The sequence below is a fragment of the Oncorhynchus tshawytscha genome, linkage group LG16 (assembly GCF_018296145.1).
Source record: "Oncorhynchus tshawytscha isolate Ot180627B linkage group LG16, Otsh_v2.0, whole genome shotgun sequence".
NCBI classification, from domain to species: domain Eukaryota; kingdom Metazoa; phylum Chordata; class Actinopteri; order Salmoniformes; family Salmonidae; genus Oncorhynchus; species Oncorhynchus tshawytscha.
This window is the reverse complement of record NC_056444.1, coordinates 32,923,276-33,207,924: the sequence shown is the minus strand read 5'-3', so window position 1 is coordinate 33,207,924 and position 284,649 is coordinate 32,923,276. Positions and strand designations below refer to the sequence as shown.

The window sequence follows — 284,649 nt, the reverse complement described above, 5'->3', positions numbered from 1 at the left end:
ATATCGACATAACCTGAAAGGCCTCTCAGCAAGGAAGAAGCCACCGCTCCAAAACTGCCATAAAAAAGCCAGACTACGGTTTGCAACTGCACATGAGGACAAAGATGGAGAAATGTCCTCTGGTCTGATGAAACAAAAGTGGAACTGTTTGGCCATAATGACCATCATTATGTTTGGAGGAAAAAGGGGGAGGCTTGCAAGCCGAAGAACACCATCCCAACCATGACGGGGGTGGCAGCATCATGTTGTGGGGGTGCTTTGCTGCATGAGGGAATGGTGCACTTCATGAAATAGATGGCATCATGAGGAAGGAACATTATGTGGATATATTGATGCAACATCTCAAGACATCAGTCAGGAAGTGAAAGCTTGTTCGCAAATGGTTCTTCCAAATGGACAATGACCCCAAGCATACTTGCAAAGTTGTGTCAAAATGGCTTAAGTACAACAAAGTCAAGGTATTGGAGTGGCCATCACAAAGCCCTGACCTCAATCCTATAGAACATTTGTTGGCAGAACTGAAAAAGTGTGTACGAGAAAGGAGGCCTACAAACCTGACTCAGTTACACCAGCTCTGTCAGGAGGAATGGGCCAAAATTCACCCAACTTATTGTGGGAAGCTTGTGGAAGGCTAACAGAAACGTTTGACCCAAGTTAACCAATTTAAAGGCAATGCTACCAAATACTAATTGAGTGTATGTAAACTTCTGAGCCACTGGGAATGTGATGAAAGAAATAACAGCTGAAATAAATCACTCTCTCTACTATTATTCTGACATTTCACATTCTTAAAATAAAGTGGTGATCCTAACTGACCTAAGACAGGGAATCTTTACTAGGATTAAATGTCAGGAATTGTGAGAAACTGAGTTTAAATGTACTTGGCTAAGGTGTATATAAACTTCCGACTTCAACTGTATATATATATATATATTTACCTTTATTTAACTAGGCACGTCAGTTAAGAACAAATTCTTATTTACAATGTCAGCCTATGAACAGTGGATTAACTACCTTAGCTGCCTTGTTCAGGGGCAGAACGACAGATTTTTACCTCGTCAGCTCGTTGAAGAAGGTGGGGCTCAAACTGCATCCCTGTCTCACCCCACGGCCCTGTGGAAAGAAATGTGTTTGTGTACGTGGATTTTATAATGTCGTATGTTTTTCCCCCCAACACCGCTCAGTACATTGTTTTCACTGAGGAAATATACGAGTCTTCTGTTAATGATAATCTCTCTCTTGCTTTCTCCCTTTCTCACACGCCAACGCTAAGTGACTAAACTGATTATACATAATGCAAGTCTCAGCCCTCTTCCTTTAAAACAGTTTTCTGTACTGTAGGTCAGCGTAACCATTGAAAGCTGCAGCCACAATCTTTCCGCCACTCTGGTTGTCTGGCGCTCAAATGAAAGACTTGACGCCAGTTCTCTGACCAAGTGAGGAGAAACATACCGTAGGGGTGGTTTTCACTCTGCTGCGCTCCCTCCTTCCGTTTCCCCCCTCTCTACCTGAATCATTCTTCCTGATTACATGGCATCACCGGCCCCTTGCTCGCTGTCATTACTCATTTAGTTCTAAATGAATATCCACTGTAGCACCGCCAAAGCCCTGCCAGTAAAACACTGCCTTAACCACCTCATTTAACAGCCTGGATGATTATTGTTACTGAGGACTGAGAATGGGGAAGGAGGTATTGACTGACTGGCCATGTGGAACTATGCAGGGTTCTTTCCACTCTGTGATTACTGTGTTAATAGGCACGGCATGTATTTGCTACGGCATGGCATCTATAACTATATAATAAACCCCAGAGTTTGTCCTGCTCACGTTGCAGGATTCGATACACAGTATGATGCCAATCACCTCAGCTCTTCTGCAATGTCTCATGCGTTTCCCGTGAAGATGAGTCTCAGTAGTACATTAGAATGGGCCTTGACTCAGGATGAATACTACAGTAGGAGTCATACTACATTCCAGTAGGGCTTGTCATGAGTGGACCCTCAGTCATCAAGTTAAGACACCTTGGAAGAACAGGAAAGGAAAGGGAAACCCACGGACAGAGAGTGCTGGGGAAGTTGTGTGGTAGATCCTGAATCACCCCAAACAGGTTAACGAAGGACTTTTAAGCCTTGAGACAATTGAGATGTGGATTGTGTATGTGTGGGTGAATGGGCAAATCAAAATATTGAAGTGTCTTTTAACAGGGTATGGTAGTAGGTGCCAGCGTGTCAAGAACTGCAACGCTGCTGGGTTTTTCACGCGTAACTGTTTCCCGTGTGTATCAAGAATGGTCCACCACCCAAAGGACATCCAGCCAACTCGACATAACTGCGGGAAGTATTAGAGTCAACACGGGCCAGCATCCCGGTGGAATGATTTCGACACCTTTTAGTCCATGCCCAGACGAAATGAGGCTGTTCTGAGGGCAAAAGGAAGTGCAACTCAATAATAGGAAGGTGTTCTTAATGTTTTGTACCCTCAGTGTGTAGCATAGATAGGATATCCCTCACATTCGTCCCAGGTTCCACCACACTGCCTTGTATCCTGTTGTTCTAGGATTATTTGAATGGACTGAGTCTATGTGAGTCTACCACTCCCTCTCTGTTGTGAAACTGCTCATCTCTGAGACACGTTGGCTCCCCCTCTCCCTCCCTTATAGAGGGTACCTAACTGGGGCAGGATGCACAGCCACAGGAAGTAGGGGTCAAAGGTGAGTCCAGTTCAACCAGGACAGGAAATGCTGATGTCGCTGTCTTGTAAAGTTAGGAACATGGTGATACTGCTGTAAGCTAGGATTTAACTTTTTATTGAAGCACAAGGTTAGAGGGTTATTGCATCAAGGATTGACGCTGGATGTTGAACGGTATGTATAACACAATGCATTTTGAATGAATCCTCTTTAGGGTTTAGCCAGAGCTCCAGAGTCTGTCCAGGTTTTCCACTCGTGCTTCAGTTCGTACACGTCCAATGTGTCAGCACACAACCGGTCTGAGAGTGATGTTTGGCCACTTTTCATATACTGCCTGACTGGCTTTGAACCATGTAGCCTTCAGCTCTAATTTAGAGAGACAGCGAGGGGACCTTAACCATAACAACCAGAGACCTGGAAGTGTCGACCCTCAGAGAGACCCTACCTCACACACACAGTCTCCCAGGGTAGCTGTGTGTGTCGGAGGGCTGTTACATCGTTCTGAGAGCCAGAGTGAGGCAGGGATCAGGTAACTGTAGATACAGCTATTTTAAAAAAGCAACGCGTGTGATTGGGTAAACAGGCTGCTATTTAGCTGCGTCGTGTTATTAAAAGAAAGTGGAAATCTTCCAAATCCATCTCAATGAAGAGCTGTGAAGACGTTCCTGAATGGTTGAGAGAGAGATGGTTCCACTGAGGTCATGGGAAGTAAAGCTGTGGCTTAATGGGAGGGTTAGGAGGCCCTCTTCTACCCCCTCCATTCTATACTGAGGATGCATACAATCCTGAAATCTGACTTTCTCAGCACCTGGCGCTAGAGCTCTCTCTCTCTCTCTCGCTCTCTCTCTCGCTCTCTCTCTCGCTCTCTCTCTCGCTCTCTCATACATACACTGTGTTGGCCACTCTCTTTCATTCACATTCCCTTTCACTCTCTCCCCTTCTTATTCCTCTCCCTTCTTTGATGTGAGGCAGCAGGATGGGGGTGGTTCCGCTGAAAGTATTTAATCGCCACGGTAACCAGTAACTGTGTGTGTGTGTACCGTGTGGTTGGCGTGGGGATGTGTGTTCCGTGTGTTTCCGTGTAGTGGAACCGTCCATTTCCCACCGTGTCTCATCGCTGTCATAATGCACAGGAGAGGGCTGGGCCCTGCAGGAGGAGAGCTGTTGGAATTTACTGGGCCTGCCGGGCTTGCTGAGTCACGGAGCGTGCAACTTCTCATTGCTCCCATCTGACACAGCAACACACAGCTGGGTCTCACTGTCAGACCTTTACAGCCCTTCACACTCACAGAACAACCTCAACACTCAACCCAACACGAAAGAAACTAGCAGGAGAATTCAATTCCCCCGGGCCAACAGCGTCTGCTCAGTAAACTAAACGGTTGCGTAATGCTTTACGTCTTTAGGGAGGTCGACGTTGTTGTTAGGTGTTTCATCATCACCCTCTCCCTTCCTTCAGTCAAACAGGATAATAGAACTCTCCCCTCCTTGTTTTCACTGGTTTTTAAGGGTTAATAATAATACTACTACTTAATAATAATGATGCTAGGTGTATTTCTGTGTGGTTTTATCTGCTGACACTCAGTTCCTGTATGTGCTCCAGGATGTGAGGCAGAGAGACGGAAGCTTTTCCTTTCCTAACCGTGTCCTCAGGTTACACTGCTGCCTACAGCTCCTTAATTAGCCCTCATTAGTGGCGCAACGGCAGCTGATGTGATGCCGAGGAGAGAACATGCTCCCTGATAACGGATAACGGATCTCATTTACTGGGGTATTAGGATATTAGGCACCACAGTGGGAAAGTTGTTATTTCTTAATCCAGAGAGGTTTATGCAGGTCTGGGGATTTAGGCGCTATGGGGATTGGTTGGTTCTGGGGGGTGCATTAGACTGTACTGACTTACCTGTGTATCTGGTTGGAGGTCACAGTTCTAATTAAGCATCATGTTTTTTAGATAGAAGGAACATGATAAAATGATGTATTACAATGGCGAGGTCCTTAATGTCCTTTCCTCGTGTCCTCGTGTAAACAGTTGTCCTGTCTCTGTGGGTTACAGCGAGGGAGGAGTGTGGTTCAGACGGGGAGGACGATGGCAGGACGGACGCTCTGGTGGAAGAGATGCTGCAGCAGGGAGACACAGCCGTCATTTACCCAGAAGCCCCGGAGGACGAGCCACGCCAAGGGACCCCCGAGGCCAGCGGACATGACGAGAACGGTACGTGCAACGCTCACACCACCTGGACACCTCACGCACACACACACCTCACCTGTTCATCCTCACCTGTTCATCTCACCTGTTCACACACACACCTCACCTGTTCATCTACTCTCCACTGTTCGGGACGAAGTACTGGTTTTCTTTTCTCACTGGTAGTTAATTGATTGATACATCATTTAACTGATTAGACAGAGGATTCCACTCACAGACATAGCGTCCCAGGTCTGAATTAAGCACAGCAGAGCAAGAGCAACGCACAAAAAAAAAACACTTCACACTTTTCTACCCCTACCTCCCACAGTGGACTCTACACAATAACGCTTTACACACAACACCTCCACCTCTGGGACTGCAGGTTTTATGCCTCCAGGCAAAACCTTGTTGTGTTGTTCTGACTTCCGTCTCTTCCTCTGAAGGTGTTAAACCCCCCCCATCCATTAACACTAACACTCTCTCTGCTGTAAATGGACACACACTGGGCTCTTTATGAGTTAAGGGCTTTTGGCTGTTACCTGTCAGACTCACAGGAGGAAAAACAGCAAATAGCAGATAGTACCTACCTGGGTGATAGTGTGTGTGTGTGTGTGTGTGTGTGTGTGTGTGTGTGTGTGTGTGTGCGTGTGTGTGTTGTGTGTGCTTGTGCGTGTGTGTGTGTGTGTGTGTGTGTGTGTGTGTGTGTGTGTGTGTGTGTGTGTGTGTGTGTGTGTGTGTGTGTGTGTGTGAGAGAGAGATAATGTGTGTGTTCACATCCTGAGAGGTTCACCTGGCCAGCAGGGAGGTTTAATACATCACCTGTTAACAGGTAATACTTTACCTGTGTGGGACCCAGTGGCGCATAACAACCCCGGGGTCCTGGTGCTAGGTGTGCTTTATGTCTTCTCACCGTGTTCTACCGTGTTTCCAGACAGCTTTTATCCAACGTCTGGGCATTCATTTGAAACCAATGGGTGTTTTTCATGTTTTTTAAAAAAGATATAGGCCTTGAATTCCAATATTTTAAAGACACTTAGACTAGTCACGTTACTCGTGTGAACTAGGGCTGTTGATTGCACATTTCCGACTCCGAGAGCAGGAGTGTTGTGACACCTGTTACTTTACTAATGAATAACCAACAGTATCCAGCCAGCAGGTGAGAGTATGTTGCAGCATCTGTCATGTAGTTAGTGGTTACAGACCCTCTGTTAGTCTTAACAGAGGATCGGTCAGTACCGGGTGAAATAGGTGAAACAGCAGTCCAGAGCTCCTGTGTCTGTCTGTCAATCAACCACATCAAAGAATCCTTACTCTCTATTGACCCTCTGATTAGTCTACGACCTCTCCACACCCACTCACATGCTCCCTCCCTCCCCGTCTCTCTACTCCCTCCCCAACAGGCACTCCGGATGCGTTCTCCCAGCTCCTCACCTGTCCCTACTGCTCCCGCGGCTACAAGCGTTACACGTCCCTGAAGGAGCACATCAAGCTGCGCCACGAGAAGAGCGAGGACAACTTCAGCTGCTCCCAGTGCAGCTACACTTTTGCCTACCGCACACAGCTGGAGAGACACATGACGGCCCACAAAGCTGGTAGAGACCAGGTACTTATAGACACAACCCTATACATAACACTTATAGAAAGATACACAACTATACCTGCTGTTTGCTAACTACTAGCTACAGCACTGTGTAAGTGTGCAGTAAAGATTATGTACTCTTAAAAAAACGGTTGTTTTTACAGTAATTTACTGGCAGCCAGTTACCTGTAAGTTATGTACATTATGTTACCGTAAATTCCAAAGAAACTTACGGTAACATAATTCATTACAGTAATTTAGGGGGCTCCCAAGTGGCGCAGTGGTCTAAGACACTGCAGTCCCTGGTTCAAATCCAGGCTGCATCACATCTGGCTGTGATTTTTTTATATTTAATTTTTGAAATTAATTTCACCTTTATTTAACCAGGTAGGCCAGTTGAGAACAAGTTCTCATTTACAACTGCGACCTGGCCAAGATAAAGCAAAGCATTGCGACAAAAACATTGGGATTGGGAGTCCCATAGGGCGGCGCACAATTGGCCAACGTAGTCTGGGTTTGGCCGGGGCAGGCCGTCATTGTAAATAATAATTTGTTCTTAACTAACTTGCCTAGTTAAATAAAGGTTCAATTAAACATTTGAAGAAAAAAAAACGTACAGGTTGTTACCATTTTTTAAAAATTATTATATATTTCTTTACAGTGTACACTCTTAGAAAAAAAGGTACTATCTAGAACCTAAAAGGGTTCTTCAGCTGTCCCCATAGGAGAACCCTTTGAAGAACCCTTTTTGGTTCCAGGTAGAACCATTCTGAACCCTTTCTATAGAAGGTTCTACAGGTTCTACATGGAACTCAAAAGGGTTCCACCTGGAACCAAAAAAGGGTCATCCTACGGTTATCCTACTATGAGCCACAGAACCCTTCTGGAACCATTTTTTCTAAGAGTGTAGATAAAAGGTGATGTGAACTTTGTGTCCGAAACCCAGGAAGTGGGAAAGTAGGCTCATGGCATGTGCTCAGTGTTGATCACATCCATGATGAATTTAATATCCTGGTATTTAACCATTGTTTTTAGCCATTGTTTAAAGCGGTTGTTTCATGAATTGAAAGTAGCACAAAGTGCCTGTCTCCATGAGTGTGTGACTGAAGTGAGCTGACCATCCCCCTCACCCTCTCTCCCTTTGTCTGACAGAGGCACGTGACGCAGTCGGGGGGCAACCGCAAATTCAACTGCACCGAATGTGAAAAAGCATTTAAGTACAAGCACCACCTGAAGGAGCACCTACGCATCCACAGCGGTGAGTGGACCCCTCAGTGTGTGAGTGTGTGTGCACATATGTGTGTGTGTGCGTGTGCACGTGTGTGTTTGTGAACGTGCGTGTATTTTGTTATGTGGACAAAAGGTTGGGGTAATTGTATACGTGAGTTTCTATTGGCCACACCATCTGCACTGATGTTTCTGCCTCCATCCAACAAATATTTATGTTTAGTAACTCTGTGTATTCATGTGTCCTTGATTGTGTTTCAGAGCATTGTGCTTCGTCCTAATGTGACATAATTGTGTTTCTTTTGGCGGCTCTGGCCAACAACTAGAGAGTATTTCCCAATGGACCCATTATCCTCAGCCTTTAAGCGTCATTGAAATGCATTAGTCCCTTTTTCCCCGAGGAGATTGATTCATTTAGCTCTGTTCCTAATGGAGGTCGTGTGTGTGTGTGTGTGTGTGTGTGTGTGTGTGTGTGTGTTGTCTGTGCATGGCCGTCTGTCTCTACAGGAGAGAAGCCGTACGAGTGCTCCAACTGCAAGAAGCGTTTCTCCCACTCGGGCTCCTACAGTTCCCACATCAGCAGTAAGAAGTGCATCAGCGTGATCTCGGCAGTCAACGGCCGCCCCCGGCCCAGCGCCAAGGCGTCCCAGTGCCCGTCCCCAGCCATGCCCGCCTCGCCCTCCTCCACCACACGCACACAGATCTGGGATAAACCGTTACAGGAGCAACTACCCCTCAATCAGATCAAGAGCGAGCCAGTGGACTATGAGTACAAGGCCATGGTGTTGTCTCCAGCAACGCCGGGAGGAAACGGTCATGGAGGAGGGGTGTTAAACGGGGGTGCCGCGGGCCCCCTGCAGGGTGCGGTGCAGGCTGTGATGCTCCCCACCATGGGTCTGGTTTCTCCCATCAGCATCAACCTGGCAGACCTGCAGAACATCTTGAAGGTGATTTGTAAACTTGTAATAGGACTAAAGTGTACTCTGTATTTAATAATTTAATTGTAGTTCAAATGCAACTTTTTTTTTAAAGGGGGTAGATCAGCTTTAATGTTGCAGATAGATTGTAGCTTCGATTAATGTAATTGTCTTCATCATCAGTTCAAATACAACTTACAATTCATGAAATACTTGTAATGAGCTGCTTGTTGCTATTTGTACAATTATTTGTTGAACAATGAACAAACCATTATCATCTTCATCTTCAAGGTGGCGGTGGACGGTAACATGATCAGACAGATGTTGGAGAACAATGCCAAGGCAGCGGGGACCGGCACAGGGGCAACGGGTGTTCCTCACCAGCAGCTCATCTCAGCCATCAGTCTCCCCATCATCGGTCAGGATGGCAACGCTACCAAGATCATCATCAACTACAGCCTCGATCCCAGCCAGACCCAGCTCACTGCCCAGAACCTGAAGAAGGAACCTCAGACTCTGGCTACAATGCCAGGCCAGCCCCAGGCTCAGCCCCTGGCCGAGGTTGCCATAGAGCCCTGCAGCAAGGCCCAGCAGAGACTCCCAGAGGACCTGACACTCAGCAGGCCCCCCAGGAGCAAAGAGGAGAAGATGGAAGAGGAAAACGAGAAGGAGGAGGGGGAGGAGACCACTAAGACCTGTCTGCTCTGTGGCGACTGCCCCGGTGGTCTGGACGTGCTCCACGCACTCGAGCACTGTAAGAAGGCCTCAGGCCTCAGGATCAATGGGGACAAATCAGAGTCGGCCATCGCCTCGTTACTGTCCGAGGGGGTCGGGAACCAGCCCAAGAACCTCCTGTCCCTCCTCAAGGCCTACTTCGCCCTAAATGCTGAGCCAACCAAGGAGGAGCTCAGCAAGATCTCAGATTCAGTCAGCCTGCCCACCGACGTGGTCAAGAAGTGGTTCGACAAGATGCAGAGCAGTCAGGTCTCACTAGGAGCTCCGACACCTCCGTCTGAGGAAGAGGGACCCTTGTCTGAGAGTCCTGGGGCCACAGTTGTGTCCCCTAAGATAAGACCAGAGCAGGACACAGAGGGTCCCACCATGATGCAGTCCGGCCCAGCCGAGGCCACTCCGGCTGAGGTTAACGGCTCCATGCGCTCCCCAGCCTCCCCCACACCACTAAACCTGACCGCCGGGGGGCCCGTCCCAGCCAGACCCTCCTCCTCGGACAGCACTGATGGCCCTCTGGACCTGTCGCTACCAAAGCCCACCCGAGAGGAGGCCGCAGCCGCCGCCACTTACCACGCCTCTGTTTACTCCCATCAGGACGAACCCCTGAACTTGACGAAGACTTGCACAACAAAGAAAGAACTTCCGCTCGCCAGCGCCGCTGGCCACCACGTGACTAGTCAACCTGTGTCCCTGTACACCGCCAGCCCACAAAGTGCCAACCCCATCAGTATCATGACCACTCAGCTGCCCAGCGGGACCATTTATGCCATCACTGACCAGGGCCGTGCAGGCATGCCCTGCCTCCGGGCAGTTACCACTAGTAACAACCAGACTATCCTCATCCCACAGCTGGCCTATACCTATACCACTACAGCTACAGCCAACAGCCCTGCAGGGACAGAGACACAGGAGAAGACCACACTGCAAGTCAACGGCATCAAGGTTGGTTAATCAATCAATCATTCAAATGTATTTATATAGCCCTTTTTCACAGCAACAGTTGTCACGTTGTGCTTTTCAGTAACCCAGCGGCTGGTGGCACCTTAATGTGGGAGGATGGGCTCAAATAGGCTAGAATGGAATAAATGGAACGGTATCAAACAGCCATTCCGGCTCGCAAAAGCCAAGGCTTGTGTAAGGCCACTCACTTACTTTACTTATCAAACACAGCGTTTCCATGTTCTGGATACTGTTCCATTTACTCCATTCCAGACATTGTTATGATCTGTCCTCCCCTCACCAGCCTCCTCACCAGCCTCCTGTGAACCCAGCCTGGACCCCCCAAGGTCAAAGCAGCAGCACAGCTTACATTTACATGTTGGTCAATAACAAAGGCCTAGCAGATGCTCTTTTCAAGTCAGTTGCAAGAAAAGCATCTGCCGTGTCTGTATGACTACACATAGATAGAAGGGTTCCAAAGGGTTTCGTCGGCTGTCCCCATAGGAGAACCCTTTTTGATTCCAGGTAGAATCTTTTTGGTTCCAGGTAGAACTCTTTTGGGTTCCATGAAGAACCCTCTGTGTATAGGGTTCTACATGGAACTCAAAACGGGTTCTACCTAGAATCAAAAAGAGTTCTCCAAAGGGTTCTCCAATGGGGACAGCCGATGAACCCTTTTAGGTTCTAGATAGCACCTTTTTGTTTTCTAAGAGTGCACTATGGGAATTTGTTTCGCCAGTTAGAGAGAAAACTACACGAAAACAGTCTATTGGTATTGCAGGTGCAATACTGAGCATCATGTTTTCTTGCTGTTTGTTCCTCTCTGACTGACTTGGCTCATGTTTAGTGAGGGAGGAGGTGCTGGAAGAATAGGAAGTTCTCCGTATAATCATTCCTCCTATATCTCACTCTACCTGTTTCATCTTTGTGGAGTGAAATGGCAAGGCCTAGGAAAGATCCCACCCTCAACACTTCAGCGTCTATAGCCCCTTTAGTGCTTCAGTTCTCTTGGATCTGGCCCACTGCAATTTAGCCATACTGAGAAGGTTAAGCTCCACCTATTGAGCTGGAGATATGGGAACTCTCCTCAGTCTCAGCTGAGTGAGTCTCTCTCCTGTAGATCTGGGTGGAGGCGGTGGTATTTTGGCACCGCTGTCTTTGCCTCCTGTGATGAGCTGTTTGGTTTCAGCGCTGGGGGGAGGAGGGTTAAAGGTGGACCGGAGTACTCAAGGGAGGAGTTCTAGCGCTCCTCTCTTTCCTCGCTCTTGGGTGAAAGACAGAGAGAGAGGTGGAATAAAATTAAATTGGGTTTCGAGCTATAGTATACTGCCAACACATTTATTGCGGCTCATGATATGTGAATGTTCAAAATGTGACATAAGTTAAAGTATTAGTGTCATACTGTTTAAAAAATGTCTAACATGCAGCTATACAACAGAGGAAAAATCCTGGATGCGTTATATACCGAAAGTGCCATTATGAATTCTGCCAAAAAACTCTCATGCAGTAGTATTAGAAGTAAGAGCCAGGCCACTTAATGATCCATAAGGATGGATAGAAGAGCCATCACTCCCCGAGCACTGAGCTGCTGCTGTCACCGAGCCAGAAGACATGAGGCAGCACTTACTGTAGAGACCTATTGATCGGTAGGGATCTGTTTAAAGGCCTCTGCCTCCTGTCTCAACCATTGATTTTTGTTGTTGTTGTATTATGCTTTCCTGTTAAGTGGACTGGCATAGAGCATGCCTTGTTAAAAGCCCTCGCTGTACGTATAGGTATTATATATCAGTTCCTTAACGACGCTGATGCTACCGTGCTGTACTTCCTCTCTCTCAGTGTCTCAGTGTTGAATACTCAGTTGTAGTATGCGTCCGGAAGGGCACCTTGTTCTCGATATTAGGGTTCTGACGATACCTGACGAGTTTGGTCTGCTTCGTGTTGTCATTGTTGCCATGGAAAAATGATTATGACACTGGTACCATCCCGGCTCTACCTTTTGTGGTGCACTACTTTTGACCAGAGGTCACTATGGGCCATGGTCAAAAGGAGTGCACTATAAAGGAAACCGGGTGCCATTTGGGACACACCCATATGCAACCTACACCCAGGAAGGGATGGGCGCAGTAAAGGGTGTTTCTGAGTTTTTTTTTACTCACCATTGATGAGTCATGATGATGGGGATGACTGGTTTTCAGGGTCAACACCAAGGTGGGATGATTTCATCGTGATGGGCTGAAGTGTTACTAGCTGTTTGGTTCTGATGAGGTTATGGTACCTTGAGAGCTATAGAAAGAAGGTGGTATTAGTCAGCCTACAGCATCACTTCATGACATGCCGTAGCGCTCACGTCTGTAGCCATGAAGTGCTTTGAAAGGCTGCTCATGGCTCACATCAACACCGTTATCCCAGAAACCTTAGACTCACTCCCAATTTGCATACCGCCCCAACAGTTCCACACATGACGCAATCTCTATTGCACTCCGCACTGCCCTTTCCCACCTGGATAAAAGGAACACCTATGTGAGAATGCTATTCATTGACTACAGCTCAGCCTTCACCACCACAGTGCCCTCAAAACTCATCAATAAGCTAAGGACCCTGGGACTAAACACCTCCCTCTGCAACTGGATCCTGGACTTTCTGACGGGCCGCCCCCAGGTGGTAAGGGTAGGCAACAACACATCCGCCACGCTGATCCTCAACACAAGGGCCCCTCAGAGGTGCGTGCTCAGCCCCCTCCTGTACTCCCTGTTCACTCATGACTGCATGGCCAGGCACGACTCCAAAACCATCATTAAGTTTGCTGATGACACAACAGTGGTAGGCCTGATCACCGACAACGACGAGACAGCCTACAGGGAAGAGGTAAGAGACCTGGGCGTGTGGTGCCAGGACAACAACCTCTCCCTCGACGTGATCAAGACAAAGGAGATGATTGTGGACTACAGGACGGGGCTGCAGTGGAGCCGGTTGAGAGCTTCAAGTTCCTTGGACACGACAAACATTATTCTTCCTCAGGAGACTAAAAAGATTTGGCATGACTCCTCAGGTCCTCAAAAGGTTCTACAGCTGCACCATCACTGCCTGGTATGGCAACTGCTCGGACTCCGAGCGCAAGGCACTACAGAGGGTAGTGCGAACGGCCCAGTACATCACTGGTGCCAAGCTCCCTGCCATCCAGGACCTCTATACCAGGCGGTGTCAGGGGAAGGCCCTAAAAATTGTCAAGGACTCCAGCCACCATAGTCATAGACTGTTCTCTCTGCTACCGCAAGTCATGCGGTATCGGAGCGCCAAGTCTAGGTCCAATAGGCTTCTAAACAGCTTCTACCCCCAAGCCATAAGACTCCTGAACACCATCAAATGACTACCCAGACTATTTGCATTGCCCCCCCTTTTAAACCACTGCTACTCTCTGTTGTTATCATCTATGCATAGTCACTTTAATAACTCTACCCACATGTACATATTGCCTCAACTAACCGGTGCCCCCGCACATTGACTCTGTACCAGTACCCCCCCTGTATATAGTCTCGCTATTGTTATTTTACTGCTGCTCTTTAAATACTTGTTACTTTTATTTGTTATTCTTATCCGTATTTAAAAACATATATTTTTTTTTACTGCATTGTTGGTAAGGGTCTCGTAAGTAAGCATTTCACTGTAAGGTCTACTACACCTGTTGTATTCAGCATTTCACTGTAAGGTCTACTACACCTGTTGTATTCAGCATTTCACTGTAAGGTCTACTACACCTGTTGTATTCAGCATTTCACTGTAAGGTCTACTACACCTGTTGTATTCAGCTATGTTGTATTCAGCATCACTGTAAGGTCTACTACACCTGTTGTATTCAGCATTTCACTGTAAGGTCTACTACACCTGTTGTATTCATTTCAGCTATTTCAGCATTTCACTGTAAGGTCTACTACACCTGTTGTATTCAGCATTTCACTGTAAGGTCTACTACACCTGTTGTATTCAGCATTTCACTGTAAGGTCTACTACACCTGTTGTATTCAGCATTTCACTGTAAGGTCTACTACACCTGTTGTATTCAGCATTTCACTGTAAGGTCTACTACACCTGTTGTATTCAGCATTTCACTGTCTACTACACCTGTTGTATTCAGCATTTCACTGTAAGGTCTACTACACCTGTTGTATTCAGCATTTCACTGTAAGGTCTACTACACCTGTTGTATTCAGCATTTCACTGTAATGTCTACTACACCTGTTGTATTCAGCATTTCACTGTAAGGTCTATTACACCTGTTGTATTCAGCATTTCACTGTAATGTCTACTACACCTGTTGTATTCAGCATTTCACTGTAAGGTCTACTACACCTGTTGTATTCAGCATTTCACTGTAAGGTCTACTACACCTGTTGTATTCAGCATTTCACTGTAAGGTCTACTACACCTGTTGTATTCAGCATTTCACTGTAAGGTCTACTACACCTGTTGTATTCAGCATTTCACTGTAAGGTCTACTACACCTGTTGTATTCAGCATTTCACTGTAAGGTCTACTACACCTGTTGTATTCAGCATTTCTCTGTAAGGTCTACTACACCTGTTGTATTCGGCGCATGTGACTAATAAGATTTGATTTGATTTGTTTTCCTTGAGAAACAGAATGACAAACCAAAAAAACACCTCCACCAAATCACTTCCATCTCTAAATTGCCTGTATTATTGTTTTGCACATATCGTTAACCGTTATAATCCGAGAATGACACTTCTCCTGGCCTCTCTATAACTGTATTACTGTACTAATACACCTGCATGTTTAGGGTTTTAGGCTGGGTTTCTGTACAGCACTTTGAGATATCAGCTGATGTACGAAGGGCTATATAAATACATTTGATTTGATTTGATACTACTGTTACAATTCAAAACTTAAAAACAGTAAACATTATATTACATATATCCACACATATTAGATGTGACGTCATACATTGTAAATGAGATGTTCTCATGTATTGATATTTGTTGTTCAGGAGGAGCGTCAGGACACCAGCTCAGAGGGCGTGTCCACCATGGAAGAGCTGAACGACTCAGACTCCGCCCCTTCCAGGAAGAAAATGAGGAAAACGGAGAGTGGGATGTACGCCTGCGACCTGTGTGACAAGATCTTCCAGAAGAGCAGTTCTCTGCTCCGACATAAATACGAACACACAGGTACATCAGGGACGAGGTCGACCTGGGTCATGTTCTTTAGGGTGCAACATGCAGCGAATCGCTTTGCAACTGAACAATAAAAGGCTCACATAGTACCTCCCCATTTTCAACAGTTTTCTTCCATTTCATACCTGCTGAACATTAGCCTCACTGCACCTCCCCAGAGAGACCTCAGGAAAACATGAGGCGAAGTGAAACTGAATGGGGAAATTTCAGAAATCACACACTGACTGCAATGTTGTTATACCAGTGTATATTGCAGAAGGGCGGTGGACACCACCATCCCAGCAGCTATTACCCAATAAACACACACACGCACTCCACCAGAACTCCCCCTGCCAACCACATTAACCTTCCGGTATAAAATGTTGAAGGGATGTTGCATCAGAGCTCTGTTAGTAATTTTCAATGAGAACATGGGTAGTGTTGTGGCCAAGCACAGGTCAACCCACTCTGAGGCGTTCTGTCTTTATGACTTTGATACCCGCTTTTCCATCCAAATTCACGTTGTCCTGTTTTTTTGTTGCATTGTTTGCCATATTTACCATGGATACGTGATGATAAATAACATGGGTTTCACCGACTTTTGGCGCAATAATCAAAACCATTTCACAAGCACAACAGTCTGGGGAATTACAACAGTTTGACCTGTATTTTTCCAAGGAGGGTGCAACCCCTGTTACAAGCCCGGTGTTACTCTGTGATTTCACTCAACAATAGTCCTGAGCCTGAATGTTTTATCACTCTGTTTCAGATACATTTTTATTGGCTGTTTATTTTCTCCCCTGCTACAGGCAAGCGACCCCACGAGTGCGGTATCTGCAGGAAGGCCTTCAAACACAAGCACCACTTGATAGAACACATGCGTCTCCACTCTGGGGAGAAACCCTACCAGTGTGACAAGTGTGGCAAGCGCTTCTCTCACTCGGGCTCCTACTCCCAGCACATGAACCACCGCTACTCCTATTGCAAGAAAGAGGCGCTGGAAGGAAGTCAAGGAGGTATAGGGGAGGAGGTGCTGGAGGAGGAGATGGAGAGCCCTGTGGGGTTGGCCCTGGGCCTCGGAGGGGAGCAGCAGGAGCAGTCAGACAGCAGGCCCACCTCCTCCCACCTGGACTCTGACGAGCGAGGGAGCAGCACCAGGGAGGACGAGGAGGAGAGCGAGGAGGAGGGGGAGGAGGAGGACATGGAGACAGCGGCAGGGGAGGAGGTGGAGGGGGATCCGGACAGAGTTCTGGATATGGATGATATACAGGTGGTGCGGATAGGAGACGAGGGAGGGGACGAGGAGGAAGAGGCGGAGGGGGAGAAGGAAGAAGACACTGGTCGAGAGGAGGGAGAGAGTGAGGAAGAGCAGGGAGTGGAGAGAGTAGTGGTCGGGGGTGAAGGGGAGGAAGGAGAAGAAGAAGAGGAGGGGGTAGTGGGGGTTGAAGTAAAGGAGGAGCAGGAGGAAGAGGAGGTTACAGGGGAAAAAGCAGACACAAGGCAAGAGGAGGTACAGGAGAACAGGGAGAAAGAGGAGGAACATGGAGGTGAGAAGGAACAGGTTGAGGAGCAGGTGGAGGAGGAGCTGTCTGAGAAGGAAGAGACAATGGACACAGAGAAAGTATTGACCTCGGAGGACAAGGAAGAGTCAGGGTCGAGGGCGGCGGAGGAAAGTGAGGTCATGAAAGAGAATGAAGGTGAAACAAACAGGAACACTGTTTCAGAAGACAAGAACCAGACACCGACAGGAGAGAAAGGAGATCCGAATTAAAACAGGGAGGAACCAGACCCGTGCTTCTTCCTTAATGAAATGGAAGGATCCTTTTTCCCCATGACATTGGGGGAAAGGATAGAGAGCTAAAGTTTGGATTGCTCTGACGGACGCTGCATTTCAGTTCACTACTGTGTATGAATCCAGGTGTGCCTGAAAAAATACTAGTGGCTTTTTCCACAGAAGGAGAAACATTTTCAGTGTTAGAAAATGTATTTGTAAAAAACTAAAACACAAAGTTTAACAACAAAAAATGCATTATACGGACTTTGGAAGCTAGAGCCGACACGTTTTAGATAATGTTTTATTACTAAATCAACCTTGGGTCATTTCTTTTTATCAGTGTTACTAATTTTATCCCTCATATTTTAACCTTTAAAAACCTGTACAGTTAGGAGAGATTTCTATATCTTTTTATTGCCAATGAACAAAACAAAAAAAATCAGTATTTTATTAAGTTGGAGGAAAAAAAGATCCTGTGCACTACAAGTGGCTTGGTTTACTTATGGCACTAACAGTGGTGCTGTCTACCCTTCAGTGTTATGGCACTAGACTTACAGTATACATCATCAGCATGTTAGCTGGTGATGTTAGCATACCTTTTGTTGTCCATGGATTGTGAGCCTTAAAGAAGAAAACGATTGTGAGATGAGTTCATCCATGATGATATTCCAGTAGTTGATTACCTTATAGATGAAAGAAGACGACAAGGGGAGTATCGAAGGAGTCTGCATTGACACATTGCTCTAAAATGTTCTGTTCGTTCGTTTGTTCATTTCATCAATCTGTTGTCATCAGTGTTACATGTACAGAATCAGATCAAGCAGAATAAGAAAGAAGAACAATCGTGAGATCATTTGCCTCCTGAATCCTATTCCCACTCCCAGCCTTATGCAAAACAAGAAGACATGATGCGGATCAAAAGTGCCATTGAATACTGCTGTTTTTCCTTAGCAGCTGTTGTCAGGTTGTGTCGAGGCCCAGATTTGATAGCAGCTCAAACATGTCAACTCTTTCAGCTGATATCCTGTTGATTTTGGCTCACTACCACTAGTCCTGATGTTGTAGATTATAGCGTTACCATGAACTATAATTTAGACATGAATTACATATTTGAGATTAAAAAAAAGATCTGCCTCTTTTATAATCAGAGCAATCAAATACTAAAAGGACAATGCACATGTTTTAACGGAACGATGAAACATGATTTTGAAATATTTCCTGCCTTGAAATGTATAATTCCCCCCCAGTCCAGTTCCAGTGCACTTGTTTAACACCTTGTGAAACGCTCGCGCTCTCTTCAGGTAACAAAAGTAGGCAATTATGATCCCATAATGGTTATTCAGACAATATTTCTTACCTGTCAGTATTATTTTGTTGTTTTGTTGTTGGATTGTTTTGTATGTTCATGTTCAAATATGTGTACTGTATGTTTTCAGAAAAGGCAGTATTTTTCCCATTCCCAATGATATGGGTTATCTGTTTAGTTCTAGAAACATTTTATATTTATGTGTTATTTTTTTTTATTTTATATTTCTTTATGGTTATTTATTACACAATGTAGTGTACAATACTGTAGTTTGTATTAATACAATAATATATTTTAGTATGAAAATCATTTCAAATGTAAGCTGACTACAACAAAGGTGGGAACAAAAAAACAAAAAAAACTCTGGCATTTTGAAGTATGTTTTAGAACGCAAATACATCTAAAGTTGTCAACACAACCCACAAGCCTGAAATTGGAATTGGTTCCCTTTCTAAATCCATTCATTCTCATGTTAGTTTTGACCTTTTGCCCCACTTTAATATGAAGCTACTGAAACTTTTTGAGAACTAACTGTATGTCTAATAGCATGAGTGTGCTGTTGTATTGAAGGATGACCCTTAACCATGAACCTGTCCTTTTTGCCAAGCCAAAATAATATTGACATTTTGTTGTGTTTTATTTGTGCCAATTTGTTACTTTGTATGTATACTATGTCAAGGCCACAACCTCTTTTATATGTACTTGTTTTAATCCATGATCATTTTTATAGTGATAGTTTTTGTTTGTTTTTTCTATGACTCCCCATCTCACAATAAAATACATCAACTACATCCCTCTGGTTTGATCATCTGTTTGTTCATGTATTTGCTTGCGTAATAAAGCTTTAGGCCAGTACTATATCCGATCGTGCTTGGAGGCAATGCGGCTGTTTAAAGTTCGCGGAGATCGGATTTCAGGTAAACACTGCAGATGTCGGCTCAATTGGAAATTACCTTTAAATGTCAAATGCACTATAGTGCGGTTTCGGATTGAATCCAGCCCTTAGGGACATATGCAGAATTGACCGTGAATGCAGTCTCCACAAACGGGGGAACAACGCCTTTACATTTCAATCGAGCACTATAACGCGGATCTTCCTCAATACTTCTTGCGATACGGGTTGAATCCAGCTCCTAATAAAACTCGGCGCCTGGAGAGATCAGTACACCCTGCTGATTCCCTTCTGGGGTGTATTCAGTGAGATGAAACATTCCGACCGTTGCAAGCAGATAGAAACGTAATGAATAGAGCTAACATGATCCCCCTATTTACCTGACATGTATGTTCTAAACAATACATTTCTATCTGAACGTTGTGTTACGATGTGTGACATTACACCCTGCTGAACAGAGCCCATACCAGCCCAACCCAAGGTCATTTATATTGATCCCGATCAGGTTTCCTTCAGGGAGAGGGAGGGTCCACCCTTAACATGAATTAGTAATGGTATGGACCCAAAATCTATAGTCCGACGAGGAGCTGAACATGATACAATACTCTAACATGTCTGTTACTGTTACTCATCTCTACCTCGGGACTGGAGAAGGGATACTTTCTGAAAGGATTTTGGTGATTTGGTCCATGTCTAGATCCTTTACATCTTTCTCTATGGTAAAAATTGAGAGCAGGTGTGGGTGTGTTTGTGTGGGAGGGGATTCAACAATTCGCCAAGCCTCTCTTTGTCTAGGTTGGTTGATAGTGGGTATGATGAATGTGGAAAAGAGAATGTGTGTGTGTGTGTCAGAGAAAGTAATCTGTCATATTTGGCAGTGTTGATTGTGTTGAGTAGGTGGGGGAGGGAGGTGGAAGGAGAGATAATGTCTAATAGTACCACACCACCATAACATTATATACTAACCCTCACGATTTCACATGTGAAATTTTCACGTTCTGTGAAAAAAGAATCGACTCGAAATTCCGCACAAAATAAATATTTGAAACCATGTTTTTGGATTTGATGACTTTTCAAATGAAGTTTCACCTGGATTTTCACATGATCGCCTAACCTTTTACAAGTGGATTCTAATTTTCACACACGATTTCACAGATGATGCCTTGCAAACAAAAATGAGTCGTTAGGACACACATGCAAACAGTGTGTTTTCAGCTTACATATATTTTTTGGTAATTTTACCCCTTTTTCATGACATACAATTGGTAGCCATAGTTTTGTCCCATCGCTGCATCTCCCATAAGGACTCAGGAGAGGGCCGAGAGAGCCACGTGTCCTCCGAAATAGGACCCTGCCACTGCACCAATGTGTCAAAGGAAACACCGTACAACTGGCGACCGAAGTCAGCGTGCAGACTCCCGGCCCGCCTCAGGAGTCACTAGAGAGCGATGCGACAAGGAAATCCCGGCCGGCCAAACTCTCCCCTATCCCGGACGACGCTGGGCCAATTGTGCAAAGCCTCATGGCTCTCCTAGACACAGCTGGCTGTGACACAGCCCGGGATCGAATCCAGGTCTGTACTAACACCTCAAGCCCTGCGATACAGTGCCTTAGGCTGCTGCACCACTCAGTAGGCTATTTTTGACACACATTAACATACATGATTACATTGTGTATGTTTACTTATACAGTAATTATTATTCAACGTGTCCTCACCCAGTTAAATCATTGGCATGTGATACAAAACAAGACAACTTGTCACGTTCTGACCTTAGTTCTTTTGTTATGTCTTTGTTTTAGTATGGTCAGGGCGTGAGTTGGGGTGGGTATTCTATGTTCCTTTTTCTATGTTGTGGTTATGTGTTTGGCCTGGTATGGTTCTCAATCAGAGGCAGGTGTCGTTCGTTGTCTCTGATTGAGAATCATACTTACTCATTTTTCCGTGTCAGTGTTTGTTCCACACGGGACTGTTTCGTTCGTTTCGTTTATTCACGTTGTTATTTTGTATTTTAGTGTTCAGGCAAATAAACATCATGAACACTTACCATGCTGCGCATTGGTCCGATATTTCCTACTCCTCCTCAGACGAGGAGGACGACGATCGTTACAGAATCACCCACCAACCAAGGACCAAGCAGCGTGGTATCGGGCAGCAGCGATTGGACGGAGATGGACCCTGGGCACAGGCTGGGGAATATCGCCGCCCCAGGGAAGAGCTGGAGGTAGCCAAATCAGAGTGGCGGCATTTTGAGGAGTTTTGTGCAGGCTCGGTTCTCGAGACCTCCAGTGCGCCTCCACGGTCCGGTCCATCCGGTGCCTCCACCAGGCACCAGGCCTCCGGTGGCAGCCCCACGCACCAGGCTGTCTCTCCGTCTCCTTCCTCCAGGTGCTCCCGCCTGTCCAGTGCTGCCAGAGTCTTCCTCCTGTTCAGCGCTGCCAGTCTTCCTCCTGTCCTGAGCTGCCAGAGCCCCCTTTCTGTCAGGAGCTGCCGGAGCCGCCCGTCTGTCCTGAGCTGCCAGAGCCGCCCGTCTGTCCTGAGCTGCGAGAGCCGCCCGTCTGTCCTGAGCTGCCAGAGCCGCCCGTCTGTCCTGAGCTGCCAGAGCCGCCCGTCTGTCCTGAGCTGCCAGAGCCGCCCGTCTGTCCTGAGCTGCCAGAGCCGCCCGTCTGTCCTGAGCTGCCAGAGCCGCCCGTCTGTCCTGAGCTGCCAGAGCCGCCCGTCTGTCCTGAGCTGCCAGAGCCGCCCGTCTGTCCTGAGCTGCCAGAGCCGCCCGTCTGTCCTGAGCTGCCAGAGCCGCCCGTCTGTCCTGAGCTGCCAGAGCTACCTGTCTGTCCTGAGCTGCCAGAGCCGCCCGTCTGTCCTGAGCTGCCAGAGCCGCCCGTCAGCAGGAGCTGCCAGAGCCGCCCGTCAGTCAGGAGCTGCCAGAGCCGCCGTTAGTCAGGAGCTGCCAGAGCCGCCGTCAGTCAGGAGCTGCCAGAGCCGCCCGTTAGTCAGGAGCTGCCAGAGTCGCCGTCAGTCAGGAGCTGCCAGAGCCGCCCGTCAGGAGCTGCGCCCCGTCAGTCAGGAGCTGCCAGAGTCGCCCGTCAGTCAGGAGCTGCCAGAGCCGCCCGTCAGTCAGGAGCTGCCAGTGTTATCACGTGAAATTCATAGGTTTTTTTCTGTAAGGGAACATATTATCACATCAAACTGCCTTCAGTAATTTAGACCATTTTGAATCAGTTTTACAATTTTGATGTCAATAGCAAACATAAAATGTAAGCCAGTAAAATCACAAGGTATCAGATCAGGTTGTGCCAGGCCATTACATAAAAGGATTTCAGTCATATCTGAGTCTTACCAAGCTCAGGTATTGCCATAGGTCCAGTTCTGCTGGGCTCAAAGACAATTTCATTTAAGAGCTATGTCTGCATCCCAAATGGCCCCCTATCCCCTACATAGATCCCTAAACACGTAGTGCACTATACAATGAATAGGGTGCCATTTGGGACCCAGCCCTTAACTGCTAAGAGGATATGGTGTGCTAAGGGCAGTAATGGAGCAAAAGCCTGATGAACTATCATAGCTGCTGAGTTTCTGACTTGGAGCCAAACCCAGGCTGAGTGTCTGACTTGGAGCCAAACCCAGACTGAGTCTCTGACATGGAGCCAAACCCAAGGTCCAGGGTCCCAGGGGAAATTTAAAGAGAAGCCAAAAGGAGAGAAAAAATGGTGCCCAGGAAATAGCACAAAAAAATTATGTCCATTTACTCAACCACTACATACCGGAATGTACGGTATACAATGCCATGTGTGTGAGTGTGTGTGTGTGTGTGCGTGAGTTTAATCATAGTAAGTGCCACTGCTATAAGACGGACAGATTGTTGATAGAAAATGAACATTTAAACTGTTGAAAAGGAATCAGCACAGTCAGACTACTATCTCACTGGCTTGAACTAAAGGTTGTATCCACTCCCTTCTCTACAGTGTGGTCTGTCAATAGAGGGCATTTACATGTGTAATAAATTATAATGTACATTTACATGTGTAATAAATTATAATGTACATTTACATGTGTAATAAATTATAATGTACATTTACATGTGTAATAAATTATAATGTACATTTACATGTGTAATAAATTATAATGTACATTTACATGTGTAATAAATTATAATGTACATTTACATGTGTAATAAATTATAATGTACATTTACATGTGTAATAAATTATAATGTACATTTACATGTGTAATAAATTATAATGTACATTTACATGTACAGGGCCTTCAGAAAGTATTCACACTCCTTGATTTGTTCCACATTTTGTTGTGTTAAATAGTGGGATTCAAATGGATTTAATTGTCTTTGTTTTTTTGTCAATGATCTACACAAAATACTCTGTAATTTCAAAGTGTGGGGAAATTGTAACATTTGTAAAAAATAAAAAGTCACTAAGAGCTTTTCCACACCTGGATTGTACAACATTTCCCATTATTATTTTCATTCTTCAAGCTCTGTCAAATTGCTTGTTGACCATTGCTTGAATACCATTTTCAGGTCTTGCCATAGATGTTCAAGAAGACTTAAGTCAAAACTGTAACCCGGCCACTCAGGAACATTAACTGTCTTCTTGGTAAGCAACTCTAGTGTTTATTTTGCCTAGTGTTTTAGGTTATTGTCCTGCTGAAAGGTGAATGAATCTCTGTGTCTGGTGTAAAGCAGACTGAACCAGGTTTTCATCTAGGATTTTGCCCAAGCTTAGCCCCAATCCATTTATTTTTTATCCTAAAAATCTCCCCAGCACCCATAACATAATTCAGCCACCACTATGCTTGAAAATATGGAGAGTGGTACTCAGTAATGTGTTGAATTGGATTTGCCCCAAACATAATACTTTGTATTTAGGACAAAATGTTTTAGTGCCTTGTTGCAAACAGGATTCATGTTTTAGAATATTTTTATTCTGTGCAGGCTTCCTTCTTTTCACTCTGTCAATTGGGTTATTATTGTGGAGTAACTATAATGTTGTTGATCCATCTTCAGTTTTCTCCATTTACAGCCAATAAACTCTGTAACTGCTTTAAAATCACCATTAGCCTCATGGTGAAATCCCTAAGCAGTTTCCTTCCTCTCCAGCAACTAAGTTAGGAAGGGCGCCTGTATCTTTGTAGTGACTGGGTGTACTGATACGCCATTCAAAGTGTAATTAATAACTTTAACATGCTCAAAGGGATATTCAATGTCTGCTTTTTACATTTTTACCCATATACCAATAGGTGCCCTTCTTTGCGAACCATTGGAAAACATCCCTGGTCTTTGTGGTTGAATCTGTGTTTGAAATTCATTGTTCGACTGAGGGGAGTAGAGATGAGGTTCAATAGTCATTCAAAAATCATGTTAAACACTATTATTACACAGAGTCCATGCCACTTATTATGTGACTTGTTAAGTGAATTTGTATTCCTGAACTTAATTAGACTTGTCAGGCGGTGGGTAACTGGTGCAGTGAATCAGGCGCAGGAGAGCAGAGATGAATGTACAAGGTATTTAATTCCACGACAGCACCAGTATACAGACAATACTCTAAGTGAGGAGAAATACCGGTCACTCGAAAATAATGGGTATACATACATAACCCGGCAAACATACAGTGGGGTAAAAAAGTATTTAGTCAGCCACCAATTGTGCAAGTTCTCCCACTTAAAAAGATGAGAGAGGCCTGTAATTTTCATCATAGGTACACTTCAACTATGACAGACAAAATTAGGAAAAAAATCCAGAAAATCACATTGTAGGATTTTTAATGAATTTATTTGCAAATTATGGTGGAAAATAAGTATTTGGTCACCTACAAACAAGCAAGATTTCTGGCTCTCACAGACCTGTAACTTCTTCTTTAAGAGGCTCCTCTGTCCTCCACTCGTTACCTGTATTAATGGCACCTGTTTGAACTTGTTCAGTATAAAAGATGAGGGCGATTGACATAAAAGATAATATGTTCTCTCTCTCTCTATATATATAGATGTAGAACAATCCATTGTTATTATGACTTTGTATCTGTTAGATGGTGTACAGTATACTGTCCGTACACGTGTCCTTGTTGTAAGTGGTGCTCCCAGGAATCTGATATCACACACACACACCATTATAGAGTTTGATAAGATCTGGTGAAATCTAGCGAAATGTAATTTATGCAGGGTTGTAGAAGGCTTTCTGCCCATGCTTGCCATTGCTCAGAGGCAATATTCCTTTTATTATAGACCACATTCCTTTATCTCTGCTACTTGCTAGCTAAGACATTTAAACAGCTACTGCCTCTCTTGCTCACCCGCTCTTTGGTAGTATGTATGAGAAGAAGAGAAATTCAGTAATTGTATGTTTCTCTGTCTGTTTGGTGAGTGCCTGTAGTTTGCCAACCCGCCTGTATAGAATAATTTATAAAAGCCTTTATTGCACTTGAGAGGACTTTGGCTTGCGCCTATGCAAAAGTCACTGGCAATAGACCACGGTGCACATGCATAGGATAATGCACACCCAATACATGGGAACTCCAGGAGTAGCATACAGACCAGACTGTCCTCCATACTCCGGGTCTGATTAATGATGCAGTGAGTTTGGAGTGCTGTACAGTGACACAACACATCCTCTCTGCTCAGCTCGCACCGTCACTCTACTCATCATTACACTTACACTCTTCAAACGTGCTCCATCCATTTCGGGGCTCCAAACCAGAACTGGCATTTCACCACTTCCCCTGCAGTTACTTTTAAACTGTTAGATAAACATTACAATTAACCACAACCACCCTGCAACCCTGACTGACCTAGTGGTGTGGGGCCTCCAGAGTCCATCCACCCCACCCAGCTCTCCTCTCTCTACAGTGTGTGTGTGTGTGCCTGTTTGTATGTGTCTGTCTGGCTCCAGGTGTGTGTCTGCTAGGACTAGGACAACACAGCAGAGCGCTCAATCATGACTGGAATAACAAGGCACTGCAGCTCCGTAGAATTCAATTAAATGTTCTGCCCCTTTAATGGGTTTACCACCCACCCACCCACCCACCCACACACACACACACACACACACACACACACACACACACGGATTGCATCTGTCCTTTACTTGACATCACTTATTCTTCATAACACCATCCTCTGTTTAACCTATTGTGTTTTTCACCTCCAACCCCCTCCTCTTCCCTCTCCTCCTTCTCTCCCTCCTTCCCCATCTCCTTCTTCCCTCTACACCCTTCCCCCTCCATCTCCTCTCCCTCCCTTCCTCCTCCCCTCTCTCCTCCCCTCCTCCTCCCTCTCCTCCTCAGGGATGCTAAGACCTTAGCATGTCATCTCTGTCCCTCCCAGCTTATTGGTGTGCTGTAGGTCAGGGGATAATACCATAAAAGGGCATGGCATGACAGCTATGTTCACTCCCACAATACCTCACTAACCCTCCTGTCCTCTGTTCAAATTGGATCCTATTCACTATAAAGTGCACTTCTTTTGACCAGGGTCCATAGGGCTCTGGTCAAAGGAAATGCAATATATGGAATAGGGTGCGATTTGAGACAAAGCCTGATAACCTTGTTGACAACCGCCTGGTTATGTACTCACTGGGCCAATAGGCCTGGAATGACACCAGATAATTGTCCTATTTTAACAGGGTCTGATAAGGCACAGCAGTGAGAACCAATCTGTAAGGTAGTATAGCCCTATCCCTAGCCCTAAACCTAGATTCATGTCCACATCCCGGTTCAACCCTAGCCATAGCCTCAACCCTAACCCTTACCCTTTGACCCCCTGTAGAATAAGCTCTTTGTAGTCATGTATGACAGCATCAGACCCTTTAATGCAATGGTACTCATTGCACGGCCCAAACCCTTAATTTGCGGCTCGCGGCGATTTTCTGATTTTCCATTCTTAATATTTAATAATGATACAATTTCAATTCAATGTGTTTAATAATGCAGGCCTGGGTCACTTCATTGAATATATATATTATTCCCTGGATGGCAGATAGATGGCAGCATAGTGCAGCTGATGAACAGAAAGGCTGAAATAAAACGTTTTGCCGAAATAGAACGCAACTGCTCAGCTACAGTGACCGACACATCTCAGTTTGCTACTAGCTAATTTTGCAGACTGGTAGACTGGTAGATGTATTGTTAAAAAGAAACCTAAATCTATTGACAATGAAAATGAGGGGGAAGAGCTGGAGAACAACGTGACAGCTATGAACGAACAACCACCGGAGAACCAGGAAAATCAGGAAGATGGAGGCGGGGAAATGCTGCTAGCTAACGTAGCTGACATGGCTAAGAGAAGTATACGGTAGATTCAAGAAGAACACAGAAAGTTCCAAGAGAAATGGACAGACAAGTATTTTTTTATACTGCATGATTGGACTAGCCCCATTTGTCTTATTTGTCAGAAGGCAGTCAATTGTTTTAATCGAGCCAATTTAGAGCGACATTTCCAGTCACGCCATCCCCAATTTGACGAAACATATCCGCACAAAGCTACCTCAGAAATAAGTAAATAGCGCAACTCAATGGACAGCGTAAAGGACAACAACAAATGATGGACAGATCTATCACTATTGCAGAGAAAACGACAGAGGCAACATATGTGATTGCTTGGATCCTCGAGAGAAACAGATGCGGAGATTGTAAAATAAGTTTTTTTTGGCCTCAGCTGAAATATTGTATGCTGATTTCTCAAACAAGGAAGCTATTTTAAAGCAAATTAAGGGACTGCAACTCTCAGACTCGAGCATAACAAGACACATAGAAGACATCGACGAGGACACCGGTAAGCAATTCCTTACTGATATTCAGTGGGGAGAACAAGTATTTGATACACTGCCAATTTTGCAGGTTTTCCTACGTACAAAGCATGTAGAGAGAGGTCTGTAATTTTTTATCATAGGTACACTTCAACTGTGAGAGACAGAATCTAAAACAAAAATCCAGAAAATCACATTGTATGATTTTCAAGTAATTAATTTGCATTTTATTGCATGACATAAGTATTTGATACATCAGAAAAGCAGAACTTAATATTTGGTAGAGAAACCTTTGCTTGCAATTACAGAGATCATACGTTTCCTGTAGTTCTTGACCAGGTTTGCACACTCTGCAGCAGGGATTTTGGCCCACTCCTCCATACAGACCTTCTCCAGATCCTTCAGGTTTCGGGGCTGTCGCTGGGCAATACGGACTTTCAGCTCCCTCCAAAGATTTTCTATTGGGTTCAGGTCTGGAGACTGGCTAGGCCACTCCAGGACCTTGAGATGCTTCTTACGGAGCCACTCCTTAGTTGCCCTGGCTGTGTGTTTTGGGTCGTTGTCATGCCGGAAGACCCAGCCATGACCCATCTTCAATGCTCTTATTAAGGGAAGGAGGTTGTTGGCCAAGATCTCGCGATACATGGCCCCATCCATCCTCCCCTCAATGTGGTGCAGTCGTCCTGTCCCCTTTGCAGAAAAGCATCCCCAAATAATGATGTTTCCACCTCCATGCTTCACGGTTGGGATGGTGTTCTTGGGGTTGTCCTCATCCTTCTTCTTCCTCCAAACACAGCTAGTGGAGTTTAGACCAAAAAGCTCTATTTTTGTCTCATCAGACCACATGACCTTCTCCCATTCCTCCTCTGGATCATTCAGATGGTCATTGGCAAACTTCAGACGGGCCTGGACATGTGCTGGCTTGAGCAGGGGGACCTTGCGTGCGCTGCAGGATTTTAATCCATGACGGCGTAGTGTGTTACTAATGGTTTTCTTTGAGACTGTGGTCCCATCTCTCTTCAGGTCATTGACCAGGTCCTGCCGTATAGATCTGGGCTGATCCCTCACCTTCCTCATGATCATTGATGCCCCACGAGGTGAGATCTTGCATGGAGCCCCAAACCGAGGGTGATTGACTGTCATCTTGACCTTCTTCCATTTCCTAGTAATTGCGCCAACAGTTGTTGCCTTCTCCCCAAGCTGCTTGCCTATTGTCCTGTAGCCCATCCCAGCCTTGTGCAGGTCTACAATTTTATCCCTGATGTCCTTACACAGCTCTCTGGTCTTGGCCATTGTGGAGAGGTTGGAGTCTGTTTGATTGAGTGTGTGGACAGGTGTCTTTTATACAGGTAATGAGTGGAGAACAGGAGGGCTTCTTAAAGAAAAACTAACAGGTCTGTGAGAGCCGGAATTATTACTGGTTTGTAGGTGATCAAATACTTATGTCATGCAAAAAAATGCAAATTAATTACTTAAAAATCATACAATGTGATTTTCTGGATTTTTGTTTTAGATTCAGTCTCTCACAGTTGAAGTGTACCTATGATAAAAATTACAGACCTCTACATGCTTTGTAAGTAGGAAAACCTGCAAAATCGGCAGTGTATCAAATACTTGTTCTCCCCACTGTATGTGTGGCGCAGTGCTTTAGTATTGCGCTTGACGAAAGCCCTGGTGTAAGTGACATTGCCCAATTATGTGTTTGGGTCTTCTTCCCTCAAAACGAGTCGTTCAGAGAGGAACTTTTATGTTTACTGCCCCTTCAGGGACCAACACGAGGAGAGGATATTCTGAAAGCCCTTGTTACATTTTTTGCTGATGATAATATTGACTGGTCAAATCTGGCATCTGTGCGCACTGACGGCGCCCCAAACATCCGAGGGAAGGAGAAGGGACTCATAGGCCTGATAAGAAAGAGAGGATATTCCCAAATTTGCTATGTTTCATTGTATCATTCATCAGGAAGCACTTGTGGGTAAACTCAAAGACTGTGACTTACAGAATGTGATGCAGCAAGTTGTGCATGTGGGGAACAATAATATTGCGAGGACACTGAATCACCAGCAATTCTACGAGTTGCTGTAGGAATACCAGACAGAATACGGCAACTTGATATATATATATATTTTTTTTTTACCCATTTTTCTCCCCAATTTCGTGGTATCCAATTATTAGTAGCTACTATCTTGTCTCATCGCTACAACTCCCGTACGGGCTCGGGAGAGACGAAGGTTGAAGGTCATGAGTCCTCCGATACACAACCCAACCAAGCCGCACTGCTTCTTAACACAGCGCGCATCCAACCCAGAAGCCAGCCGCACCAACGTGTCGGAGGAAACACCGTGCACCTGGCAACCTTGGTTAGCGTGCACTGCGCCCGGCCCGCCACAGGAGTCGCTGGTGCGCGATGAGACAAGGATATACCTACAGGCCAAACCCTCCCTAACCCGGATGACGCTAGGCCAATTATGCATCGCCCCACGGACCTCCCGGTCGCGGCCGGTTAAGACAGAGCCTGGGCGCAAACCCAGAGTCTCTGGTGGCACAGCTGGCGCTGCAATACAGCGCCCTTAACCACTGCGCCACCCGGGAGGTGTGACTTGATATTTAACAATGAGGTGAGATGGCAGTCTTGTGGCAAAGTTTTGGAAAGATTTCTCTCTCTCCTCCCTCAACCCATGAATTTGTTGCAAGCAGGGGGCAAGAGGAGCCAGAGATGGATGATCCACAGTGGATAATAAAGCTGGCTGTTTTAACAGACATCACCTGCCACCTGAACACGGTGAATCTCCAGCTCCAAAGGAAAGCTTAAACGCTGGGGGAAATACTACGTGTGGTCACAGTATTTCTAAATAAAATCACCACAATGTTCATAACTGATAGACAGTTTGTTCATTTCCCAAAACTCAGAGCAGTCACCACATCCAACCCAGACATACAGCAACATTTCAGCTATGATGCATTTGCACATGTGTTGGAAGAGTTGAAGTTGGAGTTTGAGTCAAGATTCAAGGATATCAAAATCAAATCAAATTACACATGGTTAGCAGATGTTATTGCGAGTGTAGCGAAATTCTTGTGCTTCTAGTTCCGACAGTGCAGTAATATCTAACAAGTAATCTAACAATTACACAACTACTGTACCTAATACACACACATCTAAGTCAAGGGATGAAATAAGAATATAGACATCTACATTTATGGATGAGCGATGACCGAGCAGCTTAGGCAAGATGCAATAGATAGTATAAAAATACAGTATATACAGTTGAAGTCGGATGTTTACATACACTTAGGTTGGAGTCATTAAAACTGATTTTTCAACCAACCCACACATTTCTTGTTAACAAACTATAGTTTTGGCAAGTCGGTTAGGACATCTACTCTGTTCGTGACACAAGTCATTTTTCCAACAATTGTTTACAGACAGATTATTTCACTTATTATTCACTGTATCACCATTCCAGTGGGTCAGAAGTTTAGATACACTAAGTTGACTGTGCCTTCAAACATTTTGGAAAATTCCAGAAATATTGTCATGGCTTAGAAGCTTCTGATTGGCTAATTGACATAATTTGAGTCAATTGGAGGTTTACCTGTGGATGTATTTCAAGGCCGACCTTCAAACTCAGTGCCTCTTTGCTTGACATCATGGAAAAATCTAAAGAAATCAGTCAAGCCCTCAGAAAAAAATGCAGACCTCCACAAGTCTGGTTTATCATTGGGAGCAATTTCCGAATGCCTGAAGGTACCACTTTCATCTGAACAAACAATATGCAAGTATGCAAGTATAAACACCATGGGACCACGCAGCCATCATACCGCTCAGGAAGGAGACACGTTCTGTCTCCTAGAGATGAACATACTTTGGTGCGAATAGTGCAAATTAATCCCAGAACAGCAGCAAAGGACCTTGTGAAGATGCTGGAGGAAATGGGTACAAAAGTATCTATATCCACAGTAAAATGAGTCCTATATCGACATAATCTGAAATGCCGCTCAGCAAGAAAGAAGGCACTGCTCCATAACCGCCATAAAAAAGCCAGACTACGGTTTGCAACTGCACATGGGGACGAAGATCATACTTTTTCGAGAAATGTCCTCTGGTCTGATGAAACAAAAATAGAACTGTTTGGCAATAATGACCATCTTTATGTTTGGAGGGAAAAGGGGGATGATTGCAACCGTGAAGCACGGGGGTGGCAGCATCATGTTGTGGTCCTGCTTTGCTGCAGTAGGGACTGGAGCACTTCACAAAATAGATGGCATCATGAGGCAGGAAAATTATGTGGATATATTGATGCAACATCTCAAGACATCAGTCAGGAAGTGAAAGCTTGTTCGCAAATGGGTCTTCCAAATGAACAATGAACCCAAGCATACTTCCAAAGTTGTGGCAAAATGGCTTAAGGACAACAAAGTCAAGCTATTGGAGTGGCCATCACAAAGCCCTGACCTCAATCCTATAGAAAATCTGTGGGCAGAACTGAAAAGGCGTGTGTGAGCAAAGAGGCCTACAAACCTGACTCAGTTACACCAGCTCTGTCAGGAGGAATGGGACAAAATTCACCCAACTTATTGTGGGAAGCTTGTGGAAGGCTACCGAAAACGTTTGACCCAAGTTAAACAATTTAAAGGCAATGCTACCAAATTCTAATTGAGTGTATGTAAACTTCTGACCCACTGGGAATGTGATGAAAGAAATAAAAGCTGAAATAAATCCTTCTCTCTACTATTATTCTGACATTTCACATTCATAAAATAAAGTGGTGATTCTAACTGATCTAAGACTTGGAATTTTTACCAGGATTAAATGTCAGGAATTGTATAAAAAAAAGAAGAAATAAAAAGATTTTAAATGTATTTGGCTAAGGTGCATGTAAACTTCCGACTTCAACTGTACATATGAGTTGAGTAATGCAAGATATGTAAACATTATTAAAGTGGCATTATTAAAGTGACTAGTGATCAATTTATTAAAGTGGCCAATGATTTCAAGTCTGTATGTAGGCAGCAGCCTCTCTGTGTTAGTGACGGCTGTTTAACAGTCTGATTGCTTTGAGATAGCCTCTATTTTTCATAGCCTCTATTCTGTCTCTCAGTCCCAGCTTTGATGCACCTGTATTGACCTTGCCTTCTGGACCCTCTGGAGAGCCCTTCTGTTGTGGGCAGTGCAGTTTCCCTAACAGGCAGTGATACAGGCCGACAGGATGCTCTCAATTGTGCATCTGTAAAGGTTTGTAAGGGTTGTAGGTGACAAGACAAATTTCTTCAGCCTCCTGAGGTTGAAGAGGCACTGTTGCGCCTTCTTCACCACACTGTCTGTGTGGGTGGACCATTTCAGTTTGTCTGTCATGTGTACACAGAGGAACTTAAAACTTTCCACATTCTCCACTGCTGTCCCGTCAATGTGGATAGGGTGCTCCCTCTGCTGTTTCCTGAAGTCCACGATCATCTCCTTTGTTTTGTTGACGTTGAGTGAGAGGTTGTTTTCCTGACACCACATTTTGAGTGCCCTCACCTTCTCCCTATAGGCTGTGTCGTCATTGGTGGTGATCAAGCCTACTACTGTTGTGTCGTCTGCAAACTTGATGATTGAGTTGGAGGCGTGCATTGCCACGCATTCATGGGTGAGCAGGTAGGCCAGTAGGGGGCTGAGCATGCACCCTTGTGTGGCCCCAGTGTTGAGGATCAGTGAAGTGGAGATGTTGTTTCCTACCTTCACCATTTGGGGGTGGCTTGTCAGGAACTCCAGGAGTCATTTGCCCAGGGCAGGGTTGAGACCCAGAGCCTCAAGCTTAATGATGACCTTGGAGGGTACTATGGTGTTGAATGTTGAGCTGTAGTCAATGAACAACATTCTTACATAGGTATTCCTCTTGTCCAGATGGGATAGGGCAGTGTGCAGTGTGATTGCATCATCTGTGGACCTATTGGGGCAGTATGCAAATTGAAGTGGGTCTAGGGTGGTAGGTAAGCTGGAGGTGAAATGATCCTTGACTAGTCTCTCAAAGCATTTCATGATGACAGAAGTGAGAGCTACAGGGCGATAGTCATTTAGTTCAGTTACCTTCTTGGGTACAGGAACAATGGTGGCCATCTTGTAGCATGTGGGGACAGCAGACTGGGATAGGGAGAGATTGAATATGTCCGTTAACACACCAGCCAGCTGGTCTGCGCATCCTCTGAGGACGTGGCGAGGGATGCCGTCTGGGCCAGCAGCCTTGTGAGGGTTAACATGTTTAAATGTCTTACTCACGTCGGCCACAGAGAAGGAGAGGGAGAGCCCACAGTCCTTGGTAGCGGGCCGCGTTGGTGGCACTGTATTATCCTCAAAGCGGAAAGGTGTTTAGTTTGTCTGAAAGTAAGACGTCGGTGTCCGTGACGTTGCTGTCTTTCTTTTGGTAGTCCGTGATTTCCTGCAGACCCTGCCACATACGTCTTGTGTCTGAGCCTTTTGAATTGCGACTATACCGACATTTAGCTTGTTTGACTTGCGGAGGGAATAACTACACTGTTTGTATTCATCCATATTCCCAGTCATCTTTCCATGGTTAAATGTGTTGGTTCGCGCTTTCAGTTTTGCGCGAATGCCGCCATCTATCCACGGTTTCTGGTTAGGGTAGGTTTTAACAGTCACAGTGGGTACAACATCTCCAATGCACTTCCTTATAAACTGGAGTACAAGGAGTTTTTAAACTTCATTGAGAACCTTTCAGGTGCCAGTGTCATCTCTGACCCCAGTCATCACGGCCCTCTGTAGTGGATAGTGGAGCTTCAGGCAAATGACACATTGCAAGGTAAAATATCAGGTGTTACCCATTTCTGGAGCCTTGTGTCAGACAGAGTATCCACTTCTGAAGTAGTGTGTGCAAAAGGTGACATCACTCCTCACCTGGCTCGTCGGGCCCCCACGCCTCAGCCGGCTCCCATGCCTCGGCCGGCCCGTAAGGCTCGCCCAGGTGAGACTCCGGCTGACACCCTTAGAGAGGGGGTACTGTCACGCCTGCTCCTGCTCCCCCTCTCTGGTGCTCGAGGGCGCTAGGCTGTCCATCATTATACACACCTGTCACCGTCATTAAGCGCATTAGCGCTTCATTGGACTCACCTGGACTCCTTCACTTCTTTTGATTGCCCCCTCTATATCTATTTGTTCCTCAGTTTGATCCCCGTGTCAGCATTAATGTTGTTTTTTTAAATGATTTTCAAAAAATTATTTGACCCCTTTTTCTTGGTATCCAATTGGTAGTAGTTACTGTCTTGTCTCGTCGCTGTAACTCCCGTACGGAGAGGCGGAGGTCGAGAACCATGCGTCCTCCAAAACACAACCCAACAAAGCCGCACTGCTTCTTGACACAACGCACATCCAACCCGGAAGCTAGACGCACCAATGTGTCGGAGGAAACACCATACACCTAGCAACCTGGTCAGAGTGCACTGCGCTCGGTCTGCCACAGGAGTCACTAGTGCACGATGAGACAAGGATATCACTGCTGGCCAAACCCTCCCTAACCCAGACGACGCTGGGCCAATTGTGCGTCGCCCTATGAGCCTCCCGGTCGCAGCCAGCTGCTGCAGAGCCTGGGCTCAAACCCAGAATCTCTGCTGGCACAGCTAGCACTGCGATGCAGTGCCTTAGACCACTGCGTCACCCGGAAGGCCCCACATGAATGTTTTGTTTACCCTGTCCAGATGCTGTCTGTATGTTGTTTCATGTCCGCTATTTATTAAATGTTCACTCCCTGTACTTGCTCCTCGTCTCCTAGCGTCTGTCCTTCTACCAATAAACCACAAACAATTTACAAACAAAACCATCACCCGCAGAAAGGAGCACAATAGTCAGTCAGTCCTTTAACCTCTTGATGCTACCCATCCCGGATCCGGGATCGTGACTACGGCTCAAGCTCATTAGCATAACACAAAATGTGAAAAAATATTCTTAGACATATTTAACCTCCACACCTACACAAGTCCAATAGCTCAAATGAAAGATAAACACCTTGTTCATCTACCCAGCAAGTCAGATTTCTAAAATGTTTTACGGCATAGCACACATTTATATTAGACCACCACCGAAACAAAAGGCAAACGGCGGCCATTTTGTCCCAGAAAATATAAAATTTAAAAGTAGGATTAAAAAATAAATAATTCACTAACCTTTTGAAAATCTTCATCAGATGACAGTAATATTACATGTTACACAGTACATTTTTTTTTTTTCAATAATATGCCATTAATATCCATAAATCTCTGTTTACAATGACGACATTTCAAAAATGCTACTCAAAATGTCCGGAGAAATTATGATAGCTCGGACAGATAACGTCAGATAACAAGCAATAAACATGACTAAATATACATGTTCTACATATAGTTACAAAGATACACTTCTTCTTAATACAACCGCTGTGTTACATTTATTTTTAACGTTACAGAATTCGTTCACTAGTCTATGCTATGAGTCGGCGCTCAGATATTAGCAGTGTCTCCTCTACGTTTGGAGTCCACAGAAACCCAAAATAACCACATAAATATTCCCTTACCTTTGATGTTCTTCGATCAGAAGACGTAGAAGGAGTCATACTTACCCAATACATCGTTTGGTTTCAAGTTGTGCTGCATATGCTAACAGCTTCAGCTGAAATGCACCCAAAATAACTTCTGCTCCTTCTGGTCCCGCACTCTTGCGCAATCAAACTTCAAAATTACATATTATATGTCGACTAAACTGGTCAAACTAAGTGCAGAATCGAGCAAAATGATGTTTTTATCATGTAAAACAATGATAATCGCAAACAAACGAACCGGCTTCAACTGGTGTCTATTGGAAAAGAACGTTCCCCAAATCGGCTCGCAATAGAGTGCATGTATGTGAGAGTGAACCGGGCATTTTCGCCCGCCAAAGGATGAGGGAGCGCGAAATTCAAACAATGAACGTGCCAATTGAAAGCAGACATCGCGCTGAACAAATACATACTGTTCCCAGATCGGTAGCTGCCTGGGAAGGGTGGGGGCGATGACGTCAAAGTTGACCCAACTTTTCTCTTGACAAGAGAGAGTTTGGGAGAAAGGCTGCCCTGAGAGTTCTGCTTTACATACAGACATAATTTAAACGGTTTTAGAAACTTTAGAGTGTTTTCTATTCAATAATTATTATTATATGCATATATTAGCAATTTTGGAAAAAATATTTTCAGTTTACTATGGGCACGCACTTCCTCCAACGGGGGCAGTATTGAGCCATAAGCTCAAGAGGTTAAGGGATAGGTGGTACAGATTCACCCCAGCTACAGGCAGCCACAGCCAGGCAAACAAACACTGATACACCCCTGGCTGGACATTACCCAGGCTCATGGGTAGGCCTGTGCTGACAGGCAGCGCCGTGGGAACCATATTGCTTCTCTGTGTCACCAGTTCATCAGGGACATTTAGGGATCCAAGGTGGCTCATCTATCACCAACGTTAGATTACATTTACCGTCCCATTTCTTCTGCCAAGTACACTTCGCCAAGAGCTGCTCTTGTCTGTTGTCGTTCGGTATCATGTTATTTTGTATTTTTTGTGGATCCCAGGAAGAGTAGCTGCTTCAGAGACAGCTAATGGAGATCCTAATAAAATACTAAATACTAATAAACCACAACTTGATACATTTTGGGCCATTTGCATTTTACCCCAGGTAATATGTCAATGTTCAACAGAGGAAGCGTGGAAAATAAAAAGGTAATGCTGTGGGCCTTGGTTGAAAGTAGTACACGACATAGGGAATACTTTTCCAGACGCAGACCAAAATGAACCTCAGAAGAACCTGAGACTCCGGAGTCTGGAGTTTTGTTTAGGGCTTCAGCAGTAGCACTGGCAGATAGAGGAGCAGACCAGGGACCTCAGAGGTGGGAAATACCCCTAAAGATCTTCCAAAAATAGCCTCTCCTCCCGTTTCATAAATCTTTTGATCTTTCAAAGCGAAAGGCAGCTTTGATTCATCTGCCTGTACTGTACCTGCGTTAGTATGTCCCTCGTGTTGCCGACTACATCTCTTTTCTGAAATTAGATTCAGAAGAACCTCTGCTTTATTCACAGCGGGATCGACTTCAATGCCTCGCTATCTCTTCCCGTGGCAGCAAGTACAGAGAGAGCGAGAGAGGAGAGAGAGAATGAGAGAGAGAGAGAATGAGAGAGCGAAGGAGAGTGAGAGAGGGTGAGAGAGGAGAGTGAGAGAGAGAGGAAGAGAGAGAGAGTAAGAGAGGGGAGAAGAGAGAGGAGAAGAGAGAGTAAGAGAGAGAGAGAGAGAGAGAGAGAGAGGGAGAGAAGAGAGAGTAAGAGAGAGAGAGAAGAGAGAGAGAAAAGAGAGAGAGAGAGAGACAGGAAGAGAGAGAGAGAGAGAGAGAGAGGAGAGAGAGAGAGAGAGAGAGAGAGAGAGAGAGAGAGAGAGAGAGAGAGAGAGAGAGAGAGAGAGAGAAGAGAGAGAGAGAGACAGGAAGAGAGAGAGAGAGAGACAGGAAGAGAGAGAGAGAGGAGAGAGAGAGAGGAAGAGAAGAGAGCTGATGGAGAGAAAGAGGCCTGGCTGCTGCTAAGGTGCCTTGCTCTACCTTCCCTGCATTTGTCTCAGTATCGTACCTTTCAATACTGCCAATGGCTGGCCTGTCAGAAAGTCCTTCGCTGGATGTTCATCTTATTTCCGTCACACTGGTAGCCTACTATTCCCCTGAGTGCCTGGGTGTTTGATGGGATTTCCTGAATGAAATGTATATTCTATTACGTCATCGTAAAGGGCTTTCATCATGGCATAAGTATAATATGTTTCTATATCACACAAAGTTTAGGGGTTACAATATCACTCAATCAATTTGTTGCAGATTGGTTTCTTTTATTGTACTGTACATCCATCTCCCAAATGGGAGAATATATCTGTGTTGGAGGTCTGTGCAGAGACCTCAAGGGATGCATCACAAACGGCACCCTATTCCACATATAGTGCACTACTTTTGACCAGTGCCCTTTATAGGGAATAGGGTGCCATTTGGGACACAACCAAGGTGCTGGTGATTGGAGATTATGGAGTGGAACCCTGAGGGGACATTTTGCATTTGTCTGCTGAAGGAGGTGAAGGAGGGATGGGGGTGAAGGAGGTATGGAGGTCATGGAGGTCATGGAGGGGATGGAGGGCTCCATCTTTTCTCCCCTCGCCTGATCAAATGGCCCTCGTCAGTCTGACAGCTCCTTGATTACTTCTCTTGATTCAAGCCTTTTGGGGAAAATTAGTGAGAGGGAGAGAGAGAGAGGGGGATGAGAGGAAAAAGAGGGATGAGAGCGAGAGGAGCGACAGAGTGGAAGGGTGGAGGGGACATGACACCTCTGTTGAATAATTAATAGCAGACCGTGAGCCGCAGGGAAGAGATGTCCTCTCACAAAACACTCCACCTTTCTGACGTCCCTCCCTTCCTTCATATAGCCCTCTCTTGCTCTCCTTCCTCCTCTCCCTCCGCCGCTGGAGAGGAGTGTGGTGAGGAGGAGAGGGGGTCAGAGTTCCACCTGGGCGGTGTTTCTCAGGGGGAACGAAAGGACAGACACTCCTCAGAGAGAACAAGACGAGACACTATAACTCACTTAGCCGCCTGACACCTCAAAAAAACTCTCCATCCCTCCTCTTCCCTCATCTCCTCTCAATACATCCATCCCTCTAATCTCCCCCTCCTCCTCTCAGGTGAAATTGATTAGGCAGGTCCTTAGTCACCGGCCCTTCAGCAACTAGTCCGTCTGCCAGCAGCTCACCATTCATCTACAGTCACTGCTGTAATTTGCCACTCACTCACCTCACCTTCCCTGTGATTCATAGTTGCACTGCTGCAGATGCTCAGTCCGGGTGTTTTGACTTCGCTCTCTCTCAGGGGAGCAGGAGTGTGTCATCACATCATCAACATCATTATCACTGTTGTCATCATCATGATCATCATCCTCATCTTTGTCGTCATCGTCATTCCAGGATATGCTCTTGTTTGGCCTGTCAATGTGCCATATCTGCCCCTGGTTCACCATCCTGGTCACTGACTGTTGCTTTTCTTGAAGACTCTCAGCTCTAAAAAAATGTCTCCTGTTTTTTTTCTCATTCATGTGATACAGGTCATTGTTGCTTGACACTGATTGTTGCCCTGAGCAGGGTTTTGTAGAGGCAATAAGCTCCCAAACAGGCGGCAGAAAAGGAAAGCTAACCAGTGCCAATGTTACATATTCATAGCTGGCATTCAAATAGGAGAAGATGGCTGAGAAACCTAACAATACAGCTGGACACATTGACCTTGTCTTTGGAGTTGTTGAATGAGAACTCTGGGGTTGAGTTATTCATTCTGTATCTGATTGTGGAAGAGACTGGAAGTCGTTGGCTGCAGCGTGCTGCTGGTTGGTTCCATGTAGCAGCATACACACACACGATCTGCTCACACACACACACACGATCTGCTCACACACACACACACACGATCTGCTCACACACACACGCACACGCAGCCTCCATCCATCTGTTGCCGCTTGTGAAAGAGAACGATTGAAAACACATTTCTGTAATTTGGCATGTTCTTTCAAATGGAAATAATCTGCAGTCCTGTTTTTCTTTCCAAAGGGAGGCACCCACCTCTATCGCCGGGCGGCTTTCAAGGTAAGATTAAGAGTTTTCTATTGCTCAGGTTTAGCTATTTTCCTGAGGTAATTTTTCTTCCCCTCTCAACTTGATTTTGAAATGTTCGAGGCACAATGCATTTATAAACCTCCCTTCTGTCTGCTTAAGGCAACATTCATCGCGCAACGCAAGGAGGGAGGGAATTTGCAAAACACTTTTCTGTCAGCCCTCCAGAACAACAGGATTACAATAGGGTAGAACAAGGCCCTAATCAAACAATAAATAATACATTCCTCTACTCCTCCCCTCCCTCCCTCCATCCATTTAGTAGTCCTTCCCTCCTCCCCCTCTATAGACATAGAGGACGGTGTGATCCAACCTCTACTGTGTGTGAGTGTGCGTGTGCGTGTGTGTGTGTGCGTGCGAGTGTGTGTGAGTGAGTGAGTGAGAGACTGGATTTACATTTAGTTACTAGACAACCACACCTCAGTGACTCAAGAAAAGGACAATGTCATGTCATAAATATTACAGTGAGGACGTGACATCGCATTTGCTGACCCATAGCATTGACAAATTGCAGGGGTCAAGTTTTCCCTGAAGAGAACACACTGATGTAAGTGTTTCCAGCAGTCTCTCCTCAATCAACCAATCACATGTCTAAATCCTCCATCTCTACTGAGGACATGGATGTCTTTTCTTTAAATGCAAGACATTGCATTCCACTATGTGTTCAAGCCTCGTCTGGGACAGGCTGACATTTAGAAGCAAACACGGCCGCTCGTGCTGTTCAACGTAGGACTGTTCAAGTACACACAATGGCAGACCCAAACACACAGATGGCTGAGAGCGAATATTAATGCCTCATATCGTCTAACACAACTCCATCACACACACACACACACACACACTGAACACATCATCATAAAAACGCACAGCTCAGACTGTAGGTTCTGGCAGAACCGTCCAAACTCACGCTAGAGTTGAGTTCTACCGAGGTCTGACTGGCAAAAGAGAGAGAGAGAACCCAGACTCCAGCCGGTTCTAATCACGGTGGAACCGATGTGAAACTGACAGATTCGTGTTGCTCCTGCTCTGTTCTGTGTTCCCTCTCATAGTTGAGATGCGATGTCCACATCAGAAGATTGTAAATCCTCTCCTGTGTGTGTGGCACTCCGGACACTTTTGGGGGACATTTTGGCAGTTAACCGCTCTACTGTGACCGTGCTATCCTGGCAGGTTAGCGCGTTGTCTGAAGCCCTCCTCCTCTAAAGAGTGGACAGGGGGACTGGCAGTGTCAGGGGGGATATCTACTGAACATGATCATTTGGATAGCCACGCCAGCTTCACTTTCATGAGGGTCCTAGCAAGCTACCAATCACGCTAGGTACACTGCTAGGTATCAACAGCCAATCCAATAGGGTTCGGAAGCTATAGTGTGCTTCGATTGGTCAATCAGGATGCGATAAGTTTAGCTTTCCCCAACGTAGGTCCCGCCCTGTTCACGTCCCCCCGCCCACTTTGTTACCTTCCATTGAAAATGAATGGGCTACCATTGTTTCATCACCCTATGGGCCCTGGTCAAAAGTAGTGCACTATAGGGGACAGGGTGCCATTTGGGACAAAGCCCTCGCTGTTATCCTGGAGGCTAGTCAGCCACGCAAAACGGCCAACACAGCAGAATTCTCCCTCACGTCTCTTCACATAATTTGGCCTGTAGTGCTGTCCGTCGGATATCTGGGTTTTACAGCAGAAGCACTATTTTCTCATGTTCTCTCTGAGGCTGAAGTGTGCGTGCGAATGTTCTCTGTGAGACTGAAGATGACAGACGGAGTTCTCTTACGTAGCACTGCTCTGTCGTCCCAGCATGCTCGCTGAGAGCAGGTCACCCTGGCTGTGAGAGAGTGTGTTTAGCACAGACAGCCCAGTGTGTGAATGTGTGTTTATTTGAGTCTGCAGGGCTCACGCCCATTGCTGTCCTGTGGTGAGCACAGACAGGCCAACACTCCCTCTCATCACTCTCCTCTGCTGAGTGTGGGCGCTGTGTGTGTGTGTGTGAGAGAGGCAGAGAGGGAAAAGGAGAGCAGAGAGGGCGAAAGAGAGGGAGCGAAGGAGAGAAGAGAGGGATAGAGAGAGGGAGAGAGAGAGGGAGCGAAGGAGAGGAATAGAGAGAGGGAGAGAGAGAGGGAGCGAAGGAGAGGGAGAGAAGAGGGATAGAGAGAGGGAGCGAAGGAGAGGGAGAGAAGAGAGGGATAGAGAGAGGAAGAGAGAGAAGGAGCGAAGGAGAGGAATAGAGAGAGGGAGAGAGAGGGAGCGAAGGAGAGGGATAGAGAGAGGGAGAGAGAGAGGGAGCGAAGGAGAGGAGAGAAGAGAGGGATAGAGAGAGGGAGAGAGAGAGGGAGCGAAGGAGAGGGAGAGAAGAGAGGGATAGAGAGAGGGAGAGAGAGAGGGAGCGAAGAGAGGGATAGAGAGAGGGAGAGAGAGAGGGAGCGAAGGAGAGGAATAGAGAGAGGGAGAGAGAGGGAGCGAAGGAGAGGGAGAGAATAGAGGGATAGAGAGAGGGAGAGAGAGAGGGAGCGAAGGAGAGGGAGAGAAGAGAGGGAGAGAGAGAGGGAGCGAAGGAGAGGAATAGAGAGAGGGAGAGAGAGAGGGAGAGAGAGAGGGAGCGAAGGAGAGGGAGAGAAGAGAGGGATAGAGAGAGGGAGAGAGAGAGGGAGCGAAGGAGAGGGAGAGAAGAGAGGGAGAGAGAGAGGGAGCGAAGGAGAGGAATAGAGAGAGGGAGAGAGAGGGGAGCGAAGGAGAGGGAGAGAAGAGAGGGATAGAGAGAGGGAGAGAGAGAGGGAGCGAAGGAGAGGAATAGAGAGAGGGAGAGAGAGGGAGCGAAGGAGAGGGAGAGAAGAGGGATAGAGAGAGGGAGAGAGAGAGGGAGCGAAGGAGAGGGAGAAGAGAGGGATAGAGAGAGGGAGAGAGAGAGGGAGCGAAGGAGAGGAATAGAGAGAGGGAGAGAGAGGGAGCGAAGGAGAGGGAGAGAAGAGAGGGATAGAGAGAGGGAGAGAGAGAGGGGAGCGAAGGAGAGGAATAGAGAGAGGGAGAGAGAGAGAGGGAGCGAAGGAGAAGGATAGAGAGAGGGAGAGAGAGAGGGGAGCGAGAGGAGGGAGCGAATAGGGATAGAGAGGGAGAGAGAGAGGGAGCGAAGGAGAGGGAGAGAGAGGGAGCGAAGGAGAGGAATAGAGAGAGGGAGAGAGAGAGGGAGAGAGAGAGAGGGAGCGAAGGAGAGGAATAGAGAGAGGGAGAGAGAGAGGGAGCGAAGGAGAGGAATAGAGAGAGGGAGAGAGAGAGAGGGAGCGAAGGAGAGGAGGAGATTGTAGTGCAGCATGGCACGAGAACAGGTTCTACTATATCCGTTTCTATGCCAGAGAAAACGGATTCAGTCTTTGTTGTAGCCCTTTGCACTCGTACCTGTATTCGGGTTGCAAATGGCAGATTTAAGCAGAAGATGCCCCCATTCCTCCTGCTAATTGGGCACATTTGTTGTTGACTGAATGTTGTACATTACGAGGACTATGTATTTTGAAAGATGAGGCGTCGGGGATGATAATAAATACATCTTTGATGTCATACAAGCCGAACAGCCGTCCAAATCTGCAATTCCCATTTCCATATCATAAAACTCATGTCATACACAGTGTCAACGTGTATGATCACTATGTGTGAGGTACATGGCGTCAGACCCCGGGTTGTTCAGAACAGAATGAGCCTGTTGGTTTACTGTGAAGAAAACGTGCATCACCCGAATGCACTCATGACTCCTTTCTATGTGCACCACAAATGCGAAAGGCTAACACTAAAATATATTTTACAACTCAGCTAGTCAAGCTTTCAAATGATGCCCACCAAAACCCAGACTGCAATTTGTAATGGGCCGTTTTTTGGATTGCGTAACAGTAATTTGTGTGATGGCGGGAATGCAAGGTTGTGTTCCAAACAACACAACTACAAGTGCGCTTGCTGTGGTTCCTCATCGGCACAGCTTAGAGAGCAAAAAAAAGTATGTTATAGTTGAAGACTCTTCTTTGAGTCTTAAAAGTGGATTGAAATGATGTGGGAAATATGGGCCCACTTTGGACAGGTGTGGTGCCGCATGGAAATACTAGTCAGTCCTCTCACTCAAACCCTTGTCGTGTTTTTGTCTTATGTTGAACCTACGGCACATTTCCCAGGAATATTCGTATTACGCTACTGAACGTATCCAGAGTATTTTCAGATTTCGTTCTCAACAAATGCAGCAAAACGTACAGTACGTGTAAAATGCTCATACAATCAACAGTGTCATGTTTTGGATTCAGTCTTCAACTGAATCGGTCTAATAAATGTTCCCATCATCTCCAAACGGTTCCCTTTCAATTGTTACCACATGACGCATATGCTTTTGATACTTCTTCTGTGTAAGAAACATTTCAATTTAGCCTTATCCATAAAGGCCTACTCCCATGAGTGTGTAGGGTTAATACATTCCACATGCCTGTTTAGACCGATGACTAAAAACACAGGTAACGTTTGAGATTGCTTCGACAACTGAAATGATGCTTTGCGTCAATTCAGGTATGCTTTTTTTTTTTTTCTTCGAGAACCACTGCTTTTTATAAGGCAATACATTTCCCCTGACCTTATTCACGACTCCGTATTTATGGAAATGGACATATTTGTGGAAATGAATTCCCTTGACTAAATATTTTAATAGTATTGACGTCACAGTATTTATATATATATATAACCCGAGAGTTTTCTCTTCGGTCATGCATGATATATCTGTAATACGTGATTGCATTCTTTGATAAGGATTGCATTATAGCCTGAACAAACAAATATTAACAATATCAATTATTATGGGTGTTCTCATCTGTTGAATCGAAAGTTTTTGCATGATATTACGTTTTTAAAAAATGACTGAGGACTGAAGAAGGAATCTTGTATATTTTGGCCAGAGGTGGACAGTAGAAGCACACCTGAGCCAGCACCAGTCTCTCCCAATGAACCATTCTGACACACACAGGCATTATAACCTCAGTACCATCTGAACCAACGAGGATCCGATTATTCTCCACTTTTTCCCCTTTCTCTTTTCCACCATGGTTTTCATTTCCTGAAACTGCAAAGAAAAAAAGTCTGGACGAGACCATGGAACATCACATGTTTTTGGTTTACACAGGAAATCAGATGCAGTTGTGGGGAGGGTACAGATTTAGGAAAAATAGGTACTTGAATAATTTTTATGGGTAGTAGGAGTTTACTGCCTTTCTATATAGTGATACTCTGGCCAGTGGTGTTGAGGATAAATCATACTGCTATCAGGATGGAGGGAAGAAGAGAGAGGGAAGAGTGGCGAGGAGAGAGGGGATAGAGGCAAAGACACACTGCATAAGAACAGGCATGGTAGGTTGCACAGTTAAGATAATGCTGGTAAAGTTTCATATTATCCTCAAATATTGACAAGAATGGGGACAAAAATAGGTCATCGTGATTTCCAGTATGATCACGCTGCTAGGCCCCCCTCCTCATCTTCCATTGGCTCCTTTTCATTTAAGAAATTAATTTAAGAAACACGACCAGGAAGGTAACGAGGTACGTCCTCGTTACCTTCCTTATTAGAGACTAATTAAGCATCAGACAGAGACCATCTGTTTAGCACTCCACCATGTGTGTGTGTGTGTGTGTGTGCTTTGGGGGAAATACAAGGCTTTCGTCACCTGGAGGTGAACTAGGCCAAAACAGCAGTGGCAAATGTTAGCAGCTTGAGGGGGTTTTCCTCAATGCTTTTTACAACCAAATATTGAATCACTCTCCTCATGGTGTGTTGACCGCCAATGGAACAGAATAACAGGCATCAGTTTGAACCTCGGGTTTTAAAATAAACAGCAGTGGTCGGTTGGACCTGAGGATCTAAAGTTGGGATAACATTTTGTTTCCTTGGCTCTGGGCTGTATGAGAGAGAGGAGGGAGAAAGAGACAGGAAGAGCGAGAGGAGGATGAGGAATGATCTGGGCTGAGTCACTCTCTCCATGGTAACATAGCTCTGTGATTTAGTTTCTCCCTGTGCGTCCCAAATTGTGCACCTGACTCCCTCTCCCTTCCTGAAAACACACCAAGAAACCTGTATTGTCAAGTGAATTTACTTTGTTTACACTGGTGAAATGATCAAGTTGTTCCTCCTCCTCTATGACCGACTGGCATATCTTAGAAGAAAAACACATTTGTCCAACTCAGAGATCATTCAACCTCTCCCCAGCCACCCATTAATATTAAGGTCCGTTTGTTGTTGTTAATAAAAAAGAAATACATGTATCGTCCCACACACAGGATAGGTACAGTGGAATGTGTTGAGTTTCAGGGTCAGTCATAGTGGTATGCCTCAGGAGCAAATATGGATTAGGTGCCTTGCTCAAGGGCATTTCAATAGAGTTTTCAATTTGTTGGCACGGGTATTAGAACCAGCAACCTTTAGGTTACTGGTCTAACGCGCTAAACGTTGGAAGCAGGGTCTGTAATGATGCCAGGTGGCCGGCAGTGGTTGGGCAAACGCTCTTGACTCAGGTCCAACTACTGAATTTACATCTCTGTGTGGCACAACACACACACACACACAGTGTAGGAAGGAGTTGATTGAGTAAATGATTAGATGGAGATCTTAGTACTGTCTTTCGTTGTGCCTGTGATGTACGTTGACTGACCTGTAGTCACAACGTGTGCCTGCTAATTAGCCCAAGACCTACAAAACAAAAAGACAAGGGTGTTGTCCCAACAACAGGGCCCCAGGTCAAAAAGTAGTGCACTACATAGGGAATAGGGTGCCATTTCAAATGCAGCCGGAGCGCACTGTTCTGTTGGCCACAAAGGGAACTACAACAAGCAGGAAGGAGGCTTGTCTACACATCAGTCTCCATCCACTTGGCATATATCCAGGTCAGGCTTTATGTACTCCTCTAGGATAGAGACTACATCTGGGTGAATAAGGACAGCTCTCCACAAGGACTGACTGAGGACTAAGCTAGTTCCCATAAATCATTTTAGCTTTTCACCTCAAGGGTCTTTGATGTTGTTTTTCTTCAGTTGTATCCCAAATGGCACCCTTTTCCCTATATAGTGCATTACTTTTCACCAGAGCCCGTGGCACTATATAGGGAATAGGGTGCCGTTTGAGAGACACTTTTCAGTCCCCGGACAGGAAACTCTGGCTCCAAGAAAGGTTTTCTTCCCAACCAGAGAGTGAAGGAATGAGAGAAGGAGAGACACGAAACGCAGGAGGAGAAAAGGAGAAGACAGGAGAGAAACAGCTATTTTGTGATGCGCGGACGAGCTCTGGAATAATCCCAAACATAAATAGAAACTTGAAGAACAAAACCGAAACAGAAGCACAGAAGAATACATGCTAAGCCTTATTACGCTTGTCATTGTTCTGAGTTTGTGGTCTTCTATGGATTCTGGAGAGAGGGATGCCATGAAGAGAGGGAGGAGAGGCAAGGAGTGTAAGAGAGAGACGGAGAAGGAGGAGGCACCAGAAGGACAGGAGAGAGGAGGCACCACGCCAAATGAAAATATTGCGAAACAAAAGGTGCTAAACCTCAACGGTGCCACTTCGCACCTTAAGCTTGCTGTTGAATTAACACTTATCGTAAACATTATGTTCCTGTGGAAAGGGCCTAAGCAACGACAGATGGTTGAGAGCATTAGGGAGATACCTTCCAAATCCTGGCTACGTCTCAAATGGCACCCTATTCCCAAAATACTGCACTACTTTTGACCAGAGCTCTATGGGCCGCGGTCAAAAGCAGTGGACTATAAAAGGGAATAGGGTGCCATTTGGAACACAGCCCTTGTATGCACAGTCTGATAGACATACTTTGAGATAGAGACATGCATACTTTGTAGCTTAGCCTACAGTATATACAATCACTGTACAGAGTATCCAGTGTCAATTCCACTCATACAGTATTCTGTATTAGCCCTCAACTGGCTATGCCATCAATAGCAGCCACCGTGAGAACATGAACGGGCGTGAACACATCATCATATGGCACTTTCTTTGGTAACACTTCATTTGGATAGTCTGCAGAGTTACAGACTATGAGTAACATTTCAACTATCTACTAACCCTTATTTTAACCATAACCGTAGCAAGCAGTACCTATCCGGACTATCCAAATAAAGTGTGACCTGTCCTTAGGACCTTTTCTTCCTTATCTATTTGACCAGGGAATGTAGAAACATTCCCTTTTCACATACAGTACGGTATGTAGACACTAGTGTGGTGCTGGAGATAAGAAATATCACGTTAAAAAGTGGTGGAATTTCAAAAGAGGATGCAAAGAGTGGAATCATTTGATCAACTTGAGGTAACGATAATGTGCATTGCAGGCAGTTACTCGGTTTTGTTCCATTCCACTGGTCTGATGTATAATTCACTCCAATCCCCTGACCCCGAGACGGACTCTGACCCCGAGACGGACTCTGACCCCGAGACGGACTCTGACCCCGAGACGGACTCTTACCCCGAGACGGACTCTTACCCCGAGACGGACTCTTACCCCGAGACGGACTCTTACCCCGAGACGGACTCTTACCCCGAGACAGACTCTTACCCCGAGACAGACTCTTACCCCGAGACAGACTCTTACCCCGAGACAGACTCTTTACCCCGAGACAGACTCTTGCACCCCGAGACAGACTCTTACCCCGAGACGGACTCTTACCCCGAGAGACGGACTCTTACCCCGAGACAGACTCTTACCCCGAGACAGACTCTTACCCCGAGACGGACTCTTACCCCGAGACGGACTCTTACCCCGAGACAGACTCTTACCCCGAGACAGACTCTTACCCCGAGACAGACTCTTACCCCGAGACGGACTCTTACCCCGAGACAGACTCTTACCCCGAGACAGACTCTTACCCCGAGACAGACTCTTACCCCGAGACAGACTCTTACCCCGAGCAGCTTGACATGACGTGAGCCTTGATACCAAGACAGACTCTCTGGCTATGATACAAAAAGTCACTCGTGCATAAGAGACCTGCATTAAGACGGATTGGATGAGCAACGATGCTACCCGCACCAGGGACTACCTACAGCTCTTTTTGTGCCCGTCTCTTTCGGTCTTTCGGCACAGTAGTGTGGATTATGGATGGTACACAGGTAAATAGAGAAGAGATGGAGGGAGGAGAGTTGGGAGGAGGAGAGAGGGGCGAAGAGGAAGAGAGAGAGAGGATAGAGAGAATCTTATTGAGTGGGTGGTAGAGTGGGAGGTATGGCAAGTCATGTATCAAAGCCCTTAGAAGGTAGACTGGGACAAGCTCAGTAGACTTCACAAACAGAATGGAGATTTGGAGCTTCTACAGTTCATCTAACAATGTGTCAGGCTAGTAGACACACACAGTAGCGCTAACATGGTTGTATTCAGAACTGTGTGTGTGTTGGTGTTTGCCCGTGCATGCATGTTTGAAGAGACAGCGAACTGTGCCACTGAATACAACAATGCGAACTGAGGAGACGTCGGTTTCTTTTTGGGGGCGTTTCAAAGACAGAGACGGAGAACGCATGAACCGAGAAACTTCCTGCCCTCCCATTGAACACAACCGTGTTGGATCCACGATGAGCTGAAACAGAGCCAGCAATACGAACAGGTTGTGGTGCATGTTGTTCTCCTGTGACTGTGTAACCAACGTCATATAGCCACCCAGAAGAAAGGCACACAGACACTCACACTTCAGGTTGACTTGGTTTTTATCTGCTCTCAGGATATCCCTCTCAGACTCAATGCACAAAGTGATCAAATAGTATAAATGCGTTGTGTTTAGAAAATAGCAAAAATACAGTAAAGCATATCTGCAGTAAAAGATATCAAACAGTGATGACGGTCACAGCCACACGTTCACTGGTTTAGGTAGGACACAAGATCTCTTTTAGATAGGAGCAACAGTAGTGATACATGCCCTCAATGTGAAGTGATATTCATCCATAAATACAGAGCACAAGTACAACCCTTTTCATATACAACTTTTAAGGTAGTAAGAAAATAAACATTCACTTAATATTTCAATAAATCACCTGTTAGCAATAGCTAGCGTGACATTACAGGGCATTGACTGACGGTGCTAGTTAGCTCGTCATTAACACGGCTAGCTAAACCAGCAAAAACTTGGTTAACTTGCCGAAATAGGCTTTAAATACATTAACGGCAACATAAATGTAGTCATAGTCACATTCGCTATCGACTTTGGGATATATGAACCAGTTGTGTTGTACAGTTTTAAACATTTTTTTTTCATGTCCAGAGGAAGGAGACACAAACTTGCTCTCAGAATATCTCTCTCAGACTGAAGAGCAGGCACACCAACTTTCCAAATAGGGAAGAAGCACTCAAAACCCACAAGCTATTCTTTCAAGGAAAATAATACAAAAATGGTGAATTTGAAGATCTCATATTGCCAACCTTACTAAAAATGGAATTCGGCAACAAATAAAAGGAAACTTTATTTATAACAACACCTTTTTCTTAAGTGAATGGTTTTACTCACTACTCTAAAAAATTTTTTACCCCTTTTTCTCCCCAATTTTGTGGTATCCAATTGTTTTAGTAGCTACTATCTTGTTCCATGCTACAACTCCCGTACGGGCTCGGGAGAGACGAAGGTAGAAAGTCATGCGTCCTCCGATACACAACCCAACCAAGCCGCACTGCTTCTTAACACAGTGCGCATCCAACCTGGAAGCCAGTCGCACCAATGTGTCGGAGGAAACACAGTGCACCTGGCAACCTTGGCTAGCGCACACTGTGCCCGGCCCGCCACAGGAGTCGCTGGTGCGCGATGAGACAAGGCCAATTGCTAGGCCAATTGTGCGTCACGACAGAGCCTGGGCGCGAACCCAGTCTCTGGTGGCACAGCTGGCGCCCTTAACCACTGCACCACCCGGGAGGCCCAGGAGTTGTTCTTTGATATCGACATTGAGCGCAGTGCGGGTGAGGTTAATGGAAACTCGACATTTTCACTTTGTCACAACTGCACCAAAACTCCATCTAATTGGCCCCCGTTTCTCTTCCATCACACATGCTCCCTGGGTCGAGAAATGGTGACATCACAGTTCAGATCTTGACATCCAAAACGGAAACAAGCTTATTATTACATCGTCCATTTTGACAAAACGGTCACTGCATTAACATTCAGCACCACTGACCTCACTAAACACAGCGGTGGTGTTCGAGTAACTGTTAGCTTTAAAAACATGGACCCGTTACCAGTAGAGCATTTCATATGTGATAGGGAGAAGCAACCACAGGAGTACCTGACCTTTAATATCCATTAAAAGGATACATACAAAAAAAATCCCTTGGCATATTGGGCCCTCACAGGGTAGTGGGTCTGAATCTGTGTGTCTGTAGAAAGCAGAGCTCTTGGACTCATAATGACAAGGCCATGTGATGACATTCAGAAACATTGGTCGAGTCTGATCTGGATGCTTGCATGGCACTGTGAGTTTGAGTGATAAGACAATCATGATATACACTATATATACAAAAGTATGTGGACACCCCTTCAGATTAGTGGATTCAGCTATTTCAGCCATACCTGTTGCGGACAGGTGTGTAAAATCGAGCACAAAGCAATGCAATCTCCATAGACAAACATTGGCAGTAGAATGGCCTTTCCAACACGTCGGGATGCCACCTTTCCAACAAGTTAGTTCTCTAAATTTCTGCTCTGCTAGAGCTGCCCCGATCAGCTGAAAGTGCTGTTATTGTGAAATGGAAATGTCTAGGAGTGGTAGGCTACACAAGCTCACAGAACGGGACCGCTTAAAAATGTCCTCGGTTGCAACTCCCTCTGGAAGCAACTTCAGCACAATAACTTGTTCAGGAGCTTCATGAAATGGGTTTCCATGGCCGAGCAGCCTCAGACAAGCCTAAATCACCATGCGCAATGCCAAGCATCGGCTGGAGTGGTGTAAAGCTTACCGCCATTGGATTCTCGAGTAGTGGAAACGCTTTCTCTGGAGTGATGAATCGCGCTTCACCATCTGGCAGTCCAACGGGTTTGGCGTTTGCCAGGAGAATCTACCTTCCCCAATGCATAGTGCCAACAACACAGTTTGGTGGAGGAGGAATAATGGTCTGAGGCTGTTTTATATGGTTCGGGCTGGGCCCCTGAGTTCCAGTGAAGGGAAATCTTATCGCAACAGCATACAATGACATTCTAGGCAATTCTGTGCTTCCAACTTTGCGGCAACAGTTTGGAGAAGGCCCGTTCCTGTTTCAGCATGACAACATCCCCGTGCACAAAGAGAGGTCCATGCAGAAATAGTTTGTCGAGATCGGTGTGGAAGAATTTAACTGGCCTGCACAGAGCCCTGACCCCAACCCCATCAAACACCTTTGGGATGAATTGGAACGCCGACTGCAAGCCAGGCTTAATCGCCCATCATCAGTGTCCGACCTCACTAATGCTCGTGGCTGAATGGAATCAAGAACCCGCAGCAACGTTCCAACATTAATGAAAAGCCTTCCCAGAAGAGTGGAGGCTGTTACACCAGCAAAGGGGGGACAAACTCCATATTCATGACCATGATTTTGTAATGAGATGTTCGACAAGCTGGTACTTTTGGTCATGTAGTGTATGTAGTCTGGAATAATAATATTTAATACAGAACCTCGACTTCACAGTAGGTAATTGAGGGTGTACTCCTCAGACCGCCCTTTACTCAGTAACATCATTAGTTACATGGGCGAGCAAACTGATCACGACAAAAAGCGCAACATTTTCAGCACCCTGACTCAACAGCAACCCATGGATCCATCTGGGGGGGGGATTTCAGTAACACCCTCTCCATTGTAGAGGAGACAGGAACAGACCTTATTATCAGTCTTTCAGCGCCCTCTGATGGAGGAAATGTGCAACATACCCTTAAATAAAGCATATCAACATATACAGAACAGAAACAGACGCAACATGCACCAATTCCAAATATTTGACTGAGTTACAGTTCATAAGGAAATCAGTCAATTGAAATAAAATATTTAGGCCCTAATCTATGGATTTCACATGACTGGGCAGGGTAGCAGTCATTGGTTTGGTGTGGGAGGGCATAGGCCCACCCACTGGGGAGCCAGGCTCAGCCAATCAAAATGAGTTTTGCACCACAAAAGGACTTTATTACAGACAGAAATACTCCAGTTCCATCAGCTGTCGAAGAGGCTGGCCTCAGATGATCCCGCAGTTGAAGAAGCCAGATGTGGAGGTCCTGGGCTGGCGTGGTTACACGTGGTCTGCAGTTGTGAGACCGATTGGATGTACTGCCAAATTCTCTAAAACGTTGTTGGAGGCTGCTTCTAGTAGGGAGCATTAAATTCTCTGGCAACAGCTCTGTTGGACATTCCTGCAGTCAGCATGCCAATTGCACACTCCTTCAAAACTTGAGACATCTGTGGCATTGTGTTGCGTGACAGAACTGCACATTTTAGAGTGGCCTTTTGTCCCCAGCACAAGTTCACCTTTGTAATGATCATGCGGTTTAATCAGCTTCTTGATATGCCACACCTGTCAGGTGGATGGATTATCTTGACAAAAAGGAGAAATGCTCACTAACAGGGATGTAAACACATTTGTGCACAACATTTGAGAGAAATAAGCTTTTTGTGCAAATGGAACATTTGAGATATTTTATTTCAGCTCATGAAACATGGAACCAACATGGAACCAACACCAACAAGTTGCGTTTATATTTTTCTTCAGTATACATATCATACAGGTACTGGATATACACACGCATTAACATACACACGTTATTTTATCTGAGAGAACAACGGACCGGACTTACCAGTTTGCTGCCGCATGTCATTTTCAGGGTTTAGGCACTGTATGGAAGCATGTGTCCCCCCCCCCAAAATGGTACCCTATTTTGTGCACTACTTTTGACCAGGGCCCATAGGGTTCTCTACTCAAAAGCAGTGCATTATGAAAAGGGAAACAGTTACCATTTTGGGACATCCATTTAGACAAAATGTCCCATTTCAGGTGATGAAGAGGCAAAACAACTTCCTCAGATTTACTTTTAAGTGTTTATTTCACCAATATACTTTATATCACAAAGGGAGTCTTTATAACACAGACTACCGTCTTCCTGTATATAAAGTGTACGTCAAAGCAAGGCACTATACATTGTTGAATTCAAATAGAAAGATCCTTCTGCCTTTCCCTTTTTATTTCTGTCAATTCATGCCTGTTAAATATAACACTTTTCTTCAATCTGAGCACCTGACCGATGCAGGACATCCTCATAGCAACAACAACAGATACAACAGAATGCACTAGGATACAGGATTTCTTCAATAAAATGGCGACATGTACAGTCTCTGGGCGAAAGGAGCATTACTGTCCTACTACTTAACATATGACAACCTCAACATGAATAACACAAACATTTATTTCATTTCTTAGCTCACCGACTGAATACTCGAAAGGCTTTTTATTCCTATTATATATGTCAATATAAATATAAATTATTTTTGGAAAGACAAACACACGAAAGAAACCGCTTACAGAAAGAGTCTGTTTAGAGTGTGTCGAGCAGAGTGGCTTTCCTGCTCCCAGAACAACTGACAGACCCTGTATGGTTGATACTGTAAAGGCATGGTCACACACACACACACACACACACACACACACACACACACACACACACACACACACACACTGTAGATTTAACAAGCCGGGTGCTGACATTACATAAACATCCACTCAAGACTCCACACACACACACACACACACACACACACACATCTCTGAACTATCTCCATTTATAATACAAATCAACAATGGGAACCAACAATACAAATTAAAGAAAAAGACAAGACTACAAGAGGCTTGCACACCTTTGCTGATCTTTCACTCCCTCCACCCACTGCATCTCTCCTCCTTCCTCCCTCCCTCCATCGTAGAGAAGGGTACTCAGAAGAGCCTGTTTCCGAGCTCTCTCCAGTCCGGACGTGAAGGCGTTCTTGGTCAACCTAAAGAGTTCTCAGTGGCGGGTCCTCGTTCCAATTCGGGCCACGATGCACCTCAGCGACCGACCGTCACTTGCTGATGATGATGATGATGATGATGATGATGCCGCCGTCCGGTGGTCAAGCGTTCTGTCCAACGTACTAAAACAATCCTTTGGCTTTCTTCACATTCACCTGCTTCCAGCCTGGCAACAGCTCGTACTCCTCCCTTGACATCTCCAGCCCTTTCTGCGAACATTGTGAGCACACAATAAAGACGAAATCTACCAACCACCATAACAACTCCTATGTGAGATCACTTCAATGTGTGAGCTGCAAAAAAACAAAAACAAATCCATCATTCATAGGCCACACCATGATCAGTGATCCAGTTCATCACTCCAGCAGCTTCCTGTGTTGAAAATCCACACAGCTATTACATTGCGAGTGGAAACCGACCAAACCATGCAAGAGTGGTTCAGAGTGAGAGATTGTGTTGATCCACACACACAGTGAGGAGGGAGGTGAGACAGAAAGCAACACACAGGATTATGGGTGATCTAGTCCATCAGTCAAAGTGAGGATGCTGTGTACGTGTCTGGGGCCAGCTGTGCTCTCAATTTAAAGAACTCACCTTCCCATAAGCCCCTACACCCTGGAAGGTGAAGTGAAGAGTTAAACACATGATGATGACGATGATAATAATAATAATAATAATAGTAATAATAGAGAGAGAGCGAGAGAGAGCGGACAGAGAGAGAGGAAGGAGGACACATTTACATAAACAGACAAAGTTAAAGACTGAAAAAAAGTTAGACTTTTATGGATTTTAGAGAGGTCCATTTCAGACTAGTTTCCCTTCACTACCATTGCACAATGCTCCATTGTGGTCCATCGTCACGCACACATTGGAGAGGCTTCATTATTGTCCGCAAACAACACAGAACCACAGACTAAGTGGACATATAACATGACGGAGCCAAGGCACACCTAGAGAGAGAGCCGTCATAATTCTCCAGGGAGTTGGTGGTAGGTGGTGAGTGTGGCCTCACCTCAAAGTCATCATTGTCTAGGTAGATCTCCAGGCGTAAGGGGTCCACTCCCTCGGGTAGGGGCCGCGCCAGCAGGTCTGCCAGGGGGTAGGTGGTCTTACACAGCCGTGCCAACACGTCCTCTACCAGGATGATTTGGTTACACACCTCCGCCTCCTGGGACACACAGCGATATGAATAGAACGTCACGGTCAGTACACACACTTTCCAAATCAATCCCATTGGGGTTGGCAGTAGCCTCGAGGCAGGCCAGTACCCCGATGGTTGCCAGGTTCGAAACATAGGGCTGTCCCCTGGTCAGCCTTATGTCTGAAATAAGCCATCAACAGGAGGAGTTGGTGTCAATGTAGAATCTAGTTCTAATGGCCATTGAGGTTTATTTAAGGTGGGTGCAATAGGTATGGGATGGGCGACAGCCAGGTGACCTACCCTTTCAGTGATCTCAGCGATGTCCTCCCTGTGTTCCCAGCAGGGGAACATGTTGGTGAAGGTCAGAGGTTCAAGTCCCGCATGGATCAGATAGGACTTGGGAGGCTTCTTCTCATTCTTCTCTGTGTGTGTGTATGTGTGTGTGTGTATGTGTGTGTGTGTGGGGGGGGGTAATGGTTAGTATCAATAAAACAATTCCACATTTCCCCCCTCTAGAGGACATGCCTAGGGCCACTAAGCAGTAACACTGTCTTATAAGGGCTTATTTGCTTTCTTTCTGCATCTTGTCCACCTTTCTCCATTATGTTTTTTTGAAAAAGTGTCCATTAAGCAGTGTAAATAACTACCACCTGACAGCTGTAGTGCCCAATACCTGTGCAGTACTGAAGCACCGTCTCCATGGCACACTTCCTGTCCGCGTCCCAGCGGATACGGGCAGAGCCGGGGCTCTCGCCATCCTGGGGCCACCAGCCCTGCCACAGGTACACCTCGTGGTGGTTGTCTACCAGGAACAGGCCTTCATGAAGAGTAAGGAATGTCAAAACAGGGCTACAGGAAGTGACGCGGTGATGTACACACACGGACAGAGGTCAAACCTATGGGAATTGTAGCAGTACAGTCTCTAGTCATGCATTACCTATGTGTGTGTGTGTGTGTGTACGGTACCTGGTTGTGAGGCATTGTAGAGGTCCTCCTGTAGGAAGGGCAGTGAGTTGACCGCCTCTGTTACTCTGGCTGGGTAGAAGACCTCCACAGCTACAAACTCTCCAGACGTGCTGCTCAGCTGGTAGAGACGAGGGGTGAAGTTGAACTTCCCTGGATCTGGGGGTCAAAAGTTCATCCAATCACAACACTTTCCCATTCTAGTAATGCTATTTCCATGAGAGAATATACAACAGTCAAATTATTACAGTCTACTACCAAACGAGTACATTGCAATTACTCCATTGGAATTCAACATCGAAGACAGATTTATGAGTAAACAGAATGAAGTCATAGGCTTCCCGGTGCGCGCAATTCCCAACTAACCTTGTATCATGCAGTCGTAGGCCTTCCTATCTCTCCTCCCCAGAGCCTCCCAGAATCCCGTAGGCTCCGTCCCCTCGTCACACTCATGGATGGTCACCTTGATGCTGCTGTGGAGCCCCGCCTCCAATGGACACCTGCAGACACACAGGCACATGGGCCACTGCTACCATACTGTTCGAAACACTTCTGACACCATTCTGAACACCGACTCATACAGAACATTGTGAAACTGACTCAAATTGATCAGCAATAATAGAATTCTATACACTTCGAAATATTCCTGATCAATAATAGCTGCCCTTATATTGAGCCCTTTAACATCTCACATTGGCAGGGGATGCCCTGACCCCGAAAATCAACTGGACAGCAAAATATCTAGGACATAAACATGTCTTCTTATGCCTGCTGCATCTAGTTATGAATGTGAGCTCACTGCTCTTTGATCTTGTTGGCGGTGGTGCACCCCACGTCGCGGGTGTGGAGCTGAGCCTTGCAGCCATGCCACAAGTACATGGTTGCCTTGGAGACACTGAGCAGTACCATAGAGGTGCGGGAGCGCAGGCTGCTGCAGTGACACGCTACCTCCAGCAGGTGGCCCTCCACAGGGACCTCACCGCGCACACAGTACAACCGCCAGTCATCTGATGGGGCAAGAGGGGTTGGAGGTCAGGTCAGACAGATAACATTTCTCTCTAGGATGAGAGAACAGCAGGAAACAAATGGGACATAAATCATGCATTTGGAGAAAAACATGTTTTCATGGGATTCATTGGTGTTCCACACCCAACATACTCTTTCAAACATGTCATCACACACACACACACACACACACACACACACACACACACACACAGAGAGAGAGAGAAAGAAGAAGAGTTGGATGATGGCAGGAGAAAGGAGGATAGTATTGATGAGAAGGAGAGGTAAGGATGGTGAGAAAGTGGATGGTAAAGATTTACCATCTTAATTCGACCCTGCTCATCACAGCAGGATTATAACAGAAAATGTTAATGATGTGGATTATATTGAATGGACATTTTTGCAGGGGTTGACACGTACTTCGTTAAGGCAAATCAAGTCAGCGATTTTAAAGGGGAAATTACAAACTTTAGAAGCCTTTTTAAATCAATTGAATACACTCCAGAGCCGCAGGAAAATCCTGCGACAACCGAGCGATTAAATGACAGCAGATCTGTACGTAATAAGTATGGACAGTGCAGCTTACTCTGAGAGTTCTCCTCCTCCTCTTCTCTCTTCCCTGCATGGACCACCATCCCTCCATTAAAGCACTGCAGGAAACATGGAGGCTCTTTCCCCTGCTGCACCTGGACCTGTAGGAGCAGAGGAGAGTGGTTACGCGCGCACGCACACACACACACACACACACACACACACACACACACACACACACACACACACACACCTGTGCTCCTCTCTCCTCGTCCAGTTCGACAGTCATCAGAGCGGACGTTCCCTTCTCGTTGACGGTAGAATTCCGTCCTTGCCAGAAGAAATAGGAACACTTCTCCTTCCCAGCTCCTGCACTCCTCACCGCGTCCGGATTATGCCTCTTCCCAACTAAGGTCAGACAGACAGACACACACACACACAGATGAACAACTTCTCACATCATGAATAAACACCAGGGAGGAGCCTATAAAACAACTGTGACACTTCTGTCAAACCAATAAATGACGGGGTTTTGAGAAGGAAAAAAAGAGTAAAAAACAAAGCAGGGAGTTTTTGCAGTATTTCCAGTCTGTCAGCCTGTATCGGTGTCCTATGTACGGAAATGTTATACCCCATTGCTGTAGTCAGCTATCCTCTTCTGCAGCCCATACATAGACACTCTGTGCAGAAGAAAAGTAGCCGTACTGCTGCTAACCAGTAGAACTTATCCCAGCTTCTCATCTCCCCTTCTGTCCTACTAGAAATGACATTAATGGATTGTTTGTTTGAAGTCTGAAAGAACATGGATTCCTACAGCGAGCGAGGCTTTGGAACAGCACAGTCGGTGACTATGAGTTTAGTTAATGGTTAATTATTACCCTAAACGTAGGGTGGGGGGGGGTGGAAGAGAAGCAGGGAGGAAGGGTGACGGGGGCTCTCTTTACATGGTCTTCACATGGAGAAGACGGGTGTTTAAAAATCAAGGAGGATATGTCCCTCTGCTAAATAACGTAAAATCCCTACCTGCACTGCTTTAGGTGTGTCATCAGAGAGGGAATAAGCATGATGGAAAGAGGGACAGCAGCAAAAGAGAGCATGCTCTATGGTGTGTGACAGTGTTGCGATGTCGCTCAACGGTGGCTCGAAACTAACCTGCGGTGCTCACCATGTACTTCCATTTCACCACGTAAGTGTCTTCCTCATGGAACTGTCCGATACTCTGTTTGGGCAGCCGGCTGTAGGATAGAAGATAATCTTTATTTCACAGTAAACAAAGCGACAACAGAATTTCAGCATGCTTATAGGGAAGGACACTCAACAAGCACAGCACTTACACAAATGACTGATTGGCTGAGAGAAATTGATGATAAAAAGATAGTAGGGGCTGTCTTGTTAGACTTCAGTGCACCTTTTGACATTATTGATCATAGTATGCTGCTGGAAAAACATATGTCATGGCTTTACACCCCCTGCTATAATGTGGATAAAGAGCTACTTGTCTAACAGAACACAGAGGGTGATCTTTAATGGAAGCCTCTCAAATATAAACCAGCTAAAATCAGGAATTCCCCAGGGCAGCTGTTTAGGCCCCTTGCTTTTCTCAATTTTTACTAACGACATGCCACTGACTGAGTAAAGCCAGAGTGTCTATGTATGCGGATGACTCAACATTATACATGTCATCTACTACAGCGACTGAAATTACTGCAACACTCAACAAAGAGCTGCAGTTTCAGAGTGGGTGGCAAGGAATAAGTTAGTCCTAAATATTTCTAAAACTAAAAATTGTATTTGGAACAAAAACACTCCCTAAACTCTAAACCTTAACTAAAACTTGTAATAAATCATGTGGAAATTGAGCAAGTTGAGATGACTAAACTGCTTGTAATAACCCTAGATTGTAAACAGTCATGGTCAAAACATATTAACGCAGTAGTAGCTAAGTTGGGGAGAATTCTGTCTATAATAAAGCGATGCTCTGCCTTCTTAACAACATTATCAACAAGGCAGGTCCTACAGGGCCTAGTTTTGTTGCACCTGGACTACTGTTCAGTCGTGTCGTCAGGTGCCACAAAAAATAACTTAGGAAAATTGCAATTGGCTCAGAACGGCTGGCCCTTGGATGTACACAGAGTGCTAATATTAATAATGTGCATGTCAATCTCTCCTGGCTGAAAGTGGAGGAGAGATTGACTTCATCCCTACTTGTATTTATGAGAGGTTGAATGCACCGAGCTGTCAGTCTAAACAACTGGCACACAGCTCGGACACCCATGCATAAGACATGCCACAAGAGGTTTCTTCACAGTCCCCAAGTCCAGAACAGACTGTGGGAGGCACACAGTACTACATAGAGGCATGACTACATGGAACTCTATTCCACATCAAGTAACTGACACAAGCAGTAAAATTAGATCGGGGAAAAAAAAACAGATTAAAAAAAAACACCTTTATGGAACAGCGGGGACTGTGAAGCAACAAACATTGGCACAGACGCTTGCATACAAACACACGATAACATACGCATTAGACAAACACATGGATTTAGTACTGTAAATATGTGGTAGTGGTGGAGTAGGGGCCTAAGGGCACACAGTGTGTTTGGAAATCTGTGAATGTATGGTAATATCTTTTTAAATTGTATAAACGGCCTTCAATTTGCTGGACCCAGGAAGCTGCTGCTTTGGCAGCAGATAATGGAGGTCCAGAATAAATACAAATACACGAAAAATACAAATTTCAGTGTATCACAACTCCACCACGACACACACATATTATGCATCCCAAATGGCATTGTATTCCCTATACAGTCCCTATAGGCCCTGGTCAAAAGTAGTGCACTATGTAGGGAATAGGGTGCCATTTGTATAGGGTGCTACACACCCACCCACCTGTAATCGAACTCCAGGATGTGCCATACGTCCACGGCAGTGGTGCTGATTTCAAAGTGCCTGCGGTCGTCCCCCGCCACAGGGCCGTAGCCCCGACCCACGTCCACCCCATCCAGCACCGTGCGCACCGGGGTCTGGAGTAACGGCAGCATCAAGGACGCATCGTAGGACCGCGGCGTATTCTGTTCCGAGCTCTGTTGCTCCTGGAAGGGAGGGGAAAGCAACAAAACGGGTTGAGGAAGCCATCGGGACGGTGAGATGCGTGTGGCGGAGGAGAGGGAGTAGAGGGGGAGATGGGGTGTTAGAACAGAGTGAGGTTTTGTTCCCTGTTGTCTAATAGTGTATAATTTGGCAAGTCTTATAAGGAATTCTTGAGAAGCTGCAGGATAAACACTGAAGAGGAGATGAACAAAAAAACAAAACTATTAAAAAAACTATTTGGCGCTGTACCTTGTGATCGTTGAGGTGTTCGTGGCCGTTTTTGGTTGTGCCTTTCTTCTTGGAGTCTGTCCAGTCCAGGAACTTCTCCTTGAATAGGGTGGTCTCATTGTGTTGTGTCAACCTCCCAAATACAGCCCAGTCCGGACGACCCTGGCCTTTCCTGCACACCGCAGAGGGAGAGAGAGAGGAGAGGTAGAGAGGTTTGGAGCCTTTTATATTATATTTTACTAAACCTTTATTTTACAAGGCAGGTCAGTTTAAAATTGTTTGCAATGACCATCTGGCAAGTTTGTTATTAAAGACGCCTACAAAAAAAACTGTCCATGGGCATAGAGGCAGGTTGTTTAGAGTAGAGAGGAGTGATGACATCCTGCCCATGTACGGCTTTTGTGTTCTGCTGAGCCTGGCCTTCGAGTTGTTTACACATACTGTAGTGGAATACTTAGCTAGGCTCTCCATAGTAGGGAGGTACATGGTGTTATGGAGATGGCCCACCTGCGCTAACCGGAGCGGTTCTAACACGGACGGTTTGAAGTTACCTCGCAACTCAAGTAAAAGCCTAACCCTCACAGGGTCGTGGAATCTCACTCTCAACCATACATGAGAAATGGGTTACATTACAGTACGTGCAACCTACATATCAGGATTTATTGTCAATACTGTGTATGTGAATCGGCTAGCTCACTGTACGGTTTGGCTTAATGTGGTGTGTGTGTGTGTGAGAGAGAGACAGAATGTGTGTACCAGTACCTGGGTATGAGTGAGTTGCACTCTCCAGGGTCCAGGGGGTTGATGTCACAGCAGGTGTAGTCAAAGGTTCCGTTCCACAGGTGTTTAGCCAGCTGGAAGGCTACTTTCCTCTGGGCCAGAGTCACCTCCTTACCGTGCCAGACGTACACCTCACTGCCAAAGTCCAACACCAACACCTGCAGGCCAGGGGTCACAGAGAGGGGCAGTCAGCACCAGTACAATGATGTACTTTCACTTTCAGCTCAAAATGGGCATTTGAAAGTGAGGAACTCACAGGTCAGAGTAGTGTACCTGTCATTGTCTAAATCTTGACTTAGGAGATACCGCAGTCTGATCAACCAGGTTTCTTTTTCCATCTCGATCTTTACTTGATTGGAATCCAATCAGAATGAGAATCTATTTCCTCATACCAAACAATGTTAGTAGTAGAAGTAATGTCTAACCTGTTTGGGGCTGAGCAGGGTGCATCGGGGAACCTTCCCCCAGAAATCGTCATCGGGGACCAGTTTGTCATCCACTAGGCGGTAGATGCAGTTGGTTTCTACGATGGCGCTCTCATACAGCTCATCCTCGTCTGGCGTCCCCGCGGCTACAGGAAGGACACAGGAAGTGGTAAAAACTGATGATGCTTTCAAGGAATAACTGGGAATCATTTGTGGGTAACATTTCAGTTGAGGGGACCCATAACACATTCAAAATAAAATAAACTTACCTACATAGCCATGAATGTATCAAACAAAAAGAAGGGACCCCAAAACATGACTGATTGAAATATGTTTGCCAAACTAACCAACAGTTTGCCGGATACTGGTAGCTGGTAGGTAAAATGTTAGTTATAACCCATTAACTACTTCATCCTTACACTGGTAGCTGGCCTGTCCGCCCAGAATCTTCCAAAACTCCTTGGCAGCATAGCTGTGTGTGTTGATGCCCTCCTCGATCAGCTCTACATAGTTGGCACGGCAACCCAGATCTCTCTTGGTCTGAACGAACTGGGCCAACTCAGCAGCCTGAGAAGGGAAGACAGAAATGAAGCAAATTGTTCCTTCTCAGCCCAAATCAAGTGCAATTCAATGTGCTACATATTTAGTAGCTCAATGATTCTTGAAAGGGACCATCTTTTTTCCCACAAATATTTGTCTTAATATTTACATTTGAAATATATATTTTGACAGTTTAAGCATATGTCGCAGAACAGGGATTAAAATATTTCAGAATATTAATGACGGCGACACTCAAATACATTTTTGCCTCTAAAAATAAAAGATAAAATACAAACATTTGTAAAATGGAAAATTGTTCATTTGAAAATCCCCACTAAAAACATAAGCATTCTAATCAGATCTTTCAGCACTGACGGAGTGGTATACGCAGTAGCAATTGAGTTATTCCTTAGTTGATTTGACTCTAAAACCTAATTGAAATGAAACATATTTGATATTTGAACCAAAATGCATATTCTAATCAGGCAGATCGAGTTGACAGATCACGGTTGTGACCATGGCGATTCCAATATCGTTTGTTTAAATCCATCAACAGTAGAGAACTTTCCAGACCATCAGTGGTCTTGTTGGACTACATGTAATGAGGACATGAACAAGGGGTCCTTATGGTATAGCTGACCCTTTGCATTCCTGATTCATTTAGGATTTTAGACTCATCTCAGGACACATCTTTTAGGAATCACAGTTTTGGGAGAAATATTATTTAAAGTCAGAGGGATAATGCAAGAAACTACATATGATTATTTTTCAGTTAATATCCCATTACTTATTGGTAGAGTTTGAAATTGGAATATTTTTCTCCGGACAAGGGCATTTCCAGGCATATAAATGAATCATATTTGAAAATTAAATGTAATTTTTAAGCTCAAATAATGCTACAAAATCATTTGTTTAAAAAATATATAAAATAAAAATGTCCCTGCCGCACAAGGATTTGATCTATTAAGAGTGAGGTGAAAAGATGTCATCTTAAAAAGCATATCCTGAGATAGACCTCATACGCAAGTGTTGTGAACAAACCCCCATTGGGTTTTTATAGTCTGAATGATCTTTTTTTGAGAGAGAGAGAGAATTTCAGAATCAGGTCAGTTTTCTTTCTGGCCAATCAGAGCTAGAGTCTGTTTGAAACAATAGCTGTAGGTCTGCGTTTGTGTCTCAGTGAGAGGCTTCCTGTTACGGCAGCTGTTCTCCCCTCACACACACACCACTTCCTGTGTTGCTACGCCAACGCTACTTCCTCCCAAGGCCGGGTTTACTTCCTGCACGTGACTTGAAGCAGCACACGCCTAATATTTAAAGACCTTTAAAACCCACTGACAGGGTTACACGCGTTCATCTGAGCATACCTACACAACGCTAACACTGTGTGGACAGCACTGCTTACAATTACATGTAACCTATGACAATGAGTGTATTTGATGCGTTTGTGATATGTATAGCTGCTGAACACAGCAACAAGGATCAACAGACTTACCTTAGCCTTCTCGATGACATTGGCGAACTCTCCAGTCCAGACAAAGCAGTGATGAGGAGTGATGAGCAGAAAGCAATCCCCGCTGTTCAGAGAGGACGCTCTGGGCTCCACTAGTCTGGTCTGGACGTGCCGTCGGCCTGGTTAATATAACAGACGGACACGGATAGATATGGTATATTAGTGGTTTTGAATGGAAGAGGCAGTTAAGAATACACTACTTTATACATGAAGACTGTATCCATAACTGTTTATTGGATTTGGTTTGCCCAGGGTAGAGAGAGGTGACCTGGGTAACATGATTAAGCACCACAGCTGCATGGACGTGGTGTGGAGGCCTAAAATAACTACAACAAACACCGTCTGTTTTTAAAATATCCTCTGAAAAGGAAAGGACTCCCTGGAAGAGCACCCTTCGTGGCTTTGGGTAAAAATGAGGCCAATTAGGCCATTTTCCTCTGTGGACCTCGGCAGCACTAGGAAATGGGTTACTGTTGGGACAGATACTGTATGCCTTGTTGGGACAGATCCTGTATGCCTTGTTGGGACAGATCCTGTATGCCTTGTTGGGACAGATCCTGTATGCCTTGTTGGGACAGATCCTGTATGCCTTGTTGGGACAGATACTGTATGCCTTGTTGGGACAGATACTGTATGCCTTGTTGGGACAGATACTGTATGCCTTGTTGGGACAGATACTGTATGCCTTGTTGGGACAGATACTGTATGCCTGACCCACATGCAATAAGCAGCAAATAGGCACAATACACACAACCGTTTCTTCCTTCCCCAGACTAAAAAACTGCCGGAACAAAATAATAAGCTAATTTAGACGATTAGCGTGCCACAGTCAGACAAAGGAAGCACAACCAGTTCCCTACACAATGGGCTACTTTTAACCAGGGCCCATAGGGCTCTGATGAAAAGTAGTGCACTATATAGGGAATGTTTTGCTGCTTACTGTTCTGGATGGTTAGCCTTAGCATGCTCATTACAGGCTACAGTGTGTCTCACCGCGATTCACGGAAGACGGAGGTCTTTCCTCGTCGGTCTATTCCAGGAGGCTGCTCTCACTATCGGCTCTAATCTAGGCCACCCGGCATCCCAAAACGGCACCCTACTTCCTACATAGTGCACTCGTCAATAGTAGTGCACTACATAGGGAATAGGGAGCGATTTGAGACACAGCCCAAGAAATTGGTCTCCTTAATGTGACAGTGCGGTGAGAGAACGCGCTGCCTTCCTTCTTTGTGAAGGTAAACCATCATCAGTATGGTGCAGATAAACGTGTACTATTGGAAGCGCTTGTTGTGAAATACTGTCAGAAGGACTGTTGTGCACAATGTATTTGGGATTCCAGCTTAGCGCTTAGCCTATTACACTGTTCCGTTTAGCATTGTTGATATGCATGTCTCTCCTAAGAACTACTAGCAGATGGTGGTGGGTGGTTAAAAGGTGAAAGCAGCATTCATGTCACCATCTAATCATCTCTTTTCAGAGGGGGGTGTGTGTATGTGTGTGTGCAGCCAACCACATTCTTTCCCTGGGTTTCTTATCATGACTGATCCCAGAGTTGACTTTTAGTGAGGCGAGAGGTCATCTGTCCGTCTCACCTTTGACCTGCATGAGCATGAGTTTCTTGTAGGGCACGGCGCTGTTGTTGGACATCTGCTCGGAGATGTTGACGCTCCGCAGGTTAACGCTGCTAAAATTCTCTTTACTGGCCAGCCCAGCCAGAGCCACCTCAGAGAATCCACTGTTCTTACACACTGGAACAGAGATGAACCCGTCAGTTAGAGGAGTTATACACAGAAGACATACACTGAGTGTACAAAACATTATGGACAGCTCTTTACATGACAAAGACTGGCCAGGTGAAAGCTACGATCCCTTATTGATGTCAACCAGTGTAGATGAAGGGGAGGGGACAGGTTAAAGGAGGATTGAGACATTAACTGTGTATGTGTGCCAGTCAGAGGGTGAATATGGGGCAATAAGGCAATATATAAGGCAAAATATTGCAGTTCCTTTGAACGGGTATGGCAGTGGGTACCAGGCGCACCGGTTTGAGTGTATCAAGAACAGCAACGCTGCCGGGTTTTTCCACGCTCAACAGTCTCCCCGGTGTATCAAGAATGGTCTACCACCCAAAGGACATCTAGCCAACTGTGGGAAGCATTGGAGTGAACACGGGCCAGCATGCCCTGACGAATTGAGGCTGTTCTGAGGGCAAAAGCGGTTGCAGCTCAAAATGATGATGTTCCTGATGTTTTGTACACACACAGTGCCACCTCTGAGAAACCAGAGTTCTTATTCACTGGAATACAGAGAGACCGAGTAGGAGATATATAGATGCATCATATACACAGTAGACTTATAAACACACATATTGTACATTACACACCGAGACCAACTGCACACACACACACACTACAGCTGAAGACTTTATAAATACTAAAATGTAATGAGATTAAAGGCAACACAATACTCTCGACCCTGAAATAGAAGAGTGTTCCTAACGTTATTAGAACAAACCCTCATGGTGTGTTTTTATTATTCTCCTAAGAGATGGGAAAAGGAAGTTGCGAGTAACGAGTCTTTCAGTTTGTAGCTTTAGTGACGCTGTTATCCCCGACACAGCCCGCTGCAGAACTTACCCTACTCACAATGGTAGAAAAACAACAGTCAACTTTTGAGGATCGCTTTGAACAATACCAGGAAACAAGGCTGCGTACCAAATGTCTATGGGCCCTGGTCAAAAGTAGTGCACTCCGGAGGGAATAGGGTGCCACCTGGGATGCAGCCAATGCGTTTAAATGCAGGTCCCCTTTTACATCTGCTATCCTAGGATTCATTGTGTTGAACTTATTTATAGAACAGAACTACAAGGCCTGATTTGAATCAGTTCAAGCAGTGTAGTTTCGGGAGGAGTTAGGAATATAGACATTGAAAGTGTGCTCTGGAGAGCTGGCTGTCGTGGGAGGTAAAGGAGAACACTTTCCCATAGTGCTGTTGTGATAACGTGCGTTCCAGTCACGCATGTTGTAGAACAGCCTCCCATAGCACTACAAAGTCCACAAGCCACCTCTGCATAGCCTGGATTTAACTTCATTTACAAACGAAACGCCAGGCTTCTTTTTTCCCCTCATCTTCACAGACAGCTGAATCTCTTGCCAACCCTGCCCTCATTCCAGAACCACTAGCATGACCTAGGCTACGGGTTGTTGACTCACTCTTCTCCTCCTTCATCCTCTTGCTCTCCAGCAGGCCGATGTTGAGTCTCTGCTCCGTGTACTCTTGTCTGATGTCGTCTCTGGCCGCCAGCATCTTCAGAGGGTTCCTGGACGACTGGACGTTGCGCACAGGACGCACGGACCGCTTGTGCTGCACCATGGTGGAGGTCAGCCTAGGGAGGGGAAAGGAGAGAGGTCAGAGTTCAACAGGAAGCAGGTGCCAGGTTTTTACAGTGTTGACTAAACCCTGACCTCTGCACTGTGTGTGTGTGTGTGTGAGCGCGCACGGGCGTGCTTACTTGGGCATCTGTGTACCACCGAAAATGTCGTCAAAGTCATCGTTGATGTCCACCTTGCTGTTCATGTTCAGGGGCATCTCAGCCACTTGGCGGTAGAACTTATCAAACATCTCATCATCCAAGTTCATGACCTCTTTGACCGTCTTCTCCGTCACCGTGATGGTGGACTCCCGCAGGCCGCCCACTGACGGGGACAACACGGAAGATGGGTTATCTAAGGCCTCAAAAGAGAGACAGTCGGTGCAAATTTGTGCTTCGCCCCCCTTGGCCCTAACTCTTTCATGTTTGCAGATCTGAAGGGTCTGGATAGGTATGAGCAGTGTAGAGGTGGAGCTTCCGCCATATTGCTTCCACCTTACAGACCTGCAATCATTACAGGGTTAGGGTCAAGGGGGAGGGGCGCGTATACTAGAACAAGACACTGACCTTTACTGTTCAACCTGCCCAGGAAAGACTCCAGCTTATCCAACTTCCTGTCTGACTCCAGGTTCATGTCCGGTTTTGCCTCGATCTCTGCAAAGCAACATAACAGCACAGGAATTACTCTGAATGGCGAGTGACAGATGTCTACACTTAATCACTGTCCCAAATGGCACCCCTAGTCCCTATATAGTGCACAACCTTTGACCAGAGTGTGCATTTAAATGAATTTAGAAGAGATCCATCCATAGAAAAAAATGTCAATCACATGCACCAGAAATGTGTCAACCTGGAAGTGTGTGTGTGTTGACGGCAATGAAATTGAACTCTCTCATGCATGAATGCTTTTCAGTCAGTGAGGACAACCAAACACTATCCCAGGGTTTACATTCCATTAGACATTGGTTGCCAGACAGAATTACAACAGTCACACCAATAATTACTGTCGCTATAGTGATTACACATGCCGTTTAGAAGACGTACCATGCATACAACAAAGGCAGCACAACAGCAAAATCATTTTGAAAACACCTTTGGTATCAGATATTTCCTTGATTTCTCATAAAAGGAAAATCAAAGATGACCGATTATAGCCAGCTGTCAACATCGGGAAAAATGGATTACGTTTTGTAGGTCAGTCCTAAGTTAATTGGTACATACAGTAGTTTTGTAGTGATGGGATGAAGTTAAGTGCTATTGACTTCTCAATAACACGGATGGGATAAACAAGCCTCCTACAGATTTCGTTCATGTTGTTTACATTGGGACGGCATGTGTCTAAGGACACAATCCAGTCACAACCGTTTACCCCAAACGACACAACCCAGTCACAACCGTTTACCCCACACCACAAGGTGACTCAGACCCTCCATGTCATGACTAGGGCCTAGTAACTGAATAAGGTGAGGCCTCACATGACGGAGAAAGAGACACACAGCAGAGAGGAGAGAGCGGTTCTTGCAGAATTAGAATCCCCTTCTCACTGCGAACTCGTTCAGTCCTCCTCAAGCGTTTAAACGCTTGGACTGGTCTAATAAACATGCCAAACTATCCATCTTCACCAATCCAATGTTTTTAAATGAATCAGTGCAAGTGAATGAGTGCACACAGCCAAATTGGGCTACTGACCTTCTAGAGGCTTGGAGATGGCAGGAGTGGTGTTCTTGGGTTTGGAGAGGAGAGACATGACAGGGCTGTTGATGAGAGCTGAAGGAGAAGCCAGACCTGAAACAGACACATAATATAAATGGGATGTTCCACTACGTGAAACAACAGATGAGACGGAGTAAATAAGGGAGTGACTGGGGACAGGAAATACAGCTGTCTGACGGGTACCGCTCCTAATGTAGGTCATACTGCTAATTGGATTATAGGGTGTCCATTAACGAACTTCCTGCACGAGTGAAAAAAAAAAAAAAATTACAAAATGAAATGGTCATACAGCAGGAACGGGTGGAATGTGTGTAACAGAAGTGGGAATTAACACCGTAGACCACTTTCTATCTACTGACTACACAAACCCCAGCTCTGCGGATGCGTGATCGTATATGCACGCACGTGTTTTGCCGCGCGGGGGGGGGTGTATCATACAGCATTAGATGACCCCTGACCTTTCTTGACCATGCGTGCGGCCACGGTGAACTGCGTGGAGTCGTTGGCAGCCCCAAGGCCCTTGGACTTCCAGGCCTCCTCTCGGGCCACGATCAGCTGCTTCCTCTCCTGGATAGACATGTCTATACGGCGGCTCTGGGTCTCCTCTCCTCCTCCTATCCTCTGCTAGGAGAACACACACACACACACACACACACACGAGGTTAGGGGGATGTGAAGCACAGGTTGAGTCCCAAATGGCTCCCTATTGTGCACTACTATTGATGGACCCTGGTCTAAAATAGTGCACTATAAAGGGAATAGGGTGCCATTCAGTGAGGTGAAATGTTCAGAGCTTTGAAGATGGTATTACACCACAACCCCCACAGATATGACTAACTAATAGATCATCTCCATTCCACTAACTGTAGCAAACCACTGAACAACATCAAACAAACCCCTTGGCTCAGAGTGGCCGACATACTCGCATGCCTCCGCATTAAAATAAATGCCTGGTGTCTACTCTCGCAGATCCACAGACTACCTTTTAGAAAACGGCCTTCACCATCACATGAATGGACCGGTTTGACAGAGAGAAGTGAGAGAATGTAGATGGACGGCCTTAATGCACAATACTCATTTACTGTTCATCTACTGTAGGAGAACCCAATCACCACAGAAGCATGGGAGTTGGAAGACGTCACGACCAGCACAACACAAAACGTCACAGGCATGTCGAGCACACACACATTTTCACCTGTTTGAAAAACTATTCGATCACACAAATGCTAACATACGCAAAAAGATAATTTACCATAAGTATACACACACACACACACACACACACACACACACACCCTCAAACAAGGGTCCCCTAGACACCAATATTCTGTAGCCAACATCCAAGTTCTGTATCTGTCCATACACTAACTAGACCTACTGTATGTGTGACCGTGCACAGCAGTCCTTTGCGTATGACCGCAGGTCTACCTGCGAGTGTGTGTGTCACAAATAACACCCTATTCCCTACATAATGCACTACTTTTAACCATGGCCCCTCACTCTGGTCAAAAGCAGTGCACTACATAGGGGAATAAGGTTGCCATTTGGGACGCAGCCTGTGACTGTTGACTACTGGAGTGGGTGAATGTGTCACCTTCCGTCTCCAGGGGTGCCTCTCATCCCTAGCCATAGAGGGACTGGTCACTGTGGACGTGGGGGGGCTGAAGATGCTCGACGTGGGGGGGCTGGTAGCCTTCGTGTGACCGGGAAGATGGGTGATGGGAGGAGGAAAGGAAGAACAGAGGAAGGAAAGAAGAGGGGGTGAAATGAGAGGAAAGAGTGGAGGGCAGAGGATGCAGCCTATAAAAATAAAGAGCTAGCCAGAAGCCGCGCCAAAAGGTGTGACATTTCATCTCGCCATCACCATGACGCGTCAACATCACTACAACGCCTCCAGACGCATGGCTAGCAACTCTAGGAGCAAGAACAACTCTGGAGAGTCCTAGAACTTCAGGGTAGCGGATTTAACAGGAGAGTTGGAGCAGAAAACAGACAGAGGCATTTTCTGGGAGAGTATACAGTGGATATAGTGAACATGCCTTCATAAAGTAGATGAGCTCACCAAAGATACTGTATGCCTATAGACGCATCATGATCTTTGGCATTGATACTTGGTAATAAGCACGTTATCGCAAACTAACACTATCTGCATAGAGGCTTTAACAGCTTAAAAGAACAACAACAACTGCTCAGACCAGCAGGGAGCTAGGTTGGCTATGCAAGCAGGTACAGTATGAAGGCCATCACACCGGATGCATGGTCTCACCTGGCTGTACTGATCGACACTTAGATCACCGTCAGGGAGATCAGGAGGAGGAGAGAAAGGGGTGGAAAAGACCGGCTCCTATTGAGGGAGGGACAGGGAAGACAGACAGGTTCCCACAGATGGACAGAAAGGACATAATCAACGACAGAGGGGAATAAACAGTAGATGGGGGGGGGGGGAACAGTGATACCTCCAACCTTGTGTTTTACAGATGTGTAATTTGACAGTGGTTCGTAAAAATGGGAATCGCTGTCATAGCTTGCACACACACCTTCATCCAACACATTCAATGTCACGCAGTTTATACATTTGGGTTTAATGGCTGTATGGACAGGGAATATGGGTTTCAGCATCAAATCACCACTTCTCTCTCTCACACACACACACACACACACACACGATGAGACAGCCTTGAGACTCGAAGCTACAGCATCAACCACAGTTAATAAGACACCTGATGAGCGGCAGGACTGAATTAGAGCAGGCCACTCACACCACGGTATTAAATAGAAAAACTGATTGGGTATATTTCCCCAAATTCCCAGGGTTTCAAGGAATCCCAGTTGGAAGAGTCCCGGATTCAGGCGGGAATAAGCAGGAAACCCAGGAATCCTCCAACCGGGATTTCAGAGAAAAGATGAGAACTTTGAGAAGTTACCGGAACGTTGCAACCCTTCACCCGTAAAAGCACCACTAGTAGTGTATAACAACGCCAGGGTGTGTGTTCGTGGGGAACCCAACACACCGGTCTTACCCAGAGCTGATCAGACACAGCCAACTCATCGATCATCATCATCCCTTCCTCCTATAGAAACACAGCAGGGAGAAAAGAAAAAGGACAAGTGTTCTTTTCGGTAGACTAGGTTGTCATCCGCATGGCTGACCCAGAACGTCAACCGCTCCTCCCTCACTCTCCTAAAACCGTCACTGATTTTTGGATTACGGAGAGGTTGAATTTGAAACGCACACTATATTCCAGCAGGTGTCATTCAAACAAAGTTTGTAGGATCAACACCTCCCCCACTTTCAGTCCCTGATGTTGCTTTTTTTAGCTGTACTTTTAAGCATTTTAAAGCAGTGACTCAGTGTTGCTCAAACTCTTAATAGGCACAGACCAATGACATGCCAGATTATAATCTCATAAAAGGGGATGTTTCTCCCTAATCCCTACTGTACTGTAGGCTACAGTACATCTCCTTTGATCTCGGAAGGGAGGTGGTCTTGAGCTCACTGGCCAGGCTGAACGGGAGGATAAAACCATTAAAAAAAACGTTTTTAAAAAGAGCGAAAAACAAAAACATCCATCCTTCCTCTCGATTTCCTTTGAAGCCCTAAACCTGGTCTGTTTTAGTTGATTCACTACTCGTCTCACTTCTATGCTTTGGTCTCAACTTTATACATTTAGTTTTGTCAGTGTTCTTCGTTTAATCTACAGAGGTAAAAGACCAGGGTGTGTAACCAATTCAGCATCTCAGAGTAAGCGATCTGATCTAGGATCAGCCCCCCCCGTCAATGTAATCTTATTCATTGTGATTTAAAAGGGAAAACTGATCCTACATCAACACTTCTACTTTGAGATACGCAGGCATTAAAAACCTTCTTTTGGTTTCATAATTATTTTGTATTTCTAAAAAAACATCATTTAAGGGCGTAATGATTTGACAAGAGCAGCAGTGCATTTCTCTCTGGTCTGGTGTCATCGCATGTGGAAAACCGGGAAATATTTTCATTCGGTTATAGTCAATAAACACTCGTGTTACGACAAAGCTGAGAAAACATGGATTGGTGAGCCAAAACATGGTTGTCTGCTTGCATGGACGGAAAGGGGATAGATAATGTTGTGAATAGTTCTAAAAAAAAAGTGGTATGTGGAAAAACCACCAACCCCCACCCTTTAAAAAACACTCGCATAACATAACTACAGTGCGCATGCAGAGATTGAAATAAAGGTTTATTTTAGATGGAAAGACATGGAAAGACATGCAAAACATAACGACAAACAGACAGAATAGGAGAAGTTACAGAACATGCATTGATTACAGAAAGGCTAAAGACGAGACACGCATGCAGGTCTGAAAGAAAAAAAGTAGACAAACAAAAGGTTCAAAATGACAGAATTTGATTCATAAATGTGCAAAACTAGAAAGCACATGTCTGCCATATCAATTAATACGTTTCCTGATATTGCACAGGAAGTTCTCTTGGCTAGAAAACCTGATTTAGGGAAACTATGCCAACCGTGCATGTATACATCTGGTCTTCTAAGTACGACACTTGGAAACAACGGTACAATGTCTTCAGAATACACACGGTGACCTAGCAACTCAGACAACTTAGGTGTTAATACAGTAGTACATATACTATACCTGAGTAATCACCAATGACTATCATATTTGAGTGTAAGTGCAGTTGAAGATATGAAAGGCAATTCTGGTACAACGAATTGCCTCGGGAAGCTTATAAGTGTCATAAGTAGCATGCATTATAAGTGAAAGGACAGACACACACACACTATAGATGACAACATACACAACACCTCTGTTTAGAGACACCCACAGCTGTGACTCAATATCCATTTACAACCAGTTCATACTGAACTCGTCATTACACTTTATTTATGGTTCATTGATACAAATGAAAAGGTGTCTGAAGGCGATGAGGGAAGGAAGCAACAAACTCTGGACATAGGATTCATTTATTTAGACAAGTATTTTTACAATAAGCCCTTTTGGATTCACTTGATTAGAAAAGTAGGTAACAAATTGTAATTTCCCCAAAATGATGGCTGAAAACCAGCCCGTTTGACTTGTTTTTAAATCGCATCAGTGTCAGTCAAAAGGCTAAGCATGTGTTTGTGTAAAGTCTATAGCAGAGGTTATAGCTGTCTGACTGGAAGTGTGGATAAAGGACAGCATATACAGTAGTAGTCAGGTTACCTTCTTCTTGAAGCTCTGCTCCACCTCCCATAGCTGAGCGTGGCATTCTGACACGGCCACCTTCACCACGTCTTGCTTCTTATTAATCCTGTTCCTCCAGTCCTCCTCGCCACTCTTCTTCAATAGGGCCAGCCTGAGAGACAGACACAGCATGTTACTATTGTACATCTCCAAAGTAAGCTTTGGCAATATGTACATTGTTACGTCATGCCAATAAAGCAAATCGAATTGACATACAGACTGAGAGCCACACACAGAGAGGGGGCCGCACGCGCGCAGACACACACAGGGGGCCGCACGCACGCAGACACACACAGGGGGCCGCACGCAGACACACAGGGGCCGCACGCAGACACACAGGGGGCCGCCACAGAGCCACACACACAGGGCCACACACACACACACAGGGCCACACACACACACACACAAGGGCCACACACACACACACACACACACACACACACACACACACAGGCCACACACACACGGCCACACACACGGCCACACACACGGCCACACACACGGCCACACACACACACACCGGGCACACACACACCACACACACGGCCACACACACACACACACACACGGCCACACGGCCACACACACGGCCACACACACACACGCCACACACACACACGGCCACACACACACGGCCACCACACACACACACGGCCACACACACACACACACACGGCCACACACACACGGCCACACACACACGGCCACACACACACGGCCACACACACACCCACACACACACACACACACGGCCACACACACACGGCCACACACGGCCACACACACACGGCCACACACGGCCACACACACGGCACACACACACACACACACGGCCACACACACACGGCCACACACACACGGCCACACACACGCCACACACACCACGGCCACACACACACACACGGCCACACACACACACACACACACACACACGGCCACACACACACACACACACACACACACACACACACACTCGGCCACACACACACACACGGCCACACACACACGGCACACACACACACGGCCACACACACACACACACACACGGCCACACACACACACACACACGGCCACACACACACACACACTCGGCCACACACACACACACACCACACACACACTCGGCCACACACACACACGGCCACACACACACACGGCCACACACACACACACACACACACGGCCACACACACACACACGGCCACACACACACACACACGGCCACACACACACACACACACACACACACACACACACGGCCACACACACACACGGCCACACACACACACACACACACTCGGCCACACACACACACACACTCGGCCACACACACACACACTCGGCCACACACACACTCGGCCACACACACACACGGCCACACACACACACACACACACACACGGCCACACACACACACACGGCCACACACACACACACACACGGCCACACACACACACACACACACACACACACACACGGCCACACACACACACGGCCACACACACACACACGGCCACACACACACACGGCCACACACACACACGGCCACACACACACACACACACACACACGCCACACACACACACGGCCACACACGGCCACACACGGCCACACACGGCCACACACACACACGGCCACACACGGCCACACACACACACACACACACACACGGCCACACACACACGGCCACACACACACACACACTCGGCCACACACACACACACACACACACACACGGCCACACACACGGCACACACACACGGCCACACACACGGCCACACACACACGGCCACACACACGCACACACACACGGCCACACACACGGCCACACACACACGGCCACACACACGGCCACACACACGGCCACACACACGGCCACACACACGGCCACACACACGGCCACACACACACACACGGCCACACACACACACACACGGCCACACACACACACACACACGGCCACACACACACGGCCACACACACGGCCACACACACGGCCACACACACACACGGCCACACACACACACACGGCCACACACACACGGCCACACACACACGGCCACACACACACGGCCACACACACACACACACGGCCACACACACGGCACACACACACACACACACACACGGCCACACACACACACACACGGCCACACACACGGCCACACACACACACGGCCACACACACGGCGGCCACACACACGGCCACACACACACACACACACGGCCACACACACACACGGCCACACACACACACACACGGCCACACACACACACGGCCACACACACACACACACGGCCACACACACACACACACGGCCACACACACACGGCCACACACGGCCACACACACACACGCCACACACACACACACACACGGCCACACACACACACACACCACACACACACACACACACACGGCCACACACACACACGGCCACACACACACGGCCACACACACACGGCCACACACACACACACACACGGCCACACACACACGGCACACACACACGGCCACACACACACGGCCACACACACACGGCCACACACACACGGCCACACACACCACACACACACACACACACACGGCCACACACACGGCCACACACACGGCACACACACGGCCACACACACACACGGCCACACACACACACGGCCACACACACACACACGGCCACACACACACACACACGGCCACACACGGCCACACACGGCCACACACACACACGGCCACACGGCACACACGGCCACACACACACCACACGGCCACACACGGCCACACACGGCCACACACACACACACACGGCCACACACACACGGCCACACACACACGGCCACACACACACACGGCCACACACACACACACGGCCACACACACGGCCACACACACACGGCACACACGGCCACACACACACACACACGGCCACACACACACGGCCACACACACACACACGGCCACACACACACACACACACACGGCCACACACACACACGGCCACACACACGGCCACACACACACACACGGCCACACACACGGCCACACACACGGCACACACACACACACACACACACACACACACACGGCCACACACACACGGCCACCACACACACACACACACACACGGCCACACACGGCCACACACACACACACACACACACACACACACACACACACACACACACACACGGCCACACACACACACACGGCCACACACACACACACACACACACACACACACACACACACACACACACACGGCCACACACACACACACGGCCACACACACACGGCCACACACACACACGGCCACACACACGGCCACACACACACACACACACGGCCACACACACACACGGCACACACACACACACACGGCCACACACACACACGGCCACACACACACACACACACACACACACACACACACGGCCACACACACACACGGCCACACACACACACGGCCACACACACACACGGCCACACACACACCACACACACACACACACACACGGCCACACACACACACGGCCACACACACACGGCCACACACACACACACACACACACACACGGCCACCACACACACGGCCCACACACACACGGCCACACACACACGGCCCACACACACGGCCACACACACACACACACGGCCACACACACACACACACGGCCACACACACACGGCCACACACACACACGGCCACACACACACACACACGGCCACACACACACCACACACACACACACACACACACACACCACACACACACACACGGCCACACACACACACGGCCACACACACACGGCCACACACACACACACACACGGCCACACACGGCCACACACACACACGGCCACACACACACGGCCACACACACGGCCACACACACACACACACACACACACGGCCACACACACACGGCCACACACACACACACACACGGCCACACACACACGGCCACACACACACGGCACACACACACGGCCACACACACACGGCCACACACACACGGCCACACACACACACACCACACACACACGGCCACACACACACGGCACACACACACACACACACACGGCCACACACACACACACGGCCACACACGGCCACACACACGGCCACACACACACGGCCACACACACACGGCCACACACACACACCACACACACACACGGCCACACACACACACGGCCACACACACACACACACACACACACACACGGCCACACACACACACGGCCACACACACACACACGGCACGGCACACACACACACACGGCCACACACACACACACACCACACACACACACGGCCACACACACGGCACACACACACACACACACACACACACACCACACACACACACACACACGGCCACACACACACACACACACACACACACACACACACACGGCCACACACACACACACGGCCACACACACACACACCACACACACACACGGCCACACACACACGGCCACACACACACACACACGCCACACACACACACACACGGCACACACACACACACACGCCACACACACACACACACACACAGCCACACACACACACAGCCACACACACACACACACACACGGCACACACACACACACACGGCCACACACACCACACACGGCCACACACACACACACACACACGCCACACACCACACACGGCCACACACACACACGGTCACACACACACACACACACACACACACACACACACACACACACGGCCACACACACACACACACACACACACGGCCACACACACGGCCACACACACACACACACACACACACCACACACACACACACACACACACACACACACACACACACACACACACACACACACACACACACACACACGGCCACACACACACACACACAAGGCCACACACACACACACACACACACACACACACACACACAAGCCACACACACACACACAAGGCCACACACACACACACAAGGCCACACACACACACACAAGGCCACACACACACACACACAGGCCACACACACACACACACACACACACACACACACACACACACACACCACACACACACACACACAGGCCACACACACACACACACGGCCACACACACACACACACACGGCCACACACACACACACACACGGCCACACACACGGCCACACACACGGCCACACACACGGCCACACACACGGCCACACACGCCACACACACGGCCACACACACACACACACACACACACACACGGCCACACACACACACACACACACACACACACACACACACGGCCACACACACACACACACACGGCCACACACACACACACACGGCCACACACACACACACACGCCACACACACACACGGCCACGGCCACACACACGGCCACACACACACACGGCCACACACACACACACACACACACACACGGCCACACACGGCCACACACACACACACGGCCACACACACACGGCCACACACACACACACACGGCCACACACACACACACACACACACACGGCCACACACACACACACGGCCACACACACACACACGGCCACACACACACACACACACCACACACACACACACGGCCACACACACACGGCCACACACACACACACACACACACACACACACGGCCACACACACACGGCCACACACACACGGCACACACACGGCCACACACACACGGCCACACACACACGGCCACACACACACACGGCCACACACACGGCACACACACACACACGGCCACACACACACACGGCCACACACACACGGCACACACACACACACACACGGCCACACACACACACAGGCCACACACACACACAGGCCACACACACGGCCACACACACACACGGCACACACACACACACACACACACACACACACAGGCCACACACACACACACACACACACACACACACACACACACACACACACACACGGCCACACACACACACACACACACACGGCCACACACACGGCCACACACACACACGGCCACACACACACACACGGCCACACACACACACACACGGCCACACACACACACACGGCCACACACACACACACACACACACGGCCACACACACACACACACACGGCACACACACACACGGCCACACACACGGCCACACACACACACACACGGCCACACACACACACACACACACACACACACACACACACACGGCCACACACACACACACACACCACACACACACACCACACACACACCACACACACACACACACACACGGCCACACACACACACACGCCACACACACACACGGCCACACACACACACACACGGCCACACACACACACGGCCACACACACACACACACACGGCCACACACACACACACACACACGGCCACACACACACGGCCACACACGGCCACACACGGCCACGGCCACACACACACACACACACACACACACACACACGGCCACACACACACACACGGCCACACACGGCCACACACACGGCCACACACACACACACACACACACACACCACACACACACAAGGCCACACACGGCCACACACCACACACACAAGGCCACACACACACACACACACACACGGCCACACACACACACACACCACACACACACACGGCCACACACACACGGCCACACCACACACACACACACACACACACGGCCACACACACACACACACGGCCACACACACACACACACACACACACACACCACACACGGCACACGGCACACACACACACACACGGCCACACACACACACACACACCACACACACACACACGGCCACACACACACACACGGCCACACACACACACACACACGCCACACACACACACACACACACACACACACACACACACACACACACACACCACACACACACACACGGCCACACACACACACACGGCCACACACACACACGGCCACACACACACACACACACACACACACGGCCACACACACACACACACACGGCCACACACACACACACACGGCCACACACACACACACGGCCACACACACACACACACGGCCACACACACACACACGGCCACACACACACACACGGCCACACACACACACAAGGCCACACACACACACACGGCCACACACACACACACCACACACACACACACGGGCCACACACACACACACGGCCACACACACACACACGGCCACACACGGCCACACACACACACACACGGCCACACACACACACACACACACACACACACACACACACACAAGGCCACACACACACACACAAGGCCACACACACACACACGGCCACACACACACACACGGCCACACACACACACACGGCCACACACACACACACGGCCACACACACACACACACGGCCACACACACACACACACGCCACACACACACACGGCCACACACACACACACGGCCACACACACGGCACACACGGCCACACACGGCACACACACACACGGCCACACACACACACACACACGGCCACACACCACACACACACGGCCACACACACACACACGGCCACACACACACACACACGGCCACACACACACACACACGGCCACACACACACACACACCACAAGTTTTGGTTCTACCCGGGGACCATGGTTGTGCAACACACAAAAGACAGGTTACACAGCATGCAGTGGATCCTTTGACCCAGCTGTCCAGTAAAGGTCAACTGGAGAAATGACAACAGGCTGTGTGAGAGCTGAACTCTGCCTCATGGAGGCATGGATGGTAGAGTTGTAGGTCGCCATAGATGCCCCTCTGGTCTCTGCTTAGTCATACATTTACAGTCCAGAACATCTCCTTAGCCTAGACCAAGCCAGTCACAAACTAGGTCCATTATTTAGAATGAAGACTCTCAACAAGGAGCCAATCAGAGAGCGTAGATGCTCCGACACCAAGTTTGGGCCCATAAAGCTCTGGTCACAATGTGTGCACTACATAAGGAATAGGGTGCCATTTGGGGCGCAGAGACAGAGTGATGCTGAGGCTAACCAGAGCAGGTCACACTGCAGGCTCACTGTCAGCCTCAGTCTGGACTATAGCTAAACACACAGATGACACCAACAGCACAGTCGGGCTCAACCACGCGTACAACTGTCTGTCATGATGAAACAAGAGTTGGGAGTCTGCTGCCAATGTCCGATTTAGTTTCACGTCAAATGTCCGAGCAGGAGGAGCCTGAGGATAACCTTGTTGTTATGGCCATCAAAACAGTCAAACGTACCACTGGCAATGGCTGGCATATGTACCCGAATAGAGGTAGAAATAATATATTCAGTTAAATCAAATCAACAAACAGGCACATACTGTAACTTCTATATATGCACACTGAATTGACACGGACAAGACGGATCTATATTTGACTGTTAGTTGAATCACAGACAAATCCAGATCATAGGCACAGTGAGTACGTTTACACGCACAGGAACCATTCGATATAAAACCTGATTATGGCAGTAGGCAGATTATGCAAGAGTTATGTAAAACACACTTTCCTCTGCTCATCTTTCCTCTGCTCATTAAAACACCTGCTTTTCTGAGCGCTCTCTCAAATGAGTAGGACATGCAGACACCTCAATGGGCGCTCCAGCGGATGTATTGGATCTGTGTACGAGTCAGCACCAGCAGAGTGAGCCGCCCTCCTTTAGCGCAAACGAAGTGAGTTGGGAAAAACAAAATGTCGTTTTACACAAACTTTCTACGCCCCGAACTCCGGATCAAATACGCTTCCCAGAAATAACATGGTCGCTGTAGTGGAATGTTTATTTTGAATGGACTTTTTTCCACATTTATCAGAGTGCCATCAGGTAGCCTGATTTCAGATGTGTCCACAGAAACAGGGTTATTAGGGACATCATTATTCTTGCAATGTAAACGTTTGAATTAAATTACTATATCAAAATCTGACTAGCCACGACAAACCGCATTATTGTGTGCGTGTAACCGTACTCACAGCCAGTCCCTCAGAGACTCAGACTGAAGAACAGCAGCGTTTATCTCCAGCTTCAGACTATGTGGAACCTGGAGGGCAGAGGGCGCTTTCTAGGAGACTCCGGGGAAAATGTGTGGACTATAAAGGGGACGCATTCCTAGTAGGAGATGGGCATAGTGGTCCTAAAGCCTGGGGCACTGTGGCGCCCTCTGCTCACAAACACTGCTGTGTGTCCAACCATGAGTGGACGCCCTGTTTTTGGGGGAACGGGTCAGAGAATGACGTCTGTAGAAATGGATAGGGGCACAGAGAGACATCTGCAGCTGTAGCTGAGAAGAAGTGCCGACCGACCAAACCACTGGGCACACACACACACGACCTTGTTGAGGCAAGAGGTTCCACAAACCGCTAAAGAATTTGTGACGCCAATGATAGATCCTTTATGCACTTCATGGAGGATTCAAGAGGACGCACATTCTCAACTTTGCAGATAGTTCTGAATAGAGGTGGATTTACACACACACACACACTTTGGAAGTCATTGGAAGCACATGTTATTCCACTATGTCATCAATCAATTTAAAAGCCAATCCTAGCCTGGTGGGTTAACAACTGCAACCACTCAACGGCCAGCATGTTGACATGGGCGAACGGACTGAAACAAGCTTATGTAATTACTTGATTAGATGTGTGAAACCACTGGTCTGTAATACTGTTGTATTGGAAACATTACAATTCCCTAAAGTAGATTTAAATTAATATATCCACAGCCGGCATTCCCCAATTCTCCAGAGCATGACGAAACAACAATGGCACGACTACAATCGACAGCTACAGCAGTTCATAAAGAGACTGGCCATCTAGATCCCCTTAGAAAATGCTTTTCTGAATAACAGCGGTCAATGGAAACGCCTCAGTATATTGCTTAGCGATAGACCTAGTTCTTCTTCCTAGTGACGGTATATTTCACGGAGACCGAATCTCGTCGACGACGTTAAGAGACCTATTACGACAGAGATGACCGTAGAGCTCAATTCAAATCCAACTCAAACTCTATTTCTGCTGCCACTAATAATATCCCTCCATAGAGGTGACTAGCTACCGTGGCTACAGCAGGTTGATTTGCAGCAGCAGCAGAGACAGGAGACCAGCTCACTTTCTCCCTCTAAAAGAGACAAGAGGAATGGGGTTTGTTAGTTAGAGCATCTCTCGCTCTCCATCTATTTCTCTCGCCGACCTTCCTCATAGAGTGCTCGGCACACCAACCAACCTAACGCCCAAAATAGATTCCTTGAACTCACGTCAAAAACGAACCCAACGGTCCCTTGCTTGCTCCCGGCCTCTTTACTTCCTCCTCATTTGCAACCTACATTCCCACAGTGAGAGTCAAGGTGAGGCTCTCACCATCTCTCAAAAACATAAAGCAGTCTTTCACAGGCCTCAGATCAAAAGCCGATACAAGTCGACAAGCATAGACATACCGACTGAGTCGTGAGTTTCAATATCCAACACAAGTCAACAATTTAAAAAAAAAAATAATGTGGCTGTCGCTGTCCCCTCTGACCGACAAACACAGCATTCACAAAAACAATGTCATGTGCTCTCACATGTGTACACAACGAATGAGCGAAGTTGCCTCGCCAATCAGAATGACCCAAACGAGCTGCACGGAGACGACTACTGCCTAGAGGCTTTGCCTGGTCAACCCAGGTTCTCTTTGATGCGAAAGAGAAGAGGGGCTCACCTGTCTTTGATGGACATCTGTCTAGCTGACATGGCTTCGGAGAGCTCCATGTCCTCCTGCTCCGACTGGACCAGGCTGTGTGTGTGTCCCAGACCACTGCTGCGGTCCGTGTGCGAGTCCGCTCCTCCCAGCTCCTGAGACAGCTGTGTGTGTGGAGCGAGAGACACGCTCCTTAGTGGCCCTGCTGCTACTGCTGTTCTCAGCGATGACACGCTGGGCTCCGGCAGCTCTGCGCACACACACACACACACATTAGCAGAGCTTCTAGCACAATCAATAACCAGCAGGCAGAGCAAAAGCCACATCAAACACACAATCATGTTGACATGAACGCACGCGCGCGCACACACACACACACACACACACACTTATCAAGAAGCTGGAAGTGGCTGACGAAAAGTGGCCACTAAGTGTTAAAAGCCTCAGCCTAGTTTCTCCTCTAGTTGTGTGAACACTAACAGAGAACCTCCCTCTACAGAAGCCACAACGTAACACAGTCGACTAACCAGTAAGTGTTCCTCTCGCTCTTCAGCTAGTTCTCCCTCTGTGGCCCCCTGGACACTACTAGCCCTCCTCTCCCAGTCTTTCTCTCTATGCCTCTCTGCATCTAGCCTCTCCCCCCCTCCCTCCCTCCGTCTGTCTGTCTTGACATATTTCTTCTGACTGGTCCGTGCCCTAGCAGACTGGGGGACAAGTCAAACGCTGATGCAGACTGCTGAGACAAACCGGGGCGAGCCAGCTAGCGTCTACCCACTGTCAAATAAGGGAAAGCTTGAAGGGAAACCACAGCCAGTGTGTGTGAACATAATTTACAGACAACAGGAAATTTGTTTTTTTTTTTTAACGAGAGATCAAGCCTCTGGTACGTGAAGTGTGGTAGTATTAGCTATGTTGACATGTGAGTAGTGTAGCTGGATTTACTATACAACAGGAGCATAGAAGTGGGTGCACCAAGACACAGACAGCTAACATGATCTGTCGAATGACCGGAATGGGAAATTCATTCATAAGACACACACACACACACACCAATGATCACTCATATGAGGGAGAGAGGAGAGAATGAATTTGAAGTGGATTTTTAAAAAGTATGAGTGAACAAGAGGCAAGGTGAGAGAAAGTGAAAGAAACAGGAAAGACATCTTTCCTACGGTCAGGCTTGTTCCCCTAGAGGCTTATCTTACCAGTGCTGACGACCTTTGACCCAAGCCTGTCTAGGTCCTGCAGTTCTTGTGATAACGGTCTTAGATAGCCCGTCTGCTCCTGGTGCTGTCTCTGGTCCTGGCTCTCTGATCTCATCAACGAGCGCTGGGGCTCCACACCCTCACCTCTCCTGGCTACACGCTGCACCTCCTCCCACTCCGTCCCCCCAGACCAGGCCGGAGGCTGGGGCAGGGGGGCCTGTCTGACAACTCCCTCTGGAGAGGGCAGCTTCCTCTTCCCTCCTCCCAGACCATGCTCCTCTTCTTGGGGGAGGACTGTGGTCGTGTCAGCCTGGTGGCTCTGGAGATCCAGAGAGGCCTGGTGGTGGGGGCCGGGCACAGACTTCCAGACGGCACTGAAGGGTTCTGTGATCTGGGTGGGAGGACTGGTGTGCCGGGGGATGGAGCTCTCGTAGTACCCAGGGTTGGGTGCAGCGAGAGCGGCCTCGGCGGGGCTACCCCCGCAATCCCTGGCCAGGTGGATGTCCCCTGCGTGGTCTGTGGAGAACGTGGCCCCAGGTCTGAGAGTTGATGAGGAGAGCTGGTCGAACCTGGCCCCGGCTTGGATCTGTGTGGAGGGAAAAGAGGGAGCGAGACAGAGGGGGAGGAAAGAAAGCGAGATGACAGAGAGAGCGAGTGATCAAAGAGAGCAGGGAGAAAGAGAGGGGAAAAAAACAAGGTCAGCAGGAGAGGGCAAAAGTTCACTCAGCAGAGGCGCTTGTCCACCCGGTAACAGAGGCAGCAAGGCTACCAGACAGACAATGGATCTCTAGATAATCACGCTGACTAATCACAGAGTGACTCATTGCACTTCCTGCCCGTGTGGTTCAAAAGAACTGCAGTCTGGCTAGCCAATCACAGCCCACATCACAAAGCCATGCCCGACCAGTCATGTCGCCCGCCACCCCACCCCCCCTGACAACCACAAAGCACAATGAGTCCAGGGTCATATTCACTGGTAACCAAAAAGAAGCAGACTGAAACAGGGAGTGACCTAAGATCACTTGTTTTCGTTTTTAGTTGCAAAACATTTTGCTACAGTCTGCACTAATGAACAGAACCCAGATGCAGCCAACATTCTGAAGGGCAGGATGAGTTCAGCCACCCACTCTCGCTCTCTATTCACAGAATCATGCTCCAAGAATAACGCCGAATCAGTCTTTTCAAGGATGAGGAGATACTGACGCAATCATCCATTCATTTAGCATTGATCAAAAATGTCACTTCTCAACTGACAAAAATCGGATAAAAATCAACAACAAAAAATCTGATGTTAATCAATAAAGCGAACACCTCAAGATGTTCCCTTTTAAGAAGAGTCTCATCTTTGTGGTGACATCATTTCGACATCCTGTTGTGGTCTGAAGATGTTCCACACATGTATTATGATTATTCAGCAGACAGCGTCAAGTTCAAGGACTTTCCTCATCTTCTAAGTCAAAGGACAGATTCCACTCATCAATTTTACAACGGACATAAAAACTGGACATAAAAACCTGTTTCGTCGGAGGTAAACTGCTCAGATTACAACACTAACATTTAAGAGACGAGTTTGTTTTGGGGTGGGGGGGGGAGTAGTCGGACCTCAAAGCTCTGTCTGAACAAGCTGTACTCGTACCTTGAAACCATTAAAGGAGAGAACAATGATAAAAAGGTCCAATGGCAGCCACTTTTATCACAATATCAAATCACTACCGAGTACCGTACGTACTGCGATTGTTTATCAAATCACTACCGAGTACCGTACGTACTGCGATTGTTTATCAAATCACTACAGAGTACCGTACGTACTGCGATTGTTTATCAAATCACTACCGAGTACCGTACTGCGATTGTTTATCAAATCACTACAGAGTACCGTACTGCGATTGTTTATCAAATCACTACAGAGTACCGTACTGCGATTGTTTATCAAATCACTACCGAGTACCGTACTGCGATTGTTTATCAAATCACTACAGAGTACCGTACTGCGATTGTTTATCAAATCACTACCGAGTACCGTACTGCGATTGTTTATCAAATCACTACAGAGTACCGTACTGCGATTGTTTCTTTTTTATTAAAACATTTTGATTGAAAACAAACATGGCTTCTTAGCAAGAGATATTTATCAAGCAAGTATTTTGCTAGGAGTGTCGGATTGGGGAGGGGAAACCTGAAAACGAGCTGTTACCGGCAGAGGTTTGGAAGTCTTTCTTGATTGGCCTTAGAACTAATTTGCCGCGCAGCGATGTCACCAGGCAGGCCAAAACTCAATCTGGTTTTTGACTGCGTTGAACCTTAGTTACTGTGTTTCAACCCTATAATCTATGGCGTACTAACCAGTCCAAGAAGTCCATTCTTTCATCCCGCTCTTTCAGTCACAACAACCTTGTTTCCAGTGACTGGTGGGAGATGAACCCTGGCTGACAAATACCTGCATTCAGTCCATCCCTCCATTCAGAGAATGAACCAGGGAGCAGCCCTTTGTCCTCCTCTCCTCCACCACAGCGGGTTCTTTCATGCCAAAGAGCAGCTCAGTGAAATACTGGGAATGCGGTGCCATTTGGGACTAAGCCATTCCCGGCCTTCGTCCGCACATCACACAACAATGTCTTCGTCACAGGCCAATGAAGAACGAGCAGCAGAAGCCACACGTGCGTATTGAATCAGGCTTTTCTTCAAAAGCTTCCAGGGCATGCGATGCCACTGTACTCCACTTTCAGATGAAGCAGCCCCGGATTAAAATCAGAAGAGCACCCCACACTCAAAACGTCTCTCTAATGAAGATGACGTTCTAATTTGGGTCAATGCACCAGTTCGGAGTGCGGCGGTTTCAAGAACCACATGAAACGGCCTCATGATAGACTGAAATGGGACGCTTGCTGCTTGCCCAGATAATGCTATTGCATGTTCTAGAATTGTGCAACAAAACGACGACAAGAAGCACATGGACGATGCTAAAGTGTTGCCAAGAGCCAAGCGTAACACTAGTTGCAGGTAAACGCAGGGACACTGGTGAGCCAAAATGGCCGCAGTGCCATGGTAGAGCCTTACTTGTGTAATGCCGCACTGGCCCTGAGGGACTTCTACTGGGCCCTCGTCACACAGCTCCTGTTCATCAAAAGTGTCTGTGTCTGAGGGGTCCTGTTCCAGAGATACATACAGTCTCACACACTTAGGAAAAAGGTGTGCGAGTGAAACATTTCTTTGAAACGATATTAAACAAGTTGCCACAAAAAAAAACAATGGGTTATGTTGAAAGTGGGATAAGAGGGTTGAATCAACGTTAGAACGAGATTACAGCAATGATCACGTCACAGAGATACAGAGAGAACCCCTCCTACCGGCACCATTTACTGTAAATAAATACCTCTCTTCCTACCGGCACCAATTTACTGTAAATAAATACACCTCTCTTCCTACCTGCTCCATGTCTCCCAGGGTTATGGGCTGGGTCTGGTAGCGGGCGTTGGCCCTGCGCCCCCTGGTATCAGGCCTGGTCCGGGTCACCCTGGTAGCAGGCTGGGCCAGCCTATTGAACAGAGCCATCTTCTCTGCCAGGCTGAGGGTGGACAGATCTGGCTCTGCATCCCCATGGCCCTGCTGGGTTTTTGATTGGTTTATAATTTTAAAAACAATTCAACCACACGTCGATACAACACATTTCAAATCATTGAGGATAACACAAAAAGAAAAAACTTTCAAAAACACATTTCCATTGTGGTCCTATCATTCACCAAAACATACATGGTGCCGGGCCTGTGTCTCCTCGGGGGGAGAGGAGGTCTGGAGGAGCATGGTGGTGGTGTGCTGCGCCTCTCTCTGGGCCTCCAGGGCATCCTGGACCCGCCGTGCCTCCCTGGCCTGCTCCTTGGCCGCAGCGCTTCGCTGTGAGGACGCCTGCAGACTGGGAGGAGGAGCACCCACAGAGGGGGAGAGACGGGAGACGGGGGGGGAGAAAAACATGAAGGCAGACCGGAACATGCAGGCCAGAGAGCCATGCTACACACAGAGACAGGGTGTACAGTCTAAGTGCATAGCCCACAGTGTGGACAAATACACTGTCATTGTGCTTTGTCAACCCGGGCAATACAATCTCTGTGCTACATCTTTTGAGAGGTTGAAAGAGATCTTGGATACCATGAATTTGACAACAGTGTAAGATCATAAAGGGTTAAGAAAAGAGAAAATTGCAACAGATTAAACATGCAGGTTGTTCCCGCAAAATACACAAGGGGGCGCCACACATTCAAAGACTACTCCTGACCTGGTGAAAACAAATTTATAGTAACGATTTCCACAAAACCAAAGGTTAATATAACCAAACACAGACTCTGTTTGGACCAAATGCTAGTCCGCTTCCAAAAACAACATTGAAAAACCAACCATGCATTCAACCAATGTAGCTGCTGTTAAATTGTAGCCTTGTCCCAGATGTGTTTGTGCAGTCTTTCCAACTCAAATGGTCAGAGTTGGTAAGACAGCACAAAACAGATTTGGGACCAAGCTAGTGAGATTAGTGCCTGGGCCAGGTCAGGATGACCCCTAACCTCTAAAACACCATGCACACGCGTGTGCTGACGTGCGTGTACCTGTACGGTGTCACAGTGCAGCTGACTAGTGTGGGGCTCGGTAAGCGTGCTAGGGTCGTATCGACAGACACAGTTTGTGACGAGGGAGCCGGGACACTTTACAGTGACAGTACAGACAGGGACAGACAGAGGGGACAGAGACAGAGTCACACGGGGACACAGGTGACAACAGGAAGAGAGAGAGGACAGAAGGAGAAGAAAAGATCCAGAAAATTCTATAAAAGGGCAAGGAAAACATACAAATAATGGAATTCCTCTGTGAATGAAGATGGTAGACTTCACAATAAGACAGAGTATAGGGAATATATTGTATAGTGGATATTTTCTACGGATCAGTGGCAAGCCCCGTGACTTGTTAGCCACTTTCTCCATCCTCCCAGTATTACCAACTGACTGGAACCAACAGGCAAATCACATATCATGTTCTCAAATCAAAACACTGACTGTGGCAATCGATCAACAGAATGGCTCCGTCCCAAATGGCACCCTATTCCCTACACAGTGCACTACTTTTGTTTTGACCAGGACCTATATGGCGCTGATCAAAAGTAGTGCACCGTGTCGGGAAAAGGGTGCCATTTGGGACGTATCAAAAGGTGGCACATCAAATAGGAGAGTTGGCCAACAGGCTAGGAATGTGAGAACAATATATTGGAACATACAGTATGTCAGAATTAACATAGCACCTGAATCACATTAACTGTGACTCAGAGAGCCAACAGTATCACCTCTCAGAACAGAGGGAGTGACGCTTAGGTTTGAGGTTTTGACGGGTAACCCATAGCTATCGAGTCTGTTTCCTAATGTGTTGACATCAAAGGTTGAGGTCACATTTGACATTTTACGGGTTCATGGATCGAGGTTTAAAACAACTAGCCCACACTCCTCCCCAGCTCTTCCACCACACAGGCAGCTGAGAGAGAGGGGTGAGAGAAACGGAGGAACGGAAGGATGAAGGAATAAAGAGATGGAGGGAGAGGGAGGCGTAGTTGGGACTTACGTGGCAGCAACGACCACCTCCTCAGTGGTGACTGGCTGGGTACGGGAGCGGTCCTGGATGCGTCTCAGTCGCCTCTCGATGGCCGCGTTCCGGGACTGGGGTTTGGGGGCACCCCCGTCAGTGCTCCTCTCCAACTCCTGCCAGAGGCCATGCATGGAGACCAAAGTAATGTGTCATAATTTCAACGCAAAGCTCAAACTATCAGTTTTAAGGGAACCCAATAGATACAAATCTATTCCAACATAATTCCAATACAGATTAAAGAAACATGTTGTTAACCAGAGCCTCTGGAGAAGCCCAAGTACCTCATCAAAAGAGTGGAAGAAATGGTTGTTGCAAGGTTTGTTTTTGTAAATCTTAACGAAGCATTTGCATAGAGAGTGAAGGTGGACTGTCTTAAAATATGAGGACAGAGTTAATCATGATGTAGCCCAAGATGTTAGCATGAGACAGATTGAAAAGAAAGCACGTGATCACTGTTCTTGACCTTTGCCCGAGTGCCTGCAAAGACTGTCTATGTGCTGACAAGATACTAACGTCCCCAGTCTAACAAATGGAAATGAAGGTGTGCAAAGGGCAGGTGTCACCCACGTCCACTTATATCAGTACATTCTTGCAAGCATTACCAAACGTATATTTGATCAAATAGGCCTCACATAGCAAATGAGCAAATTAAATGTTATGTTGACCTAACTCAAAACTCTCATTGACCGCCATACAAAAACAAATGCCTGTATAGAAAACATTCCGCTTTATTTGTGTGAACATTTTTGGGGCGGGTCAGCTCTCTCACTTCGCCTCTTGTGCCGGTGTGCTCTCTTGCCAACTCCTGGTGGAATTGTCATGCCAACGACAGCGATGGAGTTGGCAAGAGCACAAAGGCTTGGCCCGCTCTGCTTGAGCAAACTATGACTTCAGTTCAAAAATATGCGGTCTCTGTGTTATTACTATGACTTGGACAGCTATGCAATTCTTGACAGTATATTCCACATGCAAGTTGGCCAAAAGACGACTCTGTATGGAAAAGTAGACCGTTTCAATGCTTGTGTAGTTGATTAGTGGCATATTTCTCTCCGTCGGTCTGTGTCGGGCCTAAATCAAGCTCAGAGTCAGCTGCTCCGCTCACAGCAATGTGTGGAGTAACTGAGTCACAGAGAAGGAACGCTGTGTGTGTGTGTGTGTCTACAAGCGCATGTCCACGCCTTGCTACCCGGACGCAACATAAACACAGGTGAGAGAAAACACCAAAGCAACATTGTGTTCTTTCGTACCCTGAAGAGAGACCGCTTGGCTGCAACACTTAACTTGGCCCTCTCATCCAACTTCTCTTCATCCCCTAGAGAGAGAGAAGAGAACGACAGAGAGAGAGAAAGACAGAGAGGGGAGGAACCGAGAGAGAAAGATGATAGCAAAAATCCAGTGTCAAATGGAGCCAGATTCTGAGAATCTTGAAAACCAATTCCCATAATAAAACAGCTTGCTTGTATCATGAACAAAACAGCGACTTTAAATACCAGTCCAAAACCTGCAAATTGAAGTACTACAGGCCAAAGGTTTATAATCATCATCGTCTGTAATGTGTATAAAACAAAGACGAGCTAAACCTGCACTGATGCAAGTGACCGCAGTGTGTTTGGGAGGCAGACCGAGCAGCAGAGACAGACATACAGGTGTGATCTGAGAGGGGTACGTCCCAAATGGCACGCTATTCTCTATGTAGAGCCATACTTTTCACCAGAGCCCTAGTCTAAAAGCACTAAACTATATAGGGAATAGGGTACCATTTCAGACACACTGCAGGACAGTATGACATCACCTTGAAACCATCCCCTTTGACTGACGCCGCACTACACTGCTGACTGACTGAGGGTGTGTGTGTGTGTGTGTGTGTGTGTGTGTGTTTATAGGAACCAGATGGATGAATAGTACTCTGCTCAGTAAAACCGTAGCCATGTTATGCTACTGTGAACACCAATAATGACTCTATAAAACTAGTTCAAATGTTTTTATTTTCGACTTTGTAAAAATCAGAAGTGTACTGACGAGCCTTGCGTCATTAGGCGGTTCTCATTAAAGGGAATCTTTCTAAAATGTTTACAGACCTGCGGAACGTAAACATATTAACTTGATACGATGGCACGCACTTGTACTTTTCAAAGCTCAGCTACAAAAGTCCTTTTAATCTTTTCCCAATGAAGTTCAAAAGGAACTTACCTTCAGTGCTGGGTAGATCTGGGCCCAAACAAGACCTTCAGGAGAAAAGGAAAAACCAGCACTGAAGCAGTGAAATTCACCAGGACTCACATATTATTCATCCATTATCAAGTGGTATGAAATCGATGGTAAAGGACTGCTACTGTGAGTACAGCTACCAGAGAGGCAGTGGAGCGATTGAGAGCAGACAGAAAGCAGCAGCCACAGGGGTAATGTGATGGGGTAGGTGGTGTTCAGAAATTACACCGGCGAGTCCCAAATGGCCCCCTATTCCCTATATTAATGCACGACCATAGGCCTCTGGTCAAAAGTTGTGCACTACATAGGGAGCCATTTGAGACACATGCACAGAAATCAGATTGCAACAGAGAGACTTGTCCTGTCTAAGGCATTAGACAGCATTACAGAAATAAGTCTACTGGAGAGAGAGAGAGAGGACTGCTAGACCTTAAACAGTAAACTAAAGGAGTGATTCATCCGCCCGCGTGTCACATGACATATCCACTGGCAGGATAGACTCAGCATGCAGGCAGCAGACCTTTGGGGTAAAAATCTGTTAACCCACTGTTCCCTGGGCGGCGAAGACATGGGTGTTGATTAAGTCAGCCCTCCAGACCTCCCTGATTCAGAGGGGTTGGGTTAAAGGTGGAAGACACGTGTCAGTTTAAGTTGTACAACTGACTTGGTATCCCCCTTTCCATTTCTAATCGCCTGTCTAACTCTGCAGCCCGGCTGAAGAGCGCAGAGCCTCCGCACACTCCACTGGCTTCCGGTTGAAACTCACATCCACTACAAGACCATGCATGGTACTTGCCTATGGACCAGCAAGAGGAACGGTCCCTCCCTACCTTCAGGCTACGCTCAAACCCTACATTCCAACCCGAGCCCTCCGTTCTGCCACCGCAGGTCTCTTGGCCCTCCCACCCCTACAGGAGGGCAGGTTCCCGCTTAGCCCAAGCTTTTCTCTGTCCTGGCACCCCAATGGTGGAACCAGCTTCCCCCTGAAGCGAGTCCCTTCCCATCTTCCCGAAAAACATCCGAAACTGTACCTCTAACGAGCATCTTAAAATAACCCCCCCGCCACGTTAAAAAAAAAACACACAATTAAAATGAACAATTAAGTCTTTCCTGAACTAACATCGCACTTCACTTTTTTTCACCTACTGATATATAAGTAGATAAAGTTGAGGAAAAGTGTACCTTTTATGACAGAGATGTGTGATTAACAGAAAATCTAATCATACTTGAATGACAAACATTTAATTCGTTTTTTATATCCATGTCCATACGTTTCTATTATATATACACCATATAGTTGAAGAGAAACTAGCCTACTTAATGAAAAAAAAGGGCATTATTTTCGCTATTGACTGTTTATAAAACTGCCACCAGTTTGAATACGTGTTGAATAATTGTATAGATTTTACATGTGATAAGGCCACACAATTACAGGCACCTGCGATAACCTGAAGTAAAGTTCCCAGTAATATACCCTCCCTTTGCAACCCTACTCATGTCAGTCTAAACTAACACTTCCTTATATGACCCTCTCTATAGTGTTTTCCTAAGGGGAGAAATTAGGACTATATCTGCCATGCATGAAAACACCCACACAGCCTACAGTACATGCGGCCTGAGAGAGAATGCATAGGTTTCTGGATGAGTCTGTCAAGTGTGCTCCTTCACAGCAGACTACTAGCCACTCTCTCTCGTCTTCGCCCATGGGAAGCGAGGACTAATTCTGTGTTTGACATGCGTTTAAAAAAAAAACACAGTACACACACTGTACCTATCAGACAGCTGTCTCTCAGCCGAGGTGATGGGCTGGGTCCTAAACCTCTCTGAAGTCTTTCTGTTCTCTCCGGGGGAGATGTAGAGTCTGGGCCTGCGCCCCCTGTCCCCCCTCCACGGGACATCCGTACTGTCCCGCTGCCCTCGCCAAGGGACCCCCGTACCCCCCGGGTATACCAACTCTACCTCTTCCTCCCTTCGGGGCGCAACGCAGACAGGGAGAAGGGGCGATGAAGAAAGGAAAGAGAAAAATAGCACGGTGAGGGAATGAAAGAAAGAGCAGGGAAAGATATGCAGTCATTTAACAGAGGCGAGCTTCCACACAAAATCCCAACCCCTGATTTTCTACATTGGAGGAGCAGAGGGAAGCCATTGGCATGCAAAGATTTGCTTGATTGGCGACTACGTCGTGTTACACACAACACACCCCATACTGTCCATCAGCTACTCCAGGCACTCAGCCCAAGAGAAAGCAGCAGTCAACCCCCCGCCGCGAAACGCTCTACTGCTAGCGTTAGTGATCGGATGAGTGTTTCTACTATGCGTTAGTAGAAGAAACCCTGTTCAGAATAATCACACCGATTATTTCAGTCAGGAGGAGGTTGGTGTTAGCTAGGCAGGGCAGGGCAGCGAGCGAGTTCCTGATAGAAGCCAGCAGCAGCTCCTAGCAGAATGGATTGTAGAACAGCACTGTACTACAGAACCACCTACAGCTTTGTTTTCCTGACGACTGGGGCAGTAGCAGTCGTAGCACCCTCCAGGTAGGAGTGACGAAGCTTGGCCACAGAGACACGAGCGTCCCTGGTCTCTGGAGGGCTCTGGTCTCCGTTACTGATCCCATCCTCACTGGCCCATTGTTGCAGGACTGCTGCCTCTCTGACCCACCCTGGCCCTGATTCTTGGGTCTTGGGGATGGAGCCTCTAGGGGCCCCAGTGTCCGACGTGGGGCGCCTGGAGGAGACGGGAGCGTCTGTGGTCATGGCTCCTCCCCTGGTCTGGATGTAAATGGCGTCGTCATTCCGCGGTTGTTGGCGCTCCTCTGAGGCTCTGACCTCTGCGGCCAGCAGGCGGGAGACGTGTTCCCCTGTAGGTCTGATTGGTTCAGGGTCTCTGTCCGGTTCCTCCAGTCTCATCCTGGTTCTCCCTCCTCCCATGCACCCTCCTCTGGGCCCCTCCGGCTCAGCCTTCCTCCCGTGTCCTACTCCCTGGCCTTCTCGGGCCCTGCTGTAGCCAGCCTGCTCCTCCTCTCTCCTGGGGCCGCTCCCACGCGGGTCCTCTGTGCTCTTCTCCCTGCGTCTGATCTCCGAAGGCAGCACAGCTTTCCTGCTCTTCAGTAGTCCCTCCGTCCTCACTTCCTGTCTGCCCTCCCTATGGGCGCCCCTCTCCTCATCCACCTCTCCCTCCATCTCCTCTTCCTCCTCCGGCTGAGGCTGTTGGGGCTGCTGTGCCTTGGGACCGGGGCCGGTGTCCATGGACAGATAGCTGGGGTCATCACTCAGCCCAGAACGGGTGAGCTGAGGCTGGGGGTGAGAGTAGGCTGGCTGTGTGCCTGGAGGGTTGGTGGTGGTGTAGGCTGGAGCCTGGTGGTCATGGTGGTGGGCTGTGGGGCAGGTGGTGGCCCGGGGCTGGGGGTGTCTCCTGTACAGGGGGGCCTCAGCGACACGGTGGCCCAGCTCTGGACTCAGTTGGATTCCCTCCTCCTTGACGAGCCTCTCCCTAACTCTGATTCTTCAGGGAGAGACCGAGAGGGTTAAAAACTTGCTGCAGTTTGTACTGAAACTCAGACTGCAGCGAGAAAAGAGAAATAATGGTGAAAGCCCAACACATCCCTTTCCTTCCCTCAGCCATAAATCATTCCCTTTCCCCTCTACCCCTCTCCCTTCTCAACCCCTCCTCCTCCTTATGCGTCTCCATTTATTTATGTCAAAATGTCATCAGTATCACAGATATCCCCAGAGAAAAATAGTCATATGAATGTACTGTAATACCATCTGAGATACTAATGCAAAATGCATGAAGAACTAAAATAAACAGGGAATCAAATTGGCCGCAGTGCAGACCACATGCTGAAAGGTGGTGGGGGTTGGTTGGTAACATGCTAGGCTAGCTAGCAGCCGTTGTCAGGTGGTGGCTAATGCAACGCTAACAGTAGCACTTGTAAGACTTGTATGTGATGGTTGTGGGGTTCTGGGAGTAGTCCCTCCCTCTCCTCCGCCTTCTCTCGTCACCCGTCTCTACTACTCAAGGTCAGGGAGGACTCTTCCACAACAGTCTTCCACAGCTGAGTAGGCCAGTGCCTGGATTCACAGAAGACTTCATTTCTTATTAACTGCCATTATGCCCTTGCCTATAGACTTAAGAAGAAAGTTAAGCAAAGTTGCTATTGCTTGTATTAGATTGTGTTTTGTGAATCTGGTGGGCAACCGGGTCTAGCACTGCCTGTGGAAGGTCAGCTCACCGTGTCTGCTTTTCTCCTCGACTTTGAACGACATTCCTTTGTGACTAAATCCGGAAGTCCTAGCTAGAGGTTCAGCTGTTCTTCATTCTGTTAGGCTCACAATTCTAGGCTGATATCAGATGTCCTGCAGAGAATCAGACAATACTTTGCTGGCATCACCCTCACTTATGGCTTCTTTTTTTTGAAAGCCATCTATTCACAACCCGTTTGGGATTTGTGGCTGATAATAGGTTTATCTGGTCAGAAATGTATCGTATATCCGACCATAATAACAAAGTCCTGTCAATTCCATGAATAAGGGTTGACATGCACTCCGAATCTATTTCGGACTGCTCTGTCGTACCCACGAGACTACTACTGATCTGAGCCCAGTTTCGGGTTGCAAAACGTGCCGGTTTCCCAGGAATCCTGGTTGGAAGATTACTTGAGTTTACAAGGGAATAAGCAAGAAATCAGAGAACCCTCTAACCAAAAGTTATCAACTTTGCAACCCTAGCCAAGATCTAAGGAGATTTAGAGTAAATGTTTAGGGGTGAAATTGGAGCCAACTCTGCAATAATAATAATTGCAAGTTCCTCTGACTGTGTGTAGGCCTGAGGGATATAGACTGTACAAGATCTATTTGCTGAGTCAATGCTGGGAAAAGGATTGGGGGATGAGCTGTGACTAAAGGGTTTTCTCTCACAGTCTAACTCCCAGCCTCATCCTCCCTGAGACAGTCTGGCCTAGTCAGTAGAGAAACAAGAGGGAGAGTCCTGCAATAGAGCACTTCCTGTAAGTAACACGACAACTCTATAAGGCATTGAGATCGAAACGGCTTTAGAGTCACTGGACAACACGAACAGGGACGGGGAGAAGGGGGGGGGGTAATTTGGTCAGTGAAATGAAAACACAGCAAAAAAAACATTAATGTTGATGAGGGATGAGGAATGAGGTCTGATGTGAAGGTGGCATAACGGGCTCGGTTAAAAGATGGGAATGTGGAGGGAAGGAGGGAAGGGAGGGTCAAAACACCCTGTACCTGGAGGGCCAGTTGATAAGGGATTGGGTGTTGCCTTCCGAATCGGTCTGGAGGAACCAATTGCTGGTTAGTTTCACCTCCGGGCTGCACCAATGGGATGGGAGACGCAGTGAGTCAGCGACACTGGGGGTGGTTGCATCCAAAATGGCGCCCTATTCCTTATGTAGTGCACTACTTTTGACCGGAGTCCTATGGAGCTTATAGGGAATAGGGTGTAATTTCGAACACAACTTGGGCGAGTGAGTGGCTAGGCCACCCCGAGCATTTCACTTGTAGCACAAACACAACTGACTTCACATTTAGCATGACCAGGAAACATCCATCCACCTGCCTTGTACTTCAGTGGATATCCCATTCTGCTGGGAGCTCGGTTATCATTCTGGTATTTGGAGAGCTGTCAAACTATGAAACAATAAATCCTATCTGGGAATGTTCATCGAAATGAACAATGAAGAGACATCAAATGGGTCTTGGGAAAATGATAGGACACACAGACATGACGCACACAGCAGCATGTATCGCAATGCACAGTACCACACGTCTATGGAAAATTTGACCTACAGTAGATGGTTTGTGCACCGATATGTAGGCTACGTATGCCTTTTCTCAAGTGATGTAGTTCTGTCCTTGAAACGTTCTTGTCTATTAAATGTTCTGTGTAATGTCATGTTTCATGTGGACCCCAGGAAGAATAGCTGCTGCTTCAGCAACAGCTAATACGGATCCTAATAAAATACCTAATAGTAGGCATTCCACTGATGTATTGTGTACAATGTGCAGCAGTAGTCCTGCAGGGGAAAACAGCTCGTTGATGAGAGGTCGAAGGACAACGGCAAGATTCGTGCAAGCTAACAGGAGGGCCACAAACAGGAAAATAACGGCACATTGCAACAGTGGTGTGCCGTACGTCATCTCGGAACGCACAACTCGTCGATCCTTGTCACAGATGGGCTATTGCTGCAGATAACCACACCGGGTTCAACTCCTATCGGCTAAAAACAAGAAGTAGCGTCTCCAGTGGGCATGTGATCACCAACACTGGACAACAGAGGAGTGGAAAAATGTTGCTTGGTCTGACGAACCCCGGTTCTTGCGTCATGCTGATGGCAGAGCCCGGATTTGGGGTAAGCAGAATGAGCCCATGGACCCAACCTGCCTGGTGTCAACGGTACAGGCTGACAGTGTACTAGTGTGGGGAATGTTTTCCTGGCACACGTTTAGGTCCCTTGAGACCAATTGAGCAACGATTGAACAACACAAAACTGGTAATTGAGTGCATGTCCTTCATCTGTCCTACCAGATTTCCAGAGCCATGCCCTCACCCAGCAGAGGGCAACAGCATGTGACTCAGAGGGTTTTTCTAAGAGACCGAGCGAGAGCACGAGCGCTTGAACGAGAGAGAGAGAGAGCTGCTCCGTGTCTTAAACTCAACTCTTTCTCCAGGTGGGCGGCGTGGCCTTGCTGGCTTTCATCTGTGTCTCTGTATGTGCTCATAGTTCTGACCGAGGAGTCACATCGCGCCCCAGTAACCCAACACCCATCCTGATGGCTAACGCAACACAGCTGCTGCCAAGTTTTGAAAACGGAGAGAGAGAGAGGGCGGAGAGAGAGATAGAGATGCCTTGTGGGATGTGGAATGGGAGCATGTGTCTCTAATCGTTTCCCCTCAGTGAGTCAACGTTTAGCACCAGCAGGCTACAACTAGCTGGCTGTTCAAATTAGCTTGAGGGACTGAGGAGAGAAAAACACCATGTCTCCAGACTAGACACAACACTGCATTGGACCATGAATCCCAAATAAAGAATACCTAAACTAACATCTAATATTGTGTCATTGTTGGAATTGCATTGTATCAGCAGTCTCATAACCGGGGGTTTTGTTGACTTCATGACTTTGGCTCAAGTGGGTTGTGCAACTGTTCAGCGAAGCAACAAATATAGCTGCTCGTTTAGTTTTATCACGTACATCCTACAAGTCGCTTTTCAAATATTCTGCCACAGAAAGAAAATACGTACAGAGCCTTCAGAAAGTACTTATACTCCTTGAATTACTCCACATCTTGTTGTGTTACAGCCTGAATTCAAAATGGATTAAATATATTCTCACCCATCTACATAAAATATCCCATAATGACGATGTGAACACTTTAGACATTTTTGCAAATGTATTGAAAAATAAATCTCACTTAAGTATTCACACCCCAGAGTCAATACTTTGTAGAAGCACCTTTGGCAGCGAGTGCAGTTGTAAGTCTCAAAGATTTCCACACCTGGATTGTGCAACATTAATTAGCCTATTATTATTTTAAAAATTCTTCAAGCTCTCTCAAATTGGTTGTTGATCAAGCTAGACAACCATTTTCAGGGCTTCCCATATATTTTCAAGTAGGGTTTTGACTTCAATAACTCGGCACTGAGGAACATTCACTGTTTTCTTGTTGAGCAACTTCAGGGTAGATTTGGCCTTGTGTTTTAGGTTATTGTCCTGCTGAAAGGTGAGTTAATCTCCCAGTGTCTGTTGGAAAAATGACAACCTGGTTTTCCTCCAGGATTTGCCTGTGCCTAACTCCATTCAGTTTCTTTTTTTTATCCTGAAAACCTTCCCAGTCCTTAAAGATTACAAGAATACCCATTACATGACGCAGCCACCACTATGCTTAAAAATTTGGCGTGGTACTCAGTAGTGTTGTATTGGATTTGCCCTAAACATAACAATTTGTATTCAGTATAACAAGTTAATTGCTTTGCCACATATTTTGCAGTATTACTTTAGTGCCTTGCAGGAAATAGGATGCATGTTTTGCTTCCTTCTTTTCACTATCAATTAGGTTAGTATTGTGGAGCAACTACAATGTTGTTGATCCATCCTCAGTTTTTCTCCCCCCATCACAGCTATTCAATTGTGTAACTGTTTTAAAGTCACCATTGGCTTTAGTAGTTTCCTTCCTCTCTGGCAACTGAGTTAGGAAGGACGACCTGTATTGTTGTAGTGACTGGGTGTATTGATACACCATCCAAAGTGGGATTAATAACTTCACCATGCTCAAATGGATATTTCATGTATTTTGTTTGTTCTCTCACCCATCTACCAAATAGGTGCCCTTCTTTGCGAGGCAATGGAAAACCTCCCTGGTCTTTGCGAGGCGATGGAAAGTCACTGCTGGACTGAGGGACCTTACAGATAATTGTATGTGTGGGGTACAGAGACGTGGTAGTCATTTAAATATCATGTTAAACACTATTATTGTACACATAGTGAGTCCATGCAACCTATCATGTAACATGTTGAGCACATTTTTACTCCTGAACTTATTTAGGCTTGCCATAACAAAGACGTTGAATACTTAAACTAAAAAGACATTTCAGCTTTTCATTTCTTTGTAAAAAAAATAAATAAATAAAAATCGAAAAACATAATTCCACTGGAATTGTGTGTAGGTCAATGACAAAAGATTCTGTAATTCATTTCAAATTCAGGCTGTAACAAAAAAAAGGTGGAAAAAGTCAAGGGCTATGAATACTTTCTGAAGGCACTGTACATGCAGCAACATCAAACATGATGCAGCAACAACAAAAACTGAACCTGGGAGGACTTCAGCTGTGTGTAAACCCTGTTGGATTGACTGAGCCTGCTGCTGCATGCACAGATTGCTCTTCCTCTACGCTATAAATTATTGTGTGCATCCCAAATGGCACCCTGTGCCGTATTTACTGCACTACTTTTGACCTGGCTAAAAGAAGCGCACTATATAGGGAGTAGGGTGCCATTTGGACGCAGTTAATGTTCCTGCCAAGAGGACGACCTTGTGAGAGTTCTGTTAAAGGGATCAAGGAGACTGAATGCGTGTGAGAGAGAGGGAATAGACCGATGATCCCTCTCCTTCTCTCCATCCGTTTTATTTACAGTAAGGGGAAAGATACTGTACAGAGAGAGAACCTTAACAATAGGAAGAGAAAGAGGACTAGAGAGTGTAGTAGGTCGGTCCACTCACCCCTGTCTGCCGAGGATGTTGTGGGCCTGCTGCTCTATGAACAGGTCCCCAGGGGACACCCCTTGTTTGGGGGAGGGCAGCGAAGACTTCCGGGTCGTCTTGGGCGAGCTGGGGGGCACCCCTGTGACGGTGTAGTCGTTAGCGACAGGCACCTTGGCCGAGGTGGGCGACGATGACGTCACATCCATGTAGCTGGCGGAAGAGGGAAGCTCGAGGGCACTGATGTTCCTCTCCTGCTGCCCCGCCCTGCGCTGGTTCTCCAGGTTCATCACCCTCTCCCTCTCCGTGAACGAGTCCACCCTGGGTCGCCCCTGGCCAGGCTCGCCGGAGCCTTGTGGCTGGGTGGCCACTCTCCCCACCCTGGAGCTGCCTGAGGTGTAGGAGGGTTCATCCCCCACAGACTCCGCCCTGGGGCGTGGCTTGACATTTGTGTAGCCCTGCTGCCTCACCGAAGAGGTGTCAGACTCCTTGAGACCACGGGCAGAGCCAGATCGGGAGGAGAAGTGATCGGTGGTGGAGTCTGGTTCCTGGTCCAGAGACATACCGTAGCGCTCGGCTAGCTGCCGACGCCGTTCCGCCTTGTAGCGAGCAATCCGATCTGCCTTGGAGTCCAGGTCGGTACCTGCGGAGTCAAAGCTGTAAATGGGTTCAGTTGGGACGGTCTGGCCCTCAGGCCGGCTCCGGGCTCTGGACTGCCTCTCTGGAGCAGGGACCTGCTGATGGGTCATCATCTCTGGACTCTCCAGGTCCTCCCTACTGTAACACTGCACTGTGACAGGGGATAGACAGAGACAAAATCTTTAGACCAAATCTACACAAGTAATAGACACTGTACAAAATATTATGATAATACAATAGCTAGCAGCATTAGTCAACGCTTTCATATCTTGACAAATTTAGGATGTTCTGAGGGCAAAAGGCGGCGCAACAATATTTGTAAGGTGTTCCTAATGTTTTGTACACTCAGTGTATATAATGCATGAAGTCAATGCATGTCTTTCAAATGACCAAGCTCATATCCAACAGCGTGGGTCGGGTTTCGATAATTATATACTATATATGGAGCTCTAGCAATGCTCAAGTTCTGTCATTCTGTGGGTCGTGCAAGTAGCTGAACACTAGGTACAATGTGTGCGGTTTAGTGATCCTCACCGACACAGGGGTCACAGGTGTCCGAGGCACGTGTGTAACGGGGTGTGTCTTCCTCTAGCAGCCGATTGGTCACTAGGCCGGGGCAGCTGGGTAATATGGCGGGCTGCACCTCACTTTCTATACCCTCCAACCGCCGGGCAATCCTCTCTTTCCTACACACAGAGTCAGACACACTGACTGACATGACAGAATACCCGTTTGAGTGGCCACATGTTGAGGACACACACACGCGCACGCGCGCACATTGTTATTCATCACAGTCACCACTACAATAACTGCTTGCTTCATTACATGGTTGAAGCTGCTGAATGTCGTAGTCATACCTGTTCATTTCCCAGCTAGTGCTTGGGCTGATGCTTTCAAAACGCTTCCTCAATTCTGAAACTGGACAGATGAACACAAAGTTAGGTACGAGAGGAAAAATGTGAGCGTTAACAATCAAGTTTATCAATTCCCAATTCAGTAGTCATGATAGGAGAAAGGCATCACAGCAGGTGAGGTTGGACAGTTTGAGCTCATTATCCAACAGTTGAATGTAGAGTTTACACAGATGTGGGACCAGGCTACTTTCACATCTAGAGCAAGAAGAGATCGTTTGTTTTGTGGGTCTTGTTTCCGAACTATGAGGTGACGATTCCGCCAGCTACTCTGTTCTCTACAACACAGGAACAAATCGCTGAGAGAGACATTCACAAGGAACTGACAAAAATCTACACCCCGCCTCAACAATAAAAGATATGAAGTCCAAACTGCAACTGACTAATTGACCGAGCATAGGAAGTGGTTATGCATGCAGTTGAAGTCGGAAGTTTACATACACTCAGATTGGAGTCATTAAAACTGATTTTTCAACCACTCCACAAACTTCTTGTTAACAAACTTTAGTTTTGGCAAGTCTGTTAGGAGATCTACCTTTTGCATGACACAAGTAATGTTTCCAACAATTGTTTACAGACAGATTATTTCATTTTTATAATCACAATTCCAGTGGGTCAGAAGTTGACATACACCGAGTTGACTGTGCCTTTAAACAGCTTGGGAAATTCCAGAAAATTATGTCATGGTTTTAGAAGCTTCTGATAGGCTAATTGACATAATTTGAGTCAATTGGAGGTATACCTGTGGATGTATACCTCCAATTGATGTATTCAGTGCCTCTTTGCTTGACATCATGGGAAAATCAAAAGAAATCAGCCATGACCTCAGAAAACAAGTTGTAGACCTCCAGAAGTCTGGTTCATCCTTGGGAGCAATTTCCAAATGCGTGAAGGTACCACGTTTATCTGTACAAACAATAGCACCCAAGTATAAACACCATAGGTCCACGCAGCAGTCATACCGCTCATGAAGGAGAAGCGTTCTGTCTCCTAGAGATTAACGTACTTTGGTGCGAAAAGTGCAAATCAATCCCAGAACAGCAAAGGACCTTGTGAAGATGCCGGAGGAAACAGGTACAAAAGTATATATATATCCACAGTAAAACGAGTCCTATATCGACATAAACTGAAAGGCTGCTCAGCAAGGAAGAAACCACTGCTCCAAAACTGCCATAAAAAAGCCAGACTACATTTTGCAACTGCACACGGGGACAAAGATTATACTTTTTGGAGAAATATCCTATAGTCTGATGAAACAAAAATAGAACTGTTTGGCCATAATGAACATTGTCATGTTTGGAGGAAATAGGGGGAGGATTGCAAGCCGAAGAACACCATCCCAACCGTGAAGCATGGGGGTGGCAGCATCATGTTGTGGGGGTGCTTTGCTGCAGGAGGGACTGGTGTACTTCACGAAATAGATGGCAACATGAGAAAGGAAAATGATGTGGATATATTGAAGCAACATCTCAAGACATCAGTCAGGAAGTTAAAGCAAGGTCGCAAATGGGTCTTCCAAATGGACAATGACATACTTCAAGTTGTGGCAAAATGGCTTAAGGACAACAAAGTCAAGGTATTGGTGTGGTCATCAAATCCTGACCTCAATCCTATAGAAAATATGTGGGCAGAACGGAAAAAGTGTGTGCGAGCGAGGAGGCCTACACCTGACTCAGTTACACCAGCTCTGTCAGGAGGAATGGTACCAAAATTCATCCAACTTATTGTCGGAAGGAAATGGAGGAAAGCCGTATTGCATGTTCAAGAATGTGCTGGTTCTCATACCACTGCTGCCATTTCAATGGCATTTGAGAACATGTTTGAAACATGAATACTCCTAGCTCCATTTGAACAACTAACTGGAGAAATAAGCTCAACTGTGTCTGCAGCAGACGTGATACCCTCTGTCATGGCATTGAAACGCCTGCTCAACAAAACTGCCGACCCATACTGTGGGGTTAAAACTTGCAAAAGTACTCTACAAGAGGCTGTGAACAAGCGAATCGGTGGCATTCTCTCTGAGCCTCTTTACTGTGTCGCCACCATGCTCAACGCTAGGTACAAGGACCACCTCTTCAATGCAGACAAGAAACAGGGTTTTACGTGAAATGCTACAGACACAGCTGGACAAGATGGAAACAGACAGTGACAGTGCACACCGAGGAAGAGAGGCCATGGACAGACAGAGCTGAAACATCACTGCTTGACATGCATGATGAAATCCTGGTAGAGAATGAAACCACTGAACTAATTAACAACAAAACAGCACAGCAAGTAAGTGAAAGAAATAGATTTTGATGATGTTTTACTGGTAATGGGGACATACGTAAACGCCAACAAAATAACTTTTTGGTCATCGTGTGTGTGGCTTTCAACTATAACTGTACTAGAATACTTAAAAAGCTGCTAAAATTTTAAATAACGGTTATCGCTTTCGGTTTTTCTGGCAAGGAAAATATTGGATATTTGTGTCGGTCAAAAATGTCATAACGGTGCATCCCTACTTTTACCAGAGGGTTACTGCTCCTGTCAAGAGTCTTCAAACTCCAGTTCCCCCATTTGAACCAAACACAAACACCACCCCCCAGGACTACACACACACACACGCTGTTCTCGTAAAACCCCACAATATTATCTTTAACTGAACCTTATCAAGGCAACAAGTGCCATCAAACAAACCTTCCAACCAACAGTCGCACAATAGAAACCACTTCCCTCAGCCCCACAACCCTGGGAATGTCTCTGTCAGAGAACGCATCCAAATGGCTCCGGATCAAAAGTACTGCACTATGAAAAGGGAATAGGGTGCCATTTTGGATGCAGACTTTGTCAGATAGTCATGTGTTTCATGCAGCACAGCACGCTGAAACCACCGAGTCACCTTTGGGGAGGTTTGCCAAGAGCTTGACATCTATATCCTTGGTGTTCTTGGCTGGGTCGTCCTTCCCTTCGAACGAAAACTCTTTCTGGAAGCTGCAGAGGGGGCAGAAATAAAAACGGAATAGCTCAGTCAGAACAGGTTACGTTTCAGTAAGGAGAAATGAACAATCTGATTATACTCTGGTGGCATCCCAAGAGACTGAAAAACAGCTTCTATCTCAAGGCCATCAGACTGTTAAAACAGCTGTCACTAACACAGAGAGGCTGAAGCCTACATACAGACTTGAAATCATTGGCCACTTTAATAAATTGATCACTAGTCACTTTAATAATATTTACATATCTTGCATTACTCATATGTATATACTGTATTTTATACCACCTATTGCATCTTGACTATGCCGCTCTGTCATTGCTCATCCATATATTTATATGTACACTACCGTTCAAAAGTTTGGGGTCACTTAGAAATGTCCTTGTTTTTGAAAGAAAAGCACATTTTTGGTCTATTAAAATAATATCAAATTGATCAGAACTACAGTGTAGACATTGTTAATGTTGTAAATGACTTGTAGTTGGAAACAGAATTTTTTTATTTACAGAATATCTACATAGGCATATAGAAGCCTATCATCAGAAACCATCACTCCTGTGTTCCAATGGCACATTGTGTTAGCTAATCCAAGTTTAGCATTTTAAAAAGCTAATTGAAAATCAGAAAACATTTTGCAATTATGTTAGCACAGCTGAGAACGTGCTAATTAAAGAAGCAATAAAACTAGACTAGTCTAGTTGAGACTAGTTGAGTATCTGGAGCATCAGCATTTGTGGGTTCGATTGCAGGCTCAAAATGGCCAGAAACAAATCATTTTCTTCTGAAACTAGTCAGCCTATGCTTGTCCTGAGAAATGATGGCTATTCCATGCGAGAAATTGCCAATAAACTGAAGACCTCGTACAACGCTGTGTACTACTCCCTTTATAGAACAGCGCAAACTGGCTTTACATTGTTAATGTTGTAAATTACTATGGGGGTTTTGTCACAAAAACTGTTGCAATAAATAGCCAACAGTTTGCTGATAACGTGGCCAGGGTAGGTTATATGATGAGATATGGAAAAAGCTAGCTTTATTATTATTATTAGTGTGTTTTTTACAATTGGCAGCCAAGCACCAATCATCATGTCACCAGCATCATTCAAATGATGGCCTAGCCTTGATATTTATTTGCACGAAGCTCATCACCATGTACTTAACCACCATAAAAGTTATGAAGTTCATCACTTATTCCATCTGCCTATAAACTACGCATGTTCCTCCAATTCGTGGAAGTAGGCTACAACGTCATCGTCTAAATCGAAGTTCACTGTGACATGGTTTTCTATCCATATTTGTGCATTAAATAGTTTCCACCGCAATTGGCGCATAATCTATTTCACAGACCAAAAAAAGGTAACATTGTTTAGTGCATTTTATTTCTTCAATATTGGGAAGTTTTACTGACAAAAATATCCTTTCCATAAGGACTGTCGTGACTTTAATGCATCAGGTCATTCATCCGCATTAAATGGCTGGATGTTGGTCCCATGTTTCATGAGCTGAAATAAAATATCACAAATGTTCCATATGCACCAAAATCTTATTTCTCTCATATTTTGTGCACAAATTTGTTTACATCCCTGTTAGTGAGCATTTCTCCTTTGCCAAGATGATATGCCACACCTATCGGGTGGATGAATTAAGAAGCTGATTAAACAGCAGTATCATTACACAGGTGCACCTTGTGCTGGGGACAATAAAAGCCTCTCTAAAATGTGCAGTTTTGTCACACAACACAATGCCACAGATATCAAGTTGAGGGAGTGCGCAATTTGTCATGCTGACTACAGGAATGTTCACTAGAGCTGTTGCCAGATAATGTAATGTTAATTTCTCTACCATAAGTTGCCTCCAATGTAATTTTAGACTATTTGACAGTACGTCCAAATGGCATAACAACGTGTAATCACGCCAGCCCAGGACCTCCACATCCGGCTTGTTCACCTGTGGGATCGTCAGATCAGCCACACGGACAGCTGATGAAACTGTGGGTTTGCACAAGCGAAGAATTTCGAAACAGTCAAACCATCTCAAGGAAGCTCATCTGTGTGCTCATCAGCCTCACCAGGGTCTTCACCTGACTGCAGTGGGAAAATGCTCACCTTCGATGGCCACTGGCAAGCTGGAGAAGTATGGGGTCGTGTGGGCGAGTGGTTTGCTGATGTGAACAGATTGCCACATGGTGGGGTTATGGTATGGGCAGGCATAAGCTACGGACAACAAACAGTTGCATTTTATCATCTATGGCAATATACTGCGCACAGATATTGTTACGAGATGCCGAGGCCCATTGTCGTGCAATTTGCCTGCCGCCATCACCTAATGTTTCAGCATGATAATGCTGCAGCTGGAATTGTCCCAGTTTTTTTCCATGGCCTGTGTGATCCCCAGACGGCGTGTTCCAGTTTCCGCCAAGCAACTTAGCACAGCCATTGAAGAGGAGTGGGACAACATTCCACAGGCCACATTCAATAGCCTGGTCAACTCTATGCGAAGGAGATGTGCCATGCTGCATGAGGCAAATGTTGGTCACACCAGATACCGACTGGTTATCTGATCCACACGCTGTCTTTGTTTTGTGTTAAAGGTATCTGTAACCAACAGATGCATAGCTGTATTCCCAGTCAGGTGAAATCCGTAAATTAGGGCCTAATGAACTTAATTCAATTTACCAATTTTCTTATATGTAACTCCGTAAAATATGCATATTTGTGTTCAGTGTAGAATAATCCCATCAAGGTCGCAGAATCTGTTGGTCTATTCACAGACTCAAATCTACAATATGCCACACTAAGAGCTGTTAGCAAAGCATTACAGTGGGGAAAGAACAGTCTTGAAAAATATCCTGAGGGCTGTTTGTAATGGAGTGGGTTGGACATCTGCACCACAAACCAGTTCTGGTATGAAATATACCACTAGAGTATCTGAGGGAAGGGGCCGTTGGGATCAAGCTTATTACAGGGCTAAGAACACACGACACACCCATTCTTAAGTAATTCATAATTGGAGTAAATTATGACAAATACCTTATTTGGGGATAGCCTACAATTGATCATTCCTTAACTGTGAATTCAAATGGACTAAATCACCCTCATACATAGAGTAGACTTATAGAACTGTAAACATATACTGTACTCATACTGTAAACATACTGTACTCGTACTGTAAACGTATAGAACTGGATGGATGCTGGGATGCATGTATGCAGAACTGTGCAGTCATGAATGCTGGAAGGTGGAGTACTTGACACCAAGCCAAAACGTTGACACAACGCAATCACACTAATGCTGCAGTGGCGTTCACACTAGTGACCTTATCCTTCACTTTCTCACTTCGTTTGGACACTGTCCCAACAGGCCTGCTGCTGCAGTGTCACACACACACACACACACACGCTGAAGAGACTAATAGAAGTGCAATGGTACCATACACAGAACAGATACAGTACACAAATACTGATGTCATCTGTGAAAAAAACAACTTACCCGAAAGCAGTCTTCTGTAGAAGTCTTGCGTTTCCAAGTTTGATGGGGCTCTCACTCCCAAGTCCTACAGAAGGAGAGAAAACACAATTTAGACTACTAGACCATACCAAGAGTTCTTCATCAGTTGCGTGAGAGAAGAGTTGACCGGCAATTTTGAATGACCAAACTAATTGCACAGTTTTTAAATGAACAAAAACACAGTGGAAGGCAGAGTGTATGAGAGGCTCTTAAAAAGGTCATCCAACAACATCTCTGAGGACGACTCAGCATGAAGCACATTAATCAAAGTAGACTTTCCGCACCACTGGGGATATAAATTAATAGTGAATAAATTGGAAAACAAAAGCCTTTATTGAATCATGTTGAACAATAAAATATGTGCAGCCTTAAGGTTGTAACAGTGAGAACAATGTAACGGAATGTGTCTCAAATGACCCTCTATAGTGCACTACTTGGTGGTATTTGGAGGGAAAAATTGTGTTTATTTGAAGAAACCAGGTGACAGTTCAGACAGTGGTCTCACAGGACACACACACACTACACTGTAAATTGCACTATGGCTCCATCTAAAGTGGCTTGTAGCTATGGAGGTCACAGCTCAAGGCAATAGAGGATTGATTGCATTTCATTGAGATGGATGGACGCTTTAAAGTCTGATCACACGTCAAGGTTGTCTGTGTGCATGTAGTGTGTGTGTGTGTCTGCGCATGTGTGTGGCAGTGCCAGTGAGGCCTACCAATTCTACCCAGTAGAAGCCTCTCTCGGAGAGGCAGAATACAGAGGAGCTATATAAGCAACTCTAAAAAATAACCCTCACACACAGGTGACCGATGAGCCTTTTCTAACTTGTCAACACAACACGTTATGCTCCGCTACCAGCGACGCGAAGACCGTTGTCAAACTCTGCCCTACTAAAAACACGCAACCCTCAAGAGTTCCTATGATGACAGCAACAGCCTTGAATATGTCCAACACAATCTTGGGTATAGAAAAACAAAAACAAAAAAGTGGAAACTGTTTAATTTCAATGTTGCGGTAGAAAGGCCATCATAAAACAGTGACCGTTAATGCCCATCTCCAGTCTATTAGCAGGCTGATTATAAAACAGTGACCGTTAATGCCCATCTCCAGTCTATTAGCAGGCTGATTATAAAACAGTGACCGTTAATGCCCATCTCCAGTCTATTAGCAGGCGGATTATAAAACAGTGACCGTTAATGCCCATCTCCAGTCTATTAGTAGGCTGATTATAAAACAGTGACCGTTAATGCCCATCTCCAGTCTATTAGCAGGCTGATTATAAAACAGTGACCGTTAATGCCCATCTCCAGTCTATTAGCAGGCTGATTATAAAACAGTGACCGTTAATGTCCATCTCCAGTCTATTAGCAGGCGGATCATAAAACAGTGACCGTTAATGCCCATCTCCAGTCTATTAGCAGGCGGATTATAAAACAGTGACCGTTAATGCCCATCTCCAGTCTATTAGCAGGCTGATTATAAAACAGGTAGCTATTGTGAAGTAAACGGCACACCATCCTCAGGGGGGAAAAAACAACCCTTATTACAGCAAAGTAAAAGCCTAATACAAAAGTGGGTGCTGGATGTTACCGTGCCCTTCTAAAGAATGCTCAATGCTTTGTAGAGTTCTCGACCTCAGTGTGGTTGGTTATAAGAGCAGTGGGGTCCTGTTCACTCGGTTCAACGCTGTGGAAAGTCGCCGATAGAAAACGCCACGAATAGACCTGACATGGTTCATTAACATGTCAGAGAGACATGTTTGTTCTACTTAACATATCTCGATCTGTGCGTTCCCACAACACTGTGCCCTGGGTCATATTCACTGGGTGAATCTGGGGGTGAAAGAAACGCACGCGTTTAGACGAGGTGCTGGCTAGCGGAGTAGAACACATGAAAAAGAAAGGAGAGCCTCACACTCATGTAACTAAATAATTGAATAACCAACGTTTCGACAGACAAGCGGTCTTCATCGGGGTTTATCAACGTTATTAGGTTATTCAATTATTGCATCTGAGCTCCTAGAGTGTGCGGCTCTTTTCTTTTTCATAGTCACTGGGTACCAAATGGAAGAACACTGACAAACACTACCTGAACAATAAGAAATACTTGTTTTGTTTCCGTTGCACAAGGTTTTGCTTTATTGTGCCCTAATGAATATAACCCTACTGACCGCGGACTAGGGCTGGACTGACTGACTCACTCACTCTGTGGGACAGAGAGAAAACACATGTGTTTCCACTTTGCCTGCCTGCTCCCACCCCTAACCCCCCGAAACCACCCGCCATTCCTGATCTGTTAGTCCATATTAAGGATATTTGGATGATGTTTAAAATCCCCCCGCTTTGGGAAAACATCATTTGAGAAGGGAGGAGAAAGAAGAGTCCCTACGCCTAGATGTGTTTTGGTACGAGACTAGTATTATTTCAGCTGGGGAGTATCCGGTAAACACATACTAGCTCACCCTCCTTATATCGTAGCCTACAGGTCATTTTACCAGCTGATAAAGTGACAGGGATAGAGTGATATCAGAGAAGGAAAACAACAATGTATGTAGGTACATCTCCACTAATCTCGTCTCTGAATGTAGACAAGATAATTAAAATGGACTAATATAGATATTTGTCCTTACTGCCTACCACAGTTAGCCTGGTTTTCTGGTGTTCGTGCTGAACAGCCAACTCCTGCGGTCATTGACAAAGCTTGATAATGACCATAGGAATGGGGAAGATGGCACAAACAGATCGGGGATTAGCCTTTATAACCCAGTATCCCTGTAGTGCAACACAACAGGTAGCTGTTGAGGGCAGAGCGCTAAAGGTGCTGGATGAGTCAACACGTCGAGCCCTACAGGGGGGTGGGAATGGAGAACCATCAGATCAGAAGCAGTGGCAATAGAGCAGGGGAACCCTTACTGAAAGAAAGGAGGGTGCTTCCTGCGTTACACGTTCACACGCAGGCATAAAACCACGACAACGATCACAGATGTCCCAAACCCTTTGGTGTTAAAAGAACGCGAAAAACATTCTTCACACCGTCACACATGTAGACTGAGCTATTAAAAAGCATGTGGCAAACACAAGGCCCGCGGGCTGAATCCATGACACATTTCTATCCGTCCCGCACAACGATTTGGGTTCGTCAAAGTCATTCTTGGCCCGCTTCCATACCGCCCACGATGCACTGCACTACAAGTCACAGTAAGCACGGCCAACATTGCCACACACACCCCTCCTCCCAGACCCATCCAGTGCGCTGTATCATGTCATCACTAACGGCATCTTCTACCGGGACCGAACGTTTAAACGGGTTGTAAGCGAAACGTCCATGCAAAGTTTGGGTTCCAATGGGTCATTGCTGTAACCTACAGAAAGTGTCATCTTGGTTGTCAACAAGTTATAAGATAAAGGATTCATGCGTGGGTATAAATTACTACTAAAGGACAATAGGACACACAAGCGAGTATAAATGAGTCAACAGCGGAGTCATCTACTTTATGAAGTTACAGCCTGATGCGTTTGTGTCGGGGAATTCAACATCAATTGCACTGCTTTCGTGTTACCAGGTAAATTGACAGAGCACTTATAGCAACGAACTGGGGAATAGGGGACAGGGGATGAATGAGCCAATAGGAAGCTGGGGATGATTAGGTGGCCATGACGGGTATGAGAACCAGATTAGGAATGTAGTCAGGACGCCGGGGTTAACACCCCTACTCTTACGATAAGTGCCATGGGACCACAGAGAGTCAGGAAACCCGTTTAACATCCCATCTGAAAGACAGCACCCTACACAGGGCAATGTCCCTAATCACTGACCTTAGGCATTGGGATACATTCTTTTTAATAGAGGAACGAGTGCCTCCTACTGGCCCTACAACACAGCTTCCAGCAGCATCTGGCCTCCCATCCAGAGCTGCTTAGCTTCAGAGGCAAGTCAGCAGCGGGATGTAGGTGGTATGCTACTTTCATGTGTCCCATTTACAGCGCACAGCAGAGGGATAGTGTTCAGGCACATGCCACACAGTCCTAGCTAGGCTACTAAAATGTTGCAGTCTGGCTTCAGTTTCTTAAGCTTGACAATGACTAACCAAAAAAACAAAACCGGCAAAAATAATTTAAAATAAAACATATAGGCCTATTACAGCAACATTAGAGCAGTAGCCTGGGCTGACTACTCAACTAGGCCTCAGACATGTTGAGGGCACCATACAACAATGCTGCAGTCAACCACACTGGTGATCCATGCAATGCAAAGAAAGGTTACAATGTAGCTACATTTTTTGTTATTTACAGTTATTAAAACACTTTTTGATTAGGGTGGACAAATTATTTATCTTGTTTTAAGATGTTAAAATGCTATATAGAGCATCCCATGTACATGAGCGGACATTATAAAAAGGCCATCTTTTTTTTTTCCTCAAATAAAAACAGCCAGTTTGGGCCAGTTGTATATAAGTGTTTTGTAAAAACAAAACGTAGGCAATGTATGGCCCACAAATATGTGGTATTTTTTTCCAATATGGCCAGCGTGCCGATTGAGTTTGATACCCCTGTCGTAAAGTGAAACATTTGGATCAAGTGATGTCATTCATCAATGAAGGGGTCTAATCCTGGATGTTCTAGCAGTGGTTGATTTCATGATAAACACACTGCATGTCGCTATGAGGGCGAAATGACCGTTTACTGTTCTGAGCAAGTTCTTCCTCCTTGTCATTTACAGACTTAATACTACAGGTTCTATACACAAAGTACTAACACTTGGAGAGGGCAATAAAACCACATGGGGCTGATCAATTAAGTGTGTGCAGAAATGACCATTCAAGAGCATATGTCCCTGTTTAGAGGGGATTACCCGGAGCAGAGCAGCCCCGAACTAGAGAGAGCCCAAAAAGAAATGTCACTAAAACGACAACGGGATCACTTACATCACAAGTCTTACTACCCCCATCTTCTACCACACACACTGACCTCCCCCAGCATCACAGATAAAGGGAAGGTTTTAGTTTAGATTTATAAATACTAGGAGGGGTAGCTAAATCAGGTGAGACTGAGCCAATCAAAGCCTTAAACCCCTTAGCCTACGGTAGATCCTAATACTGTATGCCAATTATAGACAATCAATGGCTAACCAAGCCTAGTCTCATTTCATTAGCAAGAACATTGCACTTGTATTATTATTTTTTAAATTGAACCTTTATTTGCCATGGTGGACTCGTTAGCGGTGCGCTAGTAGTCAAATGCTGAACAAATGACTGATGGCTAAGTATTGGTCTGGACACTGCTGTGTGTCAAATGTATGCTAATAACACACACATCAACCCCCCCAACCCATCAGACCCCAGTTGTGTCTCAAATGCACCCTATTCCCTAGTGCACTACTTTTGACCATAGGCCAAAAGTGCACTATGCAGGGAATGGGTTGCCATTTGGGACACGGGATCGCCTACTGGGTTGTAATGGCTGGGAACCAATGGTTTTGGGGCACCAGGAACACCTGTTGTGAATTCTCAGCCAGTTAACCAAGCAGAACCACCACTCAACAACCAGTTCCACTCTCTGGACATATTACTGAGAGTGGGAATTGTGTACAATTGTGAGAATGAGAAACATAGGCCACACACACGCAGTCAGAGTTCTTGTCACACAGTCTGACGAACACACTCAGGCATGTGCAACTAACTACACACAGGAAAACATAATATCTCTGGCATAACTGTCCAAATAAACTGGAGACAGAAAGTAGAGCCCAGAAATAACTCTCCCTCCTCCTGCAGTCAGAGAGAGTCCCTTATCGACTGTTACGTCCTTGGAGGCTACAGCTGCAGACAGCGCAAGGACAACTGGAAACGGGGCCAGTTAAGAGACCATTTTGCCTCACTTTCCTCAGTCCCAGACCCAAAGCCCCCCGTCCTCAGTCCCAGACCCAAAGCCCCCTCAGTCCCAGACCCAAAGCCCCCTCAGTCCCAGACCCAAAGCCCCCCTCAGTCCCAGACCCAAAGCCCCCTCAGTCCCAGACCCAAAGCCCCCCTCAGTCCCAGACCCAAAGCCCCCCTCAGTCCCAGACCCAAAGCCCCCCCCCTCAGTCCCAGACCCAAAGCCCCCCTCAGTCCCAGACCCAAAGCCCCCCTCAGTCCCAGACCCAAAGCCCCCTCAGTCCCAGACCCAAAGCCCCCCTCAGTCCCAGACCCAAAGCCCCCTCAGTCCCAGACCCAAAGCCCCCCTCAGTCCCAGACCCAAAGCCCCCTCAGTCCCAGACCCAAAGCCCCCCTCAGTCCCAGACCCAAAGCCCCCCTCAGTCCCAGACCCAAAGCCCCCTCAGTCCCAGACCCAAAGCCCCCTCAGTCCCAGACCCAAAGCCCCCTCAGTCCCAGACCCAAAGCCCCCTCAGTCCCAGACCCAAAGCCCCCTCAGTCCCAGACCCAAAGCCCCCCTCCTCAGCACCAGCTCCATCTTACCTTGTCTGCAGAACTTGACATGGCTCAGGTAGTTTGAGATCCACGGGTTTGCGTTCCGATACATTCTTGCAAGACCAGGTAGGTACAGAGGACAGATAGAAGAAGAGGGATAGAGAAAGAGAGCTGGAAAGAGAGAAGTGCTGAAGTCCGACCCGCAGGCAGGCAACTGACTGCAAGGTGATGCAGAGAAACAAAAAACGCAGTCAGTCTGTGCCCCGGGACGAGCTGCCCTCAGCACAGAGAGAGAGGCAGAAGGAGAAGGGAGTGAGTCAGGTAGTGTTAGAGAAAGAAGGGCAGGGAGAGAAAGAGTGGGGGAGCTGATCCCCGATCAGCAGTAGTAGCGCGTGGTAGGGGCTGCAGTGCAGCGTTGGTTCTCTCTGTGCAGTCAGAGTGGAGCAGAGTCTCTTGACAGCTCCCCTCTAGTCTCCTTCAGCAGTAACGCTAATAGCAAACTGGCTAACGGCTAATACTAAACAGACATCCTCCAGTGCAGCCTAACTCAAGCTGCTCAGTGCCTGCTAATCTGATTACAGGCAAGAAATTAGCTAGGCCCCATGGCTCACAGATTGGACCCGAGAGGCTGGGTGTCCCTCTATCTCCTGCAGACAGACTCAGAAAGGTATATACTGTAGAGTGGAAGTACTGAGAATGTGCTGCTGTGTTCTCTTGGCCCAGTGACAAGGCAGCAGTGGGACGCTACAGAGCAAGGGGAGGGTGAGAGAGAGAGAGAGACAGAGATGAGAAGACAAAATTACAGTCTCAGCTAGATGATAAATTCCACTCATCTCTCAGTGGTGACAAAACGAAGGAGCAGAGAGAGAGAGTGAGCAAAGGAAAGGGAGACAGAGGGATGGAGAGGCTAAGAGAGAGACGGAAGGTGAGAGGCAGAGAGAATGTGAAATAGACGATTATGGAGCTCCAGTCATGGGATTGTCCATCCGACTAACCGTATCATTATGGTAAAAACTATGGCCGTCCATCCCTAGAGAATCCAAAAGAGCAGTAGTGTGTGATCACAGAAAGTGAATGAGATAGTCAGAGGGCTAGAGAAGATACAAGTTCAGACCTGCAGATTTACACTAAGGGTACACACACAGGGAGAGACAGACAATTACGTTGATTCCTCAGGCAATAACTGATGTCACCAACCCAACACTGCAGTAGCAGTGTCCAAACACATCCTACTTGAACCCAGGTGTGACGTCAGATCAGTTTATTAGAGGTGGCAGGTTTGGACTCTTCTCTTTCCCTCCGTGGTGAGCTCATCTGGTCTGGGCACACCAACACACTCACAGCTAAGTAACATGGCAGGTGAGACAGCTATACGTTTGTGTGTAGTCTACTATACACTAATAACACCAAACCCACCTACCTTAGAGACCCAACATGGGAATTTATTTTTAGATAATGATCAGTTTTATTCCAATATGTAGATTGAAATACAAAGCAATGAAACCAATTAGTTGTGGAAATACTTAGAGAAACACGTCTCGTACACCCAATACAACAACAAGCATTTTCTTGAACGGGTGAAACATTTTAGCTCTCTACTGTCCCTAGTGGCAGCAGGACACCCTGCAAGCTCAGCCACAGGACAACCATAACCACCGCAGACCCATACTCACTCTTAACATTCATCCCCATATAGATAGAGGAGGAGGACTGGACTCTGTCACTGGAGGAATGCAGTGTTGAGTCTGGAGAGAAGCCTGGGAAGAAGCCGACATTGTGCTCTGCTCTGATGCCTCTCCTGCTGGGTCCAGACCTGGGTTCTAATGTTATGGTTTAATTTCCAAAACTTTTAGCATTTGATTGAGACTGTCCGGAGTGCCAGATGGGGCAGGGATTGCACTTTAGGGACTATACCATTGGTCCCATTCCATCAGGTAATCGCAATCAAGTGCAGCGGAATAAATTCAAATAAAAAAAATAACACTTTTTGAACACAGGTGTGGTTGGGTCACCACAGAGGGGCTTGGTGGGGCTAACAGCCTAACAGAACAGGATACCAAAGCCTTTTGGTCCCCCTTGACCACAGAAGTCTATCACCATCTGATACATACCAGACCTGCAGACTAACAGTACTATTACATCAGTCATTAAACTATGACGACCCTACGGTGCCAGAGGATCGGCAGGCAAACCAACGCAGGCTCTGCTGTAACACCTGTACTGTAACTCGGGGGTATTCAACCGGGGGTCTGTGGAGAGAGTGCTAGGGCTTCACGGAAATATAAAAAGTGGAAATATACCAGTCAAAAGTTGACACGCCTACTCATTCAAGAATAATAGTGAAGACAAAACTATGAAATAACACATATGGAATCATGTAGAGACCCCCCCCCAAAAAGTGCTAAACAAATCTAAATATATATGAGATTCTTCAAAGTAGCCACCCTTTGCCTTGATTGCCAAGCGTGTACAAAGTTCTCTCTCAACCAGCTTCACCTGGAATGCTTTTCCAACAGTCTTGGAGGAGTTCCCACATGTGCTGAACACTTGGTTGGTTGCTTTTCCTTCTCTCGGCAGTCCAACTCATCCCAGTCCAACTCAATTGGGTTGAGGTCGGGTGATTGTGGAGGCCAGGTCATCTGATGCAGCACTCCATCCCTCTCCTTCTTGGTCAAATAGCCTTTACACAGCCTGGAGGTGTGTTTTGGGTCATTGTCCTTTTGAAAAACAAATGACAGTGGGACTAAGCCCAAACCAGATGGGATGGCGTATCGCTGCAGAATGCTGTGGTAGCCATGCTGGTTATGTGTGCCTTGAATTTGAATCAATCACAGACAGCATCACCAGCAAAGCACCCCCACACCTCCATCCTTCACGGTGGGAACACAACATGAAAAGATTGTCCGTGCACCTACTCAGCGTCTCACAAAGACACTTCGGTTGGAACCAAAAATCTATATATATATATTTTTTTTAAACGTTATGAATATCGCTAGCAACAGAACAAACATGTTGAATTACATACAAAAAATGTTCTACTGTCGGTAATGTCAACTTTATTCCTCAACTCCTAACATTGAGCCAATGGTCGCGGTCCCCTGCTCAGACGTGGCACACAACCATTGGTTGATGCATGCAATGTCATCGACTGTGCCTTTCAGGAACCAGATTGCTATAACGTATGCTGGTAGCTGATACATAAAATACCTATCCATGCGTTGTAAGATCTGGCATGCGTCAGCAACGCCTGGGCAGAGGAATGCGGCCATAGGCTTTAAAAAGGCAGCCGCGTGTGACGCCGGTAAGCTTGGACTGAATGAATTCACCAACCTTTATTTAGTTATTAGCAAAAAGGTGTTCCAAGTTAAATTTTTATCTAATAGGCTACGTTAAAGTTTATACTTCCTCTTCTAAGGGTGACAGGTACCCTAGTGGCTAGAGTGTTGGGCCACTAACCAAAAGGTCGCTAGTTCGAATAAGGGTAAAAATCTGTCAATGTCCCCTTGAGCAAGGCACTTAAACCTAATTTGCTCTAGGGAGACGCTATACTACTATGGCATTTCACTGCCCCTATCCAGTGTTTTTAACAATAAAACATCTTTATATTTCAATATTATAATGTGTGGAAGGCGAAATATTAATAATCTACAAAAAATATATTAATTTTAAAATGATTACTTCTCCTTGCCATTCACCTGACGATAAGATGTGATGGGGGGTCTCTGGGTCGCCGGTTTGCCTGGGAGTGGGTCCCTGGGCTAGAAGGTTGAAGGCCCCTGCTGTACTAGCTCTATGATTCCAAATGTAGTTTGGAATCAGAGGCAGTCAACTAGCCCATTCCCAGATCTGTGTGCTGTTTAGTCACAACATGACAACAAATGAGCATAGGAATTGGCAAGACTGTACAAAACAGACCAAGCTAACACTTATCAGTACTAATGCACACACGCAGAAGTATCTGGTAACCAGTCCTGTTGTCCAATGGAGAGGCACTAACTTGTAATTACACGCCTGGCTGCTGATATGAGGACAGTCAAACATTGTCGCTCGGCACTAGACAGGATTACACTCAAAAAGGTGACCCAATCTGGCAACTGCATCCCAAAACAAATCTTCAAGGTAAACCACCAGAGATGAATGTTATAACCTTTTCAGACATATGGAATGTGGTGCCTTGAAAGAGTCTCGGCTATGGCATGTTTGTTTGCCTGAAGAGTACACGAAGGCTTTTTAAATGCCAAAACGAAACCGTCTCTGAATATAGTTTCAAAGTGCCACTGAACGGGCATTTTGTCTAAAGGAATGCCGCTTTTGAAGCGGGACCATCGTCAAATCGCTAAGCAACCAGAACTGTCAATCAAATAATCTCAAGTTACCTGTGCACAACCACTCTTTAATAAAAAAAAAGTTTGTTGTCAGGGAAACAAACATTCTATGCCGAAGCAGAATTCTACTGTCTGAAAAATGTAGACGCGTATGATGCTGCACATATGTTGTTGTTGTTGTCTGAAAGGTCATGTCATTTTGATCTTTGTTAGTACAGTTTCTGATAAGGAGACGAGAAGGAGGAAGAGTTTGTAATACTAAACAAACACCAGCAATTTGACACATTTTGAATTTGATCAGTACCCAAAAGCCAGCTCTGAGGCAATCCAAGCAAATCACTTTTTTTTAATGTTGAACAAAAACAGGCCAACGATGAGACCTCTATCATCGTAACAGCAGCATGTCCACACCTCCCCACCAATTATACACAACACAGATGCCCGGGTGTCAGATTAATTCAATATAAGAATTGAATTACTGTATACAAACACTTAGACATCCAGTGACAGCAATGGCACTTTAAATGACCCCAGCGTCTCTCCTCAAGCCCGTTGATAGTGTGTGTATGCGTGCGTTAGCAGGTTTGTCTCATAATCTGGGCCCAGAACTCAACCTCTCATCCCAGGCCTCCCCCTCAGAAATAAAGCCCAGATTTACTGTTTCTCCCACAGGAAATGCTGTATATCCCTCTCTTCTGGCAAATTAACGATGGAGGGGTCCAGCACGTTTGGCCATGTTGTCTCTACAGACACATAGCAGTGCTCAGCCCAGAGTCCATCACTCAAACAGAACCAGAAACTAATACAGAAGGTAGGCATAGCATGAAGAGGTAAAGATAGTTCCCCTTCAATTTAGCTGCCACTGCAAAAAATATCATTTTTTCTGCCAAGACTGCTTTTAAAGGGATAGCGCAACAATTCTCCCACTTTCCGCTTTCACAGATTCCATTTTTTAGTTCCCTGCATGCAATTTGAAGGAAGTTGCTAACTAGCGTCAGCGCAATTGGATTACCATGCTAGCGGTTCTTGTAGACTTCCAGTTATTGCCTACCTTCAAGTTCATTCCAACTGCACACAGAGAAATAAAAATAGTAACCGTGAGTTGATCGGACTCTGGGTAAGAAGAAAAAGGGCTAGATTGCCAAAAGTTGTGCACTTCATAGGGAATAGGGTGCCATTAGGGACAGTCCACATGGGGAAGTATTTGGGAGTGCTACATTTCCTCAGACACTTGTAGAAGGACCAATGGTCTAAATTTACTGTCCCAGTTTGCTTGTCATAACAGTCATTGGTCCTTGGGCAGTCAGAGAACTGCACAAGGTCAGGCACATTCCCTTCAAAACATGCACGCACTCTGACACACTGGAAGATGGGTTGGCCTTGTTTGTAGCCAGCTCACTCGGTTCAAGCTACCCTAATAAGGTGAGGTGTTAGCTGAGTGGCTGGGCAGCAGAGGTCACTGACTGGATATTTACCGTCACAGTTCACTGGCTGGTACCCAGGCCTGGTCTGGACTTACCCAGACCATCTCTATTGGGACCAAGACCAGTAATATCCAAGAACAATGTGTATTAGTCCAAAAGACCAGACCATGGCAATGTCCAAGGCAGTACACACAAACTTCAAACTTTCCAAACAGATCCTGGCCTCAGCTTACTGTACACAAGCCTTTTCTCAGATACAACTGCCACAAATAGAAGGACCAAGATAACTTCGTCCAACTCCATCCGTAAACACTAGCTAGCTATGCCCTGTTGCCCCACCCCTTGACAGACTTAACCAAGATAACCCAGATAAAAACTTCCCTAAGAAGTGGCTCTCGATGGCTCAAGGTTGAATGCTCTTTAGAGATCCCTAACAGTGTGTGCCAACTACCCCCACAGTGTTGGTCAACAGCATGCAGCTCGAGAGTTGAAACCAGTCATGAGATTTGAATTTACTGTAGACCTTGAGAAATAGTTCCACAGAAGAGAGAAAAAGGTGGAACGCAACCACCTGCACACTTCACCAAACCCATTTTTAAATTATTATTTTTACGCCTTTTTTCCTCACCAGTTTCGATCTTGTCTCGTCGCTGAAATTCCCCAACGGGCTCGGAAGGTGAAGGTTGAGTCATGCGTCCTTCAAAATGACCCGCCTAACCACGCTCTTAACACCCGCCCGCTTAGCCCGGAAGCCAACCACACCAACGAACCTGGGTCTGTACTGACGCCTCTAGCATTGCGCCGCAGTGCCTTAGACCACTGCGCCACAGACCACTGCGCCACTCGGGAGGCCCCGACCGATCCCATCTGCCAAAGCATTCCTGGTGTTCTTCCCATTCCATTCCCACCCGGCAATCTTCCCAGGAACTGTCATCCCATTTTTGTTTAGTGTATGGGAAAAGCTGGGACTAGGACAGATGGCGATTTCGGAACCCTTTATTTAGCATCTTTCATTTTTCAGCCACTGGTCAGCCAGAATCAAGGCCATAACAGTCAAAAGGTCAGCCAGCAGGTAGGGGGTTGTGCCATTGGAAGACAAATGAACTGAAACACCAGAAGATTCTGCTGGCCAAGACCGAGAAGCTGTACCTATTCCCAGAGAAATGACTGTGTGGAAACTCAATACACAAAAGGAATGTTTTAGGGTAGATGCCAGAATAGTACAGTAATATACCAGAAAGTCGGCATATTTCATATCCCCATCAACCTTTGACCGGTTACTTTGACACTATTTGCTCAGCTCTCTTCCTATGGCGTTAAATAACCATAAAAACAAGGAAAGGGCCATACTAATTCAATGAGATGTAGGGCACAATAAGTTAGACCAATTTAAAATGGAGCTCAAATGAAGCTCCATTGGAACGTAGACATGTTACAAATTCCAGTCCTCCTCTCCCTGTCTGTTCCCAGACCTTTCTCCCCTCATTTGTTTCTCAAATGAATCCCCCTTTAAAAGCCCTGTGCAGCTGGTGAAACTTTGATTAAAAAAAAATAAAAAAATAGAATCACAGTACATTCCAAAATGATTCTAAACAGTGCAGCCAGAACCCAAATCAACACATCATCAGATCTGGTAAGGGTCTGTTCCATTTATAAGCAGCAGAGCTGACAGTCCTGATGTTACTGTTAGAACTGGAATAAGTGCTACCAGACAGGAGGCTAAACCCCAGGGGATCCTGGATACAGAGATAGATCACGCACATTGGAAGGCACTTCCTCGGAGCTCTGCTCTCTCCCTCCACACCTGTAGGAAAATGTATCCTAGCTTGCCGAGACTGTCCAATCTCCCTCTCTGTGTGTGGTGACTATCGGAGTCAGTTGTCTGTGCTATGGCTTACATGCCATTTAAATCCGTCTATGACAATTGTGCGCGCGCATGTGTGCCACAGCTGTTTATAGATCCCTCTATACATCATCGCTGCTGTCTACAAGAATACAGTATGACCGCTTACCTCAGCTATTCTACACAGCGCAATGTTGACACTTCTGCTATTCTACGCAACCTTACAGTCCAAATGTCACCAATATGTTTCAAATCATAACATACTCACATTGATATCTTCGATTACAACCAGCTCAGTGTAACAAGCACATTTGAAACGTGTTCTACCCTCTCGTGACATTTAAGTTACAAGCAAAGTACTTTGCTGATAACTACTTTGAGGAAAATTGTACTTACTATGCCCGTGACATGTGGTTGTCCCACCTAGCAGTCTTAAGATGAATGCACTAAGTCGCTCTGAATAAGATAGTGTCTGCTGAATTACTAACATGTACATGTAGGTCAGAAAGTGCATAAATAATGCTATAAGTACAAAATTGATTAGAATAAATTATATACATACATATATACAGTTGAAGTTGGAAGTTTACATACACCTTAGCCAAATACATTTAAACTCAGTTTTTCACAATTCCTGATATTTAATCCTGGTTAAAAAAAAATCCCTGTTTTAGGTCAGTTAAGATCACCACTTTATTTTAAGAATGTGAAATGTCAGAATAATAGCAGAGAGAATGATTTATCTATTTCATCACATACCCAGTGGGTCAGAAGTTTACATACACTCAATTAGTATTTGGTAGCACTGCCTTTAAATTGTTTAACTTGGGACAAACGTTTCGGGTAGCCTTCCACAAGCTTCCCACAATAAGTCGGGTGAATTTTGGCCCATTCCTCCTGACAGAGCTGGTGTAACTGAGAGAATGATTTATTTCAGCTTTTGTTTCTTTCATCACATTCCCAGTGGGTCAGAAGTTTACATACTATTGGAGTGTATTTGGTAGCATTGCCTCATGAAGCTGGTTGAGAGAATGGTGTGCAAAGCTGTCATCAAGGCAAAGGGTGGCTACTTTGAAGAATCTCAAATTTGTTAAACACTTTTTGGTTACTACATGATTCCATATGTGTTATTTCCTAGTTTGTCTTCACTATTATTCTACAATGTAGAAAATCGTAAAAAAATTAATTAAAAAACTTTAAAAAACTTGAATGAGTAGGTGTCTAAACTTTTGACTGGTACTGTATGTATGTATGTATGTATGTATGTATGCATGTATGTATGTATGTATATATGCATGCGCGCACACACTGAACAGAAAATAATGCAACAATTTCCAAGATTTTACAGAGTTAGAGTTAGTTCATATACGCAGTGGTGGAAAAGGTACTCAACTGTCATACTAAAAGTAAAGATAATGTAATAGAAAATGACTCAAGTAAAAGTCACCCAGTAAAATACTACTTGGGTAAAGGTCTACAAATATTTGGTTGTAAATATACTTAAGAATCCAAAGTATAAACCACTTCAAATTCCTTATATTAAGCAAACCAGGCGGCACAATTTTCTATTTTTTTATTTATTGACGGAGAGGCAGGGGCACACTCATACACTCCGCCAGATCAGAGGCTGTAGGGATGATCTCTTGATAAGTGTGTGAATTGGACCATTTTCCTGTCAAAATGTAACGAGTACTTTTGGGTGTCAGGGAAAATGTATGGTGTAAAAAGTCAGAAATGTGAAAAATCTGTCATGCCTACTTAAACTGCATACTGTGTACTAATCACACTACATACTACTTAGAACATATTGTACAGTAAAATCAAATGCAGTAAGCAACAAATAATATACCATGTCATCCACATTGAGAACGCGTCACCTATTGCACAATTGCATGGATTCCTGCTATTCGTTCATTTTGGTACAGCGCGTCACCATATCAGATTATCAGCTGTTGTCTTCCTCATTAGTGTGCAGCGAATTGTACTAGATGAAAAGCCAAAATGAGTATAACATCCTGGCATACTCAAGATGCCTATCATTTAGTATCTAGTCATTTATTAGGCTCCCCATTTGCTGTTGCCAAGGCAGCAGCTACTCTTCCTGGGGTCCAAAACAATAAGTAATACAAATTCATTTATCTGATTTTATTGCTAGCTTGAGTTACCTGAGGTGGGAGAGCATTCTATGTAGTCATGGCTCTACAGTGCCTTGCGAAAGTATTCGGCCCCCTTGAACTTTGCGACCTTTTGCCACATTTCAGGCTTCAAACATAAAGATATAAAACTGTATTTTTTTGTGAAGAATCAACAACAAGTGGGACACAATCATGAAGTGGAATGACATTTATTGGATATTTCAAACTTTTTTAACAAATCAAAAACTGAAAAATTGGGTGTGCAAAATTATTCAGCCCCTTTTACTTTCAGTGCAGCAAACTCTCTCCAGAAGTTCAGTGAGGATCTCTGAATGATCCAATGTTGACCTAAATGACTAATGATGATAAATACAATCCACCTGTGTGTAATCAAGTCTCCGTATAAATGCACCTGCACTGTGATAGTCTCAGAGGTCCATTAAAAGCGCAGAGAGCATCATGAAGAACAAGGAACACACCAGGCAGGTCCGAGATACTGTTGTGAAGAAGTTTAAAGCCGGATTTGGATACAAAATATTTCCCAAGCTTTAAACATCCCAAGGAGCACTGTGCAAGCGATAATATTGAAATGGAAGGAGTATCAGACCACTGCAAATCTACCAAGACCTGGCCGTCCATCTAAACTTTCAGCTCATACAAGGAGAAGACTGATCAGAGATGCAGCCAAGAGGCCGATGATCACTCTGGATGAACTGCAGGGATCTACAGCTGAGGTGGGAGACTCTGTCCATAGGACAATAATCAGTCGTATATTGCACAAATCTGGCCTTTATGGAAGAGTGGCAAGAAGAAAGACATTTCTTAAAGATATCCATAAAAAGTGTTGTTTAAAGTTTGCCACAAGCCACCTGGGAGACACACCAAACATGTGGAAGAAGGTGCTCTGGTCAGATGAAACCAAAATTGAACTTTTTGGCAACAATGCAAAACGTTATGTTTGGCGTAAAAGCAACACAGCTCATCACCCTGAACACACCATCCCCACTGTCAAACATGGTGGTGGCAGCATCATGGTTTGGGCCTGCTTTTCTTCAGCAGGGACAGGGAAGATGGTTAAAATTGATGGGAAGATGGATGGAGCCAAATACAGGACCATTCTGGAAGAAAACCTGATGGAGTCTGCAAAAGACCTGAGACTGGGACGGAGATTTGTCTTCCAACAAGACAATGATCCAAAACATAAAGCAAAATCTACAATGGAATGGTTCAAAAATAAACATATCCAGGTGTTAGAATGGCCAAGTCAAAGTCCAGACCTGAATCCAATCGAGAATCTATGGAAAGAACTGAAAACTGCTGTTCACAAATGCTCTCCATCCAACCTCACTGAGCTCGAGCTGTTTTGCAAGGAGGAATGGGAAAAAATGTCAGTCTCTCGATGTGCAAAACTGATAGAGACATACCCCAAGCGACTTACAGCTGTAATCGCAGCAAAAGGTTGCGCTACAAAGTATTAACTTAAGGGGGCTGAATAATTTTGCACGCCCAATTTTTCAGTTTTTGATTTGTTAAAAAAGTTTGAAATATCCAATAAATGTGGTTCCACTTCATGTTTGTGTCCCACTTGTTGTTGATTCTTCACAAAAAAAATACAGTTTTATATCTTTATGTTTGAAGCCTGAAATGTGGCAAAAGGTCGCAAAGTTCAAGGGGGCCGAATACTTTCGCAAGGCACTGTATATAGTACTGTGTGTTTCCCCTAGCCTCTGTCCTGGACTTGGGGACTGTGAAGAGACCCCTGGTAGCATGTCTTGAGGGGTAATGTATGGGTGTCTGAGATGTGTGCTAGTCATTTGAACAGACAGTTTGGTACTTTGAATATACGTCAATACCACTCAAAGACCAGTAGTGATGCAGTCAGTCAATCTCTCTACTTTGAGCCAGGAGAGGTTGACATGCATGTTTTTGATGTAAGCCCTCTGTGTACTTTTAAGGGCCATATGTGCTGCTCTGTTTTGGGCCACTATACATTTGCCTATGTCCTTATTTGTAGCACTTGACCATATAACAGGGCAGTAATCTAGGTGTGAAAACTAGGGCCTGTAGGACTGGTTTGGTGGATTATGATGTCAAGAAAGCAGCGCTTTATTACAGACAGACCTCTCCCCATTTTCGCTACCGTTTAAATCAATATGTTTCGACTATGTCGGTTTACAATCTAGGGTTACACCGAGCAGTTTAATCTCAATTTGCTCGATCGACACATAATTCATTACTAGATTTAGATGAGGTTTAGCAAATGTTTTGTCCCAAAACAATTGATTTAGTTTGATATATTTAAGATGAACCTATTACTAACCACCCAGTCTAAAGAACGCAAGTATTCTGACATGGCCAATGTCTTGCGTGGTAAAGCCAGACAGATCTGTTAAGACTCTCCTCTGGCTTTGGTCTGAGGCTTCCTCCTGCATGGCTGGCTCTGGCTCAGGTCCACCTCTGTGTCATGGACCATCAGGCTGTTGGGATGTTGGACATGTCACTCAATAAGCTGACCCTTAACCTCAGGACGGCCATTAGAGAGCCTACACTACACAGTCAGGTAGGCCAGGATCCAGTTCAATAGGGAGACAGACCCACGCTTGAACCTGAGTGAAACAGGGGAGGTTCCAAGAAGAACAGATGTCCTATTGCAAAACACTTAGCTATTGTGTGACACTCTCAACACAACCCTGATCTGAACACGAGGCCTCCCCAGTCCCAACCCATCTTAAATGACAAGACGGACCAAAACAAACGTTGTCGGTTGCAACCGTTGGACGCTCTGTCATCTCTGAACTTCACTTTAGGTTTGTTTTCTAACGATTACACGCCTAGCAGGTGATCTATTGCACATAGCAGTAGTTCTTGTTAGTCTCACATGTCCTTAAGACCAGGCGATTTGTTGTCAGTACTCTTGAACATTCTGTTCTGCTGCCAGTCTTCTCTATGGACACCCATCACTGGAGAGACCAAACAAGGCCGTCAAAAACAAACCTCTTATTAATAACAGATCTATTGGGAGTGTGTGATGACAAAGATATCACCAAGCTAAATGAAGAGAAGGTCAACAACATGAGACATGTCAAGTTGGAGTACTCTCCTGTCCACAACAGTGCGTCTACTTCCTCACTTGGCTGAGAGATGCATGGTGATAGGATTCGTTTCTGTTCCTGGCAGGGCCGAGGTAAACAAGCTCTACAATCCAGTCTACATCCGCATCTATCCTCAGATTGCATGGGCAACTTTATTCAAATTGGAGAGAGATGTGAGGGTCATCATGTCAGCACTCATTGCAGTGGGAGACGATTTGCAATCTTAAATTGCTCTAGTATAACACACAAAACATCTAGTTCTTTCTCAGAAGGATCCATTTAAATGGACTTCTCCCAGGGTCATCACATGAAGTGATCGGAGTGTGAAGTAACAGTCTCTGCCAAGACAACAGCTACAGTATATAAGTGCTTCCAGTAAACGCCTGGAAAGATTGGATGGTCACGGAGGGTGAATTCCTGGGGCTCGGCCTCTATTACAAACAGCTGATGGTAGATGCCATGGCAACAAAGTAAAGGTGGTGAAAGGCTAATTGGGGGGGGAGAGGGGGGCTGAACAGGGACGGCATCAGGACTCTCTCACACCCAAGCCTGAAGCCACCCGGAAATTAGATCCGTTAGATAACGCTTAAACTGGGTATTTATGGAATGGTGCTAAATAGACACGTAAGTACACAGGATACGACACACACTTAAGGAGGTGTCTTGTCCAGGCCACAGGTGATATCCATCTGAGAGATGTTAAGTAAATAATGAAGTGCCCTCAGTGTTAAATCGGCCTCAAGATCATATTTAAACTCTGGATTTGTATACGCAAAGCCATCTTAATGTGGTACTGATCTAGGACGGTACTGATCTAGGATGAGATCTATAAAAATCTACATTACACAAATCAATGAATAGTCTTTTGCCACAGAAGTGCTAGTTGGCTGTACTTGCGCTAAAACTCTTGTATTTTTCATCCTATAGCTTGTTCTCAATCTTTTTAAAATAGTGAGCCAACATGTTTTCAGCAATTATTTCCATGACCGATGAGAACTACATTTTCACATGCGCTGTCTCTCAGCAGCAGACAAAGCATAGTGAGTAATATGTTTGGAACATCAAATCACAAAGTTACAGTATCGAATCGCAATACATACAGAATTGATACTAAGTATTGTGATGACTTTGTAGCATGAGGTCCCTGGCAATTCCCAACCCTACATTTGTTTATGTTGCCATAGTCCTATGAGCAAGCATGCGCGCGTTCCTCGCCAGGGCAGTTGTGCTCTATTTCTGTCCTGTGTATTCTGATCCTGACCGAGAGAACAGAACAGGTGCAGGACAATGTGCAGCTGTACTGTCAGGTCATGACAGAGCTGTGTCCCAGTCCTTTACTGTCTCTCACACACACACACACACACACACAGACAAACCAACTACCCAAATCTCAATTTGACCTATTCTAAAGCTTTTCGCAATAATCCATCTGAAGCTGTATACGAGCGTGGAAAGATCCACATCTCACGAGAAAGTGGATTGCACATGTCATAGGGCTGTCACTTTTTCAGAGCATTAAGAATCTTCATAAGGATTTTATAAAACGCTATACTGGTCAACAAAAGGTGGACAAAAGTTCAGCATCAAACTGACTATGTACATTTTCTGATTTAAGCTGAAAATCTGTGCATGTCATCTACTTCTAACGGGTCTGGGAGGAAGAGTCCTGGACTAGGTTAGGTTAGGATAGGTCAGTTGCTGTGCAGCTCCAAGACAAACAGGCAGGTACCAGAATGAAATTGGGAATGTGAGGAGAGAACGAGAATGGGTTCCAACAAGGGCTGTTCCAATCAACCAGAATGAGGATACGGACTGTTCCAGAATACCATTGGGTTCAGCAACACCCCATTTCGCCGCAAGCTCGCCCTTCCTCATGGTCCATCAAACCAGTTCACTTCCAATAGATAGGGGTCATCCAGCCTGCGATCATATCAAATCAGACCACCTCTTCACTGAACATGTATAATAATAATATAAAATACCCAACGACAGCCCAGCAAGCATTCCATTCAAAACGTATAAAGGCTTTTAGAAGCCAGTCAGTATTTCAATGTGGTTACTAAAAAGGGTATCTTCTCCTCACAAACCTTCCCCCAACATTTCCCCAACTCAACTCCTTACTTCAGTTTTCCTCTCAGATTAGACGTGACAGTGTAGTGCCTGGGCTGGGGTAGGTCTTCTGGCGTAGGTTTTCCTGGGCTGGGGTAGGTCTGTTGGTAGTAGTTCCTAGGTTAGGGTAGGTCTTCTGGGGGCAAGTCCGTGGGGGTAGGTCTCTAGTGTGTTGGTTCTTTGGGGGCCGGATAGTTCCACAGTGGGTCTGGGAGAAGATCAAAGCTAAGCACAGGAGGGCTAGTAGGACACGACTGACATGATGCACGAGTTGCCAGCACCGTTAGAACGACGGTCACCCCCCCCTCTCGCTCCCCCTCCCCCATGTGTGGCAGTTATATCTGCAGCAGGCATGATTCAGGGAGCTGACAAATTTAGAACGGTGCTTTCCCACTCAGGCTAGATCAATCAAAACACAGAAGAGAGGATGGTATGGGGGGGGCATCTCCAACGTTGTTTTAGAGAATATGGCAGTACTTCCAACCGATCTCACAACCGCAGACCATGTGTAACCGCGCTAGCCCACACCCTATTGTGGCGGTGGGGTTATGGTATGGGCTGGAATAAGCTACGGACAAACAAACACAATTGAGATGGCAATTTAAATGCACAGAGTCACCATAACAGGATCATGAGGCCCATTGTCGTGTCATTCATCCGTCACCATTCACTCATGTTTTAGCATGATAATGCACAGCCCCAGGTCGCAAGGATACTCAGACATGTCACCTATTGAGCATGTTTGGGATGCTCTGGATCGACTTGTACGAAAGTGTGTTCCAGTTCCCGCCAATATTCAGCAACTTCTCACAGCCATTGAAGAGGAGTGGGACAACATTCCACAGGCCACAATCAACAGCCTGATCAACTCTATGCGAAGGAGATGTGTTGCGCTGCATGAGGTGGTCACACCATACTGACTGGTTATCTGATCCACGCCCCTACCTTTTTTTTTTTTTACTTACAGTGTCTGACCAACAGATGCATATCTGTATTCAGAGTCAATGTATTATTTCAATTGACTGATTTCCTTTTATGATCTGTAACTCAGTAAAATCTTAATAATAAGTGCATGTTGCATTTTATGTTTTTGTTCAGTGTAGTTTTCCCACAATGAATTAAACACTTAGACATACAGTACCAGTCAAAAGTTTTTGACTGGTACATTCAAGGGTTTTTCTTTATTTTTACTATGTTCTACATTATAGAATAATAGTTAAGACATCAAATCTGTGAAATAAGACATATGGAATAATGTTGTAACCAAAAAAAGGAGGGGGGTGACCAGGAACATTTTGAAGTAAGGACAAGGAGGTAAAGGGGTGGTTGAAGAGGCTGTTAGGGATGTGCATGTTTCCCTTTCGAGATGATTCGATACGCATCTAGATCCATGGGCTCTGATACGGGAAAGATGCATTTTAGTTTGAAACGAGTCGGTGCGATTCGGTTTGATTAGAGACAGAATCGATGCGATAACATTTGTTGCATAAAACACATTTATTGTCCATTGCAAATTCAAATCTGCTGCTGACGGAGCTCATGAGCTGGGCCTCTGAGCTGGGCCTGTCTGAGCTGATGGGTATGTGGTGTGTGTAAATGTTGAATGTACTATGTAGGGAACTGAGCCATACAGGGAACACTAAGCATCTACCACCCCACTATCAGATGAGAAATGTAGCCTGTATCCCCCCCCACACTAATTCACTTGTCATTTTTGCAGATTAAGTGTTTGAGGTAGTAATGTATCCATATTCATCGTTCAGCTGTTGAATATATAGCACAACTTCTTTGATCCTTACATCCCTTGAGGCGATCTTGATTCTCGTCCCAGGTGTATGTCTACTCAGACCATCAACCAGTCACACTCTACAGATAGAAGCCACTTGAAACAACACATGTACTAAAAGTACCAGTGTCACACCACAGCGTATACACCACACGAAATTCAAAGTTAATTTGATACAGGACGTGTAGAAATATTCAGTCTGAATATGACCTCTTGACTTGAGGTGCCAGTCTTAGTATCCCGGCATTTCTATTTATCCCTGGATGTTTTACCTGGCTGGGACAATACATTTACATTTTAGTCATTTAGCAGACGCTCTGGAATTACAATGGGGAGCGCATCCATTTTTTGGGGCAAATCGAACTCAGAACCGTGGTGTTGCAAACGCCACGCTCAATCTACGATCAGTTTCCCCTTTTCGATCACAACAAATAAGATTACAAGGAGGGGGGGGTCAACCCTTCTACTCGGAGGCTTGATACATACGGCCCTGGCCTTAGTCCTAACATGGCTGTGGGGGTCTGGAGAGGAGAGGTCCGAATTCCACCTCAGCGGAGGGTGGTAGCATCCGCAGCCCAAAACCAGCAGGAGGTAACTGGAGACGCTGGCAGCCATTTATGGCCTCTTGGCTGGTGCTTTGATAGCACTCAATCTCCCAGAAATAGAAATTGACTTCACTCACTCAGTCTCTCTCAACTCGTAGGGATCAAGTCAGCTGTCACAGGGCAAAAATCCCCTCGGACACCTAACTACCTCAACACACGCGCACACTTTGCGCCAAGTTTTCTAGAAAGTAACTAACTGTAGCTAGGTAATATTCTCTCAGTGTTGCTGGTTCCATCATTAAAAACTTGGTCATGTTGAAGGGTAAGGCAGCCATATATTCTGAGTCCCTTTGACATACATGTATTAATGTCGAGTGGAAACTGACAGGGACATTCTCCAGAAGGTGTAGGGGTGACAAAATCATGGCAGTCAAGGTCTGACATGGACCACTGGGCTATTCTAAGATTCTCATCATATCAACAACCCATAGGAACATATAGTAGGTGTAACATATAGGAAGTGATGGAGAAAGGAGGTTGCACTGTAGTATCGGGTTGATGAAGGGAAGTTAAATCTGTCCTCTGTGTCGATGCCAGGGGGAAGGAATGTTCTGGCTGTAGGCCGGTAGAACGAACGCTTCTGTCCTGTCAACAGGGCAGCCAACGGGCCATCCTCCATGCTTTAAGCATGATATTCACATGACAGTACACAGAGAGCAGCTAAACACCTCGTCACTCATACTAACAGAGAGGGGGGGGGATTATCACCCCAATGCCATCATGTCTATATTTACTCTATTAGAATCAAGTGGATAAAGGTGATGCAATAAAGGAAAGATGAGCAACTGACGGTAACGAAAACTCAAATGAGGATGGCTGTTCGGTCTTGTGTGGACTCTGGGACATTACACCCATTGAAGTGTAGTGAATGAAGGACTGGTTAACCGCTATGGGTCCAAATCCCAGAAAAGACAGTCTTAAAATCAGCAAGCAACACAGAATAGTCACCAGGACACAGAGCTGAACTGATTCCCATTAACTGCCACACACAGAGCTGTTTTCTCAACAAACAGTACCCTCTAGTGTTAATCACCAGGTACTGACACAGAACTCCCCTATGGGAGTTGAGAAACTCACTTCACAACCTCTCATATTTACTTAGCCTACTGCTCACTCAATAACATTAATAAGCTGTATATCAAAACTGATTTAATTTGTTTACCCCGTGTTACAAAAGTAAACCGTGAAGCTGATATATGTTTTGTCAGTTGGTTGGGACATGGGGTACTGGGCATGAGGCCAGAGCTTCGAGGTTGTTCAGCGGAGAGGCGCTTTGTGCTTTCTCTCAGTGGATTAGCAACAGTTAACTTTGAAGACAGAGGAAAGGAGAAGAGAAGACCTGGTGACTCACAGGCTAATTAGCTGAGGGGAAACATTACCACTTTATCAGCCAACCAAAACTATGACAACATGGTGGAGAGAGGAGCAAATGTGATTTCAATTTAGCTTTGTTGTGTGGCAAGGCAGAATGTTTATTACAAACATACCGAGTCCACCACATGGAAACAGTCAGCACAACAGACAGAAACTGTGAAGACAAAGCAACTAGCTAGCTAACTATGTTTCTGTTTTTCCATAAACACCAGCAAACACACCACAATGCTGGAGACGATGGAGGAAAAGTGGAAATATTTGCACTTATAAAAACACTGCATCACTCCCCATGCAAAACCCACCAGTGTGCACTCTCCCACGCTTGTGTGACATAACTCTATAGCATTAACACAAAAGCCCTCAATTAAAATATCTCTTTGCAGGACCTGCATCTTATTTACACCCTTCTGGTTGTTCCATTGTCCCTGGCCTCTTGGACCACAGGACCAAGCAAGCTGGATCCTCACCTCCCTCATCAGCCTCACCAAGCGCAAAAAAACACCATCACTACTGTACTTTAAAATGTTCTACTCAATAATACAGGTTTCACTACATACATGAGTGGTAAATCAGTACTGATAATGATGATTTCCTTATTTGAACTGTAACTCAGTAAAAGTTTATATTTTTGTTCACTGTTCATAATATTACATTGGCTTTATATTTCACTCAATTTTAGGTCCCACCGACTGTCCCAACATGACATGTAAGTGAATTCTGAGTGTAAAACGCCCTTAGTTGACTCTAAAAATGTTGTATTCTATACCCATTTGAAGAGAAACAAGTTATTCATGTCTTTGATAAGATTAGAGACTATTTAGATTTTAGTGGACCCCAAGTTTGGGAACCACTGTACTACTAACCGCTCGCCCTGCTTGCTTCAATGCTCCCTCTCCCTGCTTGCTTCAATGCTCCCTCTCCCTGCTTGCTTCAATGCTCCCTCTCCCTGCTTGCTTCAATGCTCCCTCTCCCTGCTTGCTTCAATGCTCCCTCTCCCTGCTTGCTTCAATGCTCCCTCTCCCTGCTTGCTTCAATGCTCCCTCTCCCTGCTTGCTTCAATGCTCCCTCTCCCTGCTTGCTTCAATGCTCCCTCTCCCTGCTTGCTTCAATGCTCCCTCTCCCTGCTTGCTTCAATGCTCCCTCTCCCTGCTTGCTTCAATGCTCCCTCTCCCTGCTTGCTTCAATGCTCCCTCTCCCTGCTTGCTTCAATGCTCCCTCTCCCTGCATCTCCTTTGCAGCCTGACTCACCACTGTCTCACTACTTTAACAAGCCGGCTGAGAACAAGTTCTGATTTACAACTGGGACCAGGCCAAGATAAAGCAAAGCAGTGCAACAAAAGCAACAGAGTTACACATGGGATAAACAAACGTACGGTCAATAACACAATAGAAAAATGTGTATTCAGTGTATGCAAATGAAGTAAGGAGGTAAGGCAATAAATAGGTTTAGGCGTTAGGGATGACCAGTGAAATACACCTGCTGGAGCGCATGCTATGGGTGGGAGTTGCTATGGTGACCAGTGAGCTGAGTAAAGACCTAGTAATGACCTGGAGCCAGTGGGTTTGGCGACGAATATGTAGCGAGGACCAGCCAACGAGAGCATACAGGTTGCAGTGGTGGGTAGTATATGGGGCTTTGGTGACAAAACGGATGGCACTGTGATAGACTACATCCAATTTGCTGAGTAGAGTGTTGGAGGCTATTTTGTAAATGACATCTCCGAAGTCAAGGATAGGTAGGATGGTCAGTTTTACGAGGGTATGTTTGGCAGCATGAGGGAACGAGGCTGTTGCTAAATAGAAAGTCAATTCTAGATTCAACTTTGGATTTGAGATGCTTAAAGTGCATCTGGAAGGAGAGTTTACAGTCTAGTCAGACACCTAGGTATTTATAGTTGTCCACATATTCTAAGTCAGAACCGTCCAGAGTATTGATGCTAGTCGGGCGGGCGGGTGCGGGCAGTGATCGGTTGAAGAGCATGCATTTAGTTTTACTAGCATTTAAGAGCAGCTGGAGGCCACGGAAGGAGTGTTGTATGGTGTTGAAGCTCGTTTGGAGGTTGGTTAACAGTGTCCAAAGGGCCAGATTATGCAGACGACACCATTCTGTATACGAGGTGGATCAAAGAATCACCCATAGCAAGAGCGACATCATTGATATAATAGAGAAACAAGTCGGCCCGAGGGTTGAACCCTGTGGCACCCCCATAGAGACTGCCAGAAGTCTGGACAACAGGCCCTCCGATTTGACACACTGAACTCTGTCAGAGAAGTGGTTGGTGAACCAGGCGAGGCAGTCATTAGAGAAACCAAGGCTGTTGAGTCTGCCGATAAGAATGTGGTGATTGACAGAGTCGAAAGCCTTGGCCAGGTCGATGAAGACGGCTGCACAGTACTGTCTTTTATCGGTTATGATATCGTTTAGTACCTTGAGCATGGCTGAGGTGCACCCGTGACCAGCTCAGAAACCAGATTGCAGATTTGTTCACTTGGCTTTTGAAGACTTTAGAAAAGGCAGGGCAGGATGGATATAGGTCTAACAGTTTGGGTCAAGAGTGTCTCCGCCTTTTAATAGGGGGATGACCGCGGCCGCTTTCCAATCTTTAGGAATCTCAGACGATACGAAAGAGATTGAACAGACTGGTAATAGGGGTTGCAACAATAGCAGCGGATAATTTTAAGAAGAGAGGGTCCAGGTTGTCTAGCCCTGCTGATTTGTAGGGGTCCAGATTTTGCAGCGCTTTCAGAACATCAGATGTCTGGATTTGGGTGAAGGAGAAACATGGGTGGGGGCTTGGGCCAGTTGCTGCAGGGGGTGCAGAGCTGTTGGCCGGGTAGCCAGGTGGGAAGCATGGCCAGCCGTAGAGAAATGCTTATTGAAATTCTCGGTAAAGGATTTATCAGTGGTGAGAGTGTTTCCTAGTCTCAGTGCAGTGGGCAGCTGGGAGGAGGTACTCTTATTCTCCATAGACTTTAGTGTCCCAAAACATTTTGGAATGAGTGCTGCAGGATGGAAGCATTCTGTATGAAAAAGCTAGCCTTCGCTTTCCTAACTGACTGTGTGTATTGGTTCCTGGCTTCCCTGAAAAGTTGCATATCGCGGGGACTATTCGAAGCTAGGGCAGTACGCCAGAGTGTTTTTGTGCTGGTCAAGGGCAGTCAAGTCTGGAGTGAACCAAGGGCTATCTGTTCTTAGTTATACTTTATTTGAAAGGGGCATGCTTATTTAAGATGGTGAGGAAAGCACTTTTAAAGAATAACCAGGCATCCTCCACTGACAGGATGAGGTCAATAACCTTCGAGGATACCCGGGCCAGGTCGATTATAAAGGCCTGCTTGCAGAAGTGTTTTAGCAAGTGCTTTACAGTGATGAGGGGTGGTCGTTTGACTGCAGACCCATAATGGACGCAGGCAATGAGACAGTGATCGCCGAGATCCTGGTTGAAAACATGAATAGGTGTATTTAGAGGGCAGGTTGGTCACGATGATGAGGGTGCCCATGTTTACGGATTTGTACTTGGTAGGTTCCTTGATAATTTGTGTGAGATTCAGGGCATCTAGCTTACATTGTAGGACGGCCGGGGGGGTTAAGCATATCCCAATTTAGGTCACCTAGCAGTGCGAACTCTGACGATAGATGGGGGGCAATCAATTCACATACAGTGGGGCAAAACAGTATTTAGTCAGCCACCAATTGTGTAAGTTCTCCCACTTAAAAAGATGAGGCCTGTAATTTTCATCATAGGTACACTTCAACTATGACAGACAAAATGAGAAAAGAAAATCCAGAAAATCACATTGTAGGATTTTTAATAAGTAAGTATTTGGTCACCTACAAACAAGCAAGATTTCTGGCTCTCACAGACCTGTAACAACTTCTTTAACAGGCTCCTCTGTCCTCCACTCGTTACCTGTATTAATGGCACCTGTTTGAACTGTATGTGAATTGATTGCCCCTCTATAAAAAGGAAAGGTATTATTTTATGAGAACTTATTGTAGCCAGTCTTTTTATTATAGCTAGGTTCATTTCAGTCAACTGCTCATGCTGAGGTCAGGCCCCCTTTCAACGTTAGCTTCTAGCTTCATCCTTCTAGCTAGGTAGTTCTAGCTAGCTACCTGGCTAATAGCCAGAGCCCTTGAGCTACCTAGCTAGCTATCTGACTGAAATATCAGCGACTATTTTCCAGTTGTACACTCATTCTCCAAGACTAAGTGGGGGGTTTGTTTGAGGGATGTCTGTTGACACAGCAGGAGTTGAGGGATGTTAAAATAATTTCCACTGTCAGCGGTCTCTCTCTGCTACTTGCCACTGTAGGTCTGGGCTGAGCCGGTAGTTCGATTCACCTCTCGGTACTTGAATTCCATAGTGCCTAATTCAAGTACTTTAAGCACCTTGTGCAAACCCTGCACAACGCAGATGAACATGGCATCATGCCAAATATCAATTCAACTTTAGGGATTGTTGGAGAATACTTATCTAGCCTTACTGGCTAAAGTTACTGTAACTAACTTATTGTGTTCATCTCATGTTCAGTGTATCTGTAGCTTCAGTTTTTAAATTAAATTTTCATTCAGTACGATTTAAGTGTCAATTACACAGACGCCAGCTTGGCTCAGGTTTTTGCAACTCCTTTCAAATTTCAAAAAGAGCCCTCTCCACACCATGATTAGTCCACTTTTATTTGTATTTTTTTACCCCTTTTTCTCCCCAATTTCGTGGTATCCAACTTAGTCTTGTCGCTGCAACTCCCGTACGGACTCGGGAGAGGTGAAGGTCGCGAGCCGTGCGTCCTCCGAAACACAACCCAACCAAGCTGCACTGCTTCTTGACATAATGCCCACTTAACCCGGAAGTCAGCCGCGCCAACGTGTCGGAGGAAACACCGTACAATTTTGCACCGCCTCATGGGTGTCCCGGTTGCAACAGAGCCTGGACTCGAACCCAGAATCTCTAGTGGCACAGCTAGCACTGTGATTCAGGGTCTTAGACCACTGTGCCATTTGGGAGGCCAGAGTCCACTTTTATAAACACTATACTGAAACTCCCATCAACCACAGTAACTCTTCACATGTCAGTCTGACTGTGTAAATTAACCAACAGGTCTGGGCAATATGGCCTAAACCTCATATCTACATTTTTTCTAACTTTTGGGTGAGTCACGCTACATTTTTAAATGTTTCTCTAAAGCTTTGTTGTGCAATTAAAAATGTAAAATATGCTTCATTTAAAACCGTTAGCAATAATCTAAATGAATTCAGAGCTTGTGAAATTAACCATAAGACCCACTAATAAATTGTTTTACCAGCTTTTTTTGTATTACCTCACTGATCTGGGTTTCAGGTTTGTCTAAAAAAAATGATAAGTTTGTTACAAATTTAACCAGAACCATGCACATTCACTAATAATGCAGCAGGGATTATAGAAAATGAACACTGGTCGCACGAACAATCTCTCAAGCACAAGCCCACGTGCTAGTGAGTAGCCAGCTAATATTTATAATTTCAAGTTTATCCAACTTGGATCGAGGTATAATTTCACAAGCTCTGAATTCAGTTAACAAGGCAAAACAGTTGAATTGTTATGCACACAACCTTCTGTCCGTCTCCAACTGTTTGACCAGCATGCTAGCCTGTCCACTTAGTTCAGAGGATGAAATCAAGTGGCCTACCTTATTTCTCAGAATGGGAACAAGTTGCCATTTCCTTATATAAATAGTTGTAGCTTATTGCAAATGTATATAAAAAATTAAAAAAAGACTAAAACAGCTAGTATAACAATCTTTGAATAGCGCTAGCTATACGTAGTACCATAATGCTCACGTGACAAACAGAATGAATGTCCATTGCTACATCCATTTTAGTAGTGTCTGCACAAAACTGGAGTTGAAACATAAACAGGGTATGGTTCGAAAGGTTAACTTCTCCTCTATTAAATTACAATAATGTACCCATGTGTTTCGGTGTCCATATGACCGATTCTGTTGGACCAAACCTCAAATGCAAATAGCAAGAGGAAGAAGTGACCTCATCTGTTTTTGTGAGTGGTAGGTGCTTGGGCGAAAGAAGGTTGCATTCTCACAAAATCAGTCCAAAAATAAGCCCAACGTGTTTCTATGTGCTTATTTTGAACATAAGCTTGTCGATTTCCTTCCCGCCTTTGGGATCTCTGGTGTAAATGGAAAGGTGCACAGCACAGAAGTAGCGAACGAGACATTTACATTTTAGTTATTTGGCAGGCGCTCTTACACAGAGTGACTTACAGGAGCAATTAGGGTTAAGTGCCTTGCTCAAGGGTACATCTGCAGATTTTTCACCTAGTCAGTTCGGGGATTCGACAGAGCAACCTTCTGGTTACTGGCCCAACGCTCTTAACGGCTAGGCTACCTGCATGAGAACACGCGGCCATAAACGCTCATGAAAACGAAAATTGATTCTGCATTAGGAATATCAGACAAAAACAAATTAATTCTATAAATAGCCCAAACCTACATCAACCCCCCAAAAACAGACACTGAAGAGAAGGCTTCAAAGAGTCTGGTGCTTACAAAGGGGGACAGAGAAAGGGAGAGTGTTTTCGGGAGCCATGCCTGTCAGAGCCCCTTATCTGAACAAGTTTCAATGCTGACAAGTTTCAATGCGCTCTTTCCCCTCTCTCGTCGCTCTAATTTCCCTAGCCATCTCTCACCCCCCCTCATCCCTGTACCCCTCTATCACCCACCACCCCTACACCTCTCTGACCTAGTTACACAAACCAGATCCCCTTTCCATCCCACCCGGAATCACCACAGCAAATAAATTAGGATTTACACTGCATTACCAAGCAGATATGTCAGTGGAGGATATGACAAAACACAGAAAGAGGAAGGCGGCCCAAAGAGACTTCTGTGCCTGGCAATCCGGAGCCACTGAAGCCTACCTTTCATGATGCCCTCCCTCTTCTGAGTTAGCCCGTGTCTGCGCTGTAGATCTAGTTCCTCTGACTAACAGCCTCCACAGCCATATGGGACCAGAGTGGGGCGAGAGAGAGAGACAGGCAGGGTTGGAGTGGAACCAGTCACATGACTACCAGACTGGGGGAGACAGTAACTGCCGGTTCTCAGTTCCTGATTGCGTCCCAAGTGGCACCCTATTCCCTGTATATCGCACTACTTACAGTGCACTACTCTTGACCAGGGCCCATAAAGGGAATAGGGTACCGTTTGGGACAACCCGTGGCAGCCAGGGCTCCCCACCAGTAACCACAGCCACCATGACCCACAAAGCCACGGGGCGGAGACTGGGTTTGGCGGTGACAGGAAAAGGTTGGCCTATGGTCACCCGTTTGGACAACAGCAAGTCGGAGTCCCTTATAGCACCATATTCCCTATATAGTGCACTACTTTTGAACCGGGCCAATAAGGGTGATGTACTATATAGGGAATAGAGTGCCATTTGGGACACTGACCAAGTCCGCATGGCCCTGGCCCAATAAGACCCTGGCCTAAGAAGAATCAACAAAGGGACTCAGACTGATACCAGGAGCATGCATGATTCAGTTGACAAATCAAAAGGAGTCATTGGCTAGAATGATCTCTGTGAAAGGAGGAATATGGGTCAACTGTAAGAGAAGAGCCAAGCAGAGGGACAGTAAAAAGAGGAAAACAATGTTCCCACATGGAATGATGCCAACACCTAACTGACATACACAAATAGTCAACACTCACTATCCTGCAGTAGACAGTCAGATGTGAACAAAGCTTTTCTTTCAGGTTAAAGGTCAGAGGTTAAGTGGGGTCTATGTTAAAAAAAAATGTTTTGTCTGAATTGATGAGATAGAATAAATAGAATGATAAGTTTATAACAATCTGCAGCAGTTTATTATCCTTTAAAGAACTAGTTTGATGGTTGTAGCCATCAATTGTCCAAATTATCAAATCACCCATAAGCAAACTTATATTATTTCAAACTTCACATTTCTCTAGTATTGGCTACTTATCCTAATGAACGATAAGCAAAATGCCTGCAATAGGTGATTAGTATGGTCGGTGTTGATAATATTTGGTTTACCGTACCAGCGCTCTCTCAGACAAAAGTTGAGGTCACTTAGAAATGTCCTTGTTTTTAAAAGAAAAGCAATTTTTTTGTCCATTAAAATAACATCAAATTGATCAGAAACACAGTGTAGACATTGTTAACGTAAATTACTATTGTAGCTGGAAACGGCAGAAAAAAAAAGTAATCTCTACATGGGCTTACAGAGGCCTATTATCAGCAACCATCACTCCTGTGTTCCAATGGCACATTGTGTTAGCTAATCCAAGTTTAGGATTTTAAAAAGGCTAATTGATCATTAGAAAACCTTTTGCAATTATGTTAGCACAGCTGAAAACTGTTCTGATTAAAGAAGCAATAGAACTGGCCTTCTTTAGAACTGGCCTTCTTTAGTTGAGTATCTGGAGCATCAGCATTTGTGGGTTTGATTAAAGGCTCAAAATGGCCAGAAACAAAGACCTTTCTCACAAGTCCTCAACTGGCAGCTTCATTAAATAGTTCCCGCAAAAACACCAGTCTCAACAATAACAGTGAAAAGGCAACTCCTGGATGCTGGCCTTCTAGGTAGAGTTGCAAAGACAAAGCCATATCTCAGACAGGCAAAATAACAAACACGTACAGTTGAAGTCAGAAGTTTACATAAAACTTAGCCAAATACATTTAAACTCAGTTTTCACAATTCCTGACATTTAATCCATGTAAAAATTCCCTGTTTTAGGTCAGTTAAGACCGCCACTTTATTTTAAGAACATGAAAAGTCAGAATAATAGTAGAGAGAATGCTTTATTTCAGCTTTTATTTCTTTCATCACATTCCCAGTGGGTCAGAAGTTTACATAAACTCAATTAGTATTTGGTAGCATTGCCGTAAAATGGTTTAACTTGGGTCAAACGTTTCAGGTAGCCTTCCACAAGCTTCCCAAAATAAATTGGGTACATTTTGGCCCATTCCTCCAGACAGAGCTGGTGTAACAGAGTCCGGCTTGTAGGCCTCCTTGCTCGCACACGCTTTTTCAGTTCTGCCCACACATTTTCTATAGGATTGAGGTCAGGGCTTTGTGATGGCCACTCCAATACCTTGACTGTGGTCCTTAAGCCATTGCCACAAAAGCATCCAACTTTGGAAGTATGCTTGGGGTCATTGTCCACTTGGAAGACCCATTTGCAACCAAGCTTTAACTTCCTGACTGATGTCTTGAGATGTTTCAATATATCCACCTAATTTCCCCCCCTCATGATGCCATCTATTTTGTGAAGTGCACCAGTCCCGCCTACAGCAAAGCACCCCCACAACATGATGCTGCCACCCCCGTGCTTCACGGTTGAGATGGTGTTCTTTGGCTTGCAAGCCTTCCCCTTTTTCCGCCAAACATAAAAATGGTCATTATGGCCAAACAGTTCTACTTTTCTTTCATCAGACCAGAGGACATTTCTCCAAAAAGTGACAATCATTGTCCCCATGTGCAGTTGCAAACCATATGGCTTATTTATAATGGCAATTTTGGAGCAGTGGCTTCTTCCTTGCTGAGCGGCCTTTCAGGGTATGTCGATATAGGACTCAATTTACTGTGGATATAGATACTTTTGTATCCGTTTCCTCCAGCATCTTCACAAGGTCCTTTGCCCTTGTTCTGGTATTGATTTGCACTTTTCACACCAAAGTACATTCATATCTAGGAGACAGAACACATCTCCTTCCTGAGCGTTATGATGGCTGCGTGGTCCCATGGTGTTTATACTTGCGTGCTATTGTTTGTACTGTTGAATGTGGTAACGTCAGGCGTTTGGAAATTGCTCCCAAGGATGAACCAGACTTGTGGAGGTCTACAATTGTTTGTCTGAGGTCTTGGCTGATTTCTTTTGATTTTCCCATGATGTCAAGCAAAGAGGCACTGAGTTTGAAGGAAGCCCCTGAAATACATCCACAGGTATACCTCCAATTGACTCAAATTATGTCAATTAGAAGCTTCTAAAGCCATAACGTAATTTTCCAAGCTGTTTAAAGGCACAGTCAACTTAGTTTATGTAAACTTCTGACCAACTGGAATTGTGATACAGTGAATTATAAAAGTGAAATAATCTGTCTGTAAACAATTGTTGGAAAAACTACTTGTGTCCTACACGAAGTAGATGGCCTAACCGCCAAAACTATAGTTTCTTAACAAGAAATTTGTGGAGTGGTTGAAAGACGAGTTAATGACTGCAACCTAAGTGTATGTAAACGTTACACCACCCGAGCCGACATTTAGCATTGTGCATGGTGATCTTAGGCTTGTATGCAGCTGCTCTGCCACGGAAACCTATTTTGTGAAGCTCCCGACCAACATTGTGTGTGCCGACGTTGCTTCCAGAGGTAGTTTGGAACTCAATAGTGAGTGTTGCAATAGACAGAATGTTTTTGCTCTACGCTGTTCAGCACACGACAGTTGTAATGGTGAGAGGTTGTCTTGGGGGTAATGGTATTTGTGCCTCTTTCTCACTCATTGTTCACAATTCATTCAGGACTTTCCATAATCATTAAGGATGGAGTAAGAAGTCTACTTAAGTCACATTAGAAATACCAGCCCTCTTGCTGTCTCACAAGCAGTGTTTGTCCCAAATGACATCCTTTTTCCCTTTATAGTGCACTACTTTTGACCAGAACACACTAAATAGGGAATAGGGTACTATTTGGGACACAGGCTCTATCTGTAAAAAAAAAAAAAAAAAAAGTACTTTTTTTTTTTTACAGCCCTCTCATGCAGTAAGTAACAGTGTGGATAAACAAACACGAAAACTGCATAAGCATCTGACACTGCACAGGACTTCGTCCTAATCTTCAGGCAACAGTTTGTCAAGGACAAAGTCTAAGTAGCAGACCAAAACATACAAACATTACTATGTATGGTTCTGTAAAATGGATTAAAAGTTCAAGAGTTTGGATTTGTTGTGTTAATGAAGCTTGGATAGGACTATGTCCTACAGCAACACATCATTCCCATGTGAGCAGGAGGCATGTATCAAAACACTCACTCACACACACAAACACACATCTGGTATCTCGATTATTTTGTGTGTGAATGCTTTTCTTTAAAAAGGCAAACTGTTAGCTCAATGGTGGCAGGGAACCAAGGATAATGATGAGCAGGGCCAGGTGGGGGTGTGTGCATGCGTGTCTCAGCATGAGTCACTGCAGTATGCAGCTACTCAATCAAACAGGTATTCGGTGTGTCAGGTCAGTCAGACCTTAGTCACTAAAGCCTTGTTCACACTGCAGGCCTTAATGCTCAAAATCAGTTGTGTTTTTCAAATCAGCTATGGAATACTGATTGAACAAAGAGCAAGTTACAAGTGACCAAATCAGATGTGTGTGTTGTTCAGACAGCAGTCATTTGGCTATGCTAGTTGTCATAGTAACGACAGGTGTGTGTGCAGTGGTGTCGGATGATTGGTGGTGGCGCTCGTGCTTCCCATCACACAGAAGTTGTGTAGCAAGCTATGGTGACAATGCCTGCCATGGACGTTTCCCAGTTGCTTTGAATGTTCAAAATCATAGGGTAAGAACGCTTAAAGCCTAAAAGGATAAAAAGATCCAACTTACAAAACAAGTCCTTTTCGGCTAGCCGCAGCAGTCAACTAGCTGGCTGTTCAGCTTTCTAGCACATTCACCAATTTGTTTGTAAACAAGCGAGTTGCTACCACATGCTCTTGTCTAACTGTCAGAGTAGCTAGCTAGCAAGCAATAAGATACGCAAAATAGTCTAAAAGCCAATTAAGGCCAAATAAAACCGTTTTGACAGTTCAGACAAAATCACATGGCCAGGAATCAGATTTGTATCCACCTTTCAACCACCTACGGTCTATAAATTATATTCATCCATCCTCAACAGTAGGCTAATAACATTCATGTTTTTTGTAAATCCAGAGCCTGTAATGGATCATATCCTCCCCGTCTGTACAATAGTCAGAAATAGATCACACAAAGACAAGCCTACGTTTGCATGTTTCATTGATTTGCAGAAAGCTTTTGATTTTGGAAAGTGGAAGCTTTTAGCCTGTAGTTTGTCAAAGACTGGGGTTGATGGGAAATGTAATCACGCAATCCAGTCTCTTTACAAAGTACCAATCGCTTGTGTGCGTGTTAATGTTTCCGACACCCTCGTGTGTAAAACAAGATGCCTTATCAACGACTTTGTTTGAAATTAAACAGCTAAATACTGGAGTAAGATATGAAACACTAAGTATCCTTTTGATGGCAGAAACTGAACAAGACCTGCAGAAAATCTTAGTGTACAGTCAATTGGTGCAAAAGATGGTGACTCATGATCAACCAGACAACAACAACAAAAAAATACTGCATTTTAGAAAACCAGGTACTAGGAAAAGTGTTTTCCCCGTTTTGTTGAAGACATTCTTGAGTTTACTAGCAATTGTAAATTAACTCACGTGTGCCCTGTTCTGGACTATCCAGCTGGAGTGTGGACACTTATGGACAAACGTGTCCATAACAGAGCAGTACGTTACTTTTTAGGTGTTCACAAGTTTACACCTACACTTGCAATAACTGGGACATGGGCTGGGAACCCTGTGCGGTGAGATGGAAGGAGTTAATGGTGAGACTTCAGAATAGACTGTTGGGTATGCCAATTGCCAGAATAGCCAGTAAAGTTTTACAATGGTATCTATCCATAGGAGTCTGGGCAACTGAAATGACTGACCTTTTTCAACAGTGTGACTGAACATCTGTACAGAAAACTAATTAATGGAGACATGGATATTTAAACTGATGCTATATAAACATTTTTAAAAATGGTTGGAGATGAATCATAAATTCATGTATGAGAGATGTATCTGTACAACCTTCCTAAAAGCAAGAGATCCCTATGTGCACATTAAGATCAGGGATATTGCCCCTGCATATTGAAACAGGTCAGTACTGTGGTGAAATGTAATTACTATGACCTCGAAGAAATACAGAATGAAACTCATTTCATCCTCTATTGCCCTTTCTACCACGATATATGCTCTTATTCCAGAAAGCCCACCAGATATACCTTGGCATTATGTGGCTGAGCTATGAGGAAAAACTGAAAAATGTTTTTGTCCATTGTGTATTTCTGTTTGCAGAATATTTAGATGAAGCCTGGAATAAAATAAAAAGGGCTACCTATAATTATACAAATATTTAGCTTCTATGTGGCCAATGGCACGTGTGTATATAGATTAATGTGGGGGATAGGCCTACACACAATTTTATTTTTGCCAGACTGGGTTCAAAGGCCTTCTGTATTTATTGGTTGTACTTCCACTCCTTTTTCGTGGTATCCAACTGGTAGTTACAGTCTTGTCCCATCGCTGCAACTCCCCTACGGACTCGAGAGAAGCGAAGGTCGAGAGTCACGCATCCTCTGAAACACAACCCTGACAAATCGCACTACTTCTTGACACACTGCCAGCTTAACCCGGATGCCAGTCGGAGGAAACACCGTCCAGCTGGCGACCGAAGTCACAAGGAGTCGCTAGAGCGCAAAGAGACAAAGAAATCCCAGCCGGCCAAACCCTCCCCTAACCCGTACGACGCGTAGCCAAATTGTACGCCGCATCATGGGTCTCCCGGTTATGGCTACTGCACCACCCGGGAGGCCTCTTTTCTGTATTTATTCATCTTTGTGTTTTTTTTTAGGAGGATAGAATTTTTTGGATAACTATCATTATCTTGATTTTTTATTTTTTTATATTAAATTACTCTTTATGCGATGCGCACTGCAGAGAACACCAAAATAATGTATAGCCGTAAAGAAAATGGTTAAACCTATCATTTTGATATCATGATGGCCTGTCCTTGCATCCATAGCTCTATGAATTTGAGAATGGTTACATTTCTCCAGGCCCATCCCTCAGCTTTTTACCAAAACAGAGGCGTCGTCCGCTTCGTCATCGTTCAATTAACTTTAAGTCAAATTTCAATTTAGTCAAGCATTGACTGAAAATTTGCCTTGGACTCTCACTGGTCACTGGTCATGAAGGAGGACTAGATCCATTCCCCATGCCACACTGATGGCTAAAAACACAAACATGCCTTCGGTTTTAGTGGGAAAGCACCGCATTTCAAAATCTCCTCAAGCATGCAAGCTAAGTTCAAAACACTTCCAAGGGCCACAAATCACTAATACCACAAAATGACATGGCCCCAATCTGCTCCTCATTTAGCTGAGATGGATGGGAGGAGAAATGTTTATTTATCTATCCAGGATGTAAGCAGGCTTGAATAGTCCTGATGATGGAACGGGTGGTTTGGGGAACTTGATGTTATGATTTGGGCAGGCAGACTTGCGGCTAGCTGAGCAGCGGGTGCCTGTGAGAATCTTGTCAGCAGATATCTCTCAAAGCTGTGTGGGTCTGCCCGCTGTCTCTCTCCTCTCATTTGTCAGCTTGATCCAATGGTTTTGGCAGTGTTGAGAGTGTAGGACAGCAAAAGTGTTCCAATAATGTTGTCATTGAAATTGGCGAACTCTAAAATATAAATAGGCTACAAAACTCCACTGAAACTTGGGATTGCGACTTGAGTGCATAGAGACAAAGGGAATCCATGTGCACAACTTTAAATTGTCAAGACAGTGCCTTCAGAGAGTATTCATACCCCTTGACATATTCCACATGGTTTTATTACAGCCTGAATTCAAAATGGATTAAATAGATTTCTCAACTATTTACACACAATACCGGTCAAAAGTTTAACACACACTCATTCAAGTTTTTTAAATTTACTATATTGTAGAATAATAACGAAGACATCAAACCTATGAAATAACACATGGAATCATGTAATGATAATGGCGCCAGAGGAGATGGCTGCCGTCTTACGATCTCCTAACCAATTGTGCTAGTTTCCGCGTAATTTGTAACATATTTTGTACATAAATGTTTCTGCCACCGAAAAGAGCTTCTAGCCATCAGGACAGCGATTACTCACTGCATACTGGAGAAAAACCTTTTCTTTAACGAGTCGGATGGGAAGGATTGACTTCAGACGCCCAACAAGGCCCTCATCCCCATCATACGCAGGAAAAAGAGAGATATCGGGGACAGAGATCTGAGTGCCTTGTAAGGATTCGATGTCGAGTGGGTGATGCGCCTTGACCATCGGTCGTATTAGTCAACGTAAAATCATTGGATAATGAAATAGACGAGCTACAAGCATGTGCATCCTACCAACGGGACAGTAACTAATATCTGTTGTTGTTTCACCGAGTCGTGGCTGAACGACGACATGAATAACATACAGCTGGTGGGTATTACGTTTTTTTCCGGCAGGATAGAACAGCGGCCTCTGGTAAGGGGTGGCTGTCTATGTATATTTGTAAACCGCCGATGCACGTAATCTACTGGAAGTCTCAAGGTTTTGCTCGCCTGGGTTAGAGTATCACATGATGCACAATTGAGAGCTTCCTGTCTGGCTGTATCACTGCCTGGTACGGCAACTGCACCGGCCACAACGCTCTCCAGAGGGTGGTCCGGTCTGCACAACGCATCACCGGGGGCAAACTACCTGCCTTCCAAGACACCTACAGCACCCGATGTCACAGGAAGGCCAAAAAGATCATCAAGGACATCAACCAACAGAGCCACAGCCTGTTCACCCCGCTACCATCCAGAAGGCGAGGTCAGTACAGGTGCATCAAAGTTGGGACCGAGAGACTGAAAAACAGCTTCTATCTCCATCAGACTGCTAAACAGCAATCACTAATTCAGAGAGGCTGCTGCCTACCCAATCACTGACAACTTTAATAAATGGATCACTAGTCACTTTATACAATGCCACTAAATAATGTCACTTTAATAATGTTTACATATATCTTACATTACCCATATCACATGTATATACTGTATTTTATACCATCTATTGCACCCTGCCTATACCGCTCGGTCATCCATATATTTATATGTACATATTCTTATTCCATCCCTTTAGATTTGTGTGTATTAGGTAGTTGTGGAATTGTTAGATTACTTGTTAGATATTAATGCACTGTCGGAACTAGAAGTACAAGCATTTCGCTACACTAGCATTAACATCTGCTAACCATGTGTATGTGACCAATGCAATTAATTTGATAAGCTGTAGACCACACTATTTACCAAGAGAGTTTTCTATATTCTTCTTAGCTATTTATCTACCACCACAAACCGATGCTGCCACTAAGACCACACTCAATGAGCTGTATACGGGCGTAAGCAAACAGGAAAATGCTTACCCAGGTGGCGCTCCTAGTGGCCGGGTAGTTTAATGCAGGCGAACTTAAATCAGTTTTACATAATTCATACCAGTAAGTTAAATGTGCAACCAGAGGGAAAAAATATAAATAATAACTCTAGACCATCTTTACTCCACACACAGACGCATACAAAGCTCTCCCTCCATTTGGAAAATCTGACCATAATTCTATTCTCCTATTTCCAGCTTACAAGCAAAAACTAAAGCAGGAAGCACCCGTGACTCTGTCAATAAGAAAGTGGTCAGATGAAGCAGATGCTAAGCTGCAGGACTGTTTTGCTAGCACAAACTGGAATATGTTCTGTGAATCTTCCGATGGCATTGAGGATTACACCACATCAGTCAATGGCGTCGTCCCCACAGTGACCGTACGTACATACCCCAACCAGAAGCCATTGATTACAGGCAACATCCACACTCCGCTAAAAGGTAGAGCTGCCGCTTTCAAGGAGCGAGACTAACTTAAAAGAAATCTCCCTATGCCCTCCGACAAACCATAAAACAGGCAAAGCATCAACATAGGTTTAAGATTGAATCATACTACACTATCTCCGACACTCGTCGGATGTGGCAGGGCATGCAAACTATTACAGACTACAAAAGGGAAGCACAGCGGCGAGCTGCACAGTGACACCAGCCTACCAGATGAGCTAAACTACTTATATGCTCACGTCAAGGCAATTAACACTGAAACATGCATGAGAGCATAAGCTGTTCCGGACGACTGTGCAAATGCTCTCTGTAACCGCTGTGAGACCTTTAAGCAGGGCCTCTGGGCCAGACGGCTTGCCAGGACCTGTACTCAGAGCATGGGCTGACCAACTGGCATGTGTCTTCACTGACATGTTCAACCTGTCCCTGTAATACCAACATGTTTCAAGCAGACCACCCTAGTCCCTGAGCACAAGAACACTAAGGTAACCTGCCTAAATGACTACCGACCCATAGCACTCACGTCTGTAGCCATGAAGTGCTTTGAAAGGATAGTCATGGCTCACAACACCATTATCCCAGAAACCCTAGACCCACTCCAATTTGCATACCGCCCCAACAGATCCACAGATGATGCAATCTGTATTGCACTCCACACTGGCCTTTCCCACCTGGTCAGAAGGAACACCTATGTGAGAAGGCCATTCATTGACTACAGCTCAGTGTTCAACACCATAGTGCCCTCAAATCTCATCACTAAGTTAAGGACCCTGGGACTAAACACCTCCCTCTGCAACTGGATCCTGGACTTCCTGACGGTGGTAAGGGTAGGTAACAACATCCTCCAAACTGATCCTCAACAGGAGGGCCAGAGGGTGCCAGAGGGTGCGTGCTCAGTCCCCTCCTGTACTCCCTGTTCACTCATGACTGCATGGCTAGGCACGACTCCAACAACATCAAGTTTGCAGATGACAACAGTGGTAGGCATGATCACCGACAAGACCATCTACAGGGAGGAGGTGAGACCTGGCCGTGTGGTGCCAGGACAACAACCTCTCCCTCAACGTGATCAAGACAAAGGAGATGATTGTGGACTACAGGAAAAAGGAGGACCGAGCACGCCCCCATTCTCATCAACAGGGATGTAGTGGAGCAGGTTGAGAGCTTCATGTTCCTTGGTGTCCACATCACCAGCAAACTATCATGGTTCAAACACACTAAGACAGTCGTGAAGAGGGCACGACGAATCCTATTCCCGTTCAGGAGACTGAAAATATTTGGCATGGGTCCCTAGTACATCAGTTGAGCCAAGCTTCCTGCCATCCAGGACCTCTATACCAGGCAGTGTCAGAGGAAGGCCCTAAAAATTGTCAAAGACTCCAGCCATCCTAGTCAGACTGTTCTCTCTGCAACCGCACGGCAAGCGGTACCGGAGCACAAAGTCTGGGTCCAAAAGGCTTCTTAACAGCTTCTACCCCCAAGCCTCCTGAACAGCTAATCAAAGGGCTACCCAGACCCCTCTTTTACACTGCTGCTACTCTGTTTATTATCTATGCATAGTCACTTTAACTCTACCTACATATTACCTCGACTAACCAGTGCCCCCGCACCGGTACCACCCCCTGTATATAGCCTCGCTACTGTTAAATTACTGCTGCTGTTTAATTATTTGTTACTTTTATTTTCTATTTTTTTACTTAAGAAAAAAGTGTTAAAGCATTGTTGGTTAAGGGCTTGTAAGTAAGCATTTCTGTCACGTTCGTTATAAGGATCGGAACAAGGCACAGCGTGGTATGCGTTCATTCTTATTTATTAAAAGAATGAAACACTGAACTAACCAAACAAAACGTGACGCTATACAAACGAGTGCTGACAGGCAACGACACAGACAAGATCCTACAAACACCAAGGGGCAATGGCTACCTAAATATGATCCCCAATCAGAGACCACAATAAACAGCTGCCTCTGATTGGGAACCATATCAGGCCACCATAGACATACAAATCACCTAGACATACAAACAAAAACTAGACAATACTAAACTAGCGTACCGACTATAGTCACACCCTGACCTAACCAAAATATAAAGAAAACAGATGTCTCAGGTCAGGGCGTGACAGTTTCACTGTAAGGTCTACACCAGTTGTATTCTGCTCATGTGACAAACATTTGATTTGATTGTGACAAAGTGTTAATCAAATATATTTTATATTTGAGATTCTTTAAAAGTAGCCTTCCTTTGCCTTGATGACAGCTTTGCACACTCTTGGCATTCTCTCAACCAGCTTCATGAGGTAGTCACCTGGAATGCATTTCAATAAATAGGTGTGCCTGGTTAGAAGTTAATCTGTGAATTTCTTTCCTTCTTAATGCGTTTGAGCCAATCAGTTGTGTTGTGACAAGGTAGGGGTGGTATACAGAAGATAGGTCTATTTGGTCCATAGAAGGGTTTCCCCCTAGCATTTTCCCTATGCTTAGCTCGATTACAAGCATATCCATAACATGATGCAGCCACCACTATGCTTGAAAATATGAGGAGTGGTACTCAGTAATGTACTGGATTTGCGCCAAACGTAACACTTTGTATTCAGGACAAAAAGGTAATTGTTTTTCCACATTTTTCAGTGTTGGAAAAAACAAATTGTCATACTTGAGTAAAAGCAGATACTTTAATAGAAAGTTTCTCAAGTAACCCAGTAAAATACTTACGTAAAATACTGCAGAAAAGTCTAAAATGTAAATGCTAAAATATTCTTAAGTATCAAAAGTAAAAAGTATAAATCATGTTGGAGTGTGGATAGCCAGGGGCACACTCAAGACATAATTTACAAAAGATGCGTGTTTACGGAGTCCACCAGATCAAAGGCAGAAGGGATGACCATGTGTTGTCTTGATAAGTGTGTGAATTGGACCATTTTCCTGTCCTGCTAAGCATTCAAAATGCAGGTAAAATGTATGGAGTAAAAAGTCCATTATTTTCTTTTGGAATGTAGTGAAGTAAAAAAGTTGTCAAAAATATAAAAAAGGTAAAAATACCCCAAAAAACTGTGTTAATGTATTTTTACTTATGTACATTACACTGCATTTTTTGCAGTATTACTTCAGTGCCTAAGTGAGGGCAAAATCCTTGAGGAAAACCTGGTTTAGTCTACTTTCCACCAGACACTGGGAGATAAATCCACCTTTCAGCAGGACAACCTAAAACGAGGTCAAATCCACACTGGAGTTGGTTACCAAGAAGACCGTGAACGTTCCAGACTGGCCAAGTTATAGTTTTGACTTGAAAATCTATGGCAAGACCTGAAAATAGTTGTCTAGTAATGATTAACAACCAATTGACAGAGTTTGAAGAATTTTGAACAAAAATACAAAATGGGTAAATGTTGCACAACCCAGGTGATTCTAACACTCAGGGGGTTGACTACTTATTTAATCAAGGTAGTGTTTTATTTTTCATACAAATGTCAGAGTATTTTGTGTAGATCGTTGACAAAAATACATTTTTATTCCACTTTGTAAAAACAAAATGTGGAAAAAGTCAAGGAGTGTGAATACTTTGAAGGCACTGTAAATCAAGCCCACTATTTGAAAGTGATGCTGTCAGCAGTGGATAAATATGGCTGAACCATTCAGCCATTGACAGAGAGAGAGAGAGAGACACACACACACACAGAGTTGAGTCCATTAGTGTCGCAATTAGGACAGTCACAGACGACCAAGTAGCTGTGTACAAAGTACAAACTAGTGTGTATGTGTTCAGGACTGCAATAGAATAGTGTGGACTGGGCAATAGCGCTAGGCTCCAGTCAACATATGATTTTTTTTTTTAAGTCGAACTCCATATATAAACCCTCAGAAATGTAATGGGTAAAAAAAAAAAAAAAACATTGTTTCAGCATCACTGTGCCTTCAGGGTTAAATTAGAATCAGTCAGATGGCTGAGATATTGCACCATAACATTCAAGTTGGTCAGTTAAGTCTCCTGGGTATTTGTGTTGTCACTGAAGAAATAAATAAGGGGCCAATTTTTCAACCTTGGGGGTCTCACTGAGGACCGGGGGGGGGGTTTGCCAAGATCCCTTCATCAGTCCAGGAGACGTAGAGAGAAAAAGAGCAAGAGAGAGTAAGGAAGAGAGAGCGAGGATGGAGAGGACTGCCAATTACCACCAGTAAAAACAAGCGTGCAGCCATTTCCAGTTCCCTTCATGTTGTTAAAACTAACAGACATTCACTCAGAGTGAGAGAGTGAAATATGTATGGAAGTCTTTGGCAGCCCACCTCATGGCTGTGTCCCAAATGACACCCACGTACTGCACTACTTTTGACCAGAACCTTTAAGGACCTTGATCTAAAGTAGTTAACTGAATAGGGGTAATTTGGGACGCACCCTGTGTCTTTATCATGTAGTCCTGCCTCGCTCTACCTTCCTTCGAGGAGAGGAGTGGCCCTTCAAACACAAACAGTACACCGTCCACACAGTGCTGCCGGCTACTACTACACAGTTAATGGTGTGAGAGAGAGACCGAGAGAAAGAGGGAGCACAAGAACAAGAACTGACAATCTAGGGAAGGAGGGTGATGAACAGAAGAAGGGAAATAGTGAAACAGTCAAGGCGAAGAGGAATGCATGCATAGTTTCCTGCTAAAGCAATGATCCCCTGTTCCTAGGAGAGAACGTACAAAACAGGAACATAGATGGAGAGAAAACAGGGAATTCCCTAAACCCCTTCCCCTCCTTGTTCCAAATCCGATGATGATGTGTCCGGAATGGCATCTTATTCCCTATATAGTGCACTAATTTTGTCCAGAGCCAGTGGGGCTCTGGTCAATAGTAATGCACTACATAGGGAATAGGTTGCCATTTTGGACACAGCCTACATCCAACTCACTCTTCTTCCACTTGTATTAGTCATTATGACAGAGAGACCAGTCCAGAATGAAACAACCTTCAATAACACAAACTAGACAGATTTATATCCCCATCAATCACAAATCTCTAAGCCAACGCATTCCTCCAAGGTCTAAGAGGGTGTGGGTAAGCAAGAGTCATTTGAGGCATCGGTTCTGTCCAAGCCTTAAGCTGCAGTCCAGTGGATAGGTTTAGGTTGCATCCCAAGTTCTCTAGCTGTTGCAGGTCAGATCGTCTAGTCATACAAAGGATGGGTCACATCTGACTATAGGATAGGGGTTCAAACTGAGTCCAGATCCATCAAGTAAAGATTCAACAGGATATCCCCACCACATTCCCCATACATAGAATATGATATCCCATTCCCCACTGCATCCTATACATAAACATACAACACGACCAGATCCAGTTAAATCTACAGGAGAAAAAGGTTAAATTAAGAAGGGGGTTAGTGAGTTAGGCTTTGTGTTTGTGGGGCGCATGTAGGTTTGGTCATGGACCAAAAAGAGCACCGTCAGACTTGGGAGGACACAGTAATTGAAAAATCATGTGGAGGTTCTGGGCTGGGCTCTAGGCGGAGGCTGACACACACACGCACGGCTCGTACAACCCCTCTGAACAGAGTCCCCCACCTCCACCCACCCCTGATATACAGCAGCGGTGGTTGCCATGGCGCAGGGGTAATGTTTAGAACCCTGATCCACATGGCTGAAGTCTGTTGTTGATCCACTGACCGCAATACCACGAAGACATGCCATGATGTCATTGACGAATGTAGTGACTGACAGACACGAAACCGCGAAACTGGGCAACGGAGCTACACAGAGAGGCTTTCTAGAGTTCAACCCAGCCGTGACCATAACATGATTTAACCAATTCCTACTGTGTAGGGTGTTCACTCACTGCTGTGCAATGTAGAGAAAGAGGGCAATTCAAGAGGAAGATACAAAATTAAATGTCAAAACGTTCTTTACCCTATGTCATAAATGACATAGAATGATTCATTTGATTGTTCTCTACAATATTATAACCTTAATATACCTGTACTTGACAGTGTTGATGAAATGAGAACGTTCATTTGCTGTGAGTGTCGCTAGTTTAGACCGCAGTGCTCTTGGTTGAATCGTTCATATTTGGTGTTGTGTTTCCACTGGTTGGACTATTCAAAATCAGTTTGATTCCTTCATTTTCACCTCCAGAACCTTAGCTTTCATTGCCTATAAATGGAGATCAATCTACGTTGAGCGGGGCCATTTCTATGGCGATTTAAAGGGAAAGACAATGAAAACAGGAACAGATTGAAATTCAATATCCACCCTCTGCAAAGACAATATGCTAAGCTTCATAATAAATATACATAGTCCCTATTTAGTTTGGTATTCAGATGATTTCAATTAGAAAAAGCCCATGTTTTCACTCACGAACCTGCAGCCACTAGTTTGTTTGTCAGTTGATGTTCAAAGTTAGCACCGTTAGCTCCCTTGAATGAGATGTTAGCTCCTCTAAATGCAGCAGAAGTCCAATTCTGACCAATTTAACCAATCTCCTTGTTTAAATATGCTTTACAGTGGAAAATATAAGCTTCCAAATGAAACAAAACCAACTCTCATGGTTTAAACCATTTATTTATGTGGCAGCACTGTCCACTCAGTAGTGCCGAATCTCAGTTGAGTTCCTTTGTACTTGATAAAAATAGCCTTGCAATTAAGCATAGCCAGTTCAGAAGGGAAACCCGAGTGTGGAGGCATCATCTGTTTGCATCAGCTGATATCACACCAATTGTATTCACACTAATTCCATGCAGTCTATTTATGTTGACCAGTTTCATACATGCTTCTACAACGCTCAATGTCACGCGCTCGCATGCGCTTGTGTCTCTTGCTGCTGTAACCTGCTGTTACTCATCATGCTTGTGGTTTCTGATCATTCTCGCGAGTATCGTTTGAACCTTGCTCCTGTCGTTCAATATGTGTGACTCGTTTCAGGAAACTAGGCGTATGTCGCACGTCACAACTTCACAGGAGAGGCACTTCTGGAACATGTGAACTTTCATGAGCTTTAATAAGGAACTTGTATGCCATCTGTAAATACAAATAAAATTGTTAAAATTACGAGACTTGTTGGTATAGCCACGGTAAAAGACAGGGACCTTCCAGCTAGCTATTACTGGCTGAGATAATGGATGGGCTGGACATGCCGAGAGAGGAGTTTGGATAGGTCTACCATGTAGCTTGCTTCTGTCTATAACAGGAGCTGCTTAGTATGTGTAAGTAATCCTACACATACAGCGTTAGATAGCTTTTTTTGAAAGATATCACAAACAACTGCAAAAGTGTTGCTAAGGCTCTCCACTTTCTGGAGGAACAAGTTTTGAAATCAGTTGAATGCCCAGTAGAAGCAGAGTATGACAGCTCAGGAGACAGACAATTCAGGCATTTGATTGCAAACACAGAGGGAGTTGAAAAGAAAACATAGAAAGCAGTTGAATAAAACACATCTCCGGATTATATTTTCAAACTAAAAACGCAACCATGTCATCCATGACAGATTGGGAGAAGCGTTCATCCATGTATACGGGCAAGAGAGTCTAGCAAGCTACATTCAGATATAAGCTTCTAATTTTGTCAGAAAGTTGTTTTCATTGCAAGTTAAAGCTTACTGTTAGCCTACATTGAAACTAGTTGGTTAGCTCTAGCTACCTGCAGATTCATGCAGTGTAGTAACGTTATGAGTTGGGATTATGGTTCATTGTTTAGCTAGCTATGTCGAAACAAAAAGACTCCACTATGCAAGTAGCCATTTCACTGTACCGTTTACACCTTCTGTATCCTGTGCATGTGACAAACTGATTTTATTTGATATACTGTGCGTTTACCAGAGACTAATGTGAAGGAAAAAAATGACCTGCATCAAAGTCAAATTAGGATATAACTTTAGGCCAACGAGACAGTGTCCAAGTTCTAAAATTCTCCGGTAGAAACCCCTGCTTTTATTTCACTCACACATCAGTAAGCTATTTTCTGTAATTATACTGCACAAGAATATAAACACAACCATTTCAAAAATGTTACTGAGTTACGGTTAATAAGGAAATTAGTCGATTTAAATAAATTCATTAGGCCCAAATCTAATCACATGATTGGAAATACAGATATGCATCTGATGGTCACAGATACCTTAAAAAAGGTGGACCTCAATGGCCTCAGGATCTCATCACGGTACCTGTGCATTTAAATTTCTATTGATAAAATGCAGTAGTGTTCGTTGTCCGTAGCTTATGCCTGCTCATACCATAACCCCACCGCACCATGGGGCACTCTGTTCACAACATTGACATGAGCAAGCCGGTCCCCCAAACGACGCCATACACGTGGTCTGCGGTTGTGAGGGCGGTTGGATGCACTGCTAAATTCTCTAAAAATAACAATGAGGCAGCTTAGAAAAATTAACATTCAATTATCATAACTGGCAACAGCTCTGGTGGACATTACTGCAGTCAGCATGCCAATTGCATGCTCCCTCAACTTGAGACATCTGTGGCATTGTATTGTGTGACAAAACTGCACATTTGAGTGGCCTTTCACTGTCCCCATCACAAGGTGCACCTGTGTAATGATAATGCTGTTTAATCAGCTTCTTGATATGCCACACCTGTCAGGTGGATGGATTATCTTGGCAAATGAGAACTGCTCACTACCAGGGATGTAAACAAATCTGTGCACAACATGAGAGAGAAATAAGCTTTTTGTGCATATGGAACATTTCTGGGATATTTTATTTCAGCTCAAGAAACATGGAACCTACACTTTAGATGTTGCGTTTATATTTGTGTTTATTGTAGATTGCCATAAAACTTGTAAATAATGATCTTGTTGTGAGTTTATGTTCCTGTAATAATGAATACAAATGAACTAAAGTTGAGACCTTGTCAGCTATATGATATGGTCATTATTTGAACTGGCAAGCCATCTACTGTAACAAGCTAGAAACTAACCAAAACATTGTTTAGAAAGTTGCTTTTAGTTACCTGGTTTGCTAGATTGACATATACATACATTTTAAAACTGATGGGTTTGTTGGTGTTAAAATATACCAGTTATGCTATTTTGTACCACCAGGCTGCTGATGTCATGCTATACTTTTTCATAACGACATGTTTGATGTCAGACAACAGAATGTTCATGTCACTGCGACAACTGTATACAGACATGATAGATGTTGTATAAACCAGCCTTTAGTCTTGAAATCTTTGGTTGTTAAGTACACTAGCATACACACTGTTTAGCACATGGCCTCCTTTAAGTGAATCCTTAAAGAGATGGGTGGGCTTAAGAGGGTGTGACCGGATGCTGAATGGGTGTAGATAAATAGCCTCAGAGGTTTGCTCTCCAGTAGGTGTACCAAAACATTGAAGGGCCATTTTCTCAAAAGTGGGGCTACAAGTTTATTTACTTTCAAAGCAGAAATACTTTCCCATTGTTCCTCGACTGTACCCTATGATACAACATGTTATAGCTCTGAGTCCCTACTTTAATTCATTGTAAAATTTAAAAAAAAACATTTCAAATGTTGCTGCATAAGACCGAATCCAGCCGGTCGGTCACATATGCTTATGTTGCCATGTTTGGCTGCTTCGGGGATGTCATTGATTGTGAGGATCAACCATGTTGCCGCTCTACCGATTACTGTCGTCAGTCAATAGCCAGCAACTAGCTAGCTTGCTCAGTACATTAGTCTCGGGAGTAGTCTATTGTATTTGTTGTTCCTAATGCCAGCTTCGGTCAGCGATAGACTATGCGTCCAGAATCATTGCTACTCAATACTTATCAAGACATGTGCAAGGAGATGGTGTTTCTATCCTATTTCGGTCTCTATGCGGCCGATAATTTGTCAATCCAGCAAACTATCGATAGTAGCCATCACTGAGTGTTGCGCAGCCCACGAGAAAGATGCAAGGTTCACTATTAGCATACATTTTATTGCGTCATCTCAGTCACATTAGTTTATGTGACTTGCGAGGGAGTCACCCTTTCAATTATTTGCCTTATAGTCATGCCTGAACGCTACTACTTACCGTTTTAGCTAGAAATGCTTTCACTTTACGTGCATACTGATCTGGATTTGTGTACTTGTCTAGATACACCTTGATGCTTTCTGCTCTGAGCAACCAGAGTATTTGCAAACTCATTAGTGCATACTGTGCAATGACTCACCCTGTTCATACCTTTTTAAAATGTATCATTCAGTCAGTTTTATTTAATCTTATCTGCAGCAGTAGGTTAGGCTAATTATTAGCCATGGTTATATCATGCGTCATGCATTTGACATGCGTAGTATTATTCTAGTCATAGGCTAGTGTCATGGTCACTTCATCCTAGTCATGTTTTTGCTCTTATTATTCATCTTCAGCTTGCATTTTGTCATCCTCATATCTTATATTATAGTTCGTGTGTTTCACGCTGCAATGTCTTTTTACGTGTGGTGAATACCTACACATTCAGGTGTTAGCTGATATCTTTGCTTCATTATCTGCACACAGTTTTGCATTATGGCTTGGCTGCTGATATTGCTTTTATGGGAGCACGTGCCCGTTTAGACTATTCGTCGCCTTGCCGAGGCTCGTGCTATTCATGCATTTATGTCCTGTATCATCTGCACATAGTCGTTATGGCATGGTGGCATTATTGCCATTGCCAAGAGCACAGTGAGGTCGTGGTGACATGGGGAACACCAGCCACCTCTTGCTCAGCATCTACTGGAGCGTCACCCTACGATAAATTCTACCCAGGTGCAAACAGGTGGTTTCACAGTTCTTACCCACATACATTAGGCTTTACACGAACATCTATTTTACTTTATGACAATGTGCTGCTTTAGTGTCGGTGTGTCTTGGTGAGTTTATATTGTAATGTATTGGCTGGTGCAATCAATTTCCTCCATGGGATTTATACTACCATCTTATTTACAATGCATTATTGGGTTACTGGTCATCCATAGCCACCTATGCAAGATTTCCCTTTAAGGATGAAACGTGCATTCTTACAGTATATTAATTGGTTCATTCTTGCTGTAGTGATCATGAAACTTCAGATAAGGCATATTTTAGGAGTATATTATACTACGATAGTAGTTAGCAAGTAGTGCATGATCAAGCTTGACCTCAGTAAACAATAGACCTGATCGGACAGTTCAGAGCTTCAGCTCTTTTCTGTCCATAAAAAACAAATGGATCGGTGGAAGAGGCAGGGCAGGCCAGGAGCAAGGAAGGAGGGTGTGGTCAAGCAAGGCATCCCGAGGCTAAATGCCCTAAGATTTTTATCAGAACATGCATAGATTAGTTTCACCTTTTCCCGACATGAGTTTGTGGTGATTAAAGATAAGAAAAAAATAATTAAAATTATATGCAAGGCATTTTATACACCGATACAGCGCACTCACATTTAACAATAGTCAAAAATACACAAAATTATGAACATCACATTTACACATTTTGGTTAAATGGTCAATTGAAAAGAAACATATACAGATATCGTATTTCTGCCTAAAAACACGTATTAAACAGGTTTAAAAAGTCAAACAAATTAAACCAACATGATTAGTAAACTAAAAGAGCAACTGTAGTAGCTCAAGAAATATGCATCCATTCAATGTGTAATAATTTAAACTTTATTTTAACTAGGCAAGTCAGTTAAGAACAAGTTTTTACTTTCCATGACGGCCCAGGAGCACTGGGTTAACTGCCTTGTTCAAGGGCAGAACAACAGATTTTTACACCTTGTTGGCTTGGGGATTCGATCTTGTAACCTTTCGGTTACTAGTCCAACGCTCTAACCACTAGGCTACCTGCCGCTGGCTTGAGAAGATATGAAAAATCTGACCAATAAAATAAACAAAATTGCATATAAATGTTCTGACTACACCATTTCAATAGAGGTTTGCTATTCCAAAAGTAGAGTAAGGCAACATTTCAGAGAGATAGACTAGAAACTTTGGTAAACAGCAACAATTAGACCATAACAAGGTTAGAGTTTGCCCTCTAGGATATTTATTTTCCTTCCATCTCGGTATGTGGTGGCTGGACCCGTGTAGGCTACCATCAGAGAACAGGAGTAGCAAGTCTGAAACATACAATCTGGACTATTAATAATACGACTAGCACCTTTTATAGTTCAGCATATTTGTAGAAACGAAATGGTATTAAAAATGTCAACATTAAAAAGAGTAATTTCTAAATCACAACAATATAAAGAAAATGCTCCACCCTATTACAAAGGAAAAAAATGTCACTTAGACAGATTTTTTTTAAATCATTGTCAACACTAGGACACACTACTAGCATGAAGAAATCCTGTGTGTTCGTCTTTACCTAGCATGCTGTGTGGGCTTGCTAAAACATCCAAATGGACATCGGCTGTTGGCGATCAAGCATTCATTACCTCCATTTGAACGTTCTGTCAGAGAACTTATTGCAGACACACATGCTTATTCTAGTAATCTATGGGGTCTATTTCTCATTGTTAAGGAGTCTTTTGGTACTAGACTTGGCACTCCGGTACCGCTTGCCATGCGGTTGCAGAGAGAACCGTCTATTTTATTTCACCTTTATTTAACCAGGTAGGCAAGTTGAGAACAAGTTCTCATTTACAATTGCGACCTGGCCAAGATAAAGCAAAGCAGTTCGACACATACAACGACAGAGTTACACATGGAGTAAAACAAACATACAGTCAATAATACAGTATAAACAAGTCTATATACGATGTGAGCAAATGAGGTGAGATAAGGGAGGTAAAGGCATAAAAAGGCCATGGTGGCAAAGTAAATACAATATAGCAAGTAAAACACTGGAATGGTAGATTTGCAATGGAAGAATGTGCAAAGTAGAAATAAAAATAATGGGGTGCAAAGGAGCTAAATAAATAAATAAATTAAATACAGTAGGGAAAGAGGTAGTTGTTTGGGCCTAATTATAGGTGGGCTATGTACAGGTGCAGTAATCTGTGAGCTGCTCTGACAGTTGGTGCTTAAAGCTAGTGAGGGAGATAAGTGTTTCCCGTTTCAGAGATTTTTGTAGTTCGTTCCAGTCATTGGCAGCAGAGAACTGGAAGGAGAGGCGGCCAAAGAAAGAATTGGTTTTGGGGGTGACTAGAGAGATATACCTGCTGGAGCGTGTGCTACAGGTGGGAGATGCTATGGTGACCAGCGAGCTGAGATAAGGGGGGACTTTACCTAGCAGGGTCTTGTAGATGACATGGAGCCAGTGGGTTTGGCGACGAGTATGAAGCGAGGGCTAGCCGGTGGTGCATCTATATTACAGGTCAATGTAAATAGAACCAAGTCTTTTGGTTCTAGATTTGGCACTCCGGTACCGCTTGCCCTGTGGTTGCAGAGAGAACAGTCTATGACTTGGGTGACTGGCGTCTGACAATTTTTTGGGACTTACTCTGACACCACCTAGTACATAGGTCCGGGATGGCAGGAAGCTTGGCCCTAGTGATGTACTGGGCCGTACACACCACCCTCTGCAGTGCCTTACCATACTAGGCGGTGATGCAACCGGTCCGGATGCGCTCGATGGTGCAGCGTTAGAACTTTGAGTATCTAGGGACCCATGCCAAATCTTTTCAGTCCAGAGGGGGAAATGGTGGTGTCGTGCCCTCTTCACGACTGTCTTGGTGTGCTTGGACCATGTTAGTTTGTTGGTGATGTGGACACCAAGGAACTTGAAGCTCTCAACCTGCTCCACTGCAGCCCTGTCGATGAGAATGGGGGCGTGTTCAGCCCTTTGTTTCCTGTAGTCCACGATCAGCTCCTTTGTCTTGTTCACATTGAGGGAGAGGTTGTTTTCCTGGCACCACACTGCCGGGTCACTGACCTTCTCCCTATAGGCTGTCTTGTCATTGGCGGTGATCAGGACTACCACTGTAGTGTCATCAGCAAACTTAATGGTGTTGGTGTCGTGTTTGGCCACGGCGTTGTGTTTGGTCCCCTCCTGAACAGGAGTACAGGAGGGTACTAAGCAAACACCCCTGAGGGGCCCCCAGTGTAGAGGATCAGCGTGGCAGATGGTTGCTGCCTACCCTTACCACCTGGGGCAGCCCATCAGAAAGTCCAGGATCCAGTTGCAGAGGGAGGTGTTTAGTCCCAGGGTCCTTAGCATAGTAAAGAGATTTGTGGGCACTATCCATAAATCGTGCTCACTATCCATGTCATGCTCACTGCCTGTAGTTATCATCTTCACATGATGCGTCGCTCTAGCAGTGAGCTACCCAGAAGGAGCAGAACCCTAATGCCAAAAATGAATTTTCTAATAAAAATGGTTCACGGTAAGTGTTCTGAAATTAAGCATAGCCAGTTCAGAAGGGAAACCAGAGTGTGGCGGCATCAGTTGATTGCGTCAGCTGATATTGCGCCAATTACATGACGTCTATTTAAGTTGACCAGTTTCATACATGCTTCCTCAATGCCGAATGTCACTCACTAGCATGTGCTGGTGTCTTGCTGCCGAAACTAGCTGTTATTTGCCATATTTACAGTTTCCCACCACCACCACAGCCTACACCTGTCTGGGTTCTGTTTCTTTCTCCAGGGGATTTGATATAGCATATTGTGCTCACTGCCTGTAGTTAGATTATCATCTTCATATGCACGTTGCTCTGGCAGTGAGCTACCCTGAAGGAGCACAGCCCTAACGCCAAAAGGTACATTATCTTGAATAAGTGGATAAACGTACACGTGGTGTTCCCTTTCTGAATAATATTTCTGTCGATGTATCATTGTTTTGCTTCGCAGGTGTGTGTGCGCGCGAGTACTGGTGTTCTTGCCATCCGTGGACAGTTGTAGCCCATAGAAACATCCCTCTATAAATAAATCTATCAGTACCAGTCAACAGTTTGGACACCTACTCATTAAAGGGTTTTTTCGTTATATTATTTTTATACATTGTAGAATAATAGTGAAGACATCAAAACTATGAAATAACACATGGAATCATGTGGTAACCCCCAAAAAGATCAGTCAAAATATATTTTAGATTTTTGAAAGTAGCCACCCTCAACAGCTTTGCACACTCCTGGCATTCTCTCAACCAGCTTCACCTGGAATGCTTTTCAACAGAGTTCCCACAAATGCTGAGCACTTGTTGGCTGCTTTTCCTTCACTCTATGGTCCAACTCATCCGTGACTCGTTTCAGGAGAGCCATTTGAATGTTAATTTTTTTTTACATTTTAAAATAAGAAAATGCCTTCTGGAACATGTGAACTTTCATGTACCTTAAACTTGTATGCCATCTGTAAATTACAAGCCTAGTTGGTTAAGCTACAGAAAGACAGCAACCTTCCCACTAGCCATGATTGTCTAAGATAATAAGTGGGCTGGACATGCCGAGAGGGGAGTTCGGATTGGTCTGCCATATAGAAGGCTTCTGTCTATTTGAGTTGGCCAGTCTGTTGGTAATCCTGTCGAACGCGGCTTTAAAAAAAATATTGTGTAGCGGAGCTGCATAAATGTTGATCTCCACTTTCTGGAGGTTTGAGTATTGAAATCAGTGGAATTAGAGTATGATAGCTAAAGAAATGGAGAAAACACCTGTCTTGGGGTGACACGTCCATCATACATGATGATGTATACGGCTAACAGTCGAGCTTGCCACATTCAGATATTACACGTTTTTAATTTGAAAGAAAGTGGCCTAATTTCAAGCTAAAGTGTACTGTTAGCTAGCTAGCTGGCTCCCTAGCTAACGTTACATATTATTCGTATCCCAGAGCTGTTCGCTTGGCTAGTTAGAGCATAATGTTAGCTAGCAAACATTGAACCTGGTTGGTTAGCTCCCAGCAGATTCATGCAGGGTAGTAACGACACGATTAGGCACCACGTTCATGGTTGTTTAACTAGCTAACATTGGCTGGCTGGCTCGCTAGCAAACGTTATGTGTATGATCCTACACATTGTTTACCTAGCTAGCTACAAGTCTTAGCAAAAGACACCACTATGCAAGTAACCATTTTGGGTGCGTTCATAAATTCAGTCAGTATGCCAGAGCGCAGAATAACTGATGAATTTACTAACACACGCTGAATATGGCCGGTGTCAGTAAATGTCAGCAAAAAAAGCATACATTAAATTGTTGCCAACAGAGCTGGTTAGGGCTGTTTTCATGTTATCCAGAGGTTAAAAAAAATCTAGTATAAAAAAATGTAACATTTAAAAGCCAGAGCGCCAGGTGTGTGTTTTGAACACTCCAAGAGCGAAACGAGATGGGTGGGGCTAAAGCTTAAGAGGGTGTGAACAATGCTGAATAGGTGTAGACAACGAGCTCTTCACTAGGTACCAAAACATTTATTGGCCATTTTCTCAAAAGTGAGTTTACAAGTTTATCAACTTCCAAGGCAGAATTGCTTTCCCATTGTTCATCAAAAATGCAGTGTATGATATACCATTTTGTAGCTGAGTCTACATTTATCAAATGTAAAAAACACAATTTCAAATGTTGCTACATAAGACCGATTTGGTCACATCTCGGTCACATCTCAATTGGGTTGAGGTTGGGTGACTGTCGAGGTCAGGTCATCTGACAAAGCACTCCATCACTCTCCTTGGTCAAATAGCCCTTATTCAGCCTGGAGGGGTGTTGGGTCATTGTCCTGTTGAAAAACAGATTATAGTCCCACTAAGCGCAAACTAGATGGGATGGCGTGTTGCTGCAGAATGCTGTGGTAGCCATACTGGTTAAGTGTGCCGTGAATTTTTAAATAAATCAGTGTCACAAGCAAAGCACCCCCAGACCACCTCCTCCATGCTTCACGGTGGGAACCACACATGCGGAGATCATCCGTTCACCTACTCTGCGTCACAAAAACATGGCAGTTGGAACCAAACATCTCAAATTTGGACTCATCAGACCAAAAGGACAGATTTCCACCGGTCTAATGTCCATTGCTCATGCTTCTTGACCCAAGCAAGTCTTCTTATTGGGGTCCTTTTAGTAGTGGTTTCTTTGCAGCAATTCGACCATGAAGGCCTAATTCACACAGTCTCCGATGAACAGTTGATGTTGAGATGTGTCTTACTTGAACTCTGAACCATTTATTTGGGCTGCAATTTCTGAGGCTGGAACGAATTCTCTGCAGCAACTCTGGGTCTTCCTTTCCCGTGGCGAACCTCATGAGAGCCAGTATCAAAGCGCTTGATGGTTTTTGCGACTGCACTTGAAGAAACGTTCAAAGTTCTTAATTCTCCAAATTGACCGACCTTCATGTCTTAAAGTAATGGACTGTCATTTCCCTTAGCTTATTTGAGCTGTTCTTGCCTTAATATTCTTACCAAATAGGACCATCTTCTGAATACCACCCCAACCTTGTCACAACAACGGATTGGCTCAAACGCATTAAGGAAAGAAATTCCACAAATTACCTTAAGGCACACCTGTTAATTGAAATGCATTCCAGGTGACTACCTCATGAAGCTGGTTGAGAGAATTCCAAGAGTGTGCCAAGCTGTTATCAAGGCAAAGGGTGGCTATTTGAAGAATCTCACATTTAAAATAGATTTGATTGGTTAAACACTTTTTTGGTTACTACATGATTCCATGTGTTATTTCATAGTTGATGTCTTCACTATTTTTCTACAATGTAGAAAATTCAAAATAAAGGAACCCCTTGCATGAGTAGGTTTATCCAAACGGTTGACTGGTACTGTATATATATATATACATACATAAAAATCACATACACACCCTTTCAAATTAGCAGAGTCGGCCATTTCAGCCACACTCGTTGCTGACTGGCATTTAAAATAGAGCCATCCAATCTCCATAAAACAAACATTGTCAGTAGAATGCACTTACTGAAGAGCTCAGTGACTTAACGTGGCATGGTCATAGGATGCCACCTTTCCAACAAGTCAGTTCGTGAAATGTCTGCCCTGGTAGAGCTGTCCGGTCAACTGTATGTGCTGCTTTTGTGAAGTGTAAACATCTAGGAGCAACAACAGCTCACCCGCAAAGTGGTAGGCCACACAAGCTCACAGAACGGGACCACCGAGTGCTGTAACGCGTAGCATGTAATAATAGTCTGTCCTCATTTGCAACACGCACACCCCGAGTTCCAAACTGCCTCTGGAAGCAACTTCAGCACAAGAACTGTTCGTCGGGAGCTTAATGAAATGGGTTTCCATGGCAGTGCAGCCGCACACAAGCCTAAGATCACCATGTGCAATGCCAAGCTTCGGCTGGAGTGCTGTAAAGCTCGCCGCCATTGGACCCTGGAGCAGTGGAAATGCGTTCTCTGGAGTGGTGAATCACGCGTCACCATCTGGCATTCCGACAGACTATTCTGGGTTTGGCAGATGCCAGGAGAACGCTACCTGCCCCAATGCATATTGCCAACTGTAAAGTTCTGTGGAAGAGGAATAATGGTCTGGGGCTGTTTTTCCATGGTTCGGACTAGGCCCCTTAGTTCCAGTGAAGGGAACCTTAACACTACAGTATAAATGACATTCTGTAATTCTAACTAACTTTGTGGCAACAGTTTGGGGAAGGCCCTTTCCTGTTTCAACATGACAATACCTCCGTGCACAAAGCGAGGTCCATACAGAAATGGGTTTTTCGAGATCTGTGTGGAAGAACTTTACTGGACTACACAGAGCCTTCAACCCCATCGAACACATTTGGGATGAATTGGAATGCCCACTGCGAGCCAGGCCGAATCACTTCACGAATGTTGTGGCTGAATGGAAGCAAGTCCCCGCAATAATGTTCCAACATCTAGTGGAAAGCCTTCCCAGAAGAGTGGAGGCTGTTATGGCATCAAAACGGGGGACCAACTCCATATTAATACCCATGATTTTGGAATGAGATGTTAGATGAGCAGGTGTCAACATACTTTTGGTCATGTAGTGAATCTCTACTTAAGTATGACAATTGGATACTTTTTCCACCACTACCTTTTTGCCTCCGTGGAACAAAACATTTTCTGCCTGTTCCCAAAATCATTTGGAGTGTAGGCCATTTGGCACGGGCACAGTTAGGCCCAAAATGAGTAGGCACCAAATGGACAGAGAAACAGTTGGGTCAGTCTTTTTATAGAGCCTGTCAAACAAGAAATGTCTCTGAAGGAAAGACGGATATCATGTTGTGGCCTTTTATTTCTAAAATAAAAACCTCAATCTAGGGCTATAGATATAAATTGCACAATAATTACACATGTATAAGGAAAGCTATTGTTTTCCTTTTATTCACCCCATCTGACACCCACCGGCCCTTCATCCACACAATATTTTATAACCCTAAACCCCACCCGCCCCACAGATATAACCGCAGGGTCTGTGGGTTATGATTCAACCCGCGCTTCACTAAGTGTACCTGTTTTTCCCAGGACAGTCAAACCCATTTCTGTGGTCGTGACTTTTCAGGCTACAAAAAAAGAGGTACATTTATGAACAAGACACATTAATGTAGGCCAAATAAATCAATGGCAATCGCTCAATCGCTGAATGTCATTATGCACACTGATGTTTTTGTAAAAGTCAATTTCTTCAAATGATGCGAGTATACATGCAGCTTGGATGCTGGAATTACACTGAATAAAAATATATTTAAAAAATTCAAAAGATTTGACTGAGGCACATAAGGAAATCAGCCAATTGTAATAAATTATTTTGGACCTAATCTATGGATTTACTGGGAATACAGATATGCATCGGTTGGTCACAGATACCTTTAAAAAATAAAATAAAAATGGGGTGTAGATCAGAAAAACAGTCAGTATCTGGTGTGACACCTCATGCAGCATGACATCTTCGCATAGATTTGATCAGGCTGTTGATTTGTGGCCTATGGAATGTTATTCCACTCTCAAAATGGCTGTGTGAAGTTACTGGATATTGGTGCAAACTGGATGGAACACGCTGTCATGCGTGTTGATCTAGAGCATTCCAAACACGCTCAAATGGGTGACATGTCTAGTGAGTATGCAGGCCAAGGAAGAACTGGGACATTTTCACCTTCTGGGAATTGTGTACAGTTCCTTGCAACATGGGGCCATGCATTATCATGCTGAAACATGGCGGCGGATGAATGGCATGACAATTGGCCTCAGGATCTCGTCAAGATATCTCTGTGCCTTCAAATTGCCATAGATAAAATGCAATTGTGTTGGTTGTCCGTAGCGAATACCATAACCCCACCATAGGGCACTCTGTTCACAACGTTGACATCAGCAAACCGCTAACCCACACAACACCATACACCCGGTACAGTTGAAACCACGATTCATCTGTTAAGAGCACAGTTCTCCAGTGTGCCAGTGGCCATCTAAGGAGAGCATTTGCCCACTGAAGTCGGTCCCGACACCAAACTGCAGTAAGGTCAAGGCCCTAGTGAGAACAACGAGCACGCAGATTAGCTTCCGAGACATTTGACAGCTTGTGAAGAAATTCTTTGTGCATATGGAAAATGTCTGGGATCTTTTATTTCAGCTCATGAAACCAACACTTTACATGTTGCGTTTATATTTTTGTTCAGTGTATGTTGGAGTAGAGGAACATGCACAGTTAGCCTACTTTCTGAAGTGATTTGTTTGACATCCAGGGGAAAATATCAGGACTGGTTGTGTTCATGCCACATTAAAAAGTAATACATTTTTACAGTTGAAATTACACCTTTGTTAGGCCCATAAATGCCATGGTGTAATTCGCACTCTGCTTAAATGGCTAACTACTGCCCTCCCTCTGCCCATCCACAGGTCTCTACCCACTCAGACAACTTATGCTCCTAAAACGATTATTGATTAGATGTATTACTCCATTACATTGATTTCCATTAGTGCTTAAACTCACCTCAACCACTACAGTACCCATGCACATTGAATAAGGTACTGGTAGGGCTGGGCGATAGGTATTTATGCACGGACCGGTTTGGTTTTTACCTTCTATAACTATTTTAATGTTTGGTTTGTTAAAATGTGATACGCCGTGTGTAACATCCATTTTTATTGTTTACTCAGCAACTGGAGTCATCTCTCTCCGCTCTCGCCGTGCCGCTTTCCACACAGACCTAGTCCCACCTCCTGTCACTCAAGGAGCGCATTGGTTGCTGATTGACCACCAGACTTTCGTTCAGTCTGCATAGTCAATGCAGCACATGCAACAATGTTGATGACAACGATGTTTCTACTTTGATCTTAACATAAATCCACAAGCGTTCTACAATTACAATATTAGTTTGTGTTTCTTACATCTGCAAACAGCTAGTTTGTATTTTCTTCGCAAGTTAAGCTAAATCGTGTTAGCCACTAACGCTAATCGCTAGTTAGCTAACTAGCTAATAAAAGTATTGAGTTAGCGCAAACGTAGCTAGCTAATAAATCCTGATACCAGTACTGGTGGGGGCTTAAATCAGCATGTTGTTTGTGCAACAGTATCTTCTAAATCAAGGAGAAATGTTGGCTATATGAATAAAGCTTTAATGTAGCCAAAGACTATAGGCTCCCTTAGGAAACACTGAACATCACTTTGGTTCCTACTCTGTCACAATGACTCGTCCATGGCATTTTCATTAGTTGTCATGTCTGTCAAAGTGCCCACTATTATTTATATTCTAACTATGGAATTATAATAAACATTCTATTTCCAAAAGTTCACCCAAGTGTTTCGATCTAAATCGCAATTGCAACATTTGGTAAAAAATAAGGCCTAGTATTTTTGCCCATATTGTGGCAGTGTGGAATTGATCTCAAATGAGTGCAGGAGATGTAGAATTGTATGAAAATGCAGGAAATTTTAGGTTGAAGTTGAACAGTGTAAAGCAATCCGAATGGAGAAAGACCCATTGAAATCACTTAGAATATATATGTGATGCCACCCTGTATTCATGTTTTTTTTTTAAACTCACATCGTTTTAACAATATATCTTTTTTTATATTATTATCTATATTAGCAATATCACTGCATTGTTGGGAAAGAGCTCTCAGGGTAAGAATTGCAATGTATTGTTTCGCACCATTTGCATCCTGTGCCCCTGGTGAATAAACTTTGAAAACTTTAAAACACTGAAGCCTGCAGTCTATAGGCCTCAAGTCACTAAATGTTTTGATGTTTAAATTCTGATGTAAGCACTTAATCAGATTTATGGAAACAGAGGCAGACACTACCCATTTATGCAGTGGGCATTAGGCATTTACAACCCAAACATCTGAGAAGTGCATGCCAGCCTGAGCCAAAGAACTGTTTAATTGCCTTTGTCCATCGCATTAGTGAACACTTAGTCCACTCTATCTTAGTGCAAACTCCAGATTGTTTGGGTTTGTGAGGGAAATACGGCTTGCAAATCAATGGCATTTTATCCATTGATGTGAATACTGCACAAATGGATTGGCCTGGAATTAGGGCACTCAGGAATTCCCTGGATTTAAGAAAGTCTCCAATGAGATAAACATTTACATTTTTTCTTTGAATAATCATTTAAAATGAAACGTTGCACTTGGCACTCTACTGCACATCCCTGTTAATGCCGCTGTTTGTTCAGTAGTTTCAGCAGATCAGGAAATCCCTCAGTTATCGCTCTAACATGTAATCTACTCTACTCCATGCAGTCCCTCAACGTATAGTAATCTCACTGTAAACCAACTGAGTTCGTGGGGTTGGTTTATATGGTAGCTTCTGTACATGCTTGTAAATCGGTTGGGGGCGATTTAGTTTCCATGCATTATACTTGTTTAATCAAGAAAGCAACTGCAGGATTGATTTCAGCATCAACTTCAGACCTGCTTTAGCATTGATCATAAATTAAGTATTTGGGATATCGTTGGACTTTTGGAGAACAAAGAGGTGCGATTGTTTGAGGGATTGCATTACATCTGTATCAATCAACAGTGTTTGAGAGACATTTTACTCATGTCTCCATGGCAACAAAGCCAACCCAAAACATTATGCTCCAGTCCATCGCATCACACCATCATCAGAACCTAATAGTGAGGGGGCCCAGAGGGGCCACAGCACAAAGAGAGAATCAAATGGCACCCTATTCCATGTAGTGCACTACTTTTGACCAAGGTGCCATTTGGGATGCACACAGGCATCATCCAGCTCTGTATCTGGTGCATTACACACAGGTGGAACCCCGCTTTACCACAAACATTGACTCTTTCTTCACAACAGGGAGACGGAGCAGAACAAAACACCAACCTCAGCCCCCCCCTCTTTGGGGGGATTGAAAGCAGATGAGGGGGGGGCTGAGGTTGGTGTTTTCAGAGGCCCCCCACAGGGTGAGGCCCCCCAACTCTGGCCCCCTAACCCTGTGAACCCTCTCCCCAGCCCCAAAAACAATGTAACACCCAACAGACCTTATGTAACCACAGCAGGAGAGCACTTCCCACTCTGAAATATAGAGTTAGGAACTCTGGAAACACAGTGGGTAGGCAAACAGAGGCCACATCCCAAATTGTACCAGATGCGCTATAAAGTGCACTACTTTTGACCAGAGATTTATGGGCCCTATTAAAAAGTAGTGACTACATATAGGAATAGGGTGTCATTGGGAACGCATCCACAGACAGAGGCCAGGCACTTATCAGACGCTGTTGGCTTGTACTGGGGGGTTACAGATAATCATAGCCAGCTGTGAAAGGATAAGATCAGTCCAGGAAGCCAATTATGGGATGGATAGACTGCGATGGTCCAAGTACTAGGAGGGGTGGTTGCCAAGGTGATACGATGGTCATACAACACAATATCTGAGTCCCAAATGGTGCCTAACAATGGTTGCCATTTGGGACAGGCCCTACAGCTGTCCTGTTGCTACCATCATATCAGACAATTAGCGTGTTATCCAACATAGTGCTCACTATTCATTCATACCATGGCCAGTCCAGTCATCGATTTCATCTAACACCCAACTGCTAAATTTCTGTTGTTCTTCAAATCAACAGGCAACACTACAGATGTCAAGTCAAGGACAACACCAGCGGCTGATTTTAGTGGTGAAAAATGGTGCCAATCAACTTGTATATACTGTGTGAGGAATAGAGAGGAAGACAACAGTTTGAGCAGTTTGGATTTGAATGTGAAGAATATCTCTTTGGTAAGAACATGTGACATATCTCCAACAGACTCATCAACTAATCCTGATAACTATTATCCTGCTAACTTTATTAGTCTTTGAGAGACATTTTTCTTCATGTTTTTGCACTTTCAAATTTGAGCAATTATTTCTTCCATAAGGTTAAATAAATTCTGACAAAACAAGGTTAATTTTGTAATAGTCCAATTATTCTATATTTTTTTTAAATCATAATTTGTTCCTTAGACAAATTCTACTGTACGAAAAAAACACAATGCCAGTTTCATAATCCTCTGCAGACATCAGAACATGGAAATTCAGCGAGACAGATTAAGTTCGTATGCCTTCTCTGCTGGCCTAATCATCAGAATATAATTTTTTTTTAAATATATTTTCCCACAAATATGTATTAAATTATTCCCCAGAGTAAGAGTTATACTCTTCATTTCATAGCTTTCCTCTTGGTTGCACTGCTTCCAGCCCCAGGTTGAGATTTGGAGGGCTGGTCTTTATGTTAGATCTTTTATCCAATCATATTCAGCCATCATGTGTTGCCAGGGGTCTAAAATCTGCCCTCAGGCCTTCAGAATCAACAGTGCGGGCGCTTGTAGCTTAAAGTGAATGGAAATGAAAATTCAGTGTCAACCAATCAGCTTTAGAGTTGGCTATCGTACACCTGCTGGCTGGCTCCGGTGTTACACAGGAGCCAGCTAGCAGGCATAGTGCGTGCACGTCTTTTGATTGGTTTACCAATATTGAGAGGCAGGTCCTATATGGGCAGGTCTATGCAGAACCACAGAACTAGGAAACTGAATTTGATAAACAAATTAATTTGCGTACTACTAAGCTGTTTTTTCAACCCACAATGGCGGGAGGAGGAGAAGATATCGATTTGGTCGAGGATATAATTATAACGCCATTCTCAAGACAAACTTTTCAAGAAAAGTTAGACATTGTAAGGAGAGGTTGCCCGACGCCGACGCTACAAAGCCTGTCACAGGCAGGAAAGGGGTTCGTTCGCCACTTTCAAAGTTCCAACTACGAGCGCTATCAGTGGCTCACAGGCTCCGAGAAGCACTGCAAACTGTACTGCTGGGAATGCCTATTATTTGTAAGTGATCGATTTGGTGTTTGGAGCCACACTGGCTTTGTAAACTTGAGTAGTCTAACCAAGGACAACGAGACACCAAAGTACAGCTGGGCACTTACAAGCAACGGTGCTTTTGAAAACTTTTGGGGACAGCTGAGTGGATCTACAGCTCAACGAACAAGCGCGCAGGGCAACGGAGCTGCACAATGAAAAGTTATTGTACTCTTCCCCTGCAATTCTCGGAATAAAAATGTCAATTTCAAGGTGATGCAACGCCTGGTTATACTGCGTTTCTGTCTAAATGTATAGTGTCTAGAGCCATGGCATCATAATGATGGTAATAAGAGGTGGATTAATTCGGGTGGGACTGTGTAGGACCTCACTGAAGGCCCAGGCCCGCCACTGATGAAACCCCCTCGGACTAATTTCAACTGGCTCCTCCATCGCTAAGTCCCCAGAATGCCCATCTGCTAGCCGCGGCCCACTAGCTGTCTAAAGCATATCAGACTGTTAGCTGAAGAGGCCCATCGGACAAATTCTTTGGGCACTATACCTGTTTTGCCAATTGGCCTGGAACCTTTTCCCACACGGAGCCCTGCTGATCCATGACAACTGGGCTGCCGACGTAACAGCACAAGGGGGCTACAACAAACATCTTCCTTTGAGGCGTCCCTCCAAGGCCTTTCTACTAGCCCCGGCCCACTAGCTGTCTGAATCGCCGTGTCTCCGGCCCGCCGAGCTACACACTGGACCACTATGATCACTCGGCTACGCATGCCAATACGCCTTGTCCATTGCTGTTTTGGTTAGTAATTATTGCCGTATTTCACTGTAGAGCCTCTAGCCCTGCTCAATATGCCTTAGTTAACCCTTTAGTTCCACCTCCCACACAAGCGGTGACCTCACCTGGTTTGAATGATGTTTCTAGAGACAATCTCTCTCTCATCATCACTCAATGCATAGTTTACCTCCACTGTATTCACATCCTACCATACCTTTGTCTGTACATTATGCATATTCAAGACTACTCTACCGTGCCCAGAAACCTGCTCCTTTTACTCTCTGTTCCGAACATACTAGACGACCAGTTCTTATAGCCTTTAGCCGTACCCATATCCTACTCTGTTCCTCTGGTGATGTAGAGGTTAATCCAGCCCCTGCAGTGCCTAGCTCCACTCCCATTCCCCAGGTACTCTCATTTGTTGACTTCTGTAACCGTAAAAGCCTTGGTTACATGCATGTTAACATTAGAAGCCTCCTCCCTAAGTCTGTTTTATTCACTGCTTTAGCACACTCTGCCAACCCGGATGTCCTAGCCGTGTCTGAATCCTGGTTTAGGAAGACCACCAAAAACCCTGAAATTTCCATCCCTAACTATAACATTTTCCACCAAGATAGAACTGCCAAAGGGGGCAGAGTTGCAAACTACTGCAGAGAAAGCCTGCACAGTTCTGTCTTAATATCCAGGTCTGTGCACAAACAATTTGAGCTTCTACTTTTAAAAATCCACCTTTCCAGAAACAAGTCTCTCACCGTTGCTGCTTGCTATAGACCACCTTCTGGCCCCAGCTGTGTCCTGGACACCATATGTGAATTGATTGCCCCCCATCGATCTTCAGAACTCGTGCTGTTAGGTGACCTAAACTGGGACATGCTTAACACCCCGGCCATCCCACAATCTAAGCTTGATGCCCTCAATCTCACACAAATGAGGCTAGGAAACACTGTCACCACCAATAAATCCACAATAATTGAGAATTTCAATAAGCATTTTTCCACTGCTGGCCATAGTTTCCACCTGGCTACCCATACTCCAGTCAACAGCCCTGCACCCCCACAGCAACTTGCCCAAGCCTCCCCATTTCTCCACCCAAATCCAGATAGCGGATGTTCTGAAAAAGCTGCAAAATTTGGACCCCTACAAATCAGCCGGGCTAGAGAATCTGGACCCTCTCTTTCTAAAATTATCCGCCAAAACCCCCATTACTAGCCTGTTCAACCTCTTTCATATCGTCTGAGATCCCCAAAGATTGGAAAGCTGCAGCGGTCATCCCCCTCTTCAAAAGGGGGAGACACTCCAGACCCAAACTGCTACAGACCTATATCTATCCTACCCTGCCATTCTAAGGTCTTCGAAAGCCAAGTAATCAAACAGATCAACCAATTCGAACCCAATCGTACCTTCTCCGCTATGCAATCTGGTTTCCGAGCTGGCCATGGGTGCACCTCAGCCACGCTCAAGGTCCTAAACAATATCATAACCCCCATCGATAAGAGACAATACTGTGCAGCTGTACTCATCGACCTGGCCAAGGCTTGACTCTGTCAATCACCATATTCTTACCGGCAGACTCAACAGCCTTGGTTTCTCAAATGACTGCCTCGCCTGGTTCACCAACTACTTCCCTGACAGAGTTCAGTGTGTCAAATCGGAGGGGCTGTGGTCCAGACCTCTGGCAGTCTCTATGGGGGTGCCACAGGGTTCAATCCTCGGGCAGACTCTTCTCTGTATCCATCAATGATGTCGCTCTTGCTGCTGGTGATTCTCTGATCCACCTCTACGCAGACGACACCATTCTGTATACAGCTGGCCCTTCTTTGGACACTGTGTTAACCAACCTCCAGACGAGCTTCAATGCCATACAACTCTCCTTCTGTGGCCTCCAACTGCTCTTAAATGCAAGTAAAACTAAATGCATGCTCTTCACCCAATCGCTGCCCACACCTGCCCGCCCGTCTAGCATCACTACTCTGGACGGTTCGGACTTATGTGGACAACTATAAATACCTAGGTGTCTGGTTAGACTGTAAACTCTCCTTCCAGACTCTCATTAAGCATCTCCAATCCAAAAATAAATATAGAATTGGCTTCCTATTTCTCAACAAAGCCTCCTTCACTCATGCTGCCAAACATACCCTTGTAAAACTGACTATCCTACCGATCCTTGACTTCGGCGATGTAATTTACAAAATAGCCTCCAACATTCTACTCAGCAAATTGGATGCAGTCTAATCACAGTGCCATCCGTTTTGGCATCAAAGCCCCATATACTACCCACCACCGCAACCTGTATGCACTCGTTGGCTGGCCCTCGCTTCATATTCGTCGCCAAATCCACTGGCTCAAGGTCATCTGTAAGTCTTTGCTAGGTAAAGCCCCACCTTATCTCGGCTCACTGGTCACCATAGCAGCACCCACCCGTAGCACATGCTCCAGCAGGTATATTTCACTGGTCACACCCAAAGCCAATTTTTACTTTGGCCACCTTTCCTTCCAGTTCTCTGCTGCCAATGACTGGAATGAACTGCAAAAATCACTGAAGCTGGAGACTCTTATCTCCCTCACTAGCTTTAAGCACCAGCTGTCAGAGCAGCTCACAGATCACTGCACATAGCCTATCTGTAGATAGCCCTTCCAACTACTTCATCCCCATACTGCGTTTATCTAGCTCCATTGCACCCCAGTATCTCTAATTGCACATTAATCTTCTGCACAGCTACCATTCCAGTGTTTAATTGCTATATTGTAATTACTTCGCCAGCATGGCCTATTTATTGCCTTACCTCCCTTATTTGCACACACTGGCCTATATATAGACTTTTTCTACTGTATGTTTGTTTATTCCATGTGTAACTGTGTTGTTGTATGTGTCGAACTGCTTTGCTTTATCTTGGCCAGGTCGTAGTTGTAAATGATAACTTGTTCTCAACTAGCCTACCTGGTTAAATTAAGGTGAAATTAAAAATAAAATTTAAAAAAGTTCACTTCTTGAAGGACTGAAGTATAGAGCAAAACAGAAAAAGTATTAAAAGCATTTACTGCTACTTGACTGCATGATTATGGTGCATTGGGCATGACCTATACTAACAGTGCAGTTGCTTGTGGTACAAACAAAAATTGAATCTTATTCTAGGTCCGTGGTACACAGATCATAGTTATCAGCATCATATGGTTGGCAAAACTGCCCCATAGGATAGGGCCCTGGTCAAAATGAGTGCACTATATAGGGAATAGGTTGCCATTTGGGATATACCCATCGTCTTCGCCAGTTACAATGGAGGGTCAAGGCTGGGTAGGTAGTCACCCACCCCACCACTAGTTAGAGATACCTCTTGACAATACTTTGTTTTTTTGCTACGTAGCATTAGTCTGCTGTACCTGCACCAAAACACCTATATGTTTCATGTTTCCAGCACTTATTTCCATGACTGATCAAAACTCATTGTCATTCTCCCTCGTCTCTCTGTAGCAGGCATATAATGAACAATATGCTTGGAACGAATTGCAATATATATAGAATCGCAATACATTTGGTATCGGCAGTTAAGTATCGATTTAATATCGTATTGCAAGGTCTCTGGCAATTCCCAGTCCTACCCACCACCCATTCCTTATCAATACGATTACACAAAGGTAAATACTTGTAATAGTTTGGCCCTCATCACCCATCCCATTCCCCTGCAATGTTCAAGAATAAATGTTCTTCTCATCTCTGACTGAGGCAGATCTACTAGTTTCACTGCCTGCACTCAGTGAACACACAAGAAATTATTATCCTTCAAGACCACTTCCAAGTGAGAGGTAATAGGGTCTTCGTAATTAGGGTATGGAGCAGGTCTTTATTTGGCAGGTACTTGTAAACCTACCCTACCTGCCAAATAAGGGAGGATTAACATAACACTAGTTTATTGGTCTTGGTGTTCTACCTTGAACCGACAACACTGTCTGAAATAGGTTATGAAAACAGGCCTAATGAGCATTTAGGCTAGTCCGCCGGCGCCATCTACAACAGACCGTCAGTTAACGACATGCTCAAAAGCTAGACATAATGAGAACATGAGGTCAGGGATACTTACATAATCTTCCTGTCTGGGTTGGCGCCCCCACTTGGGTTGTGACGTGGCAGAGATCTTTGTGGGCTATACTCGGCCTTGTCTCAGGATGGTAAGTTGGTGGTTGAAGATATCCCTCTAGTGGTGTGGGGGCTGTGCTTTGGTTAAAGTGGGTGGGGTTATATTATTCCTGTTTGGCCCTGTCCGGGGGTATCATCAGATGGGGCCACAGTGTCTCCTGACCCCTCCTGTCTCAGCCTCCAGTATTTAGGCTGCAGTAGTTTGTGTCGGGGGGCTAGGGGCAGTTTGTTATATCTGGAGTACTTCTCCTGTCTTATCCGGTGTCCTGTGTGAATTTAAGTATGCTCTCTCTAATTCTCTTTCTCAGAGGACCTGAGCCCTAGGACCATGCCTCAGGACTACCTGGCATGATGACTCCTTGCTGTCCCCAGTCCACCTGGCCGTGCTGCTGCTCCAGTTTCAACTGTTCTGCCTGCGGCTATGGAATCCTGACCTGTTCACCGGACGTGCTACCTGTCCCAGACCTATTATTTGACCATACTGGTCATTTATGAACATTTGAACATCTTGGCCATGTTCTGTTATAATCTCCACCCGGCACAGCCAGAAGAGGACTGCCACCCACCTCATAGCCTGGTTCCTCTCTAGGTTTCTTCCTAGGTTTTGGCCTTTCTAGGGAGTTTTTCCTAGCCACCGTGCGTCTACACCTGCATTGCTTGCTGTTTGGGATTTTAGGCTGGGTTTCTGTACAGCACTTGAGATATCAGCTGATGTAAGAAGGGCTATATAAATACATTTGATTTGATTCACAGTAGATGGGGATGAGGCCCAAATGGCACCCTATTCCCCATATAGTGCACTACTTTTGACCAGGGCTCATAGGACTTTGGTTAAAATCAGTGCCCTACAGTGTATATGGAATTGGGTTCCATTTGGAGTCACAGACCGTGATCGCTCTGTATAGGCTGGCCATAAAGAGGCTTCATAGGAGTAAGATCCATGACAAATCCTACATGACAGACAGTAATCCGGCTCCTTTACTTGGGTAATAGATCGGCTTTAGATCCATGTATAGGCTACTCCATCCATAGGCATATCTTCTCTATTAGTCCTCTAATGAGAGTTCAGCTTGGCCATGAATCATTGAGGCCTGAATGTGGATTGTTTCAAGAGACTTGAAAAAGACCAAAAGAATCCTATATAAGAACCCATACAGCAGAGCAAACAGATTAAACAGTGGGTGGAGTGGGCTTAGGGGGTGATAAAACAATGTTGTAGTGCACTGATCGACATGGACAGGTGTGCGAGTGTGTGTGTTTACCACAGCCTCAAAAGAAAAGATCTGCCGACTTCAGTATCGGGCCATTTACACTAGGAAGCTGCATCGCACGGTGAAACATCGGAAGCCATTCAATTTTAATGAAGGAAAGCGAGAGAAGCGGATGGACCGTTGAGCGATGCGAGCATGGGCGAGGGAGCTGACAGGGCAGGACTAAAGTTGGGGAAAGCTGAACTTTATTCAAATCTTCCACTATATTGCAACGTGAGTGACCAATCAAAGCACACCATAGCTTCCAACCCCTACATGATTGGCTGACAAGGGCTGTTGATAGGTAGCACTACATAGCTTGCTAAAACGCACGAGGGTGAGGATAGAGTGGCTAGGCGGCACCGAGGTCCAGTTTGTATAGATGCCTTTAGGTGTGGACCCCAGCAACGAACATCAAAAGGTATGACATGCAGTATTCTCCCAAGTGACAAAGGCTACCATCCTATTGTTAGGCCCGTTCCCCTGGCCTCCTGTCCTGGATGTTGAGCTATTGGGTGACATGTTCTAAGGGTAACGTGATCTATCATTTAGTAAATAAAGTATTCTGCTCTGGGCGCCAATGTGCTGGCCGGGCTCTCCAGTTTCACAACCTTAAAAGGTCCCGCATAGTCAAAATGATATTTTCCATGAAATTGGATGATACAAGATCAAAGTATGAAAAATGTCCGTCGCTTCATTGATAAGGTTTGATCATAAAGTTATTGGTCCTCTCCTGTGTCAAACATGTTAAATGTAATTTTGCAGACGCTCTTATCCAGAGCAACCCAGAGAGCCATGAGGGTTAAGTGCCTTTCGGTTAGTGGTCCAAAACTCAAACGCTAGGCTACCTGCCACGCCACTTGGATTCAGGAGGTGGGAATATTAAATCTGGAATTTATGACATCACAAAATCCAAATACACCAATGATAACATCTTATTCTCTTAACCAATTGAAATAAGTACTGTCTTCACAGAAGGCGTGTTCGCAGAGGGGAGTGTTTTACATATCTAGGTAGCAAGTCTACTAGTGCTAAAATTTTACTGCAGCTTGTCTGAAAATATAATTACAGGTTCCCTCTATTTATCAAAGGCAAATATACTTACAGGATTCTGCGTTAATCCGTGTCTGGTTTTAGCTAGTAACTGTCTAGCTACCGTAGGTTTTCAGCCAGCATTGATTTTTTTTTGGAAATGTCAGATTGGAGACGATTGTCACAACTTAACGCATAGGCAGGCTATCAGACACAAAATAAAATTGCAATTTCACTATTGCATTACGTTAGTGGTTTTTCCTTTTCATATGTGTCCATTTTGTTTATATGCGTGTTACTGTTGTCTTAGGCCTATAAGGCCCCATGTAAAATAAAAAAAAAGAGGTCACAATTCTGTTTGTACACTTGTTCACAAGAATATGAGTCTTAAAACAAGCCTTTACACTTTGTTATTATCATAGCACTTCATCAGTCATAATAATTATTAAAGTTATTACTTAAAAATATAGATCTACCAATGAGATGCCAGGTTGGAGAGGACTCCATCACGTGTTGACAACATTAACGCATGACAAAGATATGTCTTCCTCCATTTCCTTTTCTGCAAATAAAATCTAATTCCTATCCCATTTCGACCCACATACAGTGGCTTGTGAAAGTATTCACCCCCCTTGGCATTTTTCCTATTTTGTTGCCTTACAACCTGGATTTAAAAAAAGAAAAAAAGAAAACTATTCACCCCACAAAAGTCAATACTTTGTAGAACCACCTTTTGCAGCAATTACAGCTGCAAGTCTCTTGGGGCATATCTCTAGAAGTTTGGCACATCTAGCCACTGGGATTTTTGTCCATTCTTCAAGGCAAAACTGCTCCAGCTCCTTGAAGTTGGATGGGTTCCACTGGTGTACAGCAATCTATAAATCATACCACAGATTCTCAATTGGATTGAGATCTGGGCTTTGACTAGGCCATTCCAAGACATTTAAATGTTTCCCTTTAAACCACTCTAATGTTGCTTTAGCAGTATGCTTAGGGTCATTGTCCTGTTGGAAGGTGAACCTCCGTCCCAGTCTCAAATCTCTGGAAGACTGAAACAGGTTTCCCTCAAGAATTTCCCTGTATTTAGCGCCATCCATCATTCCTTCAATTCTGACCAGTTCCCCAGTCCCTGCCGTTGAAAAACATCCCCACATGGGTGTTCTCGGCTGATGAGAAGTGTTGGGTTTGCGCCAGAAGTAGAATTTTCCTTGATGGCCAAAAGGCTAAATCTTTGTCTCATCTGACCAGAGTATATTCTTCCATATGTTAGGGGAGTCTCCCACATGCCTTTTGGCGAACACCAAACATGTTAACATGTTTTCTTTAAGCAACGGAGATAGGAGTTTTGCAGCTCCTTCAGGGTTATCGTTAGTCTTTGTTGCCTCTCTGATTAATGCCCTCCTTGCCTGGTCCGAGAGTTTTGGTGGACGGCTCTCTCTTGGCAGGTTTGTTGTGGTGCCATATTCTTTCCATTTTTTAATAATGGATTTAATGGTGTTCTGTGGGATGTTCAAAGTTTCAGAGATTTTTTTTATAACCCAACCCTGATCTGTACTTCTCCACAACTTTGTCCCTGACCTGTTTGGAAAGCTCCTTGGTCTTCATGGTGCCGCTTCCTTGGTTGTGCACCTTGCTTAGTGGCGTTGCAGACTCTGGGGTCTTTCAGAACAGGTGTATATATACACACACTAAGATCACGTGAAAGATCATGTGACACTTAAAGTCCACCTGTGTGCAATCGTAGGAAAAACATCATAACATAGGAAAAACTCCAAGGGGGATGAATACTTTTGCAAGGCACTGCATCTATTCACACGAACTCCAATGTATTTTTCCAAATTTCCCAAAATATTAGCATAACGTCCCAAACCCGCTGCTGCGGTCATTTGATGGCAATGGCATATGTTCTTCAAAGAGAGGACGCTGTAATGAGAAATAATGTAGTCTAAGCTACTGAAAATAGTCCATTACAAGATTAAATCATGACAGGAGCATTCGATTCTTAAAAGAGATGAGTCCTGACAGGCTACTTTAGGAAACTTTCTGAATGGACATACAATTAAATAAAAAAGTTTAAAAAAAATATAGGCCTATAGAGAGAATTAGCAGACTCCTACACACCCGTAAATGGACCAGTCAATCAAAGCCACCAGAGTATGACAACAGCAAATATTTATCCTTTCCTCAAAACCCAAAAAATGAAATTAGGTTATAAAAAAAAATATTGACAAGTATGAAGGGGAGAGAGAGACGGCTACGCGATTGTCAATTTCATATTATCATTAAAATAGAAACCAATACACATCCATAGCCTATTTATCCGTGTTGATTAGCCTATAAATTAAGAAAATACTTATATTATACCATGCCAGTTTGGAGAGGATTGGCACATTATCTGTTTGACACAATAATGGCACATTATTAGGCCTCAGCGAGAACAACCTTGTCGACTGCTGTTGAATAATTCATGAATAGTCAGACACATTCAACCTTCTTTAAAAAGACCAATTTATTTATTTAGTAGCAAGCAATAAAAATGTGTATTGTATGAAAGAAAGTCCACACAAGTGCCATAGCCTATAGGCTTGTGCTTCTACAACACCTCACATCTAGTGGTTTAGCTACTTGAGCATCAAACGATAGTTGGAGAGAGCAGATGTAGACGGTTTAATAGACTAAGTAAGCAAAACAATTGCTTATAATCATTAGTAAATACTCAAGCTATTAGGTCAAGTTTATCTACATGAAAATAAGAGTTAACATTTTATTTTTCCAAAATGTCACCTAGGCCTATTTTAAACAGTTTTGACTGTTGTTTTCATGACGGTCTTCATTCATTACAGTCAGTTACACGGTTATTCAATTCCCATCACAGCCCTAGTTGGATAAACAAAATCAGTTATGAAACCATGATTTGATGCATGACAAGTTTGTTGTTGTTGCATTGCATATTAGCTCATTTGTTTGAGCATCTCACTGCAACACCTTCCATGCTTGACATAGGTGTTTTCAAAGAACTGTCAGTCAAGGTGAGCTCCCTGCCCACTCAATCCGTCTTTTCAGACTTCCTGGTTGTTTGACATGAGAAAACATTTTTATAAATGCAAAAATATTTTTTTATATTGTGGCTAATGTTTTAACCACTCAAAATACAATTTTACATGGGAATCGGAATGACTGTTCGGTACCTTTAAGTCCCAAATGGCACCCTATTCCCAGTTCTGGTGAAAAATGTGCACTATCTGGGTGCCATTTGAGACGTTACTAACCTCTCCAAAGGCGAACCTTTTACTTGAAACCTTATGTGCGAGGAATTAAGACCGTTTGATCAGATATACCAATGATATCATGTCAATGGACTGTTACTTGAGAATGAAGGCAATAGGCTACGTGACAGTGATGGACTGCAAGGGAGAATAGGCTACAATACGCAATCAATGGGGGGCAGGGCATGTTTTGTTTTGTTTTACACTGATGTGCAACGTTAATTGATTAATTGTTAGCACAGATGAACAAAATTAACATCCCAAAAAAAGAATGCGTTATAAAACGGGGAAACATTTAAAATTAGTAATTTGGTGAGTGGAAAAACATGCAATGAAATGAACTTACCACTGGCACCCTTTGTTGAATTTTAAACGATGTGACAATTAGCCTATGGATGACGTCTTCGAATATTCTGAGGGAAAAGTTGTCATTCGCTAATTCTTTAAGCACTCGTGTTTGCGAGAGAAAAATCAGACGATACGATGTTTGAACATCAATTTTCTTTAGAATTTGTCAACTGTCCATACGTTCTGATGCTTTATTCTAAACCCTTAAATAATCACCTAAAACGCTGTTTATATTACAAAAGTAAATAGGAACGCTATCCGGAGAGAAACAAACGCCGCTGACAATTCCGAATGGTCTTGCTCAAGTGCAAACTCTCATTGTATGTATAGAAACGTACGCTCGCCTGCTTTGCAAACTTATCCGCAGTTGCCTTGTGCTAGTAGCTTCCGCACGACGTGAACCTATTCTTAAAGGACGAGACCCATCCGGGCATGGTCCAAAGTAGCCCTTGATCATGACTCTCAGGGCGCCTTTACGTACACTACATGGCCAAAAGTATGTGGACACGCCTTCAAATGAGTGGATTCGGCTATTTAAGCCACATCAGTTGCTTTCAGGTGTATAACATCGAGCACACATACATATATTCCCCGAAGACAAACATTGGCAGTAGAATGGACAATACTAAAGAGCTCAGTGACTTTCAATGTGGCACAATCATAGGATGCCACCTTTCCAATAAGTCCGTTCTTCTAGAGCTGCCCCGGTCAACTGTAAGTGCTGTTATTGTATAGTGGAAATGTCTTGGAGCAACAACGGTCAACTGTAAGTGCTGTTATTGTGAAGTGGAAATGTCTTGGAGCAACAACGGTCAGCTGCGAAATGGTAGGCCGCACAAGCTCACAGAAGTGGACCGCCGAGTGCTGAAGTGCGTAACGTGTAAAAATCGTCTCTCCCTGGCTGCAACACTCACTACCGAGTTCCAAACTGCCTCTGGTAGCAATGTCAGGATTGTAGGGAGAAGGCAGGAATTACACCTAGAGTTTAAGACCTAGGTCCAAAGTTGTGGACATTTTACAAAGGCACTCAAAACCACCTGTACAGATACACGCCTCTTAAACCAACAAACAGAATCATTCAGATTTGTTATTCATCCATTAACTTTGTTATTCATACACAAACACACACAGGACCAGCAGATGAGAGAGTGCCTGAAATGACTTATGGGGACAATGCTGATTCCAATATCCAATCAATTTCAGTCTGAGTTAATGGGAATAGACCAAAGGTCCTTTGTCCATTACAATGACCATGAATACACTGAACAAAAATACAAACGCAACAATTTCAAAGATTTGAATGAGGTACAGTTCATACGCTCTGAAAAGTAGGGTTTCAAAGAGGGTTCTTCTAGGATCCTCAGTTCTTTGAAGAACCTTAAGCTTCTTGGCACTGAAAATTACATCCAAAAGGTTCATCCAAGAACCCCATAGGAGGTGGGGTTCACCGAGGAACCTCCTTAGTTGGTGGGGGTTCTTGCAGGAACCTAACTGCCCAACTGAAATATTTGGATTTTAATTGGAAAGAACAGCAGGTGCAGGAACTTAAATTAAAAATGTCAAGATCGCCTCAATTTAAGGTATGTTTTGTCCCTTGTATGTTCTAAATTGATATTGTTTTATGATGATACCGTCTATCTTTTAATATTTGTGGAAATCTTTCTAAAACAGAAAATGGACCCAATTCAATGGATATCAACCAACAAAGAGGTGAGAATATGTTGGCTATAAGAACATGTTGAAGGCTGTATTGGGTGCAGATGACTGAACTGTTCACTTTTGTGTCTGTGTCTGCAGGTATACAGACGAGGAGGCATACAAAGGTATTGGTATGTTATGCAGATCACGTTTAACATCCTCCTCCTTTACCTCTTCAATAAACATCCCATAGGCCTCTACATTATGGACAAGGTATGTGTATGAAAAACATTATCAAAAGTGTTTTTCACGTTTAAAACAAAAACCAAGGTATGAATACTGTCGTGTGCATGTTTTGTTAATCTTCTGTATAATTACTCTTTTTTAAACTCACAGACTTCACCTTCCCTACACCTCTGATTAATATAACAGGAAACCTGTTTGATCACCATGCACTGCAAAATCATTGTGGCTATGGATACGGAGAACATCATCACATTAACATCAACACGCCAGAGAACATACCCATTGGACTTGGGCTCTGCTGGGAGTTTACCTCATATTTAGATGTTTTTATTCTGCTGTGCCACTAAAATCATAATAAACACTGACAACTAACATATTGTGTTATTGTTATGTGTATTATTAATAATAATAGGGGATGGGTTAGTTAAAAAATGAACCCCAAAAGGTTCTTCAAAAGGTTTTCAGAGGATCCATTAGGGGTTCATCAAATAATTTTAGGGTTTCCCCCCACAGTTTCAATGTGAAGAACCCCTAAAGGATACTCCAGGAACCTTTTATTTTTATAGTGTATAACAAAATCTGTCAATTGAAATAAATTCATTAAGCCTTAATCTATGGATTTCACATGACTGGGAGTACAGATATGCATCTGTTGGACACAGATACCTTTAAAAGAAAAGTAGGGGCATGGATCAGAAAACCAGTTAGTATGGTGTGACCACCATTTGCCTCATGCAGCTCGAAACATCTCCCTGATCAGGCTGTTGATTGTGGCCTGTTGAATGTCGTACACGTCAATCCAGACAATCCCAAACATGCTCAATGGGTGACATGTCTGGTGAGTGTACAGGCCATTGAATATCTGGGACATTTTCAGCTTCCAGGAATTGTGTACATATCCTTGCGACATGGGGCAGTGCATTATCAAGCTGAAACATGAGGTGTTGGTGGTGGAAGAATGGCACGACAATGGCCCTCAGGATCTTGTCATGGTATCTCTGTGCATCAGTGGAGGCTGCTCAGAGGAGGAAGGGGAGGACCATACTCCTCAGTCAATTTCATAAAAGTTTTACATTCAAAAAGTGTAGCCAGAAGATGTAGCCAGAAGACAGCTAGCTTCTGACCTCCTCTGGGTACATTTACTTCAATACAAAACCTAGGAGGCTCATGGTTCTTACCACCTTCCATAGACTTACACAGTAACTACAATGTCCTCCAACCTATCAGAGCTCTTTTAGCATGAGCTGACATGTTGTCCAACCAATCAAAGGATCAGAGAATTAATCTATACCTGAAAACATAAGCATAAGCTGCAAAAAAATGTGGTGAGTAGTTGACTCAAAGAGAAAGAAAGACAGTAGTTAAACAGTTTTGAACAAATTAATTTCTTCCAAAATGAAGGAGAAGCAAGAGAGAAACAGAGAGCGAGAGAGAGAAATAAGGCCATGCTCATGAAAGAAAAATTGTCCGCCCTAATCTTAAACGGCACTCACTGCCAATGCTGTGCATTCAAACTGACCGCCACTGCTGTGTTCGTTGTCTGTAACTTATTTCTGCCCATACCATAACCCCATCGCCACCATGGTAACTGTTCACAACGTTGAGATCAGTAAACCGCTCACACACACTACGCGAAACACGCTGTCTGCCATCTGCCCCATACAGTTGAAACCGTGATTCATCCATGAAGTGCACACTTCTCCGGCATGCCAGTGGCCATCAAAGGCGAAAATCTGCCCACTGAAGTCGGTTACAACGCCGAACTGCAGTCAGGTCAAGACCCTGGTGAGGATGACGAACACGAAGATGAGCTTCCCTGAGACCATTTCTGAAAGTTTGTTTAGAAATTATTCGGTTGTGGAAACCCACAGTATCATCAGCTCTCTGGGTGGCTGGTCTCAAACGATCCTGCAGGTGAAGAAGCCGGATGTGGAGGTCCTGGGCTGACTTAGTTACACGTGGTCTGCGGTTGTGAGGTTGGTTGGACATACTGCGTTGGAAGTGGCTTATGGTAGAACAATTCACATTAAATTCTCTGCAACAGGTCTGGTGGACATTCCTGCAGTCAGCATGCCAATTGTATGCTCCCTCAAAACTTGAGACATCTGTGGCATTGACATTCTTATCCAGTTTACAGGAGCAATTAGGGTGGTGCCTTGCTCAAGGGCACATTGAATGATATTTCAGTGACTGGCCCAATGCTCTTAACCTCTGCAGTATACTTAGACACTGCCAGTCTGCCACATTCTTTCGATCTTCCTCTGTCTCTATGCAATCTATGATGGTCTGGTATTACTGGTCTGTAAAAGCCATGACTCTGGAAATAGACTAGAATAATTGTCCTGACTAGTTGTAGCGTAGAGTCATATTTACAACAAGGAAACACTGACACATCAAGACATCATACTAGTTTCTGCCATAACATGTTTCTGTAAACCATTTTTTTTCTTCAATTTTGTTTCCATCAGTGATTCGCATCAAGCTGTTGTGAATAATGTCTGTCCACTCCACTCCCCTGGGCAGAGAGAGAGAGTTTAATTTTGGCCACTAAACAGGAGAGGGGGTGTTACTAGGAGCAACAAGCTGGTGGCAAACAAATGGAGTCCATTGTGAAGCCGGCACAGCGTTGTCTAGGCTGGGGCCCTTGTCAGAGGGTAAGACTTTACTTTTAGGTATACTTTAATGTATTGAACTACATGAATGCAAATAGTCTGGGTAACCATTTGACTAAATGTTCAGGAGGTCTTATGGCTTAGGGGTAGAAGCTGGTTAGAAGCCTCTTGGACCTAGACTTGGCGCTCCGGTACCGCTTGCCGTGCGTTAGCAGAGAGAACAGTCTATGACAAGGGTGGCCTGGGTCTTTGACCATTTTTAGGGCCTTCCTCTGACACCGCCTGGTATAGTGGTCCTGGATGGCAGGAAGCTTGGCCCCGGTGATGTACTGGGCCATTCGCGCTACCCTCTGCTGTGCCTTGAGGCCGAGCAGTTGCCATGCCAGGCAGTGATGCAACCAGCTCTCGATGGACCCATGCCAAATATTTTCAGTCTCCTGAGGGGGAATAGGTTTTGTCGTGCCCTCTTCACGACTGTCTTGGTGTGCTTGGACCATGTTAGTTTGTTGGTGATGTGGACACCAAGGAACTTGAAGCTCTCAACCTGCTACTCTGCAGCCCTGTCGATGAAAATGGGGCATGCTCGGTCCTCTCTTTCTTGTAGTCCACAATCATCTCCTTTGTCTTGATCACGTTGAGGGAAAGGTTGTTGTCCTGGCACCACACGGCCAGGTCTCTGACCTCCTCCCTATAGGCTGTCTCATCGTTGTCGGTGATCAGGCCTTCCACTGTTGTGTCATCGGCAAATTTAAGGATGGTGTTGGAGTCGTGCCTGGCCGTGAGTGAACAGGGAGTACTGTACAGGAGGGGACTGAGCACGCACCCCTGAGGGGCACCTGTGTTGAGGATCAGCATGGCGGATGTGTTGTTACCTGCCCTTACCACCTGGGGGCGGCCCGTCAGGAATCCAGGATCCAGTTGCAGAGGGAGGTGTTAAATGCCAGGGTCCTTAGCTTATTGATGAGCTTTGAGGGCACTATGGTGTTGACCACTGAGCTGTAGTCAATGAATAGCATTCTCACATAGGTGTTCCTTTTGTCCAGGTGGGAAAGGGCAGTAATGTGAAGTGCAATAGAGATTGCATCATCTGTGGATCTGTTAGGGCGGTATGCAAATTGTAATGTGTCTAGGGTTTCTGGGATGATGGTGTTGATGTGAGCCATGACCAGCCTTTCAAAGCACTTCATGGCTACAGATGTGAGTGCTAGGGGTTGGTTGTCATCTAGGCAGGTTACCTTAGTGTTCTTGGGCACAGACACTATGGTGGTCTGCTTAAACATGTTGGTATTACAGACTCGAACAGGGAGAGTTTGAAAATGTCAGTGAAGACAATTGCCAGTTGGTCAGCGCATGCTCAGAGTACACGTCCTGGTAATCCATCTGGCCCTGCGGCCTTGTGAATGTTGACCTGTTTAAAGGTCTTACTCACATCGGCTGCGGAGAGCGTGAACACACAGTCTTCCGGAACAGCTGGTGCTCTCATGTCTGTTTCAGTGTTATTTGCCTCAAAGCGAGCATAGAAGTAGTTTAGCTCGTCTGGTAGGCTCATGTCACTGGGCAGCTCTCGGCTGTGCTTCCCTTTGTAGTCTGTAATGGTTTGCAGGCCCTGCCACATCCGACGAGTGTCAGAGCCGGTGTAGTATGACTCGATCTTAGTCCTGTAATGACGCTTTGCCTGTTTGATGGTTCATCGGAGGGCATAGCGGGATTTCTTATAAGCTTCCGGGTTAGAGTCCCGCTCCTTGAAAGTGGCAGCTCTAGCCTTTAGCTCAGTGCGGATGTTGCCTGTAATCCATGGCTTCTGGATGGGGTATGTACGTACAGTCACTGTGGCGACGACGTCATCGATGCACTTATGGATGAAGCCAACAACTGATGTGGTGTACTCCTCAATGCCATTGGATGAATCCCGGAACATATTCCAGTCTGTGCTAGCAAAACAGTCCTGTAGCTTAGCATCTGCTTCATCTGACCTTCTTTTATTGATCTAGTCACGGGTGCTTCCTGCTTGAATTTTTCCTTGTAAGCAGGAATCAGGAGGATAGAATTGTGGTCAGATTAGTCAAATGGAGGGCGAGGGAGAGCTTTGTATTCGTCTCTGTGTGCGGCGTATAGGTGGTCTAGAGTTCTTTTTCCTCTGGTTGCACATTTAACATGCTGATAGAAATGTGGTCAAATGTAACATTTAAGATTTAAGTTTCCCTGCATTAAAGTCCCCGGCTACTAGTACCAGGGGGGTACTTAGCTAAAGCATACCATCAATTCATGTACCGTAGTTTGGGAACTGATATTCCAAAGTTATGCATGGTTGCAGCTTTGACTGCATTCCTCATTCTGGAACTTCTATTATATAGATGACATGATGGCATAGATAGAGAACCCTTTGTTTGCAGGGCATTCTAATTCCCAAAGAGAACATTGGTGCTAGAGTTACATAGCGAGGGCTATCAAAATGGCATGGCAATAAACAGTAAGAGATCAAAGGCAAATTATACAGTGCTGATATAAAATATTCCTTGCGGTCCTGTAAGTATAAGGGGACCTGATGGACTGCCTATGTATGTGTGTGTCCACACGTGCATTCGTGCGCGGCCGTGTGTGTATTAGGAGCCTCATGGACTGCCTCAGGCCGTAAACTGAACCTTCAGGACCTATCTGTTATCCCACAGGATGTCACGAGCCAGACAAGGATTTCAGACACTGTCATCTGTAGTTTAGTTTCCTTTAGGTCTATCTTCTCTTCAGTGGTTTATGTCAGATTGTGTTACCTATGTTTTATAGTTGTATTTACAATGTAATATATTTCCTCCATGTCGTATGGTTTTGTTTTAACTTCTAGGATACATTTTGTTTATCTGAGGTAATATCATAATGGGCAAGGTTAACTTTCTTTCATAACTTTCCTTTCATTCCTCCATTTAGCTGTGTGCACGTCTGCAAATGATTTGGCCCCAAAGGCTTATATAAGGGTCTCTTTATATTTATGTCCTTAAATCTTCCTTTGAGTAAAATAAATGATAATGACATTAAATAGTATTTTCTCAACTGTCACTTATCATAAGATCTATTCACTGTCTTTCTAAGGTGGCGTCCCAAATGTCACCCTATTCCCTATATAGTGCTCTACTTTTGACCAGTGCACATAGGGCTCTAGTCAAAAGTAGTGCACTATGTAGGGAATAGGGTGGCATTTGGGACTTTTCCTGTGTTTCTAAATCTGTAAGAAATACACTCAATTAGATGCCGTAAATAAGGTCAGCCTTCAAAGCTATGGTTCTCATGCGGCTAAGTAGCGATTGGATAGCAATTCCATTTGGCATTTAATACACAAGAAACATATGTCCCACAAACAATGGATTTGAGGTTTTCAGCTATGTATAATGACGTTGCATGGATGGAACCCAAGGAGTCTGAGCATGAAGAGAAAAGGGAACCAGACAAGCTGAGACACTCCAAGATACTGTGAACGTTTTTGGAACACTCCACATGTAATCACCACCTTTTCACATGTGAATTGCAGATGTCATATTTATTTCACATGAGATCCTTTTCACATTCTCACCATGTTGTCACATTTATTTTGAACCGGAAGAAAATATAAACACAACAATTAAAGTGTTGGTCCCATGTTTCATGAGCTGAAATAAAAGATCCCAGAAATGTTTCATTTGCACAAAAAGCTTATTTCTCTGAAATGTTGTGCACAAATGTGTTTACATCACTGTAAGTGAGCATTTCTCCTGACAGGTGTGGCATATCAAGAAGCTGATTAAACAGCACGATCATTATACAGGTGCACCTTGTGCTGGGGACAATACAATGCCACAACACAATTCCACAGATAGCTCAAGTTTTAAGCGTACAATTAGCATGCTGACTGCAGGAATGTCCACCAGAGCTGTTGCCAGAGAATTTAATGTTAATTTCTCTACCATAAGCCGCCTCCAACGTTGCTTAAAGAATTTGGCAGTACGTCCAACCGGCCTCATAACCGCAGACCACGTGTAACCATGCCAGCCCAGGACCTCCAAAATCCGGCTTCTTCACCTGTGGGATTGTCTGAGACCAGCCACCCAGACAGCTGATGAAACTGAGGAGTATTTCTGTCTGTAATAAAGCCCTTTTGTGGGGAAAAACTCATTCTGGCGGCTGGGCCTGGCTCCCAAGTGGGTGGGCCTATGCCCTCCAAGGTCCATCCATGACTGCACCCCTGCCCGTTCATGTGAAATCCATAGATTAGGGCCTAATGAGTTCATTTCAGTTGACTGATTTCCTTACATGAACTGTAACTCAGTAAAATCGCTGAAATTGTTGCACGTTGCGTTCATGTTTTTGTTCAGTATACATGAGATCATGTTTTCACATGTGTAGTTCCATGTTATCACATGTTGCTTTTACATGTTGTCACATGTTATCACATTAACTTCACATAAGTTCACATGTGATCACATTTCATTTGGGAGCTTTAATATTGAAAATAGATTGTAGCTTTCATCAATATCATTTTCTGCATAATTTCCAATCCCCAATATATATATATTTTTTAAATATATAAAATGGTTATACATTACTAGTCTGTCTGTCTCTCTGTCTGTCGCTTATCTGATGACCTCAGACCACTTTGTCTTATTAGAGTGTGTGTGAGCGTGATTTATTGGAGAACTGGCTCAAATAGCCCGGAGCCAAGGGCTTCACAGTTCCAGATAAGAAAACAGAAGACGTCACACACAGGACTGCAAATTAGATCTGTTAGTCCCCATGGAACGCAACGGCTGTTTTCAGCATGGGGGGTAACACAACAGACATATGACTGTGTCCTTGTAAAGATTTAAAACAATAACACCTGGAACAAGTCAACATTGCATATTGACTACGCTGTCTTTGAAGTGGTATTCTTAATCTCTTGCTGTATTATAGGCTACTGACCAATAGAATCTCTGACCCCTGGCCATAGTTCATATTCAACTTTTCTTGCCCTCCCTCTTCTGTGTAAACTCGGCATCACATGTTGTACCAACTTGTGTAGGGTTTCATTTCTTTATTGGGCAAGACTGTGTCATTTAGGAGCCGCAAAAAGTTTCCAAGAATTCAGGTCAGCAGCTGCATGGGATTGAGTGGGCAGCATAACTTGGCATGAGGCTCTCATGTCTAAAGAGGGCATTTATCAAAGCCTGTCCTCCTCCCTATTCGCTCTCTTTCTCTCACTCATGTACATTTTAGTCATTTTAGCAGAGGACTCGTTCTCTCTCTCTCTCTCTCTCTCTGTGTGTGCGCGTGCACACGCGCTCTCCCTCCACGTTCTGTTCCTCTGTGACTGACTGGTAAAGCTCCAGTAATGAAGTCAAGCTAGCAGCTCTGGCTACACGAACAACACCTCTTTCACTTCAGCAGTTCTACTACAGTATGTCAAGCAGTAAGCACGGTTGTTATTTACCTCATATTACAGCCCCTTACATTAATAGTACACATCTTATGCAGAGCCATACATAAAGATATATATCTGATCTAATCTCTGGTTATCTCATACAAATGTTGAAAGAAGAAGCCTACAAAGAGCTGGCAGTGGTAACGTCTGCTCCCAGCTCACACCCTCAAACACATAGATCCCCTGAACGCAGCTCAGTCTCCAGATCCCAATCACCTGAATTCTTATCACCTGTTCACACATCTGTATGTCATTATCACACACTATTTAGTTCAGTTCTTTGCACCCCATCACTGTGAGGTGTTGTTTGTTTTGCGACACACGTCTTGATGAACGCTGGTGGCCCCGTGTATGATCGTTTTTTTTTTTTTTGCCTATCCCCTGCCTGTACTTTAGCCTATTGGATTTCCTGTTGGCTACCTATTGCCTGATCTCCCGGACTATGTTACTAGCCTTTTCCCTCCCTGTACTGTTGCCCTTTTTGACCCTCCGTGTATGACCTTCTGCCTGCCGCTGGACCCAGCTACCTGCCTCCTGTGGTCCTTTGCAATAATCGCCTGCTGCGCCCTGCACTTGAAACCAGCTCTCTGTCTCCCCTCGTTTTCATTACAGCAGTGATGGTGGTGATGTCATAGTTTGCATCCCCAATGGCACCCTATTCTCTATTTAGCACATTACTTATGACCAGGGTCAACAGTAGTGCACTGAATAGGGTCATATGGCTCTGGTCAAAAGTAATACACTGTATAATGTAGGGAATAGGGTGCCATTCTGGACAAAACCATCGACTTCATGGACTTCAACCATTACTTTACTAAATCGTGCTTAATCGTGACCCAAACAAGGTACGGGGCAATTTATTTCTTTAGTGTCACTGAACATTGTGAGAAACACTGTCTTTTGTTTTACATGGCAAGTGAGAGGAGAGAAAAAGCAAATGGTGTCAAGCAAAGACATTGCTTCTGTGGAGAAAAGCCAGTTAGTAAAGTTTTAGGACACCCACCTCAACGTTTGAAATGCTAACGAAACACTTGTGCTTCCTCTCTAAACTCGAGAGCTGAATTTATTTTGCAGAGTGTTCAACAATACTCAAGGGCCAGGGAAATATGCGTCATCGATGTGAATCTTTTGTTTTAATTACATGAGCCGAAGAAAACAAGACGAGACGTGGTTTGGGGCCAATAAGGTACTGTGATGAGTATAATTCTGAATAAAGCCAAACTGTAATTATACAGTAATTAAGATTGAACTTTGTCTTTCCATTGTGGTGTTATTCTGTCAGCCATGTGCTGTTCTTTTATATCAGTCACAGGATGAAGCAGTATTTGATCTCTGGTAAAAAAAAAAATCATATCCCCTGTTTATCACCAGGAATATTTGTAGCTCTGACTCTTCAGACCCATGACACTGCTGAGGGTAGTTGTCACTCTCCTTGGAGATTACGTCTCTCGTCTCTCTTTTTGCTCTGCTGGCGCCCCTACTGCTTGATGGATCTGGACCTTGAGTGGACCTGACCTGAGTGTAGCTGGTGCTGTGGAAAGTTAAAGGGCACATTAGGACACATTGCTGAGTCCTAAATGGCACCCTATTCCCTGGAGCATTATGGGCCCTGGTCAGAAGTAGTCAACTTATAGGGAATAGGGTATCACATGGGACTCAGTCATTGAGTAGGGAGGTGGATGAGGCGTGCTGTGTGTTGACTATGACACAGGATGGATGGATGTGGGGCCTAAGGGGCAATTCATGTCCGGACTGCCTCTGTAAACGTCTCCTGTGTTTTACAGTAAACTCCAGCTCGTTACTGAGCAGAAAAAGCCTTTGGTAGTTCTGGTAGCTTTGAGAAGCTGCTCTAGTTGGCAGCGGAGCAAGAATATACAGGGATAATATAAAGGGCTGCAAGAATACAATATACAGCTAGTGTCTTGATTTGATAGAAACCCTATTGAGCACTGTGAATTATACACATACAGTATGTTGTTAAGTTTACAACTTGATAGCAGACTAATCATTTTCAGTTTGGTACAGTACAACAATGTGGATTATGTCATAGGACTGTAAGACGATCTTCAAAGATGAATTATTTTAATGCCATTTACTTTTTCTTTTCTTTTTTCCCATAAATGTTAATTGTCACCTACATTTAATAGGTTTTTCGGTTGTTGTTTTGTACTCTAAAAAGCTGTGAAATCTCCTGGTTTGTGTGGTTTTTTTTTAATGCTCTATTGTATGGTAATGTTAATGATCTTGGGGAATAATAATGATGAAAAGAGACTTTGGAAGAAAAGAATACTTGCATGTGACCTTATTCAATAAGTTATATTCAATAAAATGCCGTGGCTCTGATAAACAGAAAAAATGAACAACAATGTTCACTAAGAACCAATGAAACTACATTCAGGGTATTTATTACAGTTAACTAAGACATAAACACGGTTCTTAGCATAGTCCTATCAACTGTTACCACATCATCACAAGTCTAACTTCCAACCAGAGACCCCAGTAATTGCCTACATTCTTGCTGTATCCAGGTAACAAACAATATACTGTAGAAACCTTCACAGAGGAGACATTTTGTTGCCTGACACATCTATTACATAATAACGAATGGTTCGGTCTGACATGTGTATCCTATAGCCAGAGGCAACATATAGATTACCCAGAGTTCTCTCATTGACTTACTCGCATCCTTGATTGATTGCGTCATCACTGTTGCTGTAACCTTCTCTATAGCAGGATGGAAGTGACTGTTACCATAAGCGGTAATAGATTGGGTGGATGGTTCAATCCTGGGAAGGTGACCAAGCATTGTCTTATTAGATCATGATGATGACTCATGGTACAACTATCTATCCCATGGCCTCTAACTGAAGGTTAATCTATCTATCTAACCCTGATGTTATTCGTCCCCAAAATCCCATTTGAGAAGTGTTTGAGGTACTGTATGTAGCCAACCACTGTCTCAGAATGTGTTTTGTTGTAGCTGTTCTACGTTGTCCTTATTGTGTGTTTGTGGCCGCAGACAGGCACCGTGGTCCCTCCATTACATCTCTGAAAATAATGTCACTTTTTCAAACCAAAACTGTTAGACAGAATTAATGTGACCAAAAAAAAACAAATAGAAAAGTTGAACAATATTTTTGGAAGACTTCCACAGTGCGAAATGAACAATTGTGACAAACATTATGAATGATTCAAAGGTTCTAAAGGCTCCAAACAATACACTCTCATAGGACAATGTGCTCAGTACAGACAACTCTGAGCTTGTCTGGAAGCAGAACGGATTGGGCTTAGGGCAGAGATGGAGAGAGAGAGAAGGAGACAACACTGGAGAAAACTAGAACAGGCAAGGATGTGAGGAACTTGAGCTGAGAAAGACACTCGGCTGAGCCAACGATCAAAGCCAATAACACGAGTGTGTATGTCTTTATTGACACGGATTTGTGTATGTACCTACAGAAGTGTGTGTGTCTGTGTGTGTGTGTGCAGGGGAATAATATAGGGGGTTAATGGGGTTGAAGAGATTCTGTCTGGCTCCACCACATTTGGGCTGTAAGTGTCACGTCTTGTCTGCTAGCGTGCCCCTCTCTGCCTCATTGTGGCGAGGTGAGGTGCCAGGTCCAGGGTGGGCCCGACATCTCTCCCTGTCAGCACTTCACTGTTGTCAGGGGAATTAGGCAGATTTATGGAGGGGGGGACCTCAGGCCCTCTCCTCCTCCTCCTCCATCCCTAATTTTATCTTCTCTCCTCACCCTCCTCCTCTCCTCTCTTCTCTACTGTTCTCTCCTCTCTTCTTTTCCTCCTTTCTTCCTCCTGATCCTCCTCTATCCCCTCTTCTTCCTCCTCTTCTCCATCACCTCCCTTCCTCATCCCTTCTTTTGGCTATGGTATGTTGATTGCTTCCAGGAATACTCCAGTTGTGTCTGTACTTTAATGCCACTGATATAATGCCCTTTCCAATCAAGTCTGAAGGGCAAGAAATTCACATTGAAGGATTATGGTCTGTCTTTCAACCTCAAACAAACAATGTAATTATTGTAATGGCTGGCATTCAACTAGAAAGCATATGCGAAAATACTTTATTATCAGCAATCGTTAGTTCTATTAGTAATGTGGATTGTAGAACATGTCCTTTTGAATTACAGTCTTCTCTGGTTGTTGGCATGGTATGGCATTTACAGTTTAGATTTTGATAGAGGCTGCTCAGAGTGAGTGGGCTCTTTGATGTGGACAATGGGCCAACCAGGCTCCATTGGCTGCCCGGCATAGAAATATAATTACTAGAATGGAAATCCTCATTCTGAAGGTATTTTTCTCCATAATGTTTTTCTCCATTCTATTTCTATAACGGGGATCCTGCCTCAGAGTGAGCTGCTTGTGGGTGGTCACCCCCACTAAATGATCCTTATAACTTCTTCTGTGTGCGATTTTAAAATAATCATTTGACGGACATACATCTAGTGTATTACAAGCAATTATTGGTATCATGATTGTCTTTGAAATTTGTGTTTATTTACACAAAGATTCACCACGAAGATTGCCATTTTCCCATTCACTATAATGTTAGTCTCAAAAACCTGACCTCAGGCAAAAGTGACTAGGGTCTGGTTTCAATTATGGACTCTTTTGGCAACTAAAATAAGGGAGAAAAAAAAATCCAGAGTGGGTTCTCTTCAGACAGACAAATCTCCCACCGAATCACGAGGCAGACATGCCAGAACGTCGCCATTCAAAGCCAAAGTTTGCAGGCAAAACCTTTGCAGTGGTTTTAGTGAAGGTAGTTGAAGCAAACTAGCAGTTACGTTGCTCCTCTATGCTAAAAGAGTCCATGAGTGAAACCAGAGCCTAGTTACTGTTGCCTAGGGTTGTGTTTTCCAGACCAGTATAATGGGGGATCCTGTTTTCTGCAAACAATGCCTGCAGTACAGCGTTCGGCCTTGAACTTCCGCGGCTTCAATGAGAGGGGGCAGTCGTTCTCCCCCGGGCCAGACCTGGGTGGACGGCTGACTCTAAACACTGACCGATTGGCTCGCTCACAGCACTAACGATCCACTCCTGCTGTTGACTGTACGTTACCATGGTAACGCGGGCTGATCAGTTAATCTCAGTGCAAGGTGTGGTCTTTTTGGAACTCCTTTTATAAACAGTTCAAGTTTAGGAGAACTCAACGAGAACGGAAAGAGCTAAAGCAGCTTTCATAAACAGTACAAACTGATGACACCCGTTACTCATATGAAAAGTTACTTGAGTGTTAACTTTTTTTTGCAACGGGCAGTCATTGCGACGGGCAATTTTAGATTCACTCCTAATTTCCTGAAGTAAAAGCCGGAGCAAAATAAATGCAATTTGGGATGCAGACGAAAACCCCTAAAATAGTCGACTTAGACAACATTCTCTACAGGCGCTGGATGATACAGCCAATCAGATCATAGCATTACACTTAATAAGACATTAAAAGGGTGGAAGGTGTGACATGGAATTGCTCTGAATGCTATAGTACATGGGTTGCCGGTGAAAGATGTTCGTAATACAGGGTCAAGGAAAGGCAGTCTTTCCCAACATTTTTCGCCGCTTGGTTGAAGAAAAATGAGTGTATAATAGTTCAAGGTTCTGACATTACATGTCATATCTACTTACAGTACATACACAACAGAAGCCATGCAGTTATAGCAACAAAACCTGGATTGTATCAAATCTAGAAACAACACCAAAACATATTAACAAGTACAGGGTCATTTCTAAACTCCATGATGGAAAGTTGTCAGGCTGGTTAGTCCCATCAAACTGTGTGGACTGAGTGATGGTGTTACACTCCACAGCAAATCACCTTTCCACCCATGAATCCAGGTCCTCTTGAACCCAACTGTGACATAGTCATCATACTGTAAGTATGGAACTTGTTATTGAGTTAAAGGGACTTATAGCAGAGTGAATGCACACATTTCCAATATGTGATCCCTTCTGGAATTGAACCATACAACCTTGATGTTGCCAGCGACACACACTCTAACCAGCTGAGCCAAAGCGGACCACCACCATTGTCTCTGAGAGAAGTCTAAAGAGTGGTTGATGTTTCCAGGTCTCTGGGACAGGCCTCATCCATAATTCACTGTGTATAATCCTGTGGATGATGGATAGCCTGGGAGGCCTTGTACCGTACTTTACTGTTTGTGGCCTGTCGTTAGCACTGCTGAATAATTAAAATACTATTTATGGCTTATTGGCTCTCTCCGTGATACTTTATAGGCCTTCAGTATCCATCTATGTATTTAATCACAGAAAGTTCTCAAAATAAACAAAAAAAACGTAACGCACTAAACAAAGTAAACTAAACACATTCATAAGCAGTGCATGTCAAGAAAGTTGTCTACTTTCATTTCTAGGCTTAAGCATGATTGTTAAATACATATTTTAGTTCAATTAGTTTGTTTTGTGAACTATTTCCCACAGAAAATAGTCAATCAACCCTTTCCCTTCCATTCTTCTTTAAAATCAGAGCCAGACCATTACCCTTTTACCAAAGCAAAGCAGAAATGTGTTTGCTTCGTGTAGCATCATGGCTTGCTCAGGTCAGAGAAACAACAGAGACATTGGTTGAAGAGAGGGTTTGTGCAGCCAGCGTGGCTCACCCCAGAGAGGAAAACAAAGACACATTTGCCGGAGAGTGAGTGAGTGAGTGAGTGAGTGAGTGAGTGAGTGAGTGAGTGAGTGAGTGAGTGAGTGAGTGAGTGAGTGAGTGAGTGAGTGAGTGAGTGAGAGAGAGAGAGAGAGAGAGAGAAAGTGAGAGGGACATCCCAGCTAACAACAAACATTCCCACAACTTTAGAGAACGTTCCCTTAGGAGTCTCATTAGGTCATTACCTAACGTTTTCATAGGAACATTCCAGAGATGTGCAAGGACTGTTTCCAAGAGACCACTCTCTTAATGTCAAACATTGTTGCCATGGTCTTAGAATATTCAATATTAATATTCTAGACACATTTCATTGGAACGTTGCAAGAATATTTCGGTGTCCAGTTTTCTGAGGAATATTCAATCAGCGTCACACCAAACATACACAGAACATAGTTGCCGCGTTCCATCAACGTCACACCAAACATACACAGAACATAGTTGCCACGTTCTATGAATATAACATGTTCATGCTCTAGACACGTTTCACGGGACGTTGCAAGATCAGTAATAATCCTCTTTGCAAGGACGGCTTGAAAAACAAACACTTGAGAGCAGCTGATTTCTCATGGCCGCGAAAGGTCAGCTGGTACAAATTGAGCTGCCTGGTCCTATCAGCTTAAAGGTCATGAACGCCTGATTGCTGTGTGTGAGAGAAGGAGGGGAAGAAATAGGAATAAAGAGTAGAGCGAGAGAGACAGAGAGAGGGGGGGCAGGCAAGAGAAAGAGGGGGGAGAGAGAGAGAGCAGAAAGAGTTTCACTGAAAAATTAGGACTGATCTGACAGCTGCTGGTGTGGTGCCTGTGGCATTTGGCAAATTGACCTGCTGTACAAGCTATAAAGCTGGAGTAAACAGTCATGGTGCAGGGCCGATTACCCCACAAGAAAAAGGGTTCCATCCCAAATGGCACCCTATTCCCTACATAGTGCACTACTTTTGACCAGAGTGTATGCCATTTGGGGGCGCATAAAAAAGGGATTTACATATGCCAGTCCCCTGACACTGTAGAACAGGGAAACTAACTGTCTCTGTGCCAAACACATGGACGACAAATTAACTGGCTCTGGCTCCATGTCTTGTTTTCAGTCGTGAGAAAGTGAAAACAGCCACAGCTCAGTCGCTCAATACCTCCAGGCCCTGCTTTATGCTGAGGTCATTGAAACACAAAGGATTGGGCTTTTTTACTGTCTTTCTCAGACTAAATAAAAGATGGTGCCTACATTAATCAGATATGCCAGGCCAAGCAGAATATAGCACTTCTTTGTTGCAGTGAGATATTTTTCAATTAAAAAAAATATATATATCTACACCAGTGGAGACAGACTCATCAGTGCGTGACGACTGGGTCTGGTAGTTAGACAGGTTCCATGATGAGTGGGAAGTGGGCATCTCCCATTATCTGTAGCCTATACTTGGCACACACGGTAGGCTACAACGAGGGCTACCCGTAATGCACCAGACCAGCCAGCACCTACACACAATGGCAATTTATTCCATCTGACCAACGGAAAAGACCCATTGAGCTAAAACTGGGGAGGGAGAGGAGGCGGAACACTCCTGCTATAGACAGTGTGGTCCGTTCCACTACACACTACAGTCCATATTATATAGTGCACTATATAGGGAATAGGGTGCCAGTTGGTACACAGGCCTGGTCCTGACCTCAGGCTGGGCCAGTCACAGCAGGGGACTGGAGGTACGTACCAGAGGGGGCTGGTGGAAGGAGCTATAGGAGGACGGGCTCATTGTATAGGCTGAAATGGTATGGTATCAAACACATCAAACATATTGAAACTACAGATTTGACTCCTCCTATAGCTCCTCCCACCAGCCTCCTCTGGTACATACAGCATCACCCTCTGTAGGTAGCTTCACCTCTTGATCCCCTGTTACAGTGTTAGGGTTCATACTGTTACTGTTTAGCATGTCTGATCTGGTTATACATAGGACCTTAGGCCAGTTGGTCCATAGCCCATCAAATCCAAAACAATGAGGATTTACTACGGAAAGTGTCAGGTACAGTACAGTACAGAGCAATACCCAGACAGAGAGGCCCATGTTAGGGTAGTATGACCCTGAAGAAGGCACAGTGATGCCCGAAACGTTGGTGTTTTTTTTACCCAAGAAATGACTAGGAGGTTATATATATGGAGTGTGCGACTCTCTTTTTATAGCTTACAGTTTAACTAGATACTAAGCTAAACAAGATACTGAGATAATCTATTGCATTGTTTGTCAGCAGCAAAATGTGTGTGTGTGTGTGGTGTGTGTCCCTGGTATATGGGACCACTCAGTAGGAAGTACTTGCAGTACTATTGGTATTCCATTAAGCCTCTTCATTGATTTCTGAATGCACACTACTGCACATCACAACTTCACTGTCCCCTGGAAAGGCGCGCTGTAAAACATAACTGATACAGATAGGATATGGAAGTGGTATGTCCACATGAATGTACACTACACAACAGTTCTTTACTTAATGACCTTTTGAAGACAGGACAATCAGTTCATGGTTAGATGAACCAATCCCAGGGAGGGATACTGATGAGAAGAGGAAACAACAAAACATCATTGTTATCTGGGACGTTCAGATCCTGTTCATACGCTAATGAGGATAGCTTTGATCGTGGCCTGCGTCCCCAATAGCACCCTACGCAGTATATAATGCACTGCTACTATTGGCCCTGGTCAAAAGTACTTCACTATATAGGGCGCCATTTAGGAGGCAGTACATGTGTTTTATATACACAGGAACATTCACGCAGAGACTCTTTCAGTCAGTATTATGCTGTGACCTAGTTATGGTATCTACCGTGGTACAGTACACTCCTACATCACTGATCCTATTTGAATGGACTTGTTGTTATTCTACCAGAGCTAGCAGACCAGTTATATACACTATATACACACACAATTCAAAAAGGCACTCGCACATCTGGGCACATCTTTTTTTGCAGGTGCATGGTAACAGTTGAATAAAATGAGAAAAAAGAAGAAACCTGCACACCACTCCTGATAGTATCACTGATCTTTCATAAGATTTTGTATATATACACTATATATACAAAAGTATGTGGCCACCTCTTGAAATGAGTGGATTCAGCTATTTCAGTCACACCCATTACTGACACGTGTATAAAAATGAGCACACAGCCATGCAATCTCCGTAGACAAAAATTGGCAGTAGAATGGTGTTACTGAAGAGGCTCCCGAGTGGTGCAGTGATCTAAGGCACTGCATTTTAGTGCTAGAGGCGTCACTATAGACCGTGGTTCAATTCCAGGCTGTATCACAACCGGCCGTGATTGGGAGTTCAATAGGGCGGCGCACAATTGGCCCAGCGGCGGTAGGGTTTGGCCGGGGTAGGCCGTCATTGTAAATAAGGTGTTCCTAACTGACTTGCCTAGTTAAATAAAGGTTTAATAAAAAAATAAAAGAGCTCAGTGACTTTCAATGTGGCGCCATCATAGGATGCCACCTTACCAACAAGTCAGTTTGCCAAATTTCTGCCCTCTTAGAGCTGTCCCGGTCAACTGTAAGGGCTGTTACTGTGAAGTGGAAATGTCTGGGAGCAACAATGGCTCAGCCGCAAAGTGGTAGACCACACAAGCTCACAGAACGGAACCGCCGTGTGTTAAAGCAGCTAGTGCGTAAAAATGGTCTGTCCTCGGTTGCAACACTCACTGCCAAGTTCCAAACTGCCTCTGGAAGCAACGTCAGCGCAATAACTGTTGGTCAGGAGCTTCATGAAGTGGGTTTCCATGGCCGAGCAGCCGAACACCACCCTAAAATCGCAATGCCAAGCGTCGGCTGTAGTGCTGACCACCATTGGACTCTAGAGCGGTGGAAACGCGGTCTCTGGAGTGAATAATCACGCTTCACCATCTGGCAGTTCGACGGAAGAATATGGGTTTGGCGGATGCCAGGAGAACTGTACCTGCCCGAATGCATAGTGCCAACTGTAATGTTTGGAGGAGGAATGGTGGTCTGGGACTGTTTTTCTTGGTTCGGGCTAGGCACCTTAGTGCCAGTGAAGGGAAATCTTAATGCTACAGCATACAATGATAGAGGATTCTGTACTGCCAACATTGTGGCAACAGTTTGGGGAAGGCCCTTTCCTGTTCCAGCATGACAATGTCCCTGTGCAGAAAGCAAGGTCCATGGGGAAATGGTTTGACGAGATAGGTGTGGAAGAACTTGACTGGCCTGCAGAGAGCCCTGACCTCAACCCCATTGAACACCTGTAGGATGAATTGGAACACCTACTGCGAGCCAGGCCTAATCGACCAACATCAGTGCCCGACCTCACTAATGCTCATGGCTGAATGGAAGCAAGTCCCCGCATCAATGTTCCAACATCTAGCGGAAAGCTTTCCCAGAAGAGTGGAGGCTGTTATAGCAGCAAAGGGGGGACCAACTCCATATTAATGCCCATGATTTTGGAATGAGATGTTCGACGAGCAGGTTTCCACATACTTTTGGTCATGTACCTTGTCCAGCACTATGGACAGATTCAATAACATGAGACATGCATGGAACCATGGAAGATGTAGTGATCAGAACAGTGTAGTTTTGAATCTGCCAGAACAGTGTAGTTTTGAATCTGTTAAATAGAACAGAGGCCATTTTAGTACTATCAATTCATCATAAATACATCGGTATGATTCACAGACTGCCTCTTTGCACTGAAACCAAATACACATCTAAATATTTCTCCAAAGTGATAATAAAAAAAAAACTGAGGCATATCTTACATGCGAAGAGTTTATTTATGAATAATCTGCAATGTTATACAACACTAGCACACTCGGACTGTATGTATGCTCCTTTTTAATGATCATAACATGAATACAGACAAACATGTGGCTCCAAAAACAGAGTTCCCTTTTTACAATACTCAAAAAAATACCTTGCTTTCATTTTAAATACGTGGCATACATTTTTGGAAATAAAATATGCATTATATGAAATATAACAGCTGCTTATTGGGTAGACTATAGTACCAAATGCGATTATATGCAAATACCTCTCTCTCCATAACACCTTCTTACGAATTACATGCAATAACAAAAAGATAATGGATGCCTGTATGCACGTACAAAAAAAGCTGTACAGACTTTGTATGAAAATAGAAAACATCACAGCAAGATATGCAACGATAGTATCTATGTTACAAATAGCTTGCAGTACAAAAGGTCTATGAGAATGACCATTTAACGATAGTCCACCTGGAACCTAGCCTAGAGTTACAGGGCAAAGGGTTGGTAGTGTCAACCATAGAATTACAATGATTAGAAGTAGAATCATACTTAGAATTTCAATCATTCTAATTCGATGGTGTCAACATTATCCTGTGCTTGATATCAGGGCTACTGTATCACAAACTCAAAGCTCAAACTGACTTCCTGCTTACGCAACATCCATCCGTACCGCATAAATTCAATCCCGGGGTAAAGATAATAGCAGTATGTTTGTAGCAAGCGGGGAAAAATAACATATTGAAGTCTTTATACATGGAAACCTGTTTTGGTTCAGAATTAGACTTAGATCTTTCAACAAGTACTGGTTGATGACACACACGGCCTTCCATATAGTCTAATGTGATATGCAAGCCAGTTATTTGAGCAACAACATAAAGGTGTATAACAATTACAATGAAATCCTTAGTGAAGAGCATGTAAACATATGAATTGCTATGCTTTGCCAGCTTACAAGGCGTTTGATATGTTGAACATTTACATTTATCAGGTTAATGAATTAACATTTTATATATCAAAGATATAGTTTTGATTTCCATAACATACATCATTATTATTGCCAAAATAACACAAAATGGTCTTATCCATATACAATTAAGGATGAATTACAACATGTCCAGTTGAAATAAGAAAATGAGCTTAGCCATCAAAGTACACATACTGTATGTGTTAAACATAAAGAAACATTTGGTACGCCTCAAAATGGCAGCATATCCCCTATATCCCTCCAACTCAACTCTGGACCTTGAAGTCAGTTCCACTGCATTTTTTCATTGTTCCCTTCTAATCAGGGACTGATTTACACCTGGGACACCAGGTGGGTGCAATTAATAATTAGGTAGAACAGAAGAACAGCCGTCTGCTGACCTCATAGGGTAAGAGTTGAGTACCCCTGCCCTTCATAGTCCACTCATTTTGACTAGGGTCAATAGGGCTCTGGTCAAAAAGCAGCGCACTATGGCATAGGGTGCTATTTGGGACTCAGCCTACCACAGAAACAGAAGTGTGTACAAGGCACACTGAGATCCTTACATGTCTATCTATTGTTCCTTGCAAAAAAAAAGCACTTTTGGAAAAAATGTGATATATTCACGTGATATCTCAAAAATTGATTTATGTGAGCAAATGAAACTGCACGGTTAAATATAAACCTCTTTTACATTTGAAAATATACTTAAAATATACTTCTTTTTTGTACAGTATGAGGATTGATTAACAAAAATAAATACATTTTGCGAAATGAAATGCAGCTGCGATTGCTGATGCTGAAAGAACAAAATCTGACCCCTGACACAGTCCTGACACAGTCCTGACACAGTCCTGACACAGTCCTGACACACCATGGCACTAGAAATGAAAGGAAACGGTCCTCGCATTCACCCGAGGAACCCCTCCAACGGTGAACCACCAGCGACTCACAGACAGTTGACACAGGACCAGTGACGTTAGCTAACAGTGCCACCTCTGGTGCTCTCAGTACCAAATGGTAGAGATTTAACGCAACGATTTGTAATGAGATCAATGTCTTGGGCCCCATCTCAAATGTAGGTGTCTAGGGGGCAGTTTGGGATTGGGCCTTACAGGGCACAGGCTCTCGGCTGCTCTCTCAAAGCAGCCCCAAGAGAAGCCCTGTGTAACAACAGTATTGCTCTGAGTGACACTTTTGTCAAACACCACAGTGTTTTATATCTAGCCTGATCCCAGATCTGTCTGTGCCGTCATGCCAACTGTCAAACCAATGACCATAGGAGGTGGCAGGACAGCAAAAACAAATCCGGGACCAGGCTATTCTCAATCTGGTCCAGCCTCGTATTGAATTACATTCTCAGGCTCACGGCCAATAACAGAAAACAGGAAAGATGTATCCATTGGTAATAACATCTCAAGAGTATAGCTTTCAAAATCGGATTCTTCTTCGACATTTAAGTTCTCAACGCAGGTAAGAAAATATACAGTTCAGCAACAAACCTCACAAAAGTATGTTGGAATAAAACCTTAAACCTCTATAATTATTATTTACATTTGGTGTGTGCATAAGTAACACTGATTGTAATGCGAGACGTTTGTCTTTTTGTGGATTCATCTCATAGTAACGGTTTGTGTTTGAAAAGCAGAAGCACTTCTTTACATTCATATTCCAACATCAGGCCTCTAGGAAGGAACCACAGTGCTGTTGTATTGGGATTTGTGAGACAGTTGATGACAGACATGCAATTCCAAGAAAACCCAGCTAACGTCCCAAATGGCACCCTATTTACTATACAGTGTACTACTTTTACCAGAGCCCAAAGGGCCCTAGTCAAAAGTAGGACACTAATGACTGGAAGCGTCTGGAAGGAGAGGAGGATGGTGAAGAGGAGGAAGAGGAGGGTAAGTAGAAGTATGTCCAGGTGGTTCTCTTGTTTGGCAGTCGAGAGGCCATTGGAGCACCAAGAGTCAGACAGACATTATAGACTGTTGCTGTTGCGTAAACAATGCTTGTACTGGTGAAAAGGGCGCACAGTGGTTGGAGGGGGGTCATGGGGTGAGATTAAGTTTGTGTCCTAATTCCCTATCTAGTGCACTACTTTTGGCCAGGGCCGATAGAGTTCTGGTCAAAAGAAGTGCACTATATAGGGAATAGGGTGCTATTTGGGAGACACACAAAGGCATTGACTGAAAAGTTTACGGACGGATGGGCGGACGGAGCGGTGACCAAAGCCAATTCCCCCCCAGATGTCCAAGGTATTGATAGAGGTCGAGGTTACACTCTCTCCACTCGACTAGGATCATAGGAGTCTGAGGAGTAAAAGAACGGACACCAATCACAATCCAGTCAGAGATTCACGATGATGATTCCATTAGCTAAAAGGTTCATTGATACACAGTAATGAGAACACAGGGAAATCCAAGTCTGGGTGCCAGTCTGTTTGTACAATCATGCCAACTCTTGGTCACTCATTGCAATGCCAATCTGGCAAGAACACAAACAGATCTGGGACCAGGCTAGGAAAATCCATCTTACTTAAAACAACTTGTTTCAGTGAGTCACAGTGGTCTCGGAGGACTCCCAGCTCACACACACACCCTTCCATCGACACCCGCTAAACCAACCCAATAAACAGTTCTATCATACAGCTGGAATTATCATTTCTGGAGTGGTTTTATGGCTGGGTTCTCCCACAGTTCTGCTATAAAAACACTTTATTGTCCACTTAGGTCAAACTGCCATTTAACCAGCCAGAGCAAAGGTTGCATCCCTACTAGTTCATCTGAGAATGTTCTTAGTGTGTTTTCCAGCAGTATTAGTCTTTAGAATGTATTAAAACCAAGTCTAAATGAAACTTCTATCACTCATATGCTAGGATAATAGCTCCCTCTTGTGGCACACATGCCAAAACAAATCTCCCTTCCACTAATGAACGAAGTTGAAGGAAATGCACATCTTTCAAGATCAAACAAAATATATTTACCTGTGCCTATTGTACAATGACGTATTTAATGCACTTTGAACTGTAGTATGAAAAGTGTTTTAAAATGGTTCTTATTTAAGGCATGCATGTGTCAATGTTCCTACCGTACCCGAGAGCATCTCGCCGTCCTCTAGGGTGGGAGAGGAGCCACAGGAAGACACACTGAAGCTCAGGGGGAGGGTGATCTCTCTCTTGGCCACCGTGCCGCTACGAGGTTTAGGGATGGGCTTGGGGAGGAGAGGAGGTTTCATAGGTCTGGAGACCGGCTCTGGCCTAACCTCCTGTTGGACATCTGGTTTCTCACTCCTCTCCGGCTCCTGCCCCTCTCTTTTCTCAGCTGGCTCTACCACCTCATCCTTCTCCACCTCCTGCCACCCTATTTTCTCATCTGGCTCTACCACCTCATCCTTCTCCACCTCCTGCCCCTCTCTTTTCGTCTTTGGCTCTTTCTCCTCATCCTTCTTCCCCTTGATTTTGACTTCCTCTTTCTCCTCATCCTCCTGCATGACCTCTGGCTCATCTTCTATCTCTTTCCCCTCCGCCTTGGACTCCATCCTCAACTCCTCTATCTCCCCCCTCTTTCTCTTCTCCTCTGCCTGCCTCATCCCTTCCCCTGGGTTTGCGTCCTTCTCTCGCTCTGCCTCTACCACTACCCCAGTCTCTTTTTCTGGTTCTGCCTCTCCTGAACTCCTGACACGAATGCAGGAGACAGAGAACGGCTCATCCATGTGGGCCATGCTCTCGGTGCAGCCAGGTGATATGGAGGAGGGGGACGAGGAGAGCCTGGGGGAGGCACCACCACTACCGTGTCCCTTCTTTCCTTGCCTCTCCCCACCTCCTCCCACACTCAGCACGCTGAGGGCCAGCTCCTCGTCTCGGGTCATGGGCAGAGACAGGGGCAGACTACTGGGAGGGAACTCCGGTAGCTCCAGCACCATGGAGGGGTTGCTCTGGCTCTCTCCACCTCCTCCAGCATGTCTGTCTTCATATACTGATAGGCTGTCATCCTTACTGGGTCCTCCTCCTTTCTCCTCTCCCAAGGTAACCACGGATACGTCTACCTCCATCACTTGTTCGTACTGTCTTCTCACATGCTTTGTCTCCGTGTCTCTGTCCGGACTGTGCTCCTGGGTTTCTTCTTTGTGTTGTCTCTGATTCTCTGTGTTGTCTATATGCTCCTGCTCCTCCTCTTTCTGTTCAACCAGGCCCAGTGATTCCACAGCCTGTGCTCCTTCTGGATGGAGTTCTGGTGTCCCTCCCCCAGTATTTGTGTCATATTGGTTCTGCTGCTCTCTGTAAGGGCTGTGCGCCTGCATTTCACCTATGCCAGTCTCTCCTTCCTCCTCGCTCTCCTCCACCATCCCCTGCAGTGACTCCTCCTCTCTCTCCTGTACCCGGCTCTGCAGTGAATCCGGGGCTACGTCTATCCCCAGTATCCTGGCTGCTCTCTGCTCCATCGTCTCGTTCTCAGGGATCCCCTTGGCACACTTCACCTCATATAGATTACTCAGGTCCTCCGTGGGCCTGGTGTTCGCCTTCTCCTTGATCAGCAGGGTCTCCAGGTGTCGATCTGCCAACGTCGCCTCGTTACGCCAACTCAGAGGATCGGAGCTGACGCTGTATCTGTAGTTGCCATCCTTGAAGGCGATCGCTGCCTCCCGGGTCAGCCTGCCGGGTCGTGGTGACCCCCGCAACCCTTCACCTCTTGGCGACCTGCTGTTCTCACTCCGTGCCCTGCGGATGTTCAGATTGGGCTCATGGCCTCTGAATCTGGGTGGCACGACGGGCACATTATCCGGCTTTACCTTCCTCTCCTCTTCCACTACTTTAGTGGGGCCCAGCTCGTCCTTATTACTGCCCTCACGGATGTGCGCAACCTCAACCTGGCTGCTTTTGGCTAGAGGTTTCTCTCCGCTCTCCCATAATAGCTGTACGTTGTGACATAGTTCCTTGTGTTCTAACGATGTGAGCGGTGTGAATGTGGGGCCACAGTGCTGGTCCTGCTCTCCGAGACTCCCAGGGGCCTCAGTGTAGACGGTGAGCCCCACGTCCCTCAATAGAGACTCCTTGGCGACGTCCTGCTCCTGCCTGTAGGTAAGCCTGGGGTCATAGGTTTCCCTGTGGTCACTCTGTTCATTGTGGAGTTTGTAGTCTCTGAAACCAGTTGGCACCAGGTCCTCTCTCAGTGGTCTGGGGATGCTGGTCCTGTTCTGGGGCTGGGGCCTGGAGAAGGCACTCCTCACCTCCCTATATTCTGGGTCTATAGAGGAACCAGGGCCCCAGCTGTCTAGTCTGGGCCTGATGGTAGGGACGTTGTTGTTGGGTTTGTTATTCAGGCGCTGGTCTGGAAGGCTAACTGTCTCCCGCTCAGAATCTAGAGGGAGAGGGGCTATGGGCTGATGTTGATGTTGTGGGTCTTCTCCGCTCAGCTCCATGATGTTCCTGTACACCTCGTCCAGGTCATCTATACACTGGTCCACACTGGGTCTCCTGGGCTGGACCTTCTGGTTCTTCTGGATCTGGTCTAGTTCTACGCCTGCAGCCTTGTTGAAACACTCCAGCTCCTCAATGGCGTCCCACGGCCGCCGGCTCACCGGCTTCAGCAGGAACTGACCAAACGCCACCTGGCCCTGGCTGTTAGCGTTGACATCGTCTGGGGGTTTGGTAGTGGTGTTGGAGGTGGTGGTAGTAGCACCAGTCTTTCTGGATGTGGAGGTATGTTGGTCTCTCTCCTCCCCAGATCCAGAGGGTGGAGGCTGGGGTGGGAGTGATGGAAGTGACAGGGGCTGGGCCGGGCTGATACTGAGGCGGGAGAAGGCGCTGTTGCTGGACGGGTGGAGGTTCTTCTGGCCTTTCATGGGGTAGCCCACGCCGTAGGAGGCGGACACAGAGCTGCAGTCGGGTCCCACGCCGCTGTCTGTGGTTGTGTCTGAGGCCGGGTGGCCTGGCTCCTGACCCCCCTGTCCTCCAGGCTGACCTGTCCCCCCTGTACACCCAGGACCCTTCACGGGGGAGCTGGTCTGGGTTTCCTGGTTCCTGTACTGGTCCCCGGGCCAGGAGCCGGCATAGCACAGCTCCTTGTCAGCACTGGCCTGGAGTGACCAGGCGTCTACTATCTCCTTCCTCAGAGGACCCTTCCTGGTGCTTCTCATAGAACTGAAGCTGCTGGTGTGGGACGGGGGTTTGAGACCCATGTCTGATAACGACTTGCTACGGAGGCTTTGGCTGTTGTCTGATTGGACCACAGTGTTTTGGTTGTCTTCTGTGGCGAAGACGCTCACGATTGGCAGACTACTTGGCAGACTGTCAGGCATCTTCTCGTTATTGTTCTGGTCTGCTGTGGAGACTGAGTCTTTATTGGTTTGTTGTTGCTGCATGTGGATGGGGACAGACACCAGGCAGAATATGGTCTCACTGTGAGACTTCCTCTTAGAGTTTCTGTTGTTGTGGTCTACCCCCGAGTCTCCTGGAACTATCTTCTTCACCTGCGTGATGGTTGTTTCCGAGAATCCTTGGTCTGAGCTGGAGCTAAGAAGCACCGATGAAGCCGTGGCTGGGGGTTGGAAGGCAGAGAAACCACCTAGGTTGTTTTTGGGATTATACCTGTTACAGTTTTGGTCAGTTGCTGCTGGGAAGTTATCTAGTGAGTCAGTCTCTTTGTGCAAATCGCTGTGCTGCTGCTTCCACCGGTTATTCTTATTGTCATAGTCGCTAGTAGACTTCGGCGTTGTTGGACTGGCTGGATCTGACGTGCTGGCAAGTGTCGGCGGGGCCCCCGTGGAGGCGAGGGACAGGAAGGCACTGTCATCAGACGAGTGGTCTGACACGGTGACACTGGGAAGCTCAGAGGATGTGGAGTTACGGATGTGGCGAATGTTGTCGGGGTCCGTCATGGAGTTACCTCCGCCACCTAGAGACGAGCTTCCTCCCCCGGAATTTTGTCGGACACGTGGGTCGTGGACGTACTGGATGCCAGGACCCAGGCCCGGCTGGTGCTGCTGCTCGCTGTAGCCAGGGTAGAGCTGCTTCCGGTGGGGCATGCTCCTCTCTCGGAGGGGCTCTCTCTGAGGCTCCGGCCAGGACCCTCCTCCACCGGTGTGTCTGCTACTGAACCAGGGGTCCGGGGTCCCACGCATCTGTTGCTGCTGGAACACCTGGTGGTACCTGATAATAACAAATGATAAAGTATTTAACATCTACATTGTGTATTACATTAATGTTCATTTGGTCATTTAGCAGATGGTTCTCTACAACAGAAAATGATCAAAGCGCTTCAAAAGCAAAGGAAACAAGTAATATTAAAAATCACAAGTAAGGCTACAACAAGTTGCTACAACAACCATTACCTGTAGTTCACTGGGACCTCTCCATAGCCCCTGTGACCTCCATGGCCCCCTCTCATAAGCGGAGCTCTCTTGGGGGGATACGATGGGGGAGGGATATAACCCGGAGGATCCGTGCCGGACCCTCCATCTTGTGAATAATAGTCCAGCCTGGGGTCACCCATCCTGGGGTGGGGGAGGGGGGTTCTGTCCCTGGCCTGGGGCTGTGGAGTTGATGCTGCTGCTGGGTCTCCTGACAGCGTCTCAGAACTCCCCCGGGTCTGCTGGTGCACCTCGTAGGACGGAGGCCGCAGGGGACGGCTGAACCGGGTCTTTGGTACCAGAGAGGCCTGGCTAAGCTGGCTGGCCATACTAGCCTGACTGGATGGTCTGCTGTCATTCTCACACCACCTGTCCCTGTCCCCTGTCCCAGCCTGGTTGTGGTTATATCTGTTGTAAGGGTCGTGATGGGACCCTGGATGGCCGTTGACCTTCCTGTACACGTCCTGCCCAGACCCAACAGACCCAGACATGGCCACGTATTGCAGGCTGTCCGGCGGCAGCATTCGGGGCAGAGACTGGGACTTCCCTTTGTTCCTAGGCCCCATTACAACCACAGCGCCATCCGGTGTCCGGAGGTGGCGCTGCTGCAGTTGCTGCTGCTCCTGAGCCCGAGCCCAACTGTCGCCCTCGCTGTCCGAGAGCTGGCGGGCGAAGCTGACCACGGCGGGTCGCCACTCGTCCGTGCCCAGGCTCTGACACTTCCTCTCCACGGCAGCCGTCGTCCACTGCTGCAGCGCTGCCTCTCTCTGCTTGGAGCGGGACTGGGCCTGGGACTGGACTGCCCAACGCTGCCTCTCACGCTGCTGCCGCTGATCCTCTGGGGGCACCTAGACAGACAGAGGACAACAATGGAAAGCAGTCTTTGTATAGGTCTCAAACGACAACCTAGTCCATATGTAGTGCCATACCTTTGATCCAGGGCCTATGGGGAATAGGGTGCCATTTGGAACACGGATTATTGTGTCATCCTCAGTGGTTTTACTTATCATTACACTGTCTTTTAAAAAGGTCAAATAAACTAATCACAGATTTAAATCACCTCCTGTCTCTGCGGCTGCTGCACCCCCTCTGACCTATAGCCTCCTCCTCGAGGTTCTCTGAAGTCAGCGTAATCCAGGAGAACACTGAAGTCCTGGCCTCTCCTCCTCCAGTAGGACACGTCTCGGTGGCCCCTGGACTCTGAATACATCCCTCTGGGCCCCTCACAGAACCTAGAACCCAGAGAAGACAACACAGTATTAGAACCTAGAACACACAGAACACAGTATTAGAACACCGTATAAGAACCTAAAACACAAAGAACGCAGACTATTAGAGACTAGAGCACTCATACAGTGCCATCAGGAAGTGTTCAGACCTCTTGACCTTTTTCACATTGTTACTTTACAGCCTTATTTTAAAATGTATTAAAATGGTTTCCCCCCATCAATCTACAGACTATACCCCATAATGACAAAGCAAAAACAGGTTTTTAGAAATGTTTGCTAAATTATTAAAAATAAATAATAACTGAAATATGGCATTTACAGCATCGAGTCTTCTTGGGTATGACGCTACCACTCCTGCATTGTCTTGCATGTGTGCTTAAGGTCATTGTCCTGTTTGAAAGTGAACCTTCGCCCCAGTCTGAGGTCGTGAGCAGATTTTCATCAAGGAGCTCTCTGTACTTTGCTCCGTTCATCTTTGCCTTGACCCTGACTAGTCTCCCAGTCCATGCTGCTGAAAAACATCCCGACAGCATGATGCTGCCACCATCATGCTTCACCGTAGGGATGGTGCCAGGTTTCCTCCAGATGTGACGCTTGGCATTCAGACCAAAGAGTTCAATCTTGGTTTTATCAGATCAGAGAATCTTGTTTCTCATGGTCTGAGAGTCCTTTAGGTGCCATTTGGCAAACTCCAAGCGGGCTATCATGTGGCTTTTACTGAGGAGCACTGTCTGTCTGGTCATCAAAGTCTGATTGATTGGTGGAGAGCTGCAGAGATGGTTGTCCTTCTGGAAGATTCTCCCATCTCTACAGAGGAACTCTAGAGCTCTGTCAGAGTGACCATAAGGTTCTTGGCCTTTCTCCCCAGATTGCTCAGTTTGGCCGGGCGGCCAGCTCTAGGAAGAGTCTTCTATTTAAGAACGATGGAGACCACTGTGTTCTTGGGGACCGTCAATGCTGCAGAAATGTTTTGGTACCCTTCCCCAGATCTGTGCCTTGGCACAATCCTGTTTCGGAGCTCTACGGACAATTCCTTCGAGCACATGGCTTGATTTTTGCTCAGACTTGCACTGTCAACTGTGGGATCTTATATTAGACAGGTGTGTGCCTTTCCAAATCATGTCCAATCAATTGAATTTACCACAGATGGACTCCAATCAAGTTGTAGAAACATTTCAAGGATGATCAATGGAAACAGGATGCACCGGAGCTTAATTTCAAGTCTCATTGCAAAGGGTCTGAATTCTTATGTAAATAGGTGTTTTTATTTTTAATAAATGTGCAAAGATTTCTGAAAACTTGTTTTTGCTTTGTCATGTGTAGATTGCTGAATATATATATATATATTTAATACATTTTAGAATAAGGCTGTAACATAACAAAATATGGAAAAAGTCAAGGGGTCTGAATACTTTCCGAAGGCACTGTAACCCAGTATTAGAATGTAGAACACAAAGAACAGTATTAGAACCTAGAATACACAGAGTATAAGAACCCAGAACACATAGAACACACAGTAGTTGTACTTAGAACACACAGTAATAGAACACACAGAAATAGAACCTAGAAACCTAGAACACACACAGGACACATCAGGAATAATTCTACAGCAAGATGTCATTGAGGCCCTCTTCCACTGGAGGGAGTCAGAACACTACTGGTAGAGGAATAGAGACATCAGTGGTCTGTCTCTCCCCATCTCTAAAGGCTAATGTAGAATGGAAGGGTTGCTGCTGTGTGACCATTAGAGATACACACGCAGCTCCCAGTCTCTGGATAGGACATAGGCCTAGTGACAGCTATTTCTGGATATTCCTACTGTACATGCAAACAAACATGACATGTGTGCACACTACGGTCTGAGATAAGCTGATTCTCCATGCTTTTTTCATGTTCTGTCAGGGTAGTCAGCCGTGAGAATTAAGTTCCACTGCATCCCATATCTTATATTACAGCCTACTTAGTCAATAGTAAGTGGATAGCATCTGCACCTCCTAGTGGAAAGATGAGGTATATTCCATATTTACCTTCAACAACTAAGCTAAAAACACCCCAGCAACAACCATTGTAAAAAGTGTCACGTATATGATTTTAATGCTTACATTTTCTAATCAAATGCACGGTTTGCACTTGAGGCAAGGTTAGGCTATGCAGGTTGAATTATATATGCCTAATATAATCAATGTTACCATTGTGTAATATTCAAGGTCAAATCCCTGTTCTATGAGCAAATATGAAAAACAACAAATATAAAAATATATACATAAAAAATAAAAAATCTACATCTACTGAAATAGTATATAATTGAGTGTCATTGAGTACTGATATCATAGAATTACATAGAGAATGAATTCATCTACAGAGCTATACAATACACAAACCTCCAGCACTGCTACTGGAACTAGGCTACTCAAGCTGAAAGGACAGACGAAAGAATGAGTGTCTCTGTAAAAATCCTACATTTTAACACCAAGGGACATTCCCCCGGAAAGGTTGCCATTGCATAACACCTTAACTGAACTAAGAATAGCAGGCAGCATCTCTTCTCCATATTTAAATGCTGCGTGCATTATTAATGTTGAATGCGTTATATAAGGAAGGTTCTATGTGAAGCGATGGAGAGAGGGGCTATCGATAGCCTACTACTGATCGGGGTTTTAAAACAGGCAGACGTCCCTATCTGTCTCCATGCGTCCCAAATGGCATCCTATTCCCTATATGGGTCATTCTACAGAAGTGGTGCAAATTGGGGGTTGGAAAAACATGAACATTTGTATGCTGTTTTTCCCAAACTTTCAGCACATGTCTTTCAACATATGTCAGGTAGACATACAGTTGAAGTCGGAAGTTTACATACACCTTAGCCAAATACATTTAAGTTTTTCACAATTCCTGACATTTAATCCTGGTAAAAAATTCCCTGTTTTAGGTCAGTTAGGATCACCACCTTATTTTAAGAATGTGAAATGTCAGAATAATAGTAGAGAATTATTTATTTAAGCTTTTATTTCTTTCATCACATTCCCAGTGGGTCAGAAGTTTACATACACTCAGTTAGTATTTGGTAGCATTGCCTCTAAATTGTTTAACTTGGGTCAAACGTTTTGGGTAGCCTTCCACAAGCTTCCCACAATAAGTTGGGTGAATTTTGGCCCATTCCTCCTGACAGAGCTGGTGTAACTGAGTCAGGTTTGTAGGCCTTCTTGCTCGAACACACTTTTCAGTTCTGCCCACAAATTTGCTATAGGATTGAGGTCAGGACTTTGTGATGGACACTCCAATACCTTGACTTTGTTGTCCTTAAGCCATTTTACCACAACTTTGGAAGTATGCTTGGGGTCATTGTCCATTTGGAAGACCCATTCGTGACTAAGCTTTAACTTCCTGACTGATGTCTTGAGATGTTGCTTCAATATATCCACATCATTTTCCTTTCTCGTGATGCCATCTATTTTGTGAAGTGCACCAGTCCCTCCTGCAGTAAAGCATCCCCACAACATGATGCTGCCACCCCCGTGCTTTATGGTTGGGATGGTGTTCTTCGGCTTGCAAGCCGCCCCCTATTTGCTCCAAACATAACAATGGTAATTATGTCCAAACAGTTCTATTTTTGTATCAGACCAGAGTACGATCTTTGTCCCAATGTGCAGTTGCAAACCGTAGTCTGGCTTTTGTATGGCGGTTTTGGAGCAGTGCCTTCTTCCTTGCTGAGCGGCCTTGCAGGTTATGTCGATATAGAACTTGTTTTACTGTGGATATAGATACTTTTGTACCCGTTTCCTCCAGCATCTTCACAAGGTCCTTTGCTGTTGTTCTGGGATTTATTGGCACTTTTTGCACCAAAGTACGTTCATCTCTAGGAGACAGAAAGCGTCTCCTTCCTGAGCGGAATGACGGCTGCGTGGTCCCATGGTGTTTATACTTGCGTACTATTGTTTGTACAGACGAACATGGTACCTTCAGGTGTTTGGAACTTGCTCCCAAGGATGAACCAAACTTGTGTTTTTTTCCTGATGTCATGGCTGATTTCTTTAGATTTTCCCATGATGTCAAGCAAAGAGGCATTGAGTTTGAAGGTAGGCCTTGAAATACGTCCACAGGTAAACCTCCAATTGATTCAAATTATGTCAATTAGCCTATCAGAAGCTTCTAAAGCCATGACATCAAGCTGTTTAAAGGCAGTCAACTTAGTGCATGTAAACTTCTGACCCACTGGGATTGTGATACAGTGAATTATAATTATAAAATGACTTGTGTCCTGCACAAAGTCGATGTCCTAACCGACTTGCCAAAACTATAGTTTGTTAACAAGAAATTTGTGGAGTGGTTGTAAAACGAGTTTTAATGACTCCAACCTAAGTGTATGTAAACCTCCGACTGTACATACTATTCACACACATTTGTTTGCATTGCATATTTGAAATACTTAGCTCAATTCCTTACCATCCCATAAAATTGGCCAGGTCCAAAACATACTGATAATGTTTCAGTAAAGGTAGAATCATGCACAGTATTGATCCTTTTGATCAACCTTCTATGACAGATACATTTTAGAAATTGTATTTGCATACCAAAATAACAAAATGGTAAAAACATGATTTAACCTGATTTTCTAAACCTTCAAATTGAAATTTAGAGAAATATCATCTCTATTGTTCTCTGTAAAATGTTCAATGTTGATTGTATATATTTGAAACTTGTTGATTGATTGATTAACTTATGTATCTAATTAAATATGTTGTTGGATGCTTAAATTGTCAATTTACCTATCTTTATTTTGGAAAAATAACATCCGTTTCGGTGTAAATCATACAGATAAATGGAGGACTCATTTTAGTATAGATATTGCCATTCAGGGCTTCCACCATTTAAAAGTAAGCTGGGTGGGGATTCCTATGGGTTGGGAGTGATCAGATCAGCCAATGATCAGAGAGCATTGTCTTCTTCAAATTGGGTCACGTATGGTTTGTAAACCAAAGACTAAGGTAATATCCTAGAGCCAAGACCAAGAGTCCATGGGCCCTTTCTTCAATTGTAAGAAACTCAAGTAAACTTGAGTAAAGTACAGTACAATAGATTACAGTATAGTAAGGTACAGTACAATGTGGCACATTATAGTCTATGGTTTTTTTTGTGGGAGGTGTTTTACCCCCTTTTTCTCCCCAATTTTCAATCTTGTCTCATCGCTGCAACTCCCCAAAGGGATTGGTAGAAGCGAAGGTGGAGTCATGCGTCCTCCGAAACATGACCCGCCTAACTGCGCTCCTTAACAACCGCCAGCTTCACCCGGAAGCCAGCCGCACCAATGTGTAGGAGGAAACACTGTTCAACTGGCAACCAGGGTCACCCCGCAGACTCCCGGCCCACCACAAAGAGTGGCTAGAGCGCGATGAGCCAAGTAAAGCCCCACCAGCCAAACCCTCCGTTAATCCGGACGACGCTGGGCCAATTGTGTGCTGTCCTATGGGACTCCCGGCCACGGCCGGTCGTGGCACAGCCCAGAAATGAACCCGGGTCTGTAGTAACACTTCTAGCACTGCGCCACTCAGGAGGCCCCAGACGTCTATGTTTTGACCAAATAGATGTAAATGTTTGGGCTCTTGGAGGGTTGGAGCCCCCCTGCTGGCTATGCAACTTAATACACTACACTTTTTCCTGAAGTGTGCACTTGTCCACTACCCACATGGTGGTCCTCTGCAGCTCAGTTGGTACAGCATGGCACATGCAACTTTATAATGGAGATAGCCTCAATGGTGCGGTCTGTGTGGTCACAGACACCATAATGGCACAGATACAAAGATGAGACCTCTATATATCTCTATGGTGTCAATTGTTACGGCTGGGACAATTTTGGTCTGGACACAAGTAACATATGGCTGGCTATCTTTCATTTGGACAGATGTACATCCCAGCAAATATACAGTGGGGCAAAAAAGTATTTAGTCAGCCACCAATTGTGCAAGTTCTCCCACTTAAAAAGATGAGAGAGGCCTGTAATTTTCATCATAGGTACACTTCAACTATGACAGACAAAATTAGAAAAAAAATCCAGAAAATCACATTGTAGAATTTTTTATGAATTTATTTGCAAATTATGGTGGAAAATAAGTATTTGGTCACCTACAAACAAGCAAGATTTCTGTTTCTCACATACCTATAACATCTTCTTTAATTAAGAGGCTCCTCTGTCCTCCACTCGTTACCTGTATTAATGGCACCTGTTTGAACTTGTTATCAGTATAAAAGACACCTGTCCACAACCTCAAACAGTCACACTCCAAACTCCACTATGGCCAAGACCAAAGAGCTGTCAAAGGACACCAGAAACAAAATTGTAGACCTGCACAAGGCTGGGAAGACTGAATCTGCAATAGGTAAGCAGCTTGGTTTGAAGAAATCAACTGTGGGAGCAATTATTAGGAAATGGAAGACATATAAGACCACGCAAGATCTCACCCTGTGGGGTCAAAATTATCACAAGAACGGTGAGCAAAAATCCCAGAACCACACGGGGGGACCTAGTGAATGACCTGCAGAGAGCTGGAACCAAAGTAACAAAGCCTACCATCAGTAACACACTACGCCGCCAGGGACTCAAATCCTGCAGTGCCAGACGTGTCCCCCTGCTTAAGCCAGTACATGTCCAGGCCCGTCGGAAGTTTGCTAAAGAGCATTTGGATTATCCAGAAGTAGATTGGGAGAATGTCATATGGTCAGATGAAACCAAAATATAATTTTTTGGTAAAAACTAAACTCGTCGTGTTTGGAGGACAAAGAATGCCGAGTTGCATCCAAAGAACACCATACCTACTGTGAAGCATGGGGGTGGAAACATCATGCTTTGGGGCTGTTTTTCTGCAAAGAGACCAGGATGACTGATCCGTGTAAAGGAAAGAATGAATGGGGCCATGTATCGTGAGATTTTGAGTGAAAACCTTCCATCAGCAAGGGCATTGAAGATGAAACGTGGCTGGGTCTTTCAGCATGACAATGATCCCAAACACACCGCCCGGTCAACGAAGTGGCTTCGTAAGAAACATTTAAAGGTCCTGGAGTGGCCTAGCCAGTCTCCAGATCTCAACCCCATAGAAAATCTTTGGAGGGATCTCAAAGTCTGTGTTGCCCAGCAACAGCCCCAAAACATCACTGCTCTAGAGGAGATCTGCATGGAGGAATGGGCCAAAATACCAGCAACAGTGTGTGAAAACCTTGTGAAGACTTACAGAAAACATTTGACCTCTGTCATTGCCAACAAAGGGTATATAACAAAGTATTGAGATAAACTTTTGTTATTGACCAAATACTTATTTTCCACCATAATTTGCAAATAAATTCAAATCCTATAATGTGATTTTCTGGATTTTTTTATCGCAATTTGTCTGTCATAGTTGAAGTGTACCTATGATGAAGATTACAGGCCTCTCTCATCTGTTTAAGTGGGAGAACTTGCACAATTGGTGGCTGACTAAATACTTTTTTGCCCCACTGTATTAGTCCCAAATCCTACTTTACATATTTCTTGGTATATTAGATGTTCGGTAGTGACACTTCTTAAAAATACATGAAGATTTACCAACTTGCTTACTCAATTTTCCCAAAATATCTGCAGGCTACTCACCATGTGGCTATTCTGGAGAGGGGTGCAATCCCATCACCTGGTGATATGTGTAGGGGTGTGGCTTAAGGTACATTAATGCTACAGTCTTTTAATGTGCGTGTTACGGTGGGACAGCATTTTTTACAAAATATATCAATATTTTAAAATGTAATAATAGAAGAACTGAAGGCCTAGTGGTTAGAGAGTTGGGCCAGTAACCGAAAGGTTGGTGGATCAAATCCCCGAGCTGCCAAGGTCAAAATCTGTCGTTCTGCCCCTGAACAAGGCAGTTAACCCACTGTTCCTAGGCCGTCATTTTAAATAAGAATTTGTTCTTAACTGACTTGCCTAGTTAAATAAAGGTAAAATAAAAAATAGTGCACTTCCTTAGTGCACTATAAAGGAATAGTGTGCCATTTGGGATGTAAAATCTGTCTGCAGAACTGGGCATGCTCAGACGGATGTTGGCGCTGGGGTCTATCATCAGCAGTAGTAGCAGCAGTTCTAGTCTGTTTACAACACAACTGTCCCATGTGGCAGATTAAGACTCCAGAACACATTACCCCAACTCCCTGTCTACTGGCTTTATCGGAAAGGGAGGGAGGGAGGGAAAGATAAAAAGAAAGGGAGAAATAGGGAGGTGAGAGAGAGAGGGAGAGAATCTGTGGTGCAGCATCCCAATGCAGAACTCCTATACTGACTGACTCCACCTTTGCATGACTATGTGCCAAACAAGATTCCTGCAACAGACCAACTGTATGATTAACAACATGCAAGCGAGAGATGTCAAGATTGCATGCAATGATAAAAAAAAAAAAGGAAAAACAACACTAGCATTCCAAAAGATTAAGTAGACGGACTCACCCGCTATCTGTCGTGAGAGAATCGCCCAAGGAGTGGGTGTCACCTTGGTTACCGCTGTCGGCTTCCCTCCTCTGTGGTTGGCTGTTCCTGTCCCTCCATGCATTGTCAGTGTGACTCGAGGAGTAGCTTTTGGTTGGGGCTGGTGGCTGGGGCTTCCTGCAGTTATTGTTGCCGTACACATATACCCCCGGAGCAGAGTCTATCTCATACCCGTTCACCGTGCCGTGACCACCACCAGACCGGCTCTCTAAGATCTCCTGGCGACAGGAGGAAGGGTCGCCGTAACGCTTGTTATCGTAGGAGGACGGGGGGGTGGGGGAGACTGTAGTGGGGGCGGTAGAGGTGTTTTGGGGCAGCTTGTATCCATGAGAGATAAGTAGGTCCTCCACGCTGTACATGGTCGCATTTGTTTTGCTGGTGTTGTTTTTGAAAGAGGGGCGGGTGGGGGAGTGGGGGGTAGCGTCACTCAGACCTGGTTGCTAGACGCAGCGAAAGGAGCCCGAGCACAGCTGCACAGCTGACTGGCCATCACTGGGAAAGCAGAAGAGAAAGAGAGATAGATAAAGAGCGGGGGGGGGGTTAAAACAATTATCCCTCTGTCTCCATATCATTCTCTTTAGAGTACTGCCCAACTGGACGGAGAAGAGGGGAGAGGCGAGAACAAAACCCCCCATTTCAAAGCCTCCGCTCCGCTCCCTCCACCACAAACCAACCGCTCTGTCTGCCTCCCTCTCCTCTCCTTCCCTCTCCTCTGCCCGACAACAGGACGCCCCTCTCCTCTCCCCATTCTTTCCCCGTCCTCTCCTCTCCTCCCCTTCTCTGCTCTCCTCTCTGCCCCACAACAGGAGTCTCTCCATCTCAGTCCGAGACAGAGGTCTGATACTAAGCCCACCACATGCAGACAGCGGGAGAGGAAAATCACCAGCGCTAGTCAGAGCAACCCAAAATATGCTTATTATCAATAGTAATAACGGTGCTAGTGACACATATCATGTAATAACTATGTAATAATACCTGAACTGTAGAACTGTAGCCCTGAGGCAGCGGCTGGTTGGCTAGCCCATGTTTGGTAAATCAGCGGTGGGGATTGGGAGGGTAGTCAGTGTTGCAGTGGATCTTGATGTAACAGGCTAAGCGGTGCTCTCCTCATCTTGTGTTACTCAGCTTGCCTGCACCACCAGGACTGTGTGTGTGTGTGTTCCAGCCTCTATCCACATCCAAATCCTAATCTGGGGCGTAGCTATAATAATCACCCACCCAGCCAGCCAGGCATACAGCTCCAGAACGCCCTGAGGATATTCCTGAATCCTGGGCATATGCCTGAAAGCCCCTGGGTAATATGAGTGGATTATACTCTGCCTGTATTGTAGTGACCTGTTAGTGATGTTTACAGCAGCGTACCACTGGACAGATGCTAACGCTAGTCTCCGTGTCACTGTATACCAAACAAGAGTTAGCCTAGTTCAATGGTTCCCAATTTAGGTTATGTGTACCCTTGGGTGTACTTGGGCTATCCACAGGGGGTACTTGGGAAGACTTATAAAACCATAGGCTTACTGGTAAAATGCACATGAGAGGATACTTTGTATGTCCAAACAGAGCTAAATGTGAGTCAGGGTACAGTAACCAAAAAAGATTAGGAATCACTGGCCTAGTTTATACCAACACCTTCTGGGATTATACTTAAAGCAGAGATAGGAGGACGAGCCTGTGGTAGTCTAGAGTAAATCACAGTGTTTCAATAAATAATATTCTACAAAGTATTGTACATAGACCAGAGGCTGTATGAATCAAGCATCTCAGGTGCTAATCTAGGATTACCCCCCCCGCAGGCTAATCTTATTCATTGTGATCTAAACAACTGATCCTAAATCAGCAATGCCACTCTGAGATGCTTTTGGAATGCAGTTCCAGACTGTAGCGGTGTTGCGTTGCTCTATTGCCTTGCCTGCCGTCCACCACCTTAGTCGTGGTACTACCTAGGTGACTAACGGTCTCTCTAGGAGCGTGAAACACTGCCCGCTCTCTTTGTATGACCAGCCCACTAATACGATTATCTTTCCCATGTAAAACTTTAAACCTGTTAGTATTGGGGGATTGACTCTTGGCTCTGGCGCAGTGTTACCTTTTCCTGTTTAACTGTTGCCAACTGCATTTTGGTGGCGCATTTTCTTTCAGGCACATTTCTATTAGAGTAGATATTTGTGAACATTGCACAAAATAAACACTGGATTTGATTACTGATGAATTAGCGCACTGTCAAACTCAGATTCAACTGCAAACTTGTTTTCACAATCTTGAACCCAAAATGATGCAAAGTCTCAATTAGATAGGCCTAAACGCCAAATGTATCCAAGCCATGCCAGATGTGACACTATGTGCAAACCACATTTTAACTGCAAACCCCATTCCATCTCTGCTAATGCAACTGGTAAAACAAAGAGTTCAACAGTTCAGTCAACCTAGGATAGCGTTGTCCTGTGACATTTCTCCCATTTCTAGCAGCAACAAGTGAAGCGTTACACCATCCTGGACCCTGGTCTACACAGAGGCTGCTATTCCCTACGTTGTGCTTTTCCAATGAGACAGCGGGCCGCCAGTGTTTAATGTTAATGTTCGCTCTAGTGTTATTATATCACAACACTAAAGACTTGTGGCCTGCAGAATCAACAACCTGCATCATTTGAGACTGTTGCTTTGTTAGTCGGTGTTAAAGTTCACAGTTAGCCATTGTTATGTAAATGCCAGCTGAAAAGTACCCAGGACCTTGCCAGAGTAGAGTCAGAGTAGGTCTGCTGGAGCCATGGCCCAGTAAGACACGGGTGCTGGCCCGTGTAGATGGGAAACAGAGCCTTTTGGGTGAAACACTGGAGTAAATCATCATTGGAAATACGCAATAGGGCACTACTTTTGACACACATACATTATGTTCTTCTATCGTCGTGGGGACCTAAAATTAATTTCCATTCAAAATCCTACTTCCCTAACCATAAGTCTTACCATAACCATAACCCAATCCTTAAACCTTACTCCTAACCATAAACTTAACCACTAACCCCTTACCCTAACCATAACCCCTAAGCTTAAAATAGCCTTTGTCCTCATGGGGTCATGGGAAATTTCCCCATGAGGGAGAATTTTCCTTGTTTTAACTTTAGGTTCCCACAAGGATAGAAGAACCAACCCACAGACAGACACTCACACGTGTAATTCGGCAATGTCATAATATAATCAAAACTGATTATGATCCATAACATATGCTGCCCGATGTAAGACATATTTAAACCCACAATCCTAATTCATGTCAGTCAGTAATCATCTCTAAATGGGCCTTATCTTCACCATCACCAGTCAACATCAGGATAAGTATTTCCCTTTTCCCCTCTGTTTGTGACCCTCCTGGCTCCCAATCCCCCTTAGCAGCCCCCCTCCTGCCCTAGCGTCCAACGGCGAGCTCAGTTTAAATATCACTAATTCTCTTACGCAATGGAATTACCATTTCATATCAAATAAAACTCCTGATTCAGGCAACAGCAGCAGCCCCGGACAGCAACAACGGCCCACCTTCATTCCCTCTTTTCCTAACACCACAACAACAACATTTGAGTTTTGTTAACAATACGTGCGTTGTGTTAGCTACTGACTTAGATCTTTAATGATCCTGGCAAGGAAACACTTCTACTGTTGTTGCTGCTGCTGCGGATTCTTGAAAAGTGCAGATCTGGTACTTTTTAATGATTTGACTCTGTCAAAATGAAATTAATGATCTTCTTTATGGATATCATGGAGGCCTAGCTAAGCTAAAAATAAGCTAAACCATATGCAGACCAGATCTGGCATTTCACAGCACTGTACTCTCTCTCACACTATGTAGCCTAAAGAAAATGAATGTCGCCTAACACTCATTGACATTTCTTCAATCACAACCACTTGGTAGGCTAAATTAGATAGCAAATACTAGATAGAGTCCAAATAATAAATCAGCGTGTTTTCTGGTTTGAATGGTTTGTAATGAAATACTGTGCATTTGGAAAGTATTCAGACCTCTTGACTTTTTCAACATTTTGTTACATTGCAGGCTGATTCTAAAATGGATTAAATTGTTTTTCCCCCTCGTCAATCAACACACAATACCCCATAATGACAAAGCGAAAACGGGTTTTTAGAAATGTTTGCAAATGTATAACCCCCCACAAATATCACTGTTAAATAAGTATTCAGACCCTCTACTCAGTACTTTGTTGAAGCATCCCGGACAGCGATTACAACCTTGAGTCTTCTTGGGTATGATGCTTACAAGCTTGGCACACCTGTATTTGGGGAGTTTCTCCCATTTTTCTCTGCAGATCCTCTTAAGCTCCATCAGGTTGGATGGGGAGCATTGCTGCACAGCTATTTTCAGGTCTCTCCAAAGATGTTCGATCAGGTTCAAGTCCGGACTCTGGCTGGGCCACTCAAGGACATTCAGTGACTTGTCCCGATGCCACTCCTACGTTGTCTTGGCTGTGTACTAAGGGTTGTTGTCCTGTTGGAAGTTGAACCTTCGTTCCAGTCTGAGGTCCTAAGTGCTCTGGAGCATGTTTTCCTCAAGGATCTCTCTGTACATTGCTCCGTTCATCTTTCCCTCGATCCTGACTAGTCTCCCTGCCGCTGAAAAACATCCCCTAAGCATGATGCTGCCACCACCATGCTTCACTGTAGGGATGGAGCCAGGTTTCCTCCAGATGTGATGCTTGGCATTCCGGCCAAAGAGTTAAATCTTGGTTTCATCAGACCAGAGAATCTTGTTTCTCATGGTCTGAGATTCTTTAGGTCCCTTTTGGCAAACTCCCATCTATTAGGTGAAATACCAGTGTGTCATCACAGCAGAAATATTTGTGAACTGTTGCCACAAGAAAATGGCAACCAGTGAAGAATTGACACCATTGTAAATACAACCCATATTTATGTTTTTTTATTTTCTCTTTTGTACTTTAACTATTTGCACAACGTTGCAACACTGTATATAGCCACAATATGACATTTGATGCTTGTCATTCAGGCCAAAAAGTTCAATCTTGGTTTCATCAGACCAGAGAATCTTGTTTCTCATGGTCTGAGAGTCTTTAGGTTCCTTTTGGCAAACTCCAAGCAGGCTGTCATGTGCCTTTTACTGAGGAGTGGCTTCCGTCTGGCCACTTTACCATAAAGGCCTTATTGGTGGAGTGCTGCAGAGACGGTTGTCCTTCTGGAAGGTTCTCCCATCTCCACAGAGGAATTCTGGAGCTCTGTCAGAGTGACCATCGGGCTCGTTGGTCACCTTCCTGACTGATGGAGGCCACTGTATTCTTGGGGACCTTCAAGGATGCAGACATTTTTTGGGACCCTAACCCAAATCTGTGCCTTGACATAATCCTGTCTCGGAGCTCTATGGACAATTCCTTTGACCTCATGGCATGGTTTTTGCTCTGACATGCACTTTCAACTGTGGGACCTTATATAGACAGGTGTGTGCCTTTCCAAATCATCCCCAATCAATTGAATTTACGACAGGTGGACTCCAATCAAGTTGTTGTCAAGGCTCAGTAGAAGACCCAGATGCAGACAGTTTCGAAGTAACAAAAGTTTAATACAAAAACAGGAGGCAGGCAAACGACAGGTCAAGGGCAGGCAGAGGTCAGTAATCCAAAGCAGAGTCCGGACGGTACAGAACGGCAGGCAGGCTCAGTGTAGGCAAAAACCGGTCAAAACCGGGAAAAAAGGAACTAGAGAAAGACAGGAGCACGGGAAAACCGCTGGTAGGCTTGACAAAACAAAACGAACTGGCAACAGACAAACAGAGAACACAGGTATAAATACACTGGGGATAATGGGGAAGACGGGCAACACCTGAAGGGGGGTGGAGACACAAAGACAGGTGAAACAGATCAGGGTGTGACAGTTGTAGAAATATCAAGGATGATCAATGGAAACAGGATGCAGCTAAGCTGCTAAGCAGGATTCTACAAAGCCATTTTGGGTTTACTACCTTTTTATTTGTGCATTTTTATTGTTCAGAAATGTGGTGGGTACTCTCTTCGTTCGCTGGACTTTATCCTGCTAACTTTTCCAAATGTCCGAACTGAATTTGGTAAAAGGGATTTTATGTACTCTGCACCATCGTCTTGGAACACTTTACAAAATACTTTTAAACTGGAAGAACTTGTCCCAATTGGTGTTTTTAAATCACTGATGAAGGATTTTGAGGCTGATTCCCTGACCTGTCAATGTTTTTAATTTGCTGTTTTATACTCTTGTGAATTCAATGGTTTTTACTAGATTACATGTAGTTTTTCATGTTCATGTCATTTTTTTGTAATGACTTGGTGCTGCCTATCTTGGCCAAGGCGCTCTTAAAAAAGAGATTTTAATCTCAATGAGCCCTTCCTGGTTAAATAAAGGTTTAAAAAAAAGATCAATTTCGTGTCTCATAGCAAAGGGTCGGAATACTTACGTAAATTAGGTGTCTGTTTTTTATTTGTAATAAATTTGCAAAAATGTATAAAAACCTGTTTTTGCTTTGTTATTATAGGGTATTTTGTGTAGATTGATGAAATAAAAAAATTATTGTATATATTTTAGAATAAGGCTGTAATGTAACAAAATGTGGAAAAAGGGAAGGGGTCTGAATACTTTCCGAATGCACTGTACAGTACATAAATAAAGGCATTTTTTTTTAAGAAGGCATCTGTCCTGACTGGTAGCTAGTGGCTACAACACCAAGGTTGCCTTCCAAATGGCACCATATTCCCTACATAGTGCACTACTTTTGATGAGAGCCCTATGGGCCCTGGTCAAAAGTAGTCCACTATATAGGGAATAGGGTGCCATTTTGGATGCATACCAAAAGGCTGGAGGAGGAAGACAGTTTCCCAGTTAACAGTTTGGTGTCAATCCTCTTCATGGCCCCGGTAGGGGGGGGAGGGAGGGAGAGAGCGAGCGACCCTAAACAGAGTGTATACAGTGGCGGAATACCTGACCACTGTGACTGACCTAAAATTAAGGAAAGCTTTGACTATGTACAGACTCATTGAGCATAGCCTTGCTATTGAGAGAGGCCGCCGTAGGCAGACCTGGCTTTCAAGAGAAGACAGGCTATGTACACACTGCCCACAAAATGAGGTGGAAACTGAGTTGGACTTCCTAACCTCCTGCCAAATGTATGACCATATTAGAGACACATATTTCCTTCAGATTACACAGACCCACAAAGAATTTAAAAAACAAATACAATTTAAACTCCCTTCTATTGTGTGAAATACCAGTGTGCCATCACAGCAGAAAGATTTGTGAACCGATGCCACAAGAAAAAGGCAACCAGTGAAGAACAAACACCATTGTAAATACAACCCATATTTGTTTATTTATTTTCCCTTTTGTACTTGAACTATTTGCACATTGTTACACCACTGTACAAAGCCATAATATGACATTTGAAATGTCTCTTATCCTTTGGGACTTTTGTGAGTATAATGTTTACTGTTCATTTTTTTATTTAACTTATTATCTATATCACTTGCTTTGGCAATGTAAACATATGTTTCCCATGCCAATAAAGCCCTTTGAATTCGAGAGAGAGAAGCATGGGACAGAGACAAGACTAGTGCTTCGACGACACAGATGAAGAGCCCTAATCAGGAAATTGAAGTTGTCTATAGCTACTTCAAGAAAGAAAAAGCTAACAGTCAACAACAGTCAAGTCTAGATCCATGTTATCCAACAGTTTGCCTAACGAGCTTGGACAATTCTATGCAGAAAGGTTAGTGCAATTCTTATAAAGAATGTGTAATGGGCGTTGCCAAAGCGTTTCGCAGTCAAAATATCTACAGGCCGGCTAGCAGACAGACATACGCTCACATTCAAACAATTTTGTGGCGATGACAACATCTGACATTCATCATCATCGCTCTGGGCGCTGCAATAGTTTCTGGAACTGAACCCTGACAAGGAATGAAGGACAAATTGGTGTCGGTTACTTATTCCTACATTATATAGTGATAAAACTGTAAGAAACATTCATAGTTTATCTGTCTGTCTACCTATAAACCTAAGCCTATTTACGCAGCTTATGAACGCTTTTCCTTAGCGGTGGTGAAAGTAGGAATCAATGTCAAAAAGGTATTCAGGAGACAGTGAGCGTGCCATGATCCCAGTGGAGGCTGGTGGGAGGAGCTAGAGGAGGACAGGCTCATTGTACTGGCTGGAATGGAATTCATGGAACAGTATCAAACAGATCAAACATATGAAAAACACGTTTGACTCCATTCCATTGATTCTATTCCAGCCATTACAATGAGCCTGTCCTCCTATAGCTCCTCCCAACAGCCTCAACTGCAAGATCCATCCGTAAAACAATCCTAGACAACTGCAGCACATGGCTAGAAAACAAAAAGGAATCTAGGAATAACCCACAAACTTGTGTCTGGAGACACTATTTGAAATCAATTTTTGATTGAACTTGCCTGTTGCAATGGAACCAATAGAATAGTTACAAAAGTGCAAACACCATCCATCTGGCACTGCATGCAGTGTAAAGTGAAATGTAATAGTATTTGAACCCAGGTCTGCCAGAGACCCAAAGGATAACATCCCATCCAATCCCTGCCTCAAATATTCCTTCAGAGGAGCCACACCTCTGTATTGTTGCAAACCTCATTGGCCAGAGAGACCAGAAGAGGGGAGGGGCCAACTACATTCTGCCAAAACCTTTTTTATTGTTTGGCTCTGTGACATCATCGTCCAGCGTACCCCGCTTGGAATTGGCGCTTCCTGAGGATGTGTGTCGGTGTTTCCAATCAGCTCTCTCAACACGACACTGAGTATCTCTGAGACGCTCTGGCGAAGGCTGAAAACGGGATATGTCCCAAATGGCACCCTTTTCCCTAAAGTGCACAACTTTTGACAAGGGCCCATAGGTCACACATGGCCAAGTCACACATGGTCATATTTCAACGCCACACTGCCAGCCCAGATCCGCTACAACTCACAGCCCCAGCCCACCCCTCTCTTTGTCTCACTCTTTCTGACAGTCTCTTTGTATGTACAGTACTAGTCAAAAGTTTGGACACACAAACTCATTCAAGGGTTTTTCTTTATTTTTACTATTTTCTACATTGTAAAATAGTGAAGACATCAAAACTATGAAATAACACATATGGAATCATGTAGTAACCAACAAAGTGTTATATTTTATATTTGAGATTCTTTAAAGTAGCCACCTGTTGCCTTGATGATAGCTTTGCACACTCTTGGCATTCTCTTAACCTGCTTCATGAGGTAGTCACCTGGAATGCATTTCAATTAACAGGTGTGCCTTGTTGAAAGTTAATTTGTGGAATTTCTTTCCTTCTTAATACTTTTCAGCCAAAGAGTTGTGTTGTGACAAGGTAGGGGCGGTATACAGAAGATAGCCCTATTTGGTAAAAGACCAAGTCCATATTATGGCAAGAACAGCTCAAATAAGCAAAGCAAAACGACAGTCCATCATTACATTAAGACATGAAGGCCAGTCAATCTGCGATTTATTTTGAATTCAAGGCACACTTAACCACACACTTAACCAGAATGGCTATCACAGCATTTTGCAGCAATATGCCATCCCATTTTTAAACAGAACAATGACCCAACAGACCTTCAGGCTGTGTAAGGGCTATTTGATCAAGGAGAGTGATGGAGAGCTGTATCAGATGACCTGGCCTCCACAATCAACAACCTCAAACCTATTGAGATGGTTTGGGATGAGTTGGACCACAGAGTGAAGGAAAAGCAGCCAACAAGTGCTCAGCATATGTGGGAACTCCTTCAAGACTGTTGGAAAAGCATTCCAGGTGAAGCTGGTTGAGAGATAGCTATACACACTCTTGGCAACCGTTAAGGCAAAGGGTGGCTACTTTGAAGAATCTCAAATATATTTTGATTTGTTCAACACTTTTTGGTTACTACATGATTCCATGTGTTATTTCATAGTTTTGATGTCTTCACAATTATTCTACAATGTAGAAAACAGTTTTTTTTTTATCAAGAAAAACCCTTGAATGAGTAGGTGGGTCCAAACTTTTGACTCTCGCTCTCCTGTTCTGTCCAACCCCACTGAGAGTGAGGGGCCCTGGCTGCAACATGTCAACTGATTGTGTTTCAGTAGTTTTTCAGACTCAGGTCCATCTGGACAGAACACTTCTAAACACCTCGTTTACAGTAGTTTAAGTGACAGAAGTTGAACGTATTTATCAAAGACATGACAATGATTGATCTAAGAATTGAGCAACATTCACAACTATCCGTTCCCTTCCTTGTCCTTTTCCCCTAACCACTGCACCACATTGCTAACAAACCCATGCTGCCACACTCGGTCAACAACATGTTATTTATTTATCTATCTATCTATATCTATATCTATATATCTATCTATCTATCTATCCACACCCTCTCATCAGTTGGGTAGGGTACAGCACTAGACCTCAACAACAATCTCATTCACATTGAGTGAATTAGCTCATGAGGAATTACTTAAAAACACCCACAAACATATTTTGCTCAACTGCTCCCATAGCAACGGTCGTTTTCCTTTTGTGAAATAGCAGATTGCTTATGGACTGTTGGCTCCACATATTCTATGTCCCAAATGGCACTCTATTGACTAGGGCTCATAGTGCCATTTGGGATACATCCCCATTGTTTCCCTCCAAAACTTGACAGTGTGGGAGTTACTGAGGGAGTCATCTGGCTTCAGTATGAAAGGACCTCCGTTGGGTTGGGTTGGGTTGGGATGTTACGTTCCCCTACAATGGAGTCAGTAACATATTACAGACCACAGACTTGATTCACTTTAGACACACTAGAGTGATCTAATCAAATAGTGTCAAGTGTTTGTAATGCTGTGCGGATTCGTCAATTCAAAGTTATGACTTCAGATGATGAGGAACATTAAAAGAGTATTGCAGTGTGTAAAAAAATCTAGGTCTAAATGAAAAGTTTTGTTGGATATTAGTGTCGCACATGCAATAGGCTTATTTCCCATTATTTCAAAAGGCTTAGCCTAATTCTTCTGAAACATATATAAAATAAATTAATTGACGTCATATAACATGTTTTTCAATGGAATCCAGTCCACACCCTGCTCCAGTTTTACATTTACAGTATAAAAGACGCCTTGGAACGTCTTGGTAAGCCTGTCTGAAACATTAGCAAGTTAATGCCCGTGATATACAGTACAGTTGTCTGCAGTTCATAAAAGGAATATCATCGAGTAAGACTAACTCTCCAGCACTATGTCCAAGGATATGTTGTTTTGGTTTTTGACCATAGAAATAGAATTATAGAACGTTTACTTGAATGGAGATGTTCCGATGTTCCTTCTAGAAATTATATTTCTATGTGTGTTTTTTTTTACCCCTTCCACTGTTCAGCTTGTCTTCTCATGGTCATTAGTTCTCATCAAGGTTCTTGGGGCTACCTTGAGATGACCGAGGCATGGTTTATCAGACCGAACCACTGTGATCAAAGGATTAACACACCGCCGTACACTAGCACGGTGCTAATCAGGTATGGACAGACTTGGCAGGCAGCTGAACACTTCGATGGAGGGGGAAGAAATGTGAAAGAATCAAAAGCTATGGGACAAAAAGTCCAGAACTCCAAATTAGATGACTGATTTTTTACAGATTTTGCCTTATCAGAGAGTATCAGCTGCTATTTTATGAACTAGTCGATAACGTCCTTAAAAAAACAGTACAGGTCAACAGACCTAAACGTGGATAAGAATTGTACAGTGCATAAAAAGTTTGGAATAAGATATGGTGCATGCATGGCTAACATTATTCAATGTCTGTAAAGAATGGGTCTGTTTTATCATCTAGTACCAGGAAGTCTCTCTGGCTAACTGACTTATGGCTGTTTGAGCTAAGTGATAGAAGCTGAATTGGTACAGTATGAGTCACTTAGCCAGGATACATCCATGCAACGCCTCTAGAGTGCTGTGGCTGTGTTGACCAGCCCTTTCCTTTCCTCTCCTGTAGTACAGTTTCTCTCTCTATGACTGACACACACACACACTCACCCGCCCACACACACACACACACACACCGTAAAATCAAACCCCAGAGCTGAAACTTGTCAAGGAGTTTCAACCTCTCTGTTTACATGTCCAGTGTCGGTTCTCCTTTGGAAACTACAGTAGTGGACCAAAACGATGTGTCAATCTAAGAATGCCAGAGTCATAACCTTGAAATAACATCACAACAAATGCTACAGAGGCTGTCGCAGCTAACATAACCTCTCACACAGTGCCCGTCGGTTGAGGATCTGTCCTCTGCCTAGACAATGCAGAGTCCTTTGTAGTCTACTGCTTCATCTTAAATGTTGTAAAACCAGGGGCTCTAAAGCGTTGTGGCCTACTGGTTCTTCTAAATGAATAAACAGCTAAATACTGAACAAACTAATACTGTCTAATAGAAATCCACAGGACTAGACTACAGTACTGTTCTCATGCAGCTTCTTAGCCCTGCAAGGCCACACCTACAATGCGTCCCAAATGGCACCCTATTCCCTATATAGTGCACTACTTTTGATCAGGGCACATAGGCCTCTGGTCAAAAGTAATGCACTATGTAGGTCATTTGGGACTCACACCTAGGCTTAAATGAATCCAATAAGAGTGAGTTCAGACAGAGGAATTACGCTGCTGGCTGAGTTCCGATAACTACACGAATCAACCTAAAACATAGGCTTAGAAAGACTGACTATGGTCATCTTATAACAAGATATAGGCTTGCATCCTAAACGGCAACCTATTCCCATAGGACTCTGGTCAAAAGTAGTGCACTATATAGGGAATAGGGATGAAACTCGTAAAAATGCAATGTTGCGTGAGAGCACTGCAAAACACAGTAATGTCTGCATCATAATGACCTTTGTTTGGATTCCTGAACTTCCAGTTGAACTGGCCAACTGAACCACAGGTCTCTGGTCTCTAGTCTAGACATCTGCCCTCTAGAGGACCCTGAGTGAAAGGTCAAGAAAAAGACAGCTGGCTTTCAACACCCCTCTGACTTCAGAAGCAAACCAGTCTAATATGTTAATACCATCCAGCTGAATGTCTTTCATTTCATAGAGTGTAGGTCTATGTCTGTGTTCAGTATTATTCATGAGACAGTGTAGACATATAGGCCTACACTGTTTTAACTTAGATTTTCTGTCTGGTAACTCCAGTCTAAAACCATATTGAAAGGCCTAGCTAGCACTCAGTGAGAGATTCTGATTATTAATACACTATCAGATTGCTAACCTATTTACAGAGGCATGTGTTACTGTTAGCCGTCATTATTAGTGTTTTCCGGGAAGGATACCTTCTCTCCACGTAATCCAAGATAAGTGACGCCTGGCAAAACTCTCTTCCTCTTTTCCTTCCTTTCGACGCCACTCCTCTCCCTAAAGGTTATACTTGAGTTCTCCTCCTAGGTGACACAAAACAGACCCAGTAAGTGGGAATAAGTGGGGGGGGGGTTAAGTTTTCATACAGCACCAATTAACAGAATGAGCCATGGGCTAGGCTAACTGAAATGTCAGAATAAAGTGAAACTAGACCTAGCATGTTGAATTCTTTGTGCAATACTCATCATGACCCTCTCAAGACGCATTGCCTATCACCGTATTGCTATGTTTTTGTTTATTAACGAGAGGATGACAAATACAAACTGACCTTTTGGTGTTCCTACATGCAGATTAACTAACAGGCAGTGTCCGACTACAATGAATGTAATAAATGGAGAAGCCTATACTAGCCTAGTTAGTTGACCTTGACCATTCATCACACCAGTTGTTGACCTCTTCCTCGTGCCTTATCACCATAGTCATACACTGTTAAAAAATATATATTTAAAAAACTGTTTCAACTTATTATTATTAAGTATATAGTTCCACGGCGGTTACTCAACTTTCTGGTCCATGTGTTACCTGAACCTTCAAAAAAAAAGTTGGCCCAAACTTAGCTCCAACTTGAAAAAAAGTTGGCAAAAATTATGTCAACTTAAAATGATGTGTTTGCTCAACTTGTCTGATGTCTCATATGTTCATTCACATTATAAATTATAATTACCCCTCCCCCCCCAAAAAAAGTATGTGGAACTATTTACACACACATAGTGCTTTTAACATACAACGTTTTCAAGTTAAATATTTGACACACATTGACATTGTGCATGTTCATTGATACAGAAATTTTATTTCAACATGTCCTCACCTGGGATTTGAACTAACAACCTCTTGGTTCATGGCATTCCGAGCTTCCTGCTATACCACCATGTCTGTGCCAATTATTAGTTAATCTGACTATTCTCTAATCATTGGTTTAATTGACTTATTTCAGCAATTTTTTTATTTTTCTCTATAGTTGTCTAATGTTGGTGGGGCATGTTTTAATGTTACTCCCTAATCACTATGATAAATACAATAAATTGAGTGTGCTTTTAACAGAGCTGAGTGCAAAGTGTAGCAATACAGGTGAAATCAGTCACGGACACAGACATGGTGGCATAGCAGGAAGATTAGAATGCCACGAACCAGGGTCGGCTCCAGGCATAAGCGACATAAGGAACTCAATCGGGGTCTCAACTTACTTTTGAGAATTAGAATAGTAGAATAGACAAGGTGCAAGTTAGAAATGTGGTTGTTAATCAGCAGGTTCTCTTGTTTTGTCAGCCACTGAACTTGTAGTAATCATGGCCGAATACCGACTGGGCACTCAGGGCCATTGCATCATGGCGAAATGTGTATAACTGCAGGAAATTTGATTTAAAACGATCAAAAAATTCTCAACCTCATGGCAAAATGTGTAGAATTGCAGGAAATTAGCTTTAAACCTACAATAATTTATCTTGGTCCCATGGTAAAATGTGTAGAATCGAATTAAATTTGCTATAAAATTGCTAAATGTTCTATGCCCCATGGCAAAATGTGTATAATTTAAAACGTACATTTTTCTCTCTGCCGTAAAGAGGGGGGCCACCATTTTTGGGGGCCTGCTTGGTTGGGGGGCCGCGTAGGGCCCTTAGCGGTTGTGAGTTTAAATCCCAGGTGAAGACATGTACAGTATATTAACTACTGTATAAATGAACATGCACAATGTAATTATGTATGTCAATGTGTGCCAAATATGTATGTTGAAAATAATGCCCAAATAATAATTTCTAGTTGAATGAACATATGAGACCATATGAGTCCAATTTTCTCAAACTTGAGCTAAATTTGGGCCGTTTTTTTTGTTCAGGTAAAACATCAACCGAAAAGCTGAGTAAACAAAAAAAGAATGTGAAACCAGTTACTTAATAATAATAATAATAATGAGTTGAAACAACTTCCCGCCGATTTCACACTTCAGTACGCTCAGACTGTCTGTCTCCTGTGTCAACACAATGAGTCACATTTCACACACACAACTGGTAACCTACACTTCTGAGTAGTATGTCTTTATCTAGTCTAATAATAATGTTTAAAAAAAAATCTAAATGGTTGTATTAATCCATCAGAATAACATTATAATAGAAGTACTTGAAAAGTTATCCAAGACTGACCAAATGACGCAAACGTAAGAAGATTGATGATTTGACCTCAGACATGTGATTGAGAAGACGCTGCAGGTGCGACATTGGGACACATCACAGCCAGCCGCATAAACTTGACAGACCAAACCATGCCATGGCTGGGTCATTGACATTCCCACTGCGATGTGTTGTTGATGGTTACAAATATTTTAAATATAACTGCGCTATGTAGCAAGATTGAAGGCGTTCAAAACTGTAGTTCTAGTCTGTACCGTTACCAAATTGAACATTTGCTTGATAACTGATATGCCAATGCAATTTGGATACTGATTGCCACTACGTTTGTCTAACCTTCAGCAAGCCATTGATAGCTGGGCTGGCTACATTGTAAACACGCGAAATGTTGAATAACAACTAGGTTGCTAGCTAGCTAGGTCTGAAGTGTAGTTGCAGGTAACCTTCAGCTAGTCCAGCTAGCACTCTATATTGAAGTAAATAAATATGCAAACAACGGTCATTCCGTTCGTCCATTCCCCTAACTTATGTTCTTGACATCCCATTTTTAACCACATACGGTGAGCTATCTATGGTGAAAAATGCAAGCAATTGCAGCAGATATGAAGATCACCCAGCCAGGCTTTAAGTTGAGGCACCGTTTGCAGATGCGCCTCTCTCTCTCTCTCTCTGCCTCTGCTCTGTTTACTTCATACCAGCAGCATTCTTCAACCTCTGCCGAATATGCCTCCAGCGGACACAGCCTTCACTCGATATCCTATTTAATCCGTCGTTTTCTTGCACTAGTCTACATTTAACACATAGGCTACCGCTATCATCACCTTGAAATTACGCACTGTATAGACACTTTACCTGGGAGATGCGTCGGTCGCGTTATCGTCTGGTAGGCTATAGTTCCCTGCGTTCAGTATCTGCGGCCGAGAGCTCTGTGCTGTACTGTGCTGGGCATTTGCTTAGCATGCCTATTCGGGGCGGCAACTGGAGGGACGCAGGAGCAGCAGCTCTCCTCAACGCGCCCTGGTTAGCGACAGAATGAATACAGTATGCTTTTTTTCAGCAGTGGCACTGCTGGATGATTTTGTACTGAATGGATGGCCCTGAATTTATAGACCTACTGTACCCCTCAAATGTTCTTTTTCCAATTAGTTTGCTACAAAGTGAGATTATGATAGTAGCCTAAACAGTACATTTTTAGTTTAGCCCTTATTTAACCAGGTAAGCCAATATCTAAATCCATCTGCCAGTTAGGTAACAAAAAGTAGGCTAATGAAACCTTTCAATTAACGCACGCATGCACACACATTTCTGACAAAATACAGTAGGACTACACCCGCAACCCCGCATCGATGCACACTAAACACACATACGAGAATGTTTTCCTTGCTGAATGTTCACAGGTGGAGAGAGTTGTTCTCTTTTTTGCACCACTTAAAAGAACAGAGAAACCAAATTACCTCCATAATATTGACACAGATGTTGCATATAACTGAATCCCTGAAAACTGGGGGGGCTGGTATTTTCTGGCTGCCTCAACCTGTGTATTCCCACAACGGAAATCATTCCAGTAATAAAACGTCCGTGATTCACCCATTCTAGCGTTTCAATATAGGTCTATTTCATAATTGATTTGTAATGGCCACTCTACCTGCTGACCCAACAATATGCTCATGTTTACAGAGGTTGTATACAAAATGGCACTTTATGGGCCCTGGTCAAAAGTAGTTCACTATAGGTAGTAGGGTGCCATTTGGGAAAGAACCAGAGTCCGAATTAACTTCAAATGACCTACTTAATGCTTATCTGCTCCCTTTAAAGCTAGTCATTGTTTCAGTCTGTGCCCACTGGCCCATAGTCATCTCCTGCAGGCCATTATATGTAAGAACAACATTAATGGAAAGTCATAGTGTGTGTGTCTGTGTGTGTGTGTGTCTGTGTGTGTGTGATGAGGGACCATCCAGTCTCAATGGTCTCTACTGTAGTACCATTCAAAGGTTTGGACACACCTATTCATTCCAGGGTTTTACTTTATTTGTACTATTATTCTGCATTGTAGAATAATAGTGAAGACATCAAAACTATGAAATAGCACATATGGAATCATGTAGTAACCAAAAAAGTTTTAAACAAATCAAAATATATTTTATATTTGAGATTCTTTAAAGTAGCCACCCATTGCCTTGATGACAGCTTTGCACACTCTTGGCATTCTCTTAACCAGTTTCATGAGGTAGTCACCTGGAATGCATTTCAATAAACAGGTGTGCCTTGTTAAAAGTTCATTTGTGGAATTTCTTTCCTTCTAAATGCGTTTGAGCCAATCAGTTGTGTTGTAACAAGGTAGGGGTGGTATACAGAAGATAGCCCTATTTGGTAAAAGACCAAGTCCATATTATGGAAAGAACAGCTCAAATAAGCAAAGAAAAACGATCATTGCTTTTAGACATGAAGGTCAGTCCGGAACGTTTCTTCAAGTGCAGTCACAAAAACCATCAAGCGCTATGATGAAACTGGCTCTCATGAGGACCGTCACAGGAAAGAAAGAGCCAGAGTTACCTCGGCAGCGGAGGATAAGTTCATTAGAGTTACCAGCCTCAGAAATTGCAGCCCAAAGAAATGCTTCACAGAGTTCAAATAACAGACACATATCAACATCAACTGTTCAGAAGAGACTGAGTGAATCAGGCCTTCATGGTCAAATTGCTGCAAAGAAACCACACTAAAGGACACCAATAATAAGAATAGACTTGCTTGGGCCAAGAAACACGAGCAACGGACATTAGAAATCTGTCCTTTGGTGGAAATCTGTCCTTTGGTCTGATGTGTACAAATTTGGATTATCTCTGAAAGGATTATCTCTGAAAGTATGGTTCCTACTGTGAAACATGGAGGAGGAGGTGTGATTGTGTGGGGGTGATTTGCTGGTGACACTGTCGGTTATTTATTTAGGATTCAAGGCACACTTAACCAGCATGGCTACCACAGCATTCTGCAGCGATACGCCATCCCATCTGGTTTGCGCTTAGTGGGACAACATGATTCCAAATGTGTTATTTCATAGTTTTGATGTCTTCACTATTATTCTACAATGTAGAAAAGAGTAAAAAAATAAGGAAAAAACCTTGAATGAGTAGGTGTGTTCCAACTTTTGACTGGTACTGTATGTGTGTTCAATAAAGCACTTATAAATAATTACTGTAGGACTATACCACAGCTGTATAGATAAAGCCACTGATGTACAGATGATCAAACCTTTTGAGTAACATGTAGACGATGGACTTCGCAGAGACCTGGCTCTAAATTGGAGGAGAGAAGTAGGGGATGGTATCCTGAACAGAGGAGAAGAGATGTAGGATATGTAATCTCGTCCACCAGCTGGCTCTAGCAATTGAACTTGGGGACGAGGTGATAGGATATAGGATTATCAAGTCATGATGTCTTCTTTATTATCAGTTCCAGTACATGCTGTTGCTTATATAATACAAAACAATGTACAGTGTATCAATTATAAGATTGATAAAATCATGTCACCACATTATCAGTGAACGTCATTGGTTTGCTTTGAATCAATCTGTTACTCTTTGTTTAGTGTTCAGCATACTGTTTTTTGTCTCTTTCCATCTGCACTCAACTTTCTATCTGCACTCTGTTTCATGTTGTTATAACCTGTTCCTCCAGTGACGTGTGGTGAGGTTGGTGACTGGGTAAGCACAGGCTATTATCACAAATAAACCGTGATGAAGCCCACGTTCACCATACAACAGATATCTCCAACAACCAGTGACATACAGTGCCTTCAGAAAATATTCACAACCCTCAAATTTTTCCACATTTTGTTGTGTAGAGATTGTGTCACTGGCCTAGACACAATACCCCATAATGTCAAAGTGGAATGGTGTTTTCAGAAATTAAAACCAGAAATTTCTTGAGTCAATAAGTATTTGTTGTGGCAAGCCTAAATACCTTCAGGAGTGTCACATATACGCTTGGAGTCAGGAAGCAGATGCAGAAGGTGAGTTTAATGAGAAGAAAGGCCGATAAACAAAAACAGGAGAAGTGTACTGAACATGAACAAAACCAATACAGCCTGATGACTAAGGCTACTGAGAGCTAAATAAAGGGAGAGTAATCAAGTTGATGATGAGATCCAGGTGTGCGTAACGATGGGGAGCAGGTGGGTGTAATGATGATGTCAGGACCGGTGGTTAGTAGATGAGTGAGTACCAGAGCGGGGGAGCGGGAGTAGGCGTGAGGAGGGGTAAAAACATGCTTCATCATATAATAAGTTGGAATAATAGTGTTTAACGTGATTTTTTTGTGACTACCTCATCTCTGTATCTCACACATACAATTATCTGTAAGGTCCGTTTCAGGATAAAAAGGAAACGGAATAGAGCTAACCACAGGCATAATTCTAGCGGAAAATCTGGTTTAGTCTGCTTTCCAAGTGATACTGGGAGACAAATTCACCTTCAGCAGGACAATAACCGAAAACACAAGGCTACATATACACTGGAGTTGCTTACCAAGACAACATTGAATGTTCCTGAGTGGCCTAGTTACAGTTTTGACTTAAATTGGCTTGAAAATCTATGGCAAGACTTGAAAATGGCTGTCTAGCAATGATTAACAACCAACTTGACAGAGCTGGAATAATTTTTAAAAGAATAAATGGGCAAATATTATACAATCCAGGTGTACAAAGCTCTTAGAGACTTACCCAGAAAGACTCTCAACTATAATCACTGCCAAAGGTGATTCTAACCAGGTAGAACCCATTTGAGTTCCGTGTAGAACCCTTTACACAGAGGGTTCTACATGGAACCCAAAATAGTTCTATATGGAACCAAAAAGGGTGCTCTATGGGGACAGCCGAAGAAGAACCCTTTTGGAACTCTTTTTTTCTAAGAGTGTTTAGTGAATAGGGTGCCATTTGAGACACAACTCTGATATGTCTCATCTTAGTGGGCTGACTGCTGACCTGACCTGGAGAAAGGTAGGTAGGCGGTGTGACTGCAGGTTTCTGATACACATCCTGGTAGTAGGCATTCAGCTCACATCCAATCTTCCTGAATTATATTTGTGAAGTAAATAGAAAATTGCTGGTATGAATGATCATCTCTTTGGAGATTATTCTCTTTGGTTCCTTTGTCCTCTGACATAAAACAGCTACATTTGAACTGGGTTTTTCGACCAAAGTTTTATCAAAGTTTACAACTAATGACAATAGAAATGTGTCCCAAATGGCATTCTATTCCCTATATAGTGCTCACATTTCACCAGGGCCCGACGGTCAAAAGTAGTGCACGAAATAGGGAATAAGGTGCCATTTGAGTAATATTTAGGGTTTGTCTTCATTTAAGGCTGGGCCTGTGCCAAACACACCAGAACAGGAAAAGAGGCTTGCTGCTGTATGAGTTAAAAATACTATCAGAGGCCAACAGGGTATAGTACTGTTAGCTAGTGTGGCCACTGTACAACACAAAGCTTGGTACAGGATAAAGTGGATATTATATTTGACCTGGCGTAGCTCAGTGCCACCTCGCATGTATGTTTATTCTCTCCCTTTGATCTGCCTCGATCAGTTCTGGGCCCATGTTGATCTAGAATCAGGTCCCCCCCTGTCCATAATCTTATTAATTATGATCTCGAAGACAAAACTGATCCTAGATCAGCATTCTAAGAACACCACCCCTGGCTATTGGTCATCAGAAATCGTAAAAAATCTTAATTAGCCTAAGCCTTCTGTTTTGATACTCAAAAACATGAAGAAAAAAATATGCAACCCAACGTCAACATTCTAGTATTCGGTTGAAATACAGTGCATTCAGAAAGTATTCAGACCCCTTGATTTTTTCCCACATTTTGTTACGTTGCAGCCTTATTTTCAAATGGATTAAATAAAACATTATCCTCATCAATCTACACACAATACTCCATAATGACAAGGCAAAACAGGTTTAGACATTTTTGTAAATGTGTTAAAATAAAAAAAACTGAAAGATCACATTTACAGTAGTCAGAAGTTTACATACACCTTAGCCAAATACATTTAAACTCTGTTTTTCACAATTCCTAACCAATTAAATTCCTAAATTAATCCTAGTAAAAATTCCCTGTTTTAGGTTAGTTAGGACCACCACTTTATTTTAAGAATGTGAAATGTCAGAATAATAGTAGAGAGAATTACTTATTTCAGCTTTTATTTCTTTCATCACATTCCCAGTGGGTCAGAAGTTTACATAAACTCAATTAGTATTTGGTAGCATTACTTTTCAATTGTTTAACTTGGGTCAAACATTTCGGGTAACCTTCCACAAGCTTCCCACAATAAGTTGGGTGAATTTTGGCCCATTCCTCCTGACAGAGCTGGTGTAACTGAGTCAGGGTTGTAGGCCTCCTTGCTCACAAACACTTTTTCAGTTCTACCCACAAATTTTCTATAGGATTGAGGTCAGGGCTTTGTGATGGCCACTCCAATACCTTGACTTTGTTGTCCTTAAGCAATTTTGCCAAAACTTTGGAAGTCTGCTTAGGGTCATTGTCCATTTGGAAGACCCATTTGGAAGACCAAGCTTTAACCTCCTGACTGTTGTCTTGAGATGTTGCTTCAATATATCCACATAATTTTACTTTCTCATGATGCCATCTATTTTGTGAAGTGCACCAGTCCCTCCTGCAGCAAAGCACCCCCACAACATGATGCTGCCACACCCGTGCTTCACGGTTGGGATGGTGTTCTTTGGCTTGCAAGCCTCCCCCTTTATCCTCCAAACATGACGATGGTCATTATGGCCAAACAGTTCTATTTTTGTTTCATCAGACCAGAGGGCATTTCTCTAAAAAGTATGATCTTTGTCCCCATGTGCAGTTGCAAACCATAGTCTGGCTTTTTTATGGCGGTTTTGGAGCAGTGGCTTCTTCTTTGCTGAGCGGCCTGTCAGGTTATGTCGATATAGAACTCGTTTTACTGTGGATGTAGATACTTTTGTACCTGTTTCCTTCAGCATCTTCACAAGGTCCTTTGCTGTTGTTCTGGGATTGATTTGCACTTTTCGCACCAAAGTACGTTCATATCTAGGAGACAGAATGCGTCTCCTTCCTGAGCGGTATGACGGCTGCCTGGTCCCATGGTGTTTATACTTGCATTCAATTGTTTGTACAGATGAACGTGGTACCTTCAGGCATTTGGAAATTGCTCCCAAGGATGAACCAGACTTGTGGAGGTCTACAATTTTATTTCTGAGGTCTAGGCTGATTTCTTTTGATTTTCCCATGATGTCAAGCAAAGAGGCACTGAGTTTGATGGTAGGCCTTGAAATACATCCACAGATACACCTCCAATTGACTCAAATGATGTCAATTAGCCTATCAGAAGTTTCTCAAGCCATGACATCATTTTCTGGAATTTTCCAAGCTGTTTAAAGGCACAGTCAACTTAGTATATGTAAACTTCTGACCCACTGGAATTGTGATACAGTGAATAATAAGTTAAATAATCTGTTTGTTAACAATTGTTGGAAAAATTACTTGCGTCATGCACAAAGTAGATGTCCTGACCGACTTGCCAAAACTATAGTTTGTTAACAAGACATTTGTGGAGTGGTTGAAAAACGAGTTTTAATGACTCAAACCTAAGTGTATGTTAACTTCCGACTTCAACTGTATATAAGTATTCAGACTCAGTACTTTGTTGAAGCACCTTAGGTAGCGATTACAGCATCGAGTCTTCTTGGGTATAACTGTACAAGCTTGGCACACCTGTATTTGGGGAGTTTCTCCCTTCTCTGCAGATCCTCTCTAGCTCTGTCAGGTTGGAGCATAGCTGCACAGTTAATTTCAAGTCTCTCCAGAGATGTTCGATCGGGTTCAAGTCCGGGCTCTGGCTGGGCCACTCATGGAGATTCAGAGACTTGTCCCGAAGCCACTCTTGTGTTGTCTTGGCTGTGTGGTTAGAGTCGTTGTCCTGTTTGAAGGTGAACCTTCACCCCAGTCTGAGGTCTGGAGCATGTTTTCATCAAGGATCTCTCTGTACTTTTCCCCGTTCATCTTTGGCTTGACCCTGATCAGTCTCCCAGTCCCTGCTGCTGAAAAACATCCCAACTGCATGATGCTGCCACCACCATGTTTCAGCGTGGAGATGGTGCCAGGTTTCCTCCAGACGTGACGCTTCGCATTCAGGCCAATGAGTTTAAACTTATTTTTGCCCTGTCATTATGGAGTATTGTGTGTAGTCGTAACGTAACAAAATGTGGAAAAAGTCAAGGGGTCTGAACATTTTCCAAATACACTGTATATAGGCTAGGGCTAGGCCAAGTTCTCACTAATAACTGTCAATGCCAATCTTGCCTAGTTGGTAAGAGAATTTAGACATATTTTGGATCGTACTCATTTTGACCATGAATTTATTGCAAGGGTACAGATTTCTCTTCTTTATGAAAGGAATGCACTAAACTTGGCCCAGCTATAATAACTAACTGCATGCAAGGCCTCCTCCATGCACCAAAACCGTCCATTTCACTTCAGAGGCCTTACTATACTTATAATTTGGACTGACTATTTCAGGAACCCGAGACTATTCTGTGGCTACTCGATGCCCACAATCTATCACACAGAACCACAAGACGTCCCAAACAAACCCAAACAATCGGCCCATAGTACTAGTCCAGATACAAACTGTGCCTGCATCCCAAATGGCACCCTATTCCCTATGAACCCTGGTCAAAAGTAGTGCACTATATAAGGAATAGGATGTCATTTTGTACAAAGACTGTTTTCTTGGTACATTCCAATGTTCATCATGTTTGATTGCCTTTGAAACCAATGTCCAGTGAACCAGCCAGCACCCTTTGAAACCACGCTGCAATTTAGTCAAACTCTGAACACATAACATACCACTCCTGAGTTATTCTCTCATACATGTGGTTAAAGTAAACAAACAACAAAACTTCTTGAAGATCTGATTTCGTCTAACATCTCATACGATTGGAATGATCCATTTAGTGGATGATACATGAATGAGAAGGGAAGAACATTGAGTGATGTCATTGGTGTAGTCCCTCACTCCTCTATATCAGATCTATTTCGTTTCTTCTTTTCACTATAGCTTGTCAGGATAGCTGAAATGGGGTACAGAGTTGGAGTTGTCACTTAATAATCATGTAATTGTTTTTATTTTACTAGGCAAGTCTGTGTTCAGGGGCAGAATGACAGATTTTTACCTTTACTTATTTAGGCTTGCCATAACAAAAGTGTTGAATACTTATTACTCAAGACATTTGTCAGCTTTTCCTTTTTTAATTCATTTGTAAACATTTCTAGAAACATAATTCCACTTTTACATTATGTGGTATTGGGCGTAGAGCAGTGACACAAAATCTAAATGTAATCCATTTTAAATTCAGGCTGTAACACAACAAAATGGGGAAAAAGTCAAGTATGAATACTTTCTGAAGGCACTGGATATAAAGCAATTCCTAAATAGAGCAACAAAATCCGTACCTAGCCTAAATAGTAGTACTGTTCTGTTTGTATCAGTACTGGAACACACATACTGCTTATAAATCAATTTGGTACAAACACACAGTTTGTTTCCCACATGGCACCCTTCCCCTATATAGTGCACTAGCTTTGACCAGGGCCCAGTGCACTATATAGCGATTATGGTGCCATTTGGGATGCAACAACACTGTCTGTCACATTGCAAAAGGGCCACAGTTGATGTCTGGTAGTGTACCCCCACTCAACAGCTCTCAGACCTCCTTGCACATAATACCCATAATCAAACTAACTGTACACCAACAAAGCAAATCCCTAAATTACTGGGTTTGACAGAGGTAAACGCCTCCTGTAACAGATCAAAGATGTGGAGAGAGACAGAAAGAGAGAGAGAAAGAAATAATGGAGAGAACGTGAGGGAGAGAGACAGAGAGAGAGAGAGAGAAGGTCCAGCAGTATGTGGTCCATCTTTGGTCTGATCCTGAAGCTTGCCCTGGGCCCTGCCTGTGTTCAAATGCTATTTGAAAACATTTAAAATACTTAATCTGTGCTTGATTAAGCGTGCCTGATGAAATGGAACCATTAGTTGCAAAACTGCAAATCCCACCCATTTGGCACTGCAGCCAGGCTAAACATACACTTAAAGTATTTGAAATATTTGAAATACTATTTGAACCCAGGTCTGCCTGAACCCTGCATGGTGGTGCAAAGTCACCTAGAGGCATCTGCTCCAGAGATCAGAGGGCTGGTGGTGCGCGGAGGCTTTTTGTTTTGGCCCTGCAGCTGTGGGATCTGGTTATTGTTGTAAGGTAAGGGATCTGTGGAGAGAGGGGGCACAGGGGTAACTCTCAACACAGTGAGGCTCAAGTAAAGCTCCTCACCTCTGAACTGAGTGCTGCCTGATGATGCAGAGTCACTTTGATCCACCTCCGTGTGAAACAAGCCGCAGAGCTGCAGATTCAAATGAGCTACTGAGATTCTTGGGAAAGGTAACCATCTATAGTGTCTACAGCATCTGAAATGGTTCCCATTCCCTATATATTATGGGCCCTGGCCAAACATATAGGGAATAGGGTGCCATTTGGGACACAGCCTTTGTGTGAAAGTTTCAATAACTTCTTATCTGAAGTCGATGAGATGTTAAAGGAAAGACACGAGACAGTGGACTGGTCTTCCTGTGGTGCTCTCTTTGACTGCTGAAGGCTGAACTTCCATGGCTTTGCATCAGATTTGACCTCAGGCATGTGATATTTAAGTCTGACTGAAAGTGTTCTTTGCCTAGACAGCATGATTATGTGCATGTGTGTGTCTGTGTGAAGCTTAGCCAGTTCAATATGTCCTGCTCAGGGCTTCCCATGCCAGAGATGACATCAGACAGAGATGACATCAGACAAAGAACATTAGACAGAGATGACATCAGACAGAGATGACATCAGACAGAGATGACATCAGACAGAGATGACATCAGACAGAGAACATCAGACAGAGAAGACATCAGACAGAGATGACATCAGACAGAGAAGACATCAGACAGAGAAGACATCAGACAGAGAACATCAGACAGAGAAGACATCAGACAGAGATGACATCAGACAGAGATGACATCAGACAGAGAAGACATCAGACAGAGAAGACATCAGACAGAGAAGACATCAGACAGAGAATATCAGACAGAGATGACATCAGACAGAGATGACATCAGACAGAGAACATCAGATAGAGAACATCAGACAGAGATGACATCAGACAGAAAATATCAGATAGAGCAGAGAGAGAGAATACAGGCAGGAGAATCACTGTTCTGTGCCCCAAATATGAATATGAATATGGTGCCATTTGGGACGCATAAACTGTGTGACTGTCCAGTTACAGACAGACCAGAGTACTACCGTGGGTATCATGAGAACTATGAGGATCTGCCCCACCCAACTGACATATCTCCATTAAAATTATTATTATTGATTTTTTTTACAATATTTATTGGCTTTTAATTATGATTTTTTTTACAATTTAACAATCATCAGGAAAATATGACACAGATAAAGCCCCGTTATTCCTTCCACCTACACAGCTTGCTACATGGGAGCACATCGTGAAAAACACTCCCCTCCCTACCATCCACCGGTGTTAGCTTCAATTGTTAACAAAAAAACAAAACAGAATGACCTTCACACCCAATGCTAGAAAATAAATTATTCAACGCAAAAACAAATAATAATAATAATATATTAACGAAGAAAATAATAATGTGGCAGCTAAGGTGACGACTCTAGAAACTACTGAAAGTCCCCCCAGACATCAGTAAATTCAAAGGGTTTCTTACATAAATTGTATGTTATTTTTTCAGATGGAATATAGGAAGCATAGGAAGTCTTCTAGCCACATTTACTTGCTTGGCGGAGTGTCAGTCGTCCATATAAAAGCTGTGCACTTATTGGCTGTAATGACTGCCAATTTAATGAATCTGGTTTTGCTACCAATATTAACTGGTAGATATTAACTGGTCATCTCCAAGAACAATAAGGAAAGGGTCTAGTGGAACAGTCATATTAGTGACCTGTGATAAGTCCTGAATAATGTCTTCCCAATAAGTGTGCTCACCCCCGTTTTACACCTTGGGCAACATTTAGAATATTTTGAATTGATCTTATACAGTCTCTCTGGTGTAAAGTAGACCCTATGTAAAATATTGAATTGCATCAACTTGTTCCTTGTGTTAAATGAAAGACGCTGAGCATCTGAAAAGAGCTCTCCCCATTTCTCATCCTCAACAATGAGACCAAGGTCATCATGCCACTTTATGCAAGCCTTCAGAGCTGCATCGTTCCCCACCAGAGTTTGAAGACTAGAGAACATGTAAGATATAAAACCTTTTGCCCCTTTCCTTTCCTTTCCAGCCACAGTTCATCAGTTATAGGTTTACTCATGGGCTGAATCCTACCTCCCTGCTGAGTGGCAACATAATGTCTAACCTGTAGGTCATTGAAGAAATGAGTTTGGTGTAACTGAAAATGAGATGGCAGTTGTTGAAAGGATAGTAGTTCACCTTCTCTATAAATCAAATCAAATCTTATTGGTCACATACACATGGTTAGCAGATGTTAATGCGAGTGTAGCGAAATGCTTGTGCTTCTAGTTCTGACAGTGCAGTAATATTTAACAAGTAATCTAACAATTCCACAACTACGTAATACACACAAATCTAAAGGGATGGAATAGAAATATGTACATATAAATATATGGATGAGCAATGACCGAGCGGCATAGGAAAGATGCAATAAATGATATAAGAGTACAGTATATACATATGAGATGAGTAATGTAAGATATGTAAACATTATTAAAGTGGCATTATTTAAAGTGACAAGTGATCTATTTATTAAAGTGGCCAATGATTCAAGTCTGTATGTAGGCAGCAGCCTCTCTGTGTTAGGGATGACCAAATATTTTAATTCCTTTGTTGAACCAAGAAAATGTAATAGCATCTCACAGGGGTTTGGGTGAGATGGGGTTATTATAGAAAGGTGTTTGTTCATCTAAAGATATAAGCCGTTCTGTTTTTTTTTACAGACTTCAATCAATGTATTTAAAGTGTTTTTAATGAAAGGGTTGTTTATGAGACCTGGCAAAGCTTTAGGTGGATTAATAGAAGGTATAGATGCCAATGAAACGGGACAGACACTCTTCCTCTGTCTCCGAGAGGGTGAACTTGTTGATATATTTTGCCATACCCACACAGCCTTTAACATAATGTAATATTTTTAAGCCGGATCAATCAATTAAAGTGGATTAAACTATAGCACAAGCATGCACGAAACTACGCTTGTTTTCTACCATCCACAGTGAGTAAAGTGCAGTTGTCTTTTTAAAAACACAAACATCTTCCTTAAAGATTAGAAGAAAACTCCATGAATCACTTAGTGTGTTTTAATGTCCGACTGTCCTGTTTGCACACCGTCATGCTCCAAGTATCACTCTATGGTTACAGTACATGAAATAACACACAACCTGTCCCGTAAATATACAGGGGCCATACTAAGGAAGGAACATGGGCCCACTCCCACAATGATCTGACAAACAGGGAGTCCCATAAACACACACTGCCTGCGATGTACAGCAATATGCTGTAACTAACTATCATGTAAGTAATAGCTTTAGGGCAAAGTGCAACCAAAAACATTTAAGTCACATGAGTAAGGTTTATGATACTGTGATGTTAGCGGGTCCACTCCTTAGCTAGCTAACTAACTAACTAGAATAACGAGGCGACGATTTAAGTTGAACCGGTGAACCATGTAACTAGCGTTAGCGCAATGACTGGAAGTCTATGGTAACTGCAAGCATGCTAGTAGCTAACATAGACTTTGTCATTGTGCTAATGCTAGTTAGCATTGGCTCACAAAACAACCTCTAACTTCCTTCATACAGGATGCAGAGACATAAAAATGGTATCCATGAGTTCATCTGACTCTGGGGAAGTAGATAAAGGACTTTGTTGCCAAAATCCCAAAGTATCCCTTTAATGGTGAATCTAATGAATGTTTCCTATGGGCTCTATAAAACAGTTTGCAGAGTAGGGACTATACATCTCTGGTATTGGAGCAGACTTGATTAGGTGGGGGAGAGAATACAATAGATTCTCTAGAGCATCCTCCACATTTTGACCACAGCTTTCTGGTCTCCCTCCCATTGTTAGCCCATAGACAACCCCCATAAGTTCACTGTTGAGGCGTTCTTCTCTTCACCACAGACCTCCAACAGACCTACACCTCAACTCTGGAACGGTGGTCTTTCCGCAGAGCAAAACAACATCCATGTTTGGAGAGGTTAGATTCCATCAGGATCCGGATAGAGAAAAAATAAAAACCTTTTAAGATGTTTTGGCTTGGCTTCTATGTCCTCTGTCTTTACCAAAGCACATGCATTTATTGTAGCTGAAAAATAAATAACACATTTTCTTCCCCCGAAAAGTGATTTAATGTTCAATTGAGCCTCAAAAGCCTGGTGGGCTTTTGTTTTTCTACTCTCACACAGTACCTCTCCCACTCGCTCCCTCTCTCATACCTCTCCCTCTATCTGATTCCTGTAGGTCATGGTGTTGTGAAATAAATTGAGGCTTTGTGGTATACTTGACCTGCAGGATGGTGTGGGTGGTGGGAGGGAGACGTTAAAGATATTTTTCAAGCTAAATGATTGACCCGGAGTTAAATGACATGCTTCTCTGATTTCAGACTCTGATCATACCTGGGGTTAAATAGTATGTATTTTCTTTCAAATACTTCAGCTGCACTTGATTCAGCTTGCCTGGTGTAACTGAACCAATAGAACAGTCCCAGACGTGCAACCCCTACCTGATCTGGCACGCCAGACAGGCTCAATCAAATGCTCAAAGTTATTTGTAAGAAAAACAAATACTATTTGAACCCAGGGTTGCTGCTGCCGGGAGTAGAGAGAGAACCAGACTTACACTCCCAGTTAAAAAAAAAAAAAACTCCACATCTGGCGAGAGGAGGGAGGACGAGGACTCACTGGCCTGGACTAGCTAGAAGCGGAGGGGAATGGGGCCGACATCTGAACACACAGGGTGTAGAGACGGGATAGGGTGCAGATAGGCTGACGCTATAATTAGTCACCTCGAAGGATTCTGGGAAAAGCAAACGGGGGCCCGCTGTGGATCCTAAGAGGCTGGAGCGCAGAGAGTGACTCCCTCCTTCTACCCTAAGAAACATGGTAAAAGATGGGGAGGACATTCAACTCACAGAGTTAGGAATCCCATGTCTACTGTACCTAGGCTCTAAACCCATGTGGGTCATTCATTTCAGGGGCTGTCTGTCAGCCACTACAGAATGAACAATGCCCCTAATGTCTTCTCAGAGACTGGGGTCTGTGTCCCCAAATGCCACCCCAATCCCTATAAAGTGCACTTATTTTAACCAGAGCTATGGGCTCTGGTCAAAAGTAGTGCACTGTAAAGGAAATAGTGTGCCATGTGGGATGCACTCTGTGAGTGATGGAGGGTCTATGGGGGACCCACAGGGCTTCGTCTAGCAACACTTTAAAAGGCATCATTAGTATTATTAGTGGTCAGCTGTAAAAGAATGCCTGGCTGGCTGCACAGCAAATTTGCAATTGGAATTTTAGCATCCACGGTGTTTACATTTTCTTAGTAATTATATGCAAAACACCTTTCAAAGTGTTGCTGAACTAAAACCCAAGAGGGTTGGTTACCTAACAAATTGGGTGTTGCAAATTCCAATTTAATAAATCGAGACAACCTAAACCATCTCAATAACGGGTGAAATACTGTGAATCCAACCACTCACAGATTAGATTAGTTTAGAAAAATGTATGTTATTAATCTTTGTGTAGTATAAGATCAATTAATCAATCAATGTGCATGCAGAAACATGGATATTAAAACAAACTATTCTAGAAAATAACCTGCAACAAAGCATGCTGGGGAATATGATAGAGGCCCATCCCATGTCTTTTTCACTTAGATTTGATTTCAATATTATTGATTTTTAAATCTCTTTTAGTCCCCATTTGGACCAATCTTCTTCAGAGTCCTTAAACATTAAAATACAATTGATAATATAAACACATTTTCACATATAACACACTATTACAAACATACATAATATACTAACATAATGACCCAATAAATACTCAATCTAAAATCTACTATAGCCCCACAACATATCTATGTATTATATTTAAATCGTTTTAAATTAATGTTTAAATTTACATATTGAAAGGTTTCTAGTTTGCTCAGTTAATTTATTCCATTTCTTTATTGCGCTAAATCAATATGTCCTTTAGCCTATTTCTCTTTTCTGTCTGGATAACGCATAGATGGTGGACAATCTATTCCTAGTATTTACGGAATGTCTGTCTCTTACCAACTGAATACCGTTGTGAATAGAACTTGGTCGTTTTAAATTATGTATATTATGAAATAAAATAAGCATGTGTTTTTCAATTATCTTGTCGATTGACCAACCAAGAACATTGCGCATGACTGCAACAGAAGAACCATATCTCCACCTTAAAACAATCCTTGCTGCTTTGTTCTGTGCATTCTGCAGCCTCCTAACTTCACTTGATGATGCATTTCCCCAGACCACAGAACAGTAGTTCACCTGACTCTCAATTAATGCTTGTGTTATTTGCTGAAGAATTTATCCTGATAAATATTTAGCTATCCTTCTGATTATTCATGCTGTTTTATTTTTTTGCACTCCCAATAGTTTGGTTTCTGCCACTTCTTCAATTTGTACTCCTCCCATACTTAATTGTATCCCATGCTGTTTTGGCCTTTTCCTGGTTGAACAGACCAACAAAACTTTGGTTTTCTTGGTGTTTAAAAACAAGTTTGTTTTGGCAAACCCACTCCCTGATATTCTCCAAATCTCCTTGTAAAGCTTTCTGTACCTGTTGAACCGATTGTCTTGCTGCATAAATTGTAGTATCATCTGCAAATATAGTAGCTTGAGTTTCAGCTAAGGCATAGGGAAGATCATTGGTATATATTAAATAAAGAAATGGCCCAAGGCAGCTGCCCTGCGGTATTCCATAGTTTAACACGAGGGGAAGAAAACAAACCATTGATATAGGTGGTCTGTTTCCTGTCAGTTAGATATGACTGTACCCAATTCAATGCTACCTCCTTAAAACCATAATGCATTAATTTTGTCAAAACTATTTAATGATCCACTAAATCAAATGCTGCACTGATATCTAAAAATAGTACACCCACAAACTTGCCATTATCCACAGCATTGAGCCACTGGTCAGTCATGTCAACCAATGCAGTGGTAGTGGAATGGTTTTTGCGATAAGCATGCTGATTGGCTGTAATCAGATCATTCCTTTCCATGTACTCCCACATTTGTCTACTCACAATACCCTCCAATATCTTACTGAGTGTAGGGAGTAGACTAGTTGGTTGACTATTGGCAGGAGTAATGGGTTCTTTGCAGTCTTTCGGAATAGGACACAGTTTCGCATGATTCCATACATTTGCAAACATCCCCTTTTCAAGTGACCAATTAAATATGTATCTCAGTGGAACTGCAATCTGGGGAGCAGCACAGCAAAGCAAAAGATTGTCCATAAGACCATAACCTGTAGATTTACCATCAGGTAATGACTTCAATAGGTTTAACACCTCCTCCACTGACACTGTTTGCAGACTAAAAGAGCAGATCTTGTTGCTCATAATATGATCATCAATCCATTGGACAATAGCTTGTTTGGAAGAATGTATGTTTACATTGTTGCTCAGTAATTTAATTTTCTTTGTAAAAAAATCTGCAAAATGATTGGCAATATCAACTGGTTTTGTTATTATTCTCCCGTCAACCTCCACACTAGATGGGCATGATGAGATAGATGTACCAAGTAAGCCCTTAACTGTGTTCCATACCTTTTTAGAATCATTTTTACAATCAATAAACGCATTGTTGAAAAATATTTTTTTTCTTTCGATTAAATTTGACTGCATAATTACGTAATGTTCTATAATTCTGTTCATCAATTTCAAATTTTGATTTGGCTGCTCAGACTTTTGCCATATTTCTTTGAGAAAAAGCCTCACCCAGTTCATCATCCATCCATGGAGATGGACGGGCAGCAACTGTACTCTTTCTTATAAGGGCATGATGGTCCATTACCTCAGTGAGCAAATCAATAAAACATTCTGTAGTGTGATTTAAATCATCCTCTAGATAAATCAGCTCCCAGGGTACAGCAGCCAAATCATTTAGAAATAGCTCATGATTAAATGTTTTAAAATTTATTTTGACCACAATCCTAGGTTTTTTTTTTGGAACCTTGGTGTTCATGATTATGGTCACAATATTATGGTCTGTCCAGCCCACTGGCATTGATCTGGCATTTAAGCATTGCAATGGTATATTACAGAAAATCAGATTAATGCATGTGTCTAAACGATGACCCAACTTAATTGATCTAGTAGTATCATTAACAATTTGTTTCAAACCACAGTTCTTGGCATATCTCATCAATTTTGTTCTATTCGAATTATTGTGATCCTTCCAATTTATATTAAAATCAATTAGAGAGTTAACAGAAAATGAACTCAACACTGTCGAGTAACAACACCACCACCTGGTTAACACCTTTATTCACAGCTGGTGGTGTCAATTTCAATCCCACTGGTGTTAACCCCACAATAATTAACACTTATATCTAACACTCACAACACTTTTTACTTCAATACCGAGATTTTAACACCCAAAAATGTGTTGTGTGCTTGGCTGGCTGGCACAGTAAGGAAGATGGTAAGGTTTCAACATCAACGTCGTCAACCGTAAATTCAAGATCTTGTAGAATTTCACCTCAGTTTAGAGGTTTGCCTAAAAGGTTTAAATGTTTATTTCTCTCTTATAGGATATTGTCCATTGAGTCGATGTCTTACATAACGGTGTTGTTGAGTATTATGTTATTGGTTTCATTCAGCATGATGTTAGTGAGCCACAATCAATAAACGGTCCTCTTCTGTCCCCTCAGTTGGGTGTCAGCATTACCAACCATCACAAGAGTATTGACTGGGTGTCAGCATTACCAACCATCACAATAGTATTAACTGGGTGTCAGCATTACCAACCATCACAATAGTATTGACTGGGTGTCAGCGTTACCAACCATCACAATAGTATTTACTGGGTGTCAGCGTTACCAACCATCACAAGAGTATTGACTGGGTGTCAGCGTTACCAACCATCACAATAGTATTGACTGGGTGTCAGCATTACCAACCATCACAAGAGTATTGACTGGGTGTCAGCATTACCAACCATCACAAGAGTATTAACTGGGTGTCAGCGTTACCAACCATCACAATAGTATTGACTGGGTGTCAGCATTACCAACCATCACAATAGTATTGACTGGGTGTCAGCATTACCAACCATCACAATAGTATTGACTGGTTTGTGTTGTGTCGTGTTAACCTTGTCCCCTCCCCACACACACAAACACACTCCACCAAGGGGGGGGATGTGCCTGGTACCAGCTAGGACAGGCCAGGGGTGACCTCACTCCACTCCCAGCAAACACCATATTACACAACACTCCCTCTTTTTCCCTCTTACTGCTCTTCTGTTGCCCCATCTTCATCTTCCTCCAATCTTACTTTCTATTTATTTCTAAATGTTAGACCCATGTGGATACCTAAGTGCCTTCATGCTTATTCAACCACATACATAATCATTTAGTAACACTAATAGCTACCGTAGTTAATAGCTAAACTGTTATGTCAAACAAGCTTTCCTCAGATGTTGAGTGATTGAAGTGGCACATGGCTTCCGTCCTGTGTAGGAAACATTTAAAGCGCTGCATGGCTTTATGAGGCTATGAGCGCACGCACACACACACACACACACACACACACACACACACACACACACCTCTGGCTCCTGAGCGAGTTTTGGTTTGAAATAACCTGTGATCAAAAGCCAGCGTTCCTCGGCCCTGCCACCTCCCTCTTCCTTTGTAAACAAAGCCAATCTGCTGTCCAGCTGAGCCAAGGGAATACAGGAGAAGAAAGTGACGAGAGAGAGAGAACTTTGAGTGTAATGTTTACTGTTTTTTATTGTTCATTTCACTTTTGTTTATCTATTTCACTCGCTTTGGTAATGTAAACATACACTACCAGTCAAAAGTTTTAGAACACCTACAAGGGTTTTTGTTTATTTTTACTATTTTCTACATTGTAGAATAATTGTGAAGACATTTAAAACTATGAAATAACACATATGGAATCATATAGTAACCAATTTTTTTTTAAACAAATCAAGATATATTTTATATTTGAGATTCTTCAATAAGCCACCCTTTGCCCTGATGAGAGCTTAGCACACTCTTGGCATTCTCTCAACCAGCTTCATGAGGTAGTCACCTGTAATTAATTTCAATTAACAGCTGTGCCTTGTTGAAAGTTCATTTGTGGAATTTCTTTCCTTCTTAATGCATTTGAGCCAATCAGTTGTGTTGTGACAAGGTAGGGGTGGTATACAGAAGATAGCCCTATTTGGTAAAAGACCAAGTCCACATTATGACAAGAACAGCTCAAATAAGCAAAGAGAAACAGTCCATCATTACTTTAAGACAAGAAGGTCAGTCAATCTGGAAAATTAAGGACTTTGACACCGTCTGTGATTTATTTTCAAATTCAAGGCACACTTAACCAGCATGGCTATCAGAGCTATAACGGCACGAGGCCAGACCTAGATGCAGACACGGGAGGCAGATGGTTTGAGTCTTTGATATTTATTATATTCCAAAAGGGTAGGCAAGAGAATAGTCGTGGACAGGCAAAAGGTCAAAACCAGTTCAGAGTTCAGGAGGTACAGTGTGGCAGGCAAGCTCGAGGTCAGGGCAGACAGACTGGTCAGGCAGGCGCGTACAGAGTCCAGAAACAGGCAAGGGTCAAAACCGGGAGGACTAGAAAAAGAGAATAGAAAAAACAGGAGGACGGGAAAAACACACTGGTTGACTTGAACAGACAAGACAAACTGGCACAGAGAGACAGGAAACACAGGGATAAATACACCGGGGAAAATAATCGACACCTGGATGGGGTGGAGACAATTACAAGGACAGGTGGAACAGATCAGGGCGTGACAACAGCATTCTGCAGCGATATGCCATCCCATCTGGTTTGGGCTTAGTGCGACGATCATTTGTATTTCAACAGAACAATGACCTAACGCACCTCTGGGCTGTGTAAAGGCCATTTTACCAAGAAGGAGAGCTGATGCAGCACACCATCAATGGCCTGGCCTCCACAATCCCAAACCATCTCAATTTGGTTTAGGTCTGGGGATGAGTTGGACTGCAGGGTGAAGGAAAAGCAGCCAACAAGTGCTCAGCATGTGTGGGAACTCCTTCAAGACTGTTGGAAAAACATTCCAGGTGAAGCTGGTTGAGAGAATGCCAAGCGTGTGCAAAGCTGTCATCAAGGCAAAGCATGGCTATTTGAAGAATCTCAAATATAACATATATTTTGATTTGTTTAACACTTTTTTGGTTACTACATGATTCCATGTGTGTTATTTCATAGTTTTGATGTCTTCACTATTATTCTACATTGTAGAAAATTGTAAAAATAAAGAAAAACCCTTGAATGAATAGGTGTTCTAAAACATTTGACCGGTAGTGTGTTTCCCATGCCAGTAAAGCCCTTTGAATTGAATGGTGAGAGAGAGAGACAGGACATCCACACCATGCACACTGACCAGCCAGGGAGAAAGCATGGCTAAATGTCCCTTTCATCATCATAAACGGATGGCATCATCACCACGTTCCCCCATGTATCTCTCCGTCAGCAAATGAAAGAAAGCCGACTACATAACGCAATGAAAGATCACAAACACACCGTTAAATCTCACTGGACTGTCTGGTGCATTTGCTGTAGCAGTGTAATACAATACTTTGCTTAGTTAGGTTCAGCGCCCATCCATCCACTGCAACCAGGTGCAAGACAACACACAACCACACTGTAGGGGGTTTCCCACCCAGATGCCACTTCAGTCTGCTTTTTGAAAACTGATTACTGTATCATAAAACCTGAGCAAAGCAAAAACCCCAACGTAGTGCCTAGCCTTCCTTTATAGGCCCCCCACTTACTAAGGACTACAGGTTCTTATATCTGGTGGTTCACTTACGTCTGCGGAAAACAGTGTAAAAGGCCTTTGAAAACTTTGAAACTTAAACCAGCACAATGTTTGGAAAGTAAGGTCAAATATGGAAAAACTACATTTCATTGTTTTTCGGTTCAACTCACTTCTTTGTAAGTCTCTGGTACTCTAGGAGTAATGTTGGGTTGTATAGGACTGTCTGATAGAGTAATTGCTATTCTTGGAAGAACACACCTCCTCCACAACATTACTCATGTAAATATGACCCGGTGAGATGACAGAGAGATCATGCAAAGTGCTTCTGAGCCCCCAGACTGCCGTTGAACCTGTAACCCTGTCTGTGTCCCAAATGGCACCCTATCCACTAGGGCAAGGGTATTCAACTCTTTACCATACGAGGTCCACCTGTTGTGGAACTGGCTTCAAAGTCCAGAGTTAAGTTTGAAGGCCCTAGATAGAGCACTATATAGGGAATAGTGTGACATTTGGGGAACATCATTGTGATGATGACAAAAGGATACACAGCAAATTGGCCAGTGTTGATTTTTCAGTGTTACATTTCTAGCACTGATTCAGGAGTAAAACTCTGTTACAGTGAAATTAATACTCAGTGCTGTAAAATAATTCCAGTGTTAGTGTTAATAAAACGGTCCCATCAAAACCACACCCTTCATTATCATATTTCCCAGCATTCTATGCATGTTGTTATTTTTTGGGGGGCGATTGTTTTTAATAATCTGTGCTTTTTGCATGTACATTGATTCATTAATCTTATGCTACACAAAGATAAATAACATACATTTTTCTAAATGAATCCAATCAATTAGTTAGATTTAGTACACCTGTTACTGAAACGGTTGTTCCGGTTTAAATGATTTAGGTGGTCTCCAAAACCAGGGTTCCTAATCCTAGAAGTCATCTGAATGCAGGTTACGGGTGGATAAAAAGTTAAACTGTATCTTAACTCTGGCTGGATTCCTAAACTGGAATTACACATCACTTTGCCAGCCAGCATAATGCGATTTGCAGGCCTGATGTGACCTGTAATTTGTAAACCAGGATTTTCCTAACAACACTGTATTAGGGCCAAACTAGGCCAACAAAGCAAGACTGAATGCTATATGTAATGTACTGTCAAAGTTAAATTTGTATTACATTCCTATTTTGGAAAAGTTGTGTTACATTTCCTTATAAACCAGCTCATTTATATTTGTACAACATTTATAAATATAAAAACAGCATTTGAGTTTGAGAATTTGACACTGTAATTGTTAACATTCACCTAGATACTAATTTGGTGAAGACAGATCTATAAAAAGAAAGAATTCAACAACCATCTCTCTGTCACTAACAAATACTGTCATGGGTGGTAACTCTACAATTCACGCAAAAAGAACAGCCACCATTGGAAATATTAAAATGAGGCTTTACACAATGTTAAAACAACATCCAAAATCACTTAATATAACAGCGTTTTTGCACAGCACTAATAGCAGTTACCTCTAGATTAACACTAATGTTGAATAGTGTTAATTACCTCAGTGTTCAATTTGAGTAACAATAGCAAGTGTAATGCAGTGTTAATTTCACACTACAAAGCATTACATTAACACTCAAAATATAACATTTTAATCAGAGTCATTTTTACACTGTAGAGAGGAACCCCCCCCAGTCCCTCCTACTGAAACAAGCCATCCAACCTTCCATAACAAACAAACAAACAATGTTGTGCTCCTTATTTGGGTGGAAAATCAGCTCAGGTTGTGATTTGGGGCTCTGATAAATTGGAAATGAGTCTGTTGTACTGCAGGAATTACAATAATGCATTTCTGGAGGGACAAACAGCCCTGATGTCTGACACACTTCATGCGTTCACTTACTGCTGAAATAGTTTGCAAACTAACCGTTTGTGTGTCATGGCCCCATATTCCCTATGATGCACTACATTTGACCAGAGCCCTATGGGAGGTAGTAATGCACTGTATAGGGGAAAGGGTGCCATTTGGGATGTATACACTGTTAGTCTGAAAAATATTTCAGCAACATTTCAGGGCCAGCATGCAGTTAAAGTAAGAAAGTGGTTTATCACACAGCCTGGCCTGTCTGCCTAAAATAGTCTGTAGTGTCACACACACACCACGCACCACACACACACACTCTCTCTTTATCTTTCCATCTCTCTCTCTGGCGGTTAAGGCCAGTAACCGAAAGGTCCCTGGATCGTATACCTGAGCTGACAAGGTGAAAAATCTGTCGATGTGCCCTTGAGCAAGGCACTTAAACCCTAATTTTCTCCAGGGGCGCAGTACTACTATAGCTGACCCTGTGGAACAACACATTTCACTACACCTATCAGGTATGACAATAAAACATTTTTCTCTCTCTCTCTCTCTCTCTCTCTCTCACATGGCGGTCGCTCGCATTGCTCGGAGACTCTCCAGGCCTCGTGGTAACTCGTCACTCGTTTGTGTGCTTGAGCAATGACACACATTACATTAATCTGAGCTTTACGAACCAACAAAATAAGGAAACAGGTCGTTTTTAAATTAGAAAACATGGTGGGTGTCTTTGCATAAGACGAGTTTGACATGGAAATGAAAAGATTTTTAGGTCTTATTTAGTCTGCAGACGATTAGGAAAATAAGCGGAGCGCTGCAGCTCAGATCTCAAATCAAGCTCATTGGCAGCAAACTGGACCTCAAACCCAAACCACTCATCATAGATTGAAAATACCATGATTATGCGCACGTGATTATATGTATGCTGCTATATGCAGAGTACCCCGGCATTAAAGTGTACCATTAAAATGTGTGATTACGTAGGTATGTGAACCTAGATATGCATACGTGTGCACATAGCCACGCACACACACACACACCCCCCACTCGGACTCTACAGATTGCTCACACATGCTTCCAGTCCTGGCCCTCTGCCACCCGTCTCTCTCCCCAGCACAGGAAACCCCAGCAGGCAGGCAAAGGGCAGGGCGGGTTGGAGACGAGACAAGAGAACCAGATAACCAAAGCGGTTTCCTTTATAGTGTCCTACTGTTAACCCGGGCCCATAGCATCCCACACATACATGTTCTCTCTCTTCTGCACCTCCAGTAATATCTGATGATTCTTTTCATTGTAGTATGGAGAAGTGATAGTTGAGTGTCAGGGAACACTTTACTTGACACCCAGTGTCCTAACACTTTATGACACGATAATGTCATAACAGCTGACATAGCGTGTCATAACACTCATGACCCACATAGTTACACCACGACTGTAAATAACTCATTACAACAAAAGATTGAAGAAACAAACTCATTTGAATAAAATGTGGGTTTTGACACTTGTAGGTGTCATAACCAGCCATTACATAGCAATACAAGTCACAGCTGATCTAAATATGTGTCGTGACAGTGTTATGACCATACGACAGGTTATAACCATGTCATAGCGTGTTATGACGCTGGTTGTCAAGTAAAATGTTGACCGTCTACCAGCAGTGCAGAAAGCAGTGCATAGAGAATAGGGTACCATTCAGGATACCACCGGAGTCAAAATGCTGTGAGAGGACATGGACAACAAACCAGCTGCTTCCTCCTGCAATCCACTGTGTTATAGTTCTCACTCACTTCTCCAATCTTCCTTCTACTTTGAGCTTTTATTTATTTATTTTTTAAATCTTACTTTTAGAGGTGTAGGTGTCTCTGAAGAGCTAGACACTTCTTCCGCGTCAGGTCTCTCTCTCGCTCTCCCCCCTTCAGCACACACCCATGTTTTGATTTGCTGGCCAGTGGAATGGGAGAGAGAGAGAGAGAGAGAGAGTGAACGGGCCAGACGTTGGAGAGAGGTGATTTTCATGTAATCAAAACGGGTGTGTGTTCCCATTCACATTCTGCTGCCAAATACATAGTCTACTCATACATTGACATTCAGACAGCCGCCAATACAGTAATGTAATAACGGGTGTCTGCTTGCCAATAGCTAGTGTATTTGCAGTTCACAATCAAAACTATTTGAAAAGTAGATCTAACGTCCTGGCCATTGCTTCCCATCTATCGCATCCAATATGTGTCATACGTTGGTTAACATAGCTTACACATCTCGCTACTTACTTGACTTTTACATTCATTAAGAATGATGTCATTAACGAAGAAAAAAAAAAAAGTCTTGCCATTAAAGATATTAATTTGTGCTTTCAAATCTCATCCCAGAGGGTTCAGGTTCTGAACACAGAGAAAACGAGAGAAAAGCCTCTGTTCAATCCACCGTCTTGTCTCTGAACTCATTTGAAATGGAAAGATGGAAATCTGTCTCAAAGATCAGTGTGGTTATTTATCTGAGAGAAAATGGAAATTCTCTGCTTGCATCCCAAATGGCACCCTTTACCCTATATAGTGCACTTTTTTCAACCCATGTAACCCTGGTCAAAAGTAGTGCACCTATTGGAAATAAGGTGCCATTTGGGATGAAAGCCTCTATTACCCCAGTGTAAATAGTAGGGTTTACCGTACCGGCCGTGTTCCTCCAGTATCCAAAATATCAAAGCGGTTTTTTGGAGTTACTATTTCAAGTTGCAGGGACTCTTTCCACACTCCTCTCCTCCACACAAGTTCTCCTCTACAACTTCAAAGGCAGCAGTGTTCTTTTTTTAACCCTGCCTTTCTTCTCTCTTAAACAAAAGGAGAGCAGTAGTCACCGCCGTAGTCAAAATGGCACCCTATTCCCTGTATAATGTACTACTGGGCATTGGTCAAAAGTAGTGCACTATGGAGTGAATAGGGTGCCATTAACGAAGCCAGAGTACAAGAGCAGCAGGCCATGTGGTGGAACACTGAGCTAACTGGTCTAACATACTGTATCTGGCAGAAGCATCACAAGGGTTGCATCTGAATGGCATCCTATTCATTATACAGTGCACTACTTTTGACCAGGACCCGCATAGGGTTCAGGTCAATAGTAGTGCATTATGTAGGGAATAGGGTGTCATTTAGGCCTCATACAATATGATCCTGTGATATATAATACAGTAAGCAGGTTCACAGACAGGAGGACAGACAGAAGAAGAGAAAGATCACTGATGGGTAGAAGAATGGCATTGTGGGATTGAATAGAATAGGAGGAAATGTCAGACCATAGAGAATGATAGAGGACTCTTCTTTGTATCTGTCCTATTTTGGTATCTGAGTGCACGGGCAGCGCCGATGAGGCCATATCCATTTTGAAGTAGTCCATTTTCTTCTTCTCTATGAGTTGGTAAACAAACTGAAAGGGTGCATACTGCCACCTGGAGTGTGTCGTTTGAACAGATATAAAGACAAGGTTGGCGATTTACTGCCACCTGCAGTTCTGGAATGTTTGCTCACAAGTATAATTCATTGGCTGAAACCTCCCTAAGACCTGGATGGAATTATGTGATCTTTCCTTCACCCAAGTATTTAACTGGGTGAAGTCCCACCCAGTTAAATACCATTAAACTTAAATTAAATAGCCTGGGCATTTTTTTGGCTTCAATCACTGAACACAACCAGCGCTTATTAGATACAGGCATCTATTTGAGCCAGGTGCCTGTTTCATTAATGTAGACAGCTTCCACCCACCTCTCAGTCTTGCCCTATTCTGATCCACCTCAAATGTTGAATTTCAACTTTTTGATTTAGCCATTCTCTAACTCGTTTTGGATCAATTCCAAAATGCCTGGCTGTTGCCTCGCCCAAATCTTGCTCAGCGAATTTGATCAATGCTAGCTTGAATATGATGTTGTGTTTTCTTGTTGGTGGCGCCATGGAGAGCAACGACGACAGAATTGTAAAAAAAACACACAAAAAACATGAGCTGTGTAAACAATGAATTTATACCCAACATTTACAGGTGTTTATTTGCTATTAAAAAGGGACAGGCGACTATATAAGACTTAGAACTTCATTTAAGTTTTCGGGTACTTCAAAATGGTGAAAGTCCTCAATGGTACTGCCCATGCTAAGATGGGCTTTTGGGAAGATGGGGTGAGGTGGATTGAGAAGGTGAAGAAGCACATGTGCTGCGTCCCGTAATCGCAGCAGCACCACACTTCTCTCCCCTCTCTTTTTCCTCCACTCGCTCCTTCCCTGTCAGAGCTTTGGCACAAAATTCCACATATGCCTTTAATTTGGAAAGAAGGGAGCCCAAGAGTGAAGTTATCTTACCGCTCTGGAATTTTCCACCCCTCACCTTCCTCAACGGTTAACCCAGATGCAATTAGAGCGAGGGCGGGGGGTAGACAGGGTGGGGTTATTGGAAGAGGGGTGCCTAACTAACGAATGTGTGCAAAATAAATGGAGTCTGTCTCAAAATATGTCCCGTTCGTTTGGCTGTCACTCCCTCTACTTGTTCATGGCTGTCTAAATGTAAGGGTGTAAATGAGAATGAGAGGATGGGAGGATACCATTGGGGCAGAGAGGTGATGACTGGATAAAATGTACAGCTGGTTACTGTAAGCAGAATTCCAGATCCCCCCCTCGGTATATAAACGGTACACAACTCATTAGAAATGCAAGACAACAGGCAGAGCACTGCAGAAGAGGTAATTAGCCCAAAAGTGGCAGATGGCGATATTGAGTCATTTCATCTTACCGGCCAAACGCATTGCATGCAGCTGGCAATACATTCACATCCCTCGTGGACCGGTTCGTACCTAAAATAATTCTCCATTCAGGCTGCAAAGGCTTCGATTTCCTCAACTTTATTTCATGGCGAGAAGGTCGGAAAACAATGTATTGTACAATGTACTTTCTTTATCAAACACCATTTTCCGTCACAATGCTAGTCGCCTAAGGCTAATTCCGGATGTTCTGTATCGTGTTCAGCCAGAGACAATAAAAAAGTAGAAGATAAGAGAAAACGTATAATGCGCCGCCTGGCAGACTGTCGACCAATCAAGTTGTCATGCTGCGTCATGCGGTTGTTAATTAACTCACATCTTGGGTGGTAATTAGCTTATCTCACATCTCGGAAAAGATTTGTAATGTTGTACTTCTTGTTCACGTAATTCCTGCTAATGTTGACTCCCATTCACTACTTGGAGTGGCCTCGCCCTTGTCCCAGAATCGCCCAGAATATACCTCCTGGCCCATTGACAACGCATTGGCAACGTACACAATGGGTGTTAATACGATTCCAATGGAGTTTCCAAACTCCTCAAAAATCTCTCTGGTTCAGCCAATCAGGTTGAAACTATCAGACCAGGGGTTCTGTTTTTTTCCATTCCTGCTGTGTTACGTTAGGGATGAATATAAAATAAAATGACTGCTGCAGTCTGATTGGCTGAACACGATACACAACATCCGGGATTAGCATTTAGCCACTCTAGCATGGTGGTGGAAAATGGTGTTCCATAAAGAATGTATGTTTATTTTCCCTTTTTTTCCTGCCTTCTTGTCATTAAATAAAGTTTAGAAAATCGAAGCCTATGCAGGCTGAATGGAGAATGCCTTAGGTACGAACCGGTCAACGAGGGATACGAATGTATTGCCGGCAGCGGAAAATGCATTTGGACGGTAAGATGAAACAACAATTTCGCCATCTGCTGGCTACTCCTCCAACTGCTCCTCATCACCCCTGCCCCACCTCCTCCCAAACTTTCCTCCTCCTCACCCCACCTGCTCAGTTGTCACTAGCTAACACAGCCACTAAGTCACAATGACTAAAACCCACCTATTTCTACAATTTATCTTCTTAAAATGTTATTTTAAACCTAAACCTAACCCCAACCCTAACCTTAACCACACTAGAAACCTTATCCCTAACCTTAAATTAAGACCAAAAGCTATCCTGAACCACCACCTCCTCACCCCCCTGATCCCTTGTGAGGGCCAGGAGCAGAATAAAAGCATTAGTGTTACAGAGTCTTGTCCAACTGCACCAAATGCCTATTTAATCAAAAGAAAATAAACCTGGCCACATTCAAATATTGTCCGTCTGAGTAGGTCAACCTGTCCCTATTGGCCGAGCCCCAGAATTGGAACCTTCTGTCTGAGGTTTAGGCATGGAGACTCAAAGTTTGAAATGGAACCCTATTGACTATACACTGCACTACTTTTACGCGGGTCCTGGTCAAAAGTAGTGCACTACATAGGGAATAGGGTGCCATTTGGGACACAAAAAATGGAATCAGACATCTGGCCTGGCCTGTGTCTTCAGGCCCCCACACCTACTACCTAAACACACTGAGGAAGGCAGAGACACACCCAGACAGCACTCAGGATGTATGCCTAGGCCATACCATAATCACCTGGAAGGAAATACATAGAAGGAAAAAAAGGTTTGACTGCTTTATTCAGTTACATGTTTGAAATGACCGATAATGATAAGTTGCAGCAGAAGTCAGCAGAGTAAGAACTTCTAGAACATGTTGTTAGGTATAGGAACCCCTACCTATTTGAACAGTACATAGCTTCCTCAATTACCTCGTACCCCTGCACATCAACTCAGTACTGGTACTGCCTGTACGTAGCCATGTTATTTTCTACTGCCTCTATGTAGCCATGTTATTTTCTACTACTTCTATATAGCCATGTTATTTTCTACTACTTCTATATAGCCATGTTATTTTCTACTGCCTCTATATAGCCATGTAATTTTCTACTGCCTCTATATAGCCATGTAATTTTCTACTGCCTCTATATAGCCATGTAATTTTCTACTGCCTCTATATAGCCATGTAATTTTCTACTGCCTCTATATAGCCATGTTATTTTCTACTGCCTCTATATAGGCAGGTCATTTTCTACTGCCTCTATATAGGCAGGTCATTTTTATTTTCTACTGCCTCTATATAGCCATGTGATTTTCTAGCCATGTTGATTTTCTACTACCTTCTATATGTGATTTTCAGGTCATTTTATTTTCTACTGCCTCTATATAGCCATGTAATTTTCTACTGCCTCTATATAGCCATGTTATTTTCTACTGCCTCTATATAGGCATGTTATTTTCTACTGCCTCTATATAGGCATGTAATTTTCTACTGCCTCTATATAGGCAGGTCATTTTCTACTGCCTCTATATAGCCATGTTATTTTCTACTGCCTCTATATAGCCATGTTATTTTCTACTGCCTCTATATAGCCATGTTATTTTCTACTGCCTCTATATAGCCATGTTATTTTCTACTGCCTCTATATAGCCATGTGATTTTCTACTACTTCTATATAGCCATGTGATTTTCTACTATACATAGCCATGTGCCATTTTTTTCTACTGCCTCTATATAGCCATGTTATTTTCTACTATATAGCCATGTTATTTTCTATATAGCCATGTTATTTTCTACTGCCTCTATATAGCCTTGTTATTTTCTACTGCCTATATATAGCCTTGTTATTTTCTACTACTTCTATATAGCCTTGTTATTTTCTACTGCCTCTATATAGCCATGTTATTTTCTACTGCCTATATATAGCCTTGTTATTTTCTACTGCCTATATATAGCCTTGTTATTTTCTACTACTTCTATATAGCCTTGTTATTTTCTACTACTTCTATATAGCCATGTTATTTTCTACTGCCTATATATAGCCATGTTATTTTCTACTGCCTATATATAGCCTTGTTATTTTCTACTGCCTCTATATAGCCATGTTATTTTCTACTGCCTCTATATAGCCATGTTATTCTACTGCCTCTATATAGCCATGTTATTTTCTACTGCCTCTATATAGCCATGTTATTTTCTACTGCCTCTATATAGCCATGTTATTTTTACTCGTTATTTCTACTCGTTATTCACTGTATATTTATTCCTCAGATCACGATTTCAATTTTTTTACATTTAAAAAAATCTTATCTTTAACCATGCATTGTTGGAAAGGGACCTGTAAGTAAGCATTTCACTGTTCTAGTCTACACCTGTTGTCTACGAAGCATGTGACAAATAAAATGTGATCAGATTGTTTGAATAAGGATGTCTCCTGATGAGGTTAAATGAGTTAGCATGGGTAATGGCCAATCTTCCCCTGGCGGAGCCACAAGGTCAGCCAGGTCATGGAGTTAGCATCCTGAAGGTTGTGTGGCATGCAGGAACCCCCGGTTACACACACACAGCCTGTTGTTCATTATGTAGCCCATCACTAATGCAATATGAGTTAGCCTGTCTACTGCCCCCCAGCCCGATGCATACCTTCCCACGTCCCTGGCCTTCTAGAGGGTCCCTTAAACAGGCTATCATTGTCTGGAGGACGACGACGGTGGAGCTTCTGTGTTTCCACTTCTCTGGGGGGGTGTCATTAAGCTGTCAGACAGACAGTAATGTGGCCCAGCAACCCAACCAGCCAGTGGAGGGAGGGGATGCGGGAGGGATGGAGAACACAGAGCAGAGGCCCAACAGGGACTACTCTTCCTAATGGGGTTCATTAAAGTAACACGATAGCTCTGTCTGGGTATAATAGTTGAGGAAAAGAAGAGGCCATGCAAAGAACCAGCACGATGTTGTTGTTGTTTTCCTGGCTCGGACAGGCTTACTTTGCAAATTCCAGAATACAAATATTTGGTAACAAGAGATGCGTTGTGGGCAGCTGAAGCCCTACAGTACAGCGAATGGTTGGGACATGATGGGATGGACTTTGTATGGGTCTGGGTTTTGCTGTGCTGGGCCGTGGCTGGAGATGTGGGCCCAGTGTTCCCTGGGAGCTGTTGTAACAATGCCATCATCTAGCTTAGGCCTCCAATGAACAAGGTAGGTAGGTATTAACGGTGACATGAATGTTTCAAGGCAGTAGCTGTGGGTGACCACAGTAGCTAGCTCCACCTGGGACATCACAGGATCACAGACCTGTTTCTGCATTACAGCCCGTCATCCTTGAAGCTTAGTCAGTCTTCCTTGTCACGGCGACTGGCCTGCTGCTACAGATGTCCTTCCAATGAGGCACTAACGTCTTTAAGCAGGTGTGCTGATCTAAAGGAAATCACACTACAATCCATTACCCTCATGCATTTAAGACAAGGTGTCACACCCTAATAGGGGCTTTTTATTTATTTTTTTACACTTAATCATATCACAATTGTATAAAATAAAAAAGTATGGAGAATGCATCTAAAACTTGGTGAATGCAGAGTCTTCTGAAGCTGAGCGAACCGAGTTGGCATGTGGGAAGAGTCTGACTTTCAGGAAATGGAAATGGAGAAGTACAATGAATTTAGCCTACCAATCGCCAAAATGCCTATTAATACCCAATCACGATCTCTTAAAAGTACGTTACTACCTACAGTCTAGTTTGTAACACGCTCTATGAAAAGTGCTTTTAAATTATGTATGATAGCATGTTAGAGGTTAGCATGTCTTGGGGTATCATATTTGTGCATCTAACTTTCTCACTCATTATTCACAATTAATTCAGGACTATCCGTAATCACGGTAGCAACCACATTAATGTAGATGTGTTTAGAAACATATTCTATTCTAATTTACGATAAAAGTGACTCCAAAATGACAACACATCATTTACCATTCATATATATTGGGCACAAAATAGATATCTGAAACACAGCCAAAGCAAACAGCAAATGCATCCAACAAGTTTGTAAAGTCAGAAGCTTGATATAATCATTGCGTACTAGGGATATGGGACAAAATACTAAACTCAATTTGTCCCAATACTTTTGGTCCCCTAAAAATGGGGGACTATGTACAAAAATGACTGAAAGGTTCACCCAATATGGATGAAAATACCCTCATTTCAAAACCAAAGTGCTGGAGTCGAGCCAAAACAACTTTTGTCTTCAGAATAGGGGATGCGCCAATAACATTTTTTTTATATATAAAAAAAGTGCTGATCTAAGATCAGTTTCACCTTTCAGAACATAAGATCATAAAGGACAGGGGGGACCTGATCCTAGATCAGACAGTAATGAACCTGTAAAGTCCTCACATCCCAGAAGCTTTAACAAGAAGTAGTCACCGCTCTGTGAGTGAGTATGTGTGTAATGAGTTGATGGAGCCTTCGTTAACCAGAGACTGAACCTGCACCAGGAAGCCGATAGAACTTTAATTACACAAGCTAAACTAGGACGGATTTAATTGGTGCCAATCAGGAATGTGGGAGTAGAGGGGGGGGGGGCAGCGTATTATTTCATATCAGCATTTTCCATATTTTCCCTGATTCTGCAAGGGGGGGAAAAAAAAGAAAAGAAAAGAGGTTGAGGAAAAGAGGGAGGACATATCTGGGGAATAAGGAGAAGACTCTACGTGCATTCTGTATCTCTTCTGTATGCCATTTCTCCTCCACCGTACTCTCAAGTCCCTCAGCCAATCAGATCTTGCAGAGTGGACACGGAACTCATCACACTGCGGGGGGTGTGACCAATGACCAGTGAAAGATTGCTGTATCTACGCCACTGATTGTCCACCGAGACAATAGATAGCTGACAATAGGGAGAAATGTCTCCCAGCCAGCAAAGCTACCCTACTTCTGACGGTGGGTGTGAAAAATAGCTTCAGACAGGGCCTCTTTTGTACCTCTCACACACTTCCTGCCCTGTTCTGTCCCAGCTAAGCTGACCAGATAAAAAGTGCTTGTCCACACACACACCCAGAAGGCGGGTGACATTGGTCGACGTCTCTGAACACCCAACAGACAGACCCCAGCAGCAGAAACCCTTCCTATGTGCCGTCTTAGGTTACATTGGCTGTGGTTTGTTCATGCAGTAACAGTGGGTAATGGAATTCATTCTGGGAAACCATGGACCCACATATTCTGAGGCTCTGTCACTACAATCAGACTAGTAAGTCCCTCCTTTTACTCCCTTTCTTCACACCACATTTCATTCCTATTCCCTCCCTGCTAAATGTTTCCCTTCAGTGGTATTGTTCATGCTCGATACGGAGCATAGGCCACCTCCCTTCCCCCACCAGTCCAATCCCACAAAATACATTAGACCCCCTCCTCCTCCTCGGACGATTAATTTCAGATGTATGTGGCCGCTGAATTCCTTAAATAGCTTCCTCTTTTTAGTCTAGTCAGTCAGTCTTCCAGTAACAATGAATCCTGATCAGAATCAGCGGTCATATGGAAAGTGAACTAAACAAATCGGACTACCATATGGTATTGTAGCTAGCTAACAGCCCCTTGTTATTCAAACTTACTCACTGCCCTCATTCTGCTGGTCCAAACAGGAGAGGGAAACGGTTGTGTTTGGCTAATTGAAGTGGTATGGTACAACAGAAGTCAGATTTAAAAGGATGAATGGATCTCAAGAAGGCTATATTTGGTGTGGTAGTAATTGTGTCCCCTGATAGTGGTTGGTCAGACAGTCTTAAAGTATGGTGGTTTATTAGGGCAATGGGAGGTGGAGATGAGGTGTGTGTGTGTGTAGGGGAGCCAGGAGCTAGGCTCTCTCTCAGTTCTGGCTGATTATGAAAAAGAGAGGGAGGAGATCTGGCCCTGGCGGATTCTGATCATCTAGTTGGCATAGAGCCATTCGCCAGCTACCCTCCCTCAGCCCATGGACAGACTGTTCCACCCACCTGGATCCTACCAGTGTCCAGGGCAACCACAGAAAGGCCCGCACTGGGCACACAGAACTTTGCATTGAGACCAACCAACCAGGGGGGACCAAACAGCTGCCCTTCACAGGGCATTCAAATAGGCAGTACAGGTAGCCTACCAGTCCCAATCTTCATCGCAAACAATGCTGGATTTAACCACAGCCAGGATGTACAGTAACAATGTTGTAAACATTTTGCCATCACATCCTTTTCCAATGAGCAGCTGACCCCTAAGAAGCCATCCTCGGCCAGCCTCCAGGATTTGTCCCAAACGGGACCCTCTCCCCTATATACTGCACTTCTTTTGATCAGGAGCCGGGGCCCTGGTAAAAAATGTGTGCACTATATAGCGCTATAAAGTGCACTATATAGCGAATAGGGTGCCATTTGTGAGGCTGTGAAAGTGTTCCGGAGAGGGTGTTACCATGGAGACAGACTCACCCCTTGTCCTTCATTCCGGTAGGGGTAGGTATCTGGTACAACGGTGTCTGTATATGGCGTAGGCCCATACCCCAGTTCATTTTATTAATTAAAGCCATACAGATGTTGAATCAATAGAAGGCTACTGAATGGGTGGCCTTCTCGGTCACCCACCCTAGCTACTGAATGGGTGGCCTTCTCGGTCATCCACCCTAGCTACTGAATGGGTGGCCTTCTCGGTCATCCCCCTAGCTACTGAATGGGTGGCCTTCTCGGTCATCCACCCTAGCTACTGAATGGGTGGCCTTCTCGGTCATCCCCCTAGCTACTGAATGGGTGGCCTTCTCGGTCACCCACCCTAGCTACTGAATGGGTGGCCTTCTCGGTCACCCACCCTAGGTCTGCTATGACGGATATAAAAAGGTGCAAACAACTACGGTGCCACCATCCAATTCAATTACCAACCCTGTGCCAGGCACCAACTTGGGCAAGGCAGCAGAGCGCCCTGAACCCTGACCTGAAGCAATTGCCCTTTTGGTACAGTGAGACAGAGGCATTCCCTTCCACTGTACACATTGCTTACATAGTTGGCCGAGTCGCCAATGGCTACCTTTACTCTGCTTTCTTAGAGGTGAAAACGGTTTCCCATAGTTTAACTGCGATAGCTATTTTTTTTTTTTTCCCAGACCTGGGAGCTTTCAGTGACTGAAAATGAAAGCTAGACTGACGTACCACCGCAACTAGGAGAACTTGAGAGGAGATACACACACTGATAACCTCATGGGACCAGAGTCTGCTCTACCTACACCCCTCCCATGAGAGAGAGACAGGCTAAAATGGCATATACAATACAAATGAAAGAGAGAGAGAGACAGACAGGAGGGTAGAGGAAGAGAGAGAGAGGAGTTGGGAGAGGGCCAATTCTGCTTGGTTGGGTGACGGGGGAGCGGGTGGTGTGGATTAAAAAGAGGATTGGTGGAGCTATACACTGATACACTGCCTGGGAGACTTGGGACAGTTGTCCGTTTGTCCCTCAACACACGGAACCCATGTAATAGCCCCGGACAACACTGTTAGAACAATTCATAGAACTGGGAGGGAAAGTGATTGGAGATAAACTTTCTCTACTACCCACGGGTCTCTGTAAACTGAGAGTACGACGCAAATGGCACAGTATTCTCTAATTTAGGGTTCTGACGATACCAGTATCATGACACTCGTTAGTACCGTGGCAAGGAAAGTAAACATGAACCATATTTAACTACTTTAAACATCGTTGGCATCCAGAGTCGCATGTATTTATTTTCCAAGCTGTAGCACACTATTCTACATAAAGCAGGTTTTTAAAAGGACCAAATAGTTTGGTCTGCTTCGTGTTTTCATTTTTTGGAGTGGAGAAAAAGTGATATTGGTATCGTCAAAGCCCTACTCTGTAGAGTGCACTACTTCTGACCAGAGCCGGTCAAAAGTAGAACACTATATAGGGAATAGGGTGCCATTTTGGGAAACAGCATGTGTGTGGAGCCTGGGGTGTAGCATGGATCAGATGGTTTGATCAATGTGGTTCTAAAGAGGCCAAATAAGGACTAAAATGGCAGCCTATTCCCTATATGGTGCACTACGTCTGACCAGAGCCCTATGGGCCCCACGAGCCCCTGGTCAAACGTAGTGCCGGGGCACTATTTGAGACATAGGGTGGCATTTGAGACACACTATAGCACTGGAATGTGTTTTCAAACAAATGACAAAAAGAGGTCATTTCTGAAATTACAATAAAAACGGCGCTCTCAGTGGTCAACTATTTCACACCAGGTTTTAAAAGGATACATTTAATCTTAGTGTAAAAAATAAATAAATAAAAAAAACGAAAGAAATTGTTAAAAGCTTGCAAAATAAAAGCTTTTAAAAGTGGAATTCCAAATCCAACTGCAAGCCAAGACCATTTTTTAATCCTGTTTTCCATCTGATTTTTGCCCCCAATCCCTCCGTTTTTCAAACCCTCAATCCACACCCTTTTAAATTCCTTTAAGGCTCTGAAGGGCGAGCAGCTTGGAGCCAAGAAAATCCCCAAGTAACAAACTGACCAGACCTGGCTTCAACTATATTAAATAATTTCAACTATTCTAGCTGGGCTTGATTGAGCTTGCTTGTACTGTGGCAATAAAACAGTTGTACAACAGAGACCCCCTTCCAGCTATCACTGTAGGCAGGCTAAAACAAGCACTGATAATATTTGCAAGATTTCAAATACTATTTGAACCCAGGCCTGACTGACCACGTCCACGGCGTGTTCGCCGCTAGAACCTCCTGAGTTCCTCTGAGTGTTCCAAATCCAGCGCCGACCTATCACCACGTTGGCTCATAAATCAGAGCCGACGGTGTGCTGCCCGCAGACACTGGGGATGGGGGCCAGCGCTGGCAGGTTAGCCAAACACACCCCTTGAGAATCCCAAGAGCAGCTAGACACACTGCACCCTCTTCAGAAGGAGTACCCCTGCACAGAGAGTGAGGGGTGTCTCTCAAATGGCACCCTATTCCCCATTTAGTGCACTACTTTTGACCAGGGCCAATATGGGGAAGTACTGCACTATGTAGGGAATGGGCTA

General features: G+C 44.4%; 3 protein-coding genes across 26 annotated transcripts in view; 1 reads left to right on the top strand and 2 right to left on the bottom strand.

The window, feature by feature from the left end:
• Positions 1 to 19,313, top strand: part of LOC112215602 (zinc finger E-box-binding homeobox 1) — a 67,789-nt gene extending 48,476 nt beyond the window's left edge. Inside the window, exons 3-9 of the mRNA XM_024374762.2 lie at positions 4,746 to 4,904; positions 6,281 to 6,483; positions 7,612 to 7,717; positions 8,194 to 8,633; positions 8,895 to 10,277; positions 15,277 to 15,457; positions 16,252 to 19,313. Of these exons, the coding sequence (XP_024230530.1) occupies positions 4,746 to 4,904; positions 6,281 to 6,483; positions 7,612 to 7,717; positions 8,194 to 8,633; positions 8,895 to 10,277; positions 15,277 to 15,457; positions 16,252 to 17,213 (3,434 nt within the window). The 3' untranslated portion in view covers positions 17,214 to 19,313. The remainder of the gene's footprint in view (positions 1 to 4,745; positions 4,905 to 6,280; positions 6,484 to 7,611; positions 7,718 to 8,193; positions 8,634 to 8,894; positions 10,278 to 15,276; positions 15,458 to 16,251) is intronic.
• Positions 19,314 to 54,863: 35,550 nt separating this feature from the next.
• On the bottom strand, positions 54,864 to 191,045 carry svila (supervillin a). 23 transcript variants are annotated; one of them, XM_042299129.1, is made up of 45 exons: positions 191,025 to 191,045; positions 113,324 to 113,387; positions 109,743 to 109,834; positions 106,808 to 106,868; positions 106,485 to 106,636; positions 105,333 to 106,101; positions 101,342 to 101,425; positions 98,574 to 99,590; positions 97,861 to 98,058; positions 96,072 to 96,106; positions 95,129 to 95,193; positions 93,858 to 93,994; positions 92,858 to 92,953; positions 92,013 to 92,172; positions 91,689 to 91,868; positions 91,320 to 91,409; positions 88,263 to 88,848; positions 87,079 to 87,307; positions 76,350 to 76,482; positions 74,168 to 74,218; positions 73,414 to 73,491; positions 72,742 to 72,840; positions 71,606 to 71,771; positions 71,124 to 71,219; positions 70,002 to 70,088; positions 69,576 to 69,759; positions 69,277 to 69,449; positions 67,657 to 67,812; positions 66,047 to 66,183; positions 64,431 to 64,578; positions 64,012 to 64,157; positions 63,569 to 63,744; positions 62,828 to 62,978; positions 62,378 to 62,580; positions 60,639 to 60,721; positions 59,740 to 59,894; positions 59,542 to 59,647; positions 58,750 to 58,957; positions 58,317 to 58,450; positions 57,954 to 58,109; positions 57,661 to 57,804; positions 57,288 to 57,409; positions 56,859 to 57,014; positions 56,441 to 56,461; positions 54,864 to 56,055 (listed from the first exon to the last, which is right to left on the bottom strand). In XM_042299129.1, the coding sequence occupies exons 4-45, from the start codon at positions 106,813 to 106,815 to the stop codon at positions 55,969 to 55,971; spliced, it is 7,362 nt and encodes a 2,453-aa protein (XP_042155063.1). In that variant the 5' UTR covers positions 106,816 to 106,868; positions 109,743 to 109,834; positions 113,324 to 113,387; positions 191,025 to 191,045; the 3' UTR covers positions 54,864 to 55,968. The 23 variants fall into 23 exon arrangements, with proteins under 23 accessions (XP_042155063.1, XP_042155061.1, XP_042155046.1 ...); XM_042299127.1 differs by lacking the exon at positions 191,025 to 191,045 and adding an exon at positions 134,691 to 134,972; XM_042299112.1 differs by lacking the exon at positions 191,025 to 191,045 and adding an exon at positions 119,799 to 119,923 and having other exon boundaries at positions 91,689 to 91,865.
• Positions 191,046 to 212,368: 21,323 nt separating this feature from the next.
• jcada (junctional cadherin 5 associated a) lies at positions 212,369 to 247,031 on the bottom strand. 2 transcript variants are annotated; one of them, XM_024374741.2, is made up of 7 exons: positions 246,804 to 247,031; positions 243,744 to 243,851; positions 230,383 to 230,913; positions 221,753 to 221,924; positions 220,675 to 221,540; positions 216,438 to 220,492; positions 212,369 to 215,654 (listed from the first exon to the last, which is right to left on the bottom strand). In XM_024374741.2, the coding sequence occupies exons 3-7, from the start codon at positions 230,778 to 230,780 to the stop codon at positions 215,620 to 215,622; spliced, it is 5,526 nt and encodes a 1,841-aa protein (XP_024230509.1). In that variant the 5' UTR covers positions 230,781 to 230,913; positions 243,744 to 243,851; positions 246,804 to 247,031; the 3' UTR covers positions 212,369 to 215,619. The 2 variants fall into 2 exon arrangements, with proteins under 2 accessions (XP_024230509.1, XP_024230507.1); XM_024374739.2 differs by lacking the exon at positions 243,744 to 243,851.
• Positions 247,032 to 284,649: the final 37,618 nt, after the last annotated feature.

Coding starts and splice junctions, on each gene's coding strand:
- svila (XM_042299110.1), bottom strand. CDS start 119,862: ATGTATCGGAACGCAAACCCGTGGATCTCAAACTACCTGAGCCATGTC. Junction 98,059..98,573: donor GTCGTCAGGAAAACAAAGCT/GTAGGTGGTTCT, acceptor TGCGCCCCGAAG/GGAGGAAGAGGTAGAGTTGG. Junction 72,841..73,413: donor GTGTCGATCAGTACAGCCAG/GTGAGACCATGC, acceptor GGTCACACGAAG/GCTACCAGCCCCCCCACGTC.
- jcada (XM_024374741.2), bottom strand. CDS start 230,780: ATGTACAGCGTGGAGGACCTACTTATCTCTCATGGATACAAGCTGCCC. Junction 221,541..221,752: donor AGCAGCCGCAGAGACAGGAG/GTGATTTAAATC, acceptor CTGTCTGTCTAG/GTGCCCCCAGAGGATCAGCG. Junction 215,655..216,437: donor GGACGGCGAGATGCTCTCGG/GTACGGTAGGAA, acceptor TTTACTCCTCAG/ACTCCTATGATCCTAGTCGA.